Source organism: Crocodylus siamensis, chromosome 9 (genome assembly GCF_052110815.1).
Source record: "Crocodylus siamensis isolate JL-2025a chromosome 9, ASM5211081v1, whole genome shotgun sequence".
Classification (NCBI taxonomy): Eukaryota; Metazoa; Chordata; order Crocodylia; family Crocodylidae; genus Crocodylus; species Crocodylus siamensis.
In genome coordinates, this window is record NC_143403.1 from 21983983 (window position 1) to 22272145 (window position 288163).

At 44.5% G+C, this 288163-nt stretch overlaps 5 protein-coding genes across 10 annotated transcripts; 2 read left to right on the top strand and 3 right to left on the bottom strand.

Moving 5' to 3' along the window:
• Positions 1 to 105928: 105928 nt before the first annotated feature.
• Positions 105929 to 112096, top strand: LOC149857203 (histamine H3 receptor-like). The gene is made up of 3 exons (XM_090062486.1): positions 105929 to 106262; positions 106342 to 106508; positions 109490 to 112096. Exons 1-3 carry the CDS (start codon positions 106040 to 106042, stop codon positions 110378 to 110380), a joined length of 1281 nt encoding a protein of 426 aa, XP_089918612.1. The 5' UTR covers positions 105929 to 106039; the 3' UTR covers positions 110381 to 112096.
• Positions 112097 to 116700: 4604 nt separating this feature from the next.
• Positions 116701 to 155921, bottom strand: VPS35 (VPS35 retromer complex component). The gene is made up of 17 exons (XM_090062925.1): positions 155789 to 155921; positions 147121 to 147219; positions 145088 to 145184; positions 144086 to 144209; positions 141535 to 141717; positions 140974 to 141187; positions 140339 to 140422; positions 139395 to 139504; positions 138330 to 138426; positions 138094 to 138242; positions 136665 to 136872; positions 135483 to 135638; positions 125719 to 125841; positions 123973 to 124152; positions 121211 to 121450; positions 118854 to 118997; positions 116701 to 117643 (listed from the first exon to the last, which is right to left on the bottom strand). Exons 1-17 carry the CDS (start codon positions 155789 to 155791, stop codon positions 117464 to 117466), a joined length of 2391 nt encoding a protein of 796 aa, XP_089919051.1. The 5' UTR covers positions 155792 to 155921; the 3' UTR covers positions 116701 to 117463.
• Positions 155922 to 156093: 172 nt separating this feature from the next.
• ORC6 (origin recognition complex subunit 6) lies at positions 156094 to 169216 on the top strand. Of its 5 annotated transcripts, none has more exons than XM_090062919.1 (7): positions 156094 to 156249; positions 160679 to 160808; positions 162322 to 162485; positions 163687 to 163776; positions 166185 to 166297; positions 167532 to 167606; positions 168032 to 169216. In XM_090062919.1, the coding sequence occupies exons 1-7, from the start codon at positions 156185 to 156187 to the stop codon at positions 168196 to 168198; spliced, it is 804 nt and encodes a 267-aa protein (XP_089919045.1). In that variant the 5' UTR covers positions 156094 to 156184; the 3' UTR covers positions 168199 to 169216. The 5 variants fall into 5 exon arrangements, with proteins under 5 accessions (XP_089919045.1, XP_089919046.1, XP_089919047.1 ...); XM_090062920.1 differs by having other exon boundaries at positions 168035 to 169216; XM_090062921.1 differs by having other exon boundaries at positions 167535 to 167606.
• A 498-nt stretch (positions 169217 to 169714) lies between these two features.
• On the bottom strand, positions 169715 to 225417 carry MYLK3 (myosin light chain kinase 3). The gene is made up of 13 exons (XM_090062918.1): positions 225358 to 225417; positions 194781 to 194871; positions 193005 to 193440; positions 189051 to 189628; positions 187010 to 187115; positions 185381 to 185474; positions 184915 to 185024; positions 183213 to 183354; positions 181124 to 181194; positions 178358 to 178486; positions 176990 to 177142; positions 175109 to 175241; positions 169715 to 173786 (listed from the first exon to the last, which is right to left on the bottom strand). The coding sequence occupies exons 1-13, from the start codon at positions 225385 to 225387 to the stop codon at positions 173715 to 173717; spliced, it is 2145 nt and encodes a 714-aa protein (XP_089919044.1). The 5' UTR covers positions 225388 to 225417; the 3' UTR covers positions 169715 to 173714.
• An 18712-nt stretch (positions 225418 to 244129) lies between these two features.
• On the bottom strand, positions 244130 to 262966 carry HDIP1 (HDAC and MIER1 interacting protein 1). 2 transcript variants are annotated; one of them, XM_090063088.1, is made up of 4 exons: positions 262521 to 262696; positions 255621 to 255717; positions 252281 to 252463; positions 244130 to 244668 (listed from the first exon to the last, which is right to left on the bottom strand). In XM_090063088.1, exons 1-4 carry the CDS (start codon positions 262584 to 262586, stop codon positions 244550 to 244552), a joined length of 465 nt encoding a protein of 154 aa, XP_089919214.1. In that variant the 5' UTR covers positions 262587 to 262696; the 3' UTR covers positions 244130 to 244549. The 2 variants fall into 2 exon arrangements, with proteins under 2 accessions (XP_089919214.1, XP_089919213.1); XM_090063087.1 differs by lacking the exon at positions 255621 to 255717 and having other exon boundaries at positions 262521 to 262966.
• Between the last annotated feature and the right edge of the window lie 25197 nt (positions 262967 to 288163).

The following is a 288163-nucleotide window of genomic DNA, read 5'->3' on the forward strand; positions in this document are numbered from 1 at the left end:
ATAATACGGTGCCTCTCCGGCACCGACAATAGTGCCCTGCTGGCACTGTGCCCCTACTGGGCGCCAGGAACCCCCAAGCTGCTGGGAAGCCCCTGTGAGGCCTCCTCGCTCCCCTACAGCCTCACCTGGTCCTCCGGTCCAAACTGTAACATAAGCTCACACCACCCGGCTGTAACATAAACCACACAGAGTCTCCCTGCTCCGAACATAAACACAAGCCCCATCAAGGCTCTCAAGCCTACCTCCCTTTAGGGCATTCTTGTTCCCCGCATCATCGCAGCCGGTTAGCATGGTAAGGCTGCAACCGCTAACTCGGACCACTCAGCTCAGCCGCAGAGCTCCTGCGGCAGCCAGAAGGGAACTGCGAGGCAGGCTCCAGCCTAAGCTGTTTATACAGGCCCAGCCCTGCCCCCTTCTGGCCATGTGACCCACCTGGTCGCCCTGGTAACCGGCACCTGAGCTGCCCAGGTGATTGGCAGCTCTGCCAATCACACTCGCAGTCATGGGACACTTACGTGACTCAGTGACAGCCGTAATGAAAAGAGTCCCAAAGTCAAAAGCCTCAAGGGTGCCAAGCAGAAAGAAAGACTTTTGACCTTTAAGAGATCATCTACAAGTTGACCCAAAGATCTGGGCCTTGAGCACAAGGCACGGGATCATGACCTGCAAGGCCTGCCTGCACACTCTAGACAAGAATAACAAAAAAAATACAAAGAACAAAAAAAGTATTTACATATATACAGTTCTTGCCAGTGGGGACACCCAGGGGAGCCTCAGAACATCAGGGGTCAGCCCGCATGGACAAAGCCCAAGGTCCCAGCTCGCTGGATGTGCCTCTGCACCTTGAGCAGCTGGTGGCATCACAGGGCAAGGAGTAGGCATCCTGCCTCGACTCGGCACAGTGCCCCCTTAACGGCCCAGTGTTCCTCAAAGGTGGACACCATATGCCAGAGGACCTCGTGCTCAAACTCAAGCAAGAGGCAGGCCCACACCAGCAGGTGGAAGAGCTGCAGGGTGTCATCCATCCCAGTCCTGGTGAGCCAGTTTTGCTGGCTCTTCAGGGTGGCCAACTCAGCCACCCTGCGGTCCGCTCAGCCACCCGGTACAGGAAGGAGTAGATGTAGGTGTCCTCTGAGAAGTCCCGGCCCAGTGCACGAAGCAGCGCCCCAAGGGTGGCAAAGAGTGGCTGCAGCTGGTGGCAGTTGAGGAAGGCATGGAAAATGTCCTCTTCCAGCACTTCTGGGCAGAAGGGGCAGGCCACTGAGGCCACAGGGTCCAGGTGGTGCCAGTGGCCAGGATGCCATACACCTATCTCTGGAGGTCGCCGGTCTTCTTGGTGGTGGGTGCCTCGTACAGCGTACGCCACGCTGGGGTCCCGGGCCAAGCCAGGCGCTGCTGCCACACAGTGTCGGGGCGACCGGCCAGCACCTGGGCATGCTGGGTGCGCACCACCCGTGCGTAGAGTCCCTTCCAGGGCAGCGTGCCAAAAGGGCAGCCCGTATTGCTGCTGGGGGGCACAGGGAACCTGAGCAGTGTGTTGGGCCAGTCCACCAGCTCACTGGTCACCTCTGGGATGACCAGCAGTGGTAGGAAGGCATCACCTGCGGCATCTGTGGTGGAGAGGGCCTACTGAGCCTGGAGGTAGCCTTCTAGGGTGGTCGCTGCTTCCATTGGGAGGGCGGCCCTAACGGCCTGCAGAAGCCAGCCCACAGTGCGGACGGAGCGCAGTGCCATTGGGGCAGCCAGGGCTTCGAGTGACAGCTAGCCCAACTGAGCAGGGTCCAGGAGGTGCGCCAGGCGGGTGGTGTGCACCTTGATGAGAGCAGCCACAAGGCTGGCGGAGGCCAGACTCAGCACAACATGCTGCAGGGCTGGGTTGTGGACCAGGGGCTCCTGAAGCACCTGTGGGAAATGCAGGTGCCTGGCTTGGGGACAGAGATGGAAGGCAGCCTGAGGAGAAGCAGATATGGGGACTGGCATGAGCTCCACCATCTTTGGGGAACTACTTCACTCCCCAACATCACCTCGGGGAGCAAGGAGGCACATGGCATCAGGGCCAGGGAGCGGAGCCCATGGAGCAGTTCCCCAGAGCTAGCAGAGCCTCACTCGGGGCAGAGAGTGGCTCCTCCTGAGGCAAGGAAGGGATGGAGGCTGGGGCAGGGGCTGACGCAGGCTCCGCTGGCCCCAGGAAATTGCTTTGTGGGCTCTGGGGAAGTGCTCCACTCCCCAGCCCTGATGCCATGAGCCTCCTCACTCCCCAAGGCGATGCAAGGAAGCAGAGCAGTTTCCTGGAGCCCATGGAGCTCGCACCAGCCTCCAGGCTCCAGCCTCCAGCCCCCCCAAATTCCAGGCCCCAGGCTCTAGCCCCCCCCAACCCCCGCTGCCTGCCCTGGGTGAAGAGTGAGGAGCTTACCTTCAGTAAATGTCCCACACCACACCGAAAAGGGGAGACAGGACCAAAGCAGCATGCTCACAGACCGAAGCAGTGCGCTCACAGACCACTACTCCTTAGAGGGAACATTGATGCTCAGTCCCAGAGATAAAACTCAACCCTCCAGAGCTGCTGGCTTCCTCACTGCTCAGGCCTCAATGGTTTCAGCTGCCCCAAAATTGAAAAAGAAAAAAATACATTTTAGCTGCACCTAGAGAAAACTTCCTAGTTGAGTATCCAACAAGATTTGAATTCACAACCTTCCCACCAGTAGCTCAGCATGGAAAAACCTAAGCCAGGCAACAAGACCAGCACCTGTTACTTCCCAAACTTCCCCAGCTAGCCCACCCCCTTCCACACACACCTGCACATGCACAAGCACATGTACACCACCACCCCACACTTAAAAAAAAAAAAATCAATCAACCAAGGTATTGCCCTGAGCCCCACAAGAAGAGGTCACAGGCAGCCACAAGCATCCCCCCTTTTCCCTGCCAGCAGGATGCTCAGGTCCAGAGATACAACACAAGCCTCCAGGACTGCTGGCTTCCTCACTGCTTGGGCCTCAATGGCCTCGGCTGCCCCAAAATTGAAACAGAAAAAAAATACATCTTGGCCACACCAACTTCGCCTTCCTCAGAGACACTGTGAGTACTCTGATTGAAGCACAGGCCTAAAATCTGGGGCTGGGCAAGGCTTTCAGCATGCCACACCCAGCCCTGCAACTTTTAGCCCCGGAGCCTGGGCACTGGTCCAGTGACTTCTTGGGCCCTTCACATCTTGCCATGTGTTGGGGTGAGAAGAAAAATTTATCATGCCCACAAGGGAAACATTCCCTGGCTGAGGCTCCAGGGCTATACCCAGACTTGGCCTCACAACCTTCCCAAAAGAAGTTCAAAATGCAAACCTCTGAGCTGGACTACCAGACCTATGCCCTTTCCTTTCCAACCTCCCTGCCTAGCCCACCACCACACACATATACCTACATATGCACACCACCACCCCACACTTAAATAAATAATTTTTAAAAATTCAGTCCTCCGAGGGACGGCCCTGTGTCCCACAAGAAGAGGTCACAGGCAGCCACAAATCTCCCCCTTTTCCCTGCCAGCAGGATGCTCAGCCCCAGAGATACAACACAAGCCTCCCAGGGCTGCTGGCTTCCTTGCTGCTCAGGCCTCAACAGTCTCAACTGCCCCAAAATTGAAAAAGAAAAAAAAAACATTTTGGCCACACGGACTTCCTCTTCAGAGACACTCTTAGTGCTCCAATTGAAGCATGGTCCTAAAATCTGGGGCTAAGTGTGGCATGCCAAAACCCCAACCAATATCACACCCAGCCCTGCAATGGGGTATAATAGGAAGCTTTCTCCAACACCAGCCAACAGTCATGTTATTCCACTGCTTACCAGAAAGCCTAGGACCTCCACTGGCAAGCTTAGTTGCCGGTACACTAAAGCCAGAAGCATGGAAAACAAGCAGGAGGAACTGGTGCTCATACTAACCAAAAAGCAATACAATCTTATAGGGAACATGGAGACTTGATGGGACTCCCCCTGTGATGGACCACAGGGATACCCCTGTATAGGAGGGATCATATTGAGAAGGAGGGAAGAGGAGTTGCTCTCTATGTAAAGGAACATTACACCTCCCTTGAGGCCAAGATTGGAAACAGAGAAGGGCAACTTGAGACTCTCTGGGTCAAGATATGGGGAGAGCACGGGGAATGGGACTTGACCACAGGAGTCTATTACAGGCCTCTGAACCAAGAGGAACAGCTGAACCAAAAATTCTCTAGAGAACTGGAGGAGGCTGTATGCTTGCGGAGCATGGTCATCATGGATGACTTCAACTACCCAGACATTTCCTAGGATGAATACTCAGCTAGATCTGATCACTCACAAAATTTCCTCACTTCCATTGAGAAGCTGTATCTAATTCAGGAAGTCTATGAGCCAACAAGGGGCAAGGCGCTCCTAGACTTGGTTCTGGCCAAGGAGGACAATGTAGTGAGCAACCTGAAGATTGAAGGGAAACTGCTACCATGATGTGACAGGCTAGCTGACAGTGACTCAGCCCAGGGGTTTTGAAAGGGTAAAAGATGATTGGAGGACTTGGGATTCCCTTTCCTCACCAATCAGGCCCCAGAGACTCGTTCTCCATGTCCCCTGATTAGCCCCTTGGGTCACCTGGATGGGGATAAAAAGGGCAGCACAGCTGACTCAGGAGACACCAGCGAGGGACCACAAGGAAGGAGTTTCAAAGAGCTGGCAAGAGCTGGGCCAGCGGGTCAGGAGCAATTGCCCCAGAAGCACCTTAAGGAGTGGGACCTGCAGGCAGCAGTTGGACCCTCAGCAGCATGGCATGCGGCTGGCAGGAGATGCTCCCGCTGGGCTCCAGGATCCCCTACAAGAGGCTGTAGCCAGCAGGAGAGACTCCCCAGCTCCAGCAAGGATCTGAGCAGTGACCTAAGAGGTTCCCAGCCCTCTTTCCATCTACTCCAATTAGAGGGCAGGCAGCTCGAGGTGAGGCTGGGGATCCTAGAAGGTCAAGACCCCTAGCTGCTTAGTACAGTACCAGTACTGGTGGCTCTGTGGTAAAGTTTCTGCCTATGATGCAAGAGATCCAAATTTAAGTCCCAGCAAGGGTGACTTGGGCTGAGGGAACTAACAGGGAGAAATTCTTCTTTCAGTGGAAATGAGTCATTGTGTTCTCCCCCATCCAGGTACCTAGGCCCTTTATTCCTTGTTATTTGACATTTTGTATTTTATGCCTTTTATATTTCACCAACCAGTATTGTTTGATTTTAGGAAAGCTGAATTCCACAAACTCAGGAGATTGGTTGGCGAGGCCCTGTGGGACCATGGCCCAATGAGGAAAGAAGTACAAGAAGAGTGGTTGTTCCCCAAGGATCCGATCCTAAAAGCCCAAGGAAGTCCATTGCCTTTTGCACGAAAGGCAGCAAGAGAGCTAAGAAACTCCCTTGGCTCAACAGGGAAGTCATAGACCTCCTGAAATTAAAGTGAGAAGCCTAAAAGGGATAGAAATCAGGAATAACTACCAAAGAGAAGTTTTCAGCAGCAGCCTGCACCTGTAGGGAGCAGATCAGGACAGCAAAAGCACAAACTGACCATAAATTGGCAACCGGAATCAAGGACAACAAAAAATCCTTTTTTATATATGTAGGAAGTCATAAAAGGAACAAGGGAAGCATAGGGCCCCTGATAAATGAAATGGGATGGCTGTTAACTAGGTCTTATTCAGAGGACAGTGATTCAGTTCGGTGATTCAAATCACTGTCCCCATTTGATTCGGCCAAATCAGAATTGGAGATTCAGCACTGATTCAGAGAGTTGGATCAGCTGGGGAGAGGCAGGCACAGCTGGGTAGATGCAGGTTCTCCCATGGCTCCTCCAACTGTGCCTGCCTCTCCCCGGGTGGGGCAAGTCACAGGAGAAGCCCCCATAGCTGCCCTGCCTGGCCCCCACCCAGCCCCAGCCTCCTGCCACTTTAAAAAAAAAAAGCCCCACACTCACTGGATGCAGCAGTGGGGTTCTGGGTCTCTGAGGTCTCATGGCAGAGCCCTGCTGCACAGCGCAAGGCAGTAGGGGGCAGTGGGGATAAGCCCCCGCCCCCTCCTGGCACCCGCACAGCAGCTGTCGCATCGTGCGGGTGCAGCGCAGCTTGAAAGGGTGCCACGTGCTGTCTGGGAGCTGAGGCCACTGGGGCTGAGCAGTGCTGGGCTCTTGGTGACTACTGGAGCTGCCCCAGCTCCCAGACAGTGTGCAGCACCTTGCCAAGCCACATTTCACCCACACAATGAGCCAGCTGCCGTGTGGGTGTTAGGCAGGGGGAGGCGATCTGTGCCAGCTGCCTGTTTAGTCTATGGCCAAAACTCCAAAGTGGCCAAATCTTTTCCAAATCAATTCGGATGCTTCAAATTGATTTGGAGCTTTTAATGGGTCTCCTGATTCAATTCCAGTTTGGAGATTCAGTCCCCAAATCGAGCCAAATCCCCTCCAAATTGAATCAGCTACCAAAGCTCCAGACAGCCCTACTGTTAACCGACCATCAGGACAAAACCAAACTCCTGAATGAATACTTCATGCCAGTATTCCACCAGTGCAAGCATATTAACCTGCTTGTCAGGATGCAGGATGACCATGGTCGGCATGACCACCCTCCCATAGTTGGCATAGGTCTTGTTGGGGAGCACCTACAAAGGCTAAATATTTATAAGTCAGCAAGACCAGGTGAGCTACAACTGAGAGGGCTAAAAGAACTGGCCAACATCATCCTGTGGTCAATGGCAAAATTATTTGAAGACTTGTGGCACTCAGGAGAGGTCCCAGAAGACTGAAAAAAGCCGTTGTGGTACCTATCTTTAAGAAAGGGAGGAGGAAGGACCCAGGAAACTACAAGCCAATCAGTTTGACCTCAATCCCTGGTAAAATCCTGGAAAAAATTATCAAATAATCCATCAGATACAGGCTAACGGAAGGCAGTATTCTGAAGGATAGCCAACATGGCTTTGTTACCAGCAGGTTGTGCCAAACTAACCTCATTTCCTTCTACAGTCAGGTTACTCACCACCTAGATAGGGGAAATTAGGTTGATGTCATATACTTGGACTTCAAAGAGGCCTTTGGCCAGTCTCCCATGATGTCCTCCTAATCAAATTGGGAAAATGGCCTTGACTACTTTACTGTCTGGTGGCTAGGTAATTGGCTCCATGGTAGGACCCAAAGGGTATTGATTGATGGGACTGAGTCACCATGGCAGAAGGTGACCAGTGTCATCTCTCAGGGTTCAGTACTCAGACCAGTACTCTTCACCACGTTTGTTAACAATTTGGATTCAGGTATTTTAAGCAATCTGGCAGAGTTCACTGACACCAAACTATGAGGGAGCGTTGTCATGATCGAAGACAGGCTGGCAATACAGAGTGACCTAGACAAGCTTGTGAAGTGGACAGACCTCAACCTGATGTCATTTAATACAGAGAAATGTAAAGTGCTCCATATGGGGAGAAATAATCAGCAACATACTTACAGGCTTGGCAGTGCTATGCTTGCCAACACCACAACTGCATGAGACCTGGGTATCATGACTGACAACAAAATGAACATAAGCCACCAATGCAATGCCGTAACCGGCGGACCTAACCAAACACTGGCATGCATCCACCCAGGCATCTTGAGCAAGGCAAAGGATGTCATCCTCCCGCTGTACGTGGCCTTGGTGAGACTGCAACTGGAGTACTGTGTCCAGTTCTGGGCACTGCACTTCAAGAAGGATGTAGAGAAGCTCGAGAGAGTCCAAAAAAGGGGCACGCACATGATTCGAGGCCTGGAGACCAAGACATCCCCTTTGCCCCTGCCAGCAGGATGCTTAGGCCCAGAGATACAACACAAGTGTCCAGGGCTGCTGGGGCCTCAACAGTCTCGGCTGCTCCAAAATTGAAAAAGAATACATTTTGGCCGTACCAACTTCCCCCTCCTCAAAAGCACTCCCAGTCCTCCGATTGAAGCATGGGCCTAAAATCTGGGGCTGAGCATGCCAAATCCTTTTGGGTTTTCCTGGGCATGCCAAATCCCTTTGGATTTCAGCATGCCAAACCCAACCATGCAACTTTTAGCTTCAGGGCCTGGGCACTGGCCCAATGGCTTCTTGGGCCCATCACATCTTGCCATCTGTTGAGGTGAAAAGCACGACTGAAGCACGGGCCTAAAATCTGGGGCTCAGCATGGCATTCCCAAACCCAAACCCTTCCTCCCTCTCCCTCCTGCTGCTCCCCAAGGCCTATCATTTGCTGTGGCTGTGGGCTGGCAATAGGGTACAGGGAACGCCACGCTCTCCAATGGCACTCTGGGCACGTGGCTAAAACAAGCAAAAAAAAGCCAATACTCTATGATGTCATCTCTCTTTTTATAAGTGGTGATCCAACAGCCAACTGGTGGAGGTGTATCTTTTGTTTCCCAGAAGTTCCTTCCTGAGAAAAACAAATATGTTTGCTTAATGTTGACTTTCAACCAGAAGGGAAGCCAGCCACCACTTTTCTAAGTAGATAATTGATGACCGACTTGTAAGCATGTCCTGCTTAACGTAAAGCTGCCTTAAAATAGTGTCCTCTCTCTTCCCCTCCCATGCTGTGAGAAAACTTTAAAATATCAAAAGGGTCAAATGACTCACTAATCTTGTTAACAGATTTTATCCCAAATGTAACATGAACGTTGGCACACTGAAGAAATTTACTAACGGCAAATATGCTTAGAAGAAGAGACAGGACAAGCAGGCAGCGAGATGACATCTGTTCAGTGAGAAGAAGGAAAAATTCAAACGTAGATAGGACAAAGACACACTGAAGAAAGTATGGTCAGGGACAGCAGCAGGAAACAACTGAAAATATTGTGAACTTTTCCTGTCTCTGACACAGGCTGTTTGTTGCTAAGGTTAAGTCATTTAAACCTCTTCAAGCCTCAGTTTCCTCCTGTGTATAGTGCAGATGATGTTTATCTACTACACTGGTCTCAATGATGTGTTTACAAAGCACTTTCAGGTCAGTGGATCAAAAGTTCCAGATAGCTGTAGTTAGTGTTAATTAACATGGGCTAGTAGAAATAACTGATGCTTCCCATGGCTGGCTTTTCATCTGCCTTCAGAATTTATTTTGCAGCTCTACAAAACTTAAGTCAACCTAAGTGTAACAGGGCAGTCTGAGCATTTAAGGAGGAATAGTCATCCCTATTAAGAGCACCAACTGCAGGGTATTCCGATAATGAGGGAGTGTCCAACTGGGAGCTTAAAACCCCAGGGGAGAGAGCAGAAAAACAGTACATAGTGTGTAAGCCGAAGGGAAGCTATGAACAGAATAAGGTTGCTACCAAGGAGCTAGTGCTGAACTGGGGTCAGAGCTAAAGGGATCCCTACCCAGTTCCAGGAACAAGGCAGAAGAGTTTGGTTTTTTTTGTTTGGTTTGCTGCTCAGAGATTGATTTATTTGGGAGGACTGGGCGAGGAGCTCCTTAGGGAGGCAAAACCTGCCTGCAGAAACCAGCAGACCAGGCAACCCACTTACAATAAATTAAACTTAAATAAATTTAATTTAGCCACAAAACACCATTAAACTCTTGTGAACCTGTATAATTCCATTCTCTCTAAAGGTCAAAATCAATTATTTTTAATGAAACATTCTGGTTCTTCACAGAATTCTCCAACTCATTTTTCCTGTCATCCAAGGTAGTGCGAGTGCGAGTGCGAGTCAGATCAATATGCCTGGCCTCCGGAAGTCATAAGAATTTGACTCAGAAAACAACTGCTATATTTTCATTTTATACATTCCTTTTTTTTATTAATTCACAGTTATTCTCTACCAGATATTTTCTAGTGCTCTGCCAGGTTTCATTGTCAGTGTCTTAAGCAATACCATTTCCATGAGCTTTTTTTTTAGGAAGCTACTGTGTAGTTAGGCAAGGTTCTTTGGGTAGATGTGATATCTTTTATTAGACCAACTAAATAAATTTAATTTATTTAAATTTCTTTAAAGTTCTTTGCAAGCTTTCAGGCACAAACATCCTTCTTCAAGCAACAGGAGACTGCTGGTGTTATGAGTTCTCCAAGGTAGAAAAGAAGCTGAAGTAAACCAAAAGTCTGTGAAGATGCAAATGACTGAAAGTCTGGAAGACAATGGGTAGAGATAGGAGAGAAGGGGTGGCACGGGGAAAGTGTGAAGGGAAACATGTGATCAGCTAACAGGCAGGTTACCTGGTGTGTTAGATGTCAGGCAGATTGTAATGTATCACAAGTCCAATGTCTATATTAAGTCTGCGAGAAAAAAAAAGCAGAGTGGTGAACACAGCGGCAGCGTGCGCTGCCCAAAGCCGAAGCCTGGCGAGCCGGAGTTACACTCTGCTGGTGGCAGGCTCTGCACTGCAGAATCACTGCTGCTGCAACCCTGGGAGGTCCCCAGGACCCCAGGTAAGATACTACTGGGGCCAGCCCAGTGCTGGTCCCAGCCTTCCCAACCCTACCCAGGATAACTTGCCATGAGCCAGAGCACATGTGGCACAGGCATTCCCCAGAGAACTAGCGGTGGCACAAAGTGTGCTGCTTGTAGTTGTCCGTGGGGAACCATATGTCTGCGCATGTCTGGATGTGGCCTATGTGTTCATTACTATTCGATGTGGTCACTCAGACTCCACAGAAAGGGATATGTATCTGTGTGAAAGTTACCTCTGCGTAGCACCACATCAACACCTATTATACCACAGAAATCCTATATTGAGACCTTAGGATGGATTTAATGATTGCATAAGCCTTCCACTCCACAAACGTTCCCCTCCTATGTGTATAACCTGACATGGGTCATCTGGTGGGCAGTCTCTTCTCTGGATGTCCCCTACTTCAGGTCAAGAATCAAGAAAGGATGCACCCAAGAAATTACAAATGGCAATTTGATTGACTTCAATACTATTGCAATAACCTAACTCAGAGCAGAATTTCCGGTCAGTTTATTTTGAGAAAATAAGTGTAATGGACCAAGTGGTAGACAGGTGATTTTCAACTAAATGTTCCAATTTAAAGTGAATACAATCAAACCACAAGGATTTCATTTAATTTTCAATCAAACATGTAGATTGATTGAAAAAAGTCAATTCTGTATAAAAGTAGAAAAGATAAACAGACCCCATTAATTCTATTAGCTCTGCGGTTTATTAATTTACATGTAATAATATAGTATGTATTGAGTGCTACATCTCTATCACAGATTTTCTCTGACAGTAATAAGAATAGGCATCACTGCAGTTGCTGCCACCCTGACTTCCTGTGTCATTAGGACTACTGGCCATACCTTTGAAAGAATATAAAAAATATTGTCAATAGCAAAGATTGACAAAAAGGAAGTCATGATTACTGCAGACGTAGAACAAAATAATTCATCAGACATCATTATGTCGGGAAGAAAGCTTGCTTGGAGAGAGAGAAAATTGCTCACACAGATGCTTTTGAACGATGATGATACCTATTCATTTACCATAAACAAAAGAAAATTAAATTTACTAATGATGCAAAAGAATGCAGCTGGGGGGCAGCTGTTGTTTTCAGATATGTTTTTCTTTGTCCAAGTTAAAATTTTGGATCCGTCTGTTTAAAAATGATTTTTCCTATAATTTTGTGATAGCTCAAGTGCTTTAGGCTCTTGTTCAAAAGACAGCTGCGTTGTTACCTTGAAGACCACTTCCCCTCATAAACTGATTCTGCCAACTCCAATTCTGTTGCATTTCTTTGAAGTTTGTTGATGCCTTTCTGATAATTTGTGCCCCATCCCCTCAATACTTCAGGTGTGGTCACTCAAGAACTGTGTATTAGTTTCCCTACTTTGAAATGCTTCTTTTGTGCAAGTTGACCCAAAGTGGGACTAGCTACCCGGATCAAGAACAACAAAAAGTCCTTTTTTAAATACATAGGGGACAAAAAGAAGGTACCAGGTAACGTGGGGCCCCTGCAAGACATGCTAGGAAACCTGGTCATCACACCAGACGACAAAGCTGGTGTGATGACTAGATTTAACAACTTCTTTGCCTCCATTTCCTGAGCAGGGACCGGATCAGCACCCCCACCAGGACCCCCTCAGACCCCAGGGGAGGTGCACCCAGGCTTAGGGTCAGTGAGGATCTAGTCAGGGAATTTCTGGAGGGACTGGATGTATTTAAATTAGCTGGTCCGGACAATCTCCACCCCAGAGTGCTGAGGGAATTGGCTGAGGTCATTGTGGGACCCCTGGCACAGCTTTATGAGCAGTCGTGGTGCTCTGGTGTGGTGCCAGAGGACTGGAAGAGGGCCAACGTGGTTCCCATCTTCAAAAAAGGCAGGAAGGAGGACCCAGAAAACTACAGGCCAGTTAGTCTTACCTCAATCCTGGGTAAGCTTTTTGAGAGAATTATCCTGGCGCATGTCCACGAAGGGCCAGCAGGGGAGGTTATGCTTAGGGGCAACCAACATGGGTTCATTAAAGGCAGGTCCTGTCAGACCAACCTGGTGGCTTTCTATGACCAGGTCACAAAATCTTTAGATGCAGGGCTAGCAGTGGATGTAGTCTTTCTGGATTTTAGGAAGGCCTTCGACACTGTCTCTCACCCCATTCTCATTAAAAAGCTAGGGGACTGTGGCGTCAACACCTACACAGTCAAATGGGTCAAATGGGCCGCACCCAGAGAGTGGTGGTGGATGGGTCATTTGCGACCTGGAGGGATGTGGGCAGTGGGGTCTCCCAGGGCTCGGTCCTTGGCCCCGCACTGTTCAACAATTTCATCAGTGACTTGGACGAGCACCCTGTTCAAATCTTCTGATGACACTAAGATCTGGGGAGAAGTGGGCACGCTAGATGGTAGGAATAGGCTGCAATCAGACCTAGACAGGTTACAGGGGTAGGCAGATGAAAACAGGATGGGTTTCAACACTGACAAGTGCAAGGTGCTGCACGTGGGGAGGAAGAACCAGCAGCATACCTACAGGCTGGGGAACTCCCTTCTCGTCAGTGCAGAGGCAGAAAAGGATCTGGGAGTCATTATTGATGCCAAAATGAACATGAGCTGGCAGTGTGGGGATGCAGTCAGGAAGGCCAACCGTACCTTGCCATGCATCCATAGATGCATCTCGAGCAGGTCCAAGGAGGTGATCCTCCCCCTCTATGCGATATTGGTCAGGCTGCATGCAGTTGGAGTACTGCGTCCAGTTCTCAGCACCGCACTTCAGGAGGGATGTGGACAACATGGAGAGGGTCCAGAGGAGGCCACCCACATGATCTGGGGACAGCAGAGCAGACCCTACCAGGAGAGGCTATGGGACCTGAACCTGTTCAGCCTCCACAAGAGAAGGCTGAGGGGGGATCTAGTGGCCTGTTACAAACTAGTCAGAGGGGACCAGCAGGCACTGGGGGAGTCCCTGTTCCCCAGAGCACTACCAGGAATGACCAGGAATAACAGTCACAAGCTGGCAGAGGGTAGATTCAGGCTAGACATCAGGAGGCGCTACTTCACAGTCAGGGCAGCTAGGATCTGGAACCAACTTCCAAGAGAAGTGGTACAGGCTCCTACCCCGGGGGTCTTTAAGAGGAGGTTAGATGAATACCTTGCTGGGATCGTTTGACCCCAGTACTCTTTCCTGCCATGGCAGGGGGTCGGACTTGATGATCTGCTCAGGTCCCTTCCAACCCTACCAACTGTGAAACCATGAAACCAAAGGGGTAAAAATTATAGTTCAGACTCCTCAATTGTAGCCACAAAATGGTTGTCAGAAACAAGAGAAATTTCTAACAAACACTTGTCAATCAGTATATGATTACAATTTTACAGACCATAGTGGACAGGATGGTCCCGGCTCTGAAAAAAAAGCAAACAGTTCACTGGGTGCTGCCAGGCAAAGGACAATCTCTGCTGCACCCCCCCACTGCCCCACACTGCATGGGGGGATCTTCACAAGCCTCCCAACACCTCCCTCACTCCCCCAGCCCCGCCACAGGTGCCACACCCAGGCCAGCTCCAACCCTTTAAGAAAAAAGAATAACCAAGACAAGCCCCACACTTACCACTGCTGCTAGTAGAGGGTGATCCCCTCTGCCTCCCACTGCCCTGCACTATGTAGGGTGCTCTGCATGAGCCCCCCAAAGCCACAAGACTACTGCAGGGGCAGTGAGTCCCAGGGGTTTTCTCCTTTTTTTTTCTTAAAATGCTGGAGCTGGCCTGGGCAGAGCACTCATGGGCGGGTTGGGGGGTGAGGGCTCATGCAGAGCTCCCCATGCAGCATGCGGCAGTGGGGAGCAGTGAGGATCACCCCCTGCCCAGCAGCACCCAGTGAACACCAAGGCCTTTTTTTTAAAATGCCAGGAGCTGGGGCAGGCACGGCAGTTGTGGGAGGGCTGGGGGAGCAGGCAGGGATCCCCCCATGGTCCTCTCCCCACTTTGCCCAGTCTCCCCCACCCCTAATACTTACCAGCTCAGAGTCTGGCTGCAGCTCCCTGCTGCAGCCACCAGAGACTGCCCAAATCATCAAAGTTCTCCAAATCTTTTCCAAAGATTCAGAGAGCTTTGAATCGATTCAGACCTTCTAATTGGTCCTGTAATTTGAATCCAGTTTGGAGATTCAGCCACCAAATCAGGCCAAATCTCCTCCAAATTGAATCACTACCCAAAGCTTCACACAGCCCTACTGCTCAGTAATTGGCATTACTGCACAGTAGCCTATTGATGCTTACTACATAGTAGCGTCACATCACGGTTCATGCCCAGCGATGCTACTGCACACTGTGCATCTCGTGTAGACGTCCCAGTATGGAGTAACTGAATGAAATTCTATGGCCAGTGCTATAGAAAGGGCTAACTACCTAATGATCCCTCATGGCCTTAAAAATCAATACATTTGTAAGAATAAAATGAAAATTACTCACTTCCTATAAGCAAAATAGCTTGGCTATTTGCAAGCATTTCTGGACCTCATAAAATATATAGTCCCAAAAAACCAGCTATGCCCAGGAAGAGAGCTCAGTGATTTTCTTTAAGCAAATACAAAATTTGTCAAAAAGTAGAACTTCAAAGGGACTGAAACTATTCACCAAATTTGACCCAAGCTCTTCACCCAGTCCTAAGCATTTGCAGTCATACCCCAATGAGACTGCCATGACTGGAGGTGGTCCAATCAGTAGATTTCTAAGACATTCTCACACTTCTCAAGTGTTTAAAATTACTTATCTTGTGTGTTAAAATATTTTCCAAGGCAAGGTTGGAAAATGTCTGTCATCTTGCACCTTCACAGCTTTTAAAAGTTTGTTCACGGCTCTTTTACTTTTATACCATGGTCCTTTATACAACAGAAAACCTAAACCCAAAACATGCTCTAAGGTATTTTGATAATTTTAATAATTTTAAAATAAAATGTTTTGCAGCACTTCCTATTATATGCACTATGTACTAGTGTCTACAGGATAAGACAGTATTCCATTAACATGTAAAAATACTGTTTTGTCTAGCTTTAAAATACTCTGCATTATGTTTGTTTGCTTTCCTGAGGTACAGCTTGTTATTGGATAGTAATGCAGAACTCTATGTTCTTGGTTGCATTTTGTTACTATTTCTGTATAGTCAGAGCTGAAGGTAGAACATATATGAATTGAACATTATTATTGTTAGAGCATTAGCATTAGGTTCACCACAAACTAGCTAGAATTCATCTATAAAACAAGGATATGGCTAATCAGATGTCTCCTTTGCTATATTTATTCCTGAAAACAAAGTGGGGGAGGGGAGATAGAACATTAATATATATAACAAAGCCATGCATCAATGAAGTATTCATTGCAGATGTCAGAACCCATCGCCAAACCAAGAGAAAAAACAAACAAAAAACCCATGTATATGACATTTTTGCAAAGCCAAAAAAATGTGCTCCTAAAATACTGGAAGATGGGTTTTTCACAGCCAATGCCTAACAGGAAAAAATAAACCCTACCTCTATGTCTAAGTACTGTAGGAGTAAATTTAGTCAGGCTTCTGGCCTACTTGACTAGAAAAAACAGACAGAGACCAGAAGTGCTGATACTGCTTATTTCAGTTACATGTTTTGAGATAAGAAATCCTGCATGTCTTATTACCCTGTGCACAGATGTCCAATTAAGTAAACTTGTTTTAGTTTCTCCAAGGTCATATTTTTTTTCTCTCTTTATCTGTCTTAAGTATAAAAATGCTTGAAAACTTAGAGAGGAGGAGGATTCCTTTGAAACAGACAAGTGGGTGATTCCCCTTGTTGTATGAAATCCTCCCTGTAATCACAGTACAGCCCTAAATAAAAAAAGCTGGCTCTGTCAGTTCTGATTCAACAACAATGCAAAGTTTGATTTCTTCCACAGTACCTATCAACATGCTCGCTTGCTCACTCGCTCTGACCTCTTCAAAGCCTTAATGGATGTATCCTCACCAAATTCTTTCAAATTACATCCTACTGGCTGCATCTACACATGTAATTAATATGAAGCAATAATCTCTGGGACATATATCATGCTGGAAGTCATTGCTCCTGGGCACTGCATTTGCATGTGCCCCTGGGACCATGGCATGTTGAGCTGTCAAAGCAGCATAAGCTGGCAAGGGAGCCGGGAGGCAGCCTGCCAGCCCAGGGCTCCTCCAACCCGGCTCAACGTGCTGCAGAGGGGCTGCCTGGAGCAGGAGGGTGCTTCAGTTCAGTACTAGCCAGCAGGCAGCCCCTGCACTGAAGCACCCTCATGCCCCAGACGGGCCCATTGTCATCCACATGTACATTGCTGCATAGTAAATAACCTTGCCATAAGTAATTGTGTATTTACAAGTACTAAACTACAGTGGTGTTTATTAGTTTACTGTGACCTAGTAGGGCTGCATGAGTAGACATGGAGACTTTACTATAAAACTAATTAGGCAGTTCCACAGTAAAGATCTCATGTAAACACACCCACTATGTCCTGCCAAGCCAGAAGGAATTACTGAACTAAGGTCACCAACAAAGTCTATGTCAAAACAGGGCAACAACTCAGCCCTCGTCTCCCAGCCACTGGCCTATTCTTCCTGTGTGGGGTTACAATTCTTGTTGTAAATTGACTCAAGTAACCAGATGCTTTAACCAGGTAGAATTAGGGCTGTGTATGTAGTATATGGTCATTTAAAACGGTAACACAGAGTCACCTCATCAGGTTTTAAGCCTCTGGGACAAATTCCACTGAGGCCAATGAGAATGTTTCTGGTGCGTTCAGTGGACTTTGGCTTAGGTCCAAAATGGGCAGCAAAATGAAAATGAAATTAATTTTTAGTAAATGATGAAATGTCAGTAAAAAGAAAATTTGAGGGCTTCTGGTTTTAAGTGAGTTGTGGTTACTTAGAAAAGCAACATCTGAGTCATTGTGGATGACTGAGTGATAACCTGTTTAATTTGCAGCAGCAGCCACAAAAACTAATAGTGTTTAGGTATGTAAAGAACAGGATAGGAAATCCAACCATATCATTATGCCCTTACTGATGAGAGGACACCCTCAGCCAGAGCACTCCAATCCATTCTGGCCACCCTCTGTCAATAAAACCAATATAAGGGAGTTGGCATAAAAGGAATAAGAATGATCTGGAAAGACATCCTACCAAGGGAGACTGCCTGAAAATATGCTTAATCCAGAGAGAAGTCAAAAAGGGGAAACATGGTCAAAATATTCAGAATGGTAGATGGTACAGAGACAGTAGATTAGTTGCTCTTATTAACCTTTCCTTGTCAAAAGAACCATCAATAAAATGGAATGGCAACAGTGATAAAATACAATTCTGCAACATGCAAAATTAACTCAAGGTAATCATTTCCACCAGGCATTGTAGAGGATGAGAGCACTGCAAGATTCAGACAAAGGATTAGGAAAGAAACCCTGGCCCCTCTGGATCTGGCTCCAGATCCCTTAGTGAGACAATACTAGCCCGACAATAACTGTTACTGGATGCATCTACATGTGACGCTACATTGACGTAGCAACACACTACAGCGACATAGTGTCAGCAGGCAAAAACTGTGACGCTGCAGCTACGCCACCATAGTGATGTGCTCTCTAGGTACAGTGTGTCGCTACAGCAACATCGCAGCTGAAAATAACCATGCACTGCATGGATGGTGCAGCATGGGCTGTTACTGCACTGTCATTTAGTACTTGCAAAAGGAAGTATTAAATGACGGCACAGTAACAACAGCACTAAAGGGCGGCATTTAGACATGCCCACACAGGTCTTTCACAAGTGAAATAACTATTAACTGTGTTTAAAATACCTTCTCTATTTGTAGTGAAGGCTGAAAAAATCAGTATTTTCTTAAAATTAAACACAAGTCTACAGTATATTAGGTAGGTATGATTGTTTACAGTTAGTTCAGCTTTGGAACAAGGAGTTCGCCACCTACATGTAAGGCACCTAGAACAATATCAGCATGAGGAAAAGCAAACACAATAAAATGTTAATAATAATAGAAAAAGATGCAAGTGATTTGGCTGTCAAGCTGTTTCAATAAAATCAAATGCAAGCAAAATTGCTGCAAGTCTTAACCAGTATCATTTATGCCTCTCACAAATCAGAAACTGCCTTCTATATTTGAACAGTTCCAAGCTGATGGCCTTTCCCATAGGCATTGAAGTGATACCAGTGAACAACTGATCTTTAAGGGCCTGATCCTGTTTTATGGAAGTTTTTCCACTGACTTCAACAAGAACAGCCCTAGTATATAACTATGTATGTGAGGGAGCAACAGAGTCATCCACAAGTGGTGACAAAATGGGCTGGAATTTTTTATTGTCTGCTAGTGCTATATAGAATTCAGAATTTACTAATCTCCTATGAAAGAAAACTGAGATTTTTAATGCATTTGGTATTCTCACTCCGTTTAGTAAAAGGGGTGTACCATGGAAACGTACTGGCTATACCACTTCTGTTCAGAAAGGCAGAATAACTGCTACCTCCAAACAATTAGATGCCTCCACATATTTCACCAAAAAATACTGCTTTGGGTTTTTCAGCTGGTGTATGACAGCATTGCTACAGTCTAGCCCTCCGACAGCAGTGGAGCGTTCTAACTACAGCCAGGAAGAACATGTGATGCATGCTGTGCTGCTGCGTGTACAAGCTGTACATCGTCGGATTCCATTCATGCAAGAGGAATGTTAATGGTCAAGGGTGGTACAGCAGATGCAATGGAAGACCAGCAGCAAAACAGTTAATTTGGGTTAAATACTTTCCGTGCTATAAACTAGCATACCTTAACACGACATGATTTATGCTTTTGGGCACACTCAGCCATACAGAGAAAAATACCAGGTACACTCAAAGAAGAGCATTTCTCATTTCCTCTTCCCGGCAACCCAAGCAAGTAGTAAGTGAAATCTTGTTATTTACATAAGCAGCACTTTGTATATTTGTTACATCTGTGGCTTTCTTGGCATGTAAATGCCCACTCCAAGGCTAATCAAAGACAAAATCACTCTACCTTCACAAACTATTATTTTATAAGAATACCCTATATACTGGTAAGCTTCAGCCACTGGACCATACAAAACCCTCCCACCCTTGGAGTGCTGTAGGCCTGAGCATCATTTCTTTCCTCCATACCTAAACTGTAAATAATTGAGTATTATTCAATCCAGAGGAGCAGGTGCCTGACCTGATCCTGTCCTCTTATTTGACTGAACGTTATTTGTGAGCCTTGCCACCCAGAGCCTGTCCCCTGAGCAGTCTGCTGTCTTCTCTATCAGGCTTTCTGCAACTGGGGTCACAAATTGGGGTCTATAAATGAAGTTAATCCACTTGTGTCACAACCTGAGTGAAATGAAGTTAATCAGGCTGATTAATGAACTAATTCTCATACCCCTCAGAGAGACACCTAGGCAAATACTGTTATCCCCACTGAGGTGAAGTGACAGAACGCCCTCCAAAACAAAGGTGAGAGCCCAGACCCATCTTTACCTATTTTTCTCTCTTCCCCCTATAGAAACTACAGATTTTTGGCATTAGATGGAGACAGGTGGTACCACCATCTGCAAGATGTTTAATTCATATTAGCTTTGGAACAGCTTTTGATCTTGCTCTTTTTATGCAGTTCATTTTGGGGTAAGAGAGAGCAGTAAGCCTCTTGTGTTAGTTATTCAGCAGAGAATCTCTGGTGTGCTTGAAGAGGCAGTTTTTACATCAGCATACTGACCAAAGTTCATATGCTTCTACCAGTGCCAGGATCAGTTCAAATCTGCCTGTGGTTCATCATCCATTATCACTAAAGTAGCAAATAACCAGCATTTATACCCCAGGAAAATACCATGCAACTTAGCTATTGGCAGCACTAATGGTTGAAAGAGCACTCACCACTATTTCATTCTTCTGAAGAGGAGAAAGAAGCTTTAAGCTAGGCTCAGATGTTACATTTAATGCACATTAAGCATGCAGAAAGCACTTTAAAGCTATAACAAAACAGACGTTCATGGCACTTAGAGGGGGACCCACCACCATTTTTAAATCACTGTAAGTTAACCCACAAATGAATGCAGTATTCGACTCAAGTGCTTTCAGTTAGAGCACCTTTTTGAACATCTGTAACAATCCATCGTGCTTCAATGTAGGTCGCATTCTGCCACCACCCCAGGGGCACCTCACTAGGTGGCTTGCTAGCCTCCGCCAGTGCTCATCTGCTCTGGATGGCCACCAATTCAGCCCTGCCCCAGGCTGTCACAGAGAGGAGACAGAAAAGGCTCCGTCTTCTCCTTGTTGGGCAACAGGGTGGGGAAAACAGACTCACTCTGCCACATGGATCCCCCCCAAGCTTATGGGCTGGGGTCTTGGTGGGGGCCAGGCTGGGTCCATGTGGCAGACAGACTCCATTTCCACCCCCCATACCCAGTTCCTGGTGCTGCAGCCCTATGCTGCAGCTTCTGGTTGCCATTGTCAGGAAGCCTGGGTGGAGGGGAATGGGGTAAGGGAGCTGCCCCACCACAAGGGCACCCCCACAGCTTGCTGGCTGGGGCAGGGGGTGGCGCTGAGCCAGGTCCATGCAGCAGGGAATCTCCCTTCCCCCACCCCCTCCTCCTGACAACGGCAGACAGAAGCTGCAACATAGGGCTGCCCAGCTTGTCTTCTCTCCACACCGGGAACCAGGGCTGGGGAAGAAAGGAGCCCCCCCTGCTCCAAGGGCCCCCCCACCCCACAACTTGCTGGCTGGGGCCTTGACGGGGGGCAGGCCAGGTCCACATGGCAAAGGGACTCTCTTTCCCCAAGCCCTAGCTCCCAGTGTGGCAAAAAGCCTGGCGAGGCAGCCCTACACTGCGGCTCCTGGCTGCAGCTACCAAGAGGCTAGACTTAGCCCAGGACCCACCCACCCCACAACACCCCATCCAGCAAGCTGTGAAGGGCCCGCTAGAGGGCTTCCACGAGGGACTTTCTGAATGTCTGTACTTATATTGAATTAAAATCGTGGTTCGTTTCTCGGGAGGCGGAAAAAAATCTTCAGCTACAGACACACTTTATTAGCAACACAAAAGGTATATATTTGCAAATAGGGTCAGAGAGAGAGACAAAAGATCAATCACTCTGCCCCCGGGCACAATCATTAGCAGGCTTTTATCCCCTCTCTCCTGACCACGTGTGCAGAAGGAGGAATTTTTACAACTCATTTCCGGTTCATACAAACATATATGTAAACATGTCGCTTCATACGTCCCATGTGCATTATAATTAACTACTTAAGTATGCGGGGCGGGTAGGCTTAATATGCATTAGGTTATCACGCGTGCGTAGATGGGACCCAAGGTTACTCAAGGTTCAACCTGAAGGCAAAAATGGCATTTGCTCTTATCTTAGCCTAAGAATGTGGGGGTCATGAAAGAAAGTGTGATTTAGTGTAACAAAGAGATAGTAAATTTGCAGAACAGAGAGGGAGTGATACCTTAGTATAAAGGGCCTTTGGTGGTTTTTCCCTTCAATTTCCAACCCCCCGCTTCCCTCTCCCATTAAGGAGACAAGGAGGGGTAGCAGCTGTGTTTTTTTTTTCTCTAAATCTGCTATTGATAATGCATTTTTAATAATATTTCTAACAATATCCCCCCTCGAGATGCTTTCTGATCTTTACTTCATTCGGGCATATCAAGATAATTACGAGGAATTTTTCTGAGGACCATGACCTTTGCAGCAGTCTGTGCTTTTAGAGGGACTGCTGCGACCTGCATTCCATCTACCGTGGTGGTTATCAATCTAGTGAGACAAGGAATAAGGCAAGGGATAAAAATCAAACCAGTTAGAGCACACAAAAGCACAAACCCTACCTTTTTCCACCAGGGTCCTCCAAATAATTGAAACCACCAGTCCTTATTCCATGTGGTTTCCCACGTTTGTATTGGTACATGGGCTATTTTTCTAATCTCTTTGGCAATCTCTAAGACTGCTTTCCCGTTGTCATCTATTTGGAGGCAACAATTAGAAAGGTTGAGCTTTCCGCAGACTCCGCCTTCCTCTGCAAGTAAATAGTCTAAGGCCATCCGATTTTGGTATATGGCTGCTCTCATCTGAGAACTTTGTCGGGCCAATAACTCGAGAGCAGTACCTCTTGTATTTCTCTATTAACGATGCATTGGTACGTCGGTGGTGGTCTCTCTAAGGGAGGGGGCGGTGGTGCAGAAGGACTGGATGCCGAGGAGGCGTCTGACTCATCTTCGCTACCCGACAGGGCAACCGGAGCACGGGTCCGGTACTTAGCCAATTCAGAATCCCCCCCCTCATTAGACTCAGGAAGTACAGGCGGCCCCCCCCGAGCCTTTTTCTTAACAAGCATCACATGAGACTTTGCTAAGTAATTCTTAATCCAAGGTGGCTGATTTTGAACCACCCACAACCAACAATCAATATAAGGAAACTGATTCCAATACCCATTTTGCATAACAATTTCATGGATAGCTATCACTTCTTTTAGCACAAAGGATCCTTTCGGGGTCCAGTGGACCCCAAATGTTGGCCACTCGAGTTGACAAAACTTAGTTAAATCACCTTTTTTCATTTTTATTCCATAATCGGCCGGCTTTGCAAATTTATTAAAATGACGTAATAAGACTTTTAGAGGGGTATCAATATTGTTTTCTACACGAGAGCTACTCGTACCCATTTGCCCACAAAAATGCGCCCAATGCACACCAAATACCAAAAAGATCTCAACAACAGATGATTTACAATGAGAGCTAAGCCTAGAATTTCTCAGCAAACTTACACATCCTTTGTTTTAGATCCGTACACCAGATTGGGCAAAGGGAATTCGTATACTCACTCAGATACCCCAGAGATCTCGATCCAAATTCCAAAGTGTGTCTGCCTCTCCAGAAACTCAGAATTTACATAGGATACTTCCTTTAACTTCCCGGATATTTGGACTTAAACCTCAAATACCAGGGCGAGTCCAAAGTCGGCTCGGTGTGCACAAACCCCTGGTACCGGAGGTGCTCCGTCACTGAATTCCGGGGTAGTCCTCGAGAAGCCCCACGTTGGGCGCCAATTATTGAATTAAAATCGTGGTTCGTTTCTCGGGAGGCGGAAAAAAAATCTTCAGCTACAGACACACTTTATTAGCAACACAAAAGGTATATATTTGCAAATAGGGTCAGAGAGAGAGACAAAAGATCAATCACTCTGCCCCCGGGCACAATCATTAGCAGGCTTTTATCCCCTCTCTCCTGACCACGTGTGCAGAAGGAGGAATTTTTACAACTCATTTCCGGTTCATACAAACATATATGTAAACATGTCGCTTCATACGTCCCATGTGCATTATAATTAACTACTTAAGTATGCGGGGCGGGTAGGCTTAATATGCATTAGGTTATCACGCGTGCGTAGATGGGACCCAAGGTTACTCAAGGTTCAACCTGAAGGCAAAAATGGCATTTGCTCTTATCTTAGCCTAAGAATGTGGGGGTCATGAAAGAAAGTGTGATTTAGTGTAACAAAGAGATAGTAAATTTGCAGAACAGAGAGGGAGTGATACCTTAGTATAAAGGGCCTTTGGTGGTTTTTCCCTTCAATTTCCAACCCCCCGCTTCCCTCTCCCATTAAGGAGACAAGGAGGGGTAGCAGCTGTGTTTTTTTTTTCTCTAAATCTGCTATTGATAATGCATTTTTAATAATATTTCTAACACTTAGTCAGAGTTGTTCTATTCCCCTTTTAGACCCTATCCCCTGTACTAGCATCAGTATTTCCCCTTCTAACAACTCAAGTAGTGTAACTCAATGAGGCTATCTAAAAGACCTTAGCAGACTAACAAGACAGCACCAGAAGCAGGGGCGACACGCTGAGGGTGCACATGGCAGGCGGTGCACCCCCTGCAAACAGGCTAGCCGTTGCCGCTCATCACCCTGCCACCAGCACCACCGGCAGCATCTGTGGGTGGTCCATGATCGCCTGTAGTCACCGATCCATGGTCAGTGCTCACTGCCTCCCCCGCACCACCACCAACAGAGCCAGGAGCTCACTGCGACCCCACCACCGCCGGCACAGCCGTGTCCCCTACCCCCCAGCCACTGCAGGCACATGCCGTTCATGACCTAAAGTGGTTTTTGCCTGACAAGCTCAGTAGTGAGGAAGCAATAAATAAAATCAAGAGTAGCATTAAGAGGTTGCTCTATATCATCCATTTTGACTGATTATCATAAAGGCCCCAACCACAGTGACAGCTTTGTTCCAATTACAGGCCTTGTACAAAAACACAGCAAGAGCAAACCCTTACTCCAAGTTTAAATAGAAAAGATAGGAGAAAGAAAGCACTGTTATCCTATGTGACATGCTTACACTACAGATGCTTTGAGAATATCACCCCAAGTGATTTGCTGGAGAGGTATCATACAGGTTGCCAAGGGCAGAAACAAGAAAATCCCCTACATTTTCTAAGTTCCAGGTCAGTGCCCTCACTTTTAGGCCCTCCTTGTCTATTCTTTCTTCCTTGCCTGACTCTTCCCCTTTTGAAAAGAGGTCTTTTTCACCCCCGTAAACTTTCTGGTCTCCAAAATCATCTTTTGAAATGGTTGCAAAGTAACATGGGGAATTTCCCAAGCCTGACTCCAAGCCTGGCTCAGCAAAAACTGTTCCAGTTTGTGCAATGTGCAAAGTGGTGGAGGCTCTGACAGACAGGTTATTCATGGTTTGGCTTGCTCTGGCTTTCTGCTGAACAAGCTTCTGAAATGTAAGCGTTGCTGTTCAAGAACTTTAGTACTATGTGTTTTTCCTTGTTTTTTTCTCACCTGGTGCCATAAACATAGCACTGCCTTCCTTACCGCCAAGGGCAAACTGGAATGACCAGCAAGATTGCACAAAAGCATTTATCTACCCTACAATAGCCGACCTGAATAGCTGGGCTGGGCTGCATAGTGATTCATAGGATTAAAAGGAGAAATCCTCTCCCTCAGACAGCAGAGAAGCACTGTCCAGTCCAATGAAAGGAATATTTTTTGCCTCTATAACATGTCTCCTCCACCCAAAGTGGAGCATCTAGACTCTCTGAATGGATCCTCAGCCAGATCCATTCCCCCCTTACCCCTGCTTGTAGTGCTGTGAAAGGTACCCTGGAGGAAGTGAGCTTTATGCCACACATCCCTTCTACTTCACACCTGTCTTGACACAGTGGCTTCACCCTGGCTGTTTTGCTCCCAAATACTGCCAGCCCCACACAGTGGGCTAGCCAGCTGCAAGTCAAGTGCAGTTTTGTGATGTAGTTAGAATCACCTTCTCTCGTCGACAATATGGCAGCTCAGTTTAAGTTGTCATTGATGTAATGAATAAGAAAATGGTGCAAGGGCTTGAAGTGCTTGGAAAATTAATAGCACTGAGAATTCTTCTAATTAGCTAGTTAAAACTATTATAGGAAGGCCGCTCAAGTATAATGGATTTGCTGCCCCCTTGCAGTTTGCTTCCTGTTCTGAATATTTTCTGAAGAGCGCAGAAGGACAATTTAAAAGTAAATAGAGCCCCTCAGACCTACACATGGCAGGACAATAGTTCCATCTGCTGCATCAAACACAGCAACAGGGAAGTAAACAATAATAAATCAACTGCAAGCTATATTTAAAATGCGCATAATTCAGGATGCCTTGAATTCCCACAGCTCCCAGAGAGCCCTCTTGGGGCACATACTCTCTGCACACAGATATGGTATGTAACAAGGGAGAGTGGATGGGATCAGCTTGGATACGAACAGATTTCCAGCATTACTCCCCAAGGGTATACAAATTAAAATAAGATCTTCTCCATGCTCACCAATCACCATGGCACTAGTCAGTACACTTCCTGGCCAACAGGTGAGGCAGGGGAAACACTGTACCCATCAGTTCCTTTCTTCTATCTTATCCTGAACGGAGTAATGATGCAGTGTCCTGCAACACAGACACGACTTCTACCACTCCAAGGTCTTGTCTGTTCTAAACTTCTTTTCTTCCCAAGTTCAGTGCTACTAGCCAAGAAAATGACAAAACATTCACATGCATTTTCCACTGAGGTAATCACTCTATCACCCTACACTGTTCTAATGTAAATTCTTAGTAACATGGGAGTTAAATGCTGGCAGTAACAGTAGCCTACTTGTCCAGTGTTCTCATTGCTGGCATGCTGGATGCTTTCTCCCCTAAGTGAGGTTTTGTGGGCTAAGCACCTCTCACTACCTATATGTGAAAAATACAGTAAGAGCAGGGCAAGAGAGAAAGTCTGCACATGATCAGCAAGGAGCAGCTCCCTAGCTGCTGCTATTTGGTTGCTTTCTACAAGGAAAGATCCTTTTTTCTTTATTCTGTCTTTCAAAAGCAAAGGGTGTATCTTATTTCAGGGCATACTGCATGCAGGAAAATATAGTACTTAGAAAGTTCTTTCATCTGGGAGATTTTTTTTCCTTACAAGGGGTAAAATATTGCTACTGTTGAAAAGATCAAACGTTGAAAGCAAGAAGAGGCTTTCTCTCACTGTGTCCAGATTAAATTAATTTTTCTTGGTCTCAAATTAACCAGCAGCGATCTGAAAACTATCCAGGATTTGCAGACATTTTATGTTTAAGCTAGAGCTCAGCCTGGAAGAGGCAATTTCCTCAAGTCTGTCAAAAACTGTAGTTTTATGCTCTGTATAAAATTACATCCAGGCGAGGATTTCAAATGATACAGTACAACAAAACAAATTGTCCCAAGATGCCTACTGCAGGAATCTTAGTCAAATCAGCTGTGCCAATCAGCATGACAAAAACCATTGTGAGAACTGACGTCTGCTGGACAGAAAGACAGCCCAGTAAAGTACAGGGTTGAATGTACTTATTTGTACCACTAACTGCAGCGGGATAACACATTGTACGTTGTAGCATAATCCAGCACAATTTAGACAGGACACTTCTACAAGAAACGTCTTGTTACTGAAAAAACTAAGACAGTGATTTTCAAAATTTTTAGATTCAAGGCACCCCTCATAGACTCGAGACACCCCATGGAAAATGCCAGCTCTTAACTTTCACTCATTTTTTTTGACCACAGAAAAGTCATAGAGCAACTCTTCTGTTGCAAAGAATTCAGAAAGACCACAGCAGGTCAGACCATACCAGGTGTTTTTAGTATTATAGATTCCTATTTGAAATCTCTGGCCATGTCTACACGAGTGGGAACATGTGATCTGTAGTGTTTCAAAGCTTTGTGAGGCGCTGCAAAATGTATGTGGCACACATGGATCTGTTCGCCATGCTGCATATTTGCAGCATGGTGGCAAAATTAGATACCAGGAAATCCCAGTATCTAAGAAAAAAACATGGAAAAAAAACAGAGGCCCACATATGGCTGCAGCATGTGCCTCCTGAACCTGGGGCCTGGGCAGCCAGAGTCACACTCCAGCTGCACCCAGATCGTAGCCACTGCAGCCCTGGGAGCCCTGCAGAACCCCAGGTAAGGCTGCTGGGGCCAGCCCAGGTGCTGGTCCCAGCCTTCCCTACCCCACCCAGAGCAATTTGCCATGCACCAGAGTGTGCATAATATAGGGGAATGCCTGGGAATAAGTAGCAGCAGCACAAATAAATGCACCCTCTGGGTTTATCCTGTGACTCAGTTGTAGATGTTTGCATACCTAGCAGTGCTAATACCGCATAGCACTATGCAACACCCTTTAAAGAATCTCAAGGCATCCTGACTGAGAGTCATTAAACTAAGCGATGAAGCATGACTGTAGGAACAGACAGCAGTGGGAGGCTAGACAAAAAGTAATAGGTTTAAAGGGAAAATTGAAGGTGGACATAGACCACTGCTTTGTACCTTGGCATAGGGAAAATATTCTAAGCATACAAACTAGTTTGAAAAAGGGACATAAAGTTGACAGTAAGGGAATAGGTTTTGTCTGCATTCATCAAAAGAGAGACAGAGGACAGGTAGTCAAGACCATGTTTTTGTATAAATATTAGAAAAGTATGCATAGTGGAAATGGGCCAGCATGTGGAAGTGAGGCATTCTGGAAAAATTAGATTAGCCAAGACATTGTAAATATGTGAGATATTTATATTGTCTTAATGCAATATTATTTGTCTAATCCTTTGGTGATGCTAGAGTACTTCACAGTTACAATTTTATCTGTCCAAAGTAATGTATACTATACAATGCCTGTGGCTCCCAGCCTTTGCCTCTTCAAGAATATTTCCCTTCCTGATGCCAAGTTACCATGGTTTCTAGGTGCCAACATAACACGGGGCATAATAGTCATGTACTATTTTGGAAGTACTGTTAACTTTGTATATCACTAAGTGCAAATAGCATGCACAGCCATAGGGAACCAGAGCCAAAATTACTGATAAACTGATAAAGCCATCTAAACTATTTATAATCCATCAAATACTTTGCTTGCAATTCAGTTTTTTTCAGTCAATTTGACACACATCTCATAATGACTCACTGGCTTCTCAGACATACCATGAGATATTTTAAAACTTTACTGCCAGTTTACTGCCTATTGTCAACCATCAGACACCCCCGACAGACTACATCTATGTTAAGGTCAAAGACAACACCAGTTCTCTTTCAGCATAGACAAGAGACTTAATATGGCCAAAACTATAAAAAAAGATTTGTCTGTTGAGCTAAGAAAATTCAGGAACTGCTGCAAGACTGCATTTTCCCACTGTTAATCTATGGTAATGTTTAATGAATCACACAAACATGAAACACCAGAACGTTAAACATATAATAATCAATCAGGTGAAATAATTAAAGTTTTCATTTGCTATGTTAAAGCTTTACATAAAGAATAATAGTACGTATGTATTGACTTCTTCACTGATATAAGGATGTTCAGTATATAAGCCTTAAATTAGCACATGAATTACCATGTTCTGAATAACTACAACTTATAAACAACACTGGGATACAAAATTTAAACAAACAATTATATCTTTGGGTTATTCTTTTTAAATTCTGCTGCATCTAGATGATACATATTTTATTCCGAAAACACAATTTTCTCTTTCTGTCTTTCAGTATTTTAGTTCACACTATCTACTCACACACATCCTTGTGCATTATAACATGATGCTTAGGAGAACACAATTGCATTGCAGAAAACAAATTGGTGACATAAATATACTTCCTACTCCACTATGAAATAAGCTCTGTGGCACGATATAAGTGAAATTCCTTCTTTTCATGCACTCTCCCAATTAACTTCCAAAATCTCAGGTACTGAGGTACAGTGGGTTTTGGGGCCAGCCTCTTGACACTTTTTCCTTTATTTGTTGTATAATATGTAAATCTCTCCCTTCTTATTTCTATGTATTACTAACCTTATTATATATCAGAGTAAGAGACAATTTAACAACGTCTGAATTTATGAGGTATATGATGGAAAGACAGATCATTTCCAAGATACAAGCAAAATTCTCTAGGCAAAGGATTTGAATGAAGATAGTTGTGGTGGCCAGAACCAGAGGGTTACTATTGTGAGCAATAAATATATGCTCTTGGAGACATCCAGGCAATTGTCTAGCAGTTAAGATTAGCTAATGCAAACCTTGCAAGTTTGCAACCCACAAGTGGAATTTGTCTGTCACAATTTAACCAAAGTGTTGAATCTAACTGTTTGCACTGATCATGGGATGGACTGGGCCCCAAAATAAGCAAACTACAAGATTAGCTGATCTAACAGGTTTTTTAAAGGTCGGCCATAACAAGATCTGACCACCTAATATAATTAGCACATTCCAAGGAATCCAAGGAATAAGAAACCAAGGGGCTGAGCTTCAGCAGAGTAATGCTAATTTCAAACCTCAAAGTAATGTGGTGTAATTTGCTTATTGGGTGAACCCGAGTTTGGGTGGTAACCTTTCATGATAATTTCTAACACCTTTTAATCCCATAGGGTAACAGCTATAGGGCAAGACTGTGAGTGGCTCTAAAGCCAACAGATTAGCATAAGATAAGGCATAAAGGAATACGTATGTCAAGTAACCAGTTTGAAGGATGGGACAGAAGGACCATCACTGTACCAAGCCTGGACCCCAGACTCCCAGTGTGAACAAGGACTGGATCCTGACCAAGGGACCTTCCTGGTGACCCCTTGGACAGCGTTGACTGGGGACACCTGACTTCGCTGGAACAACTTAGCATGCATCTGGCATAGAGGGACTGCCAATAAGTTGCCAACCCCATGTGGGAACTCTTCGTCATTTTGTCTATCTTGTTATTATTTACTACTGGCTCTTTATTATTGTACTATTTGTTTGTCGCATTAACCTTTCTGTTAACTGTTGTATGCTAAGCTGTAAGTAAATTTGCCTTTACGTCACTCCCTACTCACCTCCAGGATCCCAAACCCAGCAGCCTAACGGCTAATACGCTCACAGCACCTAGCCAGCCTGTAACAGATAGTGTGTTTATTACAATTAAACTGAGACTCTCCATTGCCCTGTCTTTACTCCTGTCAAAGCTGGAAGGAGTTTTATCATGGATTTAAGCAAGACTACAGTTAACCTGAGGCTGAACACCTTTGAAATGATGCACTGTACAGAATCAGAGCCTGGAAGCTTAGAGGGATTGCTAGAAGCTAATGCTGAGTCACATGCCCAGGGAGCCTACACAAGAATAAGTCTGTTGCTCTGACCTATAATGCAATGATGGCACTTCTAAAAGATACCTGAGGTCAGAATGTGAATCCCCAAGAGAGCTGAAGAGCCAATTCTAGTGAGGTCTTTTCAGGACTGTAGGTATCCTCAGGACCAGCTTAAAATCAATCCACCACTTTGAGAAACTCAGAGGAAAGAATAATAAAGAAGGCTAGGCAGAGGTAAAACGATCATAAATACTCAGTGCAGAGTTCAGGCATGCTGCAGGATTCTGCACAAGCTGCAAGCAGATATGTTGCCCTGCTGGCATCTCCTATAAAAATAATAGTGGGCAAGAGGGCAATTTAAAAGTCACTGAAAGATTTTTAAAAAGATATGGCCTGAGCAACTCGCTCAGCTGAAACCTTTCCTGACTGTTGGACATTCAAGCATTCTGGAGAAAATGACCCAATCTATACTACAGAAGCAATCCTGTACTGTTGTACTGAGATATGCCACCAGCATGCTTTGTCCACAGGACAGTCCCACAGTTTATGCAACTCCCCTACATAGAACTTATAATCACATACTGTGAAATCACCTACAGCATGAGTGTCAACAGCAGGAAGAACACTTGAAGCTGGGGAGCTGCTAATGGAGTTACTTCAAGGGCACGTAGCTACAAACTAAGCAGATTTATGGAGAGCTGCTTGTTCCTGAACACAACTTTGGCCCAGCTGCCTGCATGTGACATCTAACACCTGCTGTTAAGTTTGCTTTGTAACTCACATAGAGTAGACAATAAATTCCAAATATTTTATCAGGGGCATTCCTTAGTTGAACATTGGACCTTAATAATGGAGGTTGGGTCAAGATTTGAATTTCTCTAATGCTTGGACAGAAGCTGTGTTGAGTTGTGGTGTAGCTATTTAGGCCCATTTTCAGATGAAATAACTGTTTGGAAGGTTTCAATTCTACCAGCCAACTTACCATTTTCATGTAAATCAAGAAAAAAACATTTCCATAGAGAGTTTTAGCAACAGCTCCATCTGTGTCAGCATATGTTACTAAAAGTAGCTAATAGCTGAAGAGGATAAAGCAGTGACAAGCATCTTGGCTTTTCAGTCTTTAGTGGTGTACAATTTCAAGTAGCAGGGCCATAAAATATGGATTGGAACTCTTCTTTCCCAAGAGTTTATATTTAAATCTCAATCAGTCCATCTACTTGGATGCCCTTCATGTTAAATAATACAATCTTGTTTGGCTTTTATATGTTGAATTTGATTTTTATTTTATGGGCCATTCTTTGAATATAACCATTTATCAGTATAACAATCTTCAGGTAATTCAGTCGGGATCTGGACCAAAGCATTTTGGGAAGTTTTGTCCATTAATCTTATTTTTATCCATTTAATTAGAGACCAGAGTAGGAGGTATGGCTTTACAAATGAGACCTTCCCTGTTTTAAATGTATTATAGCTAATACCATACTGTTGTAATTCAGTTCTGTTGATCTTTCATAGATTGTAAGGCCGGAGGGGACCCTGGAAGATCATCAGGTCCAGCCCCCTGCACCAAACAGGAAAGATAACTGGGGGTCATGTGACCCCAGCAAGGTGATTGTCTAATCTCCTCTTGAAGATTTCCAGGGTAAGTGATTGCACCATCTCTGGAGGGAGCTTATTCCAGAGTCTGGACACCCTGACTGTGAAGAAGTTTTTCCTGCTATTGAGACTGAATCAGTCTTCCAGGAGTTTGTGGCCATTACTCCTACATTTCTCCTTGGGTGCCCTGGTGAACAGTTGCTCACCAAGCCCTTAATGTACTCCCCTAGTGTAGCAGTAAACTGCTACCAGGTCCCCTCTCAGCCTTCTTTTCTTCAGGCTGAAGAGTCCCAGATCCCTCAGCCTTTCCTCGTATGGCTTGCCATGTAAGACTGTGATCATACAGGTGGCTTTTCTTTGGACTCTCTCAAGCTTGTCCATGTCTTTGTTAAAGTGTGGTTCCCAGAACTGGATGCAGTACTCTAGCTGCGGTCTCACCAGTCCCAAGTACAGCAGAAGAATCACCTCCTTGGTTTTGCTGGAGATGCATCCACTAATGCATGCCAGAATATTATTCGCCCTACTGGCTACAACATGGCACTGCCAGCTCATATTCATACTGTGGTTTGTTATTACCCCCAGGCATAAGTGACTGGTGCCTCCTGAATCTAGTGGGGCACCCACAGAAGCCGCCAATGGCAGCAGCCCTGTCGGGAGGGCACCAGCCCTACCAACAACATCAGTGTCAGCCATCGGGGGGCACCGGCCCTGTCAGGGGGTGCCCATGTACCCCCTACCAGTCACCTATGCCCCCAGGTCTCTTTCATAGGTGGTGCTAGTCAGCTTGGTGCCGCCAAGCCTGTAGGTATGTTGTGGGTTGCTTGTCCTGAGGTGGACCACTTTATATTTCTCAATGTTGAACTTCATCAGATTCCAATCCACCCAACTTTCTAGCCTGTTTAGGTCCACCTGTATCTGTAGCCAATTTTCAACTTGGCCGGTGAGCTCTTCACCCCCACATCCAAATCATTAATAAAGATGTTGAAAAGTACTGGACCAAGTACTGACTCCTGCGAGACACTGCTGCCTACTTCTCACCAGGATGACAGATCTGTTCATTATGACTCCCTGGGTCCTATCCTGCATCCAGTTTCTCACCCACCTGACTGTCTCAGAATTAAGCCTGCAATCCTCCAATTTTCTTGTGAGGATCTTGTGGGATACTAGATCAGAGGCTTTTTGGAAGTCAAAATATACAACCTCAACCTGCTCTCTCATGTCTAGGTGTCGAGTTACCTGGTCATAAAAGGAAATGAGGTTGGTAAGGCAAGACCTGCCTGCTATGAAGCCATGCTGGCTGTCATTCAGAATATTACCTTCTTCAAGCTTATTGCAGATAGACTTTTTGATGAACTTTTCTAAGATTTTCCCTAGGGTGGAAGTTAGGCTGATTGGCCTATAGTTACCCAGGTCCTCCCTCCTGACCGTCTTGTGGATGGGCACAACATTAGCCCTCTTCTAGTCCTCAGGGACTTCTCCAGAGTGCCACAAGTTGTGGAAGAGTTTTGCCAGGAGTTTTGCAATGACTTCGGCCAGCTCCTTCATCACTCTTAGATGAAGATTACCCAGTCCCACTGACTTGTATATTAGGGCTGTGCAAAGCATCAGTAGATGATTCAGTTTGGAGGAGATTCAAACCTATTCAGTGGCCGAATCTCCAAATTCGAATCAAATCAGGAGACCCATTAAAAGCTCCAAATAGAATCAGAAGCCTCCGAATTGATCTGGAAAAGATTCGGCAGCGATTTGAAGATTCAGCCATAGACTAAACAGGCAGTAGTCCTCCAGGATGCTGGACACAGCTGCCTCTAGCTGGTAAGTCTGTTATGGTGGGTGGAGGGGGTAGGTAAGGGGCATGTGGTGGCAGTTTAATGCCCCCACAGCAAGGGAGGAATTGGAGCTGGGGCTGGAACAAGGTGTCCAGATGGGGCGGTGGAGCACAGGACTCAGGGACAGGGGCTCCCACCACTGCGCGCTGCTTGTCCAGAAGGGCATGGGAGTGGGTATGTGCCCCCAGATCTGCACGGGGCGGGCTAGGCCAGGCTGCACTCTGGGACACTAGCCCCAGCCGCTCACCACCAGGCTGAGCTCCTCAGGGCAGGTGGAGCCAGGGCCGCGCTCCAGGCAGCTAGCCCCAGCCACTGCCTGGATCCACCTGCCCTACAGAGTATAGTGGAACGGGGGCTATAGGAGGCTGCAGCCACTCTAAAATTCCTCATAGCCCCTGCCACAGGCCCCTCCCTGATCAGGGTGCACATGCCCACCACCATACCCTGCTGCTGCTCGCCCAGCCGAGGCAAAGCTGCAGCTTGTCTAGGAGGTGCGGGGAGGCTGGGTGAGTGGTGGGAGGGCATAGCCCCTGCTTCCAGAGCCTTTTGCCACCCATCTGGGGTGCAGCCTAGCCCAGCCTACCCCGCGCAGATCCAGGGACACACACCTGCTCCCTTGCCCCACTGGACCAGTGGTGCATAGCCACACACAGTGGCGGGAGCCTCCCTCCCCAAGTCCCATGCCCTCCTGCCCCGGCTGGGCAGCTTGCCCCAGCCCCAGTCCCAATCCCTTCCTCACTGTGGGGACGTTAATCTGTCCCCACCCCACCCACCACAACAGACTTACCAGCTGGAGGCAGCAAGGACTGCTGCCTGTTTAGTCTATGGCCGAATCTCTGAAATGGTGCCGAACCTTCAGATCCGAATCGGCTAAATCAAATCAGGACAGTGAATCAAATCACCAAACCAAATCACTGTCCTTCCGAATCAGCTGAATGTGAATGAAATACTTGCTGCTTCACACAGGCCTATTGTGTATATCTCATTTTTTCAATTGGTCATACACCAATTTTATGACAATAGTAGTATTCTTACTGTGCTCGTACAGTACTGGCATTGTTTTCCCTTTGGTCTGGTGAAAGACCAAGGTGAAAGGCATTCAGGAGTAAGTCTTACGCTTACTTCAATTATGGTCAGATTCTGAGACTGTTCCCCTGGTGGAGAGCATTACTCCCACAGTTAGTTCAGTGGGACTAGTCATGAAGTAAGGTGGCCCAGAATCTAGTCCTTGAGCTTTGCCTCAGCAGGAACCATAGAATGTGGAAGCCAGAAGAAGGTGACCTATGCTAAAAATAGCCAGTGATAAGAAATGAACTTCTTTTTCAACTTTATACTTAACATAACACAAGGATGCATAGGAATAAAGATTAATAATAATGCAATGTAGCCATTGGACTACAAAGCCATCTAAAATGAGGACAGGGACACAGTCCACAACAGTTAAATCTTTAGCTATCAGATTTAGAGTACAGATAGTACAGTATAGCTAGCTCACATACCTGAAGCCCTTTAGCCATGGTAGCCAGATAAATTAGCCTGCATGAAGCTCCATAGTGCCAAGGCCTATCTGCACCCAACCAGCATATTTAGCACCGGCGTGAGATGCTCTACAAGATGCCAGTGTGGAGTAGAGACCTGCTCCTATCATTGCTTTTCTTCCTTTTTGCCCTTTTTTGTCCTTTAATGTCTTATTCAGAAGCTCCGTTTCATTTTTATACAAATCTTTAATATATGGTACAAGACAACAGGATTTCTGCTTAAAACAGATTCTCCCTACTCCCCCTGACGAGAGTGTGAATTATCCCATTGCCTTATGTGGGAATAGGATCCAGCCTTTCCAATTTTAAATTTTCTTAGAGTCAAACAGACTGTGACAGGCAGGTTTGTGAGGCTGTGGCCACCAACAGCTGGAAGCAGCTGGTTCCATTAAAACAAGAAACGGCCTTGTCTGTAAGCCACCTTGTCAGGATAAATCAGTTCTGAAATGATGACGCTACTGGACTGTCCTACACTTGATTGTCTGTGCAGTCATAAAGTACACAGGCCACCTGGGAGGTGCATGTCTTCTGAGACTAACTCGGGGAGCAAAAGCAAAGTCTTACATCAAACAAGATAAATATCAGAAGAGAGAACAGCAACATCACATACGATAAAACAAAAAAGGAGCAAACAAGGGACCCAGCAGTTACTTTGGTTCTCTTACTTTCCATCTCTGTAGACAAAGGGAAAAGGCATCTTTTGATGCGGCCCGCAAGCTGATATTGCTACCATTGTCCTGATGAACATAAATTGCACCAGGCACAACCACAGAATGCTTCTATTTATTATGCAGAGGTCACATCAACATGATCTTATTTCATGCAAGTAAACAGGAGAATCCAGAGGAAAAGCAAATTGTATCTGACAACCTGTGCAACCTAGACCTCAGCACATGCTGACACCCTTCACAAGAATGCTGTCAGAGCTCATTTTTAAAAGGGACAGATTCAGACACCTTTACTTACACTAAATAATCTCTTACTCCACAAGTAGTGGAGGTCAATGGGACTGCACGTGGAATCACATGCAGTCTGAACAGATCAATCTGAATAGATAGATCAGAATCTGAATCTAATTGACTATTCAGCGCTTTGTATAACACTGAAAAGCTAAAGTGAGAAGAAAAATGAAGGCTAATAATCATATTAATAAATTATAATATTGTTTACCATATTCTCTCCTCTCGTGTAATCCAGTGTGGTGTGAGTAGATGCCTCGTTTAAACTTTTCAGTAGTCAAAGGTGAAAACCAACAACCTTTCTTCAGGCTGGGATCACACTGAATTGTGCCACAGAAAATTGATTAAAATGACATAAAGCAGATGAGGTCAAAAGAAATCAGTGACAGAACACTAGCCTAAACATAAGGGCTTTTAATGAATAGCTGGTGAAAGAGATGGAAACAGACGAAAGAGAGAGAAATTTTAAAACGTCTTCATTTTGAGCCTTAACAGAGTACCATTTGTCCTGTCTGGAGAGTGACAGACTATTGCTGACTCTTTCGAACAAATGTAGCGTAAAGCATGTTCTGCCAGGTAAGAAGCATGAACCTTTGTGTAGTAATAGGTATGATAAGTTCATTGCATTGCTAGAAATACAGTGCCTCCACACCACTTTGTATCAATTTTCATCCTATTTCACTCTTGGAACAAACAGTAGAATCTGAACTTTCTGTCAAAGAGAAGAGTAGTATCATCTGGCTACTGTTGGTTACCCTCCATCTGAGAGCTAAATTTCTTCATCTACTTAAAACATAAGTGCAAAGAAGAATCAAGAGACAAACGCCTGATTGATACAGAATGGTATTAAAATGGTTGGGGGAAAAGCAATCTGTACAGGAGTACAGATTAAATAAGGCCCTGATTTACTGAAGAATTTTGGCATGTACATAATTTTAAGTATGTTACTCTTGCATGCAAATCAGCGGGAGCGCTCACATCAGGTAAGTGCATAAGTGTTTTGCTCAGTCACAGCCTAAACTATTTGGTGAACTAAGCAGGAATAGAAAAAAAACGAAATGAGCTTCCACCCTAAATATTTCCAGGTGCTGCAGTAAACAAGATTCAGTTTAGAGAAGGGAACAAATCTATAGTATACCTACACTTGCCATATCATAACAATACAGTAGGTAAACTTACTTTTATAGCTATTATTCCAGTCTGTGTGACAGACATCTTCAGTGGATCTCCTGCTAAGCCACAAGGAACTGGAAAATAAATTAACTGAGGTTTTCTGAAAACACGGTGCTCTTTCAGGTGGTTAGAGATCTGCAGGGTGGAAATGATGAGAACTGTAACATCAGCTGTCAGATATACTCTTCCAATGGGTTTGAGGGAAGGCATTGCTGATCCCAAGCAGAAGCTTAGCTAATTGCTCCATAAATAAAATGAAAACAAAAGATGACTGTAAGAAAAGAGGAAAAGTAACAAAAAGAATAGAAGTAAAAAAAATGCTTTTTAAAAACAGGAAAGAGAAAATGTGTAGAGCACTGCTTCCCAAACTTGTCCTCAGCGTGATCCCATTTATGGCCCCATTTCCTCAGCATAACCCCTCACTCCCAACCCACAGCCCTCCACACCAGCCACTGATGTTGCAACCCCATCTGGGGCCGTGACCCACAGTTTGAGAACCGCTGGTATAGAGTATAGGAACCAGAGAGAAAAGAAAGACAAAGGGGAAAAGGCAGAGGCAGAGTAATAATTAAGAGGCCCTAAGCAAGGACTGGGTGGGGAGGGGGATGGGGATCCCCCAGGGCCCCACCTTCAAGAGCTGTTATTTTTATTGTAATACATATGTGTGTATATAATGGTTATTTTATTTATAAACACCCAAGGACAGGACGGTGATCCAGGCTGACCCTGACAGGCTCAGGAAATGAGCAGACAGGAACCTGATGGTGTTTAACACTGGAAAATGTTTTTCTTCCACTTTGGGAAGAAAAACCTTCAGCATGCTTATAGGCTCGGCAGCGCTGTGCTGGCTAGCACTATGGACGAAAGGGACTTGGGGGTCATGATTAACCACAAGATGAACAGGAACCTTCAATGTGATGCTGAGGCTAGTAAAGCGAGCAAAACACTGGCTTGCATCCATAAATGCTTCCCAAGCAAAGCCCAGGACATCATTCTCCGTACTCGGCCTTGGTGAGGCCACAGCTGGAGTACTGTGTCCAGTTTTGGGCCCCACAATTCAAAAAGGATGTGGAGAAGCTTGAGAGAGTCCAGAGAAGAGCCACGCACATGATCAGAGGTCAGGAAAACAGACCTTACAATGAGAGGCTGAGAGCCATGGGGCTCTTTAGCCTGGAAAAGCGTAGGCTCAGGGGTGATCTGGTGGCCACCTATCAGTTTATCAAGGGTGACCACCAGGATCCAGGAGAATGATTGTTCACCAGAGCCCCCCAAGGGATGACGAGGTCAAACAGTCACAATCTCCTCCATGACCGTTTCAGGCTGGACATAAGGAAGAACTTCTTGACTGTCTAAGCCCCCAAGGTCTGGAATAGACTGCCACCAGAGGTTGTTCAAGCACCTACTCTGAATGCCTTCAAGAGACATTTGGATGCTTATTTTGCTGGGATCCTATGATCCTTACCGACTTCCTGCCCCTGGGGCAGGGGGCTGGACTTGATCTTTCATGGTCCCTTTCAGCTCCAATGTCTATGAATCTATGCATACATGCACACGCACGCACATGCATACATACACACACACACACACACACACACACACACACACTTTCTAGTAATTCTTTCATCATATATCTTCACAGACCAAAAAGAGTCATAAACCCATGCAATAAAGCCAGCCCCCACCCAAAGAGTTCAAAGCTTAAAGAAATGTGAACAAGGATGGCAAGCACCATACAGTGTCTTTTAAACTACCAACGCTCAGCTTTTCATGTACTCTGTGATTGTAGAGTGTGCATGAGAGTGGGGCTCTGACCAGGTTGACCTCAGGGTACTGTTACAAATAGATATTACATGATAGGAAAGATTTCAGTGGCAAGTCAGGTGAGGCTGTATGTGTGTATTTTATTCTCATCTCTTTAGTTATATACTGAAGAGTGATGAAGGAATGACTTTGAGAGCCTGGCAATGAAAAAAAAGGACATGAGAGGTCATACTCCCCATGACCAGTGGGAAATGGGTGATTAGGGAAAGGTGCTGGAGAGATGGGAAAGAATATGAAGGACAGGAGGAGGCAGAAAATTCTTCATTCTTATTAACGCATCTTTGCTGTGAAAATGATGTACCCTCTGCAAAGCAACTGGAATCCTGGCACTTTTGCAATGCTATAGCAAAGCTCCTATTGATATCAGGTGGGCTAGGATGGCACTTTTTTGTGTACCATAGGTAGCAGGTCTTCACCGTGGCCATGTAGATAAGGGCTGCTAATCAGCATTATGTCAAATTCTAACATTCTCCTTACAATGTGCTAAGCACTTGATTTTTGCTTTCTTCAAAACATTATTTTTATCAAGCAAGTTTCTTGTTTACATCACTGATATCTGTTTCAGACTACATGATTTAAAGCATTCTTTGTTGGGTGCAGATAATGTAATTTAAAGTCTGTTTCCCTAAGAAAGTGAGCAGATGTGTCTCAACTACTTGTTACAAATAGTAGTTTCAAATATCATGTCATTTTTCATAATTCCTTTAGCCTAGGAATGAGTTATACAGTCAGAAAGGGAAAAGCAGAAAAACCCATCATTATAAAATGCACCAGCTCATTTCTATTATTTATTTAGTTAGTTTGCCTTCACAGGAAAGTACACATTTCACATCGGGATGAATTAGAATGTTATCTTGAAAAAGATTATGACATACAGTGCAGAAATCATGTTCACAAGCAAAACTTCATCTGAGGGTAAGCCAGTTGTCAACAAATGCCTCATTTTCTAATATGACACATTTGTCTGTGTGGATAATACACTATTACATTTTCTGATCCCAATCATTACAAACCTTATCAAGACTGATGTCACCTTAGAAAGAAAATCAACATAGATTTATTATCTATGTAGCCCTGAAGAGAAAAAAAAAGGTATCTATTAGATCTGTGTAAAATTTTGACAGGTGTTTCATTTCGAAGCTGTTTCAATGCACTTCGAGCTCGAAACAGTGAAATCGAAACAAAACAAAAAAGCTTCGAAACAGCTTTGAAATGAAATGAGGGCACTCAAAATGTTTCAAAAGTTTCGAAAGGTTTTGAGTTTGGAAGCCAGGCTTGCTTGCAGCTAAACAGAAACTAAGGGGGTGCAGGGGAAAGGACTGCTCTCATATTGACATCCAGCTCCCGGTTTAATTGCCCAGATCTCTGATCATTTCCCCATCTCTTCCTGGGGGGCTCAAGCCCTTGCTCTGCATGCGGGGTTTCAGCAGGCTGCCACTTCAGGCTGGGGCCAGTGGCAGCCACTTGGCACAACCCGTACCGAGAACGAGGAAGACTGCACTGCTGCCACTGGCCCCAGCCAGCAGCAGCAGCCTTCTGAAGCCCAGTGCACAGATCCAGGGGCCTGCGCCCCCTAGAAAGAGCTGGGGGAATGATCCAAGAGCTGGGGGATCAAACTGAGAGCTAAGGGAATGTTCAGGTCCCTGATCATTCCCTCAGCTCCCAGTTTGACTCCTGAACTTCCCCCCAGCTGTTCCTGGGGGACGCAGGCCCCTGGATGGTGTGGGATGACAGCAGGTTGCTGCTGCCAGCTGGGGATGGCAGCGGCTCTGGGCTATTTCCCCAGCCAGCAGCAGCAGCCTGCTGAAAACCGGCACACAGATCCAGCGGCTGCAACCCCCAGGGAGAGCTTGGGGTGTGATCAGAGAGCTGGGGAATTGAACCAGGAGCTCCAGCTGACAAGTAGATCCACCCCAGCTCCCAGACAGTACACGGCACCCTGCTGAGCCATGCTGCACCCATGCCATGGGGCAGCTGCTACGCAGGTGCCAGGCAGGGAGGGTGATCCCCACTGCCCCCCACTGTGTGGGGGGAGCTCTGCCACGACTCCTCACCAGCCGTGGAGCATGTGGATGACAGCAGGCTGCCGCTGCCAACTGAGGCCAGCACCAGCACCCGAGTCTTCCCAGCACAGTCCATGCCGAGCGCTGGGAAGGACCCAGTGCTGACAATGGCCCCAGCCAGCAGCAGCAGCCTGCTGTCATCCTGCACACAGATCCAGGGGCCCATGCCCCCTGGGAGGGTTGCAGGGCTGTGGAGGAGTCTGGCCCCAGGACTGCACATGGGATGACAGCAGGCTGCTGCTGCCAGCAAGTGATACTAGTCTTGCTTTGAACAGTTTGAGGTGCAGTTTCACAATACCCCTAAACCTATCTCCTTGAAACTTTGCAGGCTTCATGCCCTCAGTAGGGGCACAGTCCCTGCAATTTTCATTGGAATCAGGCAAGAAGTGACAAAGTTATAGGCATGTTCATGATTCCCCTTTATAGCCTATGGGCAAAACATAGAAACACATTGAAACAGTGTCAAAACAGTTTCAGCAAAATGAAACAGAACTGTGCTTCGAAACAGCAAAACAAAACACTGTCCCTTCCAAATGGCAAAATGGAAGTCGAAACAAAATCGTGCCATTTTGCACCGCCCTATCCTAACTAAAATCAGGAAAACTGACCCTTTACTTGCATTCCCATTGAAACCAAGATTCCTCATTCCAAATTGCAAACTAGAGTCTCACTCCTGAAACTGAATAGGTGTGTGCGGGCAACAGCACTTACATAGACCTTCACTGAGACATTGCAGGGACAGAAGAACCTAGTGGTATCTGCCTGATTGAAGAGTTGGAGCCATGAGACCTAATCCTGCTCTGCCTGCGCTTGGATTTATGCCACATCATTTGGTAAACTGTATGTTCTTTCATTTGTATTATATGTCCCATCTAGTGCACATTATCTAACAGGAATACATAAAATTCAAAAATAAATCCTCTAGTATAATAAGCAAAGGAGGAAGATGTCCATTGAGTGCAAAAATGACAAATCTACCCAACAAGACGATACCAAATTCACTTGGACTTCACTTCAAACCAAGGTCTATAATTGGCTTTTGATTAATAAACAATAACCCATTAACCTTACCTTTGCTATCATGTTTGTGTGTAATTTAATTAGAATTCTTACAAAAATTTTCACTAAGGGGAGAAGCATGGGTCTTCTACACGAGTGCATTTTATTATGTTGGCCCTCAAACTCTGGGTTGCTGACTACCACAACACAGGGAGCTCCTCTTTGTGGACAGTAAAGTGAAGCCTTTTGAAAAGAAAGCAAAGTGTTGCTTGGGAGCCCTAAGGTGCCCTTCAAAGGATCGTGCTCTGATGAAGTGTCCACTGCAAAGAACGTGGAAAGCAGTGTCCTAACATACATCATACCAGTCTACCTCAATGATTCTCAACTGCATTAGACTCAAGGCACCACTCAGAAGGTTTAAGCTCTTAATTTTCACTCTTTTTTTAACTACAGAAAAATAATAAAGCAATCTTTCTGTTGCAAAGAACTAGGAAATCCTACAGCACTATGGATTTCTATTCAAAATCCTTGCATTTGTCTGCTGAATCATATTTGCACATCTAACAGTGTGCATGACACCCCTTGACACACCTGAAAGGATCTCAAGGATCTCCAGGGTGCTGTAGTAACCCTGGTTGAGAATCACTGCTTTACCCAACACACTACAGTCAGCAGCGAAACTTAGGAGCAAGTGAGGTGCCAGCCCTGGGTGCCACCTTAGCTGGGGTGCCAGCACAGTGCCCCCCCACAAGGTAGTCTGCCCCCCCAAGGTAGTCTGCACCCCAGCAGCAGCAGCTTTCCTACACTGCTGCAGCTGCAGCTGCAGCTGGGTGCCACACATCACCCTGCTGCTATAGGAGCGACAACTGTGGTGGGCAGTTGCACCTCTAATAACAACTTAATCTAACTCGCTGTGCTGATTGAAAGAAGCTCACCACAAAGATGACAGAGAACATGTGCTTGGGACCATTGGCGATGCATAGGGGGTGCACGCACATCCCCTGAGATTGGCCGTACCCCCCTGAGAGAAGCACCGGTGGCATTTCTAGGTTTGCTGCCAGCACTTCTGGTTTTGCCGGCAGCGGCTATCGGCTGCTGAGGGACACCTCCCACCCTGGTTGGCGATTGGCTGCTGGTGTCCCCCCAGTATTAGGAGGCACCAGTTGTCCATGACAGCTATTAAGGCTCCTTTGAAGTAAGAACTGTGGTTTGCTAAATGACTCAATTATAGAACTAAAGGTGTTAGTGAGAAAAAAAAGATGTCTTAGTCTCCACAATCCATTGCTCCATCTCCACAGGACAGATCTGGGCCTTGTCTAGGTGTAACAGACCCAGATGGCTCCTGTTGCTTGAAAGGAAACTACAGCACGCTGAGCTGGCTCATGGAAAGCTAGAAGCTAAGGAACTAGCTACCTGCTAGGTGGGTTGTAGCCAAAAGCCAGCAGTAACTGGCATAAGGGACAGACAGCCAGGCTGCTCAGGGGCTAAGAGCTGCAAACACCGGCTAAGCAGACACAGTGGCAGGCAGGTGGGCAGGGATTTAGCATCAAAATAAACACACCTGCAATGGCTGCTAAGTCACCTGACCAGAAGGGAGCAAGGCTTAGCATGTGTATAAGCTCAAGGTCTAAGCCTACACAATCAATCTGGCCCTGGAGGCTGCAGAGGAAGGAGCTCTGGAGTAAGAGGGGCCAGGAGTAGGAGGGCCTAGCTTCTTGGCCTTTTTGCTCAAATAAAGAAGTACGCTCCGCTGGCCGACATCCTGAGGAGCCATGGCTACAACATGATGGTGAACACATTCATCATGGGAGTGCTTGGAGCCTGGAAACCCAGCAATGAGAGCATCCTACGTGTCTGCCGTGTCTCCCGCCACTACGCCGAGCTAATGCGGTGCCTCATGGTATCTGACACCATCCGCTGGTCCCACAATATCGACATCAAACATATCACAGGCCACTGCCAGTACACTGACACCACCAGACCAACCACCACCGAGGGGGACTGCCTGAACTCCCCCCGTACCTGACGAACTCTGAGAGCTACTCCCAACCACAGACTACTCCACTCCACCCGGCCGGGACTCCCACAATAGGACTCCATGGACTGAGTGACTACTTTGCTCAACTCACCCCCTCCACCATTGTGGACTCACCACTGTGGAGGTTTACATCCATCTCCTTTCTCTTTTTCTCTTAGCATCGTGACTCCCTCCCTCCCTCCCCCCACCTCCCATCCCTGATCTTAGATGGCTAACACTGTACTTACATAACCTAGTTGCGTTCCCTTCCTCACCCCCATCCATCTTATGTTAGTCCCTCCCTCAGACACTCTGTATTTCCCTTATGGCCTTATCATTCTTGCTCTTAACATTTTCTAACAAAGTTAACCTATTCTTACTTACCTGGCAAGGGAAAGACCATGACCGTAAAGGTGGTTTTCCTACTGGCTGGGGAAAACCATGAACGTGGCAGGGGATAATACATAGTACAGAGGTAATACATAGTCTCCCACTTTCACTTCCAGTGGGAAGATCTCAGCTACACACTGCCTTTATGGAAATGGGAGACTCCTCCCTAGTTTGCTCCTGCACCCATATGGCTGACGGCAAGCAAAACTTGAGGGCAGCCGAACCCCAAGCCTCCAGGACTGCAAAAAGTCCTGTTTTTCAGTTCATTGGTGGAAATACATGTCAGTCATTTTTCCTCACAATCCTATTGGCTGTAACTAGAGGTAGGGCAGTGCACATCCAGGAGGAGCAGGGTTCCAAGCCAGCCAGGGAAGGAAGGAGGGAGAGAGGTGGAGGATCCCAAGGGCTGGTCGCTCTGTTCCTGTGCAAGGAGCCATGGCTGCTGTCCGTGTGCAGGCACAGCGGGAGCTGAGGTTCTGCTGCATGCCTGAACCCCCTAACCCTGGGCTGGGCATGTGTGTGGGGGCCCGGGCCCTGGGGGCAGCTGAGCTGCCTGGGCCAGGCAGTTGTTCAGTACGCATACCCCTGCACTGCCTTAGCACAAGGTAATGGCTTTGAGAGCAGGCAAGTGGAGCACTGCTTTTGTATCTTCTGGATCACCAATGGGACTGGGAGGGGGCCTATGTTCACCATCTTCACACCCACAGAACCGTCCGGCAAATCCCTGGGATGTCCTGCTGCGCGGGGAGAGGCAGCTTTGGACAGCGGGACCTCCAGGCTCCTGGGCAGCTGGGGCAGGCTCAGGAAGCCATTATTTCTCCTTCAAGACAGGCAAACTTGTCCAGTCTTCTGTATTTCTCTTTGGCAACTGATGTTTCAAACAGGGGAGTTTTACAGTGATAATCAGGAAACTACTCAATCCATTGTCACAGAAATGTTAGAAAAACTCAGTGCCTTTGATCTCAGTTTGGAGAAGCTGCTGTCAGCGTTTACAGCTGACAATGCCAGTGTAAATTACGGAAAGCATAACAGGATTTACCAAAAGCTAAAAGATGCTGAAGAGGACATTATAGCAGCCAGCCAACTGTACACATTCTTCGTAACACAACAAAGTGTGCTGCAGAAAAGCTTCCCATTGATGTAGAAAGTGTAATCCTAAAGGTTTATTCCCACTGCAGCATTTCTGCTAGCAGGACAGAACAGTTAAAGGAGATTTGTGACTCTGTTGAGGTAGAAGAGTGCAATCTAATTGAAGTATATGGCTACTGGATGGCTCTCTCTTTTGGCAGAATCGATGGGTTACTGAAATGCTGGAAACCACTTACTAGTTGTTTCCAGAGTTTAGGAGAGAAAGAGTGCCCAAAAGTACTTTGGAAATGGTTTGGGGGCAAGGGGACTGCCAGTGATGCCGCTGAGGTATATTTTCTCTTTCTAAGCAACGCTCTGAAGCTATTCAGACTGTATTCAGGCTCTACAAAGCCAATTGTTTTAGAAGTCTTTCAGTGTATGAGGTCATGAATGGAGTGAATATGAAGGTGGAGAGTAGGGTTAAGAACAAGTTCTTTGGATACATAGTGAATTGTAAACTGAAACAGTGTATCCAGGATGATGCTGGAAGGTCTGAAAAGGACTTTTTGATATTTTATGAAAGAGTAAAGAAATATCGAATGACAGGTATAACTTCTCTGAAACCAGCTTTCACAACAAAGTGTCCAAGTTAGCTCTTGGACACCTTGTAATATCTGAAGAATTTTGTGAAGCTGTTCATGCTTGCAATATAAAAGAACTGGACATGGATAAGCTGTGTAAAGAATATGGCACTGTAGAAAGCTTAGTATCTTCTCCCCAGTTACAGGATTGCCAGACCAGTGAAGAGAGGTATGTGAAAAATTTCAACACAGCACAGGGAAACTTGCGAATCTTGATTAAAGGAAGCTATTACATCTTTTCAATACTATGCAGCAATGCTCATACAGAGAGGGTTTTCTCTCTGATGATCACAACTTGGAGAAAGGAAAGGAATAGGCTGGAGGTAGAGCGTGAAAGCAGAGCTCCAGATATGCATACATTTAACTGGGGAATGTAAGGACACGTACTCCGAGTTCTTCAAGAACAAAACAATTCTGAAAGAGGCCCAGGACATGCAGAAGTACAAAAGCTTTCAAAGGTATTGCCTACTATGTTGAGTTGCATTGTAATTTCTATTTAAATTAGTTGTAACAGTCTTAGTCAATACTAAGTTTATAATAGGTATGTTTAATCATATAATTGTAATACTATGGTTTTCTTATTATATTTTATTTTTAGTTTATACTTAATAGTTTTTGTTGGTTTTATTTTATTGGTATAATTTGAAAGACAATAAATATTATAATAACAATTAGTTATAATAATTACTTTTTATTAATTTGGTTTGCATGAACAAAATTGCTACTGTCTGCATTCCATGTCATTAAAAATGCAAAATAAAAGAGAATTAATGTTTTATTATAACAGTCAGCAATAAGCCAAGGCCAGTACCATCTTCCTAATCTTTTTGTGGTGGGTCCTGCCCCTTGCTGTTGATTGGCCAAGAAGGCGGTCACCCAGCCCCTCACTATTGATTGGCAGATTGGGGTGGTAGTCCCACCCCTTACCCAGGAGATGTCCAGTATTCTGGGGATGCATCAGTGGCCACCCTGCACAAGACTCAAAAATATGTGAAAGAAAGTGAGGAGCCCCAGCTGCTGGTTGCTAGGGCAACCAGAGTGACCCAGTGGCCCACACCTGCCAGCGGTCAGCTGACCGGAAGGGGCAAGGCCTGGCTCCCATATAAACCCCAGGGCTGAGGCTAGGGCTTACAGTTCCCTGCTGGCAGCCAAGGGGGAAGGAGCTTTGCCTGGGCAAGCAAAGGGGAGACATCTGACTGTACGAGCAACTCCTCAGACTGTGGCGGGACAGAGTATTCCCCGGTAGGGTTTGAATGACGTTATAGCCGGGCGGCTTGAGTTTGTTACAGCCCAGGAGCTTGTGTCTGATTTATTATTATATAACCCCGGTGGCTTGGGTGAAGCTATTAGGGGATGGAGGAGGCCTCATAGGGGACCCATGGCAGTGTAGGGACCCCAGCGCCAGTGAGAGCCCAGGGAGGACAAGGGAGCCAAGTTATAACAAGGCCCAGACCAAACAACGTCGGTTCCATCTGCAAGGCTTGGGGCATGGTAAAAGGGTGGTTGGAGCCACGCATAGCCCGTAAAGCTAGGGTGCCCTGAAACACCCATTATGTTGTCTATCTTGAAGCAGGACCCACCAGGGGTCCAGGAGTCCACAGGGTCAGAGTGTACAGCAAACTGTGACCAAGAGAGCATAAAGGCAGCCTCTCATATATATTTTCCATCAAAGGCATGGCACGCAAGAATCAAGGGTGTCCATTGGACCAACTTGGCATGGTAAGGGGGCCTTGGGAAGAAAACGGCCATCCTACAGGACCCTGTGCCATGACAGTTAGATATTAGGAAAAACTCTCTCTTTAGGAGGGTAGTAAAGCACTGCAACAGGTTACCCAGACAGGTGGTGGACTCTCCATCCTTGGAGGTTTTTAAGACCTGACTAGACAAAGCCTTGGCTGGATTGGACTGGATTAGATAGAAAGTAAGAGCAAGTAAATATGGTTAATTTTAACCACTAACTTCAAAACTGTCTTCGGAAATTACATCTGCAGGCATTACATGAGCAAAACACTTTTGTCTCCTATGACATTCTCTTTAAGAAGCTATGGAAATACAGACTAGATGAAAGTACTGTAAGGTAGATACATACCTGGCTGGTTCATCATACTCTATAAGCTGTAACCCTAATTTTCTATGATTCTATAAGACAGTTTATGGACAGAAAAGATGAAAAATCTTTGTTTGCCTTGAAAAAACACTAAACATGGGAGAACTATTGCCCAAAAAGCTTTGCTTCAAATGTATGAGTATATTTAGCAGCTATCTGAGATTGTCTCTTTCCACTCTGTTACACACAAGGTGGCATAAGAGATCTCTTCTTGCTTGTCAATAATACAAGTGCTCTTACTCAATTCCAGTGTCTCTGTATACATATCTTAGTTAGTCTAGAAAGATGCATATCTACCCCACCTTCTGACTGACTTCAGGCTAACATGGCTAACTACCTCTTTTAGTTTTCACTGCCAAGCAACTTTGGTATCCTAAAAAGGATGGAATAGTAGGAAAGACTCTTTCACCATGGCTAGGCAATTTCAGCTTTCTAAATTATCAGTCTAGCATTTAATTTCCACTTTACAGAAGGATTATTTTCTGCCTAATGCAAGGCAGAGAAGTTCAGAGAAGATAAACATACTTAATACAATGGCCCTGCATTTTCCCTCTGCAGACCACCCTTGCAAGTTTAAAAGCTTACTTCATCAAACAAAATGAAGAACTGTGATATTTGAGTCATTTGTGTCAGTATAGTAATAATAAAACATAACATTGAATATGCAGTCCACCATTGAAACATAATTATGTAAATTATACAGTACCCTCTAAACAAGAAACAAGGGCCACATTGCCATGGAAACAGAACTAAAATCTCTGGTCATCCTAGCAATGACAAGTGCTGCCACAGAAATCACCAGAACAGTTTAAATGGACACAGTTCATAAACATCTGTCAGGCAAACGCACCATAACCGTGAACGACAAAGAATATATTAAATCATACCAACATTTTCTGAGAAATAAATGGTAGATCTGCTCACTACAAAGCATTAAATCTGTATATCCATGGCATTTCTGGGTTTTTTAGCTTTAAATATTATTATATAATCAGCATTAAGTTACCATGCAAAACACTTGCCAGTGAAAATGCACAATGCTCAGAGCCCTATTCTGCCTCTGCCAGCTACAAGAAAGTACTGTGAAAGTCACTGGAGGCTACTCAATGCTCAGGGAGATTTGAGCTTTCAGATTTTATGACAACAAAATTCTCATTGTCAGCGAAAGTAACCATAAGAGAGATTAACATCATGGTGGCAGTCCCATTAGATAGGCAGACAGAAGTATACATGGGTGGATTGGGTTGGATTTGATAGAAAGTAAGAGCAAGTAAATATGGTTAATTTTAACCACTAACTTCAAAACTGTCTTCGGAAATTACATCTGCAGGCATTACATGAGCAAAACACTTTTGTCTCCTATGACATTCTCTTTAAGAAGCTATGGAAATACAGACTAGATGAAAGTACTGTAAGGTAGATACATACCTGACTGGTTCATCATACTCTACAAGCTGTAATCAATGACAAAATGTCTACTTGGGAGAAGGTATCAAGTGGGGTGATTAGACAGGCAGAATACAACTGGCCTGTAAGATGAGGGAATGCACCAAATCTGGGTAAAAAAAGAAGTGGGTTACAATTCCAAATTTAATCATTTCAGAAAGAGGAAAAAAGGGTGTACTTCCAAGCCCTGAATATGCTCTAAAGACTGGTTTCATGAAAAACTTCCATGAAAATCCAACAGCCAGATTTTTCCTGTGGTGGTGCTTAGCAGGTCACACTAGCAGAAAAAGGGGCATTTTTCCCATATTGTGCATGTAACAGAAATGCTATTACCCGTTTATGTTTCCCTTTATTCTTTTGTCACAGTTGTCTGCAGCTGATGAAGTCTTCATGTTCTCTGCTTAATTGCTGACCCTTATTAGTCTCCAATTCACTGATATATTATGAACACAGTGTGCTGAGTGTCTCTGCTTTCACCTGTGATTTAACACGTATGCCTCTAAATGACAAATCTCAGCTAAAGAGAGCACATTTTACAGAGAGATATATTAACACTACTAGAACTTCAGTTGATGGAAGAGTTTCCTTACTATTAGTAATTATTTTTCATATTTGATACTATGGTTCAGGGGCTCTTATAGAAGAGAAACATGCCACCTTCACATGCTTAGCATTACAATGCCTTGTCTAATCGTTAGCTTGCCATTCATTTACTGTCTAATTTCTATTCAGTTTCTTATCAGTCATTACTAATGTGCCATGGAGCTCAGATCTGAAGCCCTATGTACTTTTTCCAATTCAGAAATCACAGCTTATTATTAAGGCTGTGTGAAATTTCAAGGGGTGTTTTGTTTCAAAGCTGTCTCAAGACGTTACGAGCACAAAACAGTGACATTGAAATGAAACAAAAAGCTTCAAAACAAAATGAGGGTGCTTGAAATGTTCAAAAGCTTCAAAATGGTTCGAGTTTCGAAGCAGCCCGGTGGCAGGAGATGGGGGAGAGCCAGGGCTGTGCTCCAAGCAGCTCCACCAGCCCCATGGAGCTCAGCCCAGTGGCAGGAGACAGCAGGAGAGCCAATGGCGGAGCTGCTCCGAGTGCAGCCCTGGCCAATGGCTCTCTGCTGCCTCCCACCACCAGGCTCAACTCCCTGGAGCTGTGGAGCCTCCAGCTGCTGGGCTGTGCTCACCAGGACTGTGCTCCAAGTGGCTCTGCCAGCCCCATGGAGCTCAGCCCAGCAGCAGGGGAGCCAGTGGTAGAGCCGCTCAAAGCACAACCAAGACAAGCACAGCCTGGCAGCTTGAGGCATCACAGCCCCACGAAGCTGAGCCTGGTGGCAGGTAGCAGTGAGAGGCAGCAGAGCCAGTAGCAGAGCCACTCAGAGTGCAGCTCTGGTCAGTGGCTCTGCCCCGCCGCCCGCCACCAGGCTCAGCTCCATGGGGCTGCAGAGCCTCCTGCCTCCAGGTTGTGCTTGCCAGGGCTGTGCTCCGAGCAGCTCCACTGCTGGCTCTCCAGCCACCACCAGGCTGAGCTCCATGGGGCTAGCAGAGCCACTCGGAGTGTAGCCCAGTGGTGGGAGGTGGGGAGAGCCAGGGCTGTGCTCCAAGTTATACTGCCAGTCCCTGCCCTCCCAGCACTGCTGGACTCCTCCCGAGGGTATGGGCCCCCAGATCAACATGCAGGATGACAGGAGGCTGCCACTGCTACCTGGGGTCAGTGGCTGTGGCAGTCTTTTCAGCGCTGGGCGTGGGCTGCACCAGTGCCGGTCCCAGGCAGCAGTGGCAACCTCCTGTCATCCCATGCACAGATCAGGGGCTTGCACTTCCAGGAGGAGTGCAGCACAGCCCCACAGTCCTCCCAGGAGCATGGGCCCCCAGAACTGCGCATGGGATGACAGGAGGCTGCCACTGGCAAGTGGCATGAGTTTTGCTTTTAGCAGTTTGAGGTACAGTTTCTCACAAACCACTTCATCTATCTCCTTGAAACTTGTCAGGCTTCATGCCCTCAGAAGGGGCTACTATCCCTGAAATTTTCATCTGAATCAGGCACAAAATGACAAAGTTATAGGCATTTTCATGATTCCCCATTATAACCTATGGGCGAAATGTCAAAACACATCAAAACAGCTTCAATGAAATGAAACAAGACAGTGCTTCAAAACTAAATGAAATGATGAAACAAAACACTGTCCCTTTGAAACAGCAGAACAGAAGTTAAATGAAATGGTGCTTGTTTTGCACAGTCCTACTCATTATGGTTTTATCTATCATCTTCATGATGAGCTTGAAGTGCTCCATGGAAGTGTCAGTGCTAAATCTGAGAAGAGATTTAGTGTTGTACTCAGCAACACCTATTCTTTAGGTACTTGGACCATGGAGTGGAATGACAACCCTAAATTAGGTACCTAAGCTTCCCTGTGCAACACACATGAGGAGTGAGGCATCCGAGTTACCACACTGAGCAGGAATGCCACAACATGAAATGCTAGAGAGAGGGATGCATCTAAAAACCATGCTCTTTACAGGGGCTTAGATGCCTCCCTCTGGCTGCAGGGAGGTAATGTCTAATCAGAATTCATAGCCTAGAACTGTGTCCTGGGGAGTAGGTGCTTAAAGTCATTCTTTGATAACTGGAGAAAGGGTCACTTTTCTTTGGTTGAGGTCTGGTGGTTAGTTGGTAACAACCCCAGTCAATAAAGCACTCAGCAGGATGTAAGAGATTAGACTATCTTCCCTCCTCAACTGGAGGGATTCAAACCCACATATAATCCTACCCTGGGGGAGTTCCCTACAACTGAACAGTCTCTAAACCTCTAGTGTCCAAACCAAGGCAATCTCCAAACCTCCTGAGGAAACTATTTCAACTTTTCAGAACAGAATTCAAGAGTAATTGAGCCGGAGAGAGGGAGAAAGAGGTTCAAAAAGAACAGTAGGAACAGTGAATTTCTAGGGTAAAATTGGCTCTAAATTTTTTCCAAATTGAAAGCATCTGTTAGCACCCCATTTTATACAATAATGAGATATATATATATTATATATATATATAATACACACTTTTTATTTAACAATATCTATATCAAAATAGGGTCTCTTTAAAATGTTGGTATTTTATTGCCATGGTAATTACCACTTCACGTCTCAAGCCACCTTATTTGGCAAATTGTCAAATATGCTTCTTTACCAACCATTTTATCTCAGCTGGGTTTCTCTTTGATGGACTTACTTCTAACGTTCCCCTTAATACTTTTGCTTCATCTATTTTATGTGTATTTACATGATATACAAACAGTTCAGTTACATCACATGGTAGAAGAGTTGTGTGCATGTGTGTGCTAAATATACCATCTTGAACGTATGCAGACACATAGGCACATCTGTAAAAAAGAATGATCTGGGGAACTGCTTGCTCCAAAATATGGACAGAGGACATATTAAATGTGATAAGTACAATCCTACAGGCCTAAATCCTTAAACTGCCTATTGAGCTCAATGGCAGTTTTACCAGACTGAATGATGGGGCATGGGCAGCTTAATCCAGCCCAGCAGCAAGAAAAGTAAGACTCCATTATAAAAATCTAAGAGCCTTCCATCTTCCCAGCAGACCAAGAAAAAAAATCAGTTACCTTTAAAAATATTTGACTGACATTTTGTGGAACACAGAATTATTTGGCACCCTAAGGCTTCTTATCATTATTCTAAATAAATAGGATATGTCTATCCTATAAGAAGGTCCAGCTATACTGGAGAATGATAAAAGAAATCTTTCCTCAACACTTCAAAGAGGGCATAGACTGTGTACAGACATTCAGTTTCTACCAGGAGAATCACTGCCCTCCCAGTAGAAACCACAAGCATGCAAATGTTCCAGTTTTTTCTCCTGGAGCAAAAATGACTGCTGCAATAGAAAACTAACCCATCTACAACAAGGTAGGAATTGCTCCCAGGAGAGTTTCTCTTAGGGGACATAAAGAATGGAGCCATGGAGAAAGGTTCCCATGCCTTCCAGGAGACTGGGGTCCCCCAGTCTGGAGAAGGCATGGGAGCAGCTGTTCCCACCCCTACCAGAAATGGGGAGGGAAGGAGCTGCTCCGCTCCCTCCACGCAGTCACTAGACACCAGTAGCTTAGCACAGGAAGCAGCACAGCATCCTGCTTACTTCTCACACTGGGTACCCAATGTGAAAAGTAGGCAGGGGTTTTACCATGCTGCTTCCCAGAACAGAATCATCCCAGTCTCAGGAAAATGCAAGAAGCAGGGGAAAGGAGACAGCTGCAGACTGAACTGCTCCCTCTCCCAGAAATGCCCATTTCTAGCCCTACCACTAGAACTGAATGTTGATATGTAACCTAGTCTGTAAGTAAGGCCTGTCCCCTTTATGAAAGGAATAAAATTTCCTCAGACCAAACACACCTGTCCTCATACATAAGAGCAAACTGACACCATGATTCCCTGAAATCATACCAAAATGCTACTATCTGACCTGCTGTTTTCTCCCTGCATTGGTTTAATATGAGAGAAGGCCCAGGCCAGAGCAGGAGCACTGCCACATTACGGAGACTGCTAATTCAAATCCCCAAGTCCAGAGCTACTCTAATAGTTTTAGCTCTATAGTTACAAGAGGATGTTTTCTGGCATCAGATGTGGACACATGTTCAAGTGATCAAAATCTAAAGAAAAACACATGAAAGCAGATGCACAGTTTCTGTCATTGGAGGCCAAAGACAATGAAGAAAACTTGCAAGATTTCTGTGCTATCCAAACAAAACCTCAAGCCCTTACCCCTTTCATCTGTGAACTGCCAGGCTGGCAGACGGCTGACACAGATCTGGATTTGCAAATTGCTTCAGCCATGGTTAATCCCAATACGCCTGTCTAAATTTTTGACAAACCATTAATGACATCTCCTAACTTCCAGCATCCTTGGAAACCTGTAAGTTTATGACAATGTTTTGAATGTTGCTATTTAGAAACAAAACAAAACAAAAAACACCCTCAAATGTTATCCTATCTGCTCTAACAAGCCATAGACTAGTTGTTTCTTGAATGAGTAACTTTTGTTTCTATGGGAACCATAGCTTTCAAGAAACTATAATCAAATATTAAAAGTCCATTAAATTCCAATGTGTATATCCTCAACTCACCAGCCCACTATTTATTGGAACAGTCACAGCATTATCCAACAGTGTCTTTCTTCTTCATATTTCAGCTCTTCCATCTCCTGCCATTTAATTCTGCCAAGAAGAAGCCATGAAGTACAGAATGTGTCTTCACCCACTAAACCAACTAGCACCAATGTGCACAACAGTCTCCTTTAAAATCATAAAAGTTTTTGCTAACCTTTCTTTGGAAATGTCTACTAAAGAGATGCAGTCACTTTGCAGATGTCTAACAACAGACAGTTCTTTTTGTATGCAGACACAGCACAGAAATACATGTCAGCCAATCTGTCATGCCTTTCTTGACATATTATTCAGCCAAAGAAGAAAAATGATTTTCTTCCTCTCAGCAGCAGTTGAAGAATTCATGTAGTTAGTTTCCTCCCACATGAAATTGAACAAGCTGCTACTGTATAAGGAAAAGATTCAGTTCCAAAGAGAATATCCCCAGCTGACTATGTTCTCACTAGAGGATTTCACTCTAGCCCAATGATGCACGTCTGGTTGCCTCCACAAGTTCTGCATGCCAGTCAGAAATGCTTGAAAAGAACAAATTATTGCTCCACTGTCCACAAAGAAGATAACAAGGAAAAGGAATGCACTCATCCTGCCAGACAAGCAGCAACACTGAAAGGCTGAAATAAGCTGAAGACAAAAAAAGAACAACCACAAAAACAGAAGCTCGGTATAAAAAAAAAAAACCCAAAGCACTGAAACAAAGGATGCCAATCCCTATAAAAAAAATCACCTTGAAAATGCCAAGTTGGGTGAGTCTCTTTCTCTACTGCTGTTTCATCGGAGCACAGATGCATCTGCTCACCCTGCTTCAGTTGTTATTGTCAAATTTGCTATCTTCAAATCATCATCATCTACTCAATAAGCCTGGGTTGGCCACCCTGGGCTGATATTGAACAACTATTGCTGGTAACTATCTCTGGTGTATATGTGGATGGAATGGTCATTTTGTGTATGTGTATGCCTGTGTGTAATAATGTTTCTGATGATTTGTGTGTGTTTGTATGAATGGTGTGTCCAAACCTCTATGTCTAACTCATGTAATCAATAAACACGGCACCTTGCCTTATTCCCCTTTATAAAGTCTCATTCATGATTTGAGCAATTGGCAATTTAAGTAACAAGTGTAAAACTTCTGGGACAGCCAAAATAGGCTTAGATTCCAAAAATGCTTGTAAGGGCAGTAGATATGGAAAAACTGACCCTTGCTATGGGCTCCTCTCTCTATGCAGGCACATTTGGTGCTGTTAGGATTCTAACAAGTTTGGTTCTTGACAATGCAGGAAATACCAAACAGAACCAAATTTTATGAGGAATAACAGTGTCTGCATAGCAAATATTTCTCTCTTCCTTTTTGTTCTCCCGTTGTGGAAGTACCTGTGCCTAACCTGCGAGGCAAGTCTTAATGTTTCCACGGGGTCTTTTACAGTTTCAGTTCTTTCACAAGTGGACAGCATGCTCCTAGCTTTGTACAACTGGGACTGGAGTAAGGGCAACCACTCTCACCTGCCACGACTTGTTCTTCTATGTAACTTGGGAGGAAGATCTTAACACTCATGGGTGCTGTTCTTAAGCCAGCCCTGGTGCTGTCTTCTGGGGCTCTGCCTCCCCTATACCCTGCCTTATACCAGTCTTTGGGATCTCCAATAGATGTTCAGGGCACACAGACTATGCTTTCATATTGTGCCTTCTGAGGTAGGTAATATATGTAAAGCAGAAACAATACACAACTCTAATATCACCCCAAGATTTAGTCTCTTCTCACAGTCCTCTAGCCCAAAGTTGTACCACCCAGGTCCTTGCCTTGAGACCCTCTGTGCTTTAGGGTTTGCAGTAAGAACAGTCCTCTGTGAACCACTTTACTGTATTCATGATACATCTCTACCTTCTTTTTTAGGTCTAGCGTCCCTTGTCAGGTCCCAATCCTCTGTCCCCAATGACCAGAACCAACCTGTGGGTAAGTCATTTGACTCCTCTGAGCCACCTCAGTGGGTTTACTTCTGGCAGGCTACTTTCTACCATTTGCTCCTCCCAGGGCTTCCGGACCTCACTTCCGGTCCTACAGTCTCCTCGGGTCAGGCTGCTTTTAACTCAGGCATGGGGTTCCTACCCTTTAAGTGCTGGCAGCACGTGCTTATAAAGCATGACCATACCAGTGCTGGGGTTTCCCCGGCACTTGTCTTTTCCCTCAATGCTACTTTTCATCACTGCTCCACCACCTCATGCCGACTCAGCAGGTAAGGTCTTTCTTGTCTTTCTTCCATGCCATCACACCTGTATTTATTAACCTGGGTTTAACTAATGGTTATTCTCCATCCAAGTCTTTAGCTATTCTGTATCTTATCAGTTTTTTGACCATGGTGACACTTTGAACAAAGATCTTCCTTGAACTGTCAACAGTGATGCCCTGGTCTTTCCCAAAGTAAATTCAGTTTACTTAGAATCCTGTAAAATGTAAGAGAACCTTAAACTCTCTCTGGTGTGAATTACTGCACATTTACCAGTGTTAAACTTCACTTGTTGCTCATTCACTTAATTTGATTAACATCCTCATGAAATTCCTCACAGTCCTCCCAAAACCCAATGAACTTGCTCTAATTTAGAGCAGGACTTGAAAGTGTTCTGCCACCTCCCAGATGATTGCTTTAGCTAATAAGGCCATAGGCAGTGGAAGAGGGATGCTAATGGGGCCTTAACCCCCCCAGTGCAGGGCAGTGGTAGGGTGCAGAGGCAGCCCAGCCATGGCCTTCCTGCAGCTGCAGCAGGAGTGGCGAGGGGTGTCTGAAGGCAGCAGTGAGGGAGAGACTGGGGCTTGGACTGGGGGAGGGTCTGACACTCAGGGCAGGGCTCAGGACTGACCTGGGGACAGGGAAGGGGATGGGGCCAGTGCAGCACCCACCAGGGACTGTACAGGGATGATGCCAGGGCCAGGGCCAGGGCCAACGTGCTGCCTGCCAGGGCCAGGGCTGGTGCAAGGATGGGGCCGGGGTTTGCCACAGGGCTGGGATGAGCCAGGGCCCCAGGGCCAGTGTGGTGCTGGGCAATGGCACTCCCCTCCACAGCCCTTTCCCCTCGCCTTACAGACTTTTCTGCAGGGAGGGGCATGCTCACATGCTTCCCCCCCAAAAAAAATTTTGGTTTTTTCTTCCTCTGTCTATAAGGCTACTAATTAGTCTTGACTTGTGCTCACATATTCTGCCTCTCTTTTTCACTCTCTCTCATTTTTTTCACAAAAAATTGCAAGGTCTTAATTCTTTCATCCTAACATGCAAAATGGAAAACATTAGAAATCTTCAAAAGATTTGTTGGTTGAGAAACTCATTTGCTGCTTACCCTCTGACACACATAGAAGTAGACATGATCTGACTGCAGAGTGTTGAAAATCATCCCAAAGGAAAGACCCAGTGCTCCTTGCACATTCCTTCCACAAAATGTATTGTAGACAAGAGTATCTGACCCAAATATGACAACCCTAATCCCTCCATACACAGGCAGACACTAGAAAGTTTCATCAAAAAGTTTTATTAAAAGCCACTGCCTGACATATTCTACAAAGTGTGCACGAGACATTAACCCCTGGAGAGCCTCACACTGCCTGCTCCCCAAACCTCTCATTGTGGGCTATGCTAAGGAGCTTTAATCTATTTTGAGTTATCACACCTCCTGCTTTTTCTCGCTATGCACACTCCCAGGTGAGGCATGTGACCCTGAATCTGTAAGTGCGGTGAGGGCAGGCTGCCGCTGTGGGCTGGGCTAGGGCTGTACCAGGCTCTTCCTAGCAGTGATCTTGGGCCAGGCTGTGCTTGAGGCAGGAGGCAGTGGTGTTGGGAGGGGGTTGGGGGGCTACAGCAGAGTTTGGGGTGGCTGCAGACCCTGCCCCCATAGCCCCACTCCCAGCACCACCATCACCATGCCATGTGTAGCATAACCCAGCCCCCTGCAGGGAAAAGCCTAGCACAGCCCTGGCCCCAGCCCACAATGGCATCCTGCTCTCACCCTAGGCACAGATCTGAGGGCACATACCCCCCATGCCCTCCCGGGGTGCATGTTGTAGCAGGAGCCACCATCCCTTCCTCACACCCCCAGGATGAGCCACTCATGGCTCCATCCCATGCCCTGTCCTGGCTGTGCAGCATCTGCCCCTGTCCTAGCCCCACTTCCTTCCTCACCACAGGGGCCTTGATCTGCCACCCCACAACATACTTACCAGTTGGACACTGCTCTTCAAGCTGCCCAGCTGCACATCAGCAATTGGATCGGTATTGACTGATATGGCTCGTTAAAATATGGCCGTGGGTATCAGCCCAAAAAAATTTCTATAGGTGCACCACTATGAATTATATGTGGGTGCATCTATACATGCACTCTACGGCAGAGTTGACTAATTAGATCCGCAGGAAAGTAGGGATAGTACTGTCAGGGACAGTAACCAGAACAGCGCAGAGCAGCCCCGGGCTGACAGCAAGCTGGGGCAGTCGGCCACATGGGTCTATAGTTTTGGCACTCTTGTGCCCCAGACAGCCCCTGCACCCACCTCAACCACCACAGATCCTGCTGCCAGCCCAGGGCTGCTCCACCCCAGCTCAAACTGTTACAGTCCTGGTCTCATGCCCAGAAGCAGCTGACTCCTGTGCAAACTGCAGTGGAGTTTATCATGTTGTCTTAATGGCACATGTAGATGCACCCTGTAGGTGTTTGTTGCAATGGGGCATCCAAGGGCATGTTTAAAGAGATCCCTGTAGCACTCTGGTTGAGAATCACTTGTTTAGATTCATGAGTTGTATTCTTGAACTCATCTGTGCATCTGCAATGGTGACAGAGTAAAAGGGCTTTAACAGCTCAGTGTACCATACCCCATCGACTCACTAAACATGGGCAACAAGTAGGAACAGTGAGATGCTCTGAGTGTTAAGTAACTGCTGCATTCTTTTCTCACCAGTTGACTTGCTGGGCTAAAAACAGACTGTAGATTATTAGCTAACATAATAGATGATACTGTTCTCTTAACAAAAGCAAAATACACTGAAACTGCCCTGGGTGTTATGTCAGAAAAAAATTAATTCCCTGGGCTTTATATATCTAGGCAATACTAGATTATCTTCCATAACAAACACAGAATTGAATGAAAGACAGCATTTATTTTAGTGAATGAAAGCGTATTAGTACCTACATATCAATTCCTTGTAAGATGCATTTCCTCTGCACAAACAGCTTCTTCAATGTTCACAGCAATCAATGCATTGTTTTGTAAGCACCATATCAGGCAAGCTGAAGTCTGCTCTGCAATCTGCACTTTATCCTCATTAAAACGCTATTATGCAAACTGTACCTTTTTAGCCGGAAGAAGTCATTTCAATGTTGACTCCCAAGCGAGAAATAATAGCAAAGCTCCTCTGAATTAAGGTAAAAAAGTTACTGCTGGCTGATAAGATTTAGCCCTACCAAAAACAAAGTACCCATAGCTTGCAAGCAAACAAACATCAAGAGGAGCAATGCACTAATGTAACTAAGTCCAGTTGCAATCATCTAAGCAATTATAAAGGACTGAGTAAGAACATCTATTTTTAATTACCAGTATATGGAAAATATCTGGACAGAGTACATAGTCATCTAGTGCAGAAATAAAATAACTCACCTATAACTCACCAGGAAAAACACATGCAATTGCATCACATCTATGTCTTAAGCTTCAGGTAAACTAGGAGGCAATTGCCTTTACACATACAACCACTGAACAAGAATAATAAATAACTTGTAGAGTGGAAACAAGATAGGACCTAATTTTATTGCAGCAAAATTTCCAGGAAAAAGCTTGAAAGAAAAACTTGCCAGCAACAGACTGATGAGAATGTCAGAGATAATTGCTCGTTCGCTCTTGTAGATCTCACCATATCCTACTGTAATTTCCTCCATTTCTTCTTTTTTTTTTCCTCTAATATTTTCTGCAACAAGGTAAGGGTATAAAAACAGGTTGTTTTTCAGTTAAGAACAAAGTCTAGGGCTGTGCAAAGTTTCACTGTGTGTTTCATTTCTAAACTGTTTCAAGCTCAAAACAGTAAAATCAAAATGAAACAAAAGGCTTTGAAACAAAACAAGGGCAGTCAAAACATTTCAAAAGTTACGAGCACGTGTGCATGCAGGGAGGGGCAGTGTGTGTGCGTGTGTGTGTGTGTGTGTATGTGTGTATGTAGTGAGAGACAGAGCATGTGAGTGTGTGCGTGTATGTGTGAGCGCAGGGAGGGACAGCGTGTGCACAGGGAGGGACAGTGTGCGCACGCATCCCTCCCTGCTCACGTGTGTATGTGCACATGACCCTCCCTGTTCACGCATGCATGTGTGTAGAGGCAGGGACTCTGTGTGTGTGTTTCCCGGTAGGGTGAGTCCCATATGCACACACCACCATGCACATGCACTCACATACCCCTTTGCACTGCCATACACAGACACTCACACCCCTTCACACACCCCAACCACCTTTCTGACCCCACCCAGCTCCCGGAAAAGCCCATTCCCATCCACACATGCACCCACATGCTCCCTCACCCCACACCCACACATCCAGACTCACCCTCACACACCCACAGCCCCCACAAACCTATATCCACCTCCCCATGCCTCCCCCCCCCGCAATATACAAGAGTGAGACTTTATTTTAAGCTAGTGCCAACCAGGGGGCAGGGCACCTGTCAAGGGGGAGGGCTACCCATGCAGCCTTAGACAGCTTGCCAAAACTCAGTAACTGGCCCTCCAGCAGAAATAATAGCCCACCTCTGGAATATATTCTGGCTGAGTAGAGTTTTACATCAGCTTTACACATAACTGCACAAAGGACTGTGAAAAGGCATCACAGTAGGCTATGATGTGTTCAATTAAAACAAGCCAAGGCATTGTTCCTCTCTAGCACCAGGGGAAAAGTCTTAATGTAGATCAGTGGCTCTCACCCTTTACAGACTCAAGGCAACCCTGGATAGACTTTTAGCACCCCTCAGAAAATGCCAGATATAGTTTTCACTCTTTTTTTGACTACAGAAAATATAAATAATAAAGGAGTTTTTCTGTTGCAGAGAACTAAGAAAAGACCACAACTATGGATTTCTATTTGAAATCTCTGGGTTTCTCTTGTGAATCATGTTTGCAAACCCCAACAGTGCTAACATTATACAGCACTCTTGAAAGGATCTCAAGGCACCTCTGGGTGCCATGACATCCTAGTTAAGGATCTCTGTGCTACCCATCACCAGAGTACCTGAGCTCTGCAAAGAGACACTTCACAAACACAGCCAGACAGATTCTGAGGGTGGAAAATACCCTGAGAATGGCCTTCCTCAGCTCCCTGGAGATTCCTATGTCCTGTGCTTTAGCCTCTGAGTGAAAGTTCTGAGCCTTGGACCAAGAAAACTTTGTTCTCCTTGAGTGAAAGGAAGTTCAAGCCAATTCTCTATTTCCCTTTTTTTTTTTTTTTTTTTTTACGAAGTAGCTGGTCAGGTAAGAAATTCATACATAGTTGGACACTGTTGCTGAGAGATCTGCTTTTATTAGCATGCAGATGAAGACATGCCAGCTTTTGGCTGTGTCTTCCCAACCAGAATCTGGAAAGCGTTTGGTTTGATTACATATACACCCATCTGATCTCGTATAGGTGCTGTCTAGCAATCTTAGAGCATGTGCCTGGCTCTGGCCTCAGGGTATGTCTCTGGGATTTGTGTGTTGGGTTGCATTCACCCCTGAGGGAGGCCCTGACTCTCACCTGCCATGACTTGATCTTCCTTTCTTCAGTGGTGGGACTCTCCCTCATGGAACCTTACAGACTGGGTGCTGCCCTTTGCGGGCGTTCTTGGGGCTCCACCTCCCCTACATCCCAGCCATACGCCAGCCCCAGGATAACCGGATGATGGACCATTGGCCTGTCCCCTTGGTGTTCACTCCACTTTCATCCCTTCTTGCCCACCCCTCGATGCCTGTCTGCCCTGGTTGACTACAGGGTGCAGGACCATCCTCGCCTCAGCATCTATCCTTCCCTTTGAGGCATTGCAATCCACTGTATTGACCTGGGGAGGCACTTGGAGATGCCTTCCCCAGTCTGAGCTCTGTTTGCCCTTCAAAATGATAAAAGAAAAGAAAAGAGAAGAAAAGAAAAGAACAGTCAGGGTACAGGCCTCAGCCTGCCCCACTCATGGATCTGGTGTCTGCGGTCCTCAGGATTCCTCAGTGCAGTCCTTGACCTGGCTGCCCTGCCGAGCCAGGTGGGTATTCCTTTTAAGGGAGCCAGGACCCTTCCCGTGGGTCCCCGCCTGGCCCCCTGCCGAGCTGACAACCCTGCCACTGTGCAGCCCAGGGAGCAGCTTTCCTTCTGGCTCCAGCTTGGCTGCCCCCCGTTCTGGTTTCTCCACTGCCAGCTTTTAAAATCAGCCAGGCAGCAGTTTTTGATGATCCACCGGCACCACTCCCAGCTGAAAATAAAAGTGATTGATGAACCACACCGGCAGCTCTGCTCAGCGCAGTGCAGCTTTTCCTGAAAAAGGTAAGTGAACCCTCTCTTCAGGGCTTTTTCTTCCTTCCTTCCAGCAGCTCAGCCCTGCCCACCACAAAAGGGTGCTCTGGGGCCTCCATTTTTGTCCCCCTGGGACATAATACAATCTGTACTAGTTCAAATAAGATAAATGCAGAGTTCTTTAACAGGACACATGCAGAAAGCACCTCCTCACACCCATCCCATACCTGGAAGGACTCCCCAAAGGCTGAGGATCACTGCTGTGGAATACAGTGAGCCTCCTGGCAAGAGGGAGAGCTGACCAGGTGGACCAGCACCAGTAACAAAGGTAAAAATTGTCAGCTCTATTGGCATGATCAAACATGCTTGGCTGTGATCTTCCCATAGCAGCTTACAAGTTCAGATTGGGTTTATTGAAATAGAGAGAGAATAGAGCTCCCTACCCTAAAAGAGAAGAAGAAAATATATTTTGATGAGCAAGCTCCTCCTTATGGTTTCAGCAACGCTGCACATATCTTCATTTGGATACCAAAGAATGAGAGAGGGTGAGGTGCATGCTAAAGGGGGAAAACTGACTTTTGTGTCTCCTGGCACCATGTCTTATAGACAGATCAATATCTTTGATCTGTATATACATATAAAGATATTGATCTGTCTATAAGACATGGTGCCAGGAGACACAGGAGTCAGGATGAGGTGCATGCTAAAGAGGAAAAACTATCTCATCCTTTGGTATCCAAATGAAGATATCTGCAGTGGTGCTGAAACCATAATGTGGAGCTTGCTGTGCATGGTACCTCCAAGGGCCATTGTTGTTTGGCAACTCTCATGAAATGGCCGAATGCATTAGCACTTCCAGGTGCAACTGACATTTCATAGTGGGGTCTGAGGTCTTGTCATTCTTCATACAATAAAGCCATTGTTAATAAAAACACCTGCCTCAGTACCTTTTCACCAAATTATAGTCTTCCATTTGAACTGCAGAAGGCAGCAATAACCCTGGAAATACTCAGCTATGCTAGTAGCAATAAAGCAACATAGAAAGACAAAACATAGCAGCCACAGAAAGACAAAAAGGTAAACCGTTAAAGCCTCTTGTGATAACTAAAAGGGCTGGAGCTGTACAGATATGACAGTTCCCATAGCAGATATGAGCTGTTTTACCTAACTGATTTTTATGCTATTCCAAAAGGAAACAGTATGTAATGCTGTGTTTATTTTCTATTGAATAACAAATATTGTCCAAAGGACAGAAATTCTTAGCACAGCATTTCCCAAACTGTGGAGTCCATCCCTCTAGGTGGGGAGGGGCATGACTGTTTCTGACAAGGCATGAAGCCAGGATGGTATTGACAATCAGCAGTGGGGAAAGTGGCAGCAACAGTCAGGGGACGCAGCAGCAGTTAACAGCAGGAGAAGTAGTACAGTGTGATAGTAGCCAACTTCTGTAGCAGTGTAGACCCAAAGAGTTTGCTGGCTGAGTGAATAAATGTACATTTTCAGTCCCAAAAGCAAGATGCAAAGCTGAACCACTGAACCAGCTGCCACTATGAACTGAGTTGCAGTTGTACTGTTACAGTTTCTTAAAAGAGAGATAACAGGGTATAAGGGAGTCTGCATTTGATTCATTTCACTGTTTGAAGACTGAACATGTCTGTATGCATAGCTGGTGTGCTGACACCACTGCTCGCCTGTGCACTCCTTGGTCACTGTTCATTTACATCTTCTCTGGTGTCTTAGAATCTAAGCCAGGGGTGGGCAAAATACAGCCAACAAGCCAGATCCAGTCCACCAAGCTATACTATCTGGCCTGCGGGGCCCCTAAAAAATTTAGAAAATTTACTTATCTGCCCCTGGCTGCCTATCAAAGATGGCAAGGCACCAGTAGCAATAGAATTCAGGGACAGCCAGAGGCAGAACCCAGCAGCCACAGCAGCAAGGCCCACCTGGCTCCACTCCCCACCCCCAACCCACCAACCAGAAGCCTCTGCCTAGCAGATGCTTCTGGCCTGGGACCCTGGAGCTCTTTCCACCTCCCTCCACCCAAGAGGGAAATTCAGCTAAGAACCAGGGTGGAAAAGGGGGTGGAAAGAGGGTGGGGAGGACTGCAGGCAATAAACTCAGTCCTTGGAGCCAGGCCAGGCCAGCTCCTGCTGAATTCCTGCAGTATGACAATGCTCCCAGGAACCACATGGTGCTGGAGTGGCTGGCTGGCAGGGAGGGGAGGAGAAGTAGCAGTGGCAAGCAGGGAAATGGCACTGGCAGATGGGGGGGCAAGTGGCAGCAGGCAGGTGGGTGTGAGCACAGTGACAGCTGGTTGGGAGCATGGGGCCCACACTAGTGCCCTGGGGCCAGGGCCAGCAGGGGCCCAGGGTGGGATGGCCAGAGGGTGGGGCGTGGGCTGGCAGGGGCTCTATGGAGCCAGGATGGGCTGTACCAGTGGGGGATGTGGGGGGAAACTGGCTCGGCTCCACAGAGCCCCTGCCAGCCTGGGGCCCCATGCTTCTGCCACCTCACCCTGGGTGTCTGCCAGCCCTGGGGCCTACCTACTCACGGCTACTCTCCCCACTGCACCTGCTGCCACCATTTCCCTGCTTTCCTGCCAGCCACCACTGCTTTTGCCCACCAGCCAGCTGGTCACACTGGCACCATGTGGTTCCTGGCTGCATCACTGGGCCACAGAACTCAGGAGGAGCTGGCCCAGCCCCTGTGATTCTTGGCTAGCTCCATGCAGTGCTGACCAGGCCAGGCCAGCTCCAGCTGTGTCCTGCAATCTCAGCTTTGCAGCTAGGAACCACATGGTGCCTGAACAGCAGGTGGGAGGGGGCAAACAGGGAAGTGGCTGCCACAGTGGGGGCTGTGGGCAATGAGGGAGAGGTAGTGTGTGTGTGTGTGTGTGTGTGTGTGCACGCGCACATAGGGCGAGTCCCACATGCACACCCTACTATACACATATACCTACACCTCCTTCACACTCCTATACATGCATACCCCACACCCCCTCCCCCTCCACACCTGTCCCCCACAAACCCCATACCCACCCACACCCTACATGCTCCCTCATCCCACATACACACCCACACCCCCATGCCTATCCACCCTCCCCCACATACCCACAGCACCCCACAAACCCCATACTCACCTACCCATACCCCCCACACCCTCCCAAAACAGACAAGAGTAAGACTTCATTTTAAGCTATTATGCAATCACCTCTATGTACACTACACAAACACATGTAAATCAGGACAAAAATATTTTTTGAAATCAAATTAATGAATGTTGTAGTAGGTGTTTGATTTTTATAATATAATTTGGTATTTTTCTGGTTCTGGGATGGCAAACTCCCTTGCTGAAAGGAGTACTTCTGGGAGGCAAGGGGAGGGCCTCCTTCTGGCAAAGGTCAGGGGGCAGGACTTCTAGTCCCAAGATGGTGGCCAGGGGGTAGGGCATCTGTTCATGGGAGGAGCTACCCATGCAGCCCTTGACAACTTGCCAAAACCTGATAAGCGGCCCTTCAGCTGAAATAATTGCCTGCCCCTGCTCTAAGTTATTTGGGACCACCCCTTTGTTCTGGGTTTGAACAGTGACCAACATAATGAAGTTCCTCACTGACTAGGATTCCTAGATGCTACCACGGTACCAATATGTATAATGTTAGATACACACAGAGGCAGGCCAATTCTGAGAAGCACTGGGCACTGCTCGTTCTTGCTGGATACAATGGGAAGGATGAGGACAGACCAAAATCTGTTATGAACTGGGAAGGGAGTTAAACCTATTTTAGAAATGCATAAACCAGAAGACAGCATCTTCAGAAGTGACTTCTGATGTGTCCCTCCATACATACATTCATCATGTGGTGAGTTACAGCTGGCAAAAAATATTAGCTGAATGTAGAATTTCACAAATATTTGTGGAATGATGTATTAATGAAATTGTATCCAATGAGCTAAGGAGCTTGCCATGCAATAGAAAAAGCATTCAGCTAATCATTTGACCAAAAAAGCAGTGATAATCATAGAACAAGGTATGTGCTGAATACTGTTAACCAAATGCTGATAACTAGTGAAATGATCTGAATTTGATCTAGTAATTCACAGTAAATCTTATTAGCAAATGATTATATAATCTAGTGATATCCATCCATCCATCCATCCATCCAGAACATTCTTTGCTAATGGCTGGTCTAATTATCAAACTGACCAAAATCCTCCTAAATCTGGTCTCAGTTTTGCATCATTTGCTCTGTCCAATGTTATCATATAGTGTTATTATTTACCAGCCCATAGCATACATTTATATGCATCTATTAAAAACAAAGATCAAAATTCTTTTCAGGGCCCATTATAATCAAAGTGATACAGAGCCCCATATGAACAATACTGTAATCTATAACACATTTAACCACTGAAAGAGACCATAAAACTTTTTATAAGATCTGAACATTCTTTGGTTTCCCCATGCCTCATTGGGAAGAAAAGTATGGGGAGGTGGGCAAACTAAGACAGAGATTATGGCCAAAAAAGTCCAAAAGTAGAGGTCTAAAATCAAATAAATCTAAATAGATGCACCTCAAAGAGGCCTGATTCTCAGAGGTCATTTGGAAGTCAGTGGGAACTTGAGTTATTGAACAGCTCAGAAAATGAGGCTTAATTATGAGCGCTCAGCTTTGAACACTTTGGCTTTTTGCTGAAATTTACACAGGAAGTTTTGACAGAACAGGGAAAAGAGCTGAACTTTTCTGAATCCTGGGCTATACTTTAAACATGAAACCTTCTCTCCCTTCTGCAAGCCTGCTTCCTTATCCCCTGATGTTTTTCACTGCAATTTCAACAGACTCACTTTCTTTATTATCTTTAATGGGTTTCATGGGGTTAAAAAATTGGAATGGTTACATTATGACATGTCTATTTCCCGTTGAATAACAGATGTTGTCCAAAGGAGAGCAGAGCAATGTTTAAAGCAGCATTTCCCAATCTATCTATTATTTGTTCGTTATTCCCTTTTGCTCCTGTAATTATTCTCCCTGAGTTTATGTGTTTACTTTTATATTGTTTCTAATTTCTCCCCTTAGATCTTTTTTCCTTTAGCTATTTTGAGTTTGGTCACTTTCTAGGTGGTACCTTTGCACAGGCAAATTCTGATTGTGGTATCCTGATTTAGGCATTTGAAATTTCTACTAGGATTATCCTGTTAGGATTTCACTATCTTATTGATTTCCTATCAGTTTCCTTTAACTACCTTTCCCTACCTTATCCAACAGTCACTAAATGGGTTAAGAACAAAGTAGCAGAGTAAACCATTAATTTCCTCACGTTTTCTTAACAACTGAAATTAGACCTTTGACATATCAATCTAGCTAAAATATTTAAGTATGACAATAATCGCTTCCAATGAATTGGCTAAGAAGAGTGTTGATTGTAGCAGGTGGTTGCTAGAGAACCAGATCACATAACTCCCAGTCACTGCACAAAACAAGGTTTTCATCTGTAAAGTCACTACAAAATGAGAGGGCTTTTTAAGGACAAGAGGAACAAGAGAAACCAGCCTATTCCATATGTCTGTTAAGGAGATTCAGATTTTGAGTTTATTATGTTATACTTCAATGGCTTACAACAACATTTTTCAGCTTCATGTGGCTGAAGCTTATTCTCTTGGTTATTATTAGAGTTAATAATTAGAGACAAAACAGTTCAGGGGTCTGGCAAACCTTAAAGCACATGGATTTATGAACAGGCTAAATCTTTAGGAAGGGATTTTCAAAAGTATTCGAGGTGAAACTAACCCTCTCCCCGTCTAAGTCAACAGTAGAATTCCCATTGGCCTCAATGAGAGTAGAGTTATGTTAAAAGGCACTTGAGCAGAAGTCAAAGAAGATCTATCTTGATTAGAGGCTGCACGGTTTGGTCCAAAGCAATCAAATCTGAGAGGCACAGGAGAGGAGAAGGTTTTTTCATAGATTCATAGACATTAGGGCTGGAAGGGACCTCGGAAGATCGAGTCCAGCCCCCTGCCCAAAGGCAGAAAGTCAGCTGGTGTCATAGGATCCTAGCAAGATAAGCATCCAAATTTCTCTTGAAGGTGTTCAATGTAGGTGCTTGAACCACCTCCATTGGCAGGCTATTCCAGACCCTGGGGGCTCAGGCAGTAAAGAAATTATTCCTTGTGTCCAGCCTGAAATGGTCTTGTAGTAGTTTATAACTGTTTGACCTCGTCATCGCTTGGGGTGCTCTGGTGAACAAACGTTCCCCCGGATCCTGGTGGTCACCCCTGATAAACTTATAGGTGGCCATCAGATCACCCCGGAGCCTGCACTTTTCCAGGCTAAAGAGCCCCATGGCTCTCAGCCTGTTGTCATAAGGCCTGTTTTCCTGACCTCTGATCACGTGTGTGGCTCTCCTCTGGACTCTCTCAAGCTTCTCCACATCCTTTTTTGAATTGTGGAGCCCAAAACTGGACGCAGTACTCCAGCTGCAGTCTCACCAAGGCCGAGTACAAGGGGAAAATGACGTCCTGGGACTTGCTCAAGAAGCATCTGGGGATGCAAGCCAGCGTTTTGGTCGCTTTACTAGCCGCAGCATCACATTGGAGGCTCATGTTCATCTTGTGGTCAATGATGACCCCCAAGTCTCTTTCTTCTGTACGGCTAGCCAGTGTTGCACTGTCGAGCCTATAAGGATGCTGCAGGTTTTTCCTCCCAAGGTGGAGAACCTTGCATTTTTCAGTATTGAACACCATCAGGTTCTCATCCGCCCATTTCCTGAACTTGTCCAGGTCAGCCTGGATCACCCGCCTGTCTTCTGGTGTGGATGCTTTGCCCCAAAGTTTGGAGTCATTGGCGAACTTGGCCAGTAGGCTTCTGACTCTAATGTCCACATCATTAATGAAGATGTTGAACAGTATGGGTCCAAAGACAGAGCCTTGGGGGACCCCACTAGTCACAGGGCACCATGATGATTGACTTCTGTCAGTTACCACCCTCTCGGTCCCACCACAGAGCCAATTTCCCAGCCAGCGGATTGTGGTGGACCCAAGGCCACAACTGGGCAGTTTCGCCAAGAGGTGATCGTGGGATGCCAAATCAAAGGGTTTTTTGAAGTCAAGATATATGACATCAATCTCTTCTCCCTTGTCCAGGTGATAGGTCACCTGGTTGTAGAAGGAGATGAGATTGGTCAAGCAAGACCTACCTGCAACAAACCTGTGCTGGCTATCCCTCAGGATGTTGGTGTCGGCCAGTTGATTAAGGATGGCCTCTTTAATAAACTTTTCTAAGATCTTCCCCAAGATAAGAGGGCAGGATGATGGGCCAGATCCACTTTCCTGCCTTTCTTGAAGATCGGTACCACATTGGCCTTCTTCCAGTCTTCGAGCACTACACCAGAGTGCCAGGAGTTCTTAAACATCCGTGCCAGGGGCTGGGCTATGATGCTTGCCAGCTCCTTGAGTACCCTAGGGTGTAGATCATCAGGGCCAGCTGACTTGAAGGTATCCAGCCTTTCAAGGTGTTCCTTTACAAGGTCAACATTGATGGAGGGCAGGGAATCTCCCTCACCCGGACCTCCCTGTCCCATAGCGGGCATGGGCATCCCATGGGACTGATGAAAGACTGACGCAAAGTACCTATTTAATAGGTTGGCTTTTTCCTGGGCGTCAGTTGTCCCATCTGGTTCAGCAGGGGTCCAATGTAGCCCTTGCTTTTCCTCCGGCTCCCCACATATCTGAAAAAGGACTCTTTATTGTCCTTGATGCTCAAAGCTAGTTGGAGTTCAGTTGCAGCCTTGGCTTTCCTGGTTTGCTCCCTGCAGGACCAGACCAGTGCAGAATATTCCTCCTTGGAGGTAAATCCCATACTCCATCCTTTGTAGGCCTTTCTTTTTAGCCTCAGGAGATCCGCTAGGTTCCTGGAGAGCCAAGAGGGCTGCTGTGCCCTCTTGCTGCCTTTCCTCTGAGATGGAATAGAATTAGCTTGTGCATTGAGGATCGCTCCCTTGAGGAGCAACCACTCTTTCTGAACTCCCCTCCCCCTGGGGTTGTGGTCCCTTAGGGCTTCACTGATAAGCCTCCTGAGCTTGTCAAAGTTGGCTTTCCTGAAGTCAAGGACTTCCATGTTGCTGACTGACTTGCCAGCTTTACGGCGGATAGTGAAGATGATCAGCTCTTGGTTGCTGTCACCCAGCTTCCCATAGATCACTAGGTCACCAATTAGGTCATCCCCAGTAGCCAGTACCAGGTTGAGCAGTGCTTTACCTCTCATTGGCCCGTAGACTTCTTGAGTCAGGTAGAGGTCATCCACACTCAATAGGTAAAGGAAGCTGAGTGTTTTTTGAACACTGTCCAAACTGCCCAGCTAGGGACAAACAGTCAAAAAGCCCAAGACTGAATTGATTCAATCTTTGCAGGCTAGTCTAACCCACATGAACTGATTTGCAAATGAATAGACATTCACTTTTGATTGATCATCATCACTCGATGATCTCCCGAGGTCCCTTCCAGCCCTAATGTCTATGATTCAGGAAATGCAGCCACATGCCTGCAATGGCTCAGGCCAAAAGCCAGGGGGTGCTAGAGTGAGCCCTGCTTTCCCCTCCACTATGCTGAGCTGGGGGTTGGGGGTCATGGTCAGTCCCTGTCAGGATGCTATGATTAGGGATGGGCTTAAGCCTCCACCCTGGCCTCCACAGTGCCCAGCCGGGGTGTGCCTGGATGGGGTGGGGGAAGCAGCCATTGCCAGGCTTTTCCTTCACTGGCATCTCAAGGGCCAGAGAGTATTGCCAGACCCTAGCCCCAGCTAGCCAGGTGTGGTGAGGGGGAGGGGAAGAGATGCTTGTATGGACTGCTTACATCTGTATTATCCTGCTAGCTACTGCTTCATATTTGCCTAAGTATTTGCATAAAACTGACAGTAGACAGGTCCCATTCATTGCAAACCATGTCATTTCTCACACCTTTCTCTGATCCTGGTTGAACACTGACAGATTGCAGGACAGGGAAGGTGCACTTTAACCAGGTTCAGTAATTGATGCATAGAAGCAACTACCCACATGAATCGCTGCATAGTAAAACTTCATTTGAGATAAGGGTTTCAAAGTTGGAGATGCCTCTGGCTTTGAAGCAAGCCAGCAGGGACCTTATCAGAGCACAAAGCTTATCAACCCATCTAGAAAGCCAAAAACCTCTCTCTGTCTCACTAGTTCAAGCTCTTCTTACTGCAGGGTACAGGCATTTTGCAAAGTATTGGTAATCCACTGGCTTCTTCCTCAAGAAGAAAGGAGGGAGGATGCCTGCCTGACAGACATTACCAGCTGACCTGCTGATTAGTTCCAGAAAGCCCTAAGCAGACACTGTTCTGTCTGCATTTATTCCCGTGAAATTGGAGACACACAGACACCTCTCAGCACTAACTAGCATGGGGGTGGCATGGCCAGATGCCAGCTGGGGTCCATACCACAGGAGAGGGGAGGAAGGGGAGAAACCCAACTTGAGCAGTGGTGGGAAGGAAGCCTAGAAGATACTGCTGTGTCACTGCCAGGTTTATCTCTAACCAGTTTCAGCCATTTTGAAACTGATTTATGTGCAGTGAACTTATGTTCTGTTACAGGTTTAAACCAGTTTTTGATCACTTAAACCGGTTTGTATGTAACTTCTGCCCCTAACCCCAGTGTCCCATATGAAGAATATGGTCTCCTGCATTAACAGGAAAACTCTGTCTTGGAGCCAAAGGCCCCACATGCCCCCTTCCATGTATACTTCACTCTACTGTATGGAAGTATACATAATTAGATAGGGGGGTTAGCATTATTTTCTCCTTCTGTGTATTTATTTTCTTCATACTTAAACAATATTTAAAATGTATCTTTGCAAAATTGTCCTCATAATTAACTAGCATCATGATCAGTTGGTTCCATTAAAGCCTATCATGTGTTGGTGATGTGAACCTTAGGCCAGAAGCAATATTAAATGGTAATACATGGTAGCAAAGGAACTTCAACAGTAAGCAAACAGGAATGCAAAAGAAATGCTCTTACCTCCTTTAGGTATATTTGCTTCAGTATACACAGTCTCATCTTGTAATTTTATTGATCAGAGACAGCGGTGCCTTGCAGTCCTTGGAGTTTTTCTCATAGAAAACAAATAGCCCAAGCTGAAATGAAGAGAACCTTGATGACTAGCCTGAGTGAAGAAAAGCTACCAGGCTCAACAAATCAATGAAGTTATACTCTCAGTAGTCCAACCACTGAATTTCCCAGGATTTAGGCAGGAAATGGGTTTTTATTCTTCCTACAAGTGGAACTGTATTGTGCTAGACATGCTTTGATCCTCCTCAAAAGCTCATCTCTATCTAGAATATTCAAGAGAACCATTGTGAGGAGGGAGGAGGTATTTGAAAGACCATAAAGAACACTGACACTTGAGAGGGAAAGGAAAAAAAATACACTAGTATGACAAAGGGGAAATTAGTTGCCTTTTCTGAGAGACATCAGTGTCCAAGATAGATCCTGCTTGCTGAATGACATTGCACAGACTGAAGCTTTATTGATTTAAGCCTTATTGATTTGATCATGCTGACCGTGTAATACATTAAAATCCCCACCTCCAACTAGTTTTATATGTAAAGTATCAGTATTAGGGTCCTGTGGAAGACTATATGAGTGAGTGTATGCAGTTTGTAAAGCTCATTGAGGCTTGGTTTACATCCTCCCTTAATTTAAGTTATCTGTAAAAGAGTTAAAGGCTTGTTACTACTCAAAAGAAGAGCAAACGCAGGTCCGCCCAGTAGGACTGTGCGAAACAGCACAGTTCCACTGCGACTTGTTTCGACATTTCGCTAGAGCAGTGTTTTGTTTCACGTTTCATTTCATTTCGAAGGCATTGTTCCGTTTCGCTTAGTCAAAACTGTTTCGCTGTTTCACCATTTCACCCATATAATGGGGAATCATGAAAATGCCTAACATTTTGTCATTTCTTGCCTAATTTGGATGAAACTTGCAGAGAAGATAGCCCCTTCTGAGCGCATGAAACCTGCCAAGTGTCAAGGAGATAGGCACAGGGGATTCTGGGAAACTGCACCTCAAGATGTTGACAAGCAAACTCCTGTCACTTGCCGGCAGTGGCAGCCTCCCGTCATCCTGCACACAGATCTGGGGGCCTGCACCCCCAGGAGGGCTGCGGGGCTGTGCCAGACTCCCCCAGGGGTGTGGACCCCTGAGTTGCGTGCCAGATGACAGGAGGCTGGTTCTGCCGCCTAGGGCCAGTGGCAGCACCAGTCTTCCCGGCGCTTGGCATGGGCTGCCCAGCAGCAGCCTCCTGTCATCCTGCAGGCAGATCAGGGGCCTGCACCCCAGGAGGAGTCCGGCACCGCCCCACAGCCCAGCCGGGGGTGCAGGTGGGTCCCCGATCTGCCTGCTGGATGGCAGGAGGCTGCTGCTACCTGCTGGGACCAGTGCTGAAGTCAAGTAAGCCTGGCTCCAAAGCTCAAAACATTTCAAAATTTTTTAAATGTTTTGAGCACCCTTGTTTGATTTCTAAGCTGTTTCAAAGGCTTTTGTTTTGTTTTGATCTTGCTGTTTCAAGGTCAAAATGCATCAAAACAGCTTTGAAATGAAACACCCAGCAAAATATCACGCAGCCCTACTGCCCAGTAGTTTAAGTGCTCTGGATGGAAAAGTTTTGCCTGTGTATTTCTTTTAGAAGGAGAGTATGTGGTGATTGAATTTCTCCTGTGTCCAAGAAAGCAGAATGTCCTGGGGCAGCAGGAGGGAGAAACCAGAAATGTATCAAATATATCCAGCTCTATCACCAATTGCTCCTCCTAGCCAGAATAATTTGCAGAACTCCAAACTCTGGCCAGCCGCGTCAGTCAAAAGGTGTAATAATTCTTGCTCTGAAATTAAAGGCATTTATTCTTGGAGTCCTGGAGACCCTTATTTAAAAAGCTTTGCTTCTTTTTGTTTTGAGAACTTCAAAGCAAGAAATCTTGACCCCACTGTAGTCAAGGGGAATTTAACTACTGACTTGAGGAGAGCAAGGATTACAGCCCTAATGCAGTGAGGAAATGTTTCATGATGTAGGTCTGGAACAAGCTGACAACCCTCTGTGATCCATGCAATCAGTAATTTAATCCTGCAAATACCTCAGTAATGTTAGCCATTTTATCAACAAATTACCCCATCAGCCATTTTCTTCCTTGAACAGAAAGCAATTTGAGTCACAAGCAAGTAATGGTCACGGTCTGAAGGAAGAACATAGACTTTACAGCATCTTTTAGTATTTAAGTCGTGTCAAAAGCCTCCTTTAGACTGGAGTGAGAACAAATAATCTTTCTTGGATAAAAATAGGTATTAAGTGAACCTGCATTATACTGTAAATTATATGATTATATTCACTGCTTGTAAAAAAAATTATATAGAAAGAGAAAAGACATAAATGACAGATCATTTTTTAAAATAAGACTGGGAAACCTCACTATGCAGAACTGTCCAGGAGCAACATTAAAATGGACAAGGAATCACATTCAATAACTTTAGTGAAACTGGTAGAACTAAATCCCAACAATTCCAACTAACAAAGAATTCTCATTCTCCAGAAGAAAACCTATATAAAATCAACTTATTAAATAACAGGATGAGGAAAAAGATGTCATGAACAAGATACAGATTCAACTTTGGATAGGCCCTGCTACTGATTATCTGAAAATCTTTCCCTCTAGGTATTGGAGTAGACCTAACTGTAGACTAGCTCTTAGTTAATCTAGTTTCCCGTTTCATCCTAGATGCTAGTTTTAGATTGTCACTGCTTTAATTGTGAGACATGCCCACATCACAGTAAAAATAAGATCCCTTGGGTGTTTTCAGCACTGTACACTCTAAGTACACATTTGCTTTTTCTGCTCACTACATTAAACTTGTGATTTTATACATAAAACCAATAGGGAAAGGGACCAGAAAACAACAGATCTGCTCTAATGGACTGCCAGGCCTATAAGCTGCATGCTTTTCAGTCAGCTGTTCATAAAAGTAAGTGATGGATATGGAAACATGCAACTCTTAACCTGGTTTAAATCTGAAACTGAAAGATGTACAAGCCCATTCAACTGGTTTTAAGTCAGTGGGAACGGTTAAAAAAGATACTTGGAAAAACCAGGTACTCTTCTGAACCAGTTCTCAGTGTTCTTCATGGACACCAAGCTTTCTGTCACATCAGTCCACTTGGTCCTACCTCACTCTCTTCAATCTCCTGCTTCCACTGCCACTGGCTGCTCCGGTGCCCAGTCAAAAAACTTTACTGCCCCTTGTCTCCTCTTTTGTTGACACTTTTTTTTTTTAAAATCAATGAGCTCTTTTGCTCTGCTTGTTCAATAAAAGCAATCTTTATAAACAACAGCTGTGTTCTCACTCCATATTCAGTTGCGGCCCTTAACCATGACTTACCTAGCCCCTGGGAGACAAAAAGCATAGGTCAAAGCACACTGCAGGCTTCAGTCAATTACCAGCTACTGAAGCTTACTGTACACATGTCTAGGAGAGAATAGAAAGCAGAAAAGTGAAAGCACCCCCAGCCACAGGGCACTCACCCCATAGGACTCCCAAAGCTTGCCCCCCACCTATCCACTGCAAGGCATGCTGGGCTGGGTGTCACCCCTACTCCTTGCTATCAGAGCCACAGCATTTCAATACCTGAAAGTTGATCGTTCTATTTGGAATACAAGGCATTGTACATGTAGACACTTCTGCCCCATGACAACTGTGAAAAGGTTTTCAGTCAGTGACATTTGGGAACAATTCAGTTATGTGTCCACATGCAGTGGCTGCACCTTCCTCTTCCATAGGCAGTTTTGGTTTTCACAAATTAATACATCTTTAGGAAACGTTAGAAAAAAATTAGATTTAAGTATGAAAGCACAAAGTAAGAGAAACTCAGAAGCAGACCTCTTTGCTTCATTCTTCCATTTAGCAGGAGGCTGTTTGTAAGCTTTCATACTGAAACACTTATTTTCTCCTTTTAAGCCAGGGATTTGTCTGTAATACCAATAATCTGTGGCAATATCATAAAACATCAGGAAGATAAGTTCAAGTGGGAAAGCATTTTAAAAAGTGTGCTCATGAAGTGTGACCATACAGGTTGTCAGTAAGCACGTCCCATTTCCACTGGTTCTTTATATCTGCTAAAACAAATTGCTTCTGAATTCCTAAAGGTCCAATGAAGCAAAAACTTAGTACATGAGTGGCCCTATTGAATTTTTAATTGGAAAAAAGTTAGTTTTTTATCTGTGTGTGTATTACATATAATCCCTTACTTATAAAGGGGAATATCAAAGCTGCTTTGGAGACGTGAATACCAAGTTCCCATCAATTACTATGGCAACTGGACATGCAAAATCATTAGGCGTCTTTGAAAACCTTATCCCTAGTACTTTTAAATCCAAGTGGATGTTTGCTTTTCAAAATAATTAATTTAACAATGAACAGATCCCAGTAACTGCACATAATCACCTTCAGGAAAATTAGAAAACCTGTGGGAGATATAAATAGTGCTGCCACATTTTATATTCTCACAGAGAATTACTTGCTCATTTTCCATGCTGAACAAAATACACAATTCACTGCATACAGACTGAAAACTGTCTTTAACACATGAGCTGTAAAACGGTATAGAACTGACATCATCATCGTTAATAAAATAGTAATACAATGTTTCCTAAAATAGTATTTCCTTCTTTCCATTCCTCTATCACCTTCCTAGGGGAACTCAAATTAACCAATTTGAGGGGATAGTCTCATGTGAAGTACTGAATTATTTACGGGATTGAATTATAATGTTGCCTCTTCTTACCAGCAGAGGAGAGGTTGGTAATTCCGAGCTCCTCATGTAACTTCTTCTGTTTAGGTGCCTGTCCTGAAACAAGATGCTCAAAAAGCACAGGATAACTTTTTCTACTAACTTTTCTGCCAAGAAGATCAGCCCAGTACCAACAGTCACTTCCCAGTGAGTGAGCAGCCCTGCCTCAAAAATGTATTCTAACTAGGTAAGAAGCATGAACGCCTCATGTCCCCAGAGGCTGGGGGGCATGGCGAGCTCCCACAGGTGGCGGCAGGAACATGGTGGAGGCAAGTGGGGAGCTGCTCCAGGCAGCCTAAGCACTGTCAGTGGCTGGGAGATCAGTGGTCAGCGACTACCCGCAGACACCGCCAGAGTCTCAGGAGTGGCCAGTGGAGATCATGGACTGCCTGCAGATGCCACCAGCTGTGTCAGTGGTGAGGAGAGGGGGGTGGCAAGTGGCGGCCGCCCACCACGCATCTCCAGTTGGAAGAAGGGCACAGCTCCCCACACTACCTCTACATTTCATAATCCAAATGTACAAGAACACCACAACTCTTTGTAAGCATCCAAACTCAAAGGCATATTAAGGAAAAGAATTTGAAAGAAATGTAGCCATTGTCCACTGCGTTTTCCTCTCAGACTTCATTTTCAGTTTGTTTAAATCCTTCTCATCTTTTTTTTTTAACTTTTTTAAAGCCTGCTTTTGAAGTGAAACTGCCATTTCAAAATGAAAAAGTTGAGTGTTTCATTCCAAAATATCTGAACAAAACATTTCAACATTTTGTGGTCAAACTATTTGCTAAATGGCTTTAGCAAATTTATATCTTCAGAATGTACATCCTCAAAATTACATCTTTAGAAATATTTTGTATTTACCAAAAGTATTATCCAGCTCTGATCAACATACAGTAATGCTTGCCTTTTTGAGATTTCATTCCAAAGCTAAAATCAGATTAGGTTTGTTTATAGACAAGTCTTCTGCACAAACCCAGTTATGTTAACCTTGGGATACCATAAGGCCATCAGTAACCCAAATCTCCCAATCAACAGGGACATCACTATGTGACCACTAAATAGAGTCAAATCTAGAAAACCCTTCTAGAAATATGCCAAGCAGCTCTATGATGATAACAAGAGACTGAAGAACAACAGAAAGCAGGGCTGTGTGAAGTTTCAGGTGCTGATTCAGAGGCGATTCGGCCCGATTCTGTGGCCAAATCTCCAAATCCGAATCAAATCAGGGGACCATTTCAAAGGTCCAAATTGATTTGAAGCTCTTCAAATCTTTAGAAAATATTTGGAGAGCGTCGATGATTCAGACAGTCCCCACCCACTGCCACAGAGAGTTGCAGCCATATTTGGAGCTGCTAAGTAGGGGGCAGGGAAAGGGGGGGGACCCCTGCCATGCCCCATCTCCTACACACTCCCCCAGCCCCCTGACCCCCATAGCTGCCCCACCTGCCCCAGCTCAGGCCCTTTAAGAAAAAAAAAATGAGAAAAACCCTGGGACTCACCACTCCTGCAGCAGCCAAATCTCCAGATCAGATTTGGCTGAATCGATCTGGGACAGTGATTCAAATCACCAAATCAAATCAGTTCCTCAAATCAGCCAAATTCAAAGCAAATATTAGCTGCTTTGCACAGGCCTAATGGAAAGAAGCTTGAGCAAATGGCAACTTGCTGCAGAAATACATCATCAGCAACCCTACAACTCCCCAGCCAGGATCTGACCTCCTGAGAGAGATTTGGTTCTCCCTGAACTGTATTCAGATACTTCATGGAAAATATGGACAGCTACTCCATAAACAGAGAATCAGAGAGAGTCTGGGTTGCGATTGTGGCACAATTTTTCAGATGGTGCAACATATTGTGAACAATTGCCCAATTAAATCATTTAATGGATATCTAAAATCAATCCATGCAGCTACTCATGAAGCAGCTGACTGGTTATCAAATTTAGATATTAATCTATGAATGTTATAATCCTAAATTGTCATATGAAAGAAGAAAAAGATTAACCTTCTTGATCTGGAAGAGAGAAAAGGCTCTGTTATGCAAAGCCAACACAGCATGTACATGCCTGCAACATTTTAAACATGGAAGCTTTTTTTTGTTAAAGGGAATAATTAAAGGGAATAGTTTCACCTTAATATACTATATAATTAGTTGCTTAGCTCCTACTTATGCTAATGGGAACTGCCAGCCAGTCATTGCATATAAAAATGAATATACTCCAAAATGTGATAGGCAAAAGTGCCTTGCCTGTTGTGTTTACTATTAACAGAACATTAAATTGAAATCTATAATTCTGCTGCCATTGTTTTTACCAATTTATTTAATGCAAATCCATTTATAACACTTCTGCAGCTTCTATAATACATTTTCATCTGAGGATCTCCAGAGATCCATTAAGTTTAAACACTCTGCACTTTAAAAGGACACTGAGGCATGGGAAAAAAAATGCAAATGATTTGTCTAAGGTTTTCCAGGCATCAAAAACAAAACAGAGGTCTCCTTATTCTGTGTTTTAATGCTGCCTATGCAATTAGTCAAAACTGTGTTGTGTAGACTTTGGAAGTAGGTTTGCAATTAAGGAGCAATTCAAAATACATAAATGTCAATGTAAGTCTTTCCATTGACTTCAGTGGGCTTTGGATCAAGTCCATAATATATTTCAGGTTATTTATTTCTGTCATGAACTGTTGATTTATAGCACTGAAAACAGCCTACATGCACTTCTTTACAGGGTATATTTGCGAGCATACTGCTGATCTTTTGTTTCTCTTGTACCATGGACTAATGACATTTATTCTCATATTTTCATCTTTCAGTAAACCTGAGTAGGTTCTCATGGTGATGTATTATGAATCCTAGGTGTGCTCTGCTTGCAAGGGCAAAAATAGAGAAATGTTGAGCTCCACTATTATTCCATACGAAGAAAAGACTATGAAGAGTTCCTTAATGTAACTTAAAATGAACAAGTTTTTCAGTTTAGACTTACATGCGTGGTGCCGTTAAGTACGTCGTATGCCGTACCGCTCAAGAGCATAAGCCCCTGGAATACCAGGTCTTTAGGGGTAACAGTTTAACCACTGGCTGTTTCACTACTTTAAAGCGGCCTTCACTTTCTCACTTGCCATGTCTTTTTCTTGCTTATTATGTGGGAGGTTCCTTGTTGCCAAAAGGAGCTTCTTACATAGGTTATGCTCGTGTCATCCCTATGGGGCTCTGTGAGCGGGTGGGGCCTAGGAGCGGCCGTGTACTCCCTAGCGCCCCTCTACCGTCACTTCAGGTGGTTCAGGCACCCTCGAATCTCACCCGCCATGACTTTGCTGTTTAATACACGTTTATGGGAGGCTGCCTTTATCCACCTGGTGACTGGTATGCGTATCCTGCCCCTACTCCATATGGGGTGCCACTATATGTCCCCGCCTTAGGGCTATGCATGCCCTCTCTATCACCCCGGGCTCCTTACCCCCCTGAGGGCCTGACTCTCCGCCACCACCCTGTCACCGGCACCCCTCGGGCCTGGCTTTCCGCCACTGCCCCACTCCGGGGCCTGTGCCGCGCCTCTTGCGCCCGCTGCCCTGCTCTTGGGGCCTTGCCCTCTCTAGGGCCCACGCCGCGCTTCCTGCAGCTGTTGCCCAGCCTCTGGGCCTGCGCCACGCTCTCTGTGCGTGCTCTCTCTGCCCCCTCTGGGGCCTTGCCGTCTCTAGGGCCCACGCCGCGCTCTCCGCGGCGGTTGCCCTCCTCCCGGGCCTATACTGTGCTCTACGCTCTTGGGGCTCAGGTGGCCGCCGCTGTGCCTGGCCCCCTTGACCCTTCTCTGGGTCTTTTGCCTTCTGGGCAAACACTGCGCCTCTCTCTGGCACACCCCGTGCCTCTCCGGCACCGACTTTGGGGCTCAGGTGGCCATAGCCGTGCCTGGCCCCTTGACCCTTCTCTGGGTCTTTCGCCTTCTGGGCAAACACCGCACCTCTCTCTGGCACAACGCATGCCTCTCTCTGGCGCAACTGTAGTGTACTGCTGGCACTGTGCCCTTACCGGGCACTGGGGACCCACAAGCTGCTGGGGAGCTCCCCTGAGGCCTCCTCGCTCCCCTACAGCCTCACCCGGTCCTCTGGTGTAAACTATAACTGAGACTCAAGCCATCTGGCTGTAACATAAACACAGAGTCTCCGTACTCCAAACCATAAACTCCAAGCCCCACCAGGGCTCTCAATCCTTCCTCCTTTTAGGGTGTTCTTGTTCCCAGCATCATCGCAGCCAGCCAGCGCAACAACGGCAGCATCCACCAGCTCAGGCTGCTCAGCTCTGCCACAGAGCTCCCACTCCTGCGGCAGACAGAAGGGAACGGCCACTGGGCCCAGGCCTCAGTTGTTATAAAGGGCCCCGCCCCGCCCCCTTCCAGTCACCTGACCGGCTGGTTGCCCTGGCAACCCACAGCTGCCCTGCCCTGATGATTGGCAGCTCTGACAACCCTCACCTGAGCTGCCCTGGTGACTGGCAGCTCACCTCTTCTTCATCTCAGGCACAGAGCACCCCAGTGCCTCCGTGACAGGCTCCTCCTCCTCTTTCACCCTGTCCACATGCCAGCCTATTATAATGATGTTGTTTGGTCTTTGCTTCCATGAGTAAGCGCTATTGAGTTCTTGCTCTTCCCTCCTACTAGTGACACACCTTCCGGATACAGTTTCTTAACTGGAATTATGGTTTTAATGCATCAAATATATCAGGTCATTAACTTAATCAGTTATAAATATGTTAAACCTAAATTAATCCATGGGAGGTGCCCTTCAGGGGCAATCAGGAACTCAGTCCTCATAAACAAATCAGAGGAACTCAATTCATTCAATAAACAAAATTAATTGTCATAAATATTAATTTTGACTTAATTCAATTGATTCAATTAATTCTTTCCAATAATCATGCTACCATGATTAGAGCAGTCCAACTCACCATCAATTCATCTGAATATTTCCCTTGATCTGGTTGTCCCATCTGCCTCAGCAAACTCCAACCCCTCTGTTTCGCTGTGCCCCCGCTCGGCCACCCACATACAGCATCTGCCTGCCGCTTCAGGGGCCAATAGGGAACAAGAGCTCCCTTCTCACTGAACATGTCCTCACTGGAGCTCCTGAGGACAACCCCTCCCATCTTCTGGTCCCAGGATTTGAACACCCTCTGAGCACCCACCTCATGAAGACTTCTCTGTTGCCAGCTCTAATGTTGGCTCTCTGTTCACCACTGCTGTGCTGTTCTGGTGACCATGCATCCACCTCTCCTGCTCCATCCTCCAGCCATACCGGACGCCTGGTTCTACACAGCAAATCCCGAGCATCCTTTAATTTGCAGAGAGCAGGAACTTACTTATCAGGGCCCATGTGATTCTTGTTCCCCAGTCTCTGCCGCTGCTGTCCCTAAGAGGACACAAGGAAAGTCTCCAGCCCTCACCAGGCCTTACCGTTTTGTCCTGGTATGTGGAGGGGGGTTTCTTGGGGTCCCCATCCCTGGGTTCCTTAGGGGAACCCACCTCCTACTTCCACAACTTATCAGGTTCTGCTGGTGCTCTGTCATATTCCATGTGTTACAAGTTCTTTCTTTAAACTCACTGACTTTGTGGATAAGTAACGTGTATTTTTCAGGCCTTAGTCAAACATCTGTGGCAAGAAACCTGAGTCAATACTATCTGATTTCCTTTTAGTTTCAGCTAAGAAGCAATGAACATTGTAAGACTTTGGAATTTGTCATCAGCTGTTTGGACCATATTGCAATGACGTACAAATATAGAAAGCCTATCTCATACAGGCAGGTGGCTGCTTTGCACATGCAAGTTTTGGTCATCAACTGTCTCAATAGCAGAGCCTTTCACTTGAAGTTTCCATTTAGCTCTGAACGAAAAATTGTTCTGGTGCAGTGTTCCCCAGTTTTTGGCTTCCCTTGGTATGATGGTGCCCAGTGATCATTTGGCTGATAATCCCTAATTTTGATCTGTATAGGTCTTAGTAAAAAATATTCTTGAGAGCAAGTCAGACATGGGAATATTATGAACAACTGGAAACTTTATAGTTCAAAGCAGCGTGTCACTGAGAAGACTATTTCATTTACTTGTGCTCTGTGTCACTATTCATAATAAAAAGCACCAGTGAAAAATGTCGCTTGACACAACAAACTCCTAAGACAAACTACAGTGTTGGCACTAAGCAAAATCTTGTACCAGAGAAATAGAGATAATTTGGGCCTCATTTACATATCTGACAATAACCATAGAACATTCTGTAATTTGAAAAGCATAATTTCAACCCTATAGAAACACATATGCAAGAGAAAAATTGCCCAAACATAATTCAGATCAATATTGGTGTTTAATAGGGTTAATGTTGGTAAACATCAATTGCCACAATTCAATAGATAACATATTCACAACTGCTAACTCAAGTACTCTGGTACACAAATGTTTTCACAAGAGCTCATTCTCTAGTCATCTCTTTCTGCCTTCAAGGACCTCATTACTCTATTTATCTTTTCTACTTACCATTTTTTTCTTTTCCTAGAAAGGGTTTCTTTATTTTCACCTTTTCCTCTTATAGGAATCTATACAGGAGAAACCCATCAGGTAAATTAAACTGGGGAAGGCTAGTTCTAACCTGATTTTGACAGTAACTAAAAGCCCCAAATCAGTTTTCAGCCCTCTGTGGCTGGAAGTGTCCTGGTCCTGTGAATTCATATGCTCAGAGATGGAAACACAACACTCTCAACCTGACAGGACTATTACTACCTTGTCATCATGATACGTACTTGGGAACCAGTGTGGGAGGGATCGATGTCAGCCTGGTGCATTTGTTTGCATTTGCAATGTGTTGCCTCTGCTCTTGGATCTCTTTATCCCAGCAGCCTTTTATGTTCCTTTGCTTAATTGTCATATGTGCTTTTTGCTTTCAGTGTCTCATGCCTGTATCAATCTGAAGTTTGTGGTGGGATGTGATAGGCAATGCCTTATCTCCCTCCTAGGCAAGGTCCAACTTTAGTGTTCATCTCATGTTTTGACTCTTGTCCATATTTCTACAACAGTGTTTCTATGATCCTGTCAAGTTCTCTTAGCTGTGACAGAGCATCAGCCACTGTGTTCTTACCATCTTCCCTTCATTGTAATATACTCTGCATGCATATTAAATCTTGTGGAACATCATTCTGGCCAAGGTCAAAGATTTATTCACGTTGCCCCATTTACACTCAGTGTCCTTTTCTTCTGGTTCCAGGTAGGGCCCACACACAAGGCACACAAGCACAAATGGGACATTCAGCATATGTGAGGCAGTTAAGGCAGTTATAAGCTCCCAGACAAAGCCTGTAAAATGAGCGAGAGTCCTGTTCTTCAGCTTTTTACCCCTTCAGTATGATAACTGTAATTGCTGTCAACTCTGTAAAGCACCACACAAAGCCAATACCCTCCTAGTCCGGTATTCTTCACTTTCCTCCTTACTAGAAGTCCAAACAAAGATGACTCAGCCTTCCCACTGGAAGAAGGAATAAAGACAACTAGTTTTGTCATGCTGTATTGCATCGCAGTGTCGATACAAGGAGACAAAGCATTAGACAGTGTTGTGTCACATTACATCGTACTAAACCAAACAGCAATTTTAAGTCAAATGGCATCTCAGAATACCATAAGGTACTCACACTTTACAACAGCAAAACCAGTTTCCCAGACACCTTAGACCTGCACAAGTATGCACTTTTTAGAATGAATAATTATTATGGTCAAAATCTTTTTTTGATGAGTACACTGAAGTGAATAAGTTTAAAGCAGGGGAGAAATTTAATGGCATGTCTTCCTTTGTCCAAAAGCCACTAGGTACTTCTAAGAGACGGGAGTTCTATGTCTTGCATCTTTATAGTCCTGCCTATATGAGCAGTTCCAACTCTGCAAGAACAGTGGAAAATATAGTAGCTGAGCAGTAGTGGTAGTTGCTTCTTGTTAAGTCCAGGCAGGATAAGTATTGGAAGTCTCTTATGGAAGAGGACACCCTAAAAAGGAAAATCTTAGGAAACAGGTAGGTTCAAGCAGAATGGTTGGCCTGAGGAATAGGCCCCAGACAGATGTTACACTTGACACGATTAAACAGTTAATCGCGCCTTAAAGCGTAACCCAGCCACACATGCAGGGAATTAATAGCATAACAGAACAGGAAATGAGCTACGAAGTGATTACATATATGTTGTTATTTTATTATACATTTGGAGTGGTGAGTGTGTACAGAGATGCTAGTTCTGAATGCTCTAGCTATAGACAAAGCAGTATACGTATGGCACTGGGCCCAGGCTCACGTAGTCTGCTTCATAGCTGAGCTAATTAAACATGGCTATTCTGCTTCTGCTCATCTATAGAGTAGGTGTGGCTATGACTTTCATTGAGACTGCCTTGCACTTCATAGACATACCTAAAATGTTTCTTTCTGATATGGTCAACCAAACTGGAAACAAACAATTTCTTCAAAATCAGTATGTTCCCTGAGGACCATTTTATTTTAGTGAACTGGCATTTTCCAGCAACAACAAAAGTAAGTTCAATCAGAAAATATTTGAGTTGCTGTTGTGTTAAAGCAATGTAACAAGGGCCCCCGCCAAATGTTCACATGAAGATGCAATAGGAACCAATCCATGATCCAAACAATCGTGCCTCCATGCATGACAGGAGATGTGACTCTGGGATCAGGGATCAAATGCCAAATCGCACCATATTGCCAGTGCAGGTGGAGCTTAACATTATAATCCCAGATTTCCCTGGGACCGACAGGTTGGAGTTCCATCAAACAGCTGATCATCAGCTAGCTCTGGGGATCCAGAGCCAGTTTGAGCCCCTGTGTGGTCCCCCAGAGCCAGGAAATGAACAGCTGATCATTGGCAGATCGAGACTGCCGCAGGGCTTGAGTCCTGGGATAGTTCCAATCCTGCTCAGGATCAGATGATCAGGACCGCTCCATAGCTGAAGCCCCAAAGGAGTCCCCATCAACCAATTGTCATCAGCTGCTTACAGACTGGGACCACCCCAGGGCTCAAGCCTTGGGGCAGTCTCTGCCACACTTTCAGTTTAAGGGGCAATTGAACCAGCTATGAAGTTAATGCACAGAATGTGTGTAATTATAGCCATGTTTAATTAGCTCAGCTGTGAAGCAGAAAACATTAGCCTGGGACCAGTGTCATGGCTATACTGCTTTGGTTTATAGCTAGAACGTTTAGAGCTAGCATTCTCTACACATGCTCGCCACTACAAATACATAATTGAATAACAAACAATATCTCCTACAAATAATGCATGTCAACTGCTTTAAGATGTAATTACATTTAAATATGGCATCAACCACCTTACATCAATGGAGAAGGGTTTGTAGTCTTGGTGGTAACGTAGCAAAACCCCCAGTTTTGTTTTGTTTTATTTATTTTAAAATGCATTCCCTCCCCTTCCCCAACCATTTCTGACTTTGTCTCTCCCTCTCTATTCCCTATAGATAAGTATAAGTAAGCTAAGATGTAGGATAAGCTTTAACATTTTAAATTTAGGTAGTAAGTTTTATTTTTCTACGTTTGTATTGATTTTTTACTGCTTTTATATTGTGTGATTACTGTTTTAGACCTATATATGTAAGTTAGCATAAGTCATGTCAAGTTTCCATCTTGTAATGTCAAGCCTCCATCTTATCCCCATGCCTGGTTGTGTAACCCATGACTCACACCTACCCCTCCTATGTAACTTGGTTCCTGAATGAATGGGGATGACTGAGGGTCCTTGAGAGACAATGGCAGTAGGTCTAAAAATTGTTCCCTCTGAATGACCAAACCATCAACACCAATACCTGGACCAATGACCCAGACCTTGGAACCACCCTCAGCATTCAAGAAACAAAAGATGAACCCACCATTGTGCCAAGGCTACATATGCTCAGTAAGAACACCTGGAACCCTCTGGCCTGACACTGCATGGACATGCCCTCCCCATAAGAGATCAGAGGTAGTCTGCCCCGTAAAAGGGGTAGTGAAGAATGACTCCTTGGGACCCCCTCTCCATCTGGACCAGCATCATGCCACACCACCTATCCACCCAGAGGCCCTGCCAGCGACCCCCCTCTGGACAACATCTACTGGACAAAGACACCTTTCCAGCCTGGATTGGTAGCTATCACCCCCCACCCCCTCTTCAACTAAGGACTTGGACTCTGCTTCTCTTCCCTATCTGGACTCCAGCCCTTCCGTCTCTTTCTCCTGCTGCCATTGTGAGTGCTTGCATGTGCATGTGTATGTGCGTGTGCAAACCAATAACTTCGTGTGCCTGTGTAGTGTGTTGTCTATTTAACACCTGTTATTTGGAGCCCTGAGTTGGATTTTGCTTTACTATGGTTCATCCCTGCTCCAATCTCTGCTCCTCGCCCCTCTAACTTCTGTCTCATTTCTCTCTCTCCTGCTTCTGGCTCACTGCCACCTCCAGCACCTGTCCTGAGCTCCTCTCTGCCTCCAAAATCCCTGTTTCTTTGCCATTGTCTTATCCCCACTGCCTTTTCCTTTTCCCCTGAGCAGCCGGGTTTCTGCCTCAGTTTCTTTCCTGGCAGTCTCCTCCTTGCCACCACTTATCTGCCCCCCCTCCCCAATATCTCAGCTGCCAGCCTCAATTTTCAGCCCCAAGCTCCCAGGTTTCTGTCTCTTTCTCTTTCCTGGCTGTCGCCTCCTTGCCACCAGGATTAATTTTTCTCCCCTGCCCCCGTGCACCAGTGACCTTGAGTAACCCTGGGGCCACTTGATCTTAAGTAAACCCAAGCCTCAGTTCATCAGCTAGTTTCTCTCTAATCCCGGTTCTGGCAACTTTCACTCCCTACACTTTAACTCTCTCTCTCTCTCTCACCTTACCCTTCCCCCAGGTATCCCAAGCACATACATACACACTGTACCATCCGAGTTAGGAACTTACCTGTGTGTATCATTGTGTGCATGATATACGAATTAGTGATCTGTGTATGTGTACTGAGTGTGTGGGTATTGACAACTGATTTTTGTCTAATTTTTAGTGTGTAGTGTGTATGTGCTTGAATTGGCGATAGGTATGCATGTGCCTAGGCTGGCTTGGATGTGTATGTGCCTGAGGGGGTGGGGGGGGTGTGCCTGAGCTCTGTGTGCGTGTGCGCCCATGTGCATGTGTGCGTGTGCATGTGCATGTGTGTACCTAATTAATTTGTGTGTTTGTATGTGTGCAATTGTCACACCCTCCTGTCCAACAGCACAATATTGAAATCCTGAGAGTTGGCCTGACCCCACAGGGCAACCATTATTAAGACTAAATTCAAGGAGAAATGAGCATAGATGGCACATAAGGCCTGCATTGCATTCAAATGTACAATGAGGTGATGGATAGATGCTGGGAGTGCCCAAAATCATGCTTCTCAGATACTTAGGACAGTTTTGAAATAAAAAAGAAATTTGAGTCCCAGAGTAACAAGATACATCTGCATCCTCCTTTATGTGTAGAAACTTCCAACGTATAGATTTGGGGAACAAAATACAGAGCAAAAGTGTCTGTCAGTGAAATGATGACATGAAAATGTCTTGAAGCATGGAATCCCATTTCAGAACAAGCCTACATTCACCAGTTCCTCTCCCCGACTCCTCTGAATCCATCTTTTGTCAGTAGTTCACTCATACTTATTTGAAATCAGCATTCTACCATTTTAACATATGGGCATGAGCATATGCGCACCAAAAAAGTAAGCATGTACATGCCAAGGTCTCAGTTATGGGCACTCTGGTTCCATCCAACAATATCTACAGACAGATTCTGAACATACTGCTCTGAGAAGAATATATCCCACTCCTACTTAGACCTGGAAACATAGCAAAATTCCTACCTCTACTGCTACAGACACAGAAGGCAAGTTCACAGAAGTTGGCTAGGGAGGGAGAGTATTAAAATATCTGTTCATAAACAGCTTTCTGTGGGAAATGCCCTGCTGCTTCAGGTAAAATAAAGATGTGGAAACTGGATAGGTTTCCAGCTCATTTCTAGAGAATACCACCTGCAATATGTAAAAGAGGTTTTTACAAAGTTACATACAAATGCCAGAAACCCCAGGTTGCTGGCATAGTATTGTCATGTTTGCTAGAAGCATAGTTCTAAGAACAGCGGACTTATAACAGACTAGCTGGAACTGAGGCATTCAATGCCCATTGTTTGTATGGAAACTAGCCATACAAAAGAGATAGATGGATGAAAAGAAAGGAAATTTATGAAGGATTAAAGGAGACAGGAAGAAGAAAGAAATGAAGAAATGTCTGGAGCCTCTGGTTTATGTAGCATTCTCAGCAGTGTTGAGATGCAGAGGGACGTTTATCTGGGACCCTGTCCAGCTCCCACTGATTACAACAGAAGGTTCAATCCTCTTGAGCACTGTTCTAGCCAAGCATGAATTTATGATGCCCTTTGATGCTGGCAACATCAGCAAAAGTGCATGTGTGAAATATCAATGCATGAAGTAGCCAGGATAAGAAAAATAAGTAGTTCAATTAAAAGCAAAATTGACAGGCAACAATGATATTCAGTAATTTAAAATGTAAGACTCTGAATGCATCCCAAAGAAGAAAAGGATTGATTATACCGGCATTACATTTCTTTAAAATACATAGTATGATGCATTCAGTGTTTGTGTGTTAGTAGTATAATTTTGAGACAGTTACCTGTACAAGAATGTTCATCCCCAACACGGTATCTGAAATCAAGTTTAAGAGACTTGTCTGAATCACACTCCATTTTTTAACAGGAATTTGTCAACAACCTATTTTAGACACATTTCAAGTTTCCATGAGTTAGGACTCTTAAAAGCAGTTATTAAAAGCAAAATCCCAAGAGAACCTGATAAACATAGAATTTGATACAACCTGTTCATCTCAGCTGGTGGCACATGAACCCCAATCACCTGCAAAGCAAAATGCAACGTAGAATGCCTGGTGGCTTCGTTCATTCTCAGCCTTCCCCCATTATCTAATTCCAGCTGAACATGTTTGGTTTTGCAAAAACTACCAATCTGCACTGAAACTGTATTTGGAGGCTCGCAGTTCCCTGAAGCCTGGAACAGGTAAATTCTGCTGCTGCTGCTCTGCTAAGAGTCAATTCTGCATACGAATCCTGTTCCCCCTTGAACAACAAAGAAGTACCCTTCCCTACCCCTAACTTTAGGAATGCCCTAAAATTGTGGTGCTCAGCCTCTTCTGGAAGCTCCGGTAGTTAATGCTGTTATTCATACTCAAATTTCCAGACCCATGGCAGGCCCACAGACCAGAGGTCATTTTTTTAGGGGAGTAGTGTTCAAAGCCACTTGTAACTAGGCATCAGTCCCAGTGTTGCTGTCCATCCTCACTACAGCCTAACCCAAGGATTAGCAACCCCCAGCATGCATGCCAAGGCCATTTTGCTTGGCACACAACAGCTGGCCCAGGTTCTGGGCAGCTGCTGCCAGCCACAGAGCCCCAGGCTGCTTGCAGCAGGCAGCCAGGAGGCTACAGCAGCTGCCTAGAGCCTGGGCTAGCTTCAGCTGGAATGCTGCAGACAACTGGGCTCCTGGTGGTCTGTCCCTGGCACGCCAAGTCCAGGTGTGGGCCATTGTTGGGGTTTTTGGCACTCCGACCAAAAAACATTGCCAACAACAAGGATTCTATAGACCAGTTAATCTCCCCTCTATGCTCAGGAAAACCTTTGAAAAAAATTATTAAGAATCACATTTGTGGGAGTCCAGTGGGAAAAACAACGCTGAAGGGAAACCAGGACAGATTCATAGCAGGTAGATCCTCCCTTACTAACCTTGTTTCTTTTTATGACCAAATCACAAAATACTTAGATAGAGGAGTGGGGGTAGATGTCATCTACTTGGATTTTAAGATGGCCTTCGCTATGGTATCTCATCCTATTCTCACAGATACACTGAGAGCTGTGATGTAGATGATTACACAGTCAGGTGGGTGGCAAATTGCCTTAGGGGTCGCACCCAGAGAGTGGTGGTGGATGGGTTGGTATCAACCTGAAAAGATGTGGGCAGTGGAGTCCCACAAGGCTCGGTCCTTGGGACCTTTGCTGTTCAATGTTTTCAACAGTGACTTAGATAAGAGTATGGAAATTCACAGCTGATACCAAATTATGGGGTAAAGTTAACACACCAGAGGGCAGGAAATGAATCCAGGTGGATCTGAATAGGTTGGAAAACTGGGAAGAACAGAATAGGATGCAGTTCAACAAGGACAAGTGCAAAGTGCTGCATGTCCCTGCAAGCTGATGTTGGTGACCGGCATGGACAGCTAGAGACCCTCTGGGTAAAAATTCGTGGGGAATACGGCACAGGGGACACAACAGTGGGAGTCTACTACAGACCTCCCACTCAAAGTCCTGAGCCCGGGAACTGACTGAGGCCGCTTGCTCCAGGACCTTGGTTGTCATGGGTGACTTCAATTACCCGGACATCTCCTGGGAAGATCACTCAGCAAAATCCGAGCAGTCGCAAAGCTTTCTCTTGTGTGTGGATGACCTCTACCTGACTCAAGAAGTCTATGGGCCGAGAGGCAAGTGCTGCTCGACCTGGTACTGGCTACGGGGGGACCTAGTGATCGATGGGAAGCTGGGTGACAGCGACCACGAGCTGATCACCTTCACCATCCGCCGTAAAGCTGGCAAGTCAGTCAGCAACACAGAAGTCCTTGACTTCAGAAAAGCCGACTTTGACAAGCTCAAGAGGCTAGTCGGTCAGGCCCTCAGGGACCATGACCCCAGGGAGATGGGAGTTCGAGAAGAGTGGTTGCTTCTCAAGGAAGCGATCCTCAGTGCACAAGTTAAATCTATTCCAACACGGAGGAAAGGCAGCAAGAAGGCACAGCAGCCCTCCTGGCTCTCCAGGGACCTAGCGGACCTCCTGCGGCTAAAAAGGAAAGCATACAAAGGATGGAGGACGGGATTCACCTCCAAGGAGGATTATTCTGCACTGTTCCGGTCCTGCAGGGAGCAAACCAGGAAAGCCAAGGCTGCAACTGAACTCCAACTAGCTTCAAGCATCAAGGACAACAAAAAGTCCTTTTTCAGATATGTGGGGAGCCAGAGGAAAAGCAAGGGCAACATTGGACCCCTGTGAAACCAGATGGGGCAACTGACAACTGATGCCCAGGAAAAAGCCAACCTATTAAATAGGTACTTTGCGTCAGTCTTTCATCAGTCCCATGGGACGCCCATGCCTGCTATGGGACAGGGAGATCCGGGTGATGGGGATCCCCTACCCTTCATAAATGCTGACCTCATGAAGGAACACCTTGAGAAGCTGGATACCTTCAAGTCAGCCGGCCCTGACAATCTGCACCCCAGGGTACTCAAGGAGCTGGTGAGCGTCATAGCCCAGCCCCTGGCACGGATCTTTGAGAACTCCTGGCGCTCTGGTGTAGTGCCCGAAGACTGGAAGAAGGCCAATGTGGTGCCGATCTTCAAGAAAGGGAGGAGAGTGGATCCGGCTAACTACAGGCCCATTAGCCTGACTTCTATCCTGGGGAAGATCCTAGAAAAGTTTATTAAGGAGGCCATCCTTGATGGCCTGACCCAGGCTAACATCCTAAGGGATAGCCAGCACGGGTTTGTTGCGGGTAGGTCTTGTTTGACCAATCTCATTTCCTTCTATGACCAGGTGACCTATCACCTGGACAAGGGAGAAGAGATTGATGTCATATATCTTGACTTCAAAAAAGCTTTTGATCTGGTATCCCATGATCACCTCTTGGTGAAACTGCCCAGTTGTGGCCTTGGCTCCACCACGATCCACTGGCTGGGAAACTGGCTCTGTGGTCAGACCCAGAGGGTTGTAATCGATGGCAGTCACTCATCGTGGTGCCCTGTGACCAGTGGGGTCCCCCAAGGCTCTGTCCTTGGACCCATACTGTTCAACATCTTCATTAATGATATGGACATTGGAGTCAGGAGTGGACTGGCCAAGTTCGCCGATGACACCAAACTTTGGGGCAAAGCATCCACGCCAGAAGATAGGCGGGTGATCCAGGCTGACCTGGACAAGCTCAGCAAATGGGCAGACGAGAACCTGATGGTGTTTAACACTAAAAAATGCAAGGTTCTCCACCTTGGGAGGAAAAACCTGCAGCATGCTTATAGGCTCGGCAGTGCTACGTTGGATAGCACTACAGAAGAAAGAGACTTGGGGGTCATCATTGACCACAAGATGAACATGAGCCTGCAATGCGATGCTGTGGCTAGTAAAGTGACCAAAATGCTGGCTTGCATCCATAGATGCTTCTCGAGCAAATCCCAGGACATCATTCTCCCCTTGTACTCGGCCTTGGTGAGGCCGCAGCTGGAGTACTGCGTCCAGTTTTGGGCTCCACAATTCAAAAAAGGATGTGGAGAAGCTTGAGAGAGTCCAGAGGAGAGCCACACACGTGATCAGAGGTCAGGAAAACAGGCCTTATGACAACAGGCTGAGAGCCATGGGGCTCTTTAGCCTGGAAAAACGCAGGCTCCGGGGTGATCTGATGGCCACCTATAAGCTTATTAGGGGTGACCACCAGGATCTGGGGGAACGTTTGTTCACCAGAGCGCCCCAAGCGATGACGAGGTCAAACGGTCACAAACTCCTGCAAGACCGTTTCAGGCTGGACATAGGGAAGAATTTCTTTACTGTCCGAGCCCCCAAGGTCTGGAACAGTCTGCCAGCGGAGGTGGTTCAAGCACCTACATTGAACACCTTCAAGAGTAAATTGGATGCTTATCTTGCTGGGATCCTATGACCCCAGCTGACTTCCTGCCCTTTGGGCAGGGGGCTGGACTCGATGATCTCCCGAGGTCCCTTCCAGCCCTAATGTCTATGAAATCTATGAAATATACGTGTCTTTGCTGCTGCATCTTTTAAAGGGTATTTATTTGTATACTCATACCATAACTTTCAGTAATCTGCAGTAGGTTTCTTTGCCAATAGCAAAGATCAAAGAAGTTCAGCTTCACTACATATGTGGCTGTGAGAATAACAGATTAACTAGGAAACAGATATTTGACTGAAGACAATGTGAGAATACTAAGCAAAACAAATGAATCCATGCGGATATGAGACACTGACTTGTCAAAGTGGAAAAAGGTAAGTAGGAAGAGAATACAGTAGAATTTAATTTCCCCCCATTCATTTAATTAGAACAGATCTATCTAATAAAAGCTTTTAATTTATTCAGTTAATAAATCCATGTATATGTTCTCTTGGACAACTGAAAAAGTCAGCGGTCTTTGCCACTGACAAAGATAATACTTCCTCTCTCAAGTCCTGAATGTTTGTTACCAGAGCCAGACTTGGGGAACCTGTATTTTGATGCCCCCATCTCCCACAGCTCCACCCCGCAAAGTCAGCAGTGCTGTAGCAGGCAGAGGCAGATGGTCAAGGGCACAAGAGTGCAGCCTGGCAGGGAGGGGAAGCCGCATGCTGCTGCCACCCACCCTGCCCAACCCAGTTGCTCCTGAGCAGCAGCTGTAGGTGGGGGAGAGCAAGGCACTGCTCCTCCTGTCTAGGGCAGGGGGAGAACACTGCTGTGACCATGAGCGCATGCATGTGCCTGTGGCACCCTCCTGACCATGACACGCCGGGCAGTCACCCACATCAACCAACCCTAAGGCTTGCTCTGTTTGTAACTGTACTACTAAGAGACAAAAAGAAAGCTGACCATTTACCTGCATAATCTAGAATGAAGCTATTAAGTGCTTCTTGCAGGGCATTGCTTTTCCAAAAGTTTTCTTTAGGTAAGAAAAGGTCTTGTCCATATTAGACTATGGAATTTTACACATAAGCACCACTAACTTGAGTTCACTGGAAGCACCAACTCCCCTCTGGATTTCTATGCTGACAGTGGGGTGCAGGTCACACTGGCCTGAGCCAGAGCCCAGCAGACATTGGGGTGGCAGCAGTGGTACAATTTCTGTGCCTACGGTGGGGTGTGGGGTTGCAGCCTGGCCAAATCCAACACCCAGCAGAAGAGGCAGCACAGAGTTCTGCTCCCATATTGCGGTGGCAGCGTGAAGTTGTGCTCCCCCCACCATGTCCCATCAGCACTTTGCCAAAAACCCCATCGCCTATGCCAAAAATGCATGTTAACGTACCTCCTTTTTTAATATGCCATCATCTTAGCTTTAAAAGTTAACAAAAAAAGGAGGGAGTAGGAAGGCCCTTGCACCTTCTGTGTTAAATGGTTTTCAGGGACTCAAGCAGGGTGGAAAAAGATCACACATAGGTGCCAAGTCCACTTTAAGCACTGAACAAGCAGAGTAGGATCTGGCCTTTAGAACTGCTGTACTCGCTGTTCTCTTAAGACTACTGTAAATATAGGAACAATGAAAGTAAATCTGTAAATACATTATACAGTGCTACCATAAAAACATTACAACATACACATGAATACAGTAAAAATAATATAAATGAATTCAAATGCTCTCTTTTATCCAAAATACCTTAATGCCCTTGCCATTGATATGGCTGTAAAACCCATTTCACATGTAAAGTATGGATACTAGGGGTGCACCAACAGAGATTTTTTGGGTCAATACTGATGGCAGATTTTTAACGAGCCATATGGGCCAATCCTGATCTGATTGAAGCCCAGCAGCTTGGAGAGCAGGATGAAGAGCTGGTAAGTCTGTTGTGGGGAAAGAGGCAAAAGGTGAGGAAAGTGCATAGGGAGGGAGCAAATTGAGGTCCCTGCGGTGAGAGGGGGAGTGGAGTAGGGCAGGGGCAGGTACTGCATAACTGGCGAAGCGGGGCATGGGATGGAGTCGCAGCTAGTTTGGGGGTGGTTTGTGCTGCTGGCACACCCTGGAAGAGCACAGGGGGATGTGTGACCCATCATATCTATACACAGGGTGAGGGCGAGGGCAGGCTGCTCCTGTGAGCTGGGGCTGGGAGTGGCACTGAGCTCTTCCTGGTGAGGGGGTTGGACCGGGGCTGCACTCGGTGGGGGGGGGGGTGGTTGCACTGGGAGCAATGGCAACACATAGGGGGTGCACAGGGGTGCATGTGCACCTGACAATGCTGGTGCACCCCCTGAGTGGCTGTGCTCACTGCTTAGGTGATGGGCGGGGGGGGGCAGGCGGGAGCACCAGTGCCCCCCTGCAAGCGCTCAGCCATTGCAAGGTCACCCAAGGGAACCACCCCCCAGGTCAGCTGGTTTGGCTGTGAGGGGATCCACCCCCCCGGTCAGCTGAATCAGCTGTGGGGAAGCCCCCCAATTGGTGGGACTGGTTGCAAGGGGGACATGTACCCCCCTGACTAAGGCAGCACCAGTCACCCATGGCTGGAATGGGGGCTACAGGGGGGTCTACAGAAAATTTTGGAGTAGCTGCAACCCCCACCCATAAACCCTCTCCCAGTGCCACTGCTGCCTGCACTGAGTGCAGCCCTGGCCTAGGTCCCCTGCCAGGAAGAGCCAGGTGACGACCCTGGCTCCAACCCAGAAAGGCAACCCGCCCTCGCCCTGCACACATATCCAGGGGGCACCCCCCCCATGCCCTCCTGGGGTGTGCACAGCTGCAGGAGCTGCCCCCCCACCCCCCAGATGAGCCATGGCTCTGTCCCATGCCCTGCCCCAGCTGTGCAGCACCTGCCCCAGCTCCAGCACCAGCCCCACTCCCTCCCTCACCACAGGGAGCTTGATCTGCCCCCCACACCCTTTCCCCTCCTACCCCCCAATGGACTTACCATCCAGATGCTGCTCTCCACATTACTGGACTGCACTCCTGGCTGCCTGCGTGCTGTACTCATACACGGGGCATTTATCAGCAACTTTGTCAGCCAAAGAAAGCCAATTGCCAATAATGTCAATTTTCTTTATATTGGTGCCAGTCTGATATGGGACTGATGTATTGGTGCACCTATTAACTAATACCTATTTTGATTTCCAAGCTAGCAGAAATGGAAGAAATAAATAAGCACCAAAAAGTGAAAAGCAAATTCAAATGATTAAGAAAAAAAAAGAGATTTAACATCGCATCTCTACAGAGGGAAAATAAAATTAATAATATCGCTCTTACTAAATATATCTTTCTGGAATAATTAGTGCACTTCCAAAGTGGATTTTTTTTCTGAAAAAAGATTGCTTTACTTCTGGAATCCAGTGGGAATCTATTTTAGAATTCCAATGAATTTTTCTGCACAGAGAAACCCATAATCTGTGGTATTATTAGTAACATATGCAAGGAAACCTTTATTTAAATTGTCCATCCAGAGACTTCTCTGGTTTCATACAATTTATCTTTTTCATCTCAACATTATTATACACAAAAGTACGCTACACACAGTGTGCAACTGAATATACATCAAGACAAAGCAGAATCGGAATTAAAATAATTATGAGCAAAATAGGCTGCATATTTCAGATAGAAGATTATATTGGAAGTCAGGGCTACGGATGCTTCAGACAGGCAAAACCCCCGAGGTAAATAAGCTGTTTGGATGAATCATTACTAAGGATCAGATTTTTAAAACTGTGTAGTTGTTTAAATATCTTAAAATCTGCACCAAAAAGACCTGGAAATTAGAACAGACTCTGTTGCAATAACACTGGAGGAAGGTACTGCATTTAAGTGCTGTTGATCTGTCAGACAACATGGCACTTCAGCTTTATTGCTATACTTATAAAACATTTGACAAAAAATGTGTTTTATGCCTTGCTTAACCTATACTTCAAAGCAGCGATTAGACCAAGTGAGATCTTTTCCATTAACTGGCATAACAGAACACACAGGCAGATTCTGCCATCGGTCATCAAGGAGGTAAAAGTGTAACCGACCAATGGCTGAATCTAGCCCAGTCTAAGATGTGTCATCTGTCTGCAGTGGGGAAAAACACTCTGTACTGTGGCTTCTGTACAGCCATTCACCCACATACCCTGTACACTGGCATCATCAGGAATGAGCATGATTCAGAACAGCAGCAGGGGAAATCTTCAAGTGCTTGTAGACATGCCAAGAGGCTGCTCCAATATGCTGTAATTACAGCACATCAGAGCAGACTCAGATTAATCGTGTGTGCTGGAATGTGCTAATTAGAGCACTCCAACCAGCCTCCACATTTTGTGCATCAGCACCCCCACACCTCAAAATGGTAGCAGGGGCACTTTAACTAAAGCTTGTTCAATGAGCTTTAGTTAAAGTGCCCCTTCCACCATTTTGAAGCATGGGGATACTAATACAAGTGGCGCTGCAATACTTTAATTAGAGCAGCTCTCAGAGCCACTCTAATTAAAAGTGCCTCCCCCCACCAACCATTCATCACCCCCAGAGCATACGTAAAAAACACCATTTGTGATTTTCAAAATGAAATCATTTAAAACACCCTGGAAAATTCTATTTCATAAATTTTTCAAAGTTAACATTTTCTTTCCGAAGACAAAAATGATCTTTTTATTCTACAAGACAAAGTCCAAGATCAATTGTCAATGTTCAAATCTTGTGAACTGCCAATTTCCACTAGGATTCTGTCATCTGTATATCTAGGTCTCCATTCCACCTTGATCTTAAATATTCTGGATCAGATTTGTTATACAGTGATGGCACAGAAGAGAAATTGATTTCAAGGCAAAATATATATATATCTGAAATATTTGCTACCCCCAAAAGCCTTAGTAAACAGTAATGCCAAACTGATTTTCTAATACTTAATACAGCCACATATATTAACATTCAACTGTTTTAGAAGGTCAAATTTATCATAACTGATAAACAGATTTAATATTATTTCCTACGAAAAGCTATTCTACATGTACAACCCTTATTCATCCATTTTCTCAATATCACGCCTCAAATAGGGATTTCCCTAAACAAGGGCCTTACAGTGTAATGAAGGATGAAACTTTAGTAAGTTTGCCAATTTTTCCTCAAGCTTGTTGAGCTTCAAACATTGTAGGGATTAGAGAATTAAACAATGAAGTATACTACCAATAGATACATGTAGGAGATTTGATACATTGCAGGCAATGTTAGGTCACATGCTTTAGTGATTTCCTATTATCAATTCTTTTTAGAAAGGAATTATAACTAGAGTTAACAAGGTTTTCAACATAGCACTGCATGTTGAAATACATGTGTTCTTGGGTATAAAACCTAAAGAATTGAAGCTGCATCCTTCCCAGACTGCATTCTTACAGTAGGCCTTATTAGTGACACGCAGGAAAAGTGGGCTTTGGAAAAGTAGGATCTTTCCAAAACTTGAAATCTTGTACAATGGGATTGAACAGCTAGCAGAGTTGTGTTTGCTTGGCTGGACTGCTTTGAAAAGTTTGGTACAGTTTGAAAAGAGTTCTTAGAATATTTTGATAACTATATTATTATTCCTTGCACATATCCCTCCCTCTTCTTCCCTCTTTTTTTGTTTTATTTACCCCTTTATTACTCATTGTTTGGGACAGACATGCATAGTTCAGGCTGACATATATATGTATTTCAACTATATATGATTTTTGGGTTTCATTAAAAAAAAAAAATCAATAAAAATAATTCTTATAGTTACCATTTTAACTAAGTTCTAGTAAATCAGGCTTCTTATTTCAGCTCTTAGACACAATTTGTCCCTACTTGTTGTTTCCAGGAATCAACAAACCAATCTACTCCCCAGAAGCTTAAAAAGAGGTTTCTCTGTGTCCTCTTTCTTCCTCCTCCTTTCATCCATCCATTAGCACGTCCCAGCTGGTGGGCTTTCCCTTCAAGACAGCTGAGAATACTTCTCTGCTGTAGGAAAGCTTTCTCTATACTGTCTTTTAATACTCTTTCCTAGCTGCAAATGTACACCCATCACAAACTCTATTCCAAAATAATTAAAATTAACCTCCTCAAGTGTCCCATCCCCCCTGCCCCCCAAAATATAATTAGGATAAAAATCAATGTGCATTAGTAAAGGGGAAAGTAACTCAGTGTCATAATTTGCTATTCATGGAAGACAAAGAGAAAATATTTGAGGCCTATACCAGCTAAACACACCCCTCTGGGAATGCTGGTCATGTAATGTGTGTTTGGTCTCAAAAGGAGCTTGTGATCTTCGCAGTGGTATGAGGACCTTTAAAAGGCAACTCTACATAGTGCAGAAAATGCAATGATATCTCACTGTTCAAAGAAAAAACTGTTAAAGTAGCAGTCATTGTGCCTCTTCAGACTGCTGATATTAAAGTAGAATAAGGAAATTGTGAAGACAATTAATACAGGGATCATTAAGAATCTCAAAATCTGACTGCAGGTAGCATGCTACAAAACTTGCTTCAAATAGTTCACATACCAACTGTGCTCTTGATCAATCAGCCTAAATGAAAATTACTTTCATATTGGTTGAATCAGAAAATATAGCAATTATTTATGAAAAATAACAAAGAACTCTTTCATTAACTCCTGTTTACCAGGTGATTAATCTTCTGTGTTGCTCTTGTATACCTCCATGTCTTTTATGCTGATTGGCAAAACTGGAAAGCAATAAGTAAAAGTATTAGTAGGCCTCATACTTCGCAAATTGAAAAGTCAACAGAAAACTGTTCTTGGTCCCAGTGAAAGTAGGAGTCTGGCCCAAAATGCAGCTAATCATTATCCTTCTAAGGCAGGGGTATCATGCATCTGGCTCCACAGGCCAGATTAGTAGCATGAGCCCAGTCTGTGGACTGGACTGGGTCCACAGAACAGCCCTAGGTGCCAGATCCAGCACATATTACAGAGTCACTGCCATGGGCATTATGTCCCCCAAACTTCCTGTTCCAGGACTGCACTGCATGTTACACCTGCTCCAGTGTGCCTCTGCTCCATGATGGATCCAGCACAAAACCCAGCATGACCAGAGCAGGCTCTACCTACAACACAGACCCAGAGCAGCTAGTGGGCACAGTGTATGGCACTGTCCCAAACTGGCTGCTCCAGAACCACACCGCACATGGCACCCGCTCTGGCCACTCCATGCTACACAGTCCAGGATTGCGTGACATGCAGCATCTACGGCACTCACTCCAGGACCTTGCGCTGGATCCAGCATGGAGTGGATATGTGCTGGAGTCTGTATCTTTGATACCCCTGGTCTAAGGAGTTATCATGTTTCCATTTTGCACTGTGTTGATGTGCTTACATATATTCTCTCACACAGAAATACAGCCTGGAATAAGATATGTACCATGTTTTTGAAAGGTAGAATGAAGAAAAGAGATCTTTTCTCATAGTAACTCAGTAGCTGCAGTGCATAAGGAATGCTGTGCAGGCTTCACTTTTGCCTAGTAAGTAGCAGAAACTGCTTTCATCGTGTTTTTTCACTCCAATTTCTGGCAGTATTTTTCTTCTCAAATAAAAAGGTGCATGTTGTATGTGATAGAAATAAAGCATTGGTTTTGGTGATAAAGGCATGCAGGCATATGAAAAGAGATTTTTACCTATAGGAGAGAGACACTTGAGGGGGTCATGATGCAAGTTTACAAAATATTAAATGGTGAAAAGAAAGCAAGTGGGGATGTATTATTTGCTGTCTCTTACAATACAAGAACTAGGGGGTCACAAAATGGAACTAGTAGGAAGTAACAGAACTAACAAAAGCCAACTAACTAATAAAATGAGCCTTCATTGTGATCCTGTGGCTAGTAAAGAGAGCAAAACGCTGGCTTGCATCCATAGATGCTTTTCGAGCAAGTCCCAGGACATCATTCTCCCCTTGTACTTGGCCTTAGTGAGGCCGCAGCTGGAGTACTGCGTCCAGTTTTGGGCTCCACAATTCAAAAAGGATGTGGAGAAGCTTGAGAGAGTCCAGAGAAGAGCCACACACGTGATCAGAGATCAAGAAAACAGACCTTACGACGACAGGCTGAGAGCCATGGGGCTCTTTAGCCTGGAAAAGCGCAGGCTCAGGGGTGATCTGATGGCCACCTATAAGTTTATTGGGGTGACCACCAGGATCTGAGGAAATGTTTGTTCACCAGAGCCCCCCAAAGGGATGACGAGGTCAAACGGTCATAAACTACTACAAGACTGTTTCAGGCTGGACATAAGGAAGAATTTCTTTATTGTCCAAGCCCCCAAGGCCTGGAACAGCCTGCCATCGGAGATGGTTCAAGCACCTACACTGAACACCTTCAAGAGCAAATAGGATGCTTATCTTGCTGGGATCCTATGACCCCAGCTGACTTCCTGCCCTTCAGGCAGGGGGCTGGACTCGATGATCTCCCGAGGTCCCTTCCAGCCCTAATGTGTATGAAATCTATGAAAATTAACAAAAGCTAATTAATAAAACTAAATCACAAGTGTGGAACTCATAGCTACCCAATGTGAAAGCTGACAGTTCAATTAGATTCAAAAGGGGATCAGACAAATTCTTGGAGGAAAGGGGCATCAGTAGCTATTGATACAGCCTCTGAATCAGAACTTCCTAGACCTTAAATGCTGGAGGCTGCATCATACCCAGTTCGCTCTCCCTTTCAGCATCCACTCTCTGCCACTGAGACAGGATGATGGGCAAGATGGACCTATGGGCTGACCCAGTAAATGGCAGTTCTTATGTTCTGTATATATTATCCATGAAGCTTGTCGCTTGTGCCTCATGATTGACATAGACTTGGACAGCTGTATACTGGCATATATCAGAAAATCCCCCTTGCGGATCTATGCTAATTTGTACCAGCACTAGTAATTTGGCATGGGATTTTTACTTCCAACACTGACATGAGCTAGGAGCATCTCCCCGGGAAAAGGGCCAGTTTGCATCTCAGAGACTGCATGCAACCACACACACACACACACACACACACACTAATGACAGAAAAGTTGTTAAAGAGCAGTTCTCATTTACTTCCCCTCATGTCCATATGAATAGCCTTTCTCTGGAGGCAGGATAATTGCTTGTGAAATTTGTTACTGGGAGCTCTAAGTTTATGCAAATCTCTAATTGCTTTTTATAAAGAAGGTATTTATCCAATATAAAATGAGAGCCGAGTTATGGGAGGCTTTTGTGCATCCACTAATTCTTTGGCCCAACCCCACTTGCCTCAATCACAAAAGGTGGCTCCGCACAAGTCGAAAAGTATCTAATGAAAGTCTCGTGCAGTGAGAGGGCAGGAGGAGTTGCACTGCGGTCCTTGGACAGAACTCGCTCCGAGGCTGCCGTCAGCAGGAGCGCGGATAATGAGGATTCCGCCTTCTAGAGCCCCCTCCTCCTGGGCACCCCTCGAGCGCAGGAGTGAACAGGGGACGTACCGGACACCCCTTAGTCCTGGACAGTTTGGATGCAAACCCCCCTCTCTGAACGCAACAGCAGCCGCTTGCGCGCGAGCCGGACGGGGAGTTCAAGCGCAGCCTAAAAAGTTGACTGCCAGATACAACGCATTTTGCAGACAGTAACTCCTCCTAGCTGCTCAAAGCGCTTCTTTCCGGAAGCTCTCTGTTTCTTTTCAGCCTTTCCTCGTATTCTGATTTTTTCCATCGATTAATCACCCCCTTCATCCCCCCCGCATCTTCTCTAGAGGGTGTCTGTCTGGGCAACGGTAAAAGCGGCGAGTTACTCGATCCTACGGGGCGACAGAGACTGGAAGTGTTACTTCGCTCATCTCCGTCTCTGTTCGCTGCTTTAAAAAACCCCACCCGGCTCCTCCGGCACCAGAGAGCGGCTCCCTCGGAGAGGGTCTCACGTCAGCCTCCCGTGGCGCCGGATGGGGAACGGCCCCAGCCTCCCCGCGTGATGCCCGCGCTCGGGGGGAAGGAGGCGCGCAGACGGGCAGGCGGAGCGGGAGAGACCCCGGCGTGAGCCGCTCCGGACCGCGGGGCGCTGGCAGGGGCGACGCCGCGCCACGAGGGACGAGCGAGCGCGGGCTGCGGGCCGGCCATGGCCGAGGAGCCGGGCGCGGGGCTGAACGCGTCGGGCGCGGCGCGGGCGCGGGCGCTGGAGCTGCCCGGCGGGGCGGCGCTGGCCGCGCTCATGGGGCTGCTGGCGCTGGGCACCGTGCTGGGCAACGCCCTGGTCATCCTGGCCTTCGCGACCGAGCGCGGGCTCCGCACGCGGGCAAACTTCTTCTTCCTCAACCTGGCGCTCGCCGACCTGCTGGTGGGTGAGTGCGGGGCGCGTGAGGCGGCGCGGCGCGGGGGAGGCGGCGCGGCGCGGGGGTCACGGCGGCTCTGTGTCCGCAGGCGGCTTCTGCATCCCCCTCTACATCCCCTACGTGCTGACGGGCCGCTGGCTCCTGGGCCGGGGCTGGTGCAAGCTGTGGCTGGTGGTGGACTACCTGGTGTGCACCGCCTCCGTCTTCAACATCGTGCTCATCAGCTTCGACCGCTTCGTCTCGGTCACCAGAGCGGTAAGAGCGGGGAGCGGCGAGGGCGGGCAGGGCCCCTGCCCGGCTTTCTCTTGGAAACCTCCCCCTGCGGGCAGCCTGGGCCGCGGGGCAAGAGCTCTTCCTGACCCCCAGCGCAGCGCCCCCGGGGCTGTGGCTTGCTTTCTGCCCCGGCCCCTCCGCAGCAGCCCGGAGTCGGGCCAGGGCAGGGCCGGCTCCGAAGCAGCCCCGAGACTGCGAAGGAGCGGGACAGCCGCGCTCCCTGCCCGGGGGACGCGCCACCGCGCGCCTACGGCCCAACCTGGGCACCAGCAGTGCTTAGGGGGGCAGCTGGACCTAGGGGGGGCGGGAGGGAGTCATCTCAAGGGGAATGCAGCTCTAACCCAGAAGGGAAGCGATGTTTTTGCAATTATACCACATCCACCACTGCAGGGAAACCAGTTGAGCAGAAGTACCACCAGTCAGTGGTGCTACATACACCACACATCCAAAAAACCTTACCTGTTGCACATAATGAAGGTAGGGTAGTATGGTCACTCGTGCTTTAGAGTAACTGACTGTACCGTGCCAGCCTGTCCCAGAGAGCTCAAGTGTTTCCTCCCTTACCAGCCACTAGTTTAGCTCAGATGATCAATTTCTTCCTTAAGCACATTGCTTCATTAACTTGATCCCATCATACTCCCTGTTGTACTGGGGGGGTACAAAAGCATTAAACATTTCATACAAGGTCTCTCTCAGTTTATCAGACAATCAGTACAGTATGGTGCCTGTCCAAGCCTGACAAAAATACAAAATATATGGTCACAAGAGTCCTTTGAAGCAGGAAAATACCATCTCCCTTTTACAGCTCCAGAAATAAGTGCTGCTCTAGACACACAGGCAGACGTCAAAAAAGGATTAGAACATAGGACTGCCCCAGTTCCACATTTCAGACTATTTTTCTGGTTCAAACCATCCGAGTACACTGAAATTCATTGCCAGGGTTTTAAAGATGAATAATCCCATACATTTTCCACAGTTATGAGTTCTTTTATTCTTTCACATCATTACTTTTCTTCCCAAGTCTGTTCTTCATAGCAACAGCACTTTATAGTGCTTCTCACTCATTACCCTTAGGTTCCTAATTTTCTGTGCACCATGGAAAAAACCCACAGAAAAATGCAATCTTTTTCCCCTCTGCGGAAAACTAGGATCCCTGTTCATTACAAGTCACGCTATGAGACCATAACAGTTTCCTTGGAAAATGACTGCCCCCTTTTGAAGTATTGAAGGACTCCTTAACTGTTTAGATGTCACATGCACCAAATTAGTATTTCTGGGAAGATAGAACAATATTTGTTTAATATCTAAGGGGGGGAAATATGAATGCTCTGTTGTTTAATTTTGTCTATTCAAGTATTTAATGAAGTTTTACCCCTAGGCATTGAGTGCTAAGTACAGTTTAAAACACAAATGAAACTGTGTTCCAGAAGGCAAACTGAAAAGATATAAATCATTATCAGACACTAGCTACCAACAGTTACAGACACTCACTGGCATTTTTTTAATACCTCAAATTAATTCCCACCAAAGCATTTCTAAAAATCAATTGCATCAATATTCCATTAGTGTTGCAATAATGCCCTACTAGCTTGCAAAAAGAAGAGGGCCAGGTACAATTCTGAGAAGAGGGTAGTCTTGTTATAGCAAAAAGCTTGAAACCTTCCCTGCAGGAAACACTGACCTCAGAGTCCCAAGATCAGACTTTAGAACACTAGGTATATGACTCAGACATCAAATGCCATTAATGAAGTGATATTAGCTTTGGATGTTTCAGGCTTTAAATAAAATCTCGTTAACAAGCTTGCACCCAAAACATGAGAAGTTCCCATAAGTCTGAACTCTTCAGCTATAGTTCATTTCTTGAAAATTAGGCACACTGCTATATTTATATAGTGTGCATGTGCATACACACAAAATATATTAGTAGTATGCCTCTCATTTTCAAGAAATAAACCATAGCCGAAGAGTTCAGATGTATTATTTATTATTGTATTGCAGAAGCCTCTAGAAACATCAAGCAAGATCAGGACTCCTTGATGCTAGAAACTGTAGACACAGGTAGAGGGGTTGAGCCCCTGATTCATTATGCTATTAAAAACTGTACTGTTTAATGGGTTCAGCAAAAAAAAATTGGAAGTTATGGCACCGCAGTTCTGTGACTTTGTTCTTAAAGAATTTGATCTGTGATGATTATCTTGTGCAAGTTACTTCACCTTCCAGTGCCTTAGTTTCTACATTCATGGAATAAGGGAAACTGCATTCCTACTCCATTATAAAGCATTTTGATATAGCACAATACTCCTCAATCATTTATCTCAAAACAATACAATAGGAAATAGAATGCTTTACAAAAATGCAGTATCACTAAAATATGTAATGCATATCTAGAACACAGACAGATAATAATTTGGGTGAACTTATCTTTTTCTACAAAAAGTGAAATGTTCACACCTTCATACAATTCAGAACACAACACTCACTAAATTCAACTCATCGGTAGCAAACAGTGCAATTTACTTAACTGAACCTACACACACGTATAGGTTCAGTTAAGTAAATTGCACTGTTTGCTACTGATGAGTTGAATATATAAACGTTAATTAAATATATAAACATTAATCAAACTTCTCATAAGATCTCTCATGAAACAGGCACTACAGCAGCCGTAATGGAGTACATACATAGGAAACTGCTGGCATGCATGGTAGAGTACTTTCTGTAGAGAAACCTGGGCTCAGGGGATTTCACCTGTTTGTTTCAGTCACCACCTCCTAAATTTAAACAATTTTTAGGAGTTTGTGCAAGTTCACAGACCACGTTAACACAATAGGAATGCCAGGAGATACTTTAGTTTAGTTCCAGTGTGTTTAAATAAATGACATCAAGCCCCCTAGCAATGTACATGTAGCTATATTGTTTTGATGTGCATGAAAATAATCTGACTTCCATTTTTCTTCTCTCAGGTGAGCTACAGGGCTCAGAAAGGGATGACCACAAACGCAGTATTAAAGATGATATTTGTATGGGTTGCAGCTTTTCTTCTCTATGGACCAGCCATCATCAGCTGGGAGTATGTTGCCCAGAAGAGTATCCTCCCTGAAGGAGAATGTTATGCAGAATTCTTCTATAACTGGTATTTCCTAATGATTGCCTCCACCATTGAATTCTTTACCCCTTTCATCAGTGTTACATACTTTAACTTAAGTATTTATATGAATATCAGAAAACGCACTTCTTTAAGAAATGAAAGCCTAGCACCTGGTCAAGAGGACTATGAAATGAATTTCCAGGGTAAAAAGAGAGAGCACATCATATTCTTTGCAAAATCTGCTGACAGACAAAGAGATCAGAAAAGGAGAGCAAACAGCCTTTCCCCCACTAGACCTTGTGGTTCAAGGCTCAGGCTACATAAACTTGACAGCCAGTCATTAAATTTCCATGTCAGCCAAGATCTACCACCCTTACAGATGGATGTTGAGACCAAACCACCCACAGACAGTTTTTATAAAGCTACAGAAGATGTTTGCAACACCACAAGAAGAACAGACGTTGCCAACACCATGGCAAGCAGATTTAGGCTTTCCCGGGATAAGAGAGTGGCCAAGTCTTTAACAATTATCGTCTGTGTGTTTGGTTTGTGTTGGGCTCCTTATACACTTCTAATGATCATTAGAGCAGCTTGCCATGGGCAATGTGTACATCATTCTCTCTATGAAATTTCATTTTGGCTTCTCTGGCTAAATTCAGCAATTAACCCTATTTTATATCCACTATGCCATATGAGCTTCAGAAAGGCTTTTATAAAACTGTTGTGTCCTGGCAAGGCCAAAATTCATCCCCACATTTTTATGTAAAAGAAAAAAGATGCATGGAAGATAAGTTTTGCCAGAAATAGAACATTTCTGAAAGGAACAAGTGTTCCTAGGAATAAGAATGGCAGTAAATTGCAAGGGTTAAAGAGCAAGAAAAGGAGGGAAAATGGGTCAAATCTCACAGTATGTTATCCACCTATGGATTTCTCCCCCCTGCAGGAAAGGCCTGGTCCAAAGCCTATTTAAGTTAACAGTCTATTTATTGGCTTCAGTGGGTTTCAGGTAAGGGCCCAAATATTACTGCATCTTTTTACATAAAAAATACTGAACTGAAAATCTGACTCTGCTCTTGCCTAGTGTCATGTCTAAAAAAGGCACACATTTCCCCCACCCCCCGGTTCACTTTGTTTTTGTTTTAGTACTTACAGGTAAACCCAGAGATAAAAAGTTTTAAGTGTAAATACAGTAGCTCTTATGGATGAATTTAGTAAACAATTTAAACTGAGCAGTTTTAAAGGAGGCATACTAAAAAGTCTCAGCTTTGGACATGTGTACAAGTCTGAAAAATGAAGAGTATTGGAAGGATTATTAAACTATATGGGACAAGATTACATTAAGCAAGGAACAAAAAACACTGAAGGTGTACCTTCTGGGTTTCTACAGTGCCAAATCTAACAATTTCAAGGGGCAGCAAAGTCAAAGCAGCAGAGAAATATATACATATCCTGAGTACATACATGGTAGCAACAGATGTATGCATCCTCTGTACAAGCATCTTTATTATGTAAGCAATGTTTAAAAAGCTAAGTATGAGTTTAACTATCCACATCTGATAAAAAGTTATTATTAAATTTTAAAAATGCATTTTTGTAGTGCAGCTTTTTAAAGTTAAGGATAACACAATCATATTGGTCAAGAGCCATTAGCAAAAATCCTCTCACCTCTTTCAAAAGTCAGATAAAACATGAAGACCTACTCCAGAATAAAGTGTGTAAAAAAAATCACCAACCTTTCAAAATGAAAGTCTATCCCATAATAATGTGGACTTGAAGCAGGGTCTGACAGATGAGAAAGTTACTAGCACTAATGAAAGCATCAGTTAACTCGCCCAACATAAATCTACACTAGTTTATTTTGCTAGTTCTCCTGCTTCTTTCCCCAAAAGGCTGTTCTTATCAGGATCCCTACCTTGGCCAGTATTATAAAAGGTAGCTAGCAAGGGGAAAAAAAAGGATTGAAAGGATCTCCATTTCTGTATACATTCTGTAAAGCAAGTCCTGTTCCAAATAAGACAAGGAAGAAGGAAAGAGAGATAAGGATGATCATGAAACACAGCTAAGATACTGCACAGCCAAAGAATAATTAGGAGAGGTGTAGACATCAGCCCTATTACTCTTGCCTTCCAAAACCTATCCATGGACTGAACTCCAGGAAGTATCCATCATAGCTCCATCATATGACTCCCACCCATACGTTAGAGTGCAAGTGCAGGAGTCTGCAGGGTTTTACTGTTCAAATTGGTCTTTTCTCTTCGCTTCCCTTCCCCAGGGGAGTCAGAAAACATAGTCATCCTTCACATTTAGTGAATACCAGTTATAAAAAGTATGTATGTGCTTGAGGTACAGTTCTTCACTACCCTGAGCAGATTCTCCCCATGAGCTCCATTTATAGAGTTTTGCAGCAACTTTTGCAATAACCTGATAAGCATCACAACTGCCAACACACACGCTACTTAACATTTATAACCCACCTAGTATGAGCTCTACAAATTATACTGTTTTGAAGTGTTACTTTGTAAAACCTCAATAAAAGTAATTTTAAGAGTTGCTGGTGTCATAATTGAGCATGCACTTCATATAAGGTGCCAAAAATAGCACCAACCTGGTCCCAGTGCCATGGCCACTCTGGAGAAGTTTGAAACAGTGAAGTATACACATCTACAATAGGCTATCAGTTGCATTCTTCACTTAAGAGCATTAGAGGCCAACGCACAAGACCTTCACCTGCACAATTGAGGTCTGCATCCATTTTAATGAAACATAGGTTCTTTTGCGCCTCAAAATTCATCAGCGGTTCTCCATCCTTTTAGACTTGAAGCACCCCTAAACAAAATGTGGAAAATTAATATTTATCTGCCCCTGGCTGCCTGTCATGTGGCCCTCAATAGCTTACCAAAACTCAGTAAGTGGCCCTCCGCCCAAAATAATTGCCTGCCCCTGGCCTAACTCATTCAGTTTTCTGACATAAAAATAAAAAAAGGGAGATATAAAATTCACCATACAAGGAGAATGACATTTTAACTAGTTATTCAATCACACATTCCATCCAACTTTACAGAGAGGATTGAAAAATCACTGGCTGCAGGATAGACAAAACCCACTTCTGTCATTTATCTCAAAGCACACCAAGCTCTAGAACCTAGTGTTACAGATGTCCAGCCAGCAGCATGTATAAAGTTTGCTGCAACAGCTGGTTGAGAGATCTGCTTTGTGGCCTTAAGTCCTTTGTGAGGTGTAAGGGTAGCATCCTTTTGTGTCTTCACTGGGAAGGACAAGCCCCCTTCAAGGTAGCCCAACTCTGAGACCAAGCCCCAGCAACATGTCAGATTAATCAGGCATAGTAAAGTTACCATTTGCTTTTCAATGCTGACTGGAGGTCGGGCCCAGGCAGAGATGTGTGGATTTTTCCTAGGATTCCTGAAGTTCCTTTGGTCAGCTAGTGGGGAGAAGCTGGTAGAGTGAGGCACTCACTGCAAAGGCCACAGAAGTTTTTCCCCAAAATAAAAAAAAAAGAGGGAATATGAAATAGTTGACCCAAAGAACACCAGATTCTTACCTCTGTTTGAATTTCAGGGTAGAAGCAGGCATCATGAGTTTGAGTTGAGCCAGCACTCAACTGCCTCTCATGGTGACCAAGGTGCAATTCAGAGACTGGGTATGTTCAAAACCCTGAACAGATTTCCTTACAACTGTAAGGCAGCCACATCCTTGCACCTGATGGATGTCAGCAATACCCAAAGTTCAGATTAATTATTTAAATAACGAATGCAGTGTTCCACCAAGTTACTCAATGTGAAACCAGGTGGAAAGTTAGGAGCCTGGCTTTGTTCTAGCCATGGCACGTAGCAGGGATGGGAATGGACAACTGTGAAACAAGAGCCACTGAGAAGGATATTCGCATTTAGGTGAAACCAAGTGAAAATTTGAATGGACTGGAAAACAACAAGCATCTAGGAGAGAGACTGAGTCTGGCTACTCTAAAAGACCTAACATGACTCTCTCAGCTTCAGGGCTGCAAGTCATTTCAAGCAACATGAGCAGGGATCCTAGTTTTGGGGGTTGGTTTTGGGTTTTTTTAAATCAGAAGAAACAGAAATTCTCCAATTAAAACCCCCAAATCTGTGATTAAAATGAAAGGCCAGCACACACACGCACCACATTTTATTGATCTATTTAGCATTTTAAAGCAATTTGGAAGCCTACCAAGTGCCTCAGTCACTATAATAAAATAAATTCTATATACCTACATATGCTGGCATTTGATTTTGGGTTTTTCCATCATGGAAGTCAGAGCTCCTGGCAAAATCACTTTGTATACCCCAGAGGATTATGATCCAAGTCCCAGAGCCTGGCACAGAGCCAGCCTGGGCCACTAGCATACCTCTTTGCACTAGACCAGGCTGGCTCTGTGCTAGCACATGCTGATCACCGCACTGTAGGCAGAAGTCGTGCACCATTGGGCCAGGCAGTCCCCATGGGCTGTTTCCTGCTGGAGTACTGGGAGCCCCACATGGAGGCATGGAGCCCGCCAGCGTAGCCCAATGCTGTGTGGACTGGGAGCCAGGCACCATCAGGCCACATGGGCTCTGTGCCTCCACACGGGACTTCTAGTACTCCAGCAGGAAGCCACCCATGGAGGCACAGGGCCCACCTGGCTGAATGACAAGCAACTCTGTGGTTCCATGGGCAGCTTCCTGCCCAGCCTGACATGCAGCTCCCAGTCCACATGCCATCTGGCCAGGCTGGCCCTCTATGAGCTAACCAGACACCTGCCCACTCCCTCATTCCCAACCCCTGCCCCCCCCCCACTCACTTGCCCCACTGGCTCTTCCCACTGCTCCCAACTGCCAGCCTGCAGAGACCTCTTTGCAAAAAAAGTGGAAAATCCATAGATGCCCCCATTAAAATTAAAAAGGGGAAATCTGTGGGGGTTTTTCCATTTTTGCATGGGAAACTTAAAATCTGGATCCAGTGAGTTTAAAGAATCTTGCCTAGTACTTGCACATACTCGTGTTGGTCTAGTCATCATTTGTCATCCCTTATTTGATTAGCCTGAAAGTCAGTTTAAAAAAAAAAAAAAAAAAAGTCAGGCTGAAGTACATTAGCTTGACATTTCATAGTTTCATAGTAGCTAGAGTCGGAAGGTACCTAGGAAGATCATCTAGTCCAACCCCCTGCCTTGGCAGGAAAGAGCACCGGGGTCAGATGACCCCGGCAAGGTGCTCATCTAACTTCCTTTTAAAAATTCCTAGGCTAGGAGCCTGCACCACTTCCCCTGGAAGCCGGTTCCAGGCCCTACCCGCCCTGACTGTGAAATAGTGCCTCCTAATATCTAATCTAAACCTACCCTCTGCCAGCGTGTGACCGTTATTCCTGGTCACTCCTGGCAGCGCATGGGGGAACAGGGACTCCCCCAATACCTGCTGATCCCTCCTGACCAGTTTGTAGCAGGCCACAAGGTCCCCCCCTTAACCTTCTCTTGTGGAGGCTAAACAGGTTCAGGTCCCGTAGCCTCTCCTCGTAAGGCTTGCCCTGCTGACCCCTGATCATACGAGTGGCCCTCCTCTGGACTCTTTCCATATCGTCCACGTCCCTCTTGAAGTGGTTTAGATTTGATTTAGAACAACTTCCCCCCACCCCATTTTGACAAAAAGGGGTGCTTATAGATGTAAAAAACACACAATCAGAAAACCCTTCGGTGTTTTACTTTAAACTTGGTGCATTCCCATGCTGCACTCAATGCACGCCCAGAGCCAGCGGTGAATTACTTCAACCTGGTTTGCTCAACATCTGTAAAGATTTGGGAACTTTAGTGGGGCTTTTATCTAATAGCCAATTGAATCGGCTTTACCTAAGTGTCAAAAAGCCCCACTAAAGTCTGATCTTTACAGATGCTGCAGAGCCGGGTTGAAGTAACGTGCTGCTTCTTTTGGTAAAGCAAGGATTTGTTTTTTTAACATCTGCCAGAACGACAGACAGGCAGGCACTTAAATAAAACAGTAAGTTGGGAAAATACTCTCTCCTCCAGTCCATTGAAATTCCAGCTCTGTCTCACTTAAAGTGTAAATACCCTAACTTTACATACTCAGCTTACTCTTTAGTAGATCAAACAGTCGTCTCAAGAGGCAGACAGGACTATACAGAGAGATAACTCCTGCAATTTCAATACACTATTCAATTTTTTCCTTGTTAGTTTTATTTCACGCAAAACACACCAAGAACACCACAACCTTTTTTCCATGATGACAGCTTTTCAGAAATCTTGGATACAGCACATTAAAAATATTTTCACTGCAAGTTCAAATTGTTTTTCCATCAGGCAGCAAGCAAAAATCGGCTAGCTAAACAAGTCACATGGCATTGAATATGCATTTGTTCTCAGCCATTTGTATTCATAAAATCTTAGCCATTCACGTGGCTGTGGGCTACCATTGAGCCAATATATACAAATCAATTGCATTTTGGTGTGAAAATGAAGCTACTACTAGTGAAATGCATGCTAGTATAATACCAAGTTCTGTAATAGTTCCTCCACCAAAAAAGGGAAAACCAATAAATAGCAACATTTCCTTGTAGGACACTCCTGGTAATTAGCTTATCAAATCATTTCTAGGGTTTCATAAATTCTTTGGTGAGGCACATATGAGCATGAATACAGAAGTACACAATATCCAGATAGGTCCTCTGGTATTAGCAACAAACCAGATCTTTATTTAATTTATTGCATCATTTTTTGTTTTGGCAGAAGACGCAACCTAGTTGGATATTATATTATTCACTTGTAGCTTTTACTGATTTTTTAACATTATAGCAGATATCTCCTACAGGGATTAAGTGAAAAAAAAGAGAACAAGTCAAGAATAAACAACTCAGCCAAAATAAAAAGTTGACAAAACATATTTGTTCACATTTCCTGGTTGAACTCTGATATTTGAGCACCCTTTGACAATCCAGTCATCTGCACTAATTACAAAAGTAAAGAGTTTGAGCTAATTGCCTGGGTTGGGTACAGCTGCCAGGAACTCCTTAATATTTTTCTGCATTTATTGTAAAAAGCCATTAAAAACAGACAGACAGAACAGGAGCTGTTAATAGCAACTTTATTGTTTCACTGGTGCAAAATCATGATACTGAATTAACTTGTGTAATGCATTTTCCCCTAAATTTACAATGATGAAGGTTATACATATACTATATAGAGCACAATTTCTCTATTTTTTTATACTATTTGGAACAAAATTACCTTGATAAATATGCCCTGTGCACAGTACTGGCCCTCACTGAGTGTCACAGAGCCTTTATATGCAAAATATAACTTCTGTTTTTGAACATGGTGCTTCAAAACTCTCCAAACATGCATTAATATATTCTAGTTTAAGGAAAAATATTACACTTAGCCTTAACTTGCATTAAAAAGAACAGTTCAAGCAGAAACCAACATACAATATCCCCCAAAATCAGATGCTCTGTAAAAATCAGATACATTTGAGATAGATAGTCACTGCCTGGTTAGAACTCCATAGTGGTACAGAAGCAACAGTGAAACAGAAAGAAAAGAAAAAGATTAGAAAACTGGGAAAAAGAGTTGTAACATGTTACATGAATTTTAAAGAAAGATTCAGTCATGATATTTTTATGAGTAAATCTGCAGTTGCTGATGCAATCTGAATACCTTTTAAATTTAAGTAGTGAATGCAAGTGTCTGCAAGTGCTGGACTGAACACACATGAAATGAACGGGAACCTAACATGGCATTTCCAAAAGGCACCATCTACGAAATCTAATCGTAATAAAAAACATACTGTGTGTAAATGAAGACAAAAAACAAGTACAGCACATGCCTTCTTTAAAAGACAAGACCTTCATAAATTGGACCTTCTGATTCTGGCGATTCCCTCCTCAAACGCAAGTGCTCCAGTGTGTTGTGAAAGTGTTTGTTAATCTGTTCCGTTTCTTCAGTAGATTCAAGATTTGGCAGGTCTTCTCGTATCTTCTGTATGAGTTGATTCAACACTTGAATTGTCACCTACAATACAAACACAGATAGCTGAAACCCAACCAGTAAATGACAAGTACACAAGCTTAGAGACCTTGCACTTCTGTCATGCACACACTGCCTCCATAACGAGTGGAATTAAAGCACAAGTGTTAGTTTAGAGTCATGGTCCCCATTTGTCACTGCCAAGGGCCAGGTGTGACAGTGGCACACTGCTCAGATTTTGTACCGTTACTTACTCATTTGAGAAAGTTACAACATTTCCTACCTCATCATGAGCTTTTTAATAAGCTTTAGTTTGAAGACGGCCATTACAAGTAAAGCAATTCAAGAAGTATTGAATTCAGTGGAACAAGATGATAAATTCCCATTGAATTTCAAAGATAAAAAGGTGCTGTGCTCTTAACCATAAGCAATATCTACATATCAAAGCAGACAGGAAGAGATGATTCACACGAAGTGCTATTTGAAAAGTGGGAAAAAAGGAAGATATTCATACTTCTCAAGTCAACTGATGTGCTAAATAATTCAGCTGGCCTTTATCATATGGAGGCATCCAAGTATCGCAGTTTCATAACAGATTTAGCAAAGCAGAGGAAAATGCTTCAAGTCAGAAAGGGTCTTAGGAATATAAATTTGAAATTCTGTCTTGAAAGCGTATGCTAATTAAATAAATACACAAGTCCAAGCTAGTTGAGTATGCGTATTAAAACATTAGCACTAAGCAAATCTCATGAATTACAAAGATACTCATATTCGTTTTCACAAATATGCCCAGTGAATTTTAGTCAGTACATCAGAAAAGCTATTTTGATATCAAGTTCACAGCCAATACTAAACCCATGGGACTTAGTCTGCGTATTGGCCAACTAGTTTTCTTCAGTTGTCTTTCCTACTGGAACTTCGAATCTCAAAAGTTATGATCCAGTCTGCTCCTTATTTTATCAACTCTTCTTTTAAAGAAAGATATACAAACTTTTACCATTTACTTCTCTCACATTTAAGTCTCTGAGAAGTAGGAGGAAAGAAGCCAGAGACTAGCTGCACTGGTAGCAGCTTACAGAAGGGGATTTTCCCCTCTGGCCCTACATAGGGACAATTCATTACTCTGCCATGAAGCACAAGTATAAGCATATTAATTAAACCTGGCCCACAGCACCTTTTAACTTGTATGTCAAAGTACTGGTTATAAACTGGAGCATCAAGGAACAGACTTAAAAAGGAGGAAAAAATCTCTTACCGCTTCATTTTCCTTTTCATAAAAATAGATATATCTGTTCAGAATTTCTATAAAAAGCTGAACTTGAAGTGAAGGATCCATGCACTGATTTGCTATTTTCAGAGCTTTTTTCAAGCACTCCATTACTCTCTTTCCTCCATGAAGCTAACGGGAGGAAAAAAAAGTTTAGATACAAAAAAGGACAAAACTCTCTTTCCCAGCACCATTTCACCCAACACATATTAGAGACTGCCATACACGTGCCTTGTCAAAGTACAGACCTTGTTTGCTTTGCTTAAGAGGACAGTTTTCATTATTTTTAAAACATATTGTATCAGCTGTTGCTGGGTGACAAAACATTTCCATTGCAAATTCCAGGCAAGTTTGAAACAAAACGTCTTAAGTCACCATTTGAACAAAAGCAAACTAATTAACACAGAAGAGTGACTAAAATTTTATTCAAGGTAAACCCCTTCTGCTAATGGAAATTTCCACTTTACATTATAAGCATGATCCTCCCTACCCCAATTCCTTTTTATTTATGAAACAGGGATCCAGACAAGTTGGAAGCTTGCCTAACCCCTCAAAAGGCTACTGTTTTTACAAGTTGTGGCAGAAGGCCAATTCTGTTTCTCCCCAAAAACTCTTCTCTGTGACAATTCGGTTAAGATGGGCCCTACAGAGGGTACACACCTTACCCTATCTCTTTAGGTTACCTGAGCTGGATACATTCCTGAGGGAGGGGCAAAACCTGCTCCCTCTGCCTACGTGACTGGCATCACATACCTGGGTGAGGGGCTTGGGCACCTTGGTGGGCTAGAGACTGCCAGTCTGCCCAGCAACCAGTGATGCATTTCAAATTGGCTGGCTGACAACCAGCTGGCCACCACTGAACCAAGTAAATGAGGTCATAAGAGCTACATAAAAGTTAAGGACTGCCCAGGAGAAGGGGGCAGCAGCCACGAGGAAGACTCAGAGAGAGAGGAAAGCTGGACTATCTAAAACTTGCTCTCTCAAAACTCATGATCAAGGAACTGCTTGCCTCCAGAGGGACTCTCCACCTGCCTCTGGATGATACTTCTGAGTAAGCTACCTGAGACCTAACTAGATGTACAGCTTGCAGTAACTCAGATGCATGATCCAAGGCTACCCAGCCATACCAGTTTGCTCTATGGGATTTCTCTGATATTGCTTTTCCCTGTACCCTATTCCAACCCTATCCTTTGTAACCAATAAAGTTCTCCTTTGTACCTAGCGTGGGAGACTTATTGGGAGAGGGTCTAGATTATGCCTTGGGGTCCCCTTGGTTCAGCTGACTAAGGGAGACCTCTACTTGTGCTTCCGACTGAGGGAAGCATCCCAAGCTCTTAAAGTCAGCCAAGTACCCTCGATGGCTACTAGACCCGTGTTTCCCAGGGGGCACCGAGCCAGAATCAAGCCCATCCCTGGGTGGTGGCACTGTTACCTCCAGGCCAGCGGGTGTGCTCCAGGAAGGGGGTCAGCCAGACGTGAAGTGCCCCCTCAGAGGCACTCAAAGCCTGGAAGGTGGCTGGGCTGCATTGAGCCACACACCTCACTGTGGAGTACTCCCTACTGGCCCACAATACAAAGTCACCATCAAATAGGAACGATAAACTTTCAGTGATCACCAGGAGGAAAAATTGGAGTTCATTTCAACTCCCACTGAGTTTTCTACATAAGGATTTGGCTTCACCATCAAGTGCACACACTTCTCAAAAAACAAAAAACCCACGAACAAAAAAAAAAAATCAGAACAGTTTAGCAGTGAAAAATTTTTGCAACCGAAACGGTTGCACTTGATGAGTTTTGTAGGTCTGGCCAAACTTTAAACAATAAGCCAAAATTGAAAACGGTCAACTTGACTTTTTATAATACAAATACTTTACAAGATCACACAATATCTGCAGGTCTTAACTATTAAAAAAAATGCAACATGCCACTGCAAAGGTGTACAACATGGGAAAGGAGTTGCATGTGTTCAGGGTTGCCCAAAGCTTCCTGACCTCTCAGTGAACAGCATGAAACTTCATCCTGCAGTAATGCTGTTTATTATTTTTGCAGGCAGACTTAGCCACCACTACCTTGTGTAAGCACCAGAATTCCAAGTCCTTAAAGATTTAGTCTGTGACATTTACAACATCTTGCCCAATTTGAGCTCAACTCAAATGACTTGTTCTGTAGTTTTTCCTGCTCTAGCCCATGTCTGTTCTAACGAATGGAAGAGAATTAAGATCTCTACCAGATGCACAGTACAGATACAAATACAGCTAGATATGAAACACCCTTTGGAGAAAGGTACGAAAGACTCTTTGGAGAAAGAGGGAGGGAAAATACACTCATGATTCATGCTCTCCTACCTCCTCTCCGTTCTTGTCAGTGTTGCGACCAGACCAAAACAGATGTGCACAAGTGCTAACAGCCCGGCACTGGTCTGGTTTCTTAAGCAGTTTTGAAGCCGCCAGTGCACATTGAGTCCTCAGAGGCTCATGGTTCTCCTCACTGAAGCACTTCATCCTCTCAAATGTTCCAATTATCAAGGTGATTGCAGCCAGCTGTGCTTTTGAATCACTGATTTCATCTTCATACAGAGAGAATGCCTAACACAACAAACAGAAGGAGAAAGACAAAAGTTATACAAATTGTTCTTTAAAGCACTGATAGTAGTTTTAAAGCAGTAATAAAAGCAATAATAAGTACATCAAACTAAGTCTTGTAGGTCCAATTCCATGCATCTGCTCCTATTTTTGTATACCTCAGGCAGAAGCCTCCTAACAAGTCAAAATCCCCCCAAAAACAGAACACCTGTGGGGAAAAAAAAAACAATGAAAAAATGATGATTAAGATGAGTGATCTTTAAAATAGTCAAGCTCCTTAGCGTGACTTTAAATTCTATTTGGTGCTTGCTTAAGGAGAGAGCACCTAACTGATTAGGTTTAGTCCTTGGTGGTGAATGCCCTCTGCATCAAAATATGCATGATGGCATCTGGCAGAAGAAAAAAAATACAGGGTCAATTGGTGACACTGCCGATTCTATATAAAGATTCCACTGAAAACAATATTCAGTATAAAAGCAGCAAGGCTGAGTGATTCATGTGAAAGCCTTCTCATCGTGGCGCACAACTCACCCTTTCCCACCGCTACCACCATCAGGTCTCAAGATCAATGCGTCATTTAAGCACTCCCCGCCCTAAGAAGCTCACAGCGAGTTCAACAGTAGAGGTACACAGATATAAAAATAATATTAATAATTTTTTTTATTTATTTATTTATTTTAAACAGCCCATATCAGATTGGCACCAACAAAAGGAAAACTAGCATCAGCATTTGGCTTTTTTTGGCTGCTATAGCCAATAGTGTCACCAATAAATGCTGTGTGCATGTGCACAGTTGCAGCACACACGTGACCAGGAATGCAGCTGGGGAACTTGGAGAGCAGCATCTGGCTGGTAAGTCTGTGGGAGGAAAGAGACTAGGGGGGCAGACTGAGGCCTCCACAGTGAAGGAAGGAGTGGGGCAGGGGCAGGTGCTGCTCAACCAGGGTGATGAATGCAACCCCAGGAGCTGGACAGAGCTGCAGGAGGCTTGTCCTGAGGGAAGGGGGTGCCAGGGGGTGGGAAAAAGGAGGCAGCTCCCTGCCACTGCATGCACGCCTGGGGAAGGCATAGAGGGCATGTGCCCCCTTGATTTGTGCATGGGATGAGGGTAGGTTGCAGGCTGTGGGCTTGGGCACCAACAGTGAATTCTAGGGTGGCTGTAACCCACCCCGTAGCCACCCTGTCCCAGTGCCACCCCAAGTGCAGCCCTGGCCTAGCCCCCCTCCCCCCCCCCCACAAGAGGCAAGCACAGCCCCTGGTCCTGAGCCCACAGCAAGCAGCCCACCCTCACTACACACACAAATCCAGGGTGGGGGGCATGCCTCCCACAGGAATGCAAACAGCAGCAGGGAGCCGTCCCCTCTCCCCACCCCTTGCCCCCACAGATGAGCTGCCTGTGACTATCCCGCTCCTATAGGCACATTCACTGCCCTGGCTAGGTAGCGCTTGCCCCTGCCCCACTCCCTCCCTCACCATGAGGGCCTTGATCTGCCCCTCCACCCTACTCCCACAGACTTACCACTGAACACTGGTCTCCAAGCTGCCAGGCTCCATAATCAGCTATCAGATCATTATTATCTAATATGGCTGATTAATAATTAGCCAGCGGTATCAACAAAATCAGTGCACCCCTAGTTCAAAGCAGCACCATCATAGGCTGAGCAATACCTCGCTTGTAATGGCCACCGAAGTTAAGGTTAGATATTAGGAAAAATTCTCCCACTAGGAGGCCAGTAAAGTACTGGAACAGGTTATCCCGAGGGGCTGTGGAGGTCTTTAAGACCCAGCTAGACCAAGCCTTGGCCTGAATGATCCAGTTGGGAAATGGTCCTGCTTTATGCAGGGAGTTGGACTAGATGACTCACTCAGGTCCCTTCCAACCCTGATCTTCTATGAGTTTGATTACCAAGGATCTCTGGAGATACAGGGAATAAAAACCATTTCAAGATCTTTTCCTTGTTTGTTTTGTTTTTACAACACCAGGCAGAAGTTTAGGAACATGCAGTGGGGAAAGAGGGGACAGAAGTGAGAAAGCAGGCTTGGCTTTGTACATTCAGTTTGTCCAATAATGATGTATTCAACATGAAATAAAATATATCTATATATCTCTATCTCAGTCCATGTTTTACTTAACAGGGAACAATGAATGAAGTGAAATTTGTTTTAAACAGGGCAGCTGCCTAAGATTTTAGTGTGAAATTCAGGACAAGAAGACTAACTGTAACCCCTGCAGTTATGGGTAAGTATCTCCTGATTGCACCACCCCAGGCAAGTAGCTAAAGCTTGAGACTAGACTAGAAATGCTGGATGCTCTCCCCTGAAGAACTGCTGGAACAGCAGATAACAGCAATATATTTCAAAAGTACTGGGAACAAGCACTCATTTGGCACTGAAGTTAAATTTGACATGAGACAGAAGGAAGAAAAGAAAAAAAAGTCTATTTTTTCCAGTTGCATTACAGAAATAAAACCATGTTTTAATATGTTGAGAAGGGGGGAAGTGACAGTAGTCAGCATCCTTTTTACCTGGGACATAAATTCATAGGCCACTGTTTCATGGTTTTCAAAACCAATTTCTCCAGCAGCCAGAGCTCCCTGTAGAAATAGCCGGAGAGGCAACTCTGCCAGTTCTGCTTTGATCAAAGCACTGATGGTCTGATGGGCAAATGAGAAGATCTTCTGGCATTTCTTTTCCCATTTGTCATCCTAAAGAAATAAAGGTTAAAATCAAAGCTTGAACTAAGTAACCACAAGAGGAAAAGAAAATTTAGGAAAGTTTAATTGTAACATTTACTGACATACTTCCCCTCAGCTCATCTTACTTGGCTCTACACACCATTATGACAGAAGAATATTGACTCAAGCTGAAATAGGTTAGGATACAATTAATATTTTTATACTGCTATGCCATGACCCAAAATTCTCAATAGCCTTTCACATAAGTGACTTGCACATCTATGAGTGCTCAAAGAAAAAACAGAAGACCATGACCATCCTTAGCATCAGCCAGAATTTCAGAAGCACAAAATGAATTTTGGCATTAGTAAGCCACAGATCAGTTTATATACAAAGAGCTGAATGGGAAGGTCATTAAACTGTGAGTCTGAACAATGGAAGACTGCCCCTCACCTTAAAAACTTATTTTAATGACGGATATTTTAACAAGGGATATTTTAACATATTGAACACCAGTTAATACTACCAGCATATTAAGGGCCAGATCCTATCCCACAAGTTAGGCTTGAGTATCACTTAAATCCTTAAATGACAACACAACATAAAAAAGGTGGGTGGGTCCTCTCTTCCGACAGTCCTAAAATGGGGGTCACAAGAACTTAAGACAGAATCGTACAACAAGTTTTTCAGCAAACTTGAGCAGGTGGGATAGGGCCACTAGGACCAGTGATTCTCAGTCAAGATGCCGCAGCATCCAGGGGTGCCTTGAGATGCTTTCAAGGGTGCCATGGAAAGCTACACAATGTTAGCATCGTGCCCCCCTGGATCTGTGTGTGGGCCAAGGGTGCACTCAGGACAGCCGATGGCACCAGGAAGAGGGCTACAGGGTGGGCTACAGCCACCCTGAAAATTAAACCATAGCCCCTTTCCCAGCACTGCCTCCGCCTGCCTTGAGTGCAGCCCCAACCCCTCCCCTCTGAAATAGCCCAGCACCACCCCCAGCCCCAGCCTATAGCTGCAGCCCACCTTCACCCTAATATGGCTCGTTAACAATTAGACATTGGTAATCAGCCCCCGCAAAAAAAAAAAAAAACTTAAAAAAAAAAAATCAGCGCGCCCCTAGTTTGTACATTTTCTAATTACATGACAACTAAATTTCAGAGAAGCAATAGTTTTCAAAAGGCTTAGCTTATTTTAAGCTTGTTCATTTTCACTTTGTGAACTACTGGAGCTACAAAGTACCAAGCTTTACTCGAGCAAAAATTTCTATTAGTCTCTGGCAGTATAACTTGCTTAATCTTTCCCTCCAACAGACCATAGAATTAAAGACCTTCTGGCTCTAAAGGCAATTTAAAAGCTATTCAAGATTTGTATTTAAATTACAATAAGCTATGAAGCAAAAATTATTAGTTCTGCAGTTAACTAGAGCTGATAAACGCCCCCCACCCTTTATCTCTTGATTGCCCAATGAAGTGAATGCTTTCAGATCAGCATCCTGTATCAGGTTATTACAACATGCAATCAAACCAAATGCATTTTCAGGAAAAAAAGAGAGCAAACAGCAAACGCACAAGATGTGCCTGCAGATTAACTCACCTCTTTGGAATTCTCTTTGTAGCGAAACGCAAGCTGGTATGCAGCAAAGACCAGAGGTGGTAATGTAAAACGAATACGCTGGTTTCCACCTGCGCCAAAGTGTTTCCTGGCTGTGTTCAAGATCTAAAAAAGTGAAAGAAAGAAGTTAGTAGCATCCTGAAGAAACAAGACCTTTTGGACAACAATAGCAGAATGTGTCCCTTCTGGGGACTAGGGACTTTACATATCCATGTGTACCTGGGGTTAGACATCTAGAAAGAAATGACAGAATTGTAGCAAAACTGCTGGGAACTTATGAGCATGCTGGCACGGGGGGTGGGGCAAGCTTGTTGAAGCTTTGACCCCACTTCATTCAGGGTCAAAATTACAGCAATTTTAGTTCACATCAAAAAAGAAGGATCCTGCTGATAGAGCAGTCAAATACCTTACCCAAGCTGCAACAATCCTTCCCTTCTTAAAGCAGTTAGACCTTACATCTGTGCATCACCCCTAAAATAAAACCAAGAACTATACAAAAAGGGTCCTCCTGTGGACCCGAGCCAGCTGCAATAATATGCAATTACTCCTTCCATAAGAAGAGCAGCCACACTGCAAGTCACTCAAGCTATACAGAATCAATCAGCGGCTAATAAACTGTGCTAGCTAGTCTAACCAAATCCCAACTGCATTACTCCCCTGAGTTCTGCTGAGTCAGCTTCACCCTGCACCCCTAATAAGCCGGTTTCAAGTGATATTTAGCTCATGCCAGAGGTCTGCACATGTAGCTCCCTTTCATTAAACTGGAGACAACACACACACTGGTTGCTAAATGCTACAAGGCTCGTCTTCCCTGCCATGTCAGACAGACAGGGGGACTATTATTGCATATTTCCTTAACGTACACAAAAGAAATAAGCTATTTTTTCCCCCCATTAGGATTTTTTCATTAAAAAATGTTGCTGTAAATGCACCAGAAATATTTTAAAAAAAAGATGCCTACACTTCAAAATCCAAGTAGACTTGCTCAACTAGCTAGTCAATCCCAACTGGTAAAAGTATTAGACAACCGGAGATGCCCACCCATACCCAAAGCACCGTTTATAACTGATAATGAAGTTTCAAACTTGTGAATTTTAGAGTCATCAACAACCTCCCATGTATTTCAGAAGCGCAGTACGTTTGAGGCTGAAAACAGTGTCGTTTTCAACTTCTACTTAGAGAGGAGTTCATTCATCTAATAGCTGGCTAATTTTAATCTTACACTTGAACAGAGCAAGAAAACTTTCCTGTTTGTGCACGGGGGGGGGGGGCGGACACGGACTGACAAGGCTGGCCAAACATACCAGCTAAATAAGGACAGAGGGGAGAGAGAGTTAGAGCATCTCTCCTCTCCTCTGTCTCCATACATCAATGAGCCTAAGAGAGAGAAAGACTGACTTCAAACATCAAATAAGCCTAAGGAGCTGTGTTTAGTCTGATGAGTACCAAGCTTGTTTGCCAAGTGTTGGTTGTCATACCGATTTTTTCAGTCTATACTTAAAATTATTCATTCATTCATTCATTCGCCTGGATGTATTCTTCCCAAAGCATTTAATTAACAAGACTGAATATTCATCCAAATCAACCCCCTCCCACCCTACCCATATGCCACTGCCCCCTCCCCTTCCATTTAGCCTGGAATGATCCATACAAGACCCAGTCTGGAGTTCCACCACAAGTTACTTCTACAACTACTTCCAGTTCAAGAGGTCTTCTGCTCAGTTACTAGCTCTGCTAGTAGCTCAGCTTTTCCTCCCAGTCTAGGAATTAACAAGAATTTAAACAAATAAAAACAAAAACCCAAAACACATGGTTAATAAATCTAAGCATTTTTCTAGCAATGCAGAGAGTCTGACATGCATCAAGGCAGATAAAGTTAAATTGTACCACAAGCCATCACTTATGGAAACAGAACGAGTCTGTTCCAAGAACAGTGATTGTAAAGCCAAATTAAGGTAAAACACTCCCACCCCTTTATAACCATTCACAGGGAAGAAAATGCATATTCTCTACTAGGAACTCCATTTAGTCCATACTTTGCTCAAATTAATGCCATAAAAGATACTACTCTAATTCAAACTCATTCACCTTATACACATATACAGCTTCATTAAAAGGCACAGGCTTTAAAATGTCAGGTTAGTATGGCCAGAAATTATTTTTGCTTTCTAGACATCTTATAGTCCAAACATGATTTTCAAGTTTTATAAATGCTGTGAACAAAGCAAAATAATTGGGTGTTTGATTTCACATAGACATATGCCTGTACGTAAAGAAAGAAGTCCAGATGTAATACTATAAATGACTAAACTGAAGACCATTTATTCATCTGATCTGTTATTCACTATAATTATTCTTTAAGTTCTTCATGCAATCCAGGTGTCACTACAAATTGACATTTTACTTCGTTTCAGATTCATAGGTCAGAAGGGACCTCGTAGATCTTCAAGTCCAACCCCCTCCCGTGGGCAGGAGAGAAAGCTGGGCTCAAATAACCCCAGGCAGGTCAATGTCGAGACTCCTCTTAAAGACCCCCAGGGTAGGAGCCAGCACCACTTCCCTTGGAAGCTGGTTCCAGATCCTAGCTGCCCTGACCATGAAGTAGCCCCTTCTAATGTCTAGCCTAAAACTACTCTCTAGCAACTTATGGCCGTTATTCCTTGTTACTCCAGGGAGGCACTCGGGGGAACAAGGTCCTCTCCCAATCCCCACTGGTCCCCCCGCCAGTAAGTTTACAGATGGCCACCAGGTCCCCCCTCAGCCTCCTCTTGTGAAGGCTGATCAGCCTCCTCTTGTGAAGGCTGATCAGCCTCCTCTTGTGAAGGCTGATCAGCCTCCTCTTGTGAAGGCTGATCAGCCTCCTCTTGTGAAGGCTGATCAGCCTCCTCTTGTGAAGGCTGATCAGCCTCCTCTTGTGAAGGCTGATCAGCCTCCTCTTGTGAAGGCTGATCAGCCTCCTCTTGTGAAGGCTGATCAGCCTCCTCTTGTGAAGGCTGATCAGCCTCCTCTTGTGAAGGCTGATCAGCCTCCTCTTGTGAAGGCTGATCAGCCTCCTCTTGTGAAGGCTGATCAGCCTCCTCTTGTGAAGGCTGATCAGCCTCCTCTTGTGAAGGCTGATCAGCCTCCTCTTGTGAAGGCTGATCAGCCTCCTCTTGTGAAGGCTGATCAGCCTCCTCTTGTGAAGGCTGATCAGCCTCCTCTTGTGAAGGCTGATCAGCCTCCTCTTGTGAAGGCTGATCAGCCTCCTCTTGTGAAGGCTGATCAGCCTCCTCTTGTGAAGGCTGATCAGCCTCCTCTTGTGAAGGCTGATCAGCCTCCTCTTGTGAAGGCTGATCAGCCTCCTCTTGTGAAGGCTGATCAGCCTCCTCTTGTGAAGGCTGATCAGCCTCCTCTTGTGAAGGCTGATCAGCCTCCTCTTGTGAAGGCTGATCAGCCTCCTCTTGTGAAGGCTGATCAGCCTCCTCTTGTGAAGGCTGATCAGCCTCCTCTTGTGAAGGCTGATCAGCCTCCTCTTGTGAAGGCTGATCAGCCTCCTCTTGTGAAGGCTGATCAGCCTCCTCTTGTGAAGGCTGATCAGCCTCCTCTTGTGAAGGCTGATCAGCCTCCTCTTGTGAAGGCTGATCAGCCTCCTCTTGTGAAGGCTGATCAGCCTCCTCTTGTGAAGGCTGATCAGCCTCCTCTTGTGAAGGCTGATCAGCCTCCTCTTGTGAAGGCTGATCAGCCTCCTCTTGTGAAGGCTGATCAGCCTCCTCTTGTGAAGGCTGATCAGCCTCCTCTTGTGAAGGCTGATCAGCCTCCTCTTGTGAAGGCTGATCAGCCTCCTCTTGTGAAGGCTGATCAGCCTCCTCTTGTGAAGGCTGATCAGCCTCCTCTTGTGAAGGCTGATCAGCCTCCTCTTGTGAAGGCTGATCAGCCTCCTCTTGTGAAGGCTGATCAGCCTCCTCTTGTGAAGGCTGATCAGCCTCCTCTTGTGAAGGCTGATCAGCCTCCTCTTGTGAAGGCTGATCAGCCTCCTCTTGTGAAGGCTGATCAGCCTCCTCTTGTGAAGGCTGATCAGCCTCCTCTTGTGAAGGCTGATCAGCCTCCTCTTGTGAAGGCTGATCAGCCTCCTCTTGTGAAGGCTGATCAGCCTCCTCTTGTGAAGGCTGATCAGCCTCCTCTTGTGAAGGCTGATCAGCCTCCTCTTGTGAAGGCTGATCAGCCTCCTCTTGTGAAGGCTGATCAGCCTCCTCTTGTGAAGGCTGATCAGCCTCCTCTTGTGAAGGCTGATCAGCCTCCTCTTGTGAAGGCTGATCAGCCTCCTCTTGTGAAGGCTGATCAGCCTCCTCTTGTGAAGGCTGATCAGCCTCCTCTTGTGAAGGCTGATCAGCCTCCTCTTGTGAAGGCTGATCAGCCTCCTCTTGTGAAGGCTGATCAGCCTCCTCTTGTGAAGGCTGATCAGCCTCCTCTTGTGAAGGCTGATCAGCCTCCTCTTGTGAAGGCTGATCAGCCTCCTCTTGTGAAGGCAATAAATGACTCCAAGATCTTTCTGCCACCGTGCTTTCGAGAAGGGAGCTCGCCAGCCTACAGGTATGCTGCTGGTTCCTACTGCCCAAGTGCACCACCCTGCACTTAAAAATAGGATGGGATTCAATACTGACATTTGCCCACCCCTGTAATCTGTCCTTCCCTTCTAGCGTGCCCACCTCACCCCAAATCTTGGTGTTGTCTGCAAATTTAAACATTTATCCTCCATACAGAATTTAAGTCCTATATATTATACTGAACAGACAGATTATCCTGTGATGATTAAACTTTTCCCCGCTGTCCACCCCACTATTCCTGCAACTGAAGAAAATGCTGATCTAAGCATCAAGGATGCTCATCTATAAACCATTATGGCTTCCCTTCTCTAAATTACTGCATTTTCTAACACCTTTGATAAGTAATTTACAGAATTCTGCCAAAAAAGGCAGGTTTAAGAAGTGGTTTCAAGGCCACTAGTTTAAAAATTGGTCAATCTGACTGGAAAATCCTGGAGTGCTAAAAGGAGTTAAAAACTGAAACTGGAAGAATTATGAACTGGAAGTTTCAGGAAAGTCACCCAATCCATGTGAGGTTTAAGGAAATCTATGTATTTGTACCCTGAAAAAACACCAAGAGAAACACTGCCCTCATTGCTTTGCTACTAGAGGTTTACCTTGGTTTCTCTTACAAAAAAAAGCTTTTAGATGCCAAGAACTAGGTTCCAAATATGGTCTACCTATTTTCATTTAAAACCCAGCGTTTTGACCCCAAGCTATGGAAGACTGATCTTTCACTGGTTATGAATTATGTCCTTCCTCCTACTGCTCATCTTTCACATATTCCTCCAGTCACACTAATTTCAAGAAGGATTCCCTGTCCTGCAAATTAGGGCTGCTGCATGCAATTTTAAAGTCTCCAATTAAGACAAAGCAGTTAATCAATGATTGATATAGCTTGCAATGGAATATGCAGACAGACCCATTGCTTTCTTGTGGTGGGAAGAGAATTCTAGCCCCACAATTAGGAATCTGCCATCAGGTTTTAGCAACTATTGTTGTTTGATCTTTCAAGAAAGGGGTAGGCCAGCTAAGAGATTTCTTTAGGTGTACAAGTTATTGGTATGTAAAACAGTCAAACAGTTATTGCAGTTATTTCCTCTGCAGGCATAAGCTTGTCAGCACTCCAATACATGAAAGGAGTCACTGAATTATTTGAGAGACTCTACCACATGGAGAAACCTGACTCTGCAAGATGCAAAATTTTTCCTGATGGTGTTTGGCTCCCTCAGTTCCCAGTAAGGTCTATATGGAGAGCTGACAGCACTTTGAATACAAGCCAGTTTGATGATAATCCCGATTTCAAAATAACCTTGCTGTACACACATTGTTGCGTGATGAAAAGCTAAGAAATGGACAAGAGAGCTTAGCAACAGTTCACCACCGAACAGCAAAATTGCCATTTCGGGGATTTGTTGTTATTGTTTTGAAATTCCAGATTCACTTATCATTACTTGTAGATCCTTCCCCTCTATGCCCCATTATCTTACTAAGCATACTAGAAACCCCTTTCATGTGAGCATCTACCAGTAAGGCAGTTCAAGCAAGGGGAAGTCATTCGCAATTAAGGGTGAGTTTTGTCAGAGACGAGAAGTACAAGAAGTTAGTTCCAGTTAGTCTATATGGATGTCTATGGCTTATTTCAAGACAAGCAATATATCAGCACAATTCAGAAGCTTTTCCTAGAAACCTTCACCTGAAAAAGGTGGGGATTGCCTTCTCCCCCACTCCCTTTTTTCTGTAAAAAAAAAAAAAAAAAAAAAAAAAAAAAAAAGCACAAACAAAAAAAAAACCCCACACAACACACTCTGGTTTGCTAGTCTAGCTGCTATCAGAACTAGGACCACAATGAGCAAATCAATGTGCTACAGCTTTTCTTAAAGCATCACTCTTGGGGCGGGGGGGGGAATATCAGGGTCCTCCCAGTTGAAAGGCAATTTAACAAAACAAACTTATGCAGAGCACATAGTAAACTAAAATATTTAAATTTTACATAGAGCATTTCAGTCACAGTTTTCAAAGCATTTTACTGTCAAGAGAACTAGGTATCATTATCCCCATTTTAAAATGACACATACAACCTCCCTCCCTTTAAACAGCTTGAACGATCAGGGCATTTCTGATCTCCTTCTGGACAAAATTCTTCTTTCTGGACAAAAGGAAAAACATTTAATTAAGGCTCTTGTGAAAGCTTACATTACTGAGCCCGGGTCAGATAGCTCAGAGTAGTTTCTTTTAAAAAATTACCATCAATGCTTGTTTATTTAAATGTTGAGCAGAAAACAATTATGCCCTTCCCTGTTGTTATGTAGAGTTTGTTCAGCAACTCTTAACATGAAACTATTACAGTAGTATTGTATGAGCAGTTAATTTGTAATAATAAAAAACAAAACAGAGTGTGTACAGAGAGATTTCTGAAAGGCCAGAATATTTTAAAAGGTGACAAAATGTTCAGAGATTTAAATATGAAGAAGGTTGAATTTGAAAAGTTTCTAGAAGGATAAACATAGTGTGCCGGTCACCGCCAGCACAGTTTGCTTTGCTTCTAGTCCAGCTATCCCATTCACATTTACAGAAGTGGCAATAGGAGGGTGGACAGTTCAGCAAACAGATGATGAAATTTCCCCGTGAGCAAGGGATGTCTACAGAGCAGTCACAACACTGCAGCACAGACAGCCTATTTCCAATTTCAGCATGAAACAGTCCAGACTAAATGCTCAAGTATTCACTAGGGATGTGAAAGGTTAAACAGTAAGCATATTTATACCAGTAATGTGTTACAGTTGATGTTTACCACGAGACATGGTCTGATGGGAAAGAAAAGCAGTGCAGTGCCCGAGAAAAGCAACTGAGCAAGCACCATGGCTGCCCTGCCTGCCTGTTGCAGCAGGTGGCTCTGCCTCCACCTCCCTGCAACACACTGGACTTGCAAGGGAGAGAGGAGTGAGGAGACCAGCACACAATCAAATATATTATCAGTTAACAATTTAACCCACATCATCAGTAGCAGTTTAAACAGGTATTAATTAAATGATACTTGCAATCCCTAATATTTACCCTGCCTCCCAGGCAGATTGTGCAGTGTATACTAGGGGTGCCCTAATAAAGATATTTTGGCCAATACTGATGGCCAATTATTAACCAGCCATATTGGACAATACTAATCCAATAGTTTGGAGAGCAGCACCTTGCCAGTGAGTTGGTGGGGGGAAGGGGGGGGCGCAGCAGATCAAGGCCCCCACCCTCACCTGCCCCGAATGCAGCCCCAGCGCCAGGAAGAGGCCAGTGCAGCCTTTGGCCTCAAACCTGCAGCAGGCAGCCTGCCCCCACCCCACACACAATGCAGGGGGCACATGTCCCCCATGCATGCCCCGAGGCTGTGTGCAGTGGTGGGCGATCAGCCCCCTCCCCCCTCCAGACAAGCTGCCTGCAGCTCTGTGCAGTGTCCTACCCCAGCTGGGCAGCGCCTGCCCCTGTCCAGTCCCATTCTCGCCCTCACTGCAGAGGCCTCAATCTGCACCCCCATGTCCCTTACCTCTCACAGAGTTACTGGCCAGATGCTGCTCTCTAAGCTGCTGGGCTTGCGCTCATACACACAGCATTCAGAGACATTATCGGCTACATTGGCCAAAAAAGTTGGATTGCTGATAATGTCAATTTTCCTTTTATAGGTGCCAATCCCATAAGGACAGACCCACTGGTGCACCTCTAGTGTATAACCAAGTCCCATGCTGATAGTGTGCAAATGGCACTTAAAACCAGCCTTACAGCAAGCTCATATGCACAAACTATGATGCAAATCACCACAAAAATAAATCTTACAGGCCTTCATGCACACTCCAAAGTTAACCCTTTTAGAGCATACCTGCATTCCACCTGCAGTTTAAGTGATAGTTTAGTATCTCAATCCAAGAAGTCTGCTAAGTGAGGGACCCCACCTAGACAAAAAATCTAAGAGGGCTTTAGCAAATCCTAAGAAGATACATTACTGATAGGCACAAGAGAATATTCTGAACAGGAAAAACAAAGCCAACATATTCCCTATGCAACAGTATACTTGATGTAAAAGGTGTCATGGAAAGAAAGCAGAGGATTAGTTCAATTTACAGTGAAGATGTACACTTGAAGTCTAGAAAGGTGTAGTTAATTTGGACTTGTTACAAGCTCCTAGATCATTATACAACTGCAAGGACAAGATTCAATTCACTGTTGTAGCTGCATTAAATAAAAACTTGTAGCACAAAATTTAATACCCAAAGCAGATTTTACAACACAGTTGAAAACCAAGCCCCTCTTACTATTTAGATCACCTGTATTCAGTACAAAAGGAAGTCCCAGCAGATGCTTCCATCAGTTTATACCTGCTACGTTTATAATACTATTGTACACAGTGAAAGTGTAAATAAGGTTGCAAGAAGTTAGGAAATGCCAGAATTAAAAACTTGTCTACAAAAACTTACGACAATGTACGATTCATGAAAGGGTTAGGCCCTTTACATAACCAGTCAAGCAGAACTCTGCCACTTGAATCAACACAGTAACTGGTTGAGGACAACTTGCTTCAGCTATAAAGACCAGTTTTAAGGGAGCCAAGATGCACACTTCACTAGTGAATTTCAGTCATGAGAGCTGAGGAATGGTGAAGCTGAGGAAGCTAAGGGTCCACCCCAAAGAACTTGAGGAAGCATGTTCTAGGGGGCTCTGTGGGGCCAAATTAAAAAAGAATGAACACTGATTATAGTCTATGGCTTCTAATGGCTGCCCAACCCAGGAAGATCTCCACACTGGAGGGCAGGGGACACCATAAGGGACTAAAGCCACCAATGGCTTTAAAATTAGCTACATTACTATCTACTGAGTCCATATCAACACATACTACAGTGTACAGATAATACCCCCCCAACTTCACATAAGAATGAAGGCCACTTTGACAACTTGCCCCACAACAAAGATCATTAAGGAGTAGTCACTCCTTCTCTTCTGCAATACCACAAGAACAGATCGCTGCATAGTGAATAAAGCTAAGCCACCTCTGCCTTAATAGTCGTTAAAACTATCACCTGAAAATTGTTTCCTTGGGCTTCCAGTATTTTTATGCCCCTTTTAAAATGTAAACCATAAGCAATTACCACAGCTGGCACTGAGAAGCATGGAATGCTTTTAGAAGAGTGGAAAGAGACGTACCAAATACTGCTGATCTGGGTCATCTGAACGCAGCAGGTGAATAAATCTTCCCACAAGGCTCTGCTCATCTGCAAAGTCCTCAGGATCAGGGTCTTCAGCAGGCTGATCTGGTTGGTCCTGGATCAACGTTGATACCAGATTCATGATGGCATCAACCTGTTATGAAAGCAACGAATAAAGTTGTATCCAAAAAACAATGGGTTTAAGCCCAAGTCCATTCAACAGGTCATAAATCAGCAGAAATTGATGGACTTGATCAGAAATACCTCTTCTACATTATACGTTAGTCTAAAGAGCTATTTGTTGCACAGAGTGCACCAAGTGCTTTCTGAGAAATCATGAAGATAGTTCCTTTGTGTATAAAAAAGTATGTATCCTCTACTCCATTAGGTGTTCCTCCAGGTCACCCAGTAGGAATGAGGAATGTTTCACTTCTCAAAGTACACAGATGCTTGAAGACAAGCTCTGTAAAAGCTTGTTTAAACACCTGCTTACAGTAAAACTGATGGTACACCCACCTTAAAAAACACATTTTACAGTGTAAAATATCTTCCCATCCCAAATCCAACCCCCAAAATAGTACTGAATCCCATCCTGGGAGATCCTAGTTTTGAGAGAGACTGAATCAGGAAAGTTAATTCAGCAGGTAGCGAAGAGAACTAGATACACTTGGTTCCTCCAAATATCGACGAGGGGGAAAGGGAAGCCACACAAGAAGAATAAGGGATTTTGTTTGAGGGTGTGTCTCTTATAAAATATGCACCACCTTGTCCAAAAGGCAGAATAAGGAAAAAAAATCCCTGAAATTCTAGTAACGGTAAGCGAGTAGCAGCAGCTTAGGTCAGCATGCTCCACAGAGAGCAGCAGCATGATCACGTATAGCATAACTTTACCATTCCCCCAGCAGTGTTTTACAATACAGAAAACGTTATACTTGTATTTCCTCACTTAGTGTGCACCCATATTCCCAAGCATTTAGTAAAAAAGTAAATGTTTTGTATAAAAACCATGGTAAGATGTAGTCAGATAAAAAAAAAAAAATCGGAACTGCTGGGGAGAAAGGTGCATACGACAAACAGGGTATCAACTTGCATTTGTTTCCCTACTCTTCAGCTACACAGCTAGAACATAAAATTGGAAACATCCAGGTTCATGACAGTATTTAGCTGTACTAATTTGTACCTGCTCTTGAGAGACAATTTCAGTGTTATAATCCAGTACATTGCTAAGCACGTAACAACTCATGCTCTTTCTGGACTCATAGTCAAAGTATTCAAAGAGTGGATGGAAATGTTTTAATTTCAGCACTGTGAGGATATTATTATAGGTATCAACTGGGATCTTCAAAAGTCTAGTTAGCTCCTTTGAAACAGCACTGCTTGTTGCAATACTAAAAAAGAAAAAAGAAGAAACTGATTAGAAAATAGATATTTTCATACACACTGATACTAAAACTCAAAACATTGCAGCAGATGCTAGAAATGGATGTTTCCTAACAAGACAGAGTAACTGTGTGAACATGTTGCAATATGCATGTTCAGCCACTTGCTGTAGTTGGCCAGAAAAAAAAAAAAAAAAAATCACCTCTACACAGAGCCTGGTGGCAATTAAGGTATAAGTTAAGACAAATTCCAAATTGAGATAGCAGTAGTAGTGGGGTAGTATTATGGTCATGATGATCATGAGAAATAGGAAAAGGAAAAAAATTGCTGTGCCTGTGATCAATTCCTCCAGAAGGAAGGCTGCTCATAAACGGCATGTTACCCATCATTAGATCACTATGAAGCTGTGCAATGGAAGGCCAGAGGTAGAGCTCAGCTACAGAAGGAAAGGGGTGTGAATTCAAGTGTAGAAGAATCATCTGACTGAGAAACAGGGATAGTTTGGCTGTTTTGTTTAAGCAACTTCTGTTCAGTGACACTTATCACCATGAACTGACCTACCCGAGCAAAAACTTCCTCTTCAGCTCAATATGAAGAACGATAAAAATGCAAGTAGAAAAAAGCCACATACACAACTCCAAATAGTTTTCGAACACTAAATAATCTGTTTCTATAACTGTGATTCTCAAACTAAGATGACATTGCTCAAGATGAGTGTAAACTGGAATTTGAATCAAGGTTGGCAGGGAGAGCCAAGTATGATGTTGCTAATAGGCCAAAACAGTTTGGGAACCACTGCTAACTAAAATCCTATAAAAAGAACTGTATGTTTTGATCTCGAGGAAAAGTGATTATATATAATTTGCATCTCCTTAGAAATAGTCTAGAACATCTACACCATAAATCAGAATGCTATATACTCATCAGGACTAGTTAAAGCATAAGACGAAAAAAAAACAAAAAAACAAAAACAAAAACACACACCTAATTTATTCTAGACCTCTTCATTTCTGGGGAAGATTCAGTTGGGAAGAAGCCAATCTACCACAAGATGCCACACTCACCTTCAATGAATGACAAAGGTCAGAAATCTATGCAACAGTACACATTTTGTTGGCTGGCAAACAAATCTTAAGATTGTGTGGCAGGTGTCTTGGTTTTGTATTTTGATTGGAAAAGTAAAACTTGACTTCACATGGTTGTTGCAGAAAGTTAAGATGTTCACTTACTGTTCTAGATTAAGTTTGTTAAAGATTTCCACAGTTGTCTCCAACACTTTGTCAACATAGTCAACACGATCCGGATAGCATTTCATAGCCAAGTTAATAAGTGATACTTGCAACGACACTACATCCTCTGAAGGCATATCCTGTCTAGACTGGAATTTGAAACAGCATGAAGTTAGACACAAGAGGCATGTAAAACTTTCTACTAAACAACTGAATAAGTGCAGAATGGAACTCACCTGTATAACAGTGGCCACCTGCTGTGAAAAGATGTCAAAAAGCTTAATGTCTGCTGGGATCCCTGGACCATCTTCACGGTGTGCAAATAAAGCTAGTCTGCAAAAAAAAAAAAAAAAAGAGAGGAAAGCAACTCAAGTTTGGATCTCCTCACATTCCATGCATGTATCCTACTCCTTTACACCAGGACAGCCATATACCAGTTGTATTCCGATTTAGCCCTTCATGTTGCATGTTCTGTGTAGAAGGCATTGCTCAATATAGACAACTACTGTTTTATTTCCTCTCTGAAGTAGCTTCTAGAGAAAAGTGTTTAGGAAATAAGTTAAATTGCTAGCAATACACACATTTGATTTCTGAAGCTGAAGTCAGATCAGCACCTTTGACCTGTGCAAGCAGTAAAAAAAAGGGGGGGGGTCCTCCAAGTGTGAAAGAGCCATGTTTGTTTATGAAAAGAACATACATCTGCCAAAGACAGAAGCAAGAAGGGAGTGGTATCTATTAGTATCTGACACACACTAGAAATACCTAGATCAGAGGTTGGCAATCTTTTTGTTACTACAGGCTGCTGTTTGCAACCTGCCCCCCATCCCCACACACACACACACACAAGTCATCAGATGCCATGAAGAGAACATATAGAAGAGACAGGTGCTAAGACCATAGATTTACCACCACTGCTGTGACAGAGAGAATAAAACTGAACATGATGTTTCCCCAGAGTCCTGTTGCCTATCCTCTGCAGCTGTGTATGGAGCTTGATGTTGCAAAAACAGAGTTCAAAGAAAACAAAACCAATTGTTCTTTAGAAATAATATCAGTTTTGAAGGGAATCAATGAAAGCAACATACGTAATTATCTTACCTGCTAAGATACGAAAAGTTATTCTGTTTTAATTACAAAATCAGAGTTGAAAGTATGGAAACAATGCAGTTAATCAAAATCAGACTATTAAAAATTCAAAGGAACAAGAGTTTAGAAGGTCAAACTGTTTGCACCAAAACTACTTAGCATTGTAAATTCTACAGAGCCAATATTTATTCAACAAAATGCTTCCCCAGACTCACCTGTCAATTAAAGCAATGATTATGTTTTTCACATTCACATTTTGATGCAACTCAGCACAGGCTCGGAGGAAAGGGTTCAGGGTCTGGAGATGAAATTCATCCGGGAAAACCTAAAAATTCACATAAAAAAAAAGTTCCAAGTGTGCACATGCCATTACTCATCTCTTGAGCATCCACACCCCTACCAGTTAAAGGAAATAAATGCGTAGCAAATGTTTCATGATGTGCAAGAAAGACTATTCTGAGTCCTCATTTCTCAAAACAGACTCAAGAAGTAGAATAAGACTGGACAGATGGGAATAAAATGAAGGAATAGTTCAGCACTCAAGCAAACCTGTTCCCATCATTCAGTTTTAATGTCCAGTAAGCTTAGACCAACTATGACAGAAACACAAGGAGGGAGACTATATTAGAAGTTTTGGGTGTAGACAGGAAAAAACAAACAAACCAATTAGCCAGCCAACCTCACACTCCTCTACCCATGCCCACATGTTGCCATTTGTTCTACCAGACACTAGATTATGAGAACAGCATAAGGAAACAAGGGTCAAGGCATCACCCAGAAATCTCAGAGCCTTGAACTAAGGAGAACCAACCCAACACCAATGAAAAAAAAAAAAAAAAGAGGGAGGGAAGGTGAGGCAGCGTGATGCTGGTGAACAGCAGCAAGCTGGTTAAGTAACTAAAACCACATACAAGATGAATACTTTGATATCCACTATAGAACAGGAAGAGCTTCTAAGAGCTTTCACAAGTGATAGTTATAGCTCAATAAAAGAGGCCAAGTTAGTTCACCGACAGTATCAAGTTTCTACATTTTTCTACACAGAAGTCAATGACTTGGTCCCAAGAGCTGCACAATGCAACCACTCACCCCTCACAAGCCATAAACTGATCAAAATTGTCACTTACATGCCCTATTTTTGCCCCATTCCTCACCTTACCTGTATAATGCACTCCATGAGATACTCCTGAGCTAGAGCATCCCTGCAGTTTACCACTTGCTCCAATATCCCTGGCAAAACAATCTGCAACAGGAACAAAAGATGTTGCATTTTTTCTTTTGTTCATCCTCATTTCACACAAAATTAAAATGAAATCATGAAACTACAAATACACTTCCTAAAGTTTCTCTAGTGTTTAGCCATGTAAAAAAAGTTTAGACTTCCAGGTCAAACGTTAGTATCTTATCACTACATGCAATGTAAATCAATGCTGTAAATTAAATTTTACATGTTAGTATTCACAGCTTCCATCTTACTGGAAACGTAATACAGCTGTCCATATAGGCACATCTACAGAAATCTCTCACTTTGAGAACCACTACATTGAACTAATGTCATTCATCACTGCTTACACATACACAGCATCTTTCAGTACAGCTTTAATCTTCATTAGCTAACTTCCACTTTGAGTATACATACACATATGAATTATCCAAACAGCTGATGGAACAGGTCTCAGAACTTCGGGTAATCTTATTTTACTCATATTGCTATATTTTTTGTTGTACTATTCTAAGCAATACAATCAACAGCAAATACAGATACAAGGAAGCTTTAGAGTGAAGACATCTTACTTGTTTATAGCGTTCCACATTAACACCTTCCAGCTGACTAAGGCGAACCAGATTTGTTCCCACTAGGATTCTAAGTTCCTGCCTTTCCCGCTCTCTCTTCTCCCTATCTCGACTGTGTCCTTGGTGTTGCATTCGCACCCAGAGCTTGTTCATTTCAGCAAAGTTCAGCAGCACAAAATCCATTGAATCACTGATGTCTCCAGTGGTTTCCTCACTATAATGGAGGACAGAGGTTAAAGAGGTTTTGTTTCCATTACAGATATATTTAAGAATAATAAAAAGTAGTTACCCCCTCTTACTCTCAGAAGTGAGATTTCCACCCAAAGCTTTAAAGTGAGCCAGATTTTACATGTTTAGGAAAACAAAATCAGAAGAAGTCAAGAGCTAAGCTAAAGACTAGATAGGATTTCTCTTCTATCATCTATCCAGACAACCAGTAGTTGAGAAATGTGTGCCTATTTCACACCTGGAGAATGTAGAACAAAAAGGAAAAAAAAAGGTATCCACATATTCCTCATTTCAGAAAGAAGCCAGCCTGCCATCATATCACATTTCTCTTACTCTGTCTGCTCGCCTTCATCTGGCAGAATATTCCTGGTACACTGAAGGAGGTAGTTTCGAAGAAACAGGCCTCTTAAAGGATGCTGTACACCACGGCACATTTCCACCAGATCTTTCAGAATATCTTTCCTGGACTGAGGAAAGGACTTGACATAAACAACACCTACTGTAATCAGAAGATAGCTAGAAAAGAAAAACAGAATTAAGGAATCTGATTAATATGTACAGGATTTAAGCACAATGAAATAATTATGTGTTGCTGGGGGAAAAAAACCTCTGTATTGAAACTTTAAATAAAAAGCAACAGCCTTTTTAGGGGCTGATGTTTGCTTCTGCTACCTCTCCACCCTATCAAGACTCCTGGAAAGGATGGGTATATGAAAACTTAAGCTTTTAAGTGAATGGTCACTTCGCATTTACCATGAGGGGAGTGACAAAGACACAGTATGTTTTGGTAGCAGTAAACAGTTGATCTTTTTTTAGAGTATTTTATATCTCAAACCATTGTAAAAGCTAGCTTATCAGTGCTCCCAACATGCCTGGTAGGATAGTAGAGAAGAAGCATCTTCCACTGATAAGGAAAAATACAAGGTGAAACTACTGAAGAGTCATACGCTACAAAATACTAGCCTAGGAGGACTGTAATCAAGCTTCTCATGACTATCCCTGTACTCATTCCCTTATTCAATACCAAGATGCAAGAGCATGTAAGGATTTACTGGAAAAAAACCTTAGGAAAAAGTTAATAACCGTGAGGCCATATACCAAGTACCACAAGTTCACACTTTCAGTGGCTTAAAGTAGAACTGGGAGCACTCAGCACCCGTGCAGCAGAGGGGTTTCTAAGGTCCTAACCTTACAAGAAACCTGCTCTGTACCTGGAGACCTGTACTACGGGCTCCACATGGGCAGAAGAATACACTCAGGAAAGACTACAGCTTCAGCCAACAAAGAGGTAAGGAAGGCCAAGTATGTATAACCATTAATACAGACACTCTGCACTAGTTTCAGGTGAACTATACATTAGTAGTCGGGGTGCACCGATAGAGAATTTGAGGGCCGATGCTGATACTGAGGGAGGCATATTGGCCAATACTGATCTGATACAGAGGCCTCCAGGTGATAAATCTGTTGTGCTGGAAGGGAAAGCGGCGGGCAGAGAGAAAAATCAATGGCCCCACAGTGAGGGAGGAAGGCAGGGGGCAGGAGCAGGCATTGCCCAGGTGGGGGCACAGGACAGAGCTGTGGCTCCTGGTGGGGCAGTTCCCCAGGAGGGGGGCAGGGGGTGCCCCCCCAGCTCTGCGCAGGGTGGGCAGGTGGGCTGGAGGCAGCACTCCAGGACTCTTCTTGATGGTCCTAGGCTTAGAGTGGGGGCTAGGGGCACTGGGAGGGGCTACAGCCACCCCAAATTTCACCGCAGCTTCGCTCTCAGTGCCGCCACTGCCAGCCGCTCAGCACAGCTTCAGCTCATCCCAGTGTGTGGGTGGAGGAGAGGTATGGATCCAGGCTGTGCCTGGTGGCAGCAAGGCTACAAGCAGAGCAGTGGCAAAGTCTGGCGTGGCTGCAGCCCCTCCCAGTGCTGCTGGCACCCCCCGAGCCCAGCTCCTGCCAAGAGCTGCACAGCGTTGGCTCCAGCCCTCTCCACAGACTGCGGGAGGGGACACAGCCCCCCCCCCCACCCTCCCGCAGTGCAGGCAGTGGTGGGAGCTGCCCCATACCTGCCACAAGCCATACCTCCATCCCCACGACCCTGCCCAGGCAGCACCATGAGGGTTTTGATCTGCCCCTCCCCCACTTCCAACTGACCAGCTGCCGGCAGCCCTCCATGCTGCTGGCTCTGCTCTATGCTGTGCGGCGGTTGCGCACAGCACGGGCATTTATCAGTCAAATTAAACTGGCCCCATTGGGCCGATATCCAATACAGCGAATTTTCTTTATATTGGTACCAACCCGATATCGGACTGATGTATCAGTGCACCTCTACTTAGTAGAGTTACCAAGACTTTTTGAATTTTTCTCTTATGCCGAAGGACATCAAATATGAAAATGAGTAGGGAAAAAAAAAAAAAAAAAAACTGACCGACTTTCTCCCTATCCTTTTACATGGAGAGATATTCTCAACAACATATAATCATTAAAACTACATGTATATACATCAATAAAATCTGTTCCATCATTCAATTAGACTCCAAATACTAAATAGAGCATTTGAAAAAGCAGCTACATTAATGTATATTTGCTCCAGTCTGTAAATATGACAATATTAAATTACCAGAATTACCAACTAATAACTTTACAAAGCCAACTGAGAAGTATTTAAGTTGTTTGTACAATACCACAGGACACAGCATGGCTAACTAGCTATAATAGGCACCATATTCAGCGGCCTAAGAATCTTAAGTAGAACTCTGGCCAGTGCCTTAGACTAGAAGATTTGCTACCTCAGGACCTTGAAAACCCAATCAGAGGAGTTTCCAACTTCAAAGTTGCTAGATCCAAAGTTGTAGCAAGCAACATTCATTCACGAAGGCTTCCATTCTCAGTTACTTACAGTCTTGGGATAATATTACCAGCATACTGGACTAGTTCATAAAGATCAGCCACCTTCCTCCCCTTGGCAAACTCATCCGTCAGGTACACTTCCAGGTAGTGCAGTTCATCAGAAATAGCCATATCTTTTTGCTTTTGGTTAAGGATGACTCAAAGCAAGTTCAGATAAAGACACTACCCCAAATGGGCTTAAAACCCCAACGAGACTGAACACTGCACTTTTTTTTTTTTTTTTTTTTTAACTTTGATGCATGAAACTAAAGTTTAACAAGCAGCTGAAAACTTGAACATGAAGTTCCTTAGCACAGAGAAAGAGGAAGGTGGATCCTGGGGTAGGTGGGGAAGGACAGAGAAAGGAAACCGGAAGTAGGAAGAGGAAGTCAAAGCAGAAACGGGAAGGGAGGAATGGGAGCATTTCAGCTTAAGTAGCATGCTTGTAATACAACAGTAAACTACAGGAACAGGGTGATATGATCACCCTGTATTAACGGCATTATGAAAAATAACTTTCTGGTTCCTTCCTTGCTCAAGAGATCACATTAGGAAATTAGCTGTATTAGTCTGTCAGCTTTTAAAAAAAGGGACAAACAGCTGTTGCCTAATCTACAGCATGTTCTTATAGATTAAGAAGAGAGGTAGGACTGCTGCAAAGGTAAAAATGGAACTCCCTTGTTTTCCGGGCAGAAGGAGCCTAGGAACTAGTTAGTTCTGACTCCCGCGCAAGCCAAAGGAAGCCGTAAAGTCTATTAGCACGAAAACAATCTGCTGAGAGTCCTGGGCTCCGTAGTCCCTATGCTGCTTCACATTTTTCAGAGATGCAAACACTTCTAGAGGAATCATGGACTACCTCAGAAAAGTTTTAACAGGGAATAAAAAGAACATTGAATAAGGCAGTACTAGCAAGACTTCAGCTTTGCTAAGAACTGTAAACTAAAAGACATGAGGAGTTAACAGAATCCAATAGTGCCTCAAAATTATTTACCCATTACCTTGCAAAAGATACAAAGTTCATAATAGCTCTTTGGAGACAACATAGAAGTCCGCAGCTCCCCAAGCATATTGGAGGCATGTTTCAGAGCATCCATGAGTTTGTTTTTGTCCTAAAACCAAAATGCAAGAGAGGAAAACAACCCATTAGCAGTGTTGATTATTCTCCAGTCTAGACAACCACACAGTCTGAACTACAAAAAGGAGGTAACTGTCCCACCTTCCATTTTACATGTCATAGGGTGTTATGTGGGTGAGCTGCTTCAAATTAGGTTAAGTGACCGGTCCAGGCTAGAGATACTTAAACTAGATTTTCCAAAAGAAAGTGAAAGCATCATCCTTTTCATTTCCTGGTTTAGGGATCTAGAACATCTAGGAGCTGATAAAGACAACATTTAGTTATTTACACTTGGGTATCAATTCTGTCCCGTCCTGAAGACGGGTACAAAACAGCTTTGCAACTCTTCATGATGAGGTTGAGCCAGAAGGGAAAGCTGGTAGAGTCCCCACTGGGACTGCACAGTACGGGAGGTCTGGTAGAGTCCCCACTGGGACTGCACAGTACGGGAGGTAAGGCAGCCAGCTCCAGCACACAGGGCTTCCCTCCTGTGGCTGGCAAGTGCAGGAAAAACCAGCGACAGACTGCCCGGTGATGCACACCCCTCACCATGATGTGCAGTGCTGACTGGAGCCATGCCCCGAGGACCCCGCCTCCTGCTGCACCATGGAGAGGGTGCAGGGGGTTCCCCACACCCCCCATCCTCCCTCACCCACACCCTACCCAACATATACACAACTCCCCAACATACCCTCTGCTCCCCCATACACAGCCATACCCTCTCACAAACCTCCCATACACCTCCCTCCCCACCTGATGGTATTTAAATTGGTGATGATGCGCAATCTGCCAGAGTTTGGAAAGTGCTGTCCAGCACACTGGGGCCAAGCTTTTTGAAAACCATGCAGCAAAATAAGCCCCACCCCCTCCAAGGGGCAATCCAATCCCTTTGCTCTGCTCTCTCCCTCTTGCCCTAATCTGCTGCAGTTCTCCCCTGCTGGATCTGCCATGTGCCACCACCCCTTGTGCTGTGGGTTAGCCACCCCTGCTCCAGCAGATTAAACAGAGCTCTCATTATTAGAACAAAAATCTGCAAGGATTTGGGCTAGATTCCCTTCTAGTCTTCCCCTCCCTGGCAATAAAAATAGCAGAATCTTAAACAGTCATGATTTATTATTGCAGAGAGTGACAAAACAAAAGGCACAGATAATGCCATATATAATTATCTGGCACTTCACCCTGAAAGGCAGCCCCTTCATCCATGAGCCTAGACACAAGTCTCCATAAAAACAAGCTACTACAGTGTTTGTATGGAGTGGGGAGGGAGTAAATCTGCCACTGGTACTTCAGTCTCATCAATATAGAAAGTGTGTCCATTTCCAAATACTCTGTCAAATAATTTTCAGTTATGCCAGTTTAAAAAGGAAGATGCCTAGCTGGCATTTCTCCAAAGGCTGTTTTGAAAATGCTAAGATAGCATTAAACCTGAACAAAGAAAACACCCATGTCAAATAATACTATCATTCCAGTCCCTTTGGCTACAGGCACAAGACAATATGAAAAAGAAGAACACCAATAAAGCCGTCATATATTCAAGAGCATCTCAAATTCATATTTAAATTCAGCTATCGAGCATTAAGAATTCTTTGGCAAATGAAACTAGTTCTTCACCCATGCTAGGCTTCCTAAGACTTATGCCAAATCTCATTTCCTTATGCTGAATGAAACATACTGAAGTTTTGCTAGAATGCCAGCTATCGGCATTTCCCTTCGCAGCAGAATCCATTTGATTCAAGAAGTGCTCCAGTTTCACATTTCCCTCGAAGAGTCACTTCTACTCAACACAAGGGCTGCTGCCAAAATGCATAAGGGGCTATGTTTCCGCAGTCAAGTAAATCAATGTTTTGAATTTGATTTGCCTGCATACATACCAGAAGCATACCAGGAGATTTTACGACATCTCAAGGGATGGGGGGCAGACATGTTCTTACCAAACATCGCTTCATCTGGAAAGACTGCACCTTCACAGCCTGGATGGCTTCATCCAGGAGTTTTTCCTGCTCATCTTGAGGAGACTGCTGTGTTGTTGGCTATGGGAGGGAAAAGAGAGAGATACCCATAACAATTTATAGTTTGTTCTTGCATATATCAAATCCTTACAGAATTATCCATAAAACCTCCTGCGTTTCCACAGCCAGGCTGGTCCCATGAAACACTGAAATCTTCTTCAGTCTTACCTTCAAGTGCCCATCTACTCATGTCAGTGAGCAATACATCAGATTACTCTGTTCAAGAAGATACCAAGACCTATGATTTCTCCAGCCAAACCTTCTTCTTAGACAGGAATCTGTTCTACCTTCACTCTGAGAGATGCACATACTGGGCCCCGTCAACATGCTACATTGCGGTAGCATCTCATCTACAGGCTCAAACCATGATACCGCTGCTACTGCACGGTAGGGTTGTAAATATGTTACAACTGCACAGTCAAGCACAGGTGCAGGCGCACCCACCGAGTAACACTTTCCCTTCCCTTCCTTGCTGGCCTGGGCATGAACAATGCAGCATGACACAACATGCTTCTAACATCACAGGCAGTGTGTGGCAACTTAATCCAGAACAAAAACAAAATTAAGGCAAGAACCTGGTACTTTACTGACTTCATGATTGAGCCAAGTTTAGAAACGTAAATTTGCTTTTTCTTGTCAACTTGGAAAGAGTCAAGTGAAAAATATTTAAAATTCAGGACTGAAAAAAAATTGATTTTCATGCACATAAATGACAAACAGAACTAAAGCAATGTTTGGAGGGCTGTAGTCAGGTACAAGAAGACCAAATTAATGAACAAATTCTGACCAGGGTTCAATGATTTAAAAATAAACAGTATCATTTCAAATTGGCACCAAGCCACTATCACTTGCCCCAAAATGGCATATCTGAATCTTTTTGAATCCCAGCATGGTCAGGTCACCAGTGCTGGTCGCCCTACAGCATCACCAGAATAAGCTTGAATCAGAGACCTTGCATATTTTGCACCCTGTCCTACATATGTTCTCCATCCTTCAGATACATTCCCCCAAGCAGCCTGCAGTCTCCAGTATTAAGACAAGATGCCAAAGCAGAAATCAACTCTAGGACCCCAAGGAAAGATGCTTCATTATTATGATTAATGATATGAAGCTCTGTCCAAGCTAAGAGAAGAACTAGCTATTATCTTATTCATGTAGTAGAACAGGAGATAAAGGATTCCCACAATGTACTGCAAGGCTGTTTGGAAAAGCCTGCACATATTTTTAAAATTGGGAAATCATCACCTGCAACATGAGGATAAAAAGCCTAGGACAACTACAAGAGAAGATAGAGGCCTCCAGAGGGATCAAACAAGACATAGCAAAAAGCCCTGTTTATTTGGTCTTCCCCAGAACAGACTAAAATTGTATTTATATTACTATTACTATGCATGCGCACATAACTTTTCTTCACTTTGTGTGTTGTGTAAACAATACACAATGATCTATTCTTCTCAAGGCCCTTGGGCAAGAGGAAAGGAGTTTTCATTCTTCTCTCCACCACCCAGTGTATCCAGCCTCCTTCAGTGAATAAAGAAAACAGAGTCCACTGCTGCTCTTTTCCTCTGCCTCCATCTTGGTTTCTGAGTTTGCTTACTAACTTCAGGCATGCCTTTGGTGCAGCCAACAGCCTTCCACCAAACAGCTAACACCACACTTAACAAGAGTTTTGACAGCATTATCAATTTCCATTAGAGTCTTGATAGCAGTTAATGCCAGCCAAGGATTCAGCTATTACTTGGTAACGCTGAGCAATAGATGCCACACAAGGTCCACCTGCAGAATCAGGAAGACATGGCACTCGCTCATACTCCAAAAGTGGTCTTTACCCTTTCAAGAACAAGGACCTATTTTTAAAATGAAGTTTATAATTCCGCATTAGTTAGTGTAGATCAAGCTCCTGCTCACATGGTGTGACAGTACTTACAGTTGCACTTCTTCCACGAAAAGTATATTGAGCTTTTGAAATACATACCCCTGCATTAGATTTATAGGATGCTCATTACCATAGTAACAGGCCACCTGACAAACATTAATGAATTTGTTCTCACAGCATCTCTGCATCCTGGGAAGCATTAGTCACGTTCTACAGGCAAAACAGATTTTTTTTCTGGGTAAAAACACAACAACCTCTTACAGACATGAAAATCCAGCACACATTAAGCTAAGCTACCAGGCCACAGTTACAGAAGGAACACACATTTAGCTGTAGCTAGCTGATTTAGCCCACTCTGCACTGTTTTTTGGGGGGTCCAAGAAAAATATAAACATCACATTTTGGAGTGAGGTAAGGAGGGGAAGAGAAACAGTTCCCAAATGCGATTACTTGGTATGCTTTTGATATTACCACCAAGAGCTTTCTGGCAATTCTGTTCTAAATAGGAAGATATTGAGGTAATAAGAACTGAGGCATTTTAGAGATGAATTTTGAGGCATAAGAAGCGATAATTATTTGTCTATGCAAATGCAGTAGTTTAGGGAAATTAATGCATTTACACATAAAACCACCACAAAAATTATGCTTCAAATCAAGTAAGACTCCAGAAAGCCTGAGGCTTCTAACAGTCAGGTTCTTTGTTTCAGCGTGTTGCTGCAAAAGCTACAGTATGTCATACATTCACAAAAAGGTTAGAAAGGGCAGATCTGAAGTCATTTTACCCGAAACAAGTTACAAATGCCATTACATATTTATAAATTCAACCAATCAAAAAAACGCTTCCTCAAAGAAACATAGCTACTGAGTACTAATGTCAAACATGCTTTTCAGGCTGTGGACATCAATAGGCGTGTATGACATAACATTCATAACAGATACCACGCAAGCCTTTTCTTTTTTTTTCCAAAAAAAAAAAAAAATCCTCTGTAACCTTCCAAATACAAACGTAAGGTTTCTGACTGAGACTTTGATCTTACTGCCAGCTTCATGATATGGACATCATTTGATCTTCAGCTACAAAGTCCCATTCTACCATTTTAAATTTGCAACATGACCTGTTTCCCCTGGCTCATGGTGGGTTTTGTTTGTTTGTTTTTAAATAGTTGGAAGAGAACAAAAAAATAACTGGGAGCTTGAAGTTATGGCAGGAAAAGAATGGGGGGGGGGGAGAGCAAGAAATGGTGGGAGAAGGAGTATGAGGGAAGCGGTAGTAGCTTAAAAAGAAGGAACCCATTCTTATGAGCACACAACCTTAATTAAAATAAAGTTACTTTCACATGCAGACAGGTTACAGTTACAAGAGCTGTATTCCTCCCTTGATCTTGAAGACCAGCTGTGGACGGACAATCGTGTAGTCCTGAATTTATATTACGGCCAAACTATAGTAAAGTATGAATCATCAGTCCTTTCCTTTGAAAAGGAGTTTTCACTCTTACATAGTGTAGATCAGGTATAGCATTGGACAGGTTATTTTTACCCTGATAAAAGCATGAAAAGTGATAGTTACAACTTTGACCTTAAAAAAAAAGTATATTAAAAACATGCAAGGACAGTATTTGGTATGCCAAGAATGACAGAATTGCTGCATTTCAAAGTAGAAACAGCAGACATTGATTTTATCTCCTATTTTTCGTTTCAATAGTGCATTTAACCTCTATTGCAGCTTTGCAAACATCAGATTAGTAGCACACGGGTACACAAAGCAATGAGTTCTACTTTGATGCCTTCACAATTTGGGGAGGGGGGGGACCACCACTCTTCTAAACATCTATTTCATTCTGAATGAGAGATAGTCACAAACATTTGAAAGGTTTTCAATGCTAAAATTTAAGTCTGCCAAATAAGATGTTTAATTAAGAAAACAACAACAGTAAATGCATAAAGGTTATTGGCTTGCCTTCTCAAGCCTCAGGGAATAGAAAAACAAATGGGATCACTGGCCATGGCTAGCTAGTGTAGTTTCTTTCACTGGATGTCTACTTGCTTCTTGCTGATTTCTCAATTATTAGGACTTTGGTTAGTAAAAGCTGGATTTATGGAAGGTGGGCCAGGGAGGCCATTTGCTGAAGCAGATGTTAATGGGCTAACCAGTTTTTGTTTTTCAATCTTTTTCAGTCTACAAGAAAGTGTAAACATTACGCACAAGGTCAATCAAGACAAAGGATGCACGCTTGTCTCAAACTGAAAATGGATTCCTTTGGCTTCCAGCAGCAAATACGCTACTGAATGAATACTGCCAGCTTGAAGAAGAAGATGCAAGAATTTGATGATCCAGACAAACGGTTTCCATTGTCATCATATTCATCAAAATAAAGCTTCTGCAACAAGTCACTGTTCCAGTGCTACAGCAACAAAAACTGTTAGCTTATTTAACAACTGAACTTCATCTTTGACACCTCAAGTGGTGGGGGACAGTAATCAGACCCTCAAGAAAAAGATACTCACAAGGTCTTAAAGAAAAAAAAAGGAACCAGCACAAAAGATGGTTTGTGTGACAGTCAGCCAGTACACTGCAAGATAAGCCATTTGAAGACATGGTAATAGTACTTGGAACCAGATCCATTTCTAGACAGATCTGAACTTGTAAATCCATTGCTCAATGCACCCCAGAATGAAAAGAGGTAAAAATAAAGAAAGGAAAAATAAATACACAATTCCCACATCCAAAGATGACCTGCATGCAGTACAGTTAACTGAACACCAGTAGCGACACTAGAGAATGTGCTTCCCAACTTCCTCTTTTGATTTAGCATCTGAAGATAGAATTGCAGAACATTCATGCGAGTGTTGCAGGTTTTCTGCATTCAAGACTGCAAAGAGCATAACAATGAGGTTATTGCTTTGTTTAGGCAACAGCCAATAAATGAACAGAAAAAGATTTGAAACCTAATGCAACCATTCTGAGCTCCTGTATTTATGTATTCACCCCATATCACCTGAAAGGTTACTGAGTGGAAAAAAAAAAGAGAGAGACACATCCCTGCGCTACTGCAATGATCAATGGAGATGGTTTTTTAATCTTCAACAAGCATCCAGCTCCTGATTAACTGAAGGACTTCTGCCTCAGGCTTCCAAAGACTCTCTCTGGGTGTCTTGGAGGGTTATAAACACAAATAAACCTTAACTACCTTACACTGATGCACAAGTTGAAATTCACACTGAACACAAGTAGTGCGTCCAGACAAGTGGGAAGGTACATTCTGCAGCGTCTCAAAGGCTTTTGGAGGCACCACAAAATGTTAGCAGTGCAGGTCAAGAGGTTCTCCACATCAGATATTTGCAGCATGCAGCCAAAATTAGATACCAGAAAAATCCCAGTATCTTAATTTAAAAAAAAAGCAGGGCAGCACACATGGCTGCAGCCTGCAACACCTGAAACTGGAGCTTGGCCAGCCAGAGCCATGCTCCAGCTGCCAACCAGCCTCCACACACCCAGATCACTTTGTTACAGCCCCAAGAAGCTCCCCAGACCCCAGGTTAGGGTTGCCTATGTGCGGCCCCAACCTCCCCTACCCAACCCACGGCAATCTGCCATGTGCCAGTGTGCACTGCTATATGCCACTGGGATTTGTTCCCCAAGGAAAAAACAAAAACAAAAAGACACATGCGCGCTTGTGGGGATGCACCCAAGGAGTCTGTTTGAAACACTACAGTCATTTTTCAGAAGTAAATGATGGAACTTCCAGATAGATGTGACAGATTACAAGGTAAAGGCATACTTTTTGTCAGCATCTGTGGAAACACAGCTATGGAACTTAATAAATGTGGATCACATGAAAAAAAATAAATAAATAGAAGTGAAACACAGAAAGATGGAGCTTTTTCCCATTGCTTGTGTTCTGAGATCATTCATGTTGCTTAAGTCCCAGCTTTCTGTAAGAGCAGGCATTTACATGGTTGATAAAACTTGAGAAGGAACAGGCTTCTACTCGCACCTTAAGGTTGCAGACTTGGAGCTTGCTTTGCAATAGGGAAAATCTAGATTTCAAACCCCATCATCTCTGGCTGTGAACAGCACCAGATGGAAACCACTCTGCAGAGCAGCTAAAAGAGCTAGTCATGATGAATTTACAAGCCTCAGCTCCTGCCTAGCCAATTCAACACCATGTGCATTTTTTTTTTTTTTTTTTTTAAAAAAAAACCACATTTTTTAATTTGGAGGGAATTGGCTGAGCCAGGGGTCAGCAACCTAGGGCTTCCTGGCTGGATTCACCCTGCAAAGACAGGGGCTCTGCCCATGTAAGTATGAAGAAACAATGTCTGCAGCAGCATGAAAACAGCCTGGGCTACAGCTCCATTAAAAGAGCTCCCCACTCCCAAAGGTTACTGACTCCTAGGTTAAGCAATAAAAGCAGCACACATTGGCAAACTTGTTTCATTACTCAATGGCAGTTCCAAAAGAATGTTAGGTCTAATTAACAAACGGGGATATTAACCAGATTTCCAGACTGGCAAAGTGTAAATCTTGTACAAAGGTATAGGTTGTAGCCGTGTTAGTCTAAGGACTGCAAACTTTTTTGTACAAGACTGGCAAGGTTCTTTGGGTAAAAGAATAGAAGATATCAGACTTACCCAAAGAACCTTGTCAGTCTTGTACAAAAAAAGTTTGTATTAACCATTAAGGAGAGAGAGTCTGCCATGTGGAACATGCATCAGATTATTTTTTACCTCAAAACACCCCCAAAAACAGTTTCCCAAGAAGATACAGGCTTTTAGGAGAGAGAAAGAGGAGAGAAGAATCATAACTGCAGAGTGTACATGAAGATTATGAAATGCAGAATTGTAGCATACATAGTACACTAAGTATAGTGCATAAAATCAAAAGAAAAATCAAACACAGTACTAAGCTGATACATCTGACATATTCTGAAAGATAAATCAAAGAGGTAAATCAAGAACAGAGAGCAATTTTGAGTGTATTCAAAAGGTAAAATAACTACTCCTTTCTAAACATGCACTTTAACCTGGTCTCCAGGTGATCAGGGCTGTTGCTAAAGTAGGATGTGTTTGATAGCTACAAAGCTAGTTTGGAAACATATTCCATGTTGTTATATAGATTAAGAACAAGTACTTCAAAGACTGAACTTCAGAAAGCTATTTGATATGAAGGAGTAGCAGGTATAATGAAAGTGGTGAAAGACAAAGAAAACAAGTCAGGAAATTCTATTCCCCTTTTCATATCAGAAAGAGATGCCAGTCAATAAATTAGAAGTGGAAAATAAAAAAAATAAGGAGACATTTTTCCACATTTGTAAAGCAAATCTAGAACTCACTACCTTCAAATAATCAAGAATGTCTAGAGTTATGATTTTGTTAAGGGATCTTAAAACATCATGCTTAAACCAATCTAGCTATTAGAGACTGTAATGGCACCCAATGTGCTTAGGGCTGGGGAAGTTACCTGCCCTTTGTGTCAACCACCTGCTTAAACCCCAGCCCTTTTAAAGGACGGCCAAGTTCCCACTGCATTCTCCACCAGAAACCACTGCGGAGACAGGGACAGACCCCAGGGATCCCGTACGGGAGCTGACAGCACCGACACAAACGTAGCTCTGTGTGAAATGCTGGGCGATCATGTAGTTAACAGCGACCGCAAGGCCTTCATGAAAGGGAGCAGAGAGAGTTGTATCTAGAGCTTCTGTTTTCTCACTTCTGTCGCATGGAATTTCTTTGGGTTTTTAAGAGGAAACACAACTTCCACAACATGAAAGTGAGAGCACCTTTCCCTCCCACCCATCCTACCAGGTTTGCAGCAGGACCGTAACCAGTCTGCAGGACTGCTTCTTCCCCTGAGACGCTCAGAAACAGAACAGGGTCTAGTCTGCAAAATGAGCAGCCAGCAAAACAAGGTCTTTCCCTTGCTCACTAGAGCCCATCAACTCTTCCACAGAACACCACAGTCAGCCACGGCAGAGATACACAGGTCAGCCTCCCAAAGCATTGTTATAAGCTCTGTAAGAACTACTCAAGGTATCCTAGGCCCGCATGGAAGAGAGCATCATAACTCTGGAGGCAAAGACTTCTGCCCAGTGCAATTCAAGGGCACGGACTCAGCAAGAGTGACTTGCATGCTAAATGAGAGGCTCCTTCCCCCAAACCTTTCCAGGCTGCTCCAACACCAGTGCACGGAACCGGGCCGGTACCAACCACCTGCTGGAGAGGGCTTGGGTCCCCCTGCCCGGCAGGTGTTTGTGGGCCCAGCAGACGGGAGCTCTGGCCCAAGCAACTGCTGCCAGTAGGCCGGACAGGAGAGAGCAAGGCCACCCTCACCCGGCGCTGGCCACAGCCCTGCTCTTACTGGCACCCCGGGGACACCAGGCACAAGCACAGACCCGCTGCCACCCCGGCCTAGAAGGGCTCCTCACGTACATGCACCAGCAGAGAACCAGCAGGGAGCCAGTCCCAGTGCACACCCCCTGCCCCCACCAGCGCTCTTAGACCCGTTTCACAGTTGTGCACACTAAGCCCGGCAGGCCCCCACCCCCAGGCCCATCACCCCACAGCAGCAGCGGGGCAACCAGGCCAGCCGCCCGCGCTAGGCCCAGCTCAGTCCCCTCCCAGCGCCACGCGGGGCCCCCGGGCCACCGCCCGTGCAGCGAAGCACCCCGCTGGCCAGCGGGGGGCGAGCGCCAGGCCAGGCCCGGCCCCGCTCACCATGATCGCGCCGCGGCCGCTGCGAGCCTCCACCACCAGCAACACCCCGCGAGCGCCGCTCTGTCATGTGACGCCGCAGCCCCGCGGCCCCGCCTCGCGGCCGCCACGACCCTCTCTCATTGGCCGGCTGCGACCAACTCAGGGCTTCGAAGCTGATTGGTTCCGAGGAATGGTGACCGGCGGGCGGGCCGACCAATCGGATTCAGGAACGCGCCACCACCTAGGGAGGCACCAGGCTTCCTTGCCAGGAACGTCACCGCGTTCTACAGACCCAGGCGGACGTTCGGAAGGGGCGGGGCCGGTGCTGGGAGAAGGCTGCGAGCGTTCGGAAGGGGCGGGGCCGTAGCCGTGGCGAGTGGCGGGAAGGAGAGCGGTGTCCGGGCGCCCCAGGACGAGATGGAGCAAGGCGTGATCCGGCGCCTGGCGCCCAGGCTGGGCATCGCCGAGCCCGCAGCCATCAGGTAACGAGGCCGCTGCAGCGCCCCCTGCTCGCCCCTGGGATCAGGCCCCGGGCTTGCGGCGCTTGTACCGAGAGGTCCCCACGTGAGAGCAGCCAGGGTCTCCCCGCCTGACCTCTCTTTTGCAGCCTGATCAGCCTTGCTTCCCCTGCCGGGCCCCGATCCTGACCAGCTCCCGCTCTGCGTAGCGGGCTCCTGCCGTTTCACTCCCCCTTGATTTCTTTCAGTGGCCGCGTGTGCCTGAGCTCCCCCGCCCGAGCGGAGGCGGCTGCGGGTTGGGGGGTGGCTGACGCTGCCCGGACAAGTGCCCCCTGCGTTGCTCAGGTCAAAGACGTGCTCATGCAGGCAAGCACAGGCTAGCCCCGCACTTCCCTCACGGCCTGCCGCCAGTACTGCATGCAGGAGGCAGGCCTGCTTTCCAGATACAGCCCAACTGCCCTGTCCTGGGACATGCTAAGACTCTTTTTCAGATTTTTTCCTGCTTTCATCACCCAGAGGCTGCTCACGCAGATCTGCTGCAGTTACGTTAATCAGGGGCTTGCTTACCACTGCTTACACTGGGATCCAGTGACTAAGGGTCTTGGTCCCAAAACAGACACCAGCATGGCACGTTATTCAAGTTATGGGCACTTTATGTGGATGTGTGTGTTTGCTTGCAGTAAGCTCGTTACAGGACCTGGACCCTGGTGACAAGCAGGTTCTCTGTTAACTCCAGCAGTTCCTACACATCAGCTTTAATAATCACAGTGACAAAACCCAACTCTGGCCCAGACGAAGTCCTAAAGGGCTCTTTCCCTTGTCTGCTCTAAGCTGCTGTTGTCATAAATCTCTCCCCTTGAAACCTCCTCTTCTGAAATAAGAGCTTCATAGATTTCATAGACATTAGGGCTGGAAGGGACCTCGGGAGATCATCGAGTCCAGCCCCCTGCCCAAAGGGCAGGAAGTCAGCTGGGGTCATAGGATCCCAGCAAGATAAGGATCCAGTTTACTCTTGAAGGTGTTCAATGTAGGTGCTTGAACCACCTCTGCTGGCAGACTGTTCCAGACCTTGGGGGCTCGGACAGTAAAGAAATTCTTCCTTATGTCCAGCCTGAAACGGTCTTGCAGGAGTTTGTGACCGTTCGACCTCGTCATCCCATGGGGCGCTCTGGTGAACAGACGTTCCCCCAGATCCTGGTGGTCACCCCTGATAAACTTATAGGTGGCCATCAGATCACCCCTGAGCCTGCGCTTTTCCAGGCTAAAGAGTCCCATGTCTCTCAGCCTGTCATCGTAAGATCTGTTTTCCTGACCTCTGATCATGCGCGTGGCTCTCCTCTGGACTCTCTCAAGCTTCTCCACATCCTTTTTGAATTGTGGAGCCCAAAACTGGACGCAGTACTCTAGCTGCGGCCTCACCAAGGCCGAGTACAAGGGGAGAATGACGTCCCGGGATTTGCTCGAGAAGCATCTATGGATGCACACCAGCATTTTGGTCGCTTTACTAGCCGCAGCATCGCATTGCAGGTTCATGTTCATCTTGTGGTCAATGATGACCCCCAAGTCTTTTTCTTCTGTAGTGCTAACCAACGTAGCACTGCCGAGCCTATAAGGGTGCTGCAGGTTTTTCCTCCCAAGGTGGAGAACCTTGCATTTTTCGGTGTTAAACACCATGAGGTTCTCGTCTGCCCATTTGCTGAGCTGGTCCAGGTCAGCCTGGATCACCTGCCTATCTTCTGGCATGGATGCTTTGCCCCAAAGTTTGGTGTCATCGGCGAACTTGGCCAGTCCACGCCTGACTCCAATGTCCACATCATTAATGAAGATGTTGAACAGTATGGGTCCCAGGACAGAGCCTTGGGGGACCCCACTGGTCACAGGGCACCATGATGAGTGACTGCCATCAATTACAACCCTCTGGGTCCGACCACAGAGCCAATTTCCCAGCCAGTGGATTGTGGTGGAGCCAAGGCCACAACTGGCCAGTTTGGCCAAGAGGTGATCATGGGATACCAGATCAAAAGCTGTTTTGAAGTCAAGATATATGACATCAATCTCTTCTCCCTTGTCCAGGTGATAGGTCACCTGGTCATAGAAGGAAATGAGATTGGTCAAACAAGACCTACCCACAACAAACCCGTGCTGGCTATCCCTTAGGATGTTAGCCTGGGTCAGGCCATCAAGGATGGCCTCCTTAATAAACTTTTCTAGGATCTTCCCCAGGATAGAAGTCAGGCTAATGGGCCTGTAGTTAGCCGGATCCACTCTCCTCCCTTTCTTGAAGATCGGCACCACATTGGCCTTCTTCCAGTCTTCGGGCACTACACCAGAGCGCCAGGAGTTTTCAAAGACCCGTGCCAGGGGCTGGGCTATGACGCTCGCCAGCTCCTTGAGTACCCTGGGGTGCAGATTGTCAGGGCCAGCTGACTTGAAGGTATCCAGGTTCTCAAGGTGTTCCTTCACGAGGTCAGCATTGATGGAGGGTAGGGGATCCCCCTCACCCAGATTTCCCTGTCCCATAGCAGGCATGGGCATCCCGTGTGACTGATGAAAGACTGACGCAAAGTACCTATTTAATAGGTTGGCTTTTTCCTGGGCGTCAGTTGTCAGTTGCCCCATCTGGTTTAGCACGGGTCCAACATTGCCCTTGCTTTTCCTCCGGCTCCCCACATATCTGAAAAAGGACTTTTTGTTGTCCTTGATGCCTGAAGCTAGTTGGAGTTCAGTTGCAGCCTTGGCTTTCCTGGTTTGCTCCCTGCAGGACCGGACCAGCGTGGAGTAATCCTCCTTGGAGGTGAATCCCATCCTTCATCCTTTGTAGGCTTTCCTTTTTAGCCGCAGGAGGTCCGCTAGGTCCCTGGAGAGCCAGGAGGGCTGCTGTGCCTTCTTGCTGCCTTTCCTCCGTGTTGGAATAGATTTAGCTTGTGCACTGAGGATCGCTTCCTTGAGAAGCAACCACTCTTCTTGAACTCCCATCTCCCTGGGGTCATGGTCCCTGAGGGCCTGACCGACTAGCCTCTTGAGCTTGTCAAAGTCGGCTTTTCTGAAGTCAAGGGCTTCCGTGTTGTTGACTGACTTGCCAGGTTTACGGCGGATGGTGAAGGTGATCAGCTCGTGGTCGCTGTCACCCAACTTCCCATCAATCACTAGGTCGCCGATTAGGTCGTCCCCCGTAGCCAGTACCAGGTCGAGCAGCGCTTTGCCTCTCATTGGCCCATAGACCTCTTGGGTCAGGTAGAGGTCATCCACGCACGAGAGAAAGCTTTGCACCCGCTCAGATTTAGCTGAGTGCTCTTCCCCCGAGATGTCCGGGTAATTGAAGTCACCCATGACAACCAAGGTCCTGGAGCAAGCGGCCTCAGTCAGTTCCCGGGCGAACTCCTGGTCAAGCTCAGGACTTTGAGTGGGAGGTCTGTAGTAGACTCCCACCGTTGTGTCCCCTGTGCCGAATTCCCCACGAATTTTAACCCAGAGGGTCTCTAGCTGTCCATGCCGGTCGCCAACATCAGCTTGCAGGGACATGTAGCTTTCCTTCACATAGAGAGCTATACCCCCGCCCCTTTTGTCAACACGATCCCTCCTGTACAGGGTATAGCCCTCTATCCCTGTGGTCCAGTCATGGGTGGAGTCCTACCAGGTCTCCGTTATCCCAATGACATCATATTTCTTTGCACTGAGCAGGAGGACAAGCTCGTCCTGCTTGTTGCCCAGGCTCCTGGCATTAGTGTACAGGCAGGCAAGTGTGCCCTTGGGAGCTTTTGCCTTGCCCACAGATTGTGCCAGGGCTGGGGCGGGGGTGAGCTCCCTTAAGTGCCCCTTTAAGTGCCTTGGTCCGCTGGCCTTGCAAGGGCCGTTCAGCGGGCCAGCAGGGGCAGTAGTCCCCCCCATCCCCCAGCGGGCTTAGTTTACATGTGGACATGTCCCCAAATTACTAAAGATTTGAATTAAACAAGATTTAGTTATTTCAGTTGAGTTGACAAGTCTTAAGCATGTTCTTCCTATGCTAAAGGTTATCCATTCAATTATTTAATGCTAGTAAAACACATTGTGCTGCTGGGTTGGTGGATGCTTAGTTCTTATCAGTAGGCAGCTTAGAACTTTTATATGAATACTTTGTGGTTTAAATATAAATGTGTGCATTACTTAAGGTCTGTCCTCAAATCTAGGCTCTCCGAGTCCTTCTGTACCTAGTCCAAGGGACATGATGAAGGAATTGTGTTCAAATTACTTTCGACTGAGCAGACTCCCTCTTTGGTCAGCTGTGAGGTGGTACAGTCCAAAACACTCTCAGTACTTCCAGACATTTCACTGACATCTTATTTGTCTAAACTTTTGTATCTTCACCTACAAGAGCCTGACCTGGGTTTGCTTGTTTGTATCTTCCAGATGAAAATAAAATACATCCGCCATCGCAGTGGCATTAACAAATTTTTTGGGCGTCTGTTCTTTCCAGAAAAGCTGAAGAGTATCTGCGACTGTCCCAGGTGAAGTGCATGGGATTATTAACTCAAATGACAGCCACAAGCCATGCGGTGATGTGCCTGGATCTAGCAGCTAGTTTCATGAAGCAGCCAGTAGACAAAGTAAGATGCCTTATGTGCCCTCGTTCTCTTTTCTCTGTTACTAGCTTCAATAAAATGGGATCCTCTTTAGTATACGTTATGAGATCACCAAGGGAAGGCTAATAAGTAACATTTCCTGTACATCGGACTACTGACCAGTACTATTCCAGTTTTCATTGATGCAGAATTGGAGACTAAAGTCATGGGGCACTGACAGACAGAGGGGAAAGAAAAGTACTTTATCAGAAGAGGAAGCGTGTTAGTTTGACCCAGCTCTGTATAGATTAGGCACTTTGGCGGTGCTTTTTGGCACTTCTATCTAATAGCTGATTCGATCAGCTGTTAGATAAAAGCACCAAAAAACCCTGCTGAAGTGCACAATCTCTACAGATGTTGGGAGAGCCAGGTCAAACTAACACAGTGCCTCTTCTGGGCATGCAATGCTCTCAGTGCAGGGGCGCACCAAGCTAAAAATAAAGTGGTGGGATTTTTTTATTTCCACACCTGTAAGCAGGCAGTGTTTCATTCCTTTTGAGATGGACACTTTCTCTGCTGTTACTACTTACTCATTTGACATTTGATTCTAGTGAAAATTGTCTACTACAGACCCTGGGTGAGAGTAACTGAAGGACAGTAAACCATTTTCCTTAACTGTAAGCAAACATGCTAAAGGCCAATGACTCCATGTCTGTCTCTGTGCTGGGAGCTTGTGGATACCTGTCTAGAACTGCAAGGGCAGAAAACTGCTGCCCTACATAGATGCTCCAAAGTCAGCTTCTTTAGCCCTTAAAGCAGGTGTACGCAACCTCTAGCATGCATGCCAGAGCATGGCATGCAAAGGGTTTTGCTTGGCCTGAGTGCTTTGGGGCAGACAGTGGGGGAGCCACTAGGAACCCAATCCTTGCTGTGACAATGCAGCCCTGACCTCTTCCATGCTGTCTGCCTCAAGGCATACATGCACCTGCTGCCACCAACAAGCCAAGCTGGGGCTCCGCAGACGCCAGTGCAGCTGTTTGCAGCCTCCCCACCACCTGCTGCGAGTAGCCAGGGCTCCTTGGCAGGCACACATGCTTTGGGGCAGACAGCGGCCAGGGCTGTACTGCCACAACAAGGATCGGGCCCCTCGCGGCTCCTCTGTCATCTGCCCCATACAAGTTGAGGTTGCAAGTCTTTTTGGCACTGCCCAAAAATGTTGCTGACCCCTGCCTAAAAGCATCTGCAGGGGAAGGGCCATGTTGCTTTCCTCACAGTTAGGAAAAGCAAGCCCCAACATTCGGGTAATTATGCCATGGTGACACTGCAATGGGATGTTTCTTAGCAATTTAATCGTTTTGTTTCTGCAATGAAACTGCAATATCAGCCACTACACACAACAGTTAAACTTTTTTTAAGAAGAGAGACTGGTTTTAAACTTACCTATTCCAACTCTCTGGGTAAAGTACTGAAGAAGTATTCTACTAATGAAGAAATATTACTAATCCATTATTAATAATAATACTAATCCATGGAATTTGTGGGTTTTCTTCTTCCAAAGAGCAACTTTGTTAGACTCTCCGGTTTGAACAAGACAACTTACCAGAATTGTATGAAGTCTTTTGAGTGTTTGTTAGGCACGAACTCCAGTCTGGGAATCCGAGACTTGGCTGTCCAGTTCTGTTGCACAGAGGCAATCAACACAGCAGCAAAATTATTACAAAGGTAGGGAACTTAGCGATCTTTTTATGTCCATCAGTTTGAACTTGCTCTTAAAAATGCCCTTTATACCTCCTAAGGGCCTGATCATATGGAACATCTGTCTCTCTCATCAACTTGACTTCAGAAAGAGTTGGAGTGCCCAGCAAAACTGGAAAATTAGGTTACTTACACAGGCCTACATTAGCAACCCACATCTAAAATCTTAAATTGCTGTTTGCTTGGTATTGCAGTGAGCTAATGTGGAACTGAGAATAAAAGTCAGAATTCTTGATTCTCAGTCCGCTTTCCTATTTGCAGCACCGTGTTACTTCCTGTGGATCACCTTCATCTAAACCTACCTGTACCACTTTCTCAATAAACATCACAGTTCTAAAACACATGCACAATAGGAAGGACATCACCACAGCTAGAGAAATGTGTCCAAAATGCATCTTGCTTTTCTTTTAAAAAGAGAAGAGGAGTAAGACTTTACAGTCACAAGTCTTATCTGTTAAAAATCTCTTCCGTATAGTAACACGAGCAGTTGCCGAAATGTCGTTATTCTTTGTATAAAGAATAGTCACCACTTAAAGGTGGCTTAACATATTTAAAAGCTGTTCATGCATCCATCCTGTTTTAAGATTGAGGCTACCAAAATACCTAGAGACTTTTCCCAATGTATTTAAACAATAGTTCTTACAAATATAAATTGAAATAAATGGCCCCTGGGTAGATGCGTAATGAAGAATGAAATACAGCCCAGTACTGAGGTGCACAAAGCTCTCCGCCATACCTAAGATCTGTGTGAAAGCATCAGTGGAGAGTGAGTAGTTAAGAACTACAGACCTGGCCCTCTGCACTGAGATGAACCCAAAAAGTCCCCTCAGTTCCTTACAAGCATGAAGTACTTTATTCTGTTGACTGAGCTGAGCAGAAAAAAAGATTACTGATTCTGTTTGTCCCCTTTGCCTGATTCCTCAATTTAAAATAAATTGCACCATGGCAGCAGCTCAGAAGGGTGGCAAGCCCCTTCTTTCCCATCTGTCTCTCATTTGTTCTCAGTCGGGAGCAGACAATGATATTTGTGCCTAGGTAAGACACAAAGAGCTAAGCAAATTCAATACTGGGCTTTTGCTTGACTGCAGAGTGACATGTAACCAATTCATTTCAGCAGCTTTGTTTGAAGTCAATTAGCTGTGCGGTAAATGCTGTTGCTGTTTTCTAGGTATGAATCCAGTCTCTCTGAAGCACAGCAAATGGATCTTGATTTATCAAAACCTCTGTTTACAACGGCGGCACTGTTTACTGCATGCAGGTAGGTATAACTGGTTTGCCCTTCCTGGGGTTTAGCCTGGTGAGGCCTTTAACCAGTTGATCTGGAAGGACACAAAAGTCACATTCCTGTATTTCATTCTACCTTGGTCTCCTGGGAAGCATCACTGAAAGTCTGCATCAGTGCTGAATGACATTTGTGGGATCATTGCCTGCCCAGCTTCCAGGATGTCTTAAATCTGAACTTTCTGGGTAGTGAATTGTATCCTGTTGCTCTACTCTTGGGACAGCCAAAGAACAGTCTTTTCCTTGTAGTGAAGTATTAGGCCTGGATAGCATTTGTTGTTGGAGGGGAAAAAAGGGAATTTTAGGGAGACAACAAGAACAGGAGCTCATTGGCTGTTCCCAAGACTGGCCACTAATATGTGACACGCATTGTAGATGACTACTGATATTTGTTATCTGTTAGTGACCTGTGCCAGTCATAGGACATCCTTTGCCAGGTGCATCAGCCAAGGCATGCCAAAAATTAGGCCCACACCACCCTGAGTGCCCCTCTGATCTAGCTATTAGAGACTATAATGGGACTTAATGTGCTTAGGGCTGGGAAAGTTATCTGCCCTTTGTGTCAACCACCTGCCTAAACCTCAGTCCTTTTTAAGGAGGGCCAAGTTCCTGCTGCATTCTCCACCAGAAGCCACTGCTGAGACAGGGATACCGGACAGGACAGACCCCAGGGATCTGGTACAGGAGCTGATAGCATTGACGCAAACGTAGCTCTGTATGAAATGTTGGGCGATCATGCAGTTCATAGAATCATAGAAGCTGGGCTGGACGGGACCTTGTAGATCTTCAAGTCTGACCCCCTACCTGGGCAGGAGAAAAAAACTGGGCTCAAATGATCCCAGCCAGGTAGGCATCAAGCCTCCTCTTAAAGACCCCCAGGGTAGGAGCCAGCACCACTTCCCTTGGAAGTTGGTTCCAGATCCTAGCCGCCCTGACTGTGAAGTAGTTCTTATGGATGTCTAATCTAAACCTCCTCTCCAACAACTTGTGGCCGTTATTCCTTGTTATGCCAGGGGGCACTAGGGGAAACAAGGTCTCCCCCAAACCCTTCTGGTCCCCCCTATAGATGGTCACCAGGTCCCCCCTCAGCCTTCTCTCGTGAAGTCTGAACAGGTTCAGGTCCCGCAGTCTCTCACTGTAGGGTCTGCCCTGTTGTCCCCGGATCATGTGGGTGGCCCTCCTCTGGACCCTCTCAGTGTTGTCCACATCCCTCCTGAAGTGGGACCAGTTAACGGCAACCATAAGACCTTTGTGAAAGGGAGCAAAGAGAGTTATAGCTAGAGCTTCTGTTTTCTCACTTCTGTCACGTGGAATTTCTTTGGGTTTTTAAGAGGAAACAACTTCCACAACATGAAAGTGAGAGCGCCTTTCCCACCCATCCAGCAAGTTTGCAGCAGGGACTGTAAGCAGTCTGCAAGACTCTGCTACTTCTGATCACTTTCCCTAGCCCCAATCTGCTGCTCAGCTTTTTGATCCGTACCCTATCTGCCATGGTGCTGCCTTCTCTCCCCAGTTTGCTGCATGCCACATATGGAGGCTGGTCATGATATTTGTGGCACCCAAGCCACCAGTTGGCCACCTCTGCATTATACAGTGTCTCTGTCCCCGAAACCGAGATATGATATTGGGGGTACAGCACTTCAAGCTTGTCATGCAGCAAAGTCATCCTTGGAGCTGTAGTGAGATATAGCTTCAAGAGGAGATGACAGTGCGATGCGCTGCGAGCACCAACAAAATGCTGTTGCTGAAAGGTCAAAACTGACAAGCTCCAACTGGTGTCCCTTCCCTTTAGCCTTCTCACCTAAAAGGCAAGTCGAGTCTTTGAGCCACCAAGCCTTCTGAAGGGAGGGTTGAAAATTAGTGTCCAGCAGACATGGAAGAAACCAAACCCTTACCAAACTACTCGTGACAAGCTCCCCTGTCAAAGATTTGTGCCCAAGTCACCTTACAAACCACCATAGGAGTGAAAGGCCCTGTTCACCTGCTGTGGTAAGAAATGCTCAACTGCGAGTATAAAAGTCCATTTGACTTGTGCAGGAGTAGAATTATTCACCAGATTTCTGGGCCAAATTACAACTTGGATGTTTTCTTTCCCTCTGGAATTCCAACTGAACATGGAGGTTTTTGCTTCTTGTCATGAATTCTAGCGTTGTCAGGATCATGTAATCATCCCAGCTTCCCTGTAAGGCGGGCGCTCCCAGTACTCACAGAGAGGGGAACAGACTGGAAATGACCTGCACAAAGTCACAGTGCAAGTCACTCAGCAGAGCGTGGGTTAGAACTGGGGCATTCCAGGCACCACCATGACTTGCCGTCATGGTCGGCTTGAGTTGCACTTGATTGAATTCTGCTTTCTTCAGAAGATAAATTAGCTTTCTCCTGTAGATGCTTGAAACTGAAAGTGGATAAGAAAAAACTGGTGGCTACATCTGGGGTGAAGAAGGTGCTATTTGACCGGTTGTGCAGCCAGCTGCAGAAGCTAAGTCAGCAGATCAGCAGTAAGTGCTCCAAGCTAATCGGCAACATACAGGTTCTCCCAGGTGCCACATTGGTGTCTCCCTCCTCACCTTTTCCTTGGGAGACTGTGTCTGTGCATATGATTTCAGCTGCTCTTTCTGCCAACCAACCTCTGTTTGTTCCTCAATTCAATCTCTTACCAATGCTGGTTTCACACCTCCAGGATATCACGTCTGTTTAAATCAGTGGTCCTCAGCCTTGGAAGATGCAAGGCACCACTCCGATAATTGTCTGAATTCAGTAGCGCCCCATTTAAAGAACGCTTTATTTCTTACAGTGCCTACCTTCTTGCACCCTGCAGCACTTTTAAAGCGATCTTACCATGTAGCAGAGTGGACAGGGCAGCCCTGAGAGTATGGCAGCAGGTGATGCATAGTGCCTAGGATGGCAGGGGCTGCTTGGCAGGATTTTTGAAAGGATAGGTTTTTGGACCCCTGAAGGAGGCAAGTGTGCCTGCAGGCAACAGAAGGAAATAATAGTGGTCATTGGTTCAGAGGCAAGTGGCAGGGGTATCTGTGGGAGCAAGGATGCGTCTCCTCTCACAGGGGCTAGGTGTTACAGGGCCCCTCAAAGGATCTCATGTCACCCTGGTTGCGAATCACTGGCTTAAACTCTAGCATGACCAAGAACTGAATTCTCTCTCACCGTCTCTCCTCCCCGACTCCAAACTGCAATCTTGCCACCATTCTCCCTTTCCCCGCCATACTGTCTCAACCATCTTTGATCCCTGTGTCTTGCCTCATGCATCCTAGCAATGTAAAAAACATAAGCACCTCTACTTCCCATGATATCAGGCTCTGGAACTTTCTTTCCATCCAGAGGTAAAAACATCCAGGCCCCACCCAACCTTCTCCTGCATGTGTGTGCGTAGCCACCACCTCAGCTAATCCAAAAAGCCTTGCTCACTTGTTTAGATCCCTTCCATACCCATAGCTAGCAGTTAGGGGTCAGCTAAAATTTGTTCTACAAAAACCCTTCTCTGCTGTTTGCCACTTCCATTGGAGGCCAGATGAGGCGCTGTTCTCATTTACATGGACATCACCCAGTATGTTTTGTGGATGCAACTAATAGAAGTAAGTTGTTTAAGAGGGGAGGGAAAGGAACAAGGGCGAGTTATTGGGAAGGGTGGAGAGAAGTGTTTGAGTATAGCATTGCTAGGTTCTTTAGTGCTTCAGTCACTGCTGAAAAATAAAACACACTTTTTTTCTTTAAAAGAAGACTGCAGTGCATTGACACCTTCACCAACTAAAAGCCCGAAGACCTTGCTTCAGTGCATCGAGAAGGAACAAGGTAAGTTCTGTCTTAACTGTGAAACTATCAGATCTACAGAGCCAGTTCTGTTTATCAGCTGTTGCTTAGTACCTTCAGATATCCTACATGGGTCCTAAGTTTTTATGCCCAACAAGCCACTCCTCTCTACCTGTGACCAAATGTTGAAAGTGTTGAGTGTCCAGCAGAAACACCATAACGTTTAGTTATTGAACAAACCTAATGCAACTGGTATAGCCTTTTCCACTCAAAAAAAGGAAGCAAGTGGCATGTAAACTACAGGTTGAGTTTAAAAAAAAAAACACCCTAGGAAAGCCAAGGTGTTAGGCCTTTGCTTCAGTGTATAAAACATGCATATGCGTGCATGCACAGTCCAGAGAGATGAGGATCTGTATTCCTCTTTCTAAACACTGTACTATGCACAGTAGAGTTTTCTCTTTTCCTAGAAGATGAAGATGAAGATGGCACCCCATGTAAGCGGCAGAAATGTGACACTGACCCAAAACAAGACTATGAGGAATGGAAGAAGAGGATCCTGGAAAGTGCTGCTAAGGCTCAAGGGACTGCAGGCCCTGGAGGGTCACCAAACAGTATCACCACCACTGGTTCATAACTTGAATCCCCTTTTGTTCTGTTGTGACTGTTTGTAGCATATGGGGTGATGGCAGCCATTCTTATTTATTTGATTGCTAGGCAATTTACCTAGTTTTCAAGTATGTACTAGTACCTAGTTTTTAGTATGTGGGACTGGTGCGATGGTGACATTTTACTACTGCACAGACCAAGGTCTGAAAGCTACTTAGAGCTTGGACCAGTGCAAACCATGTATTTGGGAGACGGATTAGCCTCTCATTACTTTTAATCAATAAATTGGTCAAATTCTGATGTAGCATTAAGTATCCCCTGAGAAGATATGGAGCTCTGTATACCTGAGTGTGGTAAATTACCACCTCTAGGGGAATGAGGTTTCCAGAATGAAAAAGCTTGAGTCTTCAACAAAACAGAAACAAGGAATTCGGACAGCAAAATTCTTTTTACTGCCAAAGAAATATTTAACTTCTATGATCTATAATGCTGTACCCAATAGGACCCACCTGATTTTTAGATGCAGTAAAAATTCTTTATTTCTGTATGCAACACTGAAGATTTCTTAAGAATTCGTGTCTTTATAGTTCCAGTATTGCTTCTATCATCTGATTTCTATATCTGATAGTATAAATACTATCAAGGTCAAAAATCTAAGTGGACATAACGAAAACTTCTAGGAGTTTTTACGAAAGAAAAATTTTGGAGTGATCAAGACATCAAATTAATTACAATAAGGAGATCAGAAGAAAACCTGTTAATAACCTGCTAGAGGTTCTCACTGTTTGAGCCCAAATAATTCCATCCTACTTTTCTAAATTACAGATTGTATTAATTATGCTCTGAAGAAAAAAAAAAATCACAAGAGCTTAACGTACTGAAAACCTGGGGATTATTTCCCCTATGAAAACAAATCTGGACATTTGAATATTATTCCCTCTCTCTCTCTCTCTCTCTCTCGTGGATGCATTATTTATCAGGATCAGTTAGGTGGTTTGTCAGTGTGAACAACATACACCCCAAAATAAAATGTTTTAAAACAAAAAGCTGCATCCACATCATACAGTCTTTTGCCTCAAAAATAGATCTGAAAGCTTTATTTGTGCTTTACTCCTCTTTCCAGGAGTGATCATTGTTCTGTAGTTACTTATTCCAAGGCAATCTCATGTGCATCTCTCCTAACTGGATTTGTGGTCTACCAAACACCTTTCCATATTGTTATGTGACTTCATCAAACTGGCCAGTTTATTTAACTGCATTATCTCTACTGCTCCAGGGTCAGAGTGACCATATTCCATCTTCCTGTTTACATGCTGACAAGCAGCCAGGTTCTTCTGTGTCCAACTTGCAGTGAACTTGCATACCAGCACCATCCGCAACACAGTAACTTCAAAGAGACAAAATGCAAGTCACAAAGGTTATTATTCCCCATGCATGCAGAACAGCATCAATGAAGGACAAGTGTTAAGCTTTTCTGCAGGGATATAAAAGGGAAGTTCACCTACTGAAATTTCAAGGCAGGGCTCTTTTTCCCTTATTCCAGGCCGCCGCAGCCTCTGGATATACACCAGAGTGCTTTTGCCTTAAAGCAGTTGTATCAACATTTTTGCTTCCATCCTTCTGTTAAGGCAAATCAATTTGGGTACATCCAAAGAAAGGACAATTTGAGCTAAATGTAGAAATTACCTGTCTTTTGTCATGCTAAAGTCCAATTGATTTTTTCGAACTAGCTAGCCTCCATTGTAAGATGCAAGATTATCTTTTTGCATGTGTGCCTCCCAAAACAATGCTGTGTTAGTAATGGGGTTAACTGCCTAAATGGAAAGTATAACACAGCCTTCTCACCACAGGTTCCTCTTGATACATCTGCCCATCATCAGGAAATGCAGCATCTGCCACAAGCGGTCACTGGGGAGCTTCCAGGCGGAGGTTCCAAGAGTGATCTACCTGGCGGGTCTGGAACCAGGGTAACTGCCCCAAGACAACATTTAATGGCAGGGGTCATACAGAATTTCCTTTTCTTACCTGTCCTGAAAAGAGTCTGGAATTCTGCGAGAAGCACTCCCTTGCCGCTAGGTGGCTGAGATCTGATTGTACTCAACACACTACAAGGACACTTCAACCCAGCTGGAACAGTTCTGTGAACCAGGGGATAATGGCTTTAGGCCGCAGCCCAGTAGAAATGTACAACTAAGCTGTTACTGTCAAATGTACTCATACAAGAATGAAGCGACAGACCTGTCTCAGGTTTGCATAGGTATGAGGCGTAACTAAAGCACAGAATTTGTAGATACCTTCATATCTTTCTATGCCTGCGATGTCAGACCTACCACACAACCCCATTCCCCCATTTGGACAGCCCTGAAAACCTAACTAAAGCCATACAGGCTGCATAATCATAAATGCCCCCAAACACCCTTTTTACTGAGGTTTGTGAAGCATTTCTCAGAGGTAAGTTTTCCACAATGCCTGCCAGCAGCAGGGGAATTCATCTGAAGCTGCAACTGCAAGATTTAGGGCCTCTTTATGCTGAGTGAAGGAGCCAGTGCATAGAAGAGACTCAATGTTAATCCCTCTCCATATATCAGTTGATTAAAGGCCTCTGTTAGGAGCCTCAATATAAAAATCCTTTAAGGCACAAGAAGTATAAAATACAAGGGGTCTATAAAAAAACTAAGCTGGTTCTCCAGAAATCAATTGAAAGAACACCATAGAAAAGCTAATTTGGGACCAGACGGACAGGGTGAACGGGTGAAATCAATACCACTACAGCAGCACATGCCGATTACATAGTTTTAAGGGGCTTTTTCATGTTAAAAATTAAATTCCTGATCCTCATGTCCAGAAACAGCCCCACCCTGCTCTCTGCAGTGGCTAAAGTAGTCATGAATGAGCCAAAGCAGGTGTCACAGGGCATTCACCCACTATCTCTCTACAAACTAGGAAGAAAGTGGCTGTGGCTGCCATAGTAGTGAGCAGATTAGACATTAAAAACAGCTACTTATGTTCATGTCTCTTCTTTTCCTCTTAATAATCAAGCATGCAAATAGAAGCCTCCCTCATCCTAAACTAGCACTTGGGTTCAGGTTAACATGCTATTCCTACTGAAATTTTAACATGCTTGATTCAGGAAGGAAAGTTAGAACAAATGCTTGAAGAGCAGAGAAAATGCTGATTTAGAAGCTTTGACTCAGAAAAAATAGATGTAAAATGAAATACTTAACCTTTAAAAAAAAATCTCTCAATATGTGCACAGAGCCTATGAGGGAAAGAAACGCAGGAAGTCCAACAGAATTCTGTTGTCAAAAATCTAACCAACACTGCCCTTCGGTTGCACTTATTTGGGTGTTTCAAGTTTGAGAAAAAGACCAGGCACATCTTTAATGCTATTTATTAAGGTTAATTTAGAAAATATACTGACAAAGGGAACCATGTTTAACATGCAGCGTCTTTGTGGAGGAAAAATGTGAACAAACTTAGGCCTTCACAGAAGGTGATACCTTGCCAAAATACTCTCATGTAATTTTAGTTACTCTTGATGCTGAAATTCACTTGCAAAATGAAAGGAAAAGTCCTAGAGCTGAAAAAGATAATTAGACTGATATAAAGAGTCAATGGGAGCTTAATTAGGTCATCGATATTAGTAGCAATAGTTTCTAATTTTCTTACACAGACCGTGCAGAATCTAGAAATATTAGGCCCCTCTGTAAGCCATGTCAGCTAAACAATAAGGTAACGCTATTAATACAGAGACTATTAAAGTGAGTCCAGATCAGTACCATAGCAAGGAAGTTTGGCGCCCAAGGCAAGCCTCCAGTAGCACACACCCCGCGCACAGATCCAGAGAGCATGCGCCGCGCTGCGCCGCCACCCCCACCCCCCCCAAACGTGTCTGGAAGTGCACTCAGCAGTGGTAGTTGCTGTCCCGCTGCCCCTGTGCCCCCAAACAAGCCACTCAGCTCCGGTCTACCCCCTGCCCCAGCTTGGGAATGCCTGTTGGTGCCCCTTCACTTCAGCACCCAGGGTGGTTGCCCTGCTCACCCCCTGCCCCTTGCCACAGTACTGCTCCAGTTTCAAAAGCAGGAGAAAAGAATCTTTGTTTAAAAAACAAAGTAAGTTGGTATTGTGAAGAAAAAGGTTTAATGTAGAAGAACCAAGCTGGAAAAGGGCAACAGCTCCTTCATGACTGAAACAGAGTCATATTCTAGCAGTGCACTAATCCTTTCCAAGAGCAGCTGCACAGTAATGAAATACATTTCACATGTTCCAAAGCATCAGCTTTTCAAGTAAACTTCATCACAACAAATATATGTACCTTTTTGCACCAACCAGATTTGTCACCGGGTTGTGGGTTTCATTTGTGGCAGCTCAACCTATATTCACACCTCAGTACCGAGCTATTCCATTAATTCGACCCACCAACAAAACTACAGTAACAGTGGACACACCATTCCTAAATTGCACCAGTATAACCATATGTTAAATACATCTGAAAGCAGTAATGTATGTTTTAAAGGATAGGGCAGAAAAAAAACCACTTCATTCTACTCTGACTGGTAGTCATGCATCATGACAGTGCTTTGGTGCAAAGAACAACAGAAAAATCAAATACCTTTGGAAGAAAGCTAAAACACCCTGCATTTTCCAGCCTCAATCTTTGTCCTTGGCTGTGCTGGTATAGATAACAATGGTCTATGGAAAACTATTGTCCTGCCTGCGCTGTGGCAGTACTTTGAAACTCAGAATACAGCGTATCACTAGCTTAGGAAACGTTAAGGTATCCCTCAGCTTGGAGTGGGAAACCAAGACATTAGTATTTGCCGTCATAACATACCCTCAGGAGTCTCATGCAGAACGGATGCCTGTACATGAGGCGGGAGGCTGCTGTGATGCACTGTAGTTACAGCGCATTGAAGCAGGCTTGATTAGTTGAGTCTGCTGGAGCTTAGTAATTACTGCGGTCCAGCCAGCCTCTGTATCTCATGTACCAGCGTCCCCACTCTTCAAAATGGCAGCAGGGGCGCTTTAACTAAAGCTTGTTCAATGACCTTTAGATAAAGCACCGCCACTGCCATTTTGAAGCACAGGGACACTGATACATGAGACGCTCCAGGCGCTTTCATTAGAGTGGCTTCAAGAACCGCTCTAATTAAAGTGCCCCCACCCCCTCCCCCTGAACATGTATAAAAAAGCCCAAAGCCTTCAAAAAAAAAAAAAAAAAAAGTCAGTCCCATTCAACTGTTGATCTTAAACAGAAGTTAATGTCGTGTGAACCATATTTCTGGATCACTGCTAGTAGCTGGTAAGCTTGTAAAATAGAAAATAATTATGAAAGCCTTTAATGCATCAATATTAGTAAAACCATTTCTAAGTAGGGCTCCAAGGCAGTTCTAGAACCTAAGCACTCTTGTGATGCATAACATGTGAAGAGGCCAGAAATCAAAATATTGTACAGAAAGGGAGGTGGGGAAAACCATAGGAAACAGAGTCCTTTCGTCTCAGCCTCCTCTGCAGCTCTGAGGATTCTGGATCCTCCACAGCAGCTTACGCAAGGTTGACAGACATGCTCTGAAACCTCTTCAGCCTATTAGCAGCAGCCACAACGTAGAAATGTTTCTGTAAGCAAAATAGAAAAAAAGCAAGGTATGAGCGTAACTGAGCTAATGGCAACTTTGAGGGTGAAACTGAACTCAGTTTTCCTAGCTTCCAGACAGACCTCTGTACCTAACGTTTCTGTAAATACTAGAAAGATAAATTAAAAATGGGAAATGTAATTGTATCAACTAAGAGGCAGCAAAGTAGACCACTAGTTTATGAAAATCTCAGGATATATCCTCAGTGAAAACCGAGAGAATGATAATCCGCAGTAAAACTCCCCTCTTGTACTGTTAGTGTTCAGCCGCCCTTGAAAAGTGAGTTAACTCAAAGTACACTCCCATTCTTATGCAGCGCCTATGAAAAGGGTTACCTTGACCATAACACTGACCTTCCTCCCTCACAGGGATATTAGGTAAATAAATCCCCTGAAAAAAAGTCATAATGAATCAAACAAAAAGGTCCCTCAGCACCCTATCTGGACAATAGCCACTCTGTTACCTACATACACATAGAGACACTAATTGCAGCAATTTGGACATTCAAGGTGTCAGCATGATCAAAGGAAAAGCAGCTGCTTGTAATTAGCATCGTTTTAAGGATGTTAGAAGATGACACTTGAATCATTGCCATTGGGAGTCATGAAATGCTTTGTACTAGAGACGCTTGTGGCTGCAGAACAGAGAGGTTATACTGTGAACAAAAGGCTGCTTGCATCTCAGTTAACAAATGTGTAACAATATACCTTGGGAGGATGATGCTTTTTATAAATGCAAGTGCAAAGGTCTCAACCCAAGGGACAATACATTTGAGAGTCTAAAAAAGCAAATAAGGTTTTGTCTTCAGGTCCCTATCATTAGCAAGATCTTGCTGTTCTCGGTAGCAAGTCAAAAATGAAATAGATCTCATTAGGTCTCCTTCAATTTCCCACAAATTAAAAATGCCATGATTGGTGTGTTAACCCTCTCTGAAGAGGTTTTTTTCATTCTAACATTTGCTATACAATGAAGACAGGATAATAGAACTGAATCAGCTCCAACCCTGGTTTTGCATAGGTGTCCAAAGTTTCTGAACCCTGGAATTCTACACCTATTTCTGGGACACCAATCAAAAATAAGAACAAAAAATTTGGACCAACATATCAAACATGAAAACTGTGGTTTAAAAGGGGAGTGAACAGTCCAATCTACAACTGCAAACAGAATTCCCAAGGTTGCATGTCCAAGAAAATCCCCATTTTTAAAAGAAAACAATCTGACAGTGAATAAAGAATAAGGCCCCACCTGCCCTGTGCAATCATATTTTTTTTGGTCAAGTGCAGTTACCAGGACCTGTCTCTTTACCTTCCATTTTCTCTGTGCCAGGTAACTCTGTAACAACAACTGGGACTTGAGGCGGAGCTTGGATTTCTTGGCTTTGCCAGGCAGGTCATTTAACCACTCATGTTTCAGACATTGTGTTGCACTGATCCTGCAGCTGTGGAAAACACAGATTGCAAATAGCCTCAATGTAAAACACACTGTTACCCCTGCTGTCCTTTGCACAGTGTTCCTTGGTCCAGTTGCAGCAGAAAGGCTCGGCAACTTTTCACTGACACCGATGTGACAAACACACACAAAAATACCATTCACCTTGGTGCAGAGGTCCTGCACAGACAGCAGCCCTGCAGTCCTACCCTCTACATGGTGCTCGGAGTCCTATGGGAGCCTTTTACACTGACATGAACCCTTCCCCTTTCCCCTTATTCCTGAGCACTGTTTAGGTTGGTTGCTATATTATTTGGAGCAGCTGCAGTTTCATCAGCATGTGTGCGATATTTGGAATAAGAATGGCAGGACACATGGAGTATGTGGGGGACTTTGCCAAGAGAATCAAAGAACACAGGGATACATAGAGATAGTAGCTAACACTGGTATCTAACCCATCTCCCTGGCAATACAAGATTGTTCCCTGCTGTATATTCAGACAGACACACAGATGCCTAGTCAATTAACAGGAAAGACAGCATCCATATGGAAACCTAGATCAAAGGTATGGGATAAGGATTCCTCCCTTAACCAGCTAGAAAGGTCCGATTCAATCACATTTTGTGTTGTTGGCTTCAGCAGATAAGGAGGACAATTTAAAGCAGGCATGTTAAACTCCCTTGGTTCCCCAGCCTGGAATCAGACCATGGGACCCCTCACAGCCCAAATCTGAACCCTCCTCTGACAGTGGGGCTAGCAGTAGCAGGGACCCACAGGGATGAATGCAGCTATCGCTCACTCCTTCAACAAGAATGTGTCCTCAGTGGGGTTTCAAACACTGGAAGTCAGAGACAGGCCTCACAACACTCACCCTGCCCCTGAATTCCTGGGCCTTGGAGTCCCATAGACTGAACGATATGGCTCTGTTGGTAAGATGTAGCTACCAAGCTACATCTTTGACACCCCTATTCTAGAAGATACTTGTAGTTTCTGTTTCAAATGTAAATAGCTGCACACCACTTGTGTTGGGGTTGACTGCTTTAGAGATCCAACAATCAGCAAGATGATTCTCACTTGCAATATAAAGAGCAATTTTATCAACTGCCTTGCAGGCATGCAGTAGGCCATTTCCATCAGGCTCTGTCACTTTATCCATCCCATTCATGAGTCATGGTTTTATAGGTCTCCAAGCCTTCATTCACCATTAGGACTGGATGCACTGAATCAAATTCTGTGCTGCAATATAATACATATACTTCCCTTTAGTTTCAGTGGAGGTTGAGAGAAATAATCCAAGCACAGAAAAAAGGTCCCAAATGCTTCTTCAAGTCCATCTAGGGCACTTCTCTGGAGAGTAATACAGTTTTTAGAACTGCATAACTCATACAACTTGATTCCTAATTTCTTAAAATACAAGAACATCTATTTTTCCAATTTTTGTGCATTGTAGAGAAGCCAAATTGACAGAAGAACTAGCTCTTGGTCATCTGAGAAAGGCTCCAATAAACACCAGTGATCACTACTACCCTCAATTCTACCCCTGTTACAACCAATGCAGTAGCTATGACAGGTTTTACCTAGAGCAAGATAAATTGTATTCTCCTTTCAGAAAAAGTCTGGGTCACCACTACATTGCCTGGTAGACATGAACATGGCAAAAGAAGTGTCACGTGACTAATTTCTGGCCATGATGGATACATTTAGCCAGGAAGAACCTATTATAATCGGTAAAGCTATTACAGCAAACTGAGGAGGTACCTCTTCTCCTTCACAAGGAGCTTGGAAATGAAGTCTTTTGCCTCTTCTGATACTTGTTCAAAAGCTTCTGCATCAAAATCCCAGCTGCAGTTCACTATGTAATTCATTGTCTCTGCATCAGTTTCTCCTAGGAATGGAGATAAGCCACTAAGTCTAAAAAAATAAAAACAGAGAGAGAGAAAAATGGGCAGGAAGTAAATGTGGAATGTGTATTTCTCCTTTGTGTCCTCACTATGCTTCTCTCCCTTGGAATTACATTAGCAGAAACACAGAAATGACTATTTCAGCTAGAAACTGTGCTGAGGAGCAGTGCAACACCTGCTGTGGTTGGTTCATGGCTCAGTTCCTAGTTGCTTGGACTAACAGGGCTGTGAACACACTGGAGCAATAAAGCTAAGTAATGCTTCTCATCGCTCTCCAGCAACCCACTCAGGCAACTCAGAGATCAAGATTAATGACCTTGCAAGAAACTGAATTCCTGGAGGATATAAGCAGGTACTTAACTGCTTTGCCAACTAGTAATGCTAGTACCCAGGAAAGCTAGAACTAGGAAAGCTGGAATTCATCAACCCAAAACTATACATATGCTTGTGAGCTGCACTGTTTCAAGGTCTATGTCCAGACTGAGTTTGAATTCAAAGCAGTCCTGTCCAATACAAGATTTTCTTCAGTTTGTTTCTGAGCCCAGATTATTCAATAGTTTATCACCAAATTCCATTTTTTTGACTTCCTCATAAACTTAAAATAAGTTACCCTGTCCATGGAAAACAGCTAAGGAAAAGAGATTCATGTCAGTGCCTCTAGAGTTAGACAGCTTGTGTAGATGAGCAAAGTTTAAACCCATGGAAGAATTTTAACCCCACAAAGTGAATTTAAACAGGCTCATTGAGTAATTCCACTCAAGGCAGCAATAATTCTCCCCTCCCCACAAGCAGGTGCATGTTGGGTCCAAACAGCATTGATGGATCTGGCTCCCCAGGGTCCAGATTTAAAACAAATGATAAATCCCAGAGCTCAATAACTGATTGAAACCAAAGTTTGATTATGTTTGGTGCAACCAATCACTTTGTCTGAGTAAACCAAATCTGATCGGATTGGTTTTCATTGACTAAATAGGCAGGAAGGCGGCTAGAGAAAAGGGGATATTTAGAATGCAGATTCATTCTTTCAGGTTCTTAAAGCCCCATGGCAAGTGATAGTCCCTTGCACTGGCTTCCTCTCTTGTGTAATGAAGTGAGTATAGCATGGAAAATTCACTCCCTCAATGGGCTTGCATAGTCTGCTGAATTCCAGCATGGCAAATACCTTCCACGGGCCTTTCTTATACAATATATAATGGCATGACCATAACCCCAGAGGCTTACTCACAGTATGTATGTGATGATGCCTACACTCCACATGTCTGTTGGGAATGAAACAAAGTCATAGTTCACTACTTCAGGAGCCAAGAATTCTGGAGTGCCAAAATTGACTTTCAGCTTCTCACGGGGTTTGTACCTTCACAGACACAAAAAGGGACATCAGCACCAACAGCAGACCGTAATTACACTACACATTTCCAAAAAAAACTGTCTTCTTGCAGCAACACCACCATTAGATATATTCTAGACCCACAGCTTTAGTGATACAAATAACTTCTGAGCACAGAAAAAATGCCAAGATGGAGCCCTGAGGAAGGGTTGCTATCAGGGTTGCTGACCAATGATGTGGCAGGTTAATGTAGCAATTCAGTGGTACTCAACCTTTCGCTGGCACCAACTAGATGGATCAGACCCTGTGAGCCAGGATCAGACCCCACACCACCTCCCAAAGCCCTGCACTGCCTCCCTCAGCCCCACACCACCTCCCATAGCTCTGCACCACCTCATGGGGCCCTGAGCTGCAGGACTGGGGCCCACATTGCCCCCATCCAGCCCTGTGTGTTCAGATTGGACTACTCTGCATGCATATGCAGAGTGCTATCTGGCCTTCTGGGCTCCCCACACGGCTGTAAGTTTGGCAGCAGCAGAGCAGCAACTGCTGCCATTGCTCCCCCCACCACCAAATGTTCGGTTCCATGAGGACTCCTGCTTCCAACTATGCTTTAACAAACCTATTTGTCCTGGCCACCCCTTTCCCTGAAACACTAATTTTGCTCAAGTGTATTTATTTTTATTTTCATAAAATACTTTTAAAGGCAAAAAGATCTTGAGCTGAAATACTGGGGTTTGCATAAGGAAAACCCCAGGAAGATTAGAAATGAATGTTCAGTGACTACACAAGCCAGAAAAGGTGTTGCTTCTTACTCTGGCAGGCAGGACTTGCCCAGACTCAGACCTCACACTACCCCTTGTTACTACCTATCACTCAAATCTCTCTCCTCTCACCTCTTTTACACAAGAGGAACAGACTTCACAGCTAGTTCTTTCCATTTTTACATTTTTATTCTTCTTTTGGTAGCTGAAACAGGTTAGAAACTACTTCAAAAAAGGAGCATGTTTTCAAACCAGTTAGGTCTTATGACCTTCATTCTACAATACTTAGGAGAAAAGACTTGGGACAGGCAAGCCACTAGGTTGCCTTCACCTATCCATATCCACATGGCACGTGTAAATGACCAATGTATTCATCTTGCATGTAGCACCTTCTATGATGTTCCCCAGCCTTCCAGTATTGAATTATGTGTTAAATCACAACACAAAATGGGCATTAGTATCTCTCTCACTTGATGGAGTTCAGTATGGAAAACGTTTTTTTAGGCTTTTCTAGTCTAAGCTGTGCCATTACAAAAGCGTTCCCTCTGTACATGCTCTAGTATTCTGTCCATTCTATCAGTGTAATGGAACAATTTTGTACTCTTATATATACTATACCTGGGGTTTTCAGTCTTTTTGAATACGTGTACCTCTGGCAGCCCCCTTTTTACTAAGTGTACCCCTGAGGGGGAAGGAGGGGAGCAGTCGGACATGGTGGGAGGGAGGGGGGGAGTGGTGAGCAGCCAGATGTGGAGCAGGGGTGTGGCAAGCGGCAAAGCGGCACCAGTGTAGCATCTGTGCGGATCTGCTCTCGCCCCACCCCAGCCCTGTTCCTGTGAGGCAGTGCTCCATCCCTGCCCAACCCCATGTACCCCCTGAGACCTTTCAAAGTACCCCCAGGGGTCACGTACCCCTGGTTGACAACCCCTGTACTATACCGTGATCCAGAGTAGCTATCTTGAGCTGGTGCTATTATAGTGGCTCACCACTAGGTGGTGGGGGAACAAGATTTTGCAAATGATTACCCAAAAATAAACCACAGGACACCTATGCTGGTATGAATTACCCATCAGTGGAGGTTTACCCCAATTCCTTCAGGGATATTTCTATAATGGACTGGGTGGAATTACCCAGTGTAGCAGTTATTAATCATCTGCCTACTACTATTTTTTACATCAGCGTACATGTATGTCATTGTCTAGGCTCTAAACATTTATAGGAGGATAATGCCTGCCCTTTGTTCTCATTTAGCCAAATTGTACATATGAATCATTTTGCCTGTCTTTAAGTCAGTCCCATCTAGCCCCCTGTTTTTCCTGTTGTACCACACTGTCTCCATCAATTAGGCAATATCTTTTTGGTAATGTAGCATCTAGAAGTAAAAGCATTATTCCTGGTGCAGTCACCTCAGTGCCTTAGAAAGGTTATTATTACCCCCTGCTCTGTGATGTGCTGCATTTACTTATACAGACCAAAACAAATATTGCCACATTTACAGCCATATTAAACTGCAGACTTGTGACTAATTCACTTTATATTCTCACCCGTTAGCCATAACCATAATGAGCAGGCTTTATGTAAGGTGGCAGGCAGAGCCTTTAAAGGAAAGCTGAGCCACGCAATTCCTATTTCACAAAGACTCTTTGGAGTAAGTGCTTTTCACAGGGTATTATTTGAGTTAACTAAAATACTAATGTAATTTTGGGCCCCCAAGTGTCATTTGAAAGGATAACTTGATCGTTATTGCACAATGCTTCATATTCCTTCATGCCTGAAGGAGCATATTGCATCACTCAGTCACATTTCAAAATCATTTTAACATCACAGTGTACAACCAAATCTTGTAACAAAAAATAAATAGTCACTGGTTTTTGATTAGTTCATAACTGAACTGCCTTACCTCCTAGCTAAACCGAAGTCAATAATTTTAATCTGGTTTCCAGTGCGATTTACACATAATATGTTTTCAGGCTACAAACAGAGAACAGTATTATTTTAGTTAAATAAATGACAGTGGAATTATGAAACACATTATTACAATAAGAGTTGCCAGAAACATGACCTGAAGTGCAAAGATAAAGAACAAATTAAGGGGAAAGATTTTGAAAGCAATTCTATTCAGGTTCTTTGCTGATTCACAAGAACACATTTATCCATCACACAAGTCAATCTCACCCTCCAGCAGTTTAGAACCAAGGTGTAATTTGCTATTCACTGCCTAGGGCTCTCACCTATCCCTGCACGACAGGCAAAGTTTTGTTATATAGATATAAAGGGGCATTTCATGAAAAAATAATCAAAGGCAAAATATGGCCTGAGGTTTAAGAAAATAACTGTGCAGACACTCAGGATGTGGTCCCCCCTCAAGGAATATAATCACATCCCAAAAAAGCAAGACCATTTGACATCAGGAAATGAGAGTCTGTTCTAGCAACTGATGGGTTTCTGCATTGGCAATCTCAAGTGTTTTGCAGAGTTCTTCTGGCCTTTTTGCATTACGCTCTTTTTCATTTTGGAGCCAGCCTTTGACTGCACCAATTGTTTGAAATTCCTCTCTCAGGCGGTCAGAAATAAGACATCAGTACCAGGAAGATTACATATGAGTGGAGCTGCATGTCCTCTTCACACAGATCCTGTGAGAAGGAGCTGCTGGAAATGTTAGAGTCTAGGATTATTGTTCTACATAGTACACTCACAGGGACAGCACAATAAAGAGATGACAGGCAGTTGTGGATGTTGTTAATGCTGACTGAGCCAATACTACTACCCCCACTCCAGCATAAACATCAGTGCAGAGCTGTGGTCCTCTCCCAGACTGGCTATGCCTATCTGGGGCACAGCGTTGCCTAGGCAGCCTGTGCAGAGAAAACTACTTTGCAGATCTACTTAGGAACTGGAGGGGGAACAGTATCACATTTCCAACAGCTCACATGTGTAAATGTCCTCTTCCATCACCGCAAAGGCATCTTTTATTTTTGATCAGGCAAATTTCGTGGAAAAAGAAGTGTAAAATATTCAGAGATTTTTTTCCAGAGGGACTTTACCACTCCCTCCACTATCACCATGGAAAGGGATGGTTGCCCTAAAGGAATTTGAATTCCTTCCTGCCGCCATGAACTACTATTCCCAGCTTTGGCACAGCTGAGAGATTATGTAATGCATTTGAAAGGATGCCCCTTTTAGAGAAGAACAAGACTGATCCCTTTGGAAAGGAATGGCTTAGTGGGCCGGCCAGGTGGCTGTGGTCATAACCCAAGGTGTAGTCAGAAAGCATGGGTGTAAGCCTGAAGGCCAAAAAGAAACCTGCAAAGCTGTTGCTTTCTTTGTCAAGGCAGACACAAGAAAAAGTTTTAGTTTTGAAATAAAAGATTTTTTTCATGCAAACCCCACCTGCCACCCACCCACACAAAAAACCCTACCAGCTGTTGGAAGGATAGCCAGCATAATTTGCTTTGTGCTAAGCACCATACAAATATATAACGAAATGAATAAAATGAGAGCCCCTGTTTCAAAGATCTATTGACGAAACATCATTGGAACATATTAACATTTTACAATGCCTCAGGTTCAAGCAGGCAACCACAGACATGCACAAACATCTCAGGAAAAGGCAAGACAGATGGCAGGTCTTTTAACATAGAATTATAGAAAAAAATGGGATGAAGCTATGCAGGGCATACTGGTTCTGTCAGGTGGCAAGCCAAGAAAAAGAGCAATTAAGTTTCTAAGCTAAAACCTGCAAAAGCAGGTGAACCTGTTGCTTATTTCATTATATTGAAGATGAGCCATTAAATGGGCAATTAAAAAATGAATTCCCAATATCCTTTGCAGCAGCTGTATTAAGTCAGTCTATTTTGTTTAAAAATAAATTATAATGAGAAAAGGAAGAACCCTGCGCAGATATTTGCAGCTGTCATCCATGTGGACTCTACACAGCACAAACTGTAGGTCAGCAAAACCAGAACAAGTTAAAATCTGCAATTACTGACCTTTAGATCTAGATGGAGTATATACTGCTGGTGTAGGTAATGAACTCCTTCACATATCTGTTTGGTAAAGAGTATTGCATCCAACTCAGTCAGACTGTAGTTTTCATCTGTGATTCGGTCGAATAATTCACCTCCATCAAGACTAAAATGATGACAAAAAATGCAAAATCCATTCAAGTTCATTGTTGGTTTGATTAATTTTGAGGTCAAAACAATGTCCCTAATTCAGAAAGATACAACACACAATGCTGGGCACAACAGTAGTCCCACTTATTTCAGTGAGATTATTCATGTGCTTAAAATCAGGCATCAGTTTAAGTACCTTGCTGAACTGCAACCTTCCTGCTCATATTCAAAGAAAAATTAACAAGACTATAAACCTAGTACTGGCAAATTTCATCCACTTATGCATTACTTATTTTACTAGACTGGAGGAAAAGAAAAGATTATAACCTGTGCCAATTTTTATAAGATTATGTTACTGTATATATAATATTAAATGGAAATTAATTCAAGATGTGACTGGGATGAGTTCAGAAAGACAACAGAATGAAATAAATGGCAGATTTAAATATCCTCATTCTAAATGTCTTTCACATTTTTTATTTTCCTTTTCATCCATTAATGTGTGTAGTTGGGTGTATTCCCTTGTAATCCCTATTTAGAGCATTTAACCAATTGCTTCTGAAATGGCAATGCAATTCTTCTGCCACCACTTTTCCTTGAAGATCCCATTTTCTTTAAAACAAGAAACTGCTGACTTTATTTTCAGCCAGTCTATTTATTTATTTACTTATTTTATTTACTTGAAATGGGCTATAATTGCACCCATAAAAAGCACTGTCTTTAAAATAAAATCCAAATGTAGAGTCATCTTCAGCTATTATTCACAATACCGAGAGTGTGAAAATGTCATGAATTTACCCCAGATTACATTAACTGTCTAGCTCCAGTTTTTCTAGAGTACCTGTCACCAAAATCTCTCTTGGTCAGGGTTTGCATTGCATCCAAGCATGCAAAAATGCAGCTAGTTGAATTATCCAAAGTGCCTAGATTGCAGACAATAGACAAGACACCTAGGAAAATCCCAGGAGATGCCTATCTGTGCTTTTAAGCACTTACATATTTGCAAAAAAAGTCTTGCTGTTTCTCTCTTCCCTCCATGCTCAAACCCTTCTGTTTCCACTCTCTCTACTCATCCAGTTCTAGTCTTCTATTTGAGCCTCCACAATTTCACTACTACTCTCTATTGTCTCATTTTCAAAGCTGCTGTAAACACACCTTTTCTCTTGTCTGGTTTCTGTTCCTTCTATCTCCACTATGACTTGTAATTTAACACCAGGAATCCTTATGGATCCCAGTAGATACTGTTGTGTGGTGTCTATGAGCCATACCCTCACTAATAAAAAAAAAAAGCATACTGAAGTCCTTTTTGTGACAGCCTATAAATCCTTCTATACTCTCTGTAATACAAAATGATATTCTTACCTTTTATGTTACAATCATATCATATAATCACTTTACCTTAAAGGGTTGGGTCCTAAAAATATACATTTTTCTTTAGAAAATGAAAGGAGCCCTTACTCGGGTCCAGAAACATTCATAATTTTTCCTATACCTTGATGCATTTTCCCATACCCACCAATGGCTTGAAAGCAATCACAAAGTTCTGCTGTTAGGTCCTAATATCATTTGAACTTACTATTCCACAATCAAGGTGAAGTTGTTCTTGGATTGAAAAGCATCATAAAGCTGAATCAGATTCACGTGGTTTAACTGGTTCATGATGTTAATTTCATTTTTCACCTCCTCCTGAAACATTATGCACAGGAAAACACCAAACAGTGAACCACAAGTAGCAAATACTCTCAGCTAAGAATGAATACTCTTGCACACATTCACGTAAGAGCATTCATATAAAACAGCCATTCCCCAGACTCCTCAAGCAAACAAGAACCTGATCTCACACATGCTGATGAACACCAAATGTGAGATTACAAACATGAACAAACCATGTATGTCGAATTTAAGTAAATATTTCCTAAGACTGGTTTTGCAGAATGCCATGCGGTACTACAAATTAAATAGACTCTAAAAAAGGATGTGCAGATTCTTGTAATAAGCGAAAAGTGCAGTGACTGCCCAGTTACACACACACACATCATTACCTTTTCCTTTTCTCCTTTCACTTTTATTATTTTGGCCGCTAGATTGAGACCAGTTGATATCTCTGTGCACTTGTGAACTTGACCAAAACGCCCTCTGTTGATGCAGAGCAAGACATGGGAAAATGGCTTAGTACAACTTGCTGTAGCAGCCTTTCAAACAACTATTCTTATCATTGATTAAAAATAGCATGGTACAAACTGAAAAGAATCAGGTGGTCAGTAGCACAAATCTCCTCTTTCTCTCAGCTTATGAAGGATTAGTTTTATCTTTCCAGCCAGTTGTTCCGTTCAATGGTTACATTAAAATTAGGCCCCCTTTGTATTACTACATTTCCCAATGACATGATGACCTGTTGATAGTCTTTTTTCATTCTGTAACTGTACACGCCGGCTGTCCTTCAGTGATACCTTAATGATGAATATTAACAAGGATATTTCTGGTCTGATCTCATAACTTTTTAAATGACAAACACCAGTAACTCCAGGAAACACTATTCCATGTCTTGTACGATGTAAATTCTTTCCTATATCATCCATACATTTTAAGACCTTGGAGGATGATTTTTAAGCTACATCACCATTATGTCTGCACACATTGGTCATGTTTGCATTTAGCTCAGCAGGGAAGTCACACATGATAAGTAAGTGCAGCAGAGTGCAAAGGCAGCCCTGCAGGTGCAGTCTTCGTGAGTGAGACCCAAATGAAAGGTAAAAACAATGGTAGCTTGAAGACTTAACCATTAATGCTCTTTATAATGTGGTTCAACGGTGTAAAATGACTCTGGAAACAGAAGAGCACTGCTTCACATTCTGCCATTCAATAACTTTCAAGTCAAATCTGACTGGTTTATTAGTAAATAGATACTTTCTCCCAACTCCCTGCTCTGCAGAATCTGACAGTCAGGACACCTCCCCCATCCCCCCTTTTCCCCTTATCAACAATAAAGCCTTTGTAGACAGATCCTAGTTAATAAATCTGTTAATGGTTCACAAGCCACTATAGAATCCACCTCACACTCCCACAGTTTCCCAAATATGCAAATGTGGATAAGATGTAAGGGCTATGTGCTAATCAGGTCACAGCTTTATTTACTTAATTATGGTGAGAATACCTGGAATGGCATTCCTTCCTTCACTATATCCATCATGTGGAGGACTGCTGTTAGCTTCACTCTACTCTTTGCAGCTGGTCCTCAGCCTATGGATGGGAAGCTGCTGGTCTCTCCTTTTACAATTTGAGCGACTAACTGAGCACCAACACCAACCCCCAGCTCTGCTAGGGGACGTCTGTCCTTAAATCCATTCTATCAAGGCGCAAAAAGGGACCAGCTTGGAGGAAAGGCTTTATTCTAATCTCCCCTGGTGCACAAAGGCCAGTGTCTTACATGACCCTTACCCACCCTACCAATGCCTTCCCCAGCTTGCTGGCAGCCTCTCTCTGCCAGTCATCTCTAGGTCTTTTCCCACCGTTCCACAGAAATAACTTGCCTTCCACTTTTGTGGTTGTGAAGTTGCATTCTGCAGAGTTGACAGGAGCAGGTTACTTCTGTTTCTGTGTTTCAGTTATCACAGAGGTGTTGCTAGCTAAACCCTTCACAGCCTACCACCAGGCCAGGCGGACAGACTTACCCGCCTAATACTTCATGCTGACACACCGAGTAACTTGCTGTCACCTCTGCTTGTTTGACATTCACTATGCGATGCTCAAAAGGTGCAGGAGGAGGAGGGCTGTCATCTAAATGGGAGAGAGTTCATTCATTCCTTTGCATTTCCACAAACAGCTGCACATTATCTTATAGTTTCCCAGGAACGTTTTCACTTCCCAGGATTCAGCTTTACCACAGCACCCAGGCACAGCAAAATACAAAGGAGGCCTGAGCCACTGTAGTCGTGGACATGTGCCTCTTTCACTTCACCCCAGAGCTCCCCCCTAGAGTTCTCCTGCCACCTTGAATATTGCCGTCCCTGAAAGTGCAACCCCCAAAAGCCATTATTACCTCTGAAAACTGTCTTGCTGCAACAATATTGAGAGTCTGTTTTCTAGGGAAAAGGACAGTTCTCCGCAACTTCATCTTTCTGTACAGCGGTGGGCAAATAGCATGCAAGTGCAATACTAGTGGGAAAGACAAACAGCTGAATAGTTTGGACCCAGCCAATTATGATGATCTTATAGCCACATTAAAAATAAAGTCAGGAAACTTTAACAAGCCTCTCAATAGTCAACCATTTTCTCTTTCTTAGGTCCCAGGTCATCCTGAAAGCACCTAGGTACATGCTATAACATTAAGCATAAAAAAATCCTCTGTGTCTCAAATAAAATAGGATTGTTCAAGTGCTTTACTGGCTCAGGAACTAGATTTAATTATAGTATTTTGCACTTCCTCTGTACCTTTTTTCCAAGGACCTCAATGTCCTGTGGGGGTAGAAAAGTATTACTATCCCTCCTTTGCTGACAAGAACTAAGGCAGAACCTTGGGAACAGGCTTCTCATTTCCTGGCTTCTACTCCCTCTTTACCCAATGTAATAAATTAACTAATTAAATTAATATAGTAAAAACCTCCTAATCGGGACAATCCCATCAGCTCAACAGCTTATTCATCCAGTAAGAGAAGCACCCACATAAGAAAAAAAAAAGTGAAGTACTGTACTAAATACAAATACTGCAAAAACAATTACATTCACATATTTACCATACTCGATCTTCTTGAATATTCATTTGGCTAGGAAAAGGCCAGGCTTAATATTTCACACCTATCTGACAAACTACAATTTTAGTTCATTTGGCATCAGCAGGGTGCCTCTCCAGGGTTTTTGCTAATATAATGTTCTGATTAAGCAGTAAGTATTGCTGTTCCCCATCATCAAGCTAATTTCCTCCCTGGGGAGATGTCCCAATAAAGTAGTGGATCCAACTAAGTATGACTCAGTTAAAACAGACAGATCCTGAAGTTGTTCTAGGAGCAGAACTCCCAGTGACTCTCCAGTTCCTCATGCAAAGCCAGTGCCAGACTGGACACCCCAGAGCACTATCTATAATGCCGAACATGGTTAGTATACAAATGCTACACTAAAATTCCACTTGCTCACAGACATTTACAACCCCCAGACACTACAGTGGGGCCCAAATTTTGATTTGCAGGTCTCTGTGTAAGTGCCTGGATACAGAAATGACAGAGGAACCAAAGTATCATCAGAAAGAGACTTACAGCTAACAATGCAACAAAGAACAAAATATGCAACCGTGCCTGTGCCCACTACACCGCGTACCTGTGGTTGCTGCCATTCATCTGCTGTCTTGCCCACTTCTTATCTTATATTATATAGACTTTTATTCATATGAATAAAGTAACTCTTTTCATCTACATACATTCAACCTAATTTCTTTTTTAAAAGGCCATTTTTCCAAAAATGACCATTAAGTAGAATCAGAAATTCAAAAAGACATTTATTCTTACTGTGCAGCCGACAGGAAAATTAAACAAAAAGCAAATCTCTTGAATGCAAATACAGTTGTCTGTGCAGCCAAATGTACCGTTGGGTGCTGAATACCTACTCTCAAACTGTAACACGTCCAGTGAGCACAGTCTCAGATGTTATCATGCATAAAATGCTCAAGCAGCACAGAAATCTCAGTTCAAGAGTCTCCAAGTGTTGTTGTGAGCTACTTACCAATAATCACTTCATCCTGCTTGGCCAATGCTTTGCTGGTTTCTGTTGATTTAGTGTTTTCTGTTGCTTTTCCTGTACATTGATTTGCATCACTCTCACTTCCTCTTAAAGATGCATTTTCTAAATCGAATTCTGCCCTCTCAGGCTTAGCATCCTTTGTGGAGCCTTGTGTTGTTTCATTATGGCTTTTTAACGTGGCTCCAGGATCTTGCTTAGTATCCTTTGGAGTTGTGCTCTGAGAGGTTACAGACTTGCATTTCAACTCAGATTTTCCATCTGTCTTTTTATCTGCTGTAGGCTTGTTCAATAGCATCTGTGGCTTCCCTAACCGGAGAGCCTGTTCACTCCGTTTATTATCAGGCTTCACTCCTTTTACTTCCTGAACTGGGTCAGGTCTGGTGTTTTTAGGGCACTGTTTATGTTGAAACTTGTCTGACATAAGTGTAACTCTTTCCACTTCTGAGGATGAGGAAAGAGGTTTGACTTTGGGATTTCTATGTCTATGATCTCCTTGGCTTCCATCCTTGGTTGTCACCATCTTTTGTTGGGCTTCAGTCATCTGAACATTGATGGAAACCCTACAGAGCAAACATTCTCCACTTTAGACAGACAAACAGCTTTCTTTACTAAGCTTAGCAGAAAATCCATATATATTACATTTTAAACCCCAATGTCTAGAACAATTTCTCTACTAAAAATATCAGATACTGAAACTACAAGTGATAATACGGAAAGCCAGCTCCTTCCATCCTGCCAAAGGAAATTTACAATACAGTGAAAACTCTCCGCCACCAAAAAAATAATAATACTTTTCTAATATGCTAGTTTTTGTATACATCTGCCCTCTGCTGGGCACAAAATATAACACATCTGTTCCAGTATTACCAATGTCTGTGTTAAGGGGTGCAACATAAATTATACTGAGGTCACTTGCAAGGCGCACACATACTTTTCAGGGGAAGCCACTAGTAGCGAGATTCACTCTGACAGGATGTAAGCAGTTAATTTGCAAGTGGAAAGCCAGGCTGCGTATGCACGCAGATGTGCAGAATAAGGCATCATTGTAAAGTCAGAACATAGGACTCAGTTTTGCTTTGTAAAGTTTTTTCTTCAATAAGGTTGTTTAAATAAAGAATAAGATGAATCACGATGGTAGCCTGGAGTGGGGGGGGGTAGGTACTTGTTGCCCAGTTGTGCACAGAGTTGGTAGATGGCATACAGCTGGTGTATAGTATAGTTGGTAACTACATACACAAGTGACCAGGTAGATGTCTATTTGCCTGGGCTTTGCATATACAGTTCCAAAAATCTAGTCCATCTGAAGCTAGCTGACAAGAGGCTTGCAAGTTGGGAATTGTGGATTGTTATTGTGCATTATTCCTATCACAGCCTGGAACCAAAAATATGAAGTTGTACAACTGAATTCTATAGGATCTTTCCTTCGGTTAAAGTTATTTTCTTTCAGGCAAGGATTTTTTAGGGTGATATCTTTTATTGGACCAACTATATGAGTGGGATAAAGTCAAATGAGCTTTCAAATACAAGGTGTTGTTCCTCAGGTAATTTCTTTAGCATTCTAGACTCACTGAGAAACTGTTTTGCATTAATCTGAAGTTGCTCAAAGATCATGGGGATTATAACAAACTTGCTATATTCCATATTTGTGTCACAGCTGCTTATACAACTATTAAACTCAGGGCCAAAACCTGCTGCTGTGACTTACATGAATACTGTACCTCATTTCTTTGGGACTTGCAGGCATTCATGTGGGTTACAAACTTGGGCTCAAGATGTTACATAATTTTTTTAAAAGAATGCATCTACCTAATTTCCCCAAATTACTGTAATTCTCAGTAGAACTCAGTTTAAAATATTGCTCCTCTTATAAAAGATGCTGAAAAGAAATTTTTCTACATTTTGCATAACAAATCCTGCATTGTTCACTCTTACTTCAGGCATCTCCGAGTTATTTACAGGATAATCCCTCTGTAAAGTATTAGGAATCTGAAGTTCAGTAGCAGTGAGCTATGAAAGCAGCTTGGAGCAAATACCTCTCTTACTAAACAAGCCTGAACTCGAGAAGGAACCTTGGGCATTTCTCCAAACAGCAGAACACTGTTCTTTTTACATTTCTGCATCGGTCTTTTGAGTTCATTGATAGCTGCTTCCCTCTAACAGAACAGAATCTGGCCTACTCATTCTGACCTCATGCTCCAAAAAGAAAAAAGAAAAATCTTAATGAGTGCCTTATTTATGGAGAAATTAATGCCCAAAGACAGGAAGATTTATCATCTTGTTAGAAATGGAATATTGTTAGAAATGGAGTATTGTTAGAAATGCACAGCTTGCATCTTGCACCTGATAAGAAAGAAACACTGCCAAGGACTTTTTTCCTTGCCCAGCCTTGCCACAGCTTTTCTTATACTAAATCGCAGACTCTCCCCCAGCTTCTCCCTAGCCTTTCTCATGCAGATTACAGAAGCTGGAATTCAACTGACTGTGTCCTTGAAAGGGTGGGGTTTAAACTCTTGGTGACCTATAGTACTCTCTGAGCATGCTTAATTAGCTGATGCATATTTACCTCTCCGCCCTGCATACTTAAGTAGTTAATTATAATATACATGCGATGTATGTAGTGATGTAACCACATGTATGCTTGTATGAAATGGAAGTGAGCTGTAAGAGTTCCTGTTTCTGCACACGTGCCCAGGAGGAAAAAGATAAATACAGCCTGCAAAATTCCTTGGTGGGTTCAGAGTAATCTGAGTTTTTGACTCTGCTCTGACCCTATTTGCAAATACACCTTTTGTGCCATCTAATGAGTGTGTGTCTGTGATTTTAGTGGCCTCCAGAGAAACAAACCGCTTTTAAGCATCAATCTTCTCACATTCCTATTACAAATAAAAACATGCTGTAAAAAACACTGTCTGATTTATAATGAAACTGTAATTGAAGCTGATCTGAATGCACTTTTTTCCCCCCCACTTCCCAGCTCTTGTGTTCATGGGGTTTCCACACATTCCCCCACTCCACGCATTTAGCATTTGTGGAGTGCACTAGTAAGACAACTCTACTATCTTCTTCTACTCAGCCACTGAGCACGAAATGGCAATGCAAGCTTCCCCCACTTCACCCTGCTACAGCCTTGCACCAAGCTCCTCCTACAGGTAAATGGAATGATAGTCTCCAGGCCTTTCCTAAATTAGCCTCTCTTAAAAAGGTGCCAGTCACTGCCCCTTGCACTAATGTTTTCTTCAAATGTGGATCCCTGTAATACAGACACCTAGACAGAGATGATGTCTTTTCAGTTGATTAATTTGGTTCTTCAGTGTCCAAATGCTTGTATTGCATTGAACTGCGACTTCTCCCTCTTGCAAACTGCAGTCCCAGTTGCAAGCAACAATCCCATTACATCTTTTATATGGCAAGGCTTAAAATTAAACTAGTCTTACCTACGACACAGACAAACAAAAATACTGAGGGCTCAGAAGGTAAGCAAAAAGCTGTTGTAAATTAAACTGATCAAAAACAGTCCAACCCCTGAATTTGTGTCAAACACTAATGCAATTATATCTTCAGTCAATGTCAGATGGTAGAAATACCTCTGTTGGAAAAAAGGAATTCACAAAGTCCAGTTAAATGAGTAAATCAGATTCTTATCTCCCTGACTCAAGTCACCTCTGTTACATTAATGTACTACATTATTAGCACTTTTTAAACATTAAACCTTGTTGGAATACGCAAGGGACCTAAGGTGACTCTAGATCTTCAGTTAGTTCCTGGTCTTGTATGGCTGGCTTTCTACAGGGTCACAGCCAGGAATCTTCCTGCCTTTGAGCATTAATTTCTCCATAAATAAGGCACCCATTGAGATCAAAGGGTTCTTTTAATTTGTCTTTTTTAACAGCTGAAATGTTTCTAACTGCCCAGAAAAGTTACTGACTGGGCCCTTACCTTGTGCGTATCACTTTATATTCTATTCCAGATACAGACTTGGATGTGGATGGCATTGCTCCGAGAGATGTAGAGCACATTGTAGAAGGTTTGCTTTCCTTTTCTTTTGATTTCTGACGTGCAAGCATTTTGTGACAATCTTCCTGTCTGGGCGCTTTATCCACACAGCGTGCTTTAACAGGAACATTCTGGCTCTCCGAAGGATCTTGGTTTATGAAGCCAAGACCATTATTTTGAACAAAACCTGCTATACCAGCATCTTCTTTCAGTGGACAGCTATTTGAACTACTTGTTGGAGTGGCAGGTTCTACTGTCAGTGGATGTGATATCCTGTCTTTACTTTGTGGACTGGAGTCAATTTTGGAGACTGCAGTGCTAGAGTTCACCTTTTCACATACTCCATTATTTTCATCCAGCGTTTTCTCCCTTTTGGTGTCTGTGTAAGAAAAGGTATCAATAATGAAAGAAAATACATGGAAAATATTACAGCATGACATACATGATAGAAAAGTACATTCATAGCCAGGATGTGTTAGATTCCATCAAAAAAACTGCCATCCAAATACAGCTTTTCTGAAAGGGCTAAAAAACATCCTCTTATGCGGGTCTGAGCTCATAGAAAGAAAATGTCCAATATTTCCAACCCAGATATACACGTTAATAAATTACTTAACAGATAGTTATTCAGCCCTGTTAAAAGTTAAAAAAAAAAAAAAAAACACAAAAAGCCACAGTATTTCTGAATAAAAATATTTGGTAAGAGTCAACACAAGGATATTCAAGACTATGGGCTAATGTAGTTCAAATGGAGTAGGAAAAGGGACTTTCTTGGTCATGGTAACACCCATCTGAGTGTTCATGCTTCAGAGAGTAGCAGTAATGTTGCAAATGGAACAGGACTCCAAGAAAAGATGGGTCTCAGAACAGTAACCCTCTACCCATGGGCTTATTAAGACACAACAGGTAGGTCATATTGTGGTTATTCTGCTAATTACCTCTGCTTTTCAACACGTATGATGCTGCAAGAGGCACCTATAAAGGAAGTGAAAACCATTTTCTTCAGGACTTTGGGATTCTACTTGCATAGAGGACCTGTACAATCAGTGTTATTTTCATTTATTCTCCAAATTAGTTTGCTACTCAGTCCAGAAATACTGGGAGGATTTTGAGTCAGAATTCTGAACCAAGACAGTAGGAAGGTTTTGGTCTCAACTGGAAGAAGATTTTGATGATTTGTGGTAAGGGCTCTGCATCTTCTTTACAGTTATGTACACCACTTCTGTAAATCCATTGGTGTCCACAACAGATGCCTTAAGGAAACCTTCCATCAGACAGATCCTAAGGACGAAAGCCTTCTCTAACCCTAACCCAATCATTCATGACATCTGCCAGCCATTTGGAAGACTCCCAGTTCAAGAGTCCCATAAGTCTGTTCATATTTGGATTTCATCTCCACCAATTTCCTTTATGGGTTTTCTGTGTGCTCTTGCTATTGTATCATCAGCATGCCAAAACAGACATGGTCTACTTTGACTCAATTATATATCATTGCATAATTATAATTCCATAATTAATGAATTATTGACAGGGATTTTAGAAGTAAAAATCCAATAGTGTTTCGACCAACATGGGTCATTTTACTCAGCCACCGCTAGCTAACTCAGAAGTACCTATAGGTATATAGATACTTTTGGATCATTCATTCCCAACTTCTAAGTATTAGAATAACCAAGTTCTAGAGCAAATATCTTTGTTAAAATGTGCATGTACACGTACCGTCCAAAGACTCCCTGCTGTCAACCTCGACTCCTCTATTTTCAGGTCCATGCTTTGGTTTTGCACCCTTCTCTTCATTTTTATCTTTAGTCTAAAAAATACAATTGAACATAAAAGTTATCAAGAAGGTTAAAGGTGTCTATTTCCCACTGTATCACATTTGTCAAAGAAATGAGACCCTAAAAAAAACAGGTAGTAAGACCTCAAATCTGCCATGCTTTCATTATATGATGTCTTTTCCCTTCACTAAAATTCCTGCTTTAAAATAAACAAATACATCATCTTCTACCTTTTGAAGCAAAATTGCGTCATTTCATAGTTCTAAAATAATTCTTACTTCTCAAGACTGACTGCAATGATATCTCCCCAATATACAGCTACATCATGTTTTTTTAATCTGAAAGGGGAGGCCTTAGATGAAGATAGGTAAAGTTGGTTCCATTTCTTTTTGACCAAAGAAAGATTTTTGTTTCACAAAAGGGATATCCTATGCACTGAAGAATATTAAAGTTTTATGGACAACTAGATACTCTATTAGACAAACCACTTGAGCAGTTCCATTGCCTGATTTGGGGAATATTCCAATATCTGGATCTCTTTTTTTTGGCTATAGCACATCTCTTCCTTTAATTGAAAAGGCACCAGTTTCAGATGTGGGGTGTTTGTAGAATACCTTTTGCTGATACTGAATCCTTTCCCTAGCAACAGTCCAACTTGAACATAAACCTAAGTCTGCTATTTGTCCTATCACTAATAAAAAGCTTCCCTTCTCTTCCCTCCCACTGAAAAAGAGGTACTTAAATGTCACAGCCACTTTGGAGTACAACACTGAGCCTGCCTGTAATGATGATCATGGAGAATGTCTGCAAAGGCCTTGAGTGGACCTGACAATCTAGTGCAGTTTCATAGATATCAAAAGTCAGAAAACTTTGAACCTGTAAAGCTCTTAATTTGTGGTTTATTGTGTTAATTTGGAGCCAGCTTGGCAAACTCTCCCCCAAGGACTTTACTACATCCTGTTACTAAGTCAGCAGGCAGCTTATAAAAGGAAAAAACCAAAAGTGGCCCACCATACTTAGAAATACTGGATGAAGTCACTGTTATGAGCTTGGGTGCATTGACAGCAGCTGTGAAGCAGAAACAAGCAAGTAAAGATTATTTTCAAAACAGCAATGCAATGCAGTCCTCAACTGGTATACTTATTCTGAAGTCAAGAGGCGAGAACAATGTGGTATAGCGTTACCTGAGCAGCTTTGAAATAACTAGCTCAGGACCCATTTGAAATCTGGACACAGCAGTCCAAACTCACCACTTAGTTTCACAGCAGATAAATTAGTCTGTGCCAAACTCCGTGTTGTCATCCTACTACACTGCTTAAAGCTAGCTCTGGCATATCTACATTACACAACAGTTGCTTCCACGACTGCAGGACAGACTTACCCTTAACAACTTAGTCCAATGTTATGGACAAGAAACAAATGAAGGGACATTGATGGTAACTTCCCAAAACCAGAGCTCACCATGAAGCTGCCTGCCTGCCAAGAATATACTGCCATTTCTGTAATGGGCAACAAAAAAAAAAAAAAACCAAAAACCAGATGGGACTCAGAGACCTGCACTCTATGCCCACCTCAGACCTGGGCTGCTGGGGGACTTCAGGCAAATCACTTCACCTCTATGCCTCAGTGTTCCTAGTAACTATTCTGACTTTCTTTACACAGCAGTTTGAGACCTACTGATGAAGATTTACTTAAGAGCTAATTAATGTTAACACTATACTATAACTACAAAGAGTACATGGTCACTCTATTTTATTCAGAGCCCTCCTAAAACACCCGTCTTCTGCCAACTGTTTCAGTGATAATCTGCCCCCCAAAAAAAGTTTGTAAGTTAGTTAACCATTTTGAAATGGACACTTCCCTGGTCAAAGTCCTCTGTATTTGCCTGTCCAATTTGGCTTCTAAGATTCCTAGAGCCACTATCACATCTGCCCCTAGACGTTGCGTGGTGCCAAACACGTGGACACTTTCAGGAATGGTGGCTTTTACTTAGGCACATCAATTTTAAATACTTTTGTATGTTTCCAAGCAGATGTTGCACAATTCCATTGGAACAGATTGTAAATAATGGCAGCATCCCCAAAACAAGAAAATTGTGCATGCAATCGGGTGTTAATCTCAACCTCAATGGAAATTAAGTTACAAAAACCTCCCTCACAGTCTAGCACATCTATCAGTCTCCAAAATAACAGGATTTCTATGAAGACATGGACCAGCAGACCTATGTCAGAAATCCTGCACAACATTTTCCTTCTGTGTGCTGTTGTAGGAGTTCACATTTACATGCCAGAGATTACGTATTTTTTTAATGTTATTTTGATTTGAGCACCTATGAACTATAAAGCAAGAAGCATTCACAGAGCGCCTGGGGGCAAATCACATCTCTACCACTCCCACACTCTGAGGTCCTCTAAAATTAACTAGCATCCCACATATGCCTCTTTGTACGGTTCTGTTTCTCACATTGGGACACAAACAGTAATAAAGACTCAGTATGCATCATGACTGGATATTCATGATAGGAATAAATTTCATTCTCAACAATAAGGCTGGACAGATGAAACTGAGAATTCAGTCTGTGATCCCCTGAGGTTGTATAGAAGTAAAGGCAGGTTTTGGCCCTTAATGGCCATCATGATCAGTCAGAAAATAGCATCCAATTCAATCAATAAATACTTTACAGTGCACAAGGCAGGCAAGGTTCTTTGAGAAGATGTGATATCTTTTATTAGACCAACTGAGTAGTTGGGAAAAAGTTCTTAGCAAGCTTTTGGGCGTAATCACCCTTCTTCAGGCATAGGGAGTCTCTGCTGTTCTGAGTTACATTACAATGTACAAGCCATTATTGTCCATTTAGGGCTGAACCTAACTTGCCCTCCACTGCCCAGGGGTAATAGAGGGCAGAATTTGGTCTTTCAAGTTGAGAGTTTCTTGCCATACGAATCTAGTTTTACACTTGTCTAAGTGCTTACCACACTTCTAACAATACAGACATAAATACCCTACCTTCTTTCCAAACAAATATAAGGACTAAGTCTATGCTTCAAGAAGCTTCAGCTAAAAGGAATTGTAACAACTTAATAAACGGTAGCATTGAGACAGGAAAGTCTAAATATGCGTATGTGCATGCATCAAATAAGGACTTAAATCAGAATGTCTGGGACCCTGCCCCTTACACGGGAACAATCAAGAACAATAAAATAAAACCCACCTCCACAAGGATTTCAATCAGACTCCCTTTCTTCCAGGGACAACTCCTTTCAGAATGAAATCCACTACTCTAGAATTTTTCAATGTCTCTCCCATGAGCGCAATAACTTTATCCACTGTGTCAACCTTGTCTTCTATCTTTTCCAGCCTCTCTCTATGCTTTGAGGCATCTTGCTGTGTAGCTTTCAACAGCATCAACATTTCTGAGTACACACTTCAGATATCAGTCTGATGAACACTATCCTCCAATTTTAGGCCTCTTTTTGCTGTCCCTGTCTTCTCAGCAGGTGCTTGAGGTACTATTAGCTTGTTAATGCCTTTTTCTATATCGTCCATGCTTCGGTTAACCTTCTGTAACTCACCTTTTGCATCTTCTTGGAAATTCAATAACTTGTCTACTTTTTCAGTCCAAAGATTCAATGTTTTGTCCATCAGGCTTAAATTATTCCCTCTTGCAGACTGCAACCTAGTCATGACTTTTCCAAATCAGTCCACATGCTCCAAGTTACTCTCAGACATCATGCCCAGGCAAGAAGTTAATACCAGTGAAATATAGTTGCCTCCGTGTCAAAGGTACATACTAAAAGATTATTCACTGAAAGTTCATCTTCCTTAGTTACTCCCTTACCAAAGAACCAAGGATGAATTATTTTGGTTATTAGAGGTGCTAGGAGCAAGTCACCGGTCAGCCATTATGTGAAAAGACTTCATTTTTGTGTTATCTATTTCTTACTGCATGCTTTCAGTGACGGAGTTAACTTGGCACTAGACTAGTTTCTCTTGGGCCTCCTTGACGTCACAAAAAACATTTAAAATTCCTTCTTGAGAGGCTGTTGATAGGCAAGCATCTTAACAATTAACAAGGCCCATAGCGGATCTCTATAGGGCAAAGCAATGCTTGCATGCCTCCCTTAGCTTTCTGCTATTGAAATATACTCTTTCAAAACATTTCTCCTTGCCACAAAAGGGAAGTATAAAAGTGAATTTGTCTGCTGCAATGCTAAAGCTTGGAAGAGTTCTGCTTTGTATCATACACGTGTAACACCCAGCACAGACGCATGCCATCTTTAGGTTGCCTGGCACTTGAATTTAAAAATAGAGCACAATGACTGGTTTGAAATACATTATCTGGCACCAGCACATCTTTGTCAATTGAAACGTCTAAAATTAAATTCTTTCTCCGGGGCCATGAAAGTGCACAGTGTAAAAAGTCTACAGTGAGGTATGCCAAAACGGCTTCCACAATTAGCAGCAAATAATTGGCCTTAAGTCCTTTATAGTTATGCTTTTGCTGCTGAAGTACATTTGTGTTAAACTTCAAAAACAATCTTTCACTGGAATGGAGAGAAACATCATTTTAGGAACCGAGTATCTGAATTGTCCCAAGTACCTCATGAACAGCAATTAATTTACCTTCAGACCAGCCCTTGAAGAAACAGAACTACAATTATTCCTGTTTTGCAAATGAGGAACTCAAGCACTGTTAAGTTAGACAGATCTGGCCACAAAAGCAGTATGTGGCAAAACCAGGAACTGAATCCACGTCTCTTAAATTCCAGAAAGGATAAGGGCACAGACAGGTAATTACATACCCTGGTATAATGTGCATTGATTTTGTACACTCTGTTAACAGTTATATCAGGATAAGGAACTGAAGGATGTGCTCTGACCCCAACGTAATTCAATAGTTGGCAGCTTGGGGGAACAATAGCTACCACAAGATACATGCAGACAGATGAAACTTAAAATGGTGTAAGGTTTATCTCAACTGCTGTGCAAATCATTGCTCTTGGGCATTTGTGTTTTTCATTGTGATCTGGGATCATATTCAATAAGCTTCTTGTAGTATAAATTTAGTGTGCCATAGAGATTTCCCCCACACATTAGCTTCTTACAGTTTGACAAATTTCAGTCTCTGCTATTAATTATTTTCGGCTCCCAAGTATATCCTATCTGAGCTGCACAGAGACTTTCACTGGAGAATACATCCAAACATCATGCGATAAGCCAGCTAGTGTTGTCAAAGCCCCACTTGCAAAAAGGCACCTAAAATAGAGGTAAAACTTGGACTAAAAGGGTGCCTGTACACATGACAGGGGTTTAGTCCCTTAAATTGAAACAGTAGGGTTTTAATTCTGATGATTAAAACCCCACCATTTCAATGCAGGGACTTTTATTACTCTCACTGTGAAGGATCTCCTCCCCCCGCCATGGAGCCTGCTTGCCTCTGCTGTGGCTGGTGGGCAAGCTGCTGGTGGGCCAGGTAGCCCTTCCCTCTGTGGTGGCAGCACCCCACCCAGGCAGGCTGCTAGCTGCACGGGTGCTGCCCCAGCTCAGGCTCAGGCTCAGGGAACAAGTGGATCAGGCTGGGTGCTGCCTCTGAGCTGGGGCAGCACCTGCCAACTAGCAGCCCACCTGGGTGACCCCAGGGGGTGCCACCACCACCAAACAGAAGGACCAGCCCCCCCACCCCTGCAGCACAAGGCCCGCTGGCAGCTCGCCCTTCTGGCAACAGGCAAACTCTGCAAAAAAACAAATCAAAGAGGATCAGGCTCCTCACCGCTCTGTTTTCCCCCACAGTGGAGCCTGCCCGATTGAGTTGCCTGAGCTGCAAGGGGCCCCAGTCCTTCCCTGTGTGGGGGTGATGAGCCCTGGGGCCACCCAGGTGGGCTGCTAGTGGGTGGGTGTTGCCTCAGCTTGGAAGCAGCACCCACCAGATCTAACTCTTCCCTGAGCCCACCCCCGGGGAGCAATACCCCCATGCACCATCCCCGCTGCCCTTCTGCCACCTGGGATCACATGGGAATGGGTTAGCTTGCCCCTGGGGCAGCACAGGAAGGCGGCAAGAGGGCGGCTGGGTGTGATGGCAGCTGGAGAAGGTGGCAGGGATGGTGCACGGGGTGCTGGAAGTCCTGGTGGGCTCAGGGAAGCATTGGATCGGCTACCTCCAAGCTGAGGCAGTACCCACCCACTAGCAACCTGCCCAGGCGGCCGCAGGGTGTGCCAGCACAGCAGAGAGAAGAACCAGGGACTGCTCGGCCCTCCAGCAGCTCGCCGCCTGACCGTGGGAGAAGTGGGAAGGCTCAGCAGGAAAAAAAAAAAAAAAAAAGGATTGGGACCCTTGCCACTTTTGTCTTCAGCCCACCTCTTCTGCCAGGAGGCAGGCTGTCGAATTAAAGGCTGCAATGTTCCAAGTAACTACACTGAAAACTAAACCACAGGAGAACGTGGCTTAGTTTGCAACATAACAAACTTATTTAAATAGCCAAAAAAACCCACCATTTCTCTAAAGCTTGACAACATTAAACCGCAAAACTGGGCAATTTTCATCACGTGTACAAGCGCCCAAAGACTGCAGAACAAGTCAGACTCTACTGAATGTGGTGCTGGGGTCAGTACTTTTCAGACTAATCAACTCTAGTTTCTGGAGCCACCTGCTTTCCATTCAAGGTCAAACTTAAAATACATTTGAAGTCTGAGATGTTTATCAGGTGATAATTTCTTCTCCAAGCAAGGGAGGGTCAGTTCCCAGTTATACTAGGAATGGAAGGTTAAAAAGATACAGAATAATGGACCTTAAAGTGTTCATTATAGAATTGTACCTAACAATTAATTCAATAATGTTGCAAGAAAATAGAGTTTTAGGAACACAACATAATGACTAATGAACAGAGTGGGTAAGTTCACAGATCTAGGGAAAAAATTATATACCCTCACTAAGCACATGTTCCCTGCAAGTAGATAAAAACGTACAGAAGGGAGAAAGCTTTTTTTCTTGTCCTAAGGATTTCTGCCTTTCTTCCCTTAACAGAGGTAACCTTAAGCTGTTGCATTCTGTGATTTAAAAGTCTTGCAGGTTCCAAAATGCTTATTCAATAACTAAAACCATCAGGAACTATTAGCATATGTATAATGCTACTCCGATAATCTAATTATATAGTAAATCTGGAACTGTGTGTTCTACTGAGTTAATTTAACACATATGAGATTTACATATAAAAGTATCTCACTGAGTTCAGATACTCTTCTATAGTATTAATTAAATATATTCAGGAAGCATCAGACTTCAAGAAAACAATACTTTTCAGAAAAGTTGTCAAGCATACAGACAGACATGTCAGTCCTCACAACAGCAACCTTTTAAACTCAGTATTTCCTGCCTTCCTTCAGAAGGAAAAAGGCAATTATGTAAGAATACCTTTGATTAGGCCCATTTAAAACAGGCAATTTACAACAAATACTTCATGATAGAGGTGCACGTGCATACATAGTCTAGCAAGATAGAGGCCTAGCACATGGTCATTGGTTACTGTATGCCCAAGGCTGAATGTAAGGTACAGAAAAGCAAGTCTGGAAGGAACCTCCAGGGTTCATCTAATCTAACATATAGACACATATGTGCACAAGATAAATCTAGCTACCAAAACTGCATTATCACAGTAACTGCACATCCAATTGTAATAAAACATAAATGTGGCAGCACAATTGCGCATGCACATAAATGTGACCCTAGTATTTGGATGCAAGCTTCAAAAATGAAACGCCTTTACATGTTTATGTCAAAATAAGTACCAAAGTTAGTAATATCCTTTCATCAGTTATGGATTATTTTATGTTATGTTATTATGGTCATGGACTAAGCTGTGTTGTGCTACCTACTCTCCAAACATAAATGGAAATGAGCACCAAAGACCTTACACCAGAAAAAATGTGATTGGGCATAGCACAGCAGCACTGTTTTCAAATTCAAATTATGTTCAGTAAGCCAGTAATACTTGTCAAAGAGCTTGGTAAATATGGGACCACACCAGAGCTCCATGAGCCTTTGAGAAGAGGCAGCTGCCCTAGGGCTCTAACAACAACCGAGGTCTGTGGGGCAGATCCCAGCTCCTGTTCTAAGGGCACTATCAGCAGTACAATGCTATCACTCTTGCAAGCTGGCCAAGAGAGGCATTGCCCATTACATTCAGCATGAAAGAGATTCCAGGCTACAGAATATAGGCAGACTGGGATCAGCTAGTAAGCTAGGGGAACTCCTGGGGCTACTTTCATTTATAATGGACATGAAGGGACATCGGACACCAGCACAGAGAAGCCAGTAGCTCAAAGGTGGCATGATGCAACTTTTGCCCTCCCCTCTCCACATTATGCCTGCTGTACACTCTGTGTGGAAAGGCAAAGAATCTGTCCCAGTATACTTACATAAAGCCTAGTGATGTCAGCTTTGCAAGAAAGTACCAGTATAGTCCTGCTTCGTGTAACACAAACAGCTGGTGCTGTCTGACACACAGAAGAGCAAGACATGTTCGCAGCCTCTTCTACCCAGATAGGCCTGCTCAACCAACAGCAGTGCTACTTAACTCCCATCTCTGTGCATCTACATACAGCCACCTTATGATCACGTACTGCATAGATGTGCAGAAGGCCCTGGGAGAAAAGACATAATTTGGCCCCGAGATGTTTTAAATGGCCATCGCTACAGAGCTGTTAAGGTGAGCTGGGTCAAGGTACATGCTACATAGGAACAGTATATCCAAAAGGTAAAGTACATCTGGTTCTAAGTAGGACTGTCCCCACTTCCTTTTTAAGTGCACAAACTGAAATACAGAATTAAGAAAATGGTTCAATGGATTGGACTGGTTATTTTGTCTTTTAAAGTTTCATACATTCAACCAGCAGGAATCCTTGGTTCTTTTCACTTTGAATGACAATAGAAAGTAATCTTTACCCATGGAATGTATTTACTGCTTAACTTTTGCATTTTGCTGAGGCTGAAGAAGACAAGCATTTGGTTCCTTTTACTTACAAGTCTTTCAACTCAATATTTAAAATAAAATAAAATTGCCTGGCTTCCTATTGTACATATTAGACAGCGGTCTTGGGATAATACAAAATAGTGCTTTACCATAAAAAATGAATGAATGAAAATTGCCTATTAAACTCACTTTTCCATTGTTGCTAAAAGCAATAATTTGCATTTATATACTACCATCAAACAGTGTCCTGCATCCCCAACACAAAACTTAATCTGGAGAACTTAAAGTGCTATGTCAATAATTAACCGTCATAAAGAGTCCAGAACTTCCATGAACTATCACCACCTATCTAGCTACAAGTCTGACAATATGGTCAATGGTGAGACAAGCTGTTGTTTGGCTGACTCAGCCTCAAGGGAGCACAATTAACCAGCAGCATAATCATGGGTAGGCAATGAGAGCATGAACCCTGGGCACTAATTTTGAGGGGGCATGAGAATGGAGCCACTGCTGCTGCTGATCAGGCTGCCACCAGACCAGCCACCACTGTCTAGGGTCACAATAGGCATTTTTTTCTGGCTGTGAGACAAAATAACCCTCTACAGATCAGAAGTGGGTGGACAGGCAGGAACTAGGACCCAGCTACCACCACTGCTTGTCCCTGCAGCAGTAGAGGAAGTCTGCCATTGAATTGCTCTACTGCTGAATGCTGCCAAAGCCCCACAACTATGGGCCATAACCCACAGGCTATAAGTTGCTGAACCCTGACCTTGGGCACAGAACCTCCTTGTTATACTTCTGCAATTACCCTGCCATTTGTAACTGGTCTCCCAATGATCCCTATTAAAGTTGGTCCCAAACAGTAACAAATGAGTGCTGCGATCTTTCACTGTAAACTGGTGGCCTCTCCCCATTAAAAGCTGAATTGAAAAAAAGACTTTTAGCATAACTTTAAAAGCCAGCAAATTTCTTAGGTATGGTAAAGAACTGGAAACTGCCTGAATGTTGGAGAACTAGACCTGGAGTCTACCCTGACATTTGAGGGTATTTTTGGTGCGGAAGACTAGAATTTGTTCCATGTCTGGCTTTGGCCACTCACTAACCCTCCCAATGATGAATTCCCTTATGACAGAAGAATGGTTTAAAACTCCAGGAATTCTACAGTTTTATCATAGATTTCATAGACATTTGGGGTGGAAGGGACCCCAGAGGATCATCAAGTCCAGCCCCCTGCCCCAGGGGCAGAAAGTCAGCAGGGATCCCAGCATCCCAGCAAGACAAGCATCCAAATATGTCTTGAAGGCATTCCAAGTGGGTGCTTGAACCACCTCCGGCAGCAGTCTATTCCAAAACCTGGGGGCTCGGACAGAAGTTCTTTCTTATGTCCAGCCTGAATCAGTCGCGGCAGAGTTTGTGACAGTTCGATCTTGTCATCCCTTGGAGCACTCTGGTGAACAGACGTTCTCCCAGATCCTGATGAGCACCCCTGATAAATTTATAGGTGGCCATCAGATCAACCCTAAGTCTGCTCTTTTCCAAGCTGAAGAGTCTCATGGCTCTCAGCCTCTCATCATAAGGCCTGTTTTCCTGACCTCTGATCATGTGCATGGCTCTCTGCACCCTCTCAAGCTTCTCCACATCCTTTTTGAATTGTGGGGCCCAAAACTGGATGCAGTACTCCAGCTGTGGCCTCACCAAGGCTGAGTACAACAGGAGAATGATGTCCCAGGATTTACTTGAGAAGCATCTATGGATGCAAGCCAGCATTTTGCTCGCTTTACTAGCTGCAGCATCACACTGAAGGCTCATGTTCATCTTGTGGTCAATCATGACCCCCAAGTCCCTTTCATCTGTAGTGCTAACCAGCATAGCACTGCTGAGCCTATAAGAATGCTGCAGGTTTTTCCTCCCAAGGTGGAGAACCTTGCATTTTTCAGTGTTGAACACCATCAGGTACTCATCCACCCATTTCCTGAGCCTGTTGAGATCCACCTGGATCACCCTCCTGTCCTCAGGTGTGGAGGCTTTACCCCAGAGTTTAGTATCATCAGCAAACTTGGCCAGTTTGCTTCTAACACCAATGTCCACATCATTGATGAAGATGTTAAATAGTATAGGCCCTAGGACAGAGCCTTGAGGGACCCCACTGGTCACAGCGCACCAAGACAATTGGGTCCTGTTGACCACCACCCTCTGGGTCGTACTGTGGAGCCAATTCCCCAGCCAGCAGATCGTGGTGAGGTCGAGGCTGCAGTTAGCCAGTTTAGCCAAGAGGTGATCGTGGGATACCAGATGGAAGGCTTTTTTAAAAGTCAAGATATACAACGTCGATCTCTTCTCCCTTGTCCAGGTGATAAGTCACCTGGTCATAAAAGGAAATGAGATTGGTCAGGCAAGACCTACCCACAACAAACCAACGCTGGGTATCCCTCAGGATATTGCCTTCAGCTAGTCTGTTAAGGATGGCCTCTTTGATAATCTTTTCCAAAACCTTCCCCAGGATAGAGGTCAGGCTGATGGGCCTATAGTTAGCCGGATCTACTTTCCTCCCTTTCTTGAAGATAGGTATGAAATTGGCCCTCTTCCAATCATCAGGAACTTCACCAGAGCGCCAAGAGCTCTCGAAGATCTGTGCGAGGGGCTGAGCTATGAGACTCGCCAGCTCCCTGAGTACCACTGGATGTGACCCTTCAGGGCTGGCTGACTTGAAGGTATCCAGCCTGTCAAGGTGTTCCTTCACAAGGTCAGCTTCGATGGAGGGCGAGGAATCTCCCTGACATGGGCCTCCCTGACCCATAGTGGGCAGGGCTGTCCCATGGGACTGGTGAAAAACTGACACAAAGTACCCATTTAGCAAGTTCACTTTTTCCAGGGCGCCTTTCCACTAGGCTCTGATCCAAAAGTATTATGCGTGCTGTAACTATGGGAGAAACTACAGAATGTGCAAAGCTAACAGGCTAGGAACCAGTGCCCAAAAATAAGTTGTCAAAAGTAAAAAAGGTGCCTCACACAGATCAACTCATTAGAATAGTGCATTCGCGTCCAGAAAAACTGAAGGCATTTGAAAGCAATATCAGTGAACTGGAATTTACTTTTCAATATCATAATATGCACAATATTCATCACCTGGGGGGGGTCTGAGTGCACACATGCCCCCATGGGAAAGCCTACAGGGGAAGAGGCAGGGGAAGGTAGAAGGGCTGGGGAGGGGGGGAAATGGGGCTGGGGCAGGCTGTGCTCAGGCTAGGCTGAGGCAGGGGCAATCAGAGCCCGGCGGCTCCTCCAGGGGCATGGGCGGGTGGCTCCCACCACTGCATACACCACAGGGAAGTGGAGGCACATCCCCCCCCACTTGGCTCCCCCCACATTGAGCCACTGTGATTTCCCCACAACCCAGCCCAGCCCAGCCCAGCCAGGGCTCCATTCATGGTAAACGGGGCCCCAGTTGGGCCAGGTCGAGGGACAATGGAAGCCCAGTGGCTCCTCCAGAGGTGTGGCACAGCACCAGGGAACCAAGGAGGAACGTGTCCCCCCGATCTTTGCATGGGGCAAGAGTGGGCTGCAGCTGAAAGATTGGATCTGCCTGCTTCCAGCCTCCATGCCTCGCTGCTGCTGTTTTGAAAGTGGCATGGTACCACGCCGCACCATGTGCCTCGCTGCAGCAGTGGGACTCGCATGGTGCCATGCCGCTTTTGAAGCAGTGGCAGTGAGGCACAGAGGCAGGGAGTAGGCAGAGCCTAGCTCACAGCTGCACCCCACCTTTGCCCCAGGAAAAGATTGGGGGGCATGTGCCCCCCCCTTTGGCTCCCTGGCACCATACCTCTGGAGCAGCTGCCAGGTTCCAACTGTCCCACAACCCAACCCGGCAAGGGTCTCATTCACCGTGGATGGGGCCCTGGCTGGACCGGGTTGTGGGGCAATCACAGTGGCTCATCCAGGGGCGCGATGTCGGGGAGCCAAGGGGGTTTCCAAGTTTCTACTGGAAACTGGACTAAGATCACCAAACTTACCATACAGAAGCCAAGAAACAGATATCAGATGTTGACAAAACTTTAATGTAGTACTGATCTAGGTTAGAAAAACAAACAAACAGCCTCATGGGTCCTTATGCCTTTACCAACTGTGTGAGCTACCGCAAAACAGTATCATCTTAGCACAACACACTTGTTTCAAATGTGTGAGCTGTGTCAAAATATGCTTTAAAAGTACATTAAATCAATCTATTGTACTTTTGCAACTACAGCTTAAGATTTCCCATGTTCTTTTCTTACATCAACTGTTTTGTTTAAGTCTCCAAAAACAATCTTGCAAGCTCACAATTTGATATATGAGCTCACAGGCACCCGTCTGTCAGGTCTGGCCGCAATTGCTTTGCACTGTCTTTCCAAACTAATAAACCTCATTGCAGCTCCTAGAAACTGACATAGCATATGCTGTATCTCCAAATCATTAACAATATTTAAAAAGAAATGTATATTTTTCAAGAGCAGCTGACAGATCTGATGAAGAAAACTGATTAGGGATGACATCTCATTTACATCAAAACCCACAGGAGATGCAGAGATAGCTCTTCATTTAGTTAGCATTTTGTGCACAGTCAAAAAGATAGCAAGTCTTTCCTTTACTCAAAAGGCACATGGACCACAGTGCACCTGGTGCTGATTCATAAACACTAACTTTGCACTCCAGCTTATGTTCAGTCAGGAGTCTGATATCAACAACAACCACATTAAAGATACAGTGGATTAATGTATCTTCCATTTTTAGACTTTTAATTTTTTCCCCAAGGCAGGTGCACAAATATTGTACTGAAAATATGTCAAGACAGCACATAATGTTCTTTGACTGCATTCGTTTACATACTTTTATATCTGCACAGTCCATTCCAGTTGCATCCAAATTAGTGGCTCACCTCCAAAAAGTGAATGCAAAACCATCCTTGCTGGGTTCTGTATTTATTGCTCCATGTCAGATTTTGTCCTAATTCATAATAAAAACTGCCAGGCATGCAAGCTCAGTTCTTTTCTTTCCACTTTCAGGAGTTCTGCAGGCTATGCTAAGGCTCCTTTCCACACTTGTCAAAACCCTTCGTCGGTTTGCACAGGTGTAACTGATTGAATGTCAGCAGGGATTCTGCTGAGGATGCACAAGAAGGAACAGAGTACAAAGCCTTCCATTAGCAGCATTAGTTCTGCAGTAAGGCTAACAAAGCGTAGAAGCCCCGAAAGCTAAATCTTGTCCTCCTATCTGATGCAAATGGCTCCTGAATACGCACTAGGAGCAGATTTGTTACCATTTCTAAATATTTGACTTTTTAAAGAAACATAGCGTCTAAGCAATCTGGAGTTTGCTCCAAAGCCCATAGGCCGCATCCAGATGAGTACAACCATACGCGGTATAGGCGCTGCAAACACACCTGTGGCACCACATACTGCACATTTATATGTTCTCCATGCTGCAAGGGTGGCTGCCCATGCATGCACTTTTCCCCTTTTTTTTCCTGCGGGTTTTTTTGACTCCTGGATATCTGGGGGTCAAAAAAGCTGCAGAGCAGAAAAGCCGAGCAGCACATCCAAGGGTAGCACACACCACTCAAAAGCAGAGCCAGGCTACCTGGAGCCATGCTCTGGCTGCCAGCCAGGCTCCATGCGGCACAATTGCCACTGCTGCAGCAATGTCCCAGGACTCCAGGTAAAACCGCTGGGGCCAGCCCAGTGCTGGCCCCAGCCTCCCCTACCCTACCCAAAGTAACTCGCCATGCACCAAAGCAAAGCACATGTGGCACAGGCATTCTCCAGGGACAAGCAGCTGCAGTGCAAGGTGCACTGCCACTACTCATCCCCAGGAAACCAAATATCCACGCTCATCTGAACATGCCTGTGGCAACACAATAGGGAGCACTACTACACCAAGTTTTTCAAACCAGTTTATGAAACTTCTCTCCCAGATCCCTTCCTGATTCAAGTTAAATCAGAGACCCCCAACATCCGAGCATTTTGCGGCCCTGGACTTGGCTGTGCTATCTGCTCCAAAGAGCAGAGCTGGCCCCACCCCTCTGCTCTCTAGCTGGAGGAGTGAGGGCTGGCTCACTGCCCCCACGGGGGTCCGGGGCCAGGGAGGGGGGGTTAAACTTCCCTTCCCTCAAGTACAGAGCTGCCCTGCTCTATTTACTTAGTCCTGGCTGCAACTATGGACTACAAATCCCAGAGACACCTGGAGACAGGAAGAGGAAGTGATGAGCAACCCTGCAGAGTCCTGCTGCAATGACTCTGGACTGAAATTCCCAGAGATCTCAGGAGTTGCAGGAAGAAGCAAACACATAGCCCACGCCGGATACATACCAGAGAGCCATACTCTAGCATCCACTTGCCCCCCCACCAACTTCTGGCTTGAGCCTCTGCAGACATGTGGCTGCATTTCCTGAGTCAAAGTGAATGTCTGTTCATTTGCTTATTGGTTCAGTCTTTGCAGCTTAGACTAACCTGCAAAGACTGAATCAATTCAGCCTCGGGCTTTTTGACTGTCTGTACTTAGCCCTAGATATAGTTTGTAAAAACCACTGCAAAAAACTCATGCAGCACTGTCCTCGCTTTCCAGCATTTAGAAAACCACTCTCTCTCAGGACTGTGATTTACACATCACAGTAGGAATACCATCTACAGAGTGACTTATCTCATTCATCTATTTGTTCTTTTAGCACAGGTAGAATGAATTAGTGTAGAAGGAACCAACACCTCCTCCACCACCAGTAGTTACTTAGAAATCGCTATGACCAATTTCAAGCACTGTTCAATTCAAGCTTAATTTACAGAAGTGTCCATGCTTGTCTCAATTTGGGCATTAAAAGTAGAAGCGCCCCAAATTTCTGCTCTTTTTTAAAATTTTCTAAGTTCTTAGTGTGAACTCCACAGCCAAATGTCACACTATTTTTTTTTTTTAACAACACGCTCGATATCAGCCATGAAATGGCTGTGGGTAACTCAAACCACATTACTTATTATTTGACTGGATCTGACAAGTGTTTCAGTGGCTGGTGCCTGGTTCCAGCAAAGTTCATAATTTGGATTAATTTCAGGCTGCATCATGCCTAGAACAAATCACTTTATCTGTCCTTGTCTTCATCATGCTTTCCCCTAAACCTGGTGGTTATGGCAGACATACACCAGACATGAAGCAATACCATTCTGTGTTAATAGCTATTCTACCCAAGCAAGAGAATCTTTGATTAAGACAGGCCAGAAATGCACTGTTCCCACTAAAAAAAAAAGAATAGCAGCTCTGGCAAAACTGCAGAGCAAGTAGCCCTTCCTTGTTGTCTGTTCCACATTCATCTGCTGATTTAAATCTATGTGACATTTTGATTTGACGTCATTCACAAGTACAAGAATACTTCATCAGTTGAGGCTTAGTCTCAATAATACATGATGAATAGCAACAGCATTATAAAGCTAGTGGATTCTGCAAGCTCTTCTGTGTTCCCCATAAACACACAAAACAATTACACACACAAAGCCACTGGCTATTCCCATCAGTGAAACACGAGCCTCCAAACTTCTGCTCAGCAGCAGAAGCTAGGAGATGATGCCGGTGTGCTGTTTATTAAAACAGATGCCCTGAAAACCTTTCTGTGTAAATCTGAACAGCCTCAAATTGGTCTCAGTGAAGTACATTAGAACATCATAATCCTTTTTTTTTCCATTTGAATTTAGCAGTCCACTGAGACTGCTAAATTCAACCAAAAAACCCTGAGCAACAACAATACCTAGTACTTTTGAAGTCTTTTATATATTCAAAGCTCTGTATTGCATATTAAATCACTCCTCGCAACAACTCCATGAAGCTGAATAGTTTTGACATCCCCTTTTTTGTTTATTTATTTTTACTGGTAGAGCAGATGTCAGGGAAAATTACATGTAAACCAGTATAAGTTATTGGAAATTGGTCTAAACCAGTCAGTGCACGTAAACCAGTTAAAAACGGCAGAATCCAATATAAACTACACTGGAATGGATGTAGTATAAGATTTAATCAGTTTAGTTTAGACCATCCTATCTAACTTCGGCACCAGATTTCCCCCCAGAAAGAATAACTGGGGGGTGTGATGCAAGGGCTTCCTCCCTCCCCCACTGACTGACCCAGCAAGGTTTCTTTCCCCACCCCTGGCAACTACTACTGGGGGAAGGAGGGAAGAGGCGGCCCCTACCCCAGCCAAAACAGCTGTGGGAGGCCCTCATGGGGGGACTCCACTCTGCACATCTGGTCCCCAGCATAATAGAGAACTGCACAGCAGAGCCATGACTCTTGCCTGCAGCTGTAAGGCAGTTTGGGGGATGGGGGTGGAAAATGGAGCCTCACACCATGCAGCTCTGGCCGCAAACCAGCACAGCAGGAGCCTCTGCTCCCTCTAGGGAGTCTGCTCCCCCCTACCCCTAGTTCCCAGTTTGGCAGACAGCTGTGTGGCTCTGAGCCGAGCTGCAGCTCCTCTCTACAGCTGCAAGGTGGTCAAGGGGGTAGTAGGATCCCATCTGTGCTGACTCAGGGCCAGGGTTGCATGGCAGGGCGCTCTGCTCCTTCACCCAACGCTCCTGACAGCTGCAGGGATGAGCCGTGGCCTGGAGGTCCATGGCTCTCCACTATACCAGGAACTGGAAGATGGCGGGAGAGGGGGGAAGGGGGACAGAGTCAGCTCCACTGTGTGGACCCGACCCAGACCCCCCAGACCTGATCCAGCAAGCTGGGGGGGTGCTGCATACAGGGGGCTTCGTCTCCCCCTCAGCCATCACTGACAGCAGACAGCTGGCAGGGGGACAGTGCTGGGGAGAGGTGCCATGCTGGCCAATCTGGGGTGGCCAGCTGCTTGGCTTTCTCCAGCAGCTTACAGGCCTTGGCCCAAAAGCACCCCCACCACCACCACCAAAGGGCAACAGTGAGTTTGGGAGTGAACAGAACTCATCTAGGGTGCTTTAAAAAAAAGCCACAGAAATTACTGTGAAGTATAAATCTGCCTTGGGCTTTTTGAACCTCTGTATCTGGCCATGAAGTCTTCATCAGAGCTGGTATTAAATTCACAAAATTCTAATCTCCAGCCACCATACTGACAAAACACAAATTCCACTTCCTTCCCAAAACCTTGGTCCTAAGTGACTTACGCACCTCCATATCCCTGTCCTTAGAAGACTAGTCTTCTATCAAATAGAGCTAATTTTGGAGAATTAAATTACAGACATTTTAGCCTAAATGTTATTCCTCTCTATTTCACTCATTACACCCAATAACAATTCTTAGGTCTTCCCAAATAGTTTCTCTTCCTTTTCAATACTGGCACTCTTCAACTACTTGCAGTTAAGTACGATACCAGTTGTGGTTATTGGTGAGCCAGGCTAAATATATTTGATTCATTTAGTTTTTCTTCATTATCTGTTTTAGGTACTTATAGGTTTCCATTGGTGAAATATCTGATCATCTCACCATGAACGTACATAAATGCCTAAAGTCAGTTCCTCCAGCTGAATCAACCTGTTCACCTTTTAACTTTATTGGTTATCTAACATTATTCCAATTCATATACTTCTTTCAAAAACCAGAATTGTTCCAAAATGACCGAAGTATTCTCCAATGAATATAGTCCCATTGGTGCTACAGAAAGAGGAATGGGATGAAGTGCCTGTCTAACTACATAGCACCCCAAATCACACCGGCTTCTTAAGCCCCTATACCACATAGTGGCCACCTGCTACCACTCCTACTGCATTGGGGAGTGAACGCGGAGAGATATTACTTGACATTACTCCTTTCTGTATCCCAGTTACTACTAACTATCATAGGAACTGGCACAATCAGTAGTGGCTACAGGAAGAGAGAGTTTAAAGTGGGTGCCACAAGCACACGGTGCAGTTGGCTACCAGACCCTGTACAGTAACAGGACCTCTGGAACTAATTCTCTAAAAAAAAATCCCAAAAAACTCCTAAATTTAGGTCAAGAAACTCCTAAATCTTATTACCCACCTCGTGATGCATAAACCGTGGTCTCACCAGTCAGTTGGCCAGACCCACCACAAAAAAAGAAAGAGCAATTAGCAAGGAGGTACTACAAACAAATACAAAACACACAACCTGGATTTCCAGATCACAAGGAAAGCATGGAAGCACAAGGAAAAAAATAACAGTGTGTATAGAGAGTGGCCCACTGGAGATAAGGAGGAGACAAAAGTAAAATTTACTATTGTAATGAGGAAAAAAAGAGTGAGTCATCAAGCTCAGGTCCCTTTGGTCACAGGCAGCCACATAATAAATATTTATCCAAAACAATTTACAAGGTGTGCCCTGCTATATACCATGGCCACAAAGCATCCCTGGAACACAAGCTAAAATTCACAATTGACCCCCAATGGATCAAAATGCCCAAAATGTGGTCTGATACATGGAGTCATCCAGCCAATGATAAACTTTGCCATGCCTTTTGGGACCTATATGCCACTGGGTATAAATGCCTATAGCATCAGCTAGGCATTCCAGTATAAACTAAAACTGCCAATAGAGGGAATCTCAGATATCAAGAATGTAGCAATGACATTTTCACTGTAGGAGGAGAGACGAAGAAACAAGCAAACTAGCACTAAGTTACAAAGCTGTGACTATTGAACGGATGCTAGAAGCAAACCATTATGCTAAATGCAGATAAGTTGAAGCTGAGTAGGACTGATATCTACATCTGTGCATCTGTTGCTTTTTGAGGGACCCTGAGAAACTATGGTCCATAAAGGAAATGCCAAGAGTGACAATACAAAGGAAGCCCAACAACTAATGACGCTCACCAACTCCCTGCAGATTCTGTAAAAAGCATTCAGAAGCCTCTGAATCCATGAGACAGTAAAACCGGGGAATGGTTAGAGACCCAAAAACAAGAATTTGGAAGAGTAAAGAAAGCCAGGCAGCAATCCTAGAATACTACAAAGGACTGACAGCTACTCATGATAACCAGGATCATCACTGATAAGACCAGCAGCCCCTTGGCATTTGCTAGTAAAAGCCTGACAGATGCAGAAATATGCTGAGTTAGAAAAGGAGATTCAGTTTGGGGCACGAGCTCAACGAGTTCGCCTAACCCACCAAAATGCATACCACCGAGATTATGGTGTTACTACAATGTAAGGTGCTGCTCAAAAAAGCCACAGATAAACAGAATAAGGTCTGCCTTAGTACCACACTGATGGTTCACCACAACAGGAGATGAACATAGCGTGGCTCAAGGATAGTTTAGGACAGGCTCCAGGAAATCCAGCTAACGGGATAGGCTGCTCCAAGCAGTAAAAAGTTCAGCCTCTAAGGTTAGTCAGATGACAAGCACTTTATGAAGCAGGAGGCTACTTCCAAGCTGCCCGTGCAACACGTGGACAAACAGTAATCCCAGAAGACTAAAGAATTGATGCCATGAGACTGATACATTTCAGTCCAAAAAACAGAAGCATGCTGGATGGGGAGCCAGGATGCTGATAGACTGCATTATCTTGGCTTACCTAGGGCTGGGGACCCTAGGCTTCCAGGCTCCTGGGGTGGCCAGCCAAAAGCAGTTATACACACAGCCTGCTGCAACAAAGAAATAAAGGTATAGAGAAAGCTACACCCAGCTGAGCACCTCTGTGGCAAAGCAATGGCAAAAGGCAACCATACAAATTGCAGTGGCACACAGGTCATAATGAAATAGCTGCACACTCAGGACAGCAATGGAGATGAAACCGAAGACAGATGCAGTGTAGCGGCAAGCCTGACAGCACACCAGAATCAGAAGCACTCTGAGCTTCAGCCATCAGCTGGCCCAGTCCAGGAGTCAGAAGAAATAAGGAATTTGAACAACACAGAAACCAACAGGATGATCCAGAGAGAATGAAGGCAGCAACGAGACAGAAGCAGGTCACCCACCAAAAGCAATTATGCAAACAAAAAATATGAAACTGGACAGAAGACTAGCATGCCTGAAAGATTGACAGGACAAACAGGTTACAATGAACTAGTAATAAACGCCACTTTCTAATCAGTTCTTTCACAGCAAGTTGCCCAACGCTGGCATAGAACAACAAAATAGTTGTAAGGAGAGAGGTAATACACTGCTTGGAAACTGATAAAGCAAGACATTTTGCATAAGGGAAATACCTGAAGGAGCCACAGCTCTATCTTTGGCCTGTAGCTGCAATGCTACTTCCAGATGCTTCCCCTCTAGCACTAGTTTTCTCTAAGAGAGATATGGAACCCGCAGTTTATTACCCAGCACGTGAAATACATTTCACTGAATATCTCCAAACTAAGATGGATTTGCAAGCAATCTGTAAACGCCCACAGATCGTCATGTGTGGAGTTGCCTAAGTCTGTCACAGCACATTATGCGCCAGAGTCAGCTGAGCTGGCCACTTCTATAGGCAGCAGCCAGGCAGATCACCAAGCAGGACGGCAGAAAGAGGCAGCATCTGACAAGCAGACAAACAATAGGCTAGACTCTGAAACCAACAGCAAGTCCATAGCAAAACCCTCAGCAGCTCCAGCTGGTGCAAATCTTGACGCAGCAATACAAACTGTCAGGTAACGTGTTAGCAGAAGTCAAGTAGTGTTAATAGCAAGCCAATGGATCAAATTTTACCTTCAGACCAATTCTCAGGCTCCAAAAAGAACTAATACGCATAACTCCAAGGGCAGAATGTGGTTGTGTGCATTTCCTGTTGAGCGTCATGTTGAAATAACCAAATATATTACATTTCTGAGCATTTTCCCTCATAAGTTTAGACCTCATTAGGGACCTACCAAATTCATGGGCCCTGGCAGCCAATTATACAGCTGTAACATGGCCAGAGCCCCCAGTTTCACAGCCATATCATGGTTGGGGCCGCCATTTTGAAGGTGGGGCAAAACAGGGCCCCCCACACTTGACTGAAGGGCCACCTCCCAATGCACGCCGCCTCCCACACACCGTTGGCTGCCGCTTGAGGGCTGAGGGGACGCGGAGCAAACCTGGTGGGTGGCTGCCAGGCACCATGCAAGAGCATGCCCTCCGCTCACACATTCAGGCTCAGGCCTCCTGCTGCTAATACCCCTCGGACAGTGAGACGTGCTCCCTATTGCCCTGCACAAGAGACAGATGGAGAGAGACAGACTCACATGGCTCTAATCTCTGCTTGGCAATTAGTAGCTTTGTTTAGTCAGATCTTAAAAACATCCACAACTTCTCTGGGTAACCTGTTCCAGCATTTTATTACCCTCCTCAAACAACAGTTCTTCCTAATATCCAACCTAAACTTCTCTTGTTGCAACTTGAGACCATTCCTCCTTGTTCTGTCACCTGCCACCACTGAGAAGGCAACAATAATGTTACTATTCTGATATTGCATGCCTCATCTGGACATCCCCAAGCATTTTACAGGAGATACAAGCATCTTTTTCCCATAGTATAAAGAAGAAATTAAAGTACAAGGACATAACTAGTAGCAGAACTGGGGTTAGAACCAAGTTCTTCCTGAGTCTTCACCTAATTCTTGAATGAGTAGGCAAGGCTAACTGAGCAAAAGGGACGAAGCCACAAAAGCCCATGAAACTTATAATTGCATCTAAGGAAGTTGATATCTATTCACTACAACCTTAAGTAAACTGGCTCAGTTTGCCTCTCTGGCTCTAAAGCTAGAACATACCAGCACTCCACATATTGTTTAACAGGAAATGCAACATACTAAAAATTAACTCCGAATTTTGGAGTAATTTTATAGGCAGACGAGATTATTTGGACAATTGTAGTATTGTTTATTAGACCAACTGAATAGTTAGAAAAATAGTTCTTTATAAGCTCTCCCTACTCTCCATATGCCTGAAGAAAAGTGTTTGTGCCCAAAAGCTTGTAAAGAACCATTTTTAACTATTCAGTTGGTCTAATAAATGATATCACTTTTCCCCAAGTAATCTTGTTTGCCTGTGTCCTGAGACCAACTCAGCTACAACCAACATTCCCAAAACAAGGGAGTAATTTCATTGCATTTGTTTCTGCATTATGCAAAGTTCAGGTTAAAAATGTGTACATTTCAAGTTGGCAAATGTCTTTCTACAACCAGGTGTCTTAAGAAATTAAATTATAAGAGGAAATAGTAGAGGTACACCAATACACAAATCCATATCGTATTGGCACCAATAAAAGGAAAATTGACATCACTGACAATTGGCTGTTTTTGGCTAATGTGGCCAATAATGTCACCAATAAATGCCATGTGCTTGAGCACAGTCACAGCATGCACATGCCCAGCCTGGGAGCTTGGAGAGCAGTGTCCGGCTGGTAAGTCTGTTGTGGCGGGGGGTGTGGGGAAGGGGTGGAGGGAAGGAAAGGGTGCAGAAGGGGCAGATCAAGGCCCCTGCAGTGAGGGTGGGAGGGGGCTGGCCCAGGCCAGAGCCACATGACTCGTCTGGGTGGTACAGGGCAGGGGGGACAGATCCCACTGCTACACACACCCCCAGGGGACCCATTGGAGGCTTGTGCCCCCCAGAGCTGTGCATGGGGTGACGGTGGGCTGCCACTGCAGTCTGCAGCCAGGGGTGGTGAAGGGCTCTTCCTCAGGGAGTGGGGAGGGGGGTTGGGCCAGAGCTATGCTTGCGGTGGATAGCAGTGGTGCTGGAGGGGGGCTATAGTGAATTCTGGGGTGGCTGTAGCCCCCCATACCTCCCCCACCCCAGCGCCACCACTGCCCACCCCAAGCACAGCCCTGGCTCACCCCCTCCACCCTGGCTAGGAAGAACCCGGCACCACTCCTGGCCCTAGCCCGCAGCAGCAGCCCACTCACCCTGCATACAGATCCAGGGAGCACACACACCTCCATGGCTCCCCCAGGGGTGCATGTAGTGGCAGGATCTGATCCTCCCTTCCCACACTCCCAGATGAGCCATGCAGCTCCATCCCACACCCCACCCCAGCTGGGCAGCATCTGCCCCAGCCCAAAGCCCCACTCCCTCCCCTCACCGCAGGGGCCTCAATTTGCATCCCCCCCCCATGTCCCCTACCTCTCCCTGCCCCTTCCCCGCAACAAACTCACCAGCCAGACACTGCTCTCCAAGCTTCCCAGCTGCATATCAGCAATCAGATCAGTACAGGCTGATAAGGCTTATTAATAATCGGCCATCAGTATTGGCCCCAACATTTTTATCAGTGCACCCCTAGGAAAGAGTTACATTTTACTGTAGGTGGTTTAGAAATAATATCATTCATTCCTCATGAAAAAGCAGCTGGTTAGTGTGTTTAAATATGGGACAAACACAATTTTCACTTACGCTGACATAAATTCAGACTAAAATTTTTGACCTTTCCATAAGGAATTATACTCCATCTCTTTGGGCATCCTTGATCATTCAGTGATCAAATGATAATATAGTCTGCAATACTGTGAACTAAAGACCATTAAATGTTTCAGTATGCACAATAGACCCTTGTATTTTAGGAAGAAATCTTGCACCATTGAAATCAGTAAGATTCTTTGCCACTGACTTTAACTATTAACCATTATCAAGTGCATTTGAGATACTTCCTTTGAATTGTACCACAGATATCATTGAGACTCCTTTAGACCGTCAAAGGAGATGAATGCAAAATTTTAAAGTAGCATATTACAGGCAACCCGTTGGGGCAAAATAAATGGGGGATTATTTATTTCAAAGCAGTCTGAAAGAACATTTACCAGCAAATTTATTGTCTGACTAATCTTTTTGGAGCCAGGACTCTCTTTTACTATGTGTCTGTAGAGTGCTAGTACACTGGGACTATGACTGCTGTTCAAGTCCTCTGCAATACAACAGTACAAATTATGACAATACGACAAATTAAGGTTTTAGACATTAAGTACACAATATTCAGGCTGAGTGCAGCCATTTAACCACAACACAAATAAGCAGATGCACAATTTAGCTGCTTGTGAGTGATTCAATAGGGATCTGACATACTCCCATTTGTCTCAATGGAAAAAAAATGTTCTTTAACTTCAGCTGAAATACATGATGGGCCCATTCACTCTTACTGTTAAGAATTTAATGACTTGTAAGGAGTTAGCTAATAATTAGGAAGGGAATACTGTCATGACACCTACAAATCTTTCTTCAGCTCCTTTCCTTTTCCCTTACACTGTCAGGCTTCTAATTTTTTTTGCAGAAATGTGAACTACTGCATTAGAAAATCTCAAACAAGCACAACACCCATTCTCAAGCAAATAGCTATAACAGCTCAAACAATTCACCTTTAGGCAATTTTAATGGCTGCTCTGCTTATTATACTGTACATTTGGTGCTTAGAGCCTTGAAAAAGATGCTAGGTGCAGTCCAATAATAATTTTTTTGCCATTACAAAGGTGGATCTTATGGCCAGCTCCTGAAGCACTTTTCTTCCTGACTTCAGCGGGAGCTCTGTGCGAGACAAGACTGCAGCAGGTTCAAACATACACAGCAACATACACAGCCCAGAAGGGACCTTGGTCCCCGAAACCCTGATCAGTAACAGTCCCTTACCGTAAACCTTTTGATGTAATCAGAAACACAAAATCCTCCCATGCTCAAACGCAGGGATCTGTGTAGTGAAGATTCTTGATACAAAGTTCCCATTTTTTGGCTCCTGTTGCAGTCACCCAGGGAGCCCAAAGCTTTTGCTGAATTACACAGCAAGGCTCCGGTGGATCTTGCTAGAATCCTTCTTATGTGATAAACTAGGCATTTCATCTTATCTGCCACTACAGCAGGCATTTCAATCATTTCACTTCCTTATCGCGAGTACCAAGTTCTATCTGTATCCCTGCAGCTCACTTCCTGAATTGCTGATAAGAGCTACTGTAAGGCATGGAAACAAACTTATCAGAAGGTGATGGCCCAACCATTGAAGAGTCCCCTCTTTGTAGTTCTCTGAATGTTACTTGGCTCCTTATTTTTGTTTAGTTTAACTTTTTGTTGCTGTATTTCAGGAGTACACTTAGATTCCACCAGCTCCGTCATCGTCATCGTAGTGCGGCTCCCGCAGTCAGTTATATACGATACTGCAACAAAGTTTTCATTTGACCTTAATCACACCAGCGTTTTGCTCTCAAAGTTCAGTGGGCAATATCATAGCAAGGGAGAAGGGTCAGTGGACAGTCTCAAAGAATCCTCCTGTTTTGGTACTTTAACACCTGGTAGCGCTCAAGAGCATTCATTTGCGTCTGCACATTTATTTATAGGCAAGCTATTCAAAAGACAGTCCTGGTTGTCTGCATTTGTAAAGCAAATCTCTAGGTGGTGAGAGCATGCATGACAACAAATGTTGTACCTGCAGAACTGGAAGCCGAGGAAGGCTCTTCTAACCGTTTTCTACAGCTATGTTTTAAATAGCAAGCACTTTTTAAGTTATTAAGCAGATTAACCGAACCCAGACTCAATGCTCCTTCTCAAATAAGTGTCCTCCAGTAAATCACTCCTTAGTGTCCGAGTAAAAATTAAATTAGTTTTTAGATTGTGGTTCTGTGAAATAAGGACTATGTGTGTCCGTGTTTCTAGTGTAATACTGTTACACTACTATAGTACACATACTATAATACTATTAGTGTTATACCGTAACACTACATGACCTAAGAAAGAAGCAGGTCTGATAGAAGTAGCAAATCCCCCTGCAATTGTGTGGTTGCTTCATTTTTCCCTTGTGAATGCAACAGATTTAGTAAATAATTGTTTTAGTCCCTAGTGAGCAACTAACCCTGCCCGGCTACTACAGTCCTGAGTGCATTAAAAGAAATTATATCAGTCACACTCCTGAGGAATCTCTTAAGTTCTCTCACAATAAACACAAGGGCCGGTCTCCAGTTAGGCAGGCAAGGTTCTTTGAGTAGATGCGATCTCTTTTATTAGACCAACTGAGTAGTTGGAACAAAGTTCTTTGCAAGATTTTGAGCACAATTACCCTTCTTCAGGCATAGGAAGTCACCTGAAGAAGGGCGATTGCGCCCAAAAGCTTGTGAAGAACTTGCTTGCAACTACTCAGTTGGTCTAATAAAAGATTTCAGATTTACCCAAAGAACCTTGCCTGCCTATGTCCTTAGACCATCATGGCTACAACCAAAAACCCATGCCTCCACTTAGGTTTTCATACCAAGGTAATTACTTTACTGATTCTCGCCCTCCCATGAGGACAATAAATTATTTTTGGATCAATGCAGACAGTCAGAGAACTGCAGGGCAAGGAGAGGATTGGATTGTCATGGTTAAAACAATGGAACGGACTAGTCTAGGGTACACAGCATGCCAAAAGCATCTGCTCTAACCCAGAAGGCACGATTTTCAGTTGTGTTCAGCAAGTGACATTTGAGACCTAGAAGAGATCTGTTGGGAGAAGAAGCTGCTGGAGCTTAGGAAGGCACAATAGAAGTTATTGGGGTTGAATCTGAAGAACATCTGCTGGGCAGTGGGGAGCGTTTATAGTATAGTACCCTGGCTTGTGACCCAGACAGTCTGCTCCTGGTTAAAACACAGGCTCTGAATGCCAGAAAGTCTCGGCTCTGTCCCTGATCTATCAACTTCCTGCGTGATTCTGTATTTAAGCTCTGTGCCTTGTTTCTCCAGCTGTAAGACTGGGTTGCCAATACCTCCCCTTCTCATATGAGGCTTTGCAAAACTTTTAAGAGCCTATGATTTAGTGCCTGTTATTACCAATATTATTAAAGATGGGGCCAAATTAGCATCTCAGGCCCCAGGCATCCCTCAATTCTAGGACGGTCACAATCCAAAGCTGGACCTGGTCTTTATCTCCTGAGCATCCATCACCAAGAATGGGCTCCTGAATCACCATGCCTGAACAGGGGGAAAAGATCCAAAGGGTTCTGAGGTAACACCCTCAGCAGCAACCCTTACGTCTCCTCGCATGAAAGACAAGGTACGCTGACCTGCCCCAAATGCCTGCTGCCAAACCACAGCATACCACACCCCTGCCCCACCTGAAAGTATCACTGACTGCAGTAGAAATCACATGGGGCTAAAAAAGGGCCTGAGAGGGCATCCCTGCCCTAGGACAGAATTCAGCTGAGCCCCCCATAACTAACAGGAACAGTAGGCACATCATGAGTGACTCATTCTTCTATGGGGGTAGCAAGACAAAAGAAGGTCTTTGGCACTCTTTCCAAAATATTTCAGCACAGAAAGGCCAGGGCATTGCATAGGAGACTGGGTGTGATTTATGCAGTCACAAATGATAGACACAATAGAAGTTAAAATGCAACCAATTCCAAGCAGGTACAAACAAGTGCATTGCTATTCTGTATTTCAGAAAAAAATATATTACTTAATGCGGCAGCAAAATCATGTACAGCATGAAAGTGTCAAGCCAAATGGAAGATCTTGCATGACAGAGAGAATCCTTTAGGAAATTTGGCAGACAGTCTGGAACAAGCAATGCTCAGCTTGCAACCTTCCATTAGCAGATCTAAATACAGAACTGTAGTGTAAAACAACACCTCACTGCAGTGCTTCCACTAATTATTATTGAGAGTATAATTATTGGGGATGATCAGATCCACTTTTTCCTAATTAACCTTTGTAAAGATTCAACATGAAGCTATTTTATCTTTTTGGCTACTTTAGTTCAGACTCTAGGCTGTGTTGCAGAGGAGTGTATAAAGCAACTAATAACGTATGATTTTCTGCAGAAGATAACAAATCCCCCACTTCTGCTTGCTGAGCAATACTTTCCCTTTATAGTATTCAATCAGAAAATAGGACAATGCACATGGGACCAAAATTTCCTTGGCTACACCTACATAAATCCAGAGGAACCATCTGGGATTTACACTAATGTATGTAAAAGCAGAATTCAGTCCACAATATCAAAACAGATATTTAAACTGTCTATTATATGCAATACTTCAATTGAAATATTTTGTTCCATGTGCAGCCAAATGTTAATTACTTGTAGAATAAAAGAAGTGGAGTGAAATATTGGTAGTATTGTGTGTGCGCCCTGCTACCATGTGAACTAGGCAAACAAATGACAAAGCCAAGCCAAGTAACTTTAAAAACCAGGAAAAGTCTTTGACATTCAGAAATGCACGTTGAGTCTGCTACCTCAGATTCTAAAATGAATTTCTTCTGAACAAGGTTTTTTTTCCTCTGGACATGGTTTTGTTTTGCTTTCATTACTGCCACGAATCATTTAGGCATGAGACGATGTTGGCCAACTAGCCTAGGACATGCAGAATGAAAACTAACAGAAGACAAAAAGGTCTATTAAGAAGTCATTAATCATGCATTATTTTTTGGACCAGATTGAACAAGTTATCAGCACCTTCACTTACTTCCACTAAATGACCATAAGAAGTGAAAGAGTTCAGCGCTTCGCAGGGGAAACTTCCTCAACCCTAGGATCAGACCCAAAGATCAGCCAGCAATATGCTCGGAGTGCTCTACAGGCACAGCAAAGTGACAGTACCAGTATTTTAAGGCATTTACAATCCAAACATCATTCTTTAGCTGCAGGTTTTAGTTCACAGTATAATTTAGAACAGAGGATATTACTTTCCAGAAAACAAATGCAGACGCGCTCTCTCACACACACACACCCATGCTCTTAAGTACTGTACATCTTCAAAGGCTTCAGAATAAACTTAATACATTAACAAACTGTGACAGGGACCAAGGCAGCTTGCTGTTCCTTCCCCAAAATCTTTAATCAGTTACCACAAGCTCCTACCAAAGCAACTTCCCAGTTGTTCCAGTACTTACCCTTTCATTTTGCTTCCATCCATGTAACAAATTAGAGTTGGATACCAACATGCAGCGGTGTTGTAGGGACTGACCCAAGGAAATGCAAATGGACACTGCACACAAGGCACTGTCACCAGAAAATAATTTTTTTAAAGTCCCCCTTCAGTTTTTGATCAGGATGAGTAGTCAGGGGTTTGTGAGGAGTTGTGCAGATGAGGCATACTCTAGAAACAAGCAATTTCTGGATGTCAGTGTCTCACTATGAGCATATATCTATAGTTGCTTCACTTAAAATGGATTAATGTAAAGGTCAGGTCCAAGGGTCAGCCCCCTCCCCCACCCCTCCACTCCCATCTAATTAGCTAACATTCATTTTACAGCCTTGACCGCTTTGCAGTAGAAAACATTCCCAAAGTCAGAGTGCATCTTAAATTATATTCCATTTATAAACCTGTGTTAACCCGTCCTCACTTGTATGTTTCAAAAAGAGAATATTAGCAATGACAGTATTAGTCAGGCTACTTCTATTGAAGAGACCAGACAAATATTAGGCCAAATTCACCCTGCTATAACTCCATTAGTTTACACAGATTATTCCCATGGGTTAATATGCATGTAAACTACTAATACAAGTATAAATATGAGTAGATTTTTTTTTTAATTCTGCCTTGCTGTGCCTGCCAGAATTGCTGGGCATTGTACCTGCCAGCTGAGTTAGCAAGAAAAAAGTTCGCTTAGCTAGCAAAAATATAACAACTCCCTGTAAGCTTGATAGCCACAAGAGCAGATTAAAAGTAATATTAAGACGAAGTTTTACCTCTCCATGCCTACCTTGCTCCTGTCAAACATGTAATTCTGCATTCAAGTGCACATTATAAAGTTAGTCCTGCCCTCATGGCCACAAAGGGAACTCTGCAAGCAGAACTGGCAAATCCTCCGTGCAAGGATGAAGGGGCAGGATTAGGGAGACCAGGCAAGAGTTGTACACCACTACGCAATGCAGAGCCCTCCTCTACTGAGGGCAACCTTCCCAGCAGCATGCAGAAAACCAACGCCAAGCAAGGTCAGGGGAGGCTGGGGGTGTAACTAGATATTGTGCCAATGCTGATCCCCAGCCCCTCACCCTACAACAAAAACACCTAACAAGATGTCAAGAAGTTGGCTCTACAGTGTTTGAAAAGTCAGGTTGGCTGGTTATTTCAGCAGAGGCAATTGCTTTTCAGTCAGGTCATGATTTACAATAGTTGAAATTTTGCTTAAGCAAAAGTAAAGGTTATTCCCCTTTTTTCCAGTTTTGGTAGGTCCTGTCTCTTCCACGTTAGGGAGAACAGACTGATCAAGTGTTACTAGAAACACACCTACTTTTAAGATCAGCATGCTGCTAGTACAAGATCAACCCAGCAAACAGTACAACTTCCCAGAAGAAGAATACAAGCAGCACAACACCTAGGACAAAGAAAGCCCAAGGTTCAAGCCAGAGGCGTTACATTAACAAAGGAACTCTTTTATCAAAGAAAGCAAGATGAGAGCAGTTTTGCTCTTTAAAAATCTGCTTTGTTTTTGGGTATACTTACTGAAGTATTACAAGGAGAGAGGCAAAAGGAATTACAAGGACATTGGCAAGGGGAATGACCTTTGTTGTCCTTAGAATTGACCCTACAACCCAAACACTGATGAGGATCAATTGAGGTCATTTTGTTATTACTTTGAGTAGGGTCTTCCTTTAAACAGGGGCTTGTGTGCTTTCAATAATTTATACAACACAGAATGACTTGGGGGAGAGGGGGGCTTTGTTTTTGTTCTGTACTATCTGTGCTGGTTCTCAGATCAGCAAACTATTAGCTAATATCAGGGGATATTTCTACAAAGCAACTGAGCACTAATAATCCAAATGGCTTCCACAATCACAATGATTCATTGCCTCCTCACTTGCAATAACTACTCTAGAAAAAATCTGCCATGTTAACTTGGAAAGAGTTCCAATAATTAGCTCACAACTTGGAGGGGGGTGTTGCAACCACCTACTTCACAGAACCTTTTAGACAGGACTCGTCTCTCCTTTCAGTTCCTTATGGCCACATCCTGGGATATGGGCTTTTACTAGGAAGATGGTGCTACTTTCTGGCATAACAAATATGAAATGAACACACATGTTGATAGCATATAACTTTAAGGGAAGCTTTCTGCTTCCTATTCACATGGTTAGCTCCACTACTGACCGTTTGTTTTCTAGAATCAAAACTAAGGGTAGTCCTGGCCTGGTTTCTTGTATAGTATTAAAACCAACCAAATATAACTAAGCAGCAGCAAACCTACAGCACCTTCGGGTCACAGATCCCAGTGCACTTCACAGGTATTAGGGAATTAAACCTAGTGCACATCAGGCAAGATGCTTGTTATTTTAAAGATCAGGATATCAAACCACAGAGGTTTTGAATGACTCCCCCAAAGTCACATAGGAGGTACCAGAGTCAGGAAATGAACCCATATTTGCTCCTGCCTTGTGCCACATCCAGGGCTAGGGACAGACATTCAAAAAGGTGGAGCCTGAATTAATTCAAGTTTTACAGGTTAGTCTAACCTGCTTAGGTTGAACCAGGTTACAAAACAGTCCAGACATTCCTTGTGGACTGAGGAAATGCAGGCACATGCCTACAGTTGCTAAGGCCAGGAATTGAGGGGGTGCTAGCGTGCCCCCTCCGCTGCAGATAAGCTGTGCTGGGTGGGGTGTGGCCAGCCTGGGCTGAGCTTGCCAGAGGGGTTTAATTCCCCAATCCCTGTCCCACTGGCAGGGACCCAAGCCAGGTCTGCCATGCGCTCCACCCTCACTGATGCAGGAGCAGGCCGCTATGGCTCCTGAGGCAGAGGGGGCAGGGAGGGGAGTTATTCCCCCCTTCACCCCCAGGGGACTGCAGCTGGGTCTGCCTGCCCCATCTGCCACCGTTTGCTTCCTGCTTGGGGCAAAGCAGCAGAATAAGCACCCTCTGCCAGATGCCAGAACGAGGGGGAACAAGCACCTTCCCGGCAGTATCCCCCGTCACGGTTCCCCCAAGCATAAGCCCCTTCCCAGCAGGGGACCTCCTTTGGGAAACAGAAAATCCAGATCCCTGCTAATTACCAACCTAGCAGCCACACAATTGCTACCTTGCTTTTTCAATGAATGGGTTGCCAAAATGAGAAACTCTCTCTCTCTAGTTGCATCTTTTGCTTTGAACAATACATCTCATTGTATTGGTTCTGCATCTGCACAGGGAAACATCAACTCCTTTCTTTTTGAGATGGAGTAGGAGGAGATGTGATCCCCAGAATTATGGCTGGGGATGGTATGAAGTGATTGATTTTGATACTGCAGGCTCCTGGATAACTACTTAAAAGACAACATCACAGTGCTGTTCTCAGCCTTGCCCCTTGGACATTTTCTAGCAACATGGGGGTCCTCACTTTGAATAAACTGAGAGAAGTATGGAGAATCTATTTAAATTAAGACAAGCATTTCTGAGCCCACCACTGGCGAGGACCCAGATTCTTGTAAGGGCAGTAATAAGACTTTTTAAGTACTAAATCCAGTAAATAAGTTTTTGTAAATAATACAGTATGATCTCCCACACCACAACCCTCATCAAGATACTATAAACTGGATGTAGCACCTCACTTTACCTGAGCTAACTCAATTCCTGCTTCAGGCACACACCACAGTACACAGCAAATACTACTATGAATTCCTTAGTGGCTGCAAGAGGGTTAACTAGACTCTACCCATTCTGCTTGCTGGGCCATTTTGGCTGTCATTAAAGCACACCATCTCCATGCTTCTAGTCTAACAAAGAAAAATCACCCTCCCCACTTAACACATGCACCTGAATTTGGAGGGCTGATTGTGGGGGAAAAAGTGATTGTGCCTCACTTCTAGCAGGGGTTTTCACTGAGAGACTGCTACCCATTGCATAGAGGAGAACCCTGTGCCTGCTTCTGACTCAGTCATTTGTCCCCCAGACTATCCACCTTCTGCTCATATCCCCCTTCTCTTTGTCCTTTCAATTTCCCTTTAACCCCCACAGTATCTCTTCAGATACTTTTGCCCCAGATGTCTGAAACGCATGTACAAGCCCTAGCGCAGGCATTGTCTGTCTCAATATCCTCAATCGGCTTGTCTCCATTCCCTGAAATTCCCCAGTTCGCCTATGCTCTGTCATCTTCTCACCTTTACCTGACACCTACCTCCCCCAGCTCATCTCATAACCAACAGACCAAGTCTCTCATCCGCCTTGGCAATGCCTCCTTTAATCTTTTTTTTTTTAATCTCCCCCAGTTCCTACTACTGTCTGGTTCTCTCCCCAGTTTCCAACTCTTAGTCCAGTTTCTTCCACACACGGCTCTGCCCTCGATCCCCCATTTCTCTGTCACTGCCACCAACCCCAATCGCCCTGGTTCCCTTGCTATATAAAGAAAACCCTTTGGCAACTGGCAATAAGAACTCACCCCATCAAGTCCTAATGCTTCGCCCAGGGGTGGCCAAGCTTCCATTTGGAAGCCGGTCACTGCGTGCTTGCGCAAAGATTCAAGGAGATGCATATTAAACTTCTGACAAGCTGCATGTGGCTCTAGAGCTGCAGGTTGACCATCCTGGGCTTACTCATTTAATTTAGACACTAAAGAAAGTCTCAGTAGCTAATACAGTTAGAAGACACAGTTTTCAGGCCACTGAGTTTTCTCAAGAGTACTATTGCAATAGTAAGACCACAATATAAAGCAACAAAATCCCTTAAAGTACCATAGACATTTTTCCTGTGATGTACTCTCAGACTATAAACAGATATTGCCAAATGAAGTGGATCAGCTGTTCTGGGATGTGTCCCTGGTACAGCTGATCCACTTCACTGGGCAAAACAGACATCGCCTGTTGTCCGGGAGGGTCAGGCCCCTCCTGCTCCCAGGGCTTCAGGGGCCCAGTCCTGCATGACAGCACTCAGGGTGCACCGCTCCAAGACATTTGTGATGCAACAAAGGGCATGGATGTCTGTTTGCTTTCACTGTGTGCCACCGTAAAAATTGTTCTAGTGGCACAAAAGCAACAACTGTTTTGCAGCCTTCTTGTTTAATTTCAAACATACAATAAAAGATTAAAGAGAAGCTTATTTGACCAACTGTATTTTCCAATGTGTAATTACTGACAGTTTTGTAATCGTGATCACTGAATATTCTAAATGTATAGATGTTTGTATCAATAGCGTAATAATGTGCCTTTCCAGTCTGAAGTCTGAATATAGCTTGTACTCCCTTAACCTTCTTCACTGAACCACAATTAGCTGCACATGCATCAGCGGTGTGTGAATATGGACATCCCTGTTGCTAAGTAACCACATGTCTCTAGCTGGTAGATAGCTCAGTGAATGTTGTAAGCAACATCATACAAGTTGCCAGCTTCATAATGTGGCCAGCTCCAAGAAATGTAAGCTAAACATGTTGGCTATGACACCTTTTAGATCTCTGTAAAACAAGCTGGAGCAACAATGAAAGACAAATAACTTTGGCTAGTGACCAGACTTCAGGATAATCCAGTACTCTCTGGGATATACTTCTTCCCTATCAGAACAGCTGCCAATTATTTTTGTGGATTAACCTAGTCGTGAACATTTTTCTTAACCCGTGTTCAATAAATCAGTGGAAGTTTTCACCTTCTATTCAATCCATCCTTCCTAGCTTCTATATTTTAAATACTTCTACCCAAGATGCTGTAATATGGCCCTGCAAATATTTTCTTTGATCTCATTTCTGAAAAAACAAACAAACAAACAAACATTTTTTGCTTAGTTTGTGATCAACACAGTTATTGCCGACTGTCATCCCACTAAGCACCCCGGCATGCAGTAGCATAGCTATGGGGGGCAGCCAGGAGCCTGAGGAGAAAATGGGCACAAAAATAGTTGTCACCACAGCTGCCAGGTAGTTGTGCCATTGCACTGAGCAGTCTGACCCACTCTTGACAGCCACTGCTGTTCAGGGTACAGAAGTGCCCTGTTATGCCTCTGTGAGACACTCATCCACACAGCAGGCCCCTGACCTGAACCACTGAACAATGTGCAGAAAAGATATTCCACTGGCTTCAATAACAACTCCATTAAAGTTTAATTGTTTGTATGAACTTTTCTTTTGGGAAAAAGACCCTCCAGCAACACAGCATACACTTGCAAGCCTTTCAGTTGTATTAGGTCAGACTCCAGCAAGGTCTGTGTATGCTAGCAACATGTCCAGGATCTCTCAGCCTGCAGATGGGTTGGTACTAAAACCTTAAGTCTGCATGCCTTCAAATTTAAAGGGTTCAGGGTAACTGGATTCAAATCCTTGGTTGGGAGCCCATCTACCAGTGCTTTGGATTAACTTGAGAAACCGATTTGAAAGGCAGCCCAGAAAGTCACAGGTCATTGGATGAAATCTGGATGCTAGCAAGTTTAAACTGGAACCTGAATTTGACTTTGAACCTGCTTCCTGTGCTGCACCCAAAACTTATTCTGAACTGGCATCTGACTGCAATTGTCTTGCCTTATCTGTAACTGCACCTGATAAGACATGCAGAAATTGCTCCAACCTTCTCTCCCCCAAGCAACTCATCTGACTGATACAAAGCCACCTTGACCCAAAATTTAACAAAAGCTAATACTCTGAAGTATCATACAGCATGATGAATTTGTAATTTTATTTCCATCTGAAATATCATCACGTGTGTGTTCAAATAAGAAACAGGAGTCACTTTCCCTAGGAGGATAAAGGGTATTTGAAAGTGCAGAATCTTAAGCTAAACCTTTTAGAAACATTCCTTTAACTAGGTTAGATTTAATCAAGAGGCCTCAGCTTGGTTAGACTTATTTCTCAGTTACTGTCTTTCAATACGACAAGCTGCTAAACAGGTCTGAAAAAGACAGCTGGTAGTGCTTCAAGTTTCTGAGGAAGATTAAAAAAAACCCCAGAACTTGTATAATTCTAATGAATGTGTCAATTGACAGCAAACCATGTAAAATAAAGGTAAGAGACTCTTGAAAAAGCACAGATGTTTATGTGCTACAATTTCCATCACCCCTAGCAGGTAAAGAAACAAACTGCATTACCATCAAAACACAGAATGAAAACATTCAATACAGATAAAAGAGATGACAGTGAAGAATGCAACAAAGCTAAAGCTGAAAATCAGGAATACTATAAATAAGGATAAAACTAATTTGTCCCTTTACATGTCATGATTGTATCGAAGTATTTCTGTTAAAGCATCAAGAATTATTTAAATTTACTTTTAAGAAAAAAAGACAACTTCATAAACAGAAGTTACATTTAAATGCATCATAACCACCACACAGTGCAGCTAAGCAGCAGCAAGGGACCTAGAAGGCATGTCCACACATGCTTGCAGCAGCTCAAATAGAAGCAGCACAAATTTGAGCTGTGGCTTTTTGCCTTAGCACATGTGCTCAGACATGCACTTTGTTGTGGAACAAATTGTGTCACTTGGGGCAAAATAACCATGCCTGGCTCCTCCCAGATCTGCAGCCAGGGGTAACTAGAGCCTGGGGCCAGCACCTATGTTGTCCCCAGCAGTATAAAAAGCTGCCCAGTCTTGGTCCCATCTGTACAAAAAGCTGCCCTGGCAAGTAGCTCAGGGTTACTTGCTCTCCAGAGCTTCTACAGCTCAGCCACTTGGTACCTGGGGACACTACCCCTTGTGCCAGCTGGACTGCTGCAGCAGCAGCAGCATCCCAAATCCATTTTTAAAAATACCCCCAAATTCATGTTTTTCCACAATTAACACAAAAGACCACTCAACACACACAATATAGATATAGAGATAGATATATATATAGAGAGAGAGACAGACAGACAGACACAGTGATCAGTTGGGCAATGCTTTATTGGTATATTTACAATGTTAAAGCAATGTGGAAACCTACCAGCGTCTCTATCATCATGACAAAATAAATTGTAAATACCCATGTGTTGATGTGTACTTTTGGTTTTCTTCGCACATGATGGGTGTGTGATGGGGGGATGTGGTGTTTGTGGGAAGGGATGTGGGGGAAGGTGGGTGGGTGGGTGTGGAGGGATGGGGGTGGTCTGTGGGTAGGTGTGCTGTGGAGACTGTGTGTGGGAGCTTCTGGGGGGGCTTCTCAGGAGGGGTGGGTCCCCAGGCCCCCACAGGCTACAGCTCCCCCCCAGCACATGGAATGCCCGCCCAAGGCACCAGTTCCCCCTTGGAGGGCCCCAGCCCCCCTGCCCAGGGCCCATAACTTATCTTTAGCACCAGCAGTGGGAGTGGGGCACTCTGAACAATGGTGGCAAGACCTGGTGCGGCAGGTGGGGACTGCGCACCAGGCCCAGCTGGGTCCTGCCAGCCTTGGGGACTATCTGCTGCCTGGCTGGGCCGGGCCCTTGCTAGCACCCAGGAACTGCATGCTGGGCCCAGCTGGGTCCTGTGGCCTCTGCTACCCAGCACCAGGGCAAGAAGCCAACCAACCATGGTGACACTCTGGAAACCAGAGCATCTTCCTGGAAGACCCAGCCTCCAGTTGCCTCAGGTCACAGTCCAGGGCCATGCCCTGCCCCGCTTGTTTTTTTTTTTTAGACCCCTGGATATCCAGGGGTCTAATTTTCTTGTGGGGAACATTTTTTCATTCCCGCACATGCCTCTTGCCCCACCTCAAAGGGGTCTTAGGTGGGGCAAGAGGCATGTGCATGCTCATCTGGACACGCCCACAGCGAGCAAAAGAATGCTAGTTCCAAGAAAGCCTAGAGAAATAGACAGGCATGGAGAACGAACACCTTCTCACTCCGTAAGATAAACACTCCAATCATGAGGAGAGCTTTCACCACTTCATCCAGGCTGTACCTGCTCTGTATATAAATATAAAACGGTGTGTGCCAATGTTGTCAGCTGGCACCTTTCACAGGCAACATGGCACACATTTCAGATAGTTTCTTTTCCCATGATGGGCTTGATCATGGAAGTGCTGAAAACAGGTACAGCAGTTTGAAAATTAAGGCAATTTTTCAAGTTAGGGAGGGAGGAGGAAGGCATGCACACGTCTTGCCTGCTGGCTAAGCAACACTGCTTGCCCTTCGCATAGATTCCAGATCTAGTTGTTCAACAGCTAGCAGCTGCATACAGCACTTCTTAAGGGAGCAGTAACACAAAGAACAACCCCACTGGTGCATCTATTTTAAATTTACAGCTTATGTTCACACCAGAGCATAGTTTATATCACTAGTGGGGGGTCAAGCTCAGTGAATAAGTTAACTGTTCTATTCATCTTGTTCTCTTGTTTCAAAACAAGAAAGTGAAGAGCAAATCATTGTGGTGATCTAGAGCTAGAAGTTGAAGGAGATTGTCATAAGAAGCAAAAACTTCTCTGAAGCTGTGCCAGCTCTCTATCTCCTGCCTAGTAAGCCTTTTCCACTACATCAAAGTCAAAATTCATTGGAACAGGAGATTATGAATTAGCAGTGATAATTAAGTTATACCATTGTCAGCAGCATCATAGCAAGACTTAATACCGAATGCTGAATTTGGAAATGAAAGATTTGGAAGCTTGTTTTAAGAGGAAATAATTGTTGAAACTACTTAACATTCCTGGAATCTAAATTACATTAACTTTTGTAGCATGACTTCATCTTAGCTTTAATATAAAAAGCAAGGAAGAGAATCCACCCACCTTTCATCTTAACAGTTTACAGGGACTTAAGCAGGGTATACTAGGATCATATTTAGGTGTTTAGCAGGCTGACCATAGGTCCCATTTTCACCAGGACATACCCATTTTCAAAAACTGCCTCAGGCATCCCCTTCAAATGAATGCTCTTCCCTCACAAATTAGCTGTTTTCAGTGATATGCCCAAGGCAAGCATTTAAAAATGGCACAGTCCCAATGAAAATGGGACTACTTAAGCAAATATACCCACGTCACAGCACATCAAACTAAGCAGAACGGCAAGAAAAAGCAGCACTGTTCAATGGTAAAGACACAGACTGTATTTTGAGCCAAACAAAACATCCTCTAAAAGTATGAAATCCAACCTAGTTAAAGGAACGTTGGCCATGAAAGCTACAACATAAAGATGGAAATTAGAGGCTAAGGAAGCATTCAAAGAACTAGCTGGAGATCTACACATGGTTGGTAGGTAGGTACGTATGATGCCTGTGACAATCCAGGGGACACATGGATAACAACTGTATGTGCAAAGGAAGGGATAGAAAAATCAGTCATCTGTGTGATGACATTATATATGTCCTCATTTACAATTCTGTGTTCAGTTGTGGTTCAAAGGAGGCAGGAGAAATAGAAAGGGCTCTAGGAAGGAGACAAAGGGTAAAGGCTTAGAAACATTTCCATATTAGACAGGGACTGAAAGTTTAAAGATTGTTTAGTTTATGGAAAGAAAGCAATGACTGGGAGAAGTACATCGTAGGTAACCCCTTCAACATGAATTTTCATCACAATGTTGTAGCAAAAAGGGCCAATGCAACCTTTGTAAAATGGGAATAATAGGTAGAAGCAGCACTATACACAGCATTAGTAAGATCCTTCCTAGAACAGAATGACTGTTGGGATCCAAACTTTCAGAGCGATCTAGAGAGAGAGAGGATGAGGTCCAGAAGTGGAGGGGGGGGGGGAAATCACATGATGTTAGTCCACCAGAGGTAAAGACAGGACATCTGACAGCTGTAGAGGATGCTCTCAAGGAACCCAGGAGAGGGGGGCGTACTTGGAGCCTACCCCGATAACCATGATAATCACCATTTTACAAATGGGGGGGTGGGGGGAATGCGGCATACAAGAGTAACTAACTTCTGGGACTTGGGCCTGGTTTGTGGTAACTTCACAGAAATCTGGGTTTCTCAAAATCTAAATCCCATCTCCCCACTCCTTTCACAAAAAAAAATAAAAAGTTTACACAAACACACATTTTTCTTCCCTTCAGGCTGATTTAAATCAGTTATGAGTAGGTATTTATGAAAGTAAACTTAAAATATTTTTAAGAGCCTAAACTCTGTCCCCAACATTTGGGATTATGCTACTAACAGTTACAAGGACGGCCCTTGTATCTGCTTTCTTGATGTACAAAGATAGATTGTTCATTTCCACCATTTGTGACATAACATCATAGAAGGAGCTGATGAAAGTCACTTATGTTCGTTTGAAAAGCCACTAACAACTGCCATTAGTAACATTTCCAAGTGCAAAGCTGAAACTGAAATGAGCAAGTGCTGTTTAAAAAATATGAACATCTTTGATGTATTTACAGAGAAAAAGCTACCAGACTGATATGATTATTTCTGTTTCCAGGACCAGGTATGCAGAATGTGTTACTACTACGGCCAGAATTAGGCTGCCATCTAGCAATAGAACAGGGCATGTGCACAGAAATTACAAACCAGAATGTGACGTGTAAGTCCACCTCTCTATGGTCTCATTACACACTAACTATTGCAATAGATCTTGCAGCATAAACAAAAAAAATCTTATTTCAAAGTATTGAAAGGCAACGTGAGATTTTTGACTGTAGTATAACTGTAGTTAGTTTTCATTTTCTGAGAGAGTCTGATATGGAAAAAAGTTCAGTAACCAAGCAATGATAAATTACAAATTAAGTAGTAGATATTAAAACAATATTTTCTAAGACAAGTTTGGTAGAAACTACAGCAAGTCAAACTGGTCCAGATTAAATGTCATAGCAGAAGGGAAATCATCAACTGAAGCATTAGATAAATGGTATTATAAATAGGATAGGAAGATTTAATAGGAAGATAGCACTACAAATTTGGAATATGGGAAGATGTTACTGTGGCAGGCCAGTAGGGGGTGCTCCTGCATTGAGCCGCCCACCTCCCTGCGCCCCACCTTCCAGGCTCCGAATGCCTCCCTAGGGGCGCCTTATGCTCGGCCAACCCCTCTCCCGGAGCACACTCGCTAGTTTGGGGGTAACGTTGCTGCCACCACCCTGAGAAGGGACTGTCTTGGCCCTGTGTCCTCGGGCAAACACAGGGCTAATAGTCCGACAGGTGCTCGACCCAGTACAGGCACTTGGGGCACTTCCCCAAGTCAGGGGGCAAAAAGCAAAGTCTCCCTTAGTCCGCAGACCTAAGGGGTCTCTTAGGAATAATTTAGACCCACCCCTCAATAAGTCTCCCACACCAGTCAAAAAGGAGAACTTTATTGATTACAAGTGGTAGGGTAAACTAGGGTACAGGATTGACCAATATCTTAGAAATCCTAAAGAGCAAACAGTGTGGCTGAGGTAGCCTTTTGATTACGCATCAGTATTACTGCCAGCTAGATATCTAATCAGATTGAGTAGCTTACTCACAAGCATCTTCCAAAGGCAGGTGAAGTTTCCCTTTGGAGGCAGGCAGTTCCTTGCTCATGAGTTTTGGGGTGAGAGAGAGAGCTAGTTTCAGATGGTAAGGCTTCTCTGTGTCCCCCGCATGGCTGCTGCTTCACCTCATGGCCGAAGAGAGCCCACCTCCTAGCCCGTCCTAACTTATATAGCCCCCGTGACCATTCACCTGGTCCAGTGGAGGTCAGCCCCAGTTGGCTATCAGCCAACCAATTTGAAATACATCATCTGTCACCAGGCAGATTCCAGCTCACCAGGTAGAAACCCCTCACCCAGGTAACTGATGCCAGTCACCTAGGCAAAGGGAGCAGGTTTCCCCCCCTGCTCCCTCAAGAATGCAGCCAGCTCAGGTTACCTAAAGAGACAGGCTGAGGTGTGAATCCTCTGTGCTGGCCCATCTTGATCACACTGTTGCAGGGCAGAGATTTTGGGGAGAAACCAAGGTGGATTTCTGCCACAGTTACAACATTTATTTTCCATTCCTTCTTTGGTTTCTTTGCATGTACCATGCTAATGCACATTTTTCCTATGGGAGCCACAACTGGTTGAGGTTACAATCATACTATCATTAGTACACCTTTTTATTTTTACAGCATGCGTTATCATCTAATGTTGTTATATTTACTTACAAGTCCCAAAAGAGTACTCTAGAGGTTAAAAGGAATTATGGAGATCATGAGGATAAATCAAAGCAACTTCACAAAATAACAGCATATTACAAGACTAGTGGCTTGAACACAGGACTGCCCTGGATTCAAGTCTCAGCTCAGACAAATGGCTAGTTCTGTGCCCCTGTTGCTTCCTCATTTTACAGAAGAAAAATTGTACTAGTATTAATTTCAAAGGAGCATTAAGAATTATTTTGCATTTTGTAGTGTTAGGTATCATCTTCACTGAGAAATGCATACAAATGCATCAATAAGCATACAGTTGGTTTAAAAACATCACCTGAAAGATATTCAGTGGAAACAAGAACAAGCTTTCAGTGGTGCATCATTGCAAACTTACCTTTTAGAAGCTGGATTAACTCAGAAAACTACACTTTAGTTTCCAGATCACTGCCAATTCTTTTCTTATAATTCTCTTATCAAGCTATTGTTGAAGTTAGGATCAAGCACTTACTAGGTAAACGTGAACCAATTAGAAACAGAGCACTCCAAAAAAACCCCAACAACCAGTGTCTTGGATTTCAAGCAGAATCTTTAAAATGATGCTTTATGGACAATATAACCATGTCTACAACATGATCAATACCACAGATATCTGGACAATGATAATAATAGGAAATGTTCCACTGTACTATAATCCAAAAAATAGAAAGCTTTTGAAACCAAGTTATCCATGATAATGGAAGTGATTAAATTGCCTTGTGTAGGCTCATCTCAGAGATATGCCAAAGCATCAAAATAATATCTGACAAAGGGCTTGGGTTAGTACACAGATGGGGAGAGAGCACAGAGGAGTCCATTTACTCCATCTACAATTGTGCTCTAAGTACTTTTTGAAAAAGTAGTAGAGCGATTGATTTCTCTAAAAATCAAGTCAATTCATTAACTGAATTACAAAAAATCCTGCTAAAAATTGTTGGCAGGGACAGTACTAAAGGCCACAGACCAACAGCTGTAAACCAGCTGAGAGAACTTGGCAGGAGTTCTTGTTTCCTTTTAACTCACATAATTCTAGGCAAGCAGGTGGGGCCTCTCCAACAGCAGCAAATGCCTTGCCTTGAGTCCAGGCAAGAATGGGATGCATCTGGCTTCCTAATACATTTCCAGGGCATGCATTCCATTTCTTAAAATATTTTATTAAAATAGTAACAAAAAACTCCATAGATCAGTCACCAGAGAAGATCAATCGAAAACTGTGTAGTTCCTAGTAGGGCTGTGCAAAGCTTCAGGAGCCAATTTGATTTGGAGTTGAGGGGTAGTATCTTATTAATGCATTCGACAGTTTGCCAACTGTGTTAAATAACCAACTGTTAGCCGACTTCAGGTAGGAAGCTCTGGGAATTGCTATGCAGACAGGCTAGCTGAAGGGTTGCCTGAGATGCCCTATTCAGTCTCTTTCACTCACAGAGAGGGCCTGGAGCATAAACCTGCAGGGATCAGGAGAGATCTTGGAATGCTAGAGTGAACAATCCTGCTAAAGACTGTTGGCAAGGACAAGACTAAGGGCCCTGCATCAAGAACTGCAAACCTGGCGAGAGAACTGTTTCCTTGCAATTGCCAACAGAACCCAGGCCCCAGCGAAAGGAATTGTATAAGCCTTCTAGACCAGGGATTCAACAAGGGTCCCACAGGAAATGTTAAGGAGATAAGGGAGGTGCATGGAGATAAGCAGGTATGGGCAGGCTCAGGCTTTCCCTGCTTGGTGGCTCCCCAAACACCATTGCCTTGTCCGTCTGCAAGGAGGTGAGTATTGTAATAAGTTGGCTTTTGAAATGGGATGCTGCTCAATTCACATAAGTTATAGAGGGGGTGCCTTGGATCTAAAAAAGGCTGAGAAGCACTGTTCTAGGCCAAGTTATTGAAATATCCCAACGGATATTTAACAGGGCCACACTGCCATGAGTAGGCATGCCCTGGGATAGCACCTTACTACAGTGCATCATTCATCAGCTAAATGACACCTGGCAGATTACAAGTAATCCAATTGTGACACGAAGGATGAACACATTGCTTCTCCTCATTCAGAGTATGCAACAAAAACAGCTCCTCCTTTTAGAGGACCCAGGAACTGTAAGCAGCACACTAATACAGGCACACACGTGGCAAGTGTATTGCTACATCATATATTGGAGTTTTAAGGAGACTAATCTTGTAGAGTTACATACTAGGTCAGTGGTTGTGAACTGAGGGTACACGTACCCCTAGGTGTACTTAAAAAAGGTCCTAGGTGGTACTCAGACCTAATGTGGCCGATAAATGCTGCATGCGTGTGCACAGCTGCAGCGCAGCACACAGGTGGCTAGGAGAGTAGCCAGGTCAGGCTGGTAGGTAGGTTGTGAGGGAAGAGGCCGGAGAAGGGGGTAGCTCAAGGCCCCAGTGGCGGGGGAGGGAGTGGGGCTTGGCAGGGCACCGGACCCAGTTATGTGGAGAGCGGATCCCGCTGCTATGAGCGCCCCAAGAGGGTGGGGGGGGGGCATATGCCCCCAGATTTGCATGGAGCAGGGCAGGATGCCACTGCAGGCTGGAGGCAGGGTTGTACCAGGCTGTTCCTGGCAGGGGCTAGGCTGGGTTACGCTCTGGGCAGACAGCAGTGGTGCTGGGAGGGGGTTATGGGTCTGCAGCCACCCCAGAATCCAGTTGCCCACCCAATAGCCCTCAGCTACCGCTGCCCCCAGCACAGCCCCCGCTAGGAACAGCCCAGCGCCAACCCCAGCCCACCCCACAGGGTGATCTGGGGGCACAGGCCCCCATACCCTTCCAGAGGTGCACGCAGCAGCAGGAGCCAGTGCAGAGCGTGGGATGGAGCCACAGCTCGTCTGGGGGACAGGGGGTGGCAGTTCCCATCACTGCGCACACCTCAGAAGGGCACTGAGGACTTGGGGTGGGCAGTGGTGGTGCTGGGAGGGGCAACAGGAGTGGGGCTGCAGCCACTCCAGAATTTGCTGTAGCTCCCCATAGCCCCCTCCCAACACTGCTGCCACCCAGCCCACCTCGCTGTTGGGAACAGCCTGGCGCTGTCCACAGTTGCATCTCGCCCTCCCCCATGCAGATCCAGAGTCACAGGCCCTGTGCCCTCCCGGGGTGCACATAGCTGCAGGAGCTCCCCACCCACACAGCTCAGTCCTGCACCTCACCCCAGCTGGGCAGCCCCTCCCCTTCTACTGGGCCAGCCCACTCTTGCCCCATGAAAATCCAGGGGCATTATTCCCCGCCATGCCCTCCTGGGTTGTGTGCAGCAGCAGGAGCTGCCACCCCTCTCCCCGCATCCCCTGGATGAGCCACTTGTGGCTCCATCCTTTGCTTTCCCCCAGCTGTGCAGCTGCAGCCCTAGCCCCAGTCCCACTCCCTCCCTCCCTCACTGGGCAGGGGATGGCTCAATTTACCCCCCCCCAAAACAAACAAACAAACAAACAAACAAACAAGGAAAAAAATATATAACTGGGTACCTGAGCTGGAACTTTGGAAAGATGCTGATGTTGAAAGAACATTAAAGACCATAAATAGGTAACACATTGCCAACAATTTTGCCTGTGCATTACGTTACTTAGTATAGGGGTTTTCAACCTATTTTAACAAGTGTAGCCTCTCTCTCTCAAAGATTCCATCCAAAGGGTGTCATACAATTATTTTGCTAATATCAAACTATTTGATCCCTTTCTGAATGAATGGAAAGACTCCAGCTGATTTAGGGGTTGGACTATCCCTAAGGGATCAAATTCCTGCTGAGGCAAGGGGAAAAAAAAGTCACCAGCTACTTGTGATGCCATTTTCATGTTCTTTTCACTATGTTCCTCCCCTTCACCACTGATTGGCCAAGAGGGCTGTACAATGGGCAGCTTGCTCAGCCAATCAGCAGCAAAGGGCAACTGCCATTTTTGTTGCTCCCCTTCATGCCAGCAGCTCCCCTCCCTGCCCAGTGAGATGCAAGGTCAGGCCACAGCAGCCCCTCCCCTGAGGACCACTGGCTCACACTGCGGAGCCAGCATTTTATTTTTTAGAAGTTGCAAGTAGGGTAGATCTCTACTGATAATGTATTAGAAGTATTGTGGCACTGCCAGAGTCAATTTTAGGACACACACATTAGTACCCTTGCTCTTCCAAACAATAAAAATCACAATCGTATGTGTGGCAATAGGACAGGTATACATCTAAAAAAATGCATTATAAATAAATTTCAATTGTGGAATAGAGAAAAAGGGGGAAAAGAGGAAAACCTGAAATGCTTCTTTCACAAATCATCACAATGCTGCGAACGCAACAATGCTAGATGAATAATTCAGTTGCTAAGATTCCAGACCCTTTTACTCCAGAAAGCATAGCCATACATCAGACAAGATTAAAAATATGGTTTCCATCTGTTCTAAATAAGCTGAAGGGAAAAATAATTTTCTGTTCAACTGCTGGTACTGTAGACTACAAAAGGCAAAATATATTGAACAGCGAAGATCTTATATAAAAATTTTAAGAATGCTGCATCCAGAACTGTTTCTAGTTATTTTAGGAAGTATTTGCAGCCTAACTTCCATTTACTTTCACCTGAAAGGATGCAAATGTTTTACATACAATACAAAGCTAACATGGCAATCACAAAAGAATGGAAAAAAACCATTTATCTAAATATTTTCAGCCCCTGTGCAAAATACTATGGGAGGTCTGTACTGAAATTAGATATGGGCAGATTAGGAAAACAGTTGTTTTTTTTTTAACGTTTCATATTAGTCTTGCTTCTTGGAAAACCTTGCATTTCAATGAATTCACACGTTATATTAAACAGACACAGCTACATTATACAAGACATAGAACATTTTTCTTCTCTCTCACCACTCAGCTGTCACTAGCTTTAATTTATTATTTTGTATATTGCTTCAATGCATCTACATTCCAGGGTATTCTAAAGTGCATTCCTTTATACTAAAGCCCCATTAGATTTTGCGGTCCTCTTCTGTACAAATAAAGGGGGGCAGGAGGGAGAAAGAAAAGAGAAGCGGAACAGTGAAATCTTGACTCAAAAGTATAAATGCCTATTTTACTTAATCCAAATCTCCAAAATCAGCTACATTTAAAAAAAGTCTTTTGAAAAGTCAAATGTTTAATCTTTAGAAAATTAACAAAGCTGAGTTTTTTTAAACTGCTAACATGCTCTGTCTACATAGGGAAGACTAGAGTTTCCAACAGGTGGGGAGAGAATAAATTGGGACTTGGAGAAATGACTACAATCCACTGGTAGAAACAAACCTCCTTAACTGGTTTACTCTCAGTAAAATCCATATACCTCTGCAGCTCGTTAGTAAAACTTTCCGCAGAGGGTAAGGGTCAGCAGGGGAAAAAAAAAGTTATGTGAATAAGTCAGGTTAAATATAGGGAAGAACTGGCAGCTGAAGAGAACCAGGGAAGTAGGAGGTAGATGCTATTAAGTTTTAAGGAATTAAGGTTTTAGTATTCTCATATAATAAAGGGCTTAGTCCTCTGTCCATAATGCTCTTGGAGCACTCAGATTGGTTACTTAAACAACCAGAGTGCTCCAAGAGCATTACAGACAGGAGGCGGCAGCGCAGTGGAGCACAGCCGTGACAGCAGGGACAGAGCAGGAAGGAGAGGCCAGCACCACCGGCATCACCCCCTCCTCCCCCTTAGAGGCGGAGCAGGGACAGAGTGGGGGGGGGGAAAAAAGGCCAGCAGCCTTTGTTTTTATTATTCAAAATTCATCTGTCATTCTCGATGGGCAACTCGCAACTAGGAATATGAAGAGGGGATGGTGCACGTCCAGAGCTGAAGAATACTTGGTAGTGCTCGAACAGTAAAAGGCACAATTTAAACATTACAATTGCTTGGAACTCTATTGCTCCCACTTTTCCATTCCAAGTTTATTCACCTACCAACACAAACCAGAGGTTGTATTAATACCTGGAACGCTGCCCTCCATGTCTGCCTACTACTCATTATCAGTGACCAAATACAGTTTGTGAAAACAGTTATGTCCTACTTGAGGAAGTATCGTCTTGTGTTTGAAACTCCTCATTTACCATGTTAAACAAAACAAAGATTCTATAGGAGTGGTTTAAGTATTTCTACATACTCTCCTTTAAAAAGCAAAATAAGCAAGCTACCAATCTAGCTAAACAGTATAAAATTTCACACACACCCCTACCCACCACAGTTTAGTTTAAACAGACCCAACATTAACATGACTTTTACCATTTCATTGTTTACCTGTATTACCCTTTTCTCCCCAGAACCACCTGGGGTGACAAGGAACAATGGTAATAAGCTGATGGAGAATAGGTTCAGGTTAGAGATCAGAAGGCAATATTTTACAGTTAGGGTGGCCAAAATCTGCAACCAACTTCCCAGGGAAGTGGTCCTCACCCCTGCCTTGGGCAAATTCAAGAGGAGGTTGGATGATCACCTGTCAGGGGTCTTGTGAACCCAGCATTCATTCCTGCCTGTGGAAGGGGGTCAGGCTGGATGATCTGTTCAGGTCCCTCCTGACCCCTAGCTACTATGGAATCAAACCAAAACAACTTTAATGTTATAAATGCAATTAATTCACAGTTCAATAATAGAATACCAATTTATTAAAACGTTAGAACTGTACATGTGTAAACTGTAATATAATTGAAAAATCTGAAATATATTTTGTTTTAAAAGAAAAATCATTTTTTTGAAATTTAAAATATTGCATGTCTGACAACAAATATTGAAGTGCTCTGGAAAGGGTGCATTCTCTCTGTGCACTTGTCTACCTTTAGTCTTCAAGGTAGAAAGCATTTTTGCTTTCTGATTTTCAGAACAAAAGCTTGACATTTCTTCTTTGTGTCGTAGATACCCAAAAATCTGAGCTTCAAAACAGCAGCACAGCTTTAACAGGAAAAACTTTGGTCCTTGTCAACACAGACAACATGCTTCCTGAGAGCCCACGACACCTTGGAAATATGATAGCCATCTTGCATACAAATGCATCCGATTGTGCTGACAAATTACAGAATGAGTCTTTGATTGATAATTTTTCTGTTTATTTCCGCCAATGCCACTGAAAACACGAAAGCCTTTTCATCGGAAAGGTTAGCATACATGTCAACTTCTTTTTCCTGTTTTTCTGTAGAAGAAAAAAAGTCACCATTAACAAAAGCTTTTTACAGCAAATGCATCCATTAATTAGTTATGCAGATGGTAATTATAATGTGGGACAGTTCATTAAAACTGAAAAGGGGAACTGAAGACAATCTGTTCCATTTAAGAAGAAAGAGAATCACTGTAATCAGTCATCTGAAAACATGACTCAAATCCTTAGGTTTCATTGACAAAGGAATGATGACTTATTCCAATGTTTTATTAATTTCTGACACACCCAGACCAGTATTCAATGTTACTTTAGGCTTGTTCCACCAAATAAAACAAATGTTTGCTTTTAACAAAAACAAAACAAACCACAAAACCCCCAACCCCCCCCCCAAAAAAACAAAAACCCCAAAACTTTTCAATACAAGGATTCAAGGATCTGCTGCAGCACCCCAAAATACTAGGATATTTTCCCTGCTTCATGGGAAGTGTCTACACGTGACACTACAATGCTGTAGCGATGCACTATGGTGACATACTGTTTGTGGGTGTCTACACATGGACAGCAGCTACTTTGCCATAGTGGTACACTCCTCCATCTTAGCACACCACTACGGCAAAGTAGCTGCTAAAAATAACTGTTCGCCCTGGTTATTTCGTTACTGCACCATGCTTTAGTACTTCCCAAAGGAAGTCCCATAGGTATGAAACTTCCCAAAATGCACCCTATTGATTTCACAGACATCAGGGCTGGAAGGGACCTCGGGAGATCATCGAGTCCAGCCCCCTGCCCAAAGGGCAGGAAGTCAGCTGGGGTCATAGGATCCCAGCAAGATAAGCATCCAATTTACTCTTGAAGGTGTTCAATGTAGGTGCTTGAACCACCTCCGCTGGCAGGCTGTTCCAGACCTTGGGGGCTCGCACAGTAAAGAAATTCTTATATCCAGCCTGAAACGGTCTTGCAGGAGTTTGTGACCATTCGACCTCGTCATCCCTTGGGGCGCTCTGGTGAACAAACGTTCCCCCAGATCCTGGTGGTCACCCTTGATAAACTTATAGGTGGCCATCAGATCACCCCTGAGCCTGCGCTTTTCCACGCTAAAGAGTCCCATGTCTCTCAGGCTATCATCGTAAGACCTGTTTTCCTGGCCTCTGATCATGCGCGTGGCTCTCCTCTGGACTCTCTCAAGCTTCTCCACATCCTTTTAGGTAGGAGACTGATGTACTTAAGAGTTAAGGAAGTTTCCCAAGATCACGTGGCAGGTTACAGGCAGAGCCAAGGGCAAAACCCACAACTCCCAAAATTAGTATTAGTGGTCTTTTCAGGCTCTTGTAGTACCCACCTGTTTCCATCACCTCTACCAGTCCTCTCAGCCTAGAGCAGGAAAAGTGAGGGGGGGCATAACTGAACAGTCCAGGGTTCATCCCTAGATAGCTGTGGAACTTGTTCAAACACTATTCTCATGCTATAACCTACATAGCCAATTAAAGTGTTCCTGCTTGCTGCCGATGCCTGCATCCCAACAACATACACACAGGGCATTCTTGGTAGAAGCAGCCTCTGCAAAACTTACCCTAGGCCAGCCTACTTAACTGATCCAATAGTGACTGGGGAACAAAAAAGGGTATAAGGAAGGGAATAAGAGGGAGTACTAACGCTGTACTTCATCACTAAGTAGAAGATTGCAGCATGACATTCAGAGGTGAAGAAAGAAGGGAAGAGAAAAAAAAACCTCGAGTTAGCACAGACCGTTTTCAAGCATAGCCTGAGTATCCAAGAGATTGAATATCACATTTCCAATAGCAAATATTCAACAGCCAAATCACATCTGCTGGGCCCCACCTGAGGCAAAGGCCATGCTGTCTGCTAGTGGAACCCAGAGTAGGGAGCCAAGCACCCGGCTTGTACCCCATGGCTGTAATACTCCATGCTGCTTTGGATTAGCCATTTTACCTCCCTTAGCCTTCCTTCCCCCTTAAAAAAAAAAAAAAAAAAAGAAAAGAAAAGAAAAAGATCTCAAAGTGAAACATTTCAAGAGTAAGCAGTATAGTAATTAGCATACAGGAAACATTTGGCACTTTCTTGCTAAGTATCTTCCCTGCCCCTCCTAACCACCCTCCCAGCCAAAGAGCTACTTAAGCCAAACAGCCAAGCTTCACCCAGAAGTCAGCAATTTTAGGGAAACTTCTGAGCCCCTGATCCAACACCTTTTGACCTAGCTGTGCAAGAAGGATAATTTTTCTAACACACCCTACTTGAAGTCAGAATGAAACAAAATACATTTTTGTGACGTTATCATCATCAGTCCACTAGCCTGCTCTTGATTTCTTAGCAGCAACTAAACATGTTTTTTCAAGATTTTTTCCCCCCAAAAGGGGAAGAAAGGAGGAGGAGAAAAAGCCTTAAAGTGGAACGTCAGCCTTAAAGAATGGATTGAAAACACAGTCAGAAAATCCTGATGTGAAATAGTGATCACTGAACAAAATCTAAAACTACCAGAATTCTTAAGCAATTTCATCCTCTCCAGTGTAACTACTGCACAATTTACTGTTGGTTAATGGTTTTACCAAAAGCTATTCATAGCCTCTAGTGCAGAAACTACCATATCCTACTAAAAACCTCCTTTCGCCATCCTATCTGAAGGCTGTTTTAACTCAGACTTCTCTACAAAGGAGCACTACCATTTCTACTCATTTCTGGCATCTTACAGAAAGTTTGTTGCTGACCAAACAGAAGCTTACTTAACTAAAAATATTCAGTTTGAGAGACATTTCAGTAAAACTTTCCCAGCATCCCAATGTCTGCACCCAAATCTGGTCCCAGACAGCCTGGAGAGCTGGGAGCTTGGACGCCCAGGCTACCATGGGAACTGGACAGGCAATGGAAAAAAAACCTGACTTAAATCAGTATCATATTCCTATGATTTTTTTATTTCAATAAATCAACATGTTCTGACCAACAAAATAAAAAACCCAAAACATTCTGCCTAACTAAACCTACAACTACAGCCCCAAGTTTTCAAGAACCGTAACAAGCACGCTGGATAATGTGCAAGAACCAGCTCCCTGTTACACACACTCTGCTTTAAATCCTCTCTCTCTCTCTCACCTAATTCCTCACAAACTTTACTTCTTTATGATAAACCCTTTGTTTCCCCATCATTTCTTCTCTGCCTCTGCTCCTTCATTCCGTCTTGCAATAGTCAGTTCACCTCCTGAGCACTTAATTCCATTTTGCCTGAGTTGCAAAGAAAAAGATACTAACAGAACAGAACAGCATGGGAGAAGGCCCCTTGGACATGAAAAGGGAAAGGCACAAAAAGAGCACACGATAAAGAAGCAGAGCTGCTGAAGTAAAACGTCTCTCCAAACAGGTACTTTTCATAATCAAGTGTTCTACAATAGGACAGAGTACTTTCTCTGGCACACTATGAATGTCAGGTTCTGGCCATGTGACATTATTTAATAATAAGCAGTAGAGGTGAACCAACACATTGGTCCACATAATTTAGGCACAGATAAAAGGAAAATTGACATCAACATCAATTGGCTTTTTATGGCCTATAACATTGTTGGTTAGTGTCACACGCATGTACACAGCTGCAGCATGCACAGAGCCAGGAATGCAGCCCAGCAGGTTGGAGAGCAGCATCCAGCCAGTAATTTTTTTTTAAAGGGAGAAGATCGAAGCCCCTGCAGTAAGGGACATAGTGCAGCAAAGGCAAGGGCTGCACAGCCAGGGCAGGGTGGGGCGTAGGACAGAGCCATGGGTCATCCAGGGAGTATTGGAGGCACTCCCACTGCTGCATCCACCCCTAGGGGAGGTATGGGGGACATGTGCCCCCCAGATCTGTGCAAAGGGCAAGGGTAACCTACTACTGGGCACTCAGGGCCAGGGCTATGCTAGGAAGGGAAGCTACTGCAGATTTTGGGGTCGCTGTAGTTCACCCACAGCCCTTCCTCCCAACGCTGCTACTATCCACTCTGCCCTGGTCCAGGCTTCCCCACTGGGTAAAAACCAATGGCAACCCCCATCCCCAAGTGCACAGCAGCATCCCACCCTCAACCCACACAAAGATGCAGGGAGGCACATGCCCCCCATGCCTGGCCCAGGGTTGCACGCTGCAGTGGGAGCCGCTCTAACCCCGGATGAGCCATAGCTCTGTCCTGTGCCCCACCCTAGCTGGGCAGCATCTGCCCCTGCCCTACTCCTTCCTTCACCATGGGGGTCTTGATTTGCTCCCCTTGCCCCTCCCCCACAACAGACTTACCGTCTGGATGCTGCTCTCCAAGCTGCCAGGCTGCATATCAGCAGATATGACTGGTTAATAAAATCGTCCATTGGTATTGGCACCAAAAAAATCTTTATTGGTGCACCCCTAATAAGCAGTATATTGCAGAAACGAAATGAGTGTCAGACATCTGTCAAGATGTGATAGTTATACAAATGAATTCAGTTACCTTTGAGACCCCACCAGAAAAGGCTCAGGTCTTGAATGGCAAGCAAGCTGCATTCAGAATATCAGTGCATTACAAACATTGTATATGTAAGGCAAAGGAATAGTAAATGGATTTCTACCTTCAAAAACAATGTCTAACATATCTGGATCAAGCTTTAAACAATCCACAAAGCTATGTGTAACATGACTTTCACTATACTGCAATTAGGGTGATCAAAGTTTTTGAGCATGACCGTAAGCAAAGAGCAGGTCTCAAAATCAGTTTTTAGTTTTTTAAAAATGTCTTTGCACATAGTAGTTGCATCATTTTTACAACAATTAAAAAAAAAGTAACAAGAAGAAACTTGATGGGTTTTTTTTTTTAATACAGTAACTGTTTATATACAATTATGGGTTTAGTGCTTCATATTCATTCATTTTGTGCCTATCAGCTCCATACACCCAGTTATTTAAAAATAAATAACTCAAGCATAAATCAGCACAACTACACTCCTACATAAAGTTAAACTTCGCCAGACAATAATTAAAAACAGCAAACATGGCACCATCTACACAAAGGCCCCAGTCAGCACACTCCCTGACTTCTTTATCTCAACACACTTCAAAAGAGTTGCCATTATAGCATGCCATAAAATTCAGTATTCAGGTTACTGCCTTTGTATGTTCTATTTTTCAATTAAACATTTGCTCTTTCATTAAGCTATAGGACTTTTGCTTGGTAGGGTGTTACTGGAAGGGGTTTTGTTGTTCTTGTTTATTTTGTTTTTACAGAAAAGGAGGGAAAAGTTGATGCACCAGAAGAGCTTGGACCAATTTTTCAACCAAAACCTATTAAAATTAGACAGACTGGCCTTGGCACCAAAATATGTAGAACTGATTCATTAATTGCATGACAGATTTTACCTGCATGCTCCAATTATAATTTGCAAATCTCTTTAGTTGGTGGATCTGCATTTTGTGATAAACTGATGCAACAGACAGGAAAGTAGGTCACAAATCTGTCCTTAATATTAACAGTCATTACCCAAACTACAAATATGAATAAAAATATGAACTGACACTTCTCAGAATGAATTTTTAAAAAATGTAAAAGACATACTTATAAATTAATAATTTTGCCAATCTGGTGGGAGCAGTTTCAAATGTTTCAGTTTGAAAACATCAAAAAGAATCTAGTATGTAATATGGATTAATGCCCACTGAATACGTTTCAGAAACTCACTGTGATGTTTTTCCACGATGACAGCATAAAACAACCCAGAGTGGCAAAACTTCCAAGTGTTTTTTATACACTAGCAGTATTAAGCAAAATTCTTCTGAATGTTCTGTGGTACACAGGGATTTTTTTTTCTTTTTTCCAAAGTCTCTTTAAATGCATGTCTAACCTCAATACTAAGTTTTTGACTAAATTAAAATCCTCTAAAAACAAAGATATCAAAAGAAATGCCAACAAGGCTCTTAGTAACAGTAATCCCAAAGACCCACCGAGCTGCAGAGTGACACACTGGAAACAACCGTTTCACCACTTAAAACATGCATATAGCAGTTTCTCTATTCCAAGAATCAAGGCAATGACAGTTCTATTGTGAAACAGATCAGAGGGAAGATTTTTGCAAGGTTCTGAATTAACTCATTCTTCTACCTGAGGCTTTGAAAAGTCTCAACAATCCTGTCTACATTAATTATGCTCTTCGATGAAATTCACATTCCGCCAGTTTGCCATTAAGGTGTATAAAGGCCTTTGTACAGATCACAAACCTGGCCTTGAAAGTGGCTTAAATGTCCTTTTGCACTGCTTTAACAGCGCTGCTGTTTGCACATTCAGTGGCATATTCTGCTTTAAATAACTTTGGTACGTAGCAAGATAAAATACCTCTGAGGTGTTTTAGTTTGCTACCTAACAAAGTGTGATAGCACACAGGGCACTGAAAGCCGATGTGTTTGGAGCTTGGCAGGCCTTGCACAGCTCCAAGGCTGTGGGACCTAGCAGCAACCTGTGCAGACAGAGTCCACTGAAGGAAAAAACAAAACAACCAACCAACAAAAAAAGTGGCGTGCCTGATCTCCAACCCACCCAAGCTTGTCTGCATGAGTTGTGCAGGGTCCCGGTGCTTCCCTACACAGCTGCTGTGCCCCCCGGGACTGCCCAAATTGGGTGCTACCTGTGGGGCCACCACACAGCTCAGAAACCGCTTGGCCTGCCAGCAGCTTGCCCCCTCCGCCCCCCACCACCGAAGAGGGAGGTAAGGATCAGGCCCAGACCCTTGTTTACTCACCACGGGAGTTTAGTTCAGTTAAATTCTCCCTATATTGAAGTGGTATTTTTAAAAACCCGCTGTTTCAATTTAGGGAGAACTAAACCAAATTAAACCCCCGTGGCGTGTACAAGCAGTCTGGGAGTTGGGGTACTACAGCAATCCAATGGCTACCATAGTCCAATGGCCCCCAAACTACTGAAAAATGCATTCTTGTTCCTAAAAATGGATGCATTCACTTCCACGTAAATTCTTCTCAAACACCAGAAATACCACAAATATTAGTTTACTAGCTTTACAGTATCTTTGATGGAACAGATTAGGACTCCTCTCTTTTGCAAATGCCACATGAACCCAGCTTGTTCATGGAGCACATCTGGAAAAAAACAAACTAGTTGCAAGAGGCTCAACATATAATCTCAGTATTAAAAAAAAAAAAAGAGAAAAAAGGAAAGAAACCAAGAATATGATATAGCTGGGTATTCTACCTCCAAAAGTGATTTATATCTGCTGCTTCAGAGAAAAGAAGAAAGAATTTGTGGGGTCAACTATGCAAAAGTTCATCATGGAGACAGAAAGAAGAACATACACTCTGACCCTAGCAATCAGCTTATAGCTAGAAGCATAGGAACAACTACTGTTCTTATCAAAAGCAGATGTCTGAAACAATCCTTGCTTGCCCAAAGGAAATTAGTTGGGTTTTTCCATGCAGAGCAATAACCAACTGTTGGTATGAACAGGACAAATAATTTATCTTCCTCTTAGATTAGAACTTTATTCTAAATTGACTAAGAGAGTGTCAGTTACTTAAAACGGGTAACAAGGTTGATGAAAAACAAAACCACCACTAAAACAAACAAACAAAACAAAACAAACCCCCCCCACCCCAAAAAAAAAATCTTTCTCCAATAAACAACTTTCCTAATTCACATACCTCTCTCTTCCTCATGTTTCTTGGCTGAGGCAGTTTTGGGTCTTCCTCTTCCCCGTCTGCTATGATCCGACTGGCTGTTAGATCTGGACCTTTTTCTGTTTTCTAAGTCTTTGTTTACTGCAGAGTTTATTTTCTCTCGCTTAACTCTTTCTGTTCGCCTCCTCTTGGCCTCACTCCTGTTCTCTGTTCAAATAAAAAGACAGTACAATTTAGAGTGGGTTTCATGGCTTTGGCTTTATCCTTGATTCAGTTTCAGCTCTTGCCCCACACAGCTTTCCCATTTTCTTAGATCAACCACAAAATTAGTTGTCGCCATATCCAACTTCTCCAGTAGCTCACCTCACTCAGCTGTATATATACACACCGAATCCAATAGGAAAGACTGAGTAGTTGTTAACCAAGGAAGGTTTTAGAAGATGTTAAGTTTTAAATTTTAATTATTTTTGGTATAGGGAGTATAGGGTTTGTGAAGCCAAAGAGTTAAGCTAAGAAAACTAAACTAAACTGTAGAAGCAAGGGTATTAGTGTTTTAAGATCCTGAAAACTGGATTTGAGGTATCCTTGATAAAAGTATTTATTTATTAGATATAAATGCCCATAAAAGGCTCAGGGGAAAAAAAGACAAAAAAGCTTTATAACCAGAAGAAAATATTAAAATAAAGAAGTATAATGAAACAAACTTCCCCCCAACCCTGCAAATCCCAGAACAATCCACCCACCATCCCACCTCCTTCCCTCTTACCCAGAAGACTGTCCCCTGCAACTCTACTCAACCCAAATTCACTTCCAAACCACCAGTCACTATCTCGATAATAAACCCTCAACCTTTTTTTCCCCTCACTATATTCCCTCCTATACATACCCACTCCTATGTCACACACTCAGGGTCAGTACCCTACATCACTGTCCCTCCCAAGCCCTCCTCTCTCTCGTGGTGGGGGGGCATGGCTGTCTCCTCCCAAGCCAAATAGCAGAAGAGGTTTTATGCATAACATTTGGGGGGTTCTGCTTCACTTTAAGGCTCCATATGCAAGCCTCAATAAGAGTAATAATAATTATCATCGCTATTACCACTACTAACTTAAGTCTACCTGTATTTGTCAATATATAAGCCAATAGCATAAGTTGTGGAGAAAGAACAGCATAGAAAGAGGAGTGTTATTTTGAGCCTGGACTCTCCCACTGGAATCGCATCTTGAATCACTATCTTCCTCTGATTGAACTGATTCATTAACTGCTTGGTTGTTCAGGTGATGAACTGCTCTTCATCATTTATTATTCTCCTATCTTGCAATACAGAAACTCTGACTTAGCATTATAGGTCATCTAATAAAGAATCTCAGAGGGGTTTTTTGCTTATAGCATTGCTACTTTCTTCCAGGGTCCAAAAAATAAAGGAAGTTATAACTGACCCAAGTACAAGCAAACAAAGCAAAACAGCATTGATTTAAACAAGTACAATAAAAAGGGGAATGAAACCAGGGGCCAAACCTTGTGGAAGCCACACCAGGGGTAGGGGGCCACGCACCCCACACAGGCCACAACAGTGCAAGTCAAGGACTCCCCTCCCAGGTACCTAAGCTGCTGCTCCACTGCACATTCACATGGGTGCCCCCGCTCCCCACAATGCACCCAGCTTGGGGCTCCTTCAAGCTGCTGCAGCCACAGCCAGATGGAAGCCCAGAAACCACAAATTAACTCCTTGTGGGCCACCAGCTGGGCAACCCTGGGCTACAAGGCTGAACAACTCGTTTCAGGCAGAGACTGACAAGTACCGCACACTTACTGATCACAAAGAGGAGGTTTTTGTTCCTATTAAATGCATTTAGCACTTTAAAACAAACCTATAGAATAAATTAACATGCAGTGTATGAATACTTATTTTCCATAACAGGCTAGAAAGCCCAGTTTCCAAATGTTCCTGATAATGATCAGTTCCAATGACCTGAAAGTCACTACCTTTACCTGGTAATAGTAGTAGGCATCTGTCTGTCTCAAGAGACAACAGAATTACAGCCTCTCTTGAAAGTGAAGTGAAGATGGAGTAACCTCTCCAGTGTTCAAAAGCCTGGCAAGCATGTACAGGAACACTGAGCTACCCACACATTAGTGTCCCCCTCTCAGCCTTGCTAGTTTAATCCAAAAGGAAAGGCCAGTATGTTTGGAACCAGCTTGGCTGCAGGAGCTGCCAGAGCAAAAAAGATCATCCATTTGTCTGTATCAGGGATTCACTCCTAGACTAGCTGCCAACCATGGTTAAGAGCCCAATCTACCCCATCATAGAGTGGACTTCAGTTCCACAACTTTTTGACAGCATCTCCTTCACCAGGGTAAGATCAGTAACCACCCTCTAAGGAAGACATGAGATATAACTTGTATGGTCCTTGTATGGTCAGAATACAGCTTAACTGGGCTGGTAACTAGTTTCAATTATGAACTATTAAATAAAACAGAAAAACACTGACCAAACCTTAAAATAAAAAAAATCCCCAACCTTCTCCAACCTGCAACGTTCATACACATCCAGCATCGCACACTCCTAAAAGTGGATAAGTCTGTGAACAAATCCTAAAACTCTTTGCAGAAGTTCTCTTTAAACCAACATGAAACCAAATAAATTATTATTAAGTTACAATTTGAAACGATCCAATAGATCAATAGCTATTACATTACAATATATTCTAAATCAGATTATTCTGTTTCAATATTCATTTTGACCGTTGCATTGTTGCTGCCAGAGGAGCCGATACATAAGAACATAAGGGAGCACATAATTATGCTAAAAAGCAAATCCAACGAACTCTCCTTTGTTGTGTAATCAACAGAATTTGAGGGGAAAATAATTCGGTATTTTCACTTTTAACACATTTTAAGAAAAAAATACTTAGATTTCAGCTTGGTATCTTATATAAACACCACAGATCTTATAAAAATAATAAATTCAGTATATCTTTTTCAAAAACAAAGATTTTTTGCTGTTGGGGAAAAAAACTATTAGCAAGCGCCCTGAAAACTGATTTTTTCTGACTTCTTTAGCTATATATCTTCAAAACAGGATTAACAGAATGCTTTCTGTAGGGAGTTATATTTGCATGATGATTAAGGTAGGCAGCTGAAGGATAAACAATGAATAAACCTAAGCACCACACACACAAAAGAAGTAAGGCTGCAGACACAGCACCTTTTGTTTTTCAGGGTTTGTAAAAGATTAACTTGCATTACTTGCACAATTTAAAAGAAAGAATGGATAAGAGTCACAATTTGTACACAAAAGGTCAACTGATCTCAATTTTTCCCCAAAATAGAAACAGGAGAGGAAACCCTCCCCAGTAATTTTTACCTGCAGTGGGAGGCGATTTTTCGGCACGTTTAGCGTGCAAGAGCTTTCGACTAATAAATATGTAGCCACAAGGGCACGATTTGCATGCAACAGGAACCTGAAGGAAAGAGGGGAAAATTACTTAAAATCATTTTGAAAACATCACCAGAGTTCCTCCACTGATGAAAAGCCTGTAAATACATGCCCAACATCTCCTGAAAGCATATAAACAGAATGTGAAGAACACTCCAGTTGGATCCCACAACACTGTGCAGTTAAATGTGTCATTAAATGAAAACGTCACATTAAATGATCTAAGTCAACTTTGCTAACAACCCTCAGCCGTTTCTTTCTTCAGCCCAGGCATCTGCTAACAATAATTTTAAGATCTTAAAAAAGAGTGAGTGAATTATGGAAGCAAACCGTGGGCTGCTGTAGCAATTTAGTACTTTTCATTAGGATCCAAGCTCATTCCTTAAGGTCCTTAAGAACATTACTGAAGTGTATCCCTTCAAGCCAATCAAGGGGTAGCTTGGAAAAATTCTCCATGAACCACAGAACTGCCCCAGCTGTGTGAACAGTGTTCATGATGTGGGATCATCGAGTAGGATGGAAAAGCTTTGGAATGATTACAAAAACAGAAGATTAAACACAAAACTTTTCCAACACAGAGTAAAGTTTTCAATTTATACAATTAGAAAATGATATAGAAGTTACTACAACATATTAAACATTTTCAAACTGCCACTCTAATATTCGTAAGCAACACACTGAATTGCTTTGATTAGGTCTGCCACAGAATTAAAAAAAAAAGACAGAAAAATAAAAAGCAAGGCAAATTAATTCAACCAAAGATTTGAAAGAGAGTAAAGAATTTGCCAGTCAAAATAAAATACTAATGAATACAGATAAAGCACAAAAATTCAGGAATTAATTTCTCCAATCAGCAACACTATGTCAAGTCTCCTCAGGTTAGCTAATGTTTAATAAAACACCAGACAAACATGACGTTCTGAGCGTCTGCTCAATAAGAACTTTTTACTAGAGCCAAAGCTTTTGTGAGTGATATCTTTTATTGGATCAACCATGGCCTAAATGTATCCAAACCAAGCAGCTGGTCCAATAAAAGATATTGCCTGCAAAAATCCACGCCTCTCGCATATTTCCTAGAGCATTACAACTACAGCACAGCTCCTACACACAGTATTTTCACCAAGTATTCAGAAGAAAATGGTTTGCATTGTACTTCTGCTAGAACAAATACCACCAAACCATCACATAAGTTGTGAAGAACAACCCTCCTTAAATTTAGCTTACATAAACTGTATTACTGCTTCATGTACTGTGGCTAGAAATGTATTAAACAACTTCAATGAAGAAAAGCAATTTAAAAGCTGGACTTGAAGAAAACAGTGCAAGACTAACATAATGTCATCTGACCAGTTAGTAATGCAGCTGTTTTTTTTCCCCCCCAAGTAGGGTGAAGAATACCTCAAAGAGAATGGACACAATTTCAGCATTCAGCTCATCTCCTTGCTCTGAACATAGTTGACAGATGTTTAAATCCCTTAAGACCGGCTTTCTTTCAAGCAATAACGTGTACATTTTATATTAAAGCAAATGCACATAATTTAAAATGTACATTCTCTGTAGTGCCATCCTGGAAGATTAAAAATATTTTTTTCCTGGGCAAGGACTAACTCAGCCAGACAAGCCTCATCTAGTTCTGCCTTGGCTTTAAAAAAAAGTGTTAAGTTTTAGCTATTATTAAATCTCATTGTTCATTTGGTAGCACCAAATGGGATCATTAAACGCTGTAGCATCATCAAAAACAGCAGAGAATCTGGTCTTTTTGAAGAGCTTACATAAATGACTATTTGTTTTAATTAAAATAGACAGTGAAAATTCACCTTGGTACTACCTTGGACATTACCTCATGAAACTGATATCTAATAACTAAGATTTAATTGCTACTTTAAATATAAGAGTTTGGAGTGTTTAAGAACAGTGTCCTCTTTAAAGACACTGAGTCTAAAGATTTTGTTACCCAAACACAATTAATATTTGCTGTCTTGGTATTATGAGATACCAGCCTGTAATGGAAGCTTTACATTTACAGAAGATGGGTCAGAAACTATCTAGTTGTGTGTGTGAAAAGGCAGTTGAAGGTGTCAACCTGAAACCTAGACAAAGTTCAAAGAGATAAGGGTAGTTTCCTTTGCTAAAAAAATTACACAAATGCCATTTATTAAAGAATTTTTTTTGCAAAAAATTTGTTGGTCTAATAAAAGATATCATCTACAAGCTCTGACATTTCTGTGACTTTCACATTCATGTGTTAACAAAAACATTTCTCTGCATCTTAAGCGTGTGAAACACCCACATAAAGGGAAACTACATATATAACACAGGCTGGCAACAGACTTAAAAATAGTTTAGGTAATCTTCAGTATCACAATTTTAAAAAAATCAGATAAGATATTTTCAAAATTAAATTCAATGTTTAAAGTACTCATGTAAGTTTAATAATAAAGCCTTTTTGTACATTAGGTCCATCCCTCCCCAAAATGTCATCTTACAAAAATTCTGGAGACTATTTATATTCGGTAGACTGCATGGCTGACAACATAAAGATACATGGTATTATATCAAACTGCTTTTTAGAAATAATTAAAACTATAGCTAATGTGACAATGTTTTTCCTTTGTAACTTGTTTTGAAGCACTCCTATCTTTCTGAGAACTACAGCTTCAAGCTTGCTTCTCAAGAAGCTTGTTTTTGGAGAGGAGAAAATTATAACAGAATTTTGAATACAAGGAGAGAAGCTAGATGCCATTCATACAGTTAATGTTCAGGAAAAACTACATTCCAATGCCCTTCAATTAAATGTACACTACAGGTAGTGGTGCGCTGTAGATAGCACAAAATAGGTTAAATCCTGTCAATTCAGTAAGCCTTTGCATCCTCATAGTCTATTGAAGATTTTCATTAAGTTTAATTTTAATAATAGAGATCACCCAACAAGAAAATAAAACATAAGGAAAAAAATGTTGCTTCCTCTTATCAAGCATCTTGGGCTCCATGGTTTGCTTCAGCATGTAGAATTTTTTGTTAGCACCTCCCCCCCAAAAAAAACCCAACCTAAAATATTTCAGTGACACCAGAAAGCAGCATAATGTCACATCTATTTCCATGCAAACTGCTATCACCAAATTCTGAACATGCACACCAACCTCGTTACAACAGCAGTTGAGACCTATTTAGAACAGTATGACTACTAGCAAATTACTACATTAAAACTTCCTGATGCTTTATACAAGGGATGACCATCACCAAAGGGGTTTTATCTGGTGTTAAATCACCAGCCATTTGCATAGGAAGGTGCAGGTATTAATAGCGAAAGTGTAAGATTTTGGTTTTCGGTTTGCAAAAGGATTTGGTGCAGGGGTTCCTAAACAATAAAGAAGCAGCAGGTACACCATGGGACCCTCTACTGGTCCGTACCATAGAACTGCACACACAGATCTCAACAGCAGGAATCGCTGCTACAACAAAAATGATATGCAGCCACACTCATACTATTTAACCTAATTCTGACGCTTAAAGAGTTATCTACAGTTGCTTTCTTTGTTTAAACCTACAACATTTACTTAGGAGGCTCCTGTGGTTCAGTGGTAGAATCCTTGTCTACCACACAGGTTCCCAGACACATACAACTACAGCCATGGAGGCACCAAACATCTGGACTCAGTCTGGTCTTTGGATTCTGTTTCAGTGGCCTAAAGAGAGGATGGAAGGTCTGAGCAGCCTCCACTCAAAAATTCCTGCCCAGGCATATGCATTGAAGGTCTGGGTGGCCCTCATGCATACACCATGAACCAGGAGGATCAATGGTTGCCATAACATTTACTTGTAGCATTATTAGAATTTTTTTTTTTTTGAGTCTGAAGTGTCAAAACAAAACAAAAAGTACACTAAAATGCCTCTTACTCATTTTAATTTGTTCTTTTGTCAGCCAGGAAATGAAAGCTTGGCATGTTACTTTTATTTTCCCCAAGATGATCCTTTATGCCAAGCTGAACATGTCAGCATTTGCAATGGTGAGTATACTACTAAAAATATGAAGCATATGAACAAAAAATATGAAAGCCTACCATTCCAAACAAGGTTTAAGAATATATAGGAATGCTTTAAAACTGTCAGGCAGAATAAGCAGCCAGAGAAAAACAAGTAAGTAAATATCAAAATACAATATAAAAAAATATTTTTGAAATATTGTTTTAATGAGACAACACTGCAAGATAATATAAAACCAAAATATAAAATTGTCAGATTTTCAAGGTTCCACTCTTAATAGAAATATTTTCAGTTAAATTATTGAACTATTTTCTTGCAGTACTGAACCAATTATCCCAGCAGACAAAACTAAGAATTAAACTAAGCAGTCATTTTGCATTCCTCAGAATTAGCAATGTGAAACATAAACTGTACAAATACAAAAAAAGTTGAAATACAACGGTAATAAACCAATACAATTGTTTTAAATCCTTACAGCCAGGTACAAATGCTTAGTTTCTACTGGGAGGAATGCCATTGTCCCAGCAGAAATCCCAAATATATCCAGGCTTTTTGTCCTGAAACAAAAATGGCCTCTCCAGGAAAAAAAAAAATAACCTGGCAACAACCAGGATTAAACTGCTCCCAGTAGATTGAATGTTTATACACTTTCACCCAGAATACTTCATGGAGGCCAGAAGAAGCAAAGTTGTGGAAAGGCTCCCAGAGCAGTTGAGAGTTCCTTCCCTCTCTCCCTGATGATGGGGTTTTAAACCTGAAAGCTTGCTAAGAACTTTTTCTCCCCCAACTATTTAAGTTGGTCTAGTAAGATATCAGATTCACCCAAAGAACCTTGTCTGCCTTCCCTCCCCCTGCATTCCTCCAGGTCAGCCTGAATGAGCGTGAGGAGCAGGACCATTCTCTCATGGGAACCCTCTCCCCTGCCAAATAGCTGACTGATGCAGGGGTATTCTCCCACCGTAGAAACCCTCCCCAACTATCTGTAGCAGCTGCTGCTTTTCAACTGCTGCCTGTTGCCACTTGATATCCTGCCCCCTTCCCAGGCAGGAAGAGGGTAGGCTGTCAATTATGGGCTCCCCTAAGGGCAGGGTCGGGGCCAGGTTACAGCCCTCTACGGATCCCTGGCTAAAGAGCTTGCCTGTGAAGCTCTCCAGTCATGGGGCTAGTGAAGTGGTTCTCAGCCTTTTTAGAATCAAGACACCTCTTGTTAGACTTATGACATGGCTTGGAAAACTCCAGCTCTTAAGTTTTCGCTCATTATTTGACTACAGAGAAGTAACAGAACAATTCTTTTGCTGCAGAGCTTAAAAAGAATGCAACACCAGAATGTTTTTAACACTTCAAATTCCTATTTAAGATCTCTGGATTTATCTGATAAATCCTGTTTACACACCTAACAGTGCTAACATAGCATGGTACCATGCTGAGCCCTCAAAACCCTCTCAAGACACCTCAGTTCAAATCACTGGGCTAGAGAAAGATTTGTACAGTCCCGCTCCCAGGCTGTTTCTCTACTGGAAGAAATTTCTTCTAGTAGAAACGAATATCTGTACAAAGCCCAAATCGACTCTGATGCTGTTCATATACACACAGCAATATAGCACAGGGGTTTTCAACCTTTTTTGATAAGTGTACCACTAGCAGCAGGGCATGGAGCAGAGGGGACGTGCAGCCACATACGAAGTGGCGGTAGCCACCGTGTGAGCTTCCCCCATCCCCGGTGTCTGGCTGGCCAGGTGGCGCCTGTGCAGCACAGCAGGATGGTGCGTGGCAGCGCTACGTCCCTGCCCACCCCCGCGTACACTGCAGGGCCTTCTTAAGTACCCCCAGGGGTACACATACAACCCCACTATAGCAGTAACACTGACCCAATCCTACAGACTTTGGTTCATCCCACAATAGACATTCTGATGAATTTCTCCATCTAGTTGCTAGCATATGGGAGCATGGAGGAAAAAACAACTGATTTTTACTGTCTGCATACCACACCCTTGGGAGTATTAAGTCACAACAAGAGCAAAGATGGATACAAATTAATTAATCAACAATTTACTAGTCACCAAATGGCTTTTAAGTGCAAATAATCAATCTGGAGTTTCTAACAAAAATGCTTCTGCATACTGCATTTTTGTAGTGCTACGACACAAGCTATATAACATTTAAACCGCATACCAGACAAAGGCAGGGAGGTAACGGCTGCGCAGTAGTTAAGCACACTTTAGAGAAAAGATCACTTCCCACTCAGGAAATTTGTTTCTCTTTTTTTCAGAGCTGAATACACCAGCCCCAAGGAACGGCTTCCTGAATTAACCCGGCAGCATTTTCACATTCAGTGCTGTAACACAGGCGGGGGGAGGAATCGGAGGCGACCAGGCTTGTCAAGAACTAAAGCGCTAAGACAGGGAGCATTAAGTCCTATGGGGTAAGTCTATAATCACTGCAGAACCACACAGAAGGGGGCTTGAGGGGACTGCCACAGGTAATTTAGGGACTTCGACTGGTGGGACTGGGACTGGACAGCATCCCACAAACCAGCTGCTATGCAAGGGGGCACAGCCGGAGGCTGCAGCCCCATTAAGTAAAAGGTCGGTATGAGGACAGAGCACCTCTTCTGCATCCCACCACGGAGCAGGCTCGGCAGCCGGGCGCTTGAAGGACGGACTGACAGGCGAGAGCAGTGGCTCTCACCCATCTGAGGCTCAGACAACGCCAGCTCTTCGTTTTCACTCCCCCGCAAGCCGCTGCCGCCCGGGTGCGACGGGCCCGAGGGCAGCGCGAGCCCGGGGGGCTGCACCTTGCAGACCGACCCGAGCAGTCACCGCTGCCCGCGCGCGGGGCTCCCACCTGCTGGTCGCAGTCCGGGCAGGACTTCGTGGCCATCTTCACTTTCTTGGCCCGGCTCGAGGACATGCTCCCGACCCCGGGGGACAAGCCGCAGCTCAGGCGGCCGCAGGAACACGCGACACCCCGCCCAGCTGCAGCCCGCGACACGTACAAAGGGGCGCGCTTGCGTCACAGCCGCGGCAAGGCTCCGTCCCCGCCCCGCCCTCGTCCCGCCATGCCATTGGCTGAGCGCCTCAACGGCGCGTGCTCGGAACTGCCGCTTGGCCCCACCCCCTTTCCGGTAACTGCCGCTCGGTGGCATGTGGGGGCGGCTTCTTATGTTCTTGCTGTAGGGCTCCTCCCGCCTGGTTGCGGGCTCGTGGCACAAGCACTTTCCTCGTCCTGGCTGCTGCTGCCGCCGCCGCCGCCGGGGAGCCCGGGGCCTGTCCTGCTGCTAGGCGAGGTGCTCGTGGTGCAAGGCAGGCTCCAGTCCGCCCCGTGCCCCTCCCCAGTGCCTGAAAGTGAGGTCCTGCCCCGCCAGAAACAGCCTGAGAGACCTCAGGGCCAGGGTTTTGTAATCGTTTTTCATCTGTTTCTTATTCTAGTCCATTTTATTGTTTCCATTTTCACTCATTCTTGAGCCCTGCTCTTCTCGGCATCCCATTGTGTGCTTAACATTTCAACACAGAAGCCCCATCCGTCCTCTTCCAACTGTTGTGCATGGCAGCTGTAATGAAACACCTGGCGCAAGTTGGGAGAAGCGTTTATTGTTCCTGGTTCCGTACCGTCCCTCAGTGCCACTCCCACCCGCACACAGCGGAGTCTGAACCATTGGTGACGCGTCGAGGGTGCATGTGCACTCCCTGAGATTGGCAATGCAGCCCTGGTGCCTGTGGGCAGTCGTTGCTCGACATCTCCCACCCACTCACCACTGGTCTGGGGGGGGTCTCCAGTTGCTGCTGACGCTGCCGGCGGCCTCTGCGGATGGTCACTGACTGCTGGTCAGCACTTGCCCTCTGCCAACACTGCTGCGGCCTCCTGCGGGAGCTCCCTGCTTCCCGCTGCCAACACTGCCGTTGCTGCCTACGGGAGCTCCTTGTGGGCCACCACCAGCCTCCTGGGGCACATGGCGTTCATGGCCTAAACAGACTGAGAGTGGATCTGGGAAGATGCAGCTTCCTCATGCAATCATGTGGCTTGCATGCATGTGTTTGTCAGAAGCAAACCATGGATCACCTGAAATGCCTGCTAGCACGGCCACATGCCTCACAAGATCTGACAACACCAACACCAGAAGCAGTGGCCTGCACAGACTACTGAGTACAGAAAGGCTGGATTGGGGACACAACAAGAAATTGAATTAACCCTGCTCTGCTTTCTGCCACCAGCAACACAGGAACTTTCCAAGGCAACTGGCCTCCCATGCTGGAAATAATGGCTGAATATTAATCTCTGGTAGAAATAATTGTCACATATTGCTACAGTTTCATACCCCACTTTCACAGAACACTAGCACAACAGACCTCATAAGGTCATGAAGTCCAGCCCTAAAGGAAGGGGGCTAAGGCTCTAGTGAGATTTGAACTCACAATGCCTGATTTACAAGGCCAGTGCTCTAACCACTGAGGTATGGAGCCACTCTACATTCTTTTTACACTATTTATTCTATAATATAAACTAACTGGGGCACAGTGAATTACTGTTCTTTTCAAAGAACATTTCTAAAACAATGTGATATTCTAATTTAAATGTTTATTTCCAATTGCAAAGCCTACTTGATTACATTGTTCCTATATGAAAGCTGCACATTGAATTGTAAAGGTTTCTTTACCGAAAATGTTTAGGGATGAGTCATTTGTCTCTGAAGGAAGAAGAAGTGGGTGATAATGATAGTGCTGAAAACATTAGCTGGAAACTTGGATGACTTCTGTATATATTGCAAAGTATATAATGAAGAAACGAGGAAAGTCCCTGTGGAAAGTCTGCATCAGCCTGCAGTAGAGCTGCCAACTGTATTTTACAGCTATACTGGGACTAATACTTCCACCTGGGTGGCAATCTATGTAATGTAAGGCTGCTTCTGGGTACAATCTAACACGGGATTTTTGATCCAATATCTATTTTGGACTTGAACACCCCTTGCTTTGCTCAGTAAATGAGGAAAATGTGAGGATTGCAAGGTGATATTACTGAAACACTTCCCTGTACTCCTTCAGGCAGCTAAGCCTAGAAGCATTTTGGAGGATATGTTTTTAGAAAGCTGATATTTTGGAGGAATTTTTTTAACTGTTTCTTTAAGTATTCATTGGTGAGTTGGTTGATGCAATCATCTGGTATATGCTTGAAGGCATATATACTGAAAGTGAGGTTTTTTTTCATCTAGCAGACAGTACAGACTTCCAGTGCTCTTTCGCCAAACACACACTTGGCAACCAAAATAATTCACCGTTATTCCTTCAGCCAAATCCAAACAGAAAATGACTAGAGCTTCTGTTAGCCCCTCATAAAGGATATTTTTTTCTCAGTGTACAGGTCTAACATCCCATCTCTTTGCTTTGGGGGGGGGGGTTCCCCCACAATTACTTTTGGGAATCAGTAATTCTGCTTCCAGTATTGCTGCCAGCTAAATTTGTCCACAGTGCCACTTCAGGTGGCATACTAATTCTAAGCAGTAGAAGGTTAGCAACAGCTGCAGGGCTTCTGGCATTTTTTGTGCTGGGATAGGAAAGGAAGGGAAAAAAAGAGGTTTAAATTTTGACTAGATGTGGATATAGGGAATTTAGAGTACTTAAGACTCTTGAGTTCAGAACTAGGAATCTCTTGGGCTCCAATTCCAGCAGCAAACTTTGCAGTTTTGGGCAAATCATTGGCAACTTTTTGGCTGAATATATCCATCTGTGATAATGGGGATCATGAAAGCCATGTGCCCCTGGAGGCTGGAGTGGGGCACAGCGAGCTGCTGCAGGCAGCGGCCGTGCTGTTGGTGGGGGGTTGGCAAGCACCGACCAACAGTCAGCAACCACCCACAGATGCCACCAGCAGCCAGCAGCAATCGTGGACTGCTCGCAGATGCCGCCAGTGGTGTCAGCGGTGATGGGGGGAGGGTGGCAAACAGCAGCCACTCACAAGTGCCACCAGCAGTGTCTGTGGTGCCGTTTTGGAGGGGGTGCACTGCTATGGTTGGGGTGCATCTGCACCCACATGAACCCCCTACACATTGCCAGTGATGGGGATGCTACAAAGAGGCATGTCATGAATTTATTGTTTATATATTAAAAATCTTAAGAATTACTACTAAGAAAAAAGGAATGACAGCACTATTGTTGGAGGCAAGAGGACTAAATTGTTGCAGGTGACATTTGTGAATATGTTCTCAAGTTAAAGAAAGAACACATATGCTTGAGGTTGTTGGCAACACAATTTTTTCATTATGGAGTTCTTAGTGGTAGATTTAAGATGACTGCATACTTAATGGAGACTAAAAGAAGTTGACATTCTCTCTCATGACAGGTTACATAGAATCTAAAGGCATAATGGGTGCTTAGCTCCAACACATTGTGATTACAGTGCATCAGAGCAGACTCAGTTAATCGAGTCTGCTGTGTTGCACTTAGAAACTGAATTTCTAAACCTAGTGATTTAAGAATTGACACAATACTCAGTTGATTAATAGCAGAAAGACTTGGTTTAGTAACTACCAACAAGCTATGAAACTAAAGGACAGAAAAACAAAAGACTTTTTCTTAATATTCAATAAATGAGCTGTTACAGTCCTTGTATTATTTTAGCTGCAAGAAATTTTTACCCAGGCAGGCAGGAGGCAGTTCTTGTACAGCTTCCCAGAGTGTGGGTCCATTACTCATGGCCTGGATGCAGGATGGCTTCTTGATCTTCCCTGGATTGCACACCTTGCTGGCAGTTCTGTCTTGCTTTTTATTCTGTTTTAATTGTATAGCTTCAAAGCACCCCTTCTTGATAGTTGATTATCAAAGTCTGAACAGAACAGGCAAGATTAACACATTACAATTGTATCTTGTTTGTGAAGTTTGCAAGCTTTTGATCAGTTTGGAATCAAATGGGATGGATACTGATTGAATGAGGTACCTTTAGGAAGTTAATCACAAAATACTATCTTTCAGTAGTTATTTTAACAATGGAGCCTAATAAAATAGCTGCGTCAAATGGCATATGGAGATAGTGAAGATCAGAGGCCATTGGATACAACAGGTGTGAGTTTCAGAAGAATGCACTGGTTCAGCATAATAGAAGTTTAGAGACTGACTGCCTATTTTGAGAAATATGCTTTAATTCATGAATGTGAATTGAGGCAGTTAGGATCAGAGGCCACTGGGGACAATAGGTGTGAAGTAGGTAGATTAGATACAGTCATGTAGACTGATTTAGAAAACTTTAGACAGATATTGGATGTTTGTTTTGGGAAATATGCCTTAATCATAGGGGAAATGTGTTAACCAAAATATATTTACATTCATGTTTTCAGTGCACCTCGGCTCCTTGTCTCTTACAGGTTTTGCTTTGAAGTGGATATTTTAGTTTTTTCAGTTCCTTCAGTGACACTTAGATCAACTGAGATGTATATGAAGTTTGTAGGTTCTCTCTAGGTCATTTGGCTTTCTAGGTTGTTCTTGGAGTCTTGTTATATAGATATAATGAGTGTGTCAGGTCTCTGCCAATAATTTTAACCATAACTTTATTTTTTAGGCTCAGGTGTGGTAGAAGATTGAGGACTATTACCATGACTGTTATCATCTTATGGCATGGATCTGGTATTGGGTACTACAAGCTCCACTTTCTCTGTGCCTAATGGGTTGCAGCCATCAACAGAGTTTCATTCTTTTTGTGGCAGGCTTGTTACCACAATCCCAGCCTCAGCCACTGTCTTGCTTTGCCCCAGCCCCATACATTGCCCCAGCCACTGTCTTGCATTTTTGTGCAAGAAGCACTGTCATTCTGTATTTCATGTCCAAGCTTTCATAGTCATTATGCTGGAGGTAATTACCACACTCCAGCAGACTCCAGTGTCTCGTGTATTAGTGTCCCCGCACTGAGAAATGGTGGCAGGGGTGTTTTAACTAAAGCTTGTTCAAGCTTTAATTAAAGCACCTCTGATGCCATTTTTCAGTGCAGGGATACTGATACACGAGACGCTCCGGGCACTTTAATTAGAGCCACTCAGAGCTGCTCTATTAAAGCACCCCCCCAAGCATGTGTATAAATGCCCAAAATGTTTATTTATTCTGAGAGAGTTCTACAAATGGAGTAGGTAGTACAAAGATGTAAAGTGATACATAAACTTTGCACCAGGAAATAGAAGCAATTATTTGAAATGCAGGCTCTTTTGCTATCCCTGGCCATGTAATGATCTCCCATGACATAACTTTTCAGCGAGGCCCTAAGGGACCACAACCCCAGGGGGAGGGGAGTTCAGAAAGAGTGGTTGCTCCTCAAGGGAGCGATCTTCAATGTGCAAGCTAATTCGATTCCATCTCGGAGGAAAGGCAGCAAGAGGGCACAGCAGCCCCCCCAGCTCTCCAGGGATCTAGCAGACCATCTGCGGCTAAAAAGAAAGGCCTACAAAGGATGCAGGATGGGATTCACCTCCACGGAGGAATATTCTGCACTGGTCCGGTCCTTCAGGGAGAAAACCAGGAAAGCCAAGGCTGCAACTGAACTCCAACTAGCTTTGAGTATCAACGACAATAAAAAGCCCTTTTTCAGATATGTGGGGAGCCAAAGCAAAAGCAAGGGCAACACTGGACCCCTGCTAAACCAGATGGGACATCTGACAACTGATGGCCAGGAGAAAGCCAACCTATTAAATGGGTACTTTGCGTCGGTCTTTCATCAGTCCCATGGGACGCCCATGCCCACCACGGGACAGGGAAGTCTGGGTGAGGGAGATCCCCTGCCCTCCATCAATGCTGACCTCGTGAAGGAACACCTTGAGAGGCTGGATATCTTTAAGTCAGCTGGCCCTGACAATCTACACCCCAGGGTACTCGAGGAGCTGGTGAGCATCATAGTCCAGCCCCTGGCACAGATCTTTGAGAACTCCTGGCGCTCTGGTGTAGTGCCTGAAGACTGGAAGAAGGCCAATGTGGTGCTGATCTTCAAGAAAGGGAGGAGAGTGGATCTGGCTAACTACAGGCCCATCAGCGTGACCTCTATCCTGGGGAAGATCTTAGAAAAGTTTATTAAAGAGGCCATCCTTAATGGACTGGCTAACGCCAACATCCTGAGGGACGGCCAGCACGGGTTTGTTGTGGGTAGGTCTTGCTTGACCAATCTCATTTCCTTCTATGACCAGGTGACCTATCACCTGGACAAGGGAGAAGAGATTGATGTCATACATCTTGACTTCAAAAAAGCCTTTGATCTGGTATCCCATGATCACCTCTTGGTGAAACTGGCCAATTGTGGCCTTAGGTCCACCACGATCCGCTGGCTGGGAAATTGGCTCCATCGTTGGACCGAGAGGATTGTAATTGAAGGCAGTCACTCATCATGGGTGCCCTGTGACCAGTGGGGTCCCCCAAGGCTCTGTCCTTGGACCCATATTGTTCAATATCTTCATTAATGTTGTGGACACTGGAGTCAGGAACAGACTGGCCAAGTTCGGCAATGACACCAAACTTTGGGGCAAAGCATCAACACCTGAAGACAGGCAGGTGATCCAGGCTGACATGGACCGGCTCAGCAAATGGGCAGATGAGAACCTGATGGTGTTTAACACTGAAAAATGCAAGGTTCTCTACCTTGGGAGGAAAAACCTGCAGCATCCTTATAGGCTCGGCAGTGCTAAACTGGCTAGCACTACAGAAGAAAGAAACTTGGGGGTCATCATTGACCACAAGATGAACATGAGCCTGCAATGCGATGCTGCGGCTAGTAAAGTGAGCAAAACGCTGGCTTGCATCCACAGATGCTTCTCGAGCAAATCCTGGGACGTCATTCTCCTGTTGTACTCGGCCTTGGTGGGGCCGCAGCTGGAGTACTGCGTCCAGTTTTGGCTTCCACAATTCAAAAAAGGATGTGGAGAAGCTTGAGAGAGTCCAGAGAAGAGCAATGCACATGATCAGAGGTCAGGAAAACAGACCTTACAGCAACAGGCTGAGAGCCATGGGGCTCTTTAGCCTGGAAAAGCGCAGGCTCAGGGGTGATCTGGTGGCCACCTATAAGTTTATCAGGGTGACCACCAGTATCTGGGGGAACGTTTGATTACCAGAGCGCCGCAAGGGATGACAAGGTCAAACGGTTATAAATTACTGCAAGACTGTTTCAGGCTGGACATAAGGAAGAATTTCTTTACTGTCCAAGCCCCCAAGGTCTGGAATAGCCTGCCATTGGAGGTGGTTCAAGCTACATTGAACACCTTCAAGAGTGGCACCTGAGCCAGCAGTTCCGTAGGGGAGAAGTGGGCCAGGTTTCAGCTCTGGAAAGCTGCAAGTAGAGTGTTGCCAAGCCACACAAGGCTTGCAAACCACAGTTTGGCCACCCTTGCCCTGTGCATTGAACACCTTTAAGAGAAATTTGGACGCTTATCTTGCTGGGATACTATGACCCCAGATAATTTCCTGCACCTCAGGCAGGGGGCTGGACTCGATGCTCTTCTGAGGTCCCTTCCAGCCCTAATGTCTATGAAATCTATGAACTCACAGGTGCAGGATCTGTGTGCGGGAAATATTTTAGAGGATAGCTTTGTGGATATGCTTTCTCTTCTTTCACCTATATGCCTTGCAACTTTTGCCTTGGAGTCAGGGAGGATGTGTAGTTCTGCTGCCAAATGCAGTAAATCCACATCCCTTTTATCCAGCATATTTTCCCCTACTTCTTGGTAGCTCATTTATAGTTTATCCATTTTACTAAGGATTGATTACAGATGCCCTAGTCCAGGGGCGGGCAATTATTTTGAGCGGAGGGCTGCTTACCCAGTTTTGGCAGGCTGTTGAGGGCTGCATGGGTAGCCCCACCCTGTGACAGGTGCCCCGCCCCATGGTCACCATCTTGGGACCAACGTCCCGATGTCTTGGGACCAATGTCCCAGAGCCAGCACCGGTGGGTCCCAGAGCGGGGCACAGACTGGCAAGGGTCTGTGAAGCCAAGCTGGGCTGCACCAGCAGGGAGAGGGGAGCTGGTCTGGCTCCATAGAGCCCCTGCTAGCTGGGACCCTGGACTCCCGCCACCCTGCTCTGGGTCCCACTGGCACTGGCTCCGTGACACTGGTGCGGGCCCTGTGCTCCCACTGGCTCCCTGCCTACTCACACCCAGTGCCCCCCAGCCCTACAGTACAGGTCAGGAGCAGCACTCAGCCCCAACCCCCTGCTCATCAGCAGGGAAGAAGCTGGTGCTGACCATGGGGAAAAGTGGCCCCTCACCTGCCCCATGGCTGGCGCTCCCTGCTGCAGCCACTTGCAGCCCACATGAGGTTGTCCAGAGCAGGCACAGGTAGCCTCATGTGGGATGCAGGTGGCTGTAGTGTGGGGCGCTGGCCATGGGGTGGGTGAGGGACCACTTTTCCCCATGCTCAGCACCACCTTGTAACCCTGCCCCACTGCCAGCCTGGCAGTAGGGCTGGGTTACAAGGTGGTGCTGAGCGTGGGGGTAGGGGAAAGAAAGAAGCCCCTCCCCACCCCATGCCTGGCACCCCACGCTGCAGCCACTTGCAGCCTGCCTGGGCTGCCTGTGCCTGCTCTGGACAGCCCCATGGGGGCTGCAAGCACCTGCAGCAGGGAGTGCTGGCCATGGGGTGGGCGAGGGGCCGCTTTTTTCCATGCAGGGAAGGAGCCTGGGGAAAAGCTGAGTGCATGGGGGAAGCGGCCCTGCTGCAAGCCCGGTGCCCCACGCTGCAGGTGCTTGCAGCCCGCGTGGGGGTGTCTGGAGCAGGCACAGGCAGTCCCACGTGGGCTGCGAGCAGCTGCAGTGCGGGGCACCAGGCATTGAGGGGTAGGGGCCGCTTCACCCTCCTGCACTCCTTCCCTGCCCAGGGTCCCTCCCCCACCACTTATCTGAGCTTCTTGTGCCAGGGCAGCCACGTGCTCCCAGGCCAGAAACCTTGGCTGGGGCTTCTGGCTGCAGGGCGGGTCCAGGCGGGCACCCACAGTTGTTGGAGCCTGCTGGGCTTCCCCTGGGTCCTACTGCCTTTGGTTCCTGTAATTTTTGACAGAAACCAAGGGCAGATAAATATTAATTTTCTACATTTTTTTAGGGGCCCCATGGGCTGGATAGAATGGCCTCGCGGGGCGAATCCAGCCTGAGGACCATATTTTGCCCACCCCTGCCCTAGTGTCTTTTGAATAATACAGTTTAAGGCAGTGGTTCTCAACCTGCAGCCATTGGCCACATGCAGCCCAATCAGCATACTGCTGCAGCCCATGTGACATCCTGTTGAAAAAAAGAGATTGCTGCTGGTGGTTTGTTAGAGTCAGGGTTCTGGGTTTTCTGTTCGTTTCTGAAATGCTGGGTTTTCCCTTGCAGGCTGGCAGAATTCCAGCCTGCAAGGGGCTGCTTGGGACTGGAGGGAGTGGGAGGAGGGCAATTGGAGGCAGGGGCTGCCACATGCATGTGTGCACATACTTGCATGTGGCAGCCAGGCAGCGTGGAGAGCAGCTGCTGCGCGGTCTCTTTAGATAAGTCTATGTGCAGGGAAGGGTGGAGGGCTGACTGAGGCCCCTACAGTGAAGGAGGAAGGGAAGGAGTAGAGTAGGGCAGGGCAGGGCAGGGCTGGGGATGCTGCCAGGCCAGGGTGGTGCATGGAGCCCAGGGCCAGGGTGGGAATTTACAGCCGTGGGGTCCAGCCAGGGAGCGGGATGGAGCCACAGGAGGCTCATCCAGGGAGCATCAGGGAGGCATTCCTGGGGAGGGAGGAATGGTGGAGGATACACGCCCCCGCAGATTTGCGCATGGGGTGGAGGCAGGTGCAGGCTGCCCACTATAGGCTCAGGGCTCCCCACCCTGCTGCTCCCCTCCCTGGGCAAGAGTTTTATCTAAGCAGACTTTTAAACATTTCAGTGAGATATTAAGAGTCTTCAATGAATAACTTTGTAGATAGTGATATTGTCATTGTGCCCCCCACTGCTACCATGGTGATGCAGCCGGTGTGGGGCTCCTGTCACCAGCACTGAGCCTCCCTGCCTGCTCTGCCATGGAGGCCCTATATTGTACATTATGGGGGGGGGGGTGTCCCCAGTAGATCTTCTCTGATATAAAGCTGTTTTTAGTGAGGTCTGACTCAAGCCAAGAATAAGTATTTCTTAAGAATTCTCCTGCCTCCATTTTCTGTCTGAAGTCTTGCACTTTACAACCGGTTGCCGTGGAAATGATCATGCTGCTATACCAATTATTTTTTTACTCCAAATGAGAAACAAGCAGTGAAAGCCCAAGACAAAAAGAACCTTTTTACCCTAGCAATAAAGAAAACATGTACACACACTGAAAGTACTGCGGGTATATTGATTCTAAATAGTTACATTGGCAAGACAAGGAGAGGTTGGAAGCCTGTTCGTATATCTTATAAATTGGTCCAGTTCAATTCTGATCTTTTCATTAGAATCAATTGAGTTACTCTGTACTTTTATCACTGAAACAGAGAGCAGAATGTAGCCTTTTGTGCCCTATCCTTACTTCATGTACAAAGTGCTAGACTAATGAAAGCAATGACAAATTGAATATGTGGGTGGTAAATGACATGGCAGAAGCAAGCTTGTAATCTATTCCTTTTTATAAAATGTACAATAACACAGTAGAAACAAAATTAAAGCAACATTAAAATCTTAAATATTAATGAGTGGGACAGTAACTGGCTGAACACTAGTATTAAAACTTACTCTAAGAAAAACAGTGGGGAGTGGTTTACTACATGTTAGTTGTTCCAAGTCAGAAAATGTACACATTTTAAACCTATTTATAAAAAACAGGAGGAATAGAATTAACATTTTATGCTGATGCAGAGCATTTGGAAGGTAAATCCTTATATTAATTATACCCAAAAAATCCTGTTCATATTTCCAGTTTTTCAGGTTAATTTTTACCTCCCCATTGTTACAGTCAATCCTTTAGGATTAGTTACCCTAATGTCACATTTCACCATACATTTTGTCCATGCTTGCTGGTGTAATCATTTCTATCTGAGATCTTTCATTCTTCCCTATTGTTTAAAATGTTTCCCTACCACTCTTTCCTCCTTTATATATTCTATCCATTTCTTTATCTTTGCCTATACATTATTTTGAATACATACACCCCTCTCCACTTCTTCTCTATTTTTCTTATTCCTGAATAAAATAAGTCATTCACAGTAACTAGTCATGTTTACTGTTTCCTGTGGTTTCTGCCAGCCCTATCAGACCATACTGTTCCACAGTTGCTAGTATCTCTGGCTCCCCCTGCCTTTGTTGTACATCTCACATTGGTACAGAATTAATTACCCAACCTACCCTTCTTATGCTCTTCCTTGAATGTATTTTAAGTCTTCAACACTGACTATTTTCTCAGTACATACTGGTTTTCAGAAAGGCAAGTGTTTTATTGTTGGTATGATCTGGATTGTAGCCAATGGTAGAAATCCAAACTTCGCAGACAAGGCATGTAGGAGTTTGGTTCCTGGATCCAGATTAATGGGCTTCAGTTCCTAGAATGCTGGATTTTTTTATTTACTGAGGAGTGTATATACAAAGCAGAAAGACTGTTTAATCAAACAGATTTTACAGAGCTGTTAACCATAACAGTGGGGGGGGGGGCCTGCTATGCATGTAAATTGCCTTGTAAAGAAAAGTAATGCTGTATGCATGTATTAAAATTATTACCTTTTCTGCTAGAGCAAAGAATTAATGAGTAATGCCATACTTGTCTCACTTCATACACCAAACTCCAATTCAATATTCAGAAAAGCACTGAGTGCCTCTCTTGGGGTGGGCAGAATTTCCAACTCTGTTAAGGAGAAAATGCTATCCTGATGGATTTAGACAGTTAAATTTGCCTTTCAAAAATTAAAAATAGCAAAAAACTGATGACCTGGTTTCCATTTCCTTTCATATCTGATATAAAAACTCTTCTTTGGCTTGTCAGTGCCTTCTCATTTGTCCTTTGATGTTTAATTTAATTTTATTACTGTATTGAGCTCTGCAGTGCTTTGTATGTGCAGGGTTTCCCTGTCCTTTCATACAGAAATTTTCCAAAGCAGCACCTGCTACACAACAGAATCTCAGTGTAATTATAAGATTAAAGTATCCATAATTGCTTTAGAAAAGAGAAGCACAATGTACATTTAAATAAAATTACCCATTTCTCCTTCACATTTAATTCTTACTTGTTAAGAGCAAGAAATTCCAACTGAAAAATGGCAATTTCTTCCTTTACATGTGCTATCCTTGCCTAGAGAAAAATGGAGGGATTACCGTTCCGAAGTAACTTGAATACAATATGTATCCAACAGGGCTGTGCGAAATGGCACCATTCCATTTCGATGGAACAGCGTTTCATTTCAAATGTCATTTTGATTTGAAACCACTGGTCCATTTCGTTTTGTTGAAACAGTTTCACTGTTTCGATGCTGTTTTGACGTTTTGCCCATAGGCTATAATGGGGAAGCATGAAACTGCAGGCATGCTAGCCCTGCTGAGGCCACAAAGCCTGCTAAGTTTAAAGGAGATAGGTGCAGGGGTTTTGGGGAAACTGCACCTCAAGCTGAAGACAAGCAAAACTTGTGACATAGGTGACACTGTGTGTGTTAAGGTGCAGCGGGGTGAAAGCTGCAGGCCTGCTAGTCCCTACTGACGCCACGAAGCCTGCCAGCTGTCAAGGAGATAGGGGGAGTCTGGGTTCTGGGGCCCTGCACCCCTAGCTGCTGACAGGCAAAACTGGAACACACAGCTCAGTAACTGACCCCAAGGCAGAAAGCAGGGCATTTCAAACAATGCTGCCTTGTATGCAGTTTTTCCATCCCTCCCCCAGAGCACTGGGATTGGAAGGGACCTCAGGGAAGGATCACAGTCATTGGCCAGCTACACAGTCAATAATGAGAGCACCCCTTCTCTTCCTTCCCCCTCCCGCTCCCTACTTTAGTTTGTTTCCCTGCAGGCAAGCCCAACTTGAGCTTTGAAACTCAGAACATTAAAACAATTTTGAAACGTTTTGACTTGCCTTGTTTCGTTTTGAGGTTGTTTTGAAGCTCTCCATTTTGTTTCAATTTCACTGTTTCGAGGTTGAAACAAGCATCAAAACAAAACAGCCAGCGAAATTTCACACAGCCCTAGTATCCAATTCAAGTTCCAATTCACTCCATCAGCATCATTACTCAGTTTTAATGGTATCTGTTCACTATGACTGTTTCTTTAAAAACACTGTGGAAACTCTCAAATAATGTCACTACAGTGCATAATATGTAACCTTTTGGGAAGGATACTTCTCCAGAGACTTATGTCCTTTTTTGTGAACTATGTTATCCCTAAAGGACAATCTGGGAGTAGATCAGCACAAAGCACCTATGACTAGGTAATTGCACAGACGACCCACATCAAACCTGACTACTAATTCAAACTCAAAAGAGCAGTGTCCTCTATGGACCTGTTCAAAGCAAATGATATTGTTTGGCAAGACAGTCTGCTTCTGAAGGTGTTGAAAATACTGTTATAAAACAATATTGTATCCACTGACAATGACAGTTGCCAGCTAAAAGTTCTATGTACAACTAATGGAAGAGATTCAGCAGGCCTTCTCAGCTGAACCAGAGGCTCTCAAATGTTCTATCTTAGCACTTTTCCTGGTTAATATAACTGAAATGTCACTAACCTGGATATAGAATTTGGATTCTCATTCACCATCCAGGTGAGCACTTTCACCCAAGTGGAAAGTTTTTTCATGGAAGAGCTGGAAAAATAGATTACCATAATACTGATTTACTCAAATATCAATGCAAGTCTTTCCCTTAATTGACATGGAGGGATAAAAAGCCTCAGTATGGATTCAAGTACTGCCTGGGACAGGCACCTGCTGCAGCCCTAGCTCCAGGCCCTGGGCAAAGCTGGAGCTGAGTTGCTGCCAATCCAGGATGAGGGTAGTTCATACTGTGGAGGAGAGGGCATGTGGCAGGGGGAGCACAGGAAAGACTGCATGATAGAGGGACTATGGAGGATACTTGCAGCCTACCCCACCTTCCCACCACGTATGTTTTGCTCCAGCTCCAGCATGGCCCAGCCCAGCTCAGAGCTGTCACTGCTGCTTCTGCCAGGCCAAAACAGACCAGGGCCAGGGCCAACATCACTAACAACCCTGGAGCTATAGCTACCACAAAAGGTCTTTTTCCACAATCCCTCACAGTTAAATATGATTGTCTTCCATGATTGTCTCATCTGTGGATCCAAAGATAGCTGATGAGACCAACCCAGAATCAGCAGACTCTGCTGAACTCAGGCACATGTTTTCCTGTGGGTTGGGTGGCTCTAGATTCTAAATTCAGTCTTCAACACACTGTTTCTGCCTCTCCCACTTTTCCATCTCCTGTTGTCATCAGATGGTTTTAAAGTACAGTGCTGAGATCCTTGCAGCAGACTCTTCTTCCATTTGAGGTGGGGGAGGTGATAGTCTCCCACAAATTGGTGTCAATGTTGCATTTTTTCAAGGTGGCCTTGAGGACATCCTTCACGTGCTTTCTCTGCCCTCCTCTTGAGTGTACTGAGCTGGGAGAATAAGACTTGCTTTGGGAGTCTGGAGTCAGACATTTGGATGACATGGCTGGCCCAGTGAAGTCGGTGTTGGATGATCATTATCTCAGTGCTCATAGTGTTTGCTTGTGAGAGGATGCTAATGTTGGTGCATTTATCTTCCCACTGGATTTGAAGGATCTTCCACAGGTAGCGTGGATGGTACTTCTCCAACAACTTGAGATGTCCCCTATACGTTGTCCACATCTCAGCACAGTACAATAAGTACGGCTGTGTGAAACAGCATCGTTTTGTTTCGACTTTCATTTCGATGTTTCAACGGGACAGTGTTGTGTTTTGAGTTTTGTTTAATTTTGAAACCACTCTTCCATTTCATTTCGTGGAAACTGTTTCACCATTTTGACAGTTTTGACATTTTGCCCATAGGCTATAATGGGGAACCATGAAACTGCCTATAACTTTGTCAGTTCTTCCATGATTTGGATAGAACTTGTAGGGATGGTAGCTCCTTCTGAGGCCATAAAGCTTGACAAGTTTCAAGGACATAGATGCAGGGGTTTCTGAGAAACTGCACCTCAACTTCTTGAAAGCAAAACTTGTGTCACATGTGTGAAGACACAGCAGGGTGAAAACTGCAGGCATGCTAGCTTCTACTGAGCCCACGAAGCCTGCCAGCTGTCAAGGAGATAGGTGCAGGGGTGTAGCAGGGCACCAGGGTGCCTGCTACTAGATAATGGTGTGTAGCAGGACACTAAGGAGCCTGCTACTGATAATAGGGATATAGGCTTAGCTGCCACTCAATAGGGCAGCACAGCTGTGAGTTGCCAAAGCAACTGATTGTGTCAGCTGACCGCCAGGGGGCAGGGCCTGGCCTTCATAAACAGAGAAGGCTGAGGCCAGAGCCAGTTCTCCTCTAGCAGCTTAAGGAGTAAGAGCTCTGCTAGAGCGAGCAGGGCGGTGTTGTGCACCAACGTGTGGGTCCAGGGTGGAGAAGACCCTGACAGGGATGAGAGAAGGATAGCTAGGTTGGCCTAAGATTTGTGTTATGGCCTAGGGGCTTTGTGTTTCTGTTTTGGTTGGTTGTTGTGATTATTACACCGGAGGACCGGGTGAGGCTGTAGGGATGGAGGAGACCTCATTAGGAGCTCCCCAGTAAAATGGGGGTGTTCCTGGCACCACAGGGGGTGCTGCATTTTGGGGGTGTCCTGACCGCAGCCCAGTGGGGGCAGCTTTGGGAAGAGCTCAGTGTAGGCAGAAGCCCCAGTGGGGCATAGGCCCGAAGAGGCGGGTCTGGGGGGCCCGGTGAGGCTAAGGCTGCCTGAGCCCCAATCCTGAGAAGCCTGAGTTGGGTGCAGGATCCAAAAAGGGATCCGGGGGCCAAGTAAGACTGAGGCCGCCTGAGCCCCAGTTCAGGGAAGCCCGAGTCGGGCACGGACGGGCCCCAGTGCGGGCAGCCCTGGTAGGGGCAGGGGAGCGTGTGAGGCACGAATATCTTGGAGCAGGCCCCAGGAGAGGGGGCGTATATTAGACATTGGGCAGGCCCAGTGGGGCACTGCCTGTGAAGGGGAAGCCCCGGAAGGGGGCAAGCCCAGGGGAAGGCCCCGGAGAGAAGGGCGAGTCTACTAGGAAGCCCGAAGAGAGAGCGGGCTACTTAGAACAGTCACAGAGACAGGCCGGCGATGGCCGGCACAGGGAGTAGTCCTGGAATCATGGTATAGCAAGACCAGCCCCGTGCCGGGGGCGGGGGGCAAGAATGCAGCCTCCCATTGATAATATAAGATCTAAGACATGGCGGGCGAGATAGAGGGTGTGTTCAGGACCCAGACTTGGCACGGTAGGCAAGGGCATCAGGGGAGGTCACAGTGCCCCTAAGTCGTCCTGCCACAAGAGGCTTCTGAGAAACTGAACCTCAGGCTGCTGACAAGCAAAACTCGTGATGTGGGTGACACTGTGTGTGAGTTAAGGTGCAGTGAGGTGAAAACTGCAGGGATGGTAGCCCCTGCTGAGGTCATGAAACCTGCAAGCTTTCAAGGAGAGAGGTGCTGGAGTTTCTGGGAAACTGCACCTCAGACTACTGACAAGCAAAACTCATGACATGTGTGACAGAAAGCAGGCCAGTTCAAACAGTGCTGCCTTTTATGCTGTTTTTCCATCCCTCCCCAGAGCACGGGATTGCAAGGGACCTCAGGGAAGGATCACAGTCATTGGCCAGCTACACAGTCAATATGAGAGCAGTCCTTCCCCCCTCTTCCCCCTCCCTCTCCTTATTTCTGTTTCCCTGCAGGCAAGCCCTGCTTGAGTTTCAGATCTCAAAACATTTTGAAACTTTCAAAATGAGTTGAAACAGTGCCAAAATGAAACTACTGGCAGAATTTTGCACAGCCTGTGTGCGTGCGCGTGTCCGTGTGTGCATATATACATAGAGAGAGAGAGATTAGCCAGGCAATATTTTATTGATATATCGTACTATTTAAAATCAGTTTGGAAGCCTAGCAGTGCACTTTCATCATAATAAAGAAATTCAAAATAACTATACCCTTTTGTGTTTGCTTTTGGTTTTGTTATCATAGAAAAATCAGACCTCTGCCTGCCCTCTTTGCTAACCAGGATGTAAGGACAACTGCCCCTGCAGCCAGGGCTCTCACCACCAGACGGCAAAGCTAACATGTTTAACGATTTCTTTGCCTCCATCTTCCTAAGTAGGGACCAGAACAGCCACCTCCCTGCTGGGCCCCCATTGGGCCCCGGGGGAGGCACACCTGGGCCACGGGTTAGCGAGGATTTAGTTAGGGAGCTTCTGGAGAGGTTGGATGTATTCAAGTCAGCCGGTCCGGAAGATCTCCACCCTAGAGTTCTAAAGGAACTGACCGAGGTCATTGCAAGTCCCCTGGCATGGCTTTACGAGCACTCGTGGTGCTCTGGAGAGGTACCAGAGGACTGGAAGAGGGCCAACGTGGTCCCCATCTTCAAAAAAGACAGGAAGGAGGACCCGGGAAACTATAGGCGGGTTAGTCTTACCTCGATCCTAGGCAAGCTGTTCGAGAAAATTATGCTGGCACACATCCAGGAGGGGCCAGCAGGGGACCGTATGCTTAGGGGCATCCAGCACGGGTTCATCAGTGGCAGGTCCTATCAGACCAACCTGGTGGCCTTTCACGATCAGATCACCAGATCATTAGATGCAGGGGTAGCAGTGGATATAGTCTTCCTGGACTTCCGGAAGGCTTTTGACACTGTCTCTCACCCTGTTCTCATTAAGAAACTGGGGGGCTGTGGTGTAGACACCCACACAGTCAAATGGGTCGCCAGCTGGCTGGAGGGCCGCACCCAGAGGGTGGTAGTGGATGGGTCCTTCTCAACCTGGAAGGACGTGGGCAGTGGGGTTCCGCAGGGCTCGGTCCTCGGGCCCGCACTGTTCAACATCCTCATCAGTGATTTGGACGAGGGGGTAAAAAGCACCCTGTTCAAATTTGCTGATGACGCTAAGATGTGGGGGGATGTGGGCACACTAGAAGGAAGCAACAGGCTACAATCAGACCTAGACAGTTATAAGGGTGGGCGGACGAAAATAGGATGGGTTTCAACACAGACAAGTGCAAGGTGATGCACCTGGGGAGGAACAACCAGCACCATACCTACAGGTTAGGAAATTCCCCTCTTGTCAGCACGGAGGCAGAAAAGGATCTTGGGGTCATCATTGACTCCAAGATGAACATGGGCCGGCAGTGTGGGGAGGCAGTTAGGAAGGCCAACCACACCCTGTCATGCATCCACAGATGCATCTTCAGCAGGTCCAAAGAGGTGATCCTCCCCCTCTATGCAGCACTGGTCAGGCCGCAGCTGGAGTACTGCATCCAGTTCTGGGTGCCACACTTGAAGAGGGATGTCGACAGCATGGAGAGGGTCCAGAGGAGGGCCACTCGTATGATCAGGGGACAACAGGGCAGGCCCTACGAGGAGAGGCTACGGGACCTGAACCAAAAGAGAAGGCTGAGGGGGGATCTTGTGGCCTGTTATAAACTAGTCAGGGGGGATCAGCGGGCATTGGGGGAGTCACTGTTCCCCCGAGCACTGCCAGGAGTGACCAGGAATAACGGTCACAAGCTGGCAGAGGGTAGGTTTAGGTTAGATATCAGGAGGGGCTACTTCACGGTCAGGGCGGCTAGGGTTTGGAACCAGCTTCCAAGAGAAGTGGTGCAGGCTCCTACCCTGGGGTTGTTTAAGAGGAGGTTAGATGAACATCTTGCTGGGGTCGTTTGACCCCAGTATTCTTTCCTGCCATGGCAGGGGGTCGGACTAGATGATCTGTTCAGGTCCTTTCCAACCCTAGAAACTATGAAACTATGAAAAAGGTCCCATCCTGTCTGGTGGCTGGGTATGCGGTGTTGAGGGGAGATGTGTGGTTTGTTGGGGTGGGGGGTGGGTGCAGGGTTCTTGGGTGGGTGTGTGGGGGTGGATCTCCTGGCAGCCAATCCTGCTGACTAGGGAGGGAGTGGGGTCCCCGACGGCTGATGCCGCTGGCCATGGGGGTGCCAATCTCACTCACCGTAAAAGCGGCCATGCCACTTTTGGAGCTCCGTGACCACTTCCAAAGTGGCATGGCTGCTTTTGCTGGCAGCCCTGCTCCCCAGCTGGTGCTTGTAAGGGGGCACTGGTGCTCCTGCCTCTCCCCCTGCCTGCTGGCTAAACAGGGAGTGCAGGTGGTGCAGTCGTGCTGTCGGGGGGTGCACGTGCATCCCTGCGCACCCCCTCTGCATTGTTCCCGTGGGTAGATGTGTGGGGGGGGTTGTGGGGTTGTGGAGCTTGTGAGTGGGTGTGTTGGGTTTGTGGGGTGGGTTTGAGGTGGGGGCTGCCACACGCCCACTCCCCCACCCCACCTGCAGTGCACAGCCTTTGGTGCTGGCAACAGCAGCCAGCCGGACCATCAGGGCGCCCATGGCCCTCTGCAGGCACAGCCTTGTGGTGGTGCAGACCCTCCTGAGACCCAGGGGCTGCAACCTGGTGCTCCTGGCACTGCACGCAGAAGCTGTGCACCATTGGGTCGAGCCAGGCTGAGCTTCCACAGGCTCTGTTCACCATGTGCAGCCACCCGGGTCTCAGGGAGCACTGTGCCACCACAGGGCTTTGCCTACATTGGGCCATGAGTGCCTCAACAGCCTGACTGGCTGCTGGTGCCAGTTCCAGGAGCTGTGCGCGACACGGGGGTGGTAGAGGGTGAGCATGTGGTGGCCCCCCCTCAAGCCCTCCCCACAAAACTCACCCCCACACCCTCACTCCCACACACCCGCCCATGAACCCCACACCCACAAACCCCCCAGTCCCCCAACCCCTACTTCCCTACTTACCGGGGACAAAGCGTGAGTCCGGGCCACTGCTGCAGCCTTGCCCTGCTTCTATTTGCTCCAGCATGCTCCTCACACAGCAGGCATAGAGACACTCTGGCCAGGTGCTGAAGCATCTCCTTGGAAGACCCATCCTCTGTTTGCCTCCAGGCACACTCCAGGAGCACACCCTGCACCACTTGTTTCCAGTGTGTTTTCTTTTGATACTGGGATTTCCCTGTATCAAATTTAGAGGCTGCACTACAAACATGCAGTGTGGGAAACATTTTTTCATTAGTGGTGTGCCTTCTGTAGTGTCTCAAACTGCTTTGAGATGCTGCAACAGGCATGTACTTGGTCATCTCTGGACGCTGCCTTAGAGCCTGATGCAACATTCATTGAATTCAAAGGGAATTTTGGCCATCAGCTTCAGACCAGAATGGTCTCATTCTGAATGAAAACTTGTACCTGCTCAGTTTTCCAAACTGCCATTAGCAATGGTGTCCTGCAGAAAGCAGCGTTCCTCTTCATTAGTACATGGAACCAAGGATTTGGGTGAAGACAAATGTTAAAATAGTTTGATCTACTTGCTAACAACAGAAACAAATGTAAAAAAATGTATGTCCAGGTTACTGGCCCACACAGGACATGCTCAGTTCTTTTTTATGTCATATTTTAAAAGAAATAAAATCATTTTTTCAGTTTTAAAGTGTTTAATTAACAGTAGTAGTTTTATTCAGAGCATGTATTGAAATAAAATATAATACTGCATTTATAATTGCTAAACTAGCCAGAAACTGCTATTACAACTATGTGCTTTGAACTTTGCAATTTATAATAACTTAGTGGAGGGCTATCATATGAATACATGTGACAGCTGTGGTTATTTATTACATCAAGGCTTTTTCTACTTGTCTTTGTCCGGTGTCTAAGTGCACGTTTGCAGCAGTTTTTTTTTACCTCTTCCTCATCAATTTAGGAGTAGTTATTATTAATTTCTTATGACAGCAAGCACACCAAATTCTGTCAATTCCATCATAAGGAGGAAATAAACTAAGCAAAATCAATGGAGAACTATACTTGCTAAATACCACTTGCAACCTTAGGGCTAAGTACAGACAGTCAAAAAACCTAAGGCTGAATCAACTCAATCTTTGTGGGTTAGTCTAAGATGCATAAATTAAACTGATAAGCAAGTGAACCGACATTAACTTTTGATTCTGGAAATGCAACCACATGCCTGTAGTGGCCCAGGCCAGAAGCTGGGGGATGTTGAAGCAAGCCTCCCTGCTGATAGCTTGAACAAAGGCTAGCCCAACCACCCTGCAAGGGAGGGGGAGGGCTTTGGAAAAAGTACAAAGCATCTTGGGATGCTGGGGGACTGTGAGTTAACTTGAAACTGGAGGGGATCTAGGACAGAAGTTCAATAAACCGATTTAAACTAAATCAGTTCAATCTGATACTACATCCATCCAGATTTGTCTTAAACCAGTTTTGGCCATTATGAAAGGAGTTTACATACACTGACCTTCTGGGCTAACTACAGACAGCCAAAAATCCCAAAACAGAATTGATTCAATCTTCATAGATTAGTCTAAACTGTGTAGATTGAACCAATAAGCAAGCAAACAGACATTAACTTTTGATTCTGGAAATGCAGCCACATGGTCCTGCAGTGGTCCAGGCCAGAAGGTGCACTAGAGCATGCCTCCCCTCTTGGCTGGAGCAGACAGCTTGGGCCAAGGCTAGCCCACCCACCCTGTGAGGGGTGGTTTGCAGGGGAATTGCAAAGCATCCTGGGATGCTGGGGGACAGGCAGGCTCTGCTAAGAAAAGAAAAGAAAAAAGAGGTGAGGGGCCTGATCATTTTTTTATTCCCCCAGAGCCTGCCGGCGTCTTCTGTGGCAAGGGAGTGAGCTGCCATAGCCAGGCAGCCCCTGAGTTGCAGGGGGCCCTGGTGCTTCTCTCCACAGTGGCGGCGCCCCCCAGGACTGCCCAGGCGGGGTGCCACTGTGATGCAATTAAATTGCTAAAAAGGGCAGTTAAACTGCTAGAAGGAGCAATTTCATCATGTGTAAAAGGGCCCTTCATCACGTGTACAAAGGCCCGAAGTGCCTGCAGCATCACATGTATTCAGTGTCCCGCACTTCAAAATGGTAGTGGGGTACTTTAACTAAAGCTTGTTTGACGAGCTTTAGTTAGAGCACCTCCGCCACCATTTTGAAATGTGGGACGCTGAATACACATCATTTGGAGACTGCTGGAATACACCAATTAGCATGCTCCAGCAGATTCAGTTAATCATAACAGACTCACAGCGCAGCTCCGTCAAGTGTATAGGTGCCCCAACGGCCAATTTGCAAAGTTAGTATCACTTTGACATACACACATCATAAGCTTGCAATTAATGTATCTGTAGTTCAGCTCTATGTGGGGGAGGGGGGAAGAAGAGTGCTCTTTGTGCTTTTTTATGCAACTTCAGGCATGTAAGAATATTTTTCCATCATAAAGGAGATTGCAAAATGTAATTTTACAAGTTTTCATTCACAGCATCCTTGTTGGGGAGGTAGGTGCCATGGGTGCAGGTAGATATACTGAGGCAAAACCGTAAGTTTGAGTGATAGGCTTAAAAAGAGCAGGTTAGCAGTAGAAACACAGTCACTTCATAGTGAAATCCTGACAACATAAAAGGCAATAGGAATCAACGGAGTGACAATGATTCCAAGTCTACCATACAGGGTGCCATTTTTTTCAGATTAACAGTTTATATTTAATAGAACTTTATAAGATATATGAACTATGTCTCAAAAATGAACATGCTTTGTTTTTCACTGTGATAATAAGTGTCTGAATGCCAATGGTGGACATTTTGAACAGCTCTTGTAGTGTACGTTGTAGGATATGCTGCTTGTTTTCTAAGAAAACCAGTGATCAGCAGCCTTGACAGATATCTTACTGCATTCCTGACAACTAAAATGTACCTACATTTTTTATACACCCTGCATTATAGGTGAAGGAAAATATATTTACCTATAATCATAAAACCAACATATTTTACTTATATTGTATTATGAATAACATCTTAGAGTATTACAACTAAAATAGTGTTAAGGTCTTTTCATTGTTCCTTTATTTTTACTGGTATTTATTTACTGTGTGCTTTTCTCAGCTCAGGAAAGAAAATCAAATTATTCAGGTTAATGTTTGTTGCAGTTACTATTCATAAAATCCAAGGGCTGGAAGGGACTTCAAGGGTCATCTAGTCCAAGACCCTGCAGTAATAAATCAAGCCCCTATTCATTAATCATCCCTGAACAGTAAGTACCATCCTTCCCTTGTTCTCTTTCTTCACGATAGCCTTTCAAGTAGTTGAAAACTGCTATCAGATCCCTCCCATTCATCTTTTTCCTCAAACTTAACATGCCTATCTTTCTCAAATTTTCCCCATATGGCCTGCTTGGGTGATCCACCCAGATCCTTCTGAGAAATGCTGCTGCCCAGCCAGCTGTATCCCATTCTGTATTTCTGCATTTAGGCAGTTTTATTTTCAGATTAACAAACTTTATCTCAATGCTACACAGTATAGGCCATAAATATTGGGCGTGGTATTTATTTTTTAACTTCTACTGAAATTAAAAGTAATTGAAAAATGTTTTCATTTATTTAACAAAAGTTAAGTTTATAATTAATTTGCACTTTCATCTCAAGTATCCTTATCATAATTTAAAACCTCTTCTAAAGTAATTATGACTGTAAAACAAAGTACTAGTCCTATAAATTGATTTTTAATAGACAAAATGCAGGAAGTTGTTGTTTGGATATACTAGTAATTCCTTTAAAGGAACAGTGTCAAAGCTGGCAGGCCCCATACTTGATCTCTCTTCTAAAAATAGCACGGTCTTAGTGTGCTTCCAGAATACAGTCTCTAGTGTGGAAAAGACTGACTGACTATAGAGGTCCTGAAATTTGCAAATGAGGGAAACCTGCTCTTCCAGACCTGGATTCTTCACATGGTGCTCCATGTTTATGGGGAAAGATGAAACACAGGTAAAGCAGTATACAAAAATAAAGCCCTCCATGCATAAAAATTGTTTCAAATTTGCAAAAGAAAATTGATAAAGATTGTTAGCTGAGTCTCCTGTAAACATGGACTAGATCATATTAAAGAAGAGAGTAAAAATAAAAGGCGAGTCATTCCCATGAAGCTGGAAACCCTGTAACAGAACGGAGTAAATAGCGCTAATAGTGGAGAGAAGGCATCAACAGACACATCCATCAGAAAGCAAGAGTGGCTAGAACAAAAACCCCTTCTATTTAGCAAGCGGGGGAAGTAAGAGTAGGAAGGAGAAAAGGAGTAATTCTCTTGCAGTCAGGAGTGAGACTTGAGAGGAGACCTTGCCCAACCACACACATACCTCCTAGCCCCCTTTCCTCCCAACACCCAGAAATCTGCTCCCACTAAACCTGATGACAAAACTTCAGCTGATTATAATAAAAATAGAAATTGACCCTAAGGGGAGGAAAGATCCCTGCTCCTCTCCCCGCTACCCCAAAGAAAACCAGAGACAAATGTGTTCCTGAAAGAGAGGGAGAGCTACTAGGAGAGCATGTATTATCTTGACAGCACTGAACCCACATGATCTCACTTTACCACCCTCCCATACTGATTGATGCTGCTGCATGCTATGAACCAGCCCTCCAGTAGGGCATTGACAGGTGGGGTGGGGTAGAAGTACTGGAGCCCCAACAGCCAGGACACATTACATTTCATTCAGGAGGGAGGAGAGAACAGGGAGCTATTTTTGGTAAAGGCACAAATACAGAAACACACCACAGTGGAACTGCAAAGTTTCTAATATAAAGTCACGAAGTAGAGCAGCCCCCTCCCAGCCCCTGGAGCCTCCAGCCGTGCTCCAAGCTAGAGGCTGGCCTCAGGGATCTCACCCCTGCTCCCAGAGAGCTTCTTTCTCCAGCGCCAGGCAGATCCTCCTGCCAACTGTGTGCCTCAGCTGGCATCTCTCTGGAACGGGACTGATGCTTTTGCTGGTTGTTGCACGGGGCAGAGAGAACCCCAACCCTGCTAAGCAGAGCCGACCCTAGTGGGGTGCAGGGCCGGGGACAAATCACCCTGTGCCATGGGACGCCTGCAAAGTGTGGGGGATGGTCTCTGTGCTTCTTCCATGGTGTGCGTCTAAGCTGCCAGCTCCAGGCAGGCCCTGCAAGAGGGGCTGCAGCTGCTCTGCCTGGCTCCGCAGGGACCCCCAAAGCACGGGGCCTGGGGCAGCCATTCCATAGGGACAGCTCTGCTGCTACACGCCAGAGGTTTTTAAGCCTTCCCCAGGGACACTGGGTGCTGGCTGCAGTCAAGGCTGGGGAATCTTGACTGGGTTGTGCTAATGCTCCTCGTAGCACCTGAGAGGGAGGTTCCTGGCTAGAGGCTCTTGGCCTCCACTCAGGGTCAGACCGATGCATATTTGGGTCAGGTGCAAATTAATGGACCATCAGGGGCCCCTGGGGTGCCAGGGGCAGCATGGTGCAGGTGGGCATCCTGGCAGCACGCACCTCCTCCCCCCCAGTCAGGCCAGAGCCAGGGGCCAGGGGTGCGCACAGGGCTCTCTGAGGGTGGTGGGGACTTTGCAAGGCCACCTGCTGCCAGGAGGCCCCAT

What these genes read in the sequence shown, in the direction of transcription:
- LOC149857203 (XM_090062486.1), top strand. Translation starts at nt 106,040, where the DNA reads ATGGCCGAGGAGCCGGGCGCGGGGCTGAACGCGTCGGGCGCGGCGCGG. An exon ending in GCTCGCCGACCTGCTGGTGG is followed by an intron (nt 106,263 to 106,341) that starts GTGAGTGCGGGG and finishes CTGTGTCCGCAG; the next exon opens with GCGGCTTCTGCATCCCCCTC. An exon ending in TCGTCTCGGTCACCAGAGCG is followed by an intron (nt 106,509 to 109,489) that starts GTAAGAGCGGGG and finishes TTCTTCTCTCAG; the next exon opens with GTGAGCTACAGGGCTCAGAA.
- VPS35 (XM_090062925.1), bottom strand. An exon ending in TCATGGAGTGCATTATACAG is followed by an intron (nt 139,505 to 140,338) that starts GTAAGGTGAGGA and finishes GTGAATTTTTAG; the next exon opens with GTTTTCCCGGATGAATTTCA. An exon ending in ACCCAGATCAGCAGTATTTG is followed by an intron (nt 125,842 to 135,482) that starts GTACGTCTCTTT and finishes TCACTTTTTTAG; the next exon opens with ATCTTGAACACAGCCAGGAA.
- ORC6 (XM_090062919.1), top strand. Translation starts at nt 156,185, where the DNA reads ATGGAGCAAGGCGTGATCCGGCGCCTGGCGCCCAGGCTGGGCATCGCC. An exon ending in GCTAAGTCAGCAGATCAGCA is followed by an intron (nt 166,298 to 167,531) that starts GTAAGTGCTCCA and finishes TTTCTTTAAAAG; the next exon opens with AAGACTGCAGTGCATTGACA. An exon ending in GTGCATCGAGAAGGAACAAG is followed by an intron (nt 167,607 to 168,031) that starts GTAAGTTCTGTC and finishes CTCTTTTCCTAG; the next exon opens with AAGATGAAGATGAAGATGGC.
- MYLK3 (XM_090062918.1), bottom strand. Translation starts at nt 225,387, where the DNA reads ATGCAGAATTACATGTTTGACAGGAGCAAG. An exon ending in ACATGTTTGACAGGAGCAAG is followed by an intron (nt 194,872 to 225,357) that starts GTAGGCATGGAG and finishes TGTATTTTTTAG; the next exon opens with ACTAAAGATAAAAATGAAGA. An exon ending in GGCATCATCACATACATACT is followed by an intron (nt 177,143 to 178,357) that starts GTGAGTAAGCCT and finishes TTATTTTTTTAG; the next exon opens with ACTTAGTGGCTTATCTCCAT.
- HDIP1 (XM_090063087.1), bottom strand. Translation starts at nt 262,821, where the DNA reads ATGCCACCGAGCGGCAGTTACCGGAAAGGGGGTGGGGCCAAGCGGCAG. An exon ending in GCCCGGACTGCGACCAGCAG is followed by an intron (nt 252,464 to 262,520) that starts GTGGGAGCCCCG and finishes TTATTTGAACAG; the next exon opens with AGAACAGGAGTGAGGCCAAG. An exon ending in GAAACATGAGGAAGAGAGAG is followed by an intron (nt 244,669 to 252,280) that starts GTATGTGAATTA and finishes TTTCTTCTACAG; the next exon opens with AAAAACAGGAAAAAGAAGTT.